General features: G+C 39.6%; 2 protein-coding genes across 25 annotated transcripts; one reads left to right on the top strand and one right to left on the bottom strand.

Annotated features, from left to right (window-relative positions):
• Positions 1–859: 859 nt before the first annotated feature.
• Positions 860–67981, bottom strand: CD36 (CD36 molecule (CD36 blood group)). Of its 24 annotated transcripts, XM_075081481.1 has the most exons (17): positions 43004–43186; positions 41841–41892; positions 31887–32045; positions 30938–31136; positions 24972–25208; positions 17918–18078; positions 15642–15786; positions 12030–12209; positions 11805–11896; positions 11316–11362; positions 8975–9044; positions 7117–7304; positions 6211–6329; positions 5310–5383; positions 4489–4543; positions 4127–4291; positions 860–3331 (listed from the first exon to the last, which is right to left on the bottom strand). In XM_075081481.1, exons 5-16 carry the CDS (start codon positions 25089–25091, stop codon positions 4127–4129), a joined length of 1416 nt encoding a protein of 471 aa, XP_074937582.1. In that variant the 5' UTR covers positions 25092–25208; positions 30938–31136; positions 31887–32045; positions 41841–41892; positions 43004–43186; the 3' UTR covers positions 860–3331. The 24 variants fall into 24 exon arrangements, with proteins under 24 accessions (XP_074937582.1, XP_074937587.1, XP_074937580.1 ...); XM_075081486.1 differs by lacking the exon at positions 31887–32045 and having other exon boundaries at positions 24972–25205; positions 43004–43194; XM_075081479.1 differs by lacking the exon at positions 31887–32045.
• A 27753-nt stretch (positions 67982–95734) lies between these two features.
• Positions 95735–120568, top strand: GNAT3 (G protein subunit alpha transducin 3). The gene is made up of 8 exons (XM_075093204.1): positions 95735–95852; positions 101889–101931; positions 106387–106528; positions 110230–110387; positions 114336–114464; positions 118550–118679; positions 118885–119038; positions 120378–120568. Exons 1-8 carry the CDS (start codon positions 95735–95737, stop codon positions 120566–120568), a joined length of 1065 nt encoding a protein of 354 aa, XP_074949305.1.
• Positions 120569–207133: the final 86565 nt, after the last annotated feature.

Genomic DNA, 207133 nt, shown 5'->3' with positions numbered 1-207133 from the left:
ACAGTTTGCATTTGGTGTGAGTCATTTACCTCTTTGGTTTAGGTTTTATATGACTACTGAAAAATAAAAAACTGTAAACGTGTTTTATTAATTAAATTTATTCTTTTTTTAATACTGTTGATGTGTACACCTATGAATAAAACAAGTCCTTGCCTAGTCTCACAGTTAAAAGAACAGAGAAAGCATCAATTTTCTTTCTTTTTCAGGGTGTAGTAACATGTTTACATTACCTTAATAGGCACTGGTAAGCGAGGTAGGAAGAACAGGTTTTATGAAACGCTTTGAAAACATAATTAGAGATCAAAAGCTGGCACACCTGCTCTGGGGTGTAAGTATGTGGGCTATGAGATGTTGGGTCAGAGCTGACTTTCACCAGTGATTTTCACCCATAAGGACCTCGGGTGGGTGGGGAACGTGAGGTGTGAATGTAGCCGGGCTCCCCTCCCACCCGACCTGCCGGGCCAGCAGAGCCAGTTGAGGATGCTGGATGTGCTGACACCATCCTGCCAGCACCTCCAGCTCAAGGGAGTTGAAAGCAGGTCTCTTTCTGAGCTTGTTTTCCTGGAATTGCTTTAGAATTGCTTCAGAATTGCTTCAGTTTAAACATGCTGGTACTCAGCTCTGCCCACAAAGTCTTCTCCTTTTTGTAACCCAGAGCATAAATGTTGTATGTCACTGGTATTTATAATATATCATGTGACAACAAGAAACCTGATATGCACTTCTAAGCAGCTGTGTTGAGCCAGAGTACAATGACATAACAAGGTTAGCTAAAAGTTCATGTATTCATCAATTTATAAAAATCAATCTGTAGGAAAGGAAAACACACCTAAAATGACAAGAAAAGAAACACAAGGAGTTCATTATCCTACACAGAAGATTTTATTTACAATTAGACATAAGGATCTCAGAAATAAGAGTTTCAGTTTTATTTTATTTGTATTGAGTTCATTAACATTTCTAATAAATGTTTATCCTGCACTGTTTGAACAAATGTAAATACTTAACATTAACCTTAACAACATGAATTAACAACAACTGTAACCAATGCTTTGGACAAAATACTAATTATAATTCAAGTGCAGTCTAGGTGCTGAACATAGTTTAAAAGTCCAAACCTGCATTGAGATCAATGACATTATATATATGAACAAATATATTTGTGTGCATGCAAAATTGGGCCCTGAGACATTTATAATCATGGCCTGACTTGCTGGATCGCTGCTGCTGCAGCACCACATAGCACTAAACAACACTAGTAGAGCAAACACTAACTTGCTGACAATGGACGTGAAGCCAAAATGAAACTGAAATGATAGTGTATCAAAAATGACAGGAGCATTGTTGTTATTCCTTTGGTGAAAAGATCTCACTTTTAGATTCTGGCATAAAAGACTAGTTTTATTATGAAAACTTGGTGTCAGATCTTGAACTGTACTGCAGAGCTGTACATGTTTCAGAGGATAAGGTGACTTGATGATTTTAGTGGTCCTCATACCATTTTGACCGGACCATAGGACTCTAGGGATGCCTTCAATTGTGTCAAACTGTCCCCAGACTAATATGAGAACAGAGCATCAAATGTGACACCAGCAATAATGCAGAGATGAGAGAAAGGTCTTATTTTTCATTGACCTGCATGCACAATGCTTTGGCTCTCTAAGTGAGAGAAGAGCTGCTCTTGAGTGCCATGCCTCTTTCACATGTCCTGCCCTGTTACTTTGCTCACGGCTGGAAAAAGAGATTGTAGCCATGTACCACATAGACTTTGCCTTAAAGAATAATCTCTTGGGATTTCTGTGATTCACCAGCTCTATTGTTAGCTACATAACTTTGTCCACAAGAAACATGGGATTAAAACAACCGTATTATGGAGCTTTCCTTTTATTTCCAAAGGGTGAAAACACCTTACTAAAGATACCTGTTGAAATATATATATAATAGCAAGACAAATATGTATATAATAGCAAGACAAATCTTTCTGGTTCAAAGTCCATTGTAGCACTATTTCCAAGCACCAGGGTACGAAAGGCTGGCCATTTTTGATCTTTCCTTTTCTTTGTAGCTCTTATTTAAGGGGACAAAAGTTCCAGGAAGAAGTCTTTGAAAATTCTGAACTTAGGCTCTTGTTCTGAATTCAGTGAGTGCAGGAGAGACCCCACGACACTCAACATCTGCCTCATTGGCTCTCATTTCTAAGATATGGCATTCAGATTAAATGAAAAAGTAAACCATTTATGAAGATGTCGCTGGTACCTGTCTACAGGCTGATGCACCTCATTAAACTAATGGTTGCACAGATTTCCTTGTGGAAGATGGTTTATCAGTAAAGAATTGGGTCTACCTGATTTCATTTATTTTCTTCTATAGCAAGGAAGTGGAACCCTCTGATGTTTGGCCATAATCACTATCTCAGTCTTTCCTGTGTCCGGAGTATTCTGGAATATTTTCTCTTGACCCTAAAGATGACGTATGAGATCATTCCCTAAGGGAGGCCTTGGGCAAAGTGGGGTTAGGGCAGAGCAGAGGCTAGTATTCAAGGAACAGCCAGAAAGAAACGAACACAGGAAGCAACAGTAAGAGTAATGGAGCAGGTTGGAAGTTAGGGAGTAGCTCAGTTGACTAAACAGCTGTGGAGCCAAACATTGATAAGCTCCAACAACAGTGACTGTAGTGTGTCTATGAACCACCTCCATATAAAATGTATAAACCACTTATTTTAGTAAGTCTTTTATTAACTTCATGTATTACAGTTAGTAACTTTACATAATAAACTTCACATTCAGTGCAATTCACATCCCTGAATAGAGGACAGAGAGCAGTTCTATTGCAGCAGCTTCCATTCCTTGAAGGAACAGAAAGAAACGTTGCGATGAAAGCATCTAGAGCACAGCATGAGCTCAAAGGTGTGTCATTCCCAGCCTGTACTCAGAGACAGAACATCAGCAAATGGCTTTCACTAGTCTTGCAAATCCCAGAAGAAAAAATGTAGCAAATTGCATAAATGGCAGAGGGTGGACTAAAATCCAACTGCATCTCAACTTCAGTCTGCTTGAGTGTCATTTAAAATTTGTAAAATGGTTCAAATAATCAAGTCATTTGAAAGCATAGTTTCCATGGTGGCATCTTTAGTGATGTCAGAAGTGTGGACCTTTGGAAACATCAGCTTGTTTGGGTTAGTGAGTTGGTCTTCTCAAAATAGAAAAGCATGTTGAATTCCATAGCATGTGGACTGACAGTGCCTTGAATCATACCTTTTGCTCTGAATTTTAACATGCTGCTTGGCTGAAATTTCAATTAAACATTGCTTACTTCTGAAGTCTTTTGTTACCTGTAGTGAAATAAAATCAGAATTCAGCATGTGATGATGTAAGTCTTCTTAAAAGTGTCCCTATGCTACAGTATACTTTCCACCATAACATTCATGTCTCTGCACTTCTTTTAAATCATATCATGACTTGAATAAATCATAATCATAACAATCATAATAAAATCCTAATAAATCCTGAATCATGTCATCAAATCAGTGTTTTTGTTTCCCTAGATATCAGTGCATTAATCCACCTTTTGGTTATTCTACCCATGATGGGAGTATATTTAGTCATAGTGGCCTAGGTAGATGTTTCAGATGTTTAGACTAAAGTGACAGTGATGCGCAACTGAGAGAAACAAGTGAGAAACCCTATCCAATACTCAATAAAACCTGCCATATACAGTAGGTTCTCTGAACCCCAGACAGGGGTATGTCCTTGAAGAGCACAGGAATCTGCAGCTGTGTGACCTCTGTCCCAGAGAAGTACTGGAGGGCACTTCTGAACAGTTTAGCATTCTTGGATAAAATGCCTATTTTCATAAACTCATGACAATCATGTTGTGTTTTGGATTAAAAAACCACTTGGCCTTCTGATATAGTTCCCAATAGCCCCTCCTGGGTATGCTGAGAGCATCCTGAAAGATTAAGGTTGGGAAGAGACTTTGCAAACATTAGCTACATTATCTGGATCATTTCGCAACTGCTGAATTTACTAGCACTTAAAAAATAAGAACAGCTACATAGGTAATGATTCTGAACTTCTTGAAAACCTGAGCAAAAGCTACTGCTGAGGACTTAACCATTAATACTTACTTATTTTAATTTCTTGGATCTGCATATGAAATAGGAACCCATGAATGCCAGGAACAGCACAGAACCTGTGATCATTAACACCATCTGCAGCACACTCAGCATCTGGACCCGACCGGTGACTTTATTTCTGAACATTTCTGCTTTTGCATCCCCAATAACAGCAGACTGAAACAGCGCAAGAAAAATGTCAGTGAAAGGTAAGTATGCAAGCCCTCACTTGCTGAATACATTCTTGGCATGTGCAAATCACAGCATGACATTAATTGCCCAATTTCTGGGCACCAAGAAATTCTGGGTAATCTTTTTTTCTTTTTTTTTCTTTTTTTTAACAGTGAGGGTTAATAGACAAAAAATATACTAACCTCATTTAGCCAAAGAAGAGGAAAAATATAAGGGTATTTAATTTTTGATAAAGCTCTGAAATGAGAAAATAAGTACAGCATGTTACCTTTAGTTTGGTGCATAAACCCAGTCTATACTTAAACATTTTTCTTCCCCTCTAACTACATTTCTAACTTCCAGATGTACCTTTTTAGTATACTTTTGGACTGAAATAAAAAAAACCAAACCGCACCCTACAATTAATAACTGGCAACTATCTCTTTCTGTCTAGTCTTCCATATATGGGTAGTCAGAGTAATCAGAAAGAAGAAAGGCTGGACACATCTAGGTGTTGGTGGGAGGGTCTGAAGATCTGTGTGGTGTTCACCTGCCAGATGTGCAGGATCCCAAAGTGCACATCTCTACATGTACATCATTCAGGCCAATGAAGAGAAAAGAAGCAGCTAGAGACCTATCAACCCTTGTGATGATACCCATCTAGTGACAGAGCATACACAAATTCTCTCTCTCATTGGATTTATTACAGAAAATACATTCATGGCCCCCATTTGGGTTCTGTAAGAATGTAATTCTTAAGAACATGTTGCCTTGTAAGCTTCTGTGGGGAAATCAAATGTGTGTTAAAATACTTGGGCAGTGCCTTGCTCAAGAAGCCTTGCTCCTTTGCTAAAATGTATGTTCTCTGAAAAGTAGTGACTGAAATTTTTGCAAGAAAGACAAAAAGGCCTTGGGAAAGCATTTTTATTCCTTCTTTTCCCAACCATTTCTACTGACACTCTTGTAGACCTACCAGCCCTTTTGAAAAAGCTCTTTACAAAAGAAACAATTAAGTTGTACTTACTCAATCTTTGCTGCAGGCTGCACAAGGAGGTTTACTTGCAGCCTTTTCGCAAATTGTAGTGTAAAACCAGTGATCTAAAACCAGAAAACAACCTTAACATTACTTTTAATTTTTTAATTGGATGCTTAAGCCTAGAATAGGGACTGTGTCAAAAAAAAACCACTTTGGCATCGTTTTATCTTTGTTTTGAAGGATTCCATTTTTATGAAACTTAATGTTTCTAAGGGTCTCTCATTTCTCATAGAAGTTCTGATTTTGTGGCTTTACCATAGTTACTTTTGTAATTTGCAATTAAAACTGAAGGGAGAAGAAAACAAGGTTAAAACTATTAAATCAGTCATGAAACGTTTCATATAAAAATATGTTTTAGGGTTTTGTTTTTGGGAGCTCCGTTGGACAATCCAAGACACAAAAACTATATTAGGTCTGCTCTAGACTAGTCTGTTCAGACTTCTAGAAATTTTATTGGAAATAAACTGATCTATATTTATTTAATTTCAGTTGAGATAGTAAATTACAAAAATTGCTAGTTATAGAAAATGAAAAAAAAAAAAGTATAGAGGCAACAGAAGAACTTTCATAGAAAAGAATTTCCTCGAAGTACTTGAAAGTCATAGAAAAGCTATAGCATAATTCAAAGTTTGCAGAATCTATTTAATCCCACATTCTCAATAAGCAGTATAAAACTTATTTTCCAAACTTTGAAGGTCAGAATGAGACAAAGTTCTGCTCTAAATCTCCCCTGCTAAAGCCATAACACTTTTGTGAGCAAACCTTGCAAAAGCAAGCATGAAAATTCTGCATCCTCTGCTCATCCCTCTGGTAAGCAGCCTACTCTACTACAATTAAATTTAAACATCGCAAGTTTACTGTGTTACAATTATTAAATATTTGGACTTACAGGCTCTACATCTAGAAACGTCCCATGGTCCTTCTCATTTGGGCTCAGGCCTTCAACATCATGCAATAGGGAATCACTTGCATGAAGAAAATGTGGAAGAGAGATAAATACCGGTTTTCCTGTTTGAAAAAACAAATTCACTTGAATCATTAAGCCTTGTTTCAGTACTCATCTTCTGAGGCCATTTTCCATGCAAACATAGTTTTTTATAGAGACACACAATCCCAACAAAAATGTTTATAGTCCCACCCACCTCCCCATTTTTAAATGAGCATTTCTGTGATTCTACTATCATGAGGAAAATTTGTGTGGTGAAATAAACTGTAGTTTTAACTCCTGCTTGTCCGTGTCCACACTGTGGAGCTGGCAGTGCTCCCAGTTTCATGCTGAGGTGAAGACCTGACTGTGTCTGTTTCCCCTGACCCTCATGATCTCGTTTTAGTAAAAAACAAGCCTGAAGGGAACCTGTGCTGTCCACTCTGCACCAAACACAGACGCTGTTTATTTTATTAAACCAATGCTAACCTTAGCCAGTAGTGTCTCTCAGTCTCTGCAGGTGTATATAGTTGTGTGTACACACACACAGAGCGTGTATGAATTATCACAAATACAAGGACTGTGCCTATAGAATCCTCTTGTTTCCCTTCTATACATGCATTCCTTCAGTTTCAGTATACAATCTGTAATATCACCATTTTGCATAGCACTATGCAAAATAGAGAAACACCGTAGTCCTGATTTTGGGAAATGAGGCTACAGAAAAGTGAAAGGTCTCACAGGCATTCTGTGGAAGAACTCACAGACAAACACGAACATCCTGGATCTTAGAGTAACACCTCAGCCACAGGACACGTGCTTTCTCCCCTGTTAAATGGATTGTTTGGCAGTAATGTGTCACTACTATACCTCCTTTGCAGGCACTAATGTCTAGGACTCCAGCTAATGTGCAGTTCTTTGATATGGCCTGATTTTTACAGAAGCAATAATTATCTCCGACTTCAGCAGGTGATGCAAATGCTTCACGAGGAACTGTGAAACGATAGAGTGAGATTCCCTTCACATCCTGCTTGCCCTGGAAAACTCCATAGATTGATCTGGATATAAAAGAGGAGAAACATGTTTTGGTCATATGGATTAAAAATCTGAATTCATGGCAATACTCCTTAAGGATTCCCCAACTGTCTGTGTCTTAAAAGAAATTAGTACTCCAGAGAGCCAATGTCCAGGCCTCCTTCAGTGTTCAGCAGTTTGCAGGGGCGCTCTTCTGTAATGGAGAATATTCCACACTTTCACAAAAGGATGTACAAGCTCAGAAGTGAGCATCAGAATACATAAGAAGACAGACAAAATACTAATGCTACTAACAAACAATACGGACAAATCTAACAAATTAATTAAGAGCTCTTTTCCCTACACACTTCTATAATTACTATTATTATGAAAATTTGGAAAGTTTTTGGGTGGCAGTGGAGATATTTGTCATATCCCTGCTCTGCTCTGCTCATTTAAGGTCTGCTATAGGCTTTTTCTGACCTGATGATACCAATCTAAGCTTTATGATGCAGGCAACCTTCTGCATGTAACCTTATTCCATTGCATATGAATCAGAATACCACTTAAGCTTTTTTTTGCTGATATGGAGATGTGGTTGCTACACAGTAATGTAACCAGGGCAGCAACACTTTGTGTTGCAGCCAAACAAAAGAAGGGTTCTGGGTTTTGCAACATAGACAGAACCATTTTCCATTACCCCATTTCAGCATGACCTTTGGGCGATTGTTACTGTCCTTCTTCATTGTTCATTAATTTTGAGAATTAAATGACCAGAGGGATCTCTCAAACTGTGTGCCATCGATCCAAAGAATTTTATCATTTCTCCTCTGCATAGAATTTTTTTTCATGACTTGTGAAATGCTTTCCAGTTTGGGGATACAATTACTTTACAAAAAAAAATAAGGACTTTAACTTCATGTAAAAACACTGCTCTTCAAAAACAAACAGTCTGCAAAGTAAATGACCACTTTAAACCTAGTTAAAAGGAAGCAGCTGTTTCCAGGCAGCAAAATAAATAAAGGGGTCAAACCTCCCAAAGTAAATACCATGTGGTGTACTTTAAATCTTTTAACATTGCTCCTGGTTATCCCACTGGAGAGCTCAAGGCACTGGATAGCCACAGCAGAAGCAGCAGGCTGAAAAGCCATCAGTATGGGATGTATTAAGCAGGTTTGTTTGTTTGTAAATACATAAAAAGATACACAAAAATAACCTGTGAGAAAACAGTTTTGAGTATCTAGTAGATCACAGTAAATCCTGTTCTGCATAGATGATGTTCTGCAGAAATGCCAAATATGGACTTAACTGGCCCCTGCTGTACCTATTGCCTTCTCAGACCAAATAAGACATGTTGTAGGCTGGGTCCTGATCTTAGAAGTTCAAGACTTTGAACCCTGTGGCCCTCAGTGCCTTTCACAGATCTGTAACAGCTCACAACTGTGTCAGATATTCCTGAATAATACATCTGTAACTGGCTGAAATAAAATACACAGTAAATAACTTGCTACTTGATGTAAAAAAAAACTAGTAGAATCAGGTTCTGAATCATAAGCACAGCTCATGGATTTACTTGTGTTTAGGTGAAACGTTTATGTTGAACGGCCTTGGTGACCTGAGTCCAAGCAGAAACACTGCAGCTGCCCTCTGAAACAAAACAGCATGTGGGTGGCACAGGCAGGTGTGTATGCACACCAGGAAGGGACCAGCCTACCTGCAAATATCAGAGGAGAAGAAGCGCAATATCTGATCCTTCTTAACAAATGGTGGGAATGATGCCCCATCTGTAAACAAAATAAAATAAGAACTTAAAAGCAATTACACTTAGAAGACATTATGTAATTTCTAGTTCAATACTCAGCTATTACTTTCCCATAAAGCTGTGAAAAAGGTAAACAACATGAGTCATCTTTGGAGAAAATATTGATGTAGGTTATTGCATAGTGACAGGCACTCCAAGGTAAGATTGCATTGTTTTTGGAAGTCAGCCAAATTATGGCAGACATTTTTTTTTTTCACAGATGCAAAGCTATATGATCAAGACCATTAAAAGCAGACTACAAAAAACAATTCTGCTTAATACAAATCCCAGTACCTGTGGCCACTGCTTCAAGGTTTATGCAGTCTAAAGACCTAAACCTCTCTAGAGATGCTTGGTTCACCTGCAGTTATGGCACTCAGCGCTTACAAGAAACACAGCTTTAGACTTCAAAACTCCCTATTTAATAATCAGCGCTAAACCTTTTTTCACCAAAGATTGCTTAAGGGGGCCTCTTCTTTGTAAGATGAGATCCCCTCTATTATTAATGGAGAGAAAGGAGCACTTCTAGGGCACAACCCATCTCACCCCATGGTAGACATGCAAAATAGGCCAGAGGAATAGCACTTCGGTGATGTCTTTTTCTCCGATTGTGATAAAAAAAAAAACAGAGACAGCCAGTTCAGACGCATATTTTGGCATTGCAAGCATCCAGAGTTAAGTAAGAGGACTCTGCCATTTTCCCAAACAAGGTGTTGTAACAAACCTGCAACCAGTACATTTGTTACTTCTTGCTACAATTTCTGTTTAGTTTCTTAGTCAGCAGCCATAACCAAGGGATTGAAAACATCTGTGATATCTTTGAATCTAGTTGGCAAGAGTGAAAGCTAAATTACATAGTGCCAGTTGCCCACTGCTGACAGAAGCACTTTTTCTTAAAGAAGATCCAAGATCATCCTAGACACACTATTTCTAAATCTTGGCTATCTTGGAGAGTTTGCAAACTTGGACTCATTTCAAACCCTATACAAGAATACTGCTTAATATTTTTATCTAGATATTTACTTATACTATACATGCTGTGCTTTGGTGTGAAAGCTTGCAAGATAAGAAGGAATTCTCAAACTTATGAGACTCTTTAAACTTGCTGCTCTCTAAACACATGGTCTCTCCCAAGCAGTCACACTGAACGCTCTCATACACTGCGATAAGCTTTGCTAACAAGGAAAACCTCCACATTTTCACTGTACTGGAACACTTAGTCTGGTTAGCTGAGTATGTTTATTCCATCAGCTGAGGAAGAAGAAAAAACAAAAAGCTGACCCTGGGAAAAGGGTTCAGGCTCCACAAGAAAGAAGGAAAGTCCCAGAACCTAAAAAAAAATATTGCCTCTTATAAAATTACTTACATAGTTTAAAAAGGAACTATTCCTTCCTGATTCACAGACTTTTGGAAAGTCAGATTTTTGTGATCTATTTGAAATACTTCAGAATAACTTGCCATGTGCTCTGCGTTACAAGGAAAATTATCTATGCTTGTTTTGGTGCTCGCTCACTGAAGACCTACTGTTCTCTGCAAAAGCCTCCACCATCACATCTGCCAGCCTCAGCTCAACAGATTCTGGTGTCCTCACAGTGATGCTTTCATTCGTCAAGAAGAAAACTATCATCTTGCACAAATGTCTTAAACAAAACAACTGTTTCCATACACATTCCAAAAGCAAATTGAAAAATATTTCTCTCTAGTTTATTCATCCCAAGCTAAACTACATCTCTTCTTCATCCCTTTTCACTTGCTACTGGCCTCCAAGCCACCTGTCTGACAGCCTTCTCCTTTGTCACCTCAATTTCTTTTCATATATCAGTAAAAACTTTTTCTGTCCATTCTGGTGCATTTAATTTTATTTTTCAACACTGTAAATGAATGTACATTATTAGAATGCAATGCTATAGCAAAGAAAAAGAACCTTAGTTATATTGTACCATAAAGATAATTAGTAGAAACAGAGAGCTGGATTCTTTTATTGTGTCTCTTCCCCACCTACTCTAGCTGAAGATGGTGTGTATATATGCATATAAAAAATAACATACAATAACATATAATAGATATATTTTAATACATACACATATGTGCATGCACAACAGTAGTAGTATGTATACATTAATACTTATATAGACATTTAATATACAGAATACAGAACTGTCAAAGCTCAGGGGAAGTAAGTTTTTTTTATCTCATTATTCCTTTGCGATATCTAGAAAGGTTTTGAAGTTTTAAAAACCTTTAATAGGCTCACCTGTGCCATTAACCAAATCACAGTGACCATCCCAGTATGAAAGATTCCTTTAAGATAAAAAAAAGAAAAGTCACGCTGCATGTAGTATATTACACCATGTAATCCGTGTATTGCTAACTATAACTGCTCCAGTATAAGTGCGATCCTTTAGCAAATTAAGAGGATAGAGAAGTTCATTCATCTATTCATTTATATCTATATTCATACTATATGATGCATTAGAATAGGATAAAAGGGATCTGGCTACTTAAGTAAGCAAAATGGAAGTAACTATTTGTATCAAAGAATCATTAATTGTCTTAAATGCCAGCTCGTAACAGAAACTTGAAGAGCTAAAAGAGAGAGGTGGTTTTCCTAAGCCCAGGGCTTGATCCAGCTTTCCTTGAATTGTTGAAGATTTTCCATTTATCTATAGCTCTTAGTGAATCAAGCCTTAAAAGCCATACCTTGAAAATACATATGGTTTTTAGTTGTACAATGCTATGATACCTTTTGTTTTTATAGCTTTCAATTATTGCTGTTTTTTTAATATCTTCTTTCCCAGTATAGACTTTGTAAAGTCCGTCGAATGTCCCATTGTACTGTAAAGGACACAAGAAGAAGGAATTGAATGACATTGTAGCATTGTCACATTCTTCTACCTCATAGCAGGCACCTTATTTTTTATTCACAGAACGGTAACTGAAGGCTTTGCCTCTCATTGACTTCACTTACCGGGTAGAAGACTCCCAGAACTGGGTCCAAGGGGAAGGGCACCTTGTTTAAGAAGGGATCTTTGTATCCCCACAGTAATTCTTTCACTGTTCTGTTCTGCAGCATGGATGACTTAGAAGCTTTAATCCAAGTATTTAACAGCAGCAGTATAAAATTGTTTGTATACAAAGCAGGTACAGCCTACAACAGCAATAAGATTAATGTTTAACATAAAATTCTGTATGTGCTTTGGATCAAAACTACAGAGACTAACTCCAAGAAATCTCTGGAAAAGCCAGTTTCTAGAGCTGCAGCTTACTGTAAGTTAAATTTCTACTTAAAACTGACACTCCTTAACAAAACAAATACTGGGCATAACTTACACAAAGGCAGGCAGGGGTTTTTTTACTGCTTACATGAGTTCACTAGATCATCACTAATCACAAAACAACTGAGATTGGAAGGGACCTCTGGAGGTTAACAGGTCCAACCCCGCTGCTCATGCTGGGCCACCAAGAGCCAGTTGCCCTGTTCCATGGCCAGACAGCTTTTGAATATCTCCAAGCAATAATCTTAAATCCCTAGCTATATCACATGGGCTGTATCACTTTCAGTTTTCTACCTCTTTTCTGTCATCTCCATATGTCACATACTTCAGACTCACTTGTACTATAAACATGTAAATAAAAATATACAAGCCTTGTTACTTGACTTATCTAAGGGGTTAGATATGCTGTTGCACAAGCAGCAATACAACTGTATCTGCATAAAACTGACCAAGTGCTGAATCTCCATTATTTCTTTACTTAGAATATATAGTTGCAACAAACAAGTCCTTTCTGAACAGCTTTAATTCTAAATAATGGATAACTTTTTCTAATTCAATGAAGAATAAGGTAGATTTACCAGCTGTAATTGTAATAAAAGTTCCCAGAGGCATAAACACAAAGTCAAGTCCCTAAAGATATTGAATAGCTTGTGGAAAGCAAACAGAAATTATCTGTGTTGCCCTGTCTGGTGCAGCAGGAAATTGTAGCAATTGAATCTGTGTAAAAAAAAGTAATTCTCTTAAAGCAAGTGCTCAGCCCTTTAGTAGACCATCTCTTTGTACTTATCGCTATAGGGGTAGCAACAGAAGAGTCTCTTTTTCTCTCATTTCCTGCCCTCCTCAACCCCATGAATCTTTCACTCTCATCTGAACTTGAACACAGAGTAAGCAGAAAGTATGGATATGACTAGATTATGAGACAGAGATGTGGGTTCAATCCCCTCAGGGTTATGAAAGCATTGAAAACATCTCTGTGAATTCCCTTGTGAGTATTTTGACAAGGATCTGAAATAAAAGGTGGGCTCTACTGGATTGAAGTCAGTGCAATCAACTGAGACAGGCAGGGCCTGTCTGGGAATTTGGACTTACACCAGTTTGTTTCTCAACAGCAAAATGGGGCTTAGATCCTCTGTTCCCACCTTCCCTGACATAGCGCTTCCAGGCATGAGCCTATGCTTAGGCCCATAAAGAGCTATGTGGTCCAAAGTGTGGGAGCTGGGCAGTGTTAGTTAATAACATGACATGAAGGACTCTGAGTACAGAAAAAAAAGAACAACTTTCCAAAAGAGAGATGCAAGCCTAAATTAGGACACAGGCAGAATATATCTCGACTGAATAAGGTCATTCACCTTTAATTATTAGGCCTTTTCTCCCTAGAGAAGATAGGCTCAGGCAAGCTTCGTCACAATATTCCAGTATTTAAATGGTGGCTAGAAAGAGGATGGAGGCTCTTTCTTCACAAGGAGTGACATGGAGAAGACAAGGGACAATGGGTACAAGTTGCACTAGGAGAGGTTTCATTTTGATAGAAGAAATAAATTTTGTACAGTAAGAACAGTCAGTCACTGGAATGTCATAGAGTCCCCAACACCGGAGGTTTTCAAGGCGCAAATGGACAGCATTCTAGAAAATCTCACCTAGGCTCCTGTCCTGGTTTTGGCTGGGTTAGAGTGAATTTTCTTCATGGAAGCTAGTACGGGGCTATATTTTGGATTTGTGCTAAACATAGTGTTGATAATGCAGAGATGTTCTAGTTGTTGCTATGTAGCGCTTACACTAGTCAAGGACTTTTGCCAGTCCCCATGCTCTGCCAGGTGCACAAGAAACTGGGAGGGAACACAGCCAGGACATCGACCCCAACTGACCCAACGGATACCCCACACCATATGGCCTCATGCTCAGCATGTGAAGGTGGGGGAAGAAGAAGGAATAGGGGGATGTTTGGAGCTATGGCATTTGTCTTCCTATGTAACCATTAAGCGTGATGGAGCCCTGCTTCCCTGGAGATGGCTGAGCACCTGCTTGCCCACGGGAAGGAGTGAATTAATTCCTTGTTTTGCCTTGTTTGCACATGCGGCTTTTCCTTTAATTATGAGATTAAATTAATCATTAAACTGTCTTTATCTCAACCCATGAATTTTCTCACTTTTATTCTTCTGATTCTCTCCCCCATCCCACAGTGGAGGAATGAATGAGCAGCTGTGTGGGACTGACTTGCTCACTGGGGCTAAAACACAACGGCTCCCTTTCTCAGAAAATATTGGATCAGATGATCTTTTGAGGTGCCTTCCAACATGGGCTCTTCTATGATTCTGTGATTGATTCTATGATTCTATATTGTGCCAACACTAAGCATCTCTTCACTCTGCCCCTAGCACCCACCCTCTCACAGTGACCCTGAACACTCACATGCAGACACCACAGAGTTAGTGCAAGACAATCAGGTAACACAACCAGGACTGAATATAGATATGAAAACTGTAAATGTCAATCAAAGGCAAACATTCTCAGCCTGTGACAACACAAAAACATCTGGACTGAAAAGGCTTTAGCACTACTCAAGGTGGGGACCCCTATGCTTCTCTTTGAAGGACTCAGGTCTCGGTACGACAGGACATCTCAGGGGATGCCATTGTGTGATGCTGAGGGGCACCACGGGAAGAAAGCAGCTGGGGCAGTGAGGCCATGGATATACCAAGCATGGGATTTAATATAGCTTCCCTGGCAAAGCAGGACTGAGGATATTATAGAAAGAATAAGACAAATCTTTCTTGTACTGTTCATAGAATCATAGAATGCCGTGAGTTGGAAGGGACCCACAAGGATCGTCAAGTCCTGCACAGGACAACCCCAAATTTACACCATGTCTTTGACGGTGTTGTCCCAGTGCTTCTTGAATCGCGTAGGCATGGTGCCTTGGTGCATGTTCATGCTATACCTCACAGAGAAAGGGAATCCATCCACAAACCCGTGATTCATTCCCACAGTAAAATTGACCAGTAGGCTGCTTTTTGATACATCCCATCCAAAGTGATGACTTTGCTTCCATTGACAAGAACAAGCAAATTTTCATTTACCATTAAGATTACCCTGGGAATATAAGGAAGCCTTAATACATTAAATATGTCCTCAGAATATATATTTTTAAAATAGTAATACAGTTATCCTCAGTGTAGCTGACACTCATGTCAGAGAAGAAACCTATCCTGTGGCAGTTTCAGTGTTACTAATGTTAACATCTCCCCTGTTTCCTCCAGTATCTCAACATTTGAATGTGAACATTTTGGTTTTGTTTCTTTACTTACAGCAACAGCAAGGTTGAGGCATGTGATGGTATCATTTTCTGTCCCAATAGACATATCAGGTTCAAAATGAGCAATATTAGGCAACATGTAGGATATTGTGCCATCAGAGTTTTCTGTGATATTTTCTTTGGGTAAATATCGCACCCTTGAAATACAAATAAAAACATAGAACATTTTTAACACTTGATTTTTGAGACAATGCATAACCATGCCTGACTGAAGTTTTTTGAAAAGTTGATGAGCATTTTTGTAGATGAGTATTGAGCATTTCATAACCACTGAAAGTTTTCTAAACTTTTTGGTGAAAATATGTAAAAAGTCCTTTTTCTATAAAGTATTTTTCTTTTGGAAATATTTCCTTAGTGCCTAGTGGATTTTTTTTTCCTTGATACTAAAAAGAAAACAAATACTTCTATTTTATCTTTATTTCAATAATGTACCTTGTATCTTCTATATTCTGTTTTAAATTAACTATGTTTTGTCACATTTTTGTCTAAGCTTTCTCATGGTTGCATGTAATTAGAAGGGCATGACTCATAATGGTTAATAAACACTCTTAAATTTTCATTTGATAAGCCTGTGTTGCAACAAAACAGATTACAGGTCAAATCCATAATGGAGTCACTTTTATAACATTTCATATGCATGTGGAAATTTATAAGCAGTCTTTCAGCACCACTGAGATTTCCATAAGCCTCTCAAGCATGCCCTGTCAGCAGATCACTAAGGTACAAATCTCTGAGCTGCTGCAGTTCTAGCTTTATCTCAACTCTTCAAGTCTCCATCCTCTTGCTGACCCCTTTGTGGGGGCAGCATCCAGCAGGCATCATATAACTTAGTCTACACTGTGGGTCCACAGGCTTGTCCCAGCTCCATCCCAGAAGGGATCTCCAGGGTACTCTATCAGATATTCCAGCCTGGGCCGAGGGTTCAGAGAACATTTCCCCATGGTACAGATGTAGCCTGTGCAGATGCACCTTACCCCAAAAACAGCTGGATCTTGGCTTCTCAAGATTGGTTTGTGAGCATGTAATTTTAATTAATAGTTTAATGTGTAGAGCACCTACCTGAAACTTGGGAGATTTTTTTTTTCTAATTAATGTTACTTCTAACTGGAAACAAAAGACCTAAAACGGGGTTTCCCAACAGAATCGCAGGCACAGTTACATTTTCAAGACCAGTTGTGCGATATTGTAATAAATAATTAAATATTTAAAGGGAGATTGAGAGGGAGAGACTTAGTGTCTCAGGTAGACCCAATATCCCAGGTGAGTATGTCTGCAGCAGTGAGAAGAGCTATAGCCATTACTTCTTACATAGTCTCATCTAGGTTTCTGGCAGAGATTTGTCCCTGAGAAAATCATCACCATCACCACCACCAGAGTAAAACCTTTCTGTTTAGTGGGAATTCACCTTCTGCAGTATTTTTTAACTGGTTAGTTTCCTGATTCCCATGTAACCATTTCCTATGTCTTCCCAGGTACTTTATGAACCAAGAGTTCTCTATTTCCAATGAGAAATAATGTTTTAGGCATCAAAGTACATCAGCTGTAGATACTGCAATGAAAAACCATCTTGTGAAAGATATCAAGAAAGGAATATCTTGTCATTTTAGGAAAGCAATTTCATAACAAGGGTGACAGTGATAGCTGGGTATTGGGCTTAATGACGCAAGAAGCATCAACTAGTCCTATGTCAACATCACATTTAAAACTAACCAAGTGATCAAAAGCTTCCCTGAACAGAGATGGACTGCTGCATCTAGGCCCTAGCTAGTACATCCAGAAAAAGGAATGCTTTTCAGAGGAAAAATTGAAAAAGGAAAAGCTATAGATTAAAAATAAGTCATAAAGCCGCAAAGAAACAAAACATATTAAAATAAATATGTGATACATGGATGATAAGAAAAGGTCTTAGTTTTAGGACACCTGGCATATTTTCTTCTATGGAAAAAGTTGGAAAAAACTGAACAGCAATAAATGCAACCATTCCTGTGTGTTGTTGTGGCAAACACCTTGCTAATGAGCAACAGTTTTTCACAAGAGCAAACAGCTTCACTCCCAACTATCTGTTTCTATATGTGTTTTCCCAATGGGAGACCCAATACAGAAAGTGTCTGAGATTGCTATGTGTAGCTGTGATTTAGGCATTTTTGTCAAGTCTGAGTAAAATATGACACTGGAATTTCAAAAACAAATTTTAACTCGGCAAAACTTTCTCTGACTGCAGCAAAACTTGTGATATGACATGTCACATATTCAGGGGGTTTTGCTTACCTGTATGTATAAGGTCCTCTTTGTTCAAGTTTTGGACGTGCTCCATGGTCTAACACCTCTGAAGGATTTTGCACATGGAAAATCCAAAATTGCCTGTAAACTGAACTTCCTGGCACAAGCCAATTTTCAAAAGCAATGGTACCATTTGCAATGACAGCTTCCTAAAAGGACAAAAACCAAGGCTAAAATTAACCACAAAAGATGAGTGACAAGCTGCAGATGATTGTCAAAGATTCCCAAACAAACAGAAAAAAAAAGCTATTTTATCATGAATATGAGGCACACAGCACACATTTTTGGCCAACATTTGAAGGCAGCCTGACATTCCTGCTCAGTGAGAGCAAAAGTGAGTCCCTCTCAAATAAGTAACCACAAAGCTGATATAATTGCTTCTGTAGCTGGTAGCAAAACTTTCCTACTGCTGCGGTCAGGCACTGCCTTAGTTCCCAAATACTTGCCAAATCCACTGATCATTTGTAAAAAAGAAAATCTTTAATAACTGAATGATACCCAGCAGTTTTTAGAATCCATAAACCACTTTTCATACATTTGTAAATAGCTCGGGGTTGGGGGTGGAGGGAAATGAGAGTTATCTTGGAGCACTACTCAGGCACTAAGTAATTTTGCACCCAAAGAAAGCAAATAATATTCTTGCAGGACTGTTAGGTTTTTGGTTTGGTTTTTGTTTTTTTAGAATACTATTCTTACCAATACTGAGACTTTCTACAAAATCTCTCCAGTTTTGATAACATTTTGTTAGGAAGGGTTTCTCAGGTAGACGGAAAGAGGGAAAAATATGGATATAAGGACAAGACAGGACACCAGGAGTCACTCTAGAGTAACCAACACCTTTATGCCTGTGGCACTCAGCTATAATATGGTAAATGCCTATTCAGACCTTGTGACTGTACAGTGAGAAGGAGAGTTTGAAGGTATACTTCCTGTATCGTCAGGGGAGTGCCTGCTCTGCCTGGTCTACATCAGGCCTCTTTCTAGATGATTTTCACAGAGTCCTAGGGTAGTGTTTTTCCTCTTGATGTTAAAAATTAAGAAAAATTATTTTCAATAAGAAGAAAAATCTAGGCTGCCTGGCTCCAACATATAAAATGCTTTTTTATTAGAGCTGTGCAATATAAATTAGTTAATTTGCACGGCTCAGAAAGCCCCAGGAAGCAAAAGGCTGGAATCCCTCCAGATAGCAAGAAAAGACATTTTAAATTAAAAGTTGCTAGACATTCTTTCTAATTTAATTTTCTGCCTCCAGAGTTTGCATAGCGAGCACCACCAAGTAAAAAGAAAAAAAAAAAAAGGATACTACCAATTAAGAGCCACTGCAGTTACAAATGAGTACCATGGGTTGGAGAACTCATAACACAGACAGGGCTTTGTCTGTGGAAAGCCTGTGTGGTGGAGTTACAAATGCCTTGCTGGTGGTGTAAAGCACTGAGCTTGCTGTCTGAATAGCTGCTCTAATTTATGTGCATTTGTGTGAGAGGGGAAGGAAACCTTATCACAGCAAATGTGTTATCATCTTGAGGTCTTGCACTCAAACCCAACAGCTAAAATTCTCTTCAGCCTTGTTTTGTAAACCTCAGGAGGCCAAAGACTCTATTAAAGTTGTGATCCAGTGTGGGACAGGCCATTTCCTTGGTGAAGAGAGAAATGCTTACCTGATCTGGAAATTTCTGCCTGCTGGACTGGAGGAAGATTATTTTTTTCTTTTTTTTTTCTGTGTTACCTTTCTACCAGTGAGCCACTTGGCTCAGTGGTGTGGGTAGGGGGAAGGATCAGATGAGAACCAGGGTTAAAACAAGGGAAGCAGAAGGACAAAAGAGGGAGGGGTAGGAAGGGAGCAAGATCATTATTTCTGGTGGCATTCAGCCATTATTGTTAATAATATTTCTTTCACAAAGGAGGTGTGTATGATTCTCTGTCACATACTTTGAGAGTCCAAAAGGTGGGTTAAAGTTGAACAAAATCTAGAGCTCTGTCTTTATTCATGTCTTTACTTAATAAAACTAATATCCTAACACCAGCAAGCCCTTGGGTTTTGGCTGTCTGTTCACTGGTGAGGCCAGCCCTAAACATACCACCCTCCATGGCTGGTCACTTGTATATTCCCATAGTAACACTGCCATACTTTGTCATATTATGAAAGGTAGGGTAATTTGGGAACCTGCTAATTTGCAGTTGATAATATGAAATACTTCTCAACTCCCTAGTCAACCTACATCAGCTCCAATATCTTATGCAATAGTTAACTATTGTTAGCAAAAGTAGCTATACAATATGTAATTGCTACACAGCCAAGATCATCTCCTGACCTAACTCCGCAAGACTGAGTGAAATCAATGGGAACTTTAACACTGTTTGTTTCTGACACAATTTTTCCCTCATTTGTGGTGGGTCAACTGCCAATACATAAATTCAAGAAATGCTGAGCAGCCAGTAATAGAAGCTTGCTGTACTTTGTTGCTTTATGCTAAATTCAGGCACCATGATTTCTGATTAAGAAATACAAAATGTAAGAAAAAGTTGCTGTCTTAACAAAGGATCTAGTCAGATGGACAAAAGTTGCCATTTTCTGGGAACTGAGAGATGCCATGAATACTTCAGGCTGTAACAGAATTGTTACTAGTTTATCTCTATGTGTTGGGCTGAGTATGTAAGCTGGAGGAAACAACTACAATTCTGTAAAACCGAATAAGTTAAGTTCCAGGAAAGCAAATAATCTTCTTCCATTTTGCAGCTGAAAGTACAAGTAGCCATTTATTACTTTTTAAGTGGTGATTATTAGCTTATTATTAGCCTTTCTATTTAGGCTTTGTTGGATCAAAACTTTTAGTCTTTTTTCAGTCCTTGATTGTAAAAAATTATGGAAGCCAATCAAGTTTATCATTGATAATGCCAGAATATGTGTGATTAGATCACTTATGTCTGCTGAGAGCCAGAAGTTGCTTTAGTTTCATTAGTTTAGATAAAGAAGTGGTATATCAATGTCAGAAACACAATTTTAAATTTGAAGTGTTTCCTATGCTTCCAGTAGCTGGGGAGATACAATCTGGCCAATCACAGATAACACATATGTAGAGAGACAGATGACAAAACATAATCATAGCTAAAATTGATACCTTTATTTCTAAAAATAGGAGAGACTAACCCTGAGGACTCTATAGAAAGAGTGCAGCACTGAGGTATTGTGACAAATCATACACCATTCTGAATTATCAATCCATCATGAACTAAATATATTAAATAACATTATGTATCTTCTGTTAACCTCCTGAGCTGATGTGCTCAGGTAGGAAGAAAAAGCTCTTAGAGAAGTGGTGATAAAGATTTTCTGGCAAATGAATCAGCTACCAATGGGTTTGAGTAGTTAGACCTAGCTGGAAAAAAAAAGCTGATCAGCTGGGGATAAAAAAAAAAAGTTTTATCATAACTGAAATGATGGGAGTTTGCCTAAATAAATAATATTGTTTTAACGAAGGGAAAAGCAGAAAGTAATAATTGAGCCATATCAAAATATCTCCTTTCAACAATATCAGATGCAAGCATTCTGATTTGTTGTTTTGAATTCACCTTTACTTTTGATTTTCTTTAATGTTAGTCATGATATTGTCTAATAATAATGAAAATATACATGATAATATGCAGCCAAAAGGTATGGAATCAGTTAAAATGGTACATTTTGATAGCCTCAGACAAAATATTTTTTGTAAAGAGCTCTGAGGCTTTCATGTTTCACTTCTAACTTACCAAGGGCAGTTTTCTAAGCCCCTAGGACCATCATGGAAAGGCATCCCTGACCTCTGGATAGATTCAGTGTTTCAGGAAACTAGGATTTTTGCCCTCTGGTACTGAAGTCAAAGGCACTTTTTAAGGGGGAAGTCTCCTTTCCCTGAATAGTATCAGAGCTGAAATAGCTTAGTACTAATCTTGTTCAGTGGATCCCTGTCAAGATGCTGGTGGTGGTGTCATTTTGCCTGTGCTCTTCAAGTGACAGTTACTTTAAAGAGCCTCTGAAAAGATACAGAACGTATATGCATTGTTGAAATTTTTTAAACCTCCTGGAGGCAGGAGTAGAAACAGCTTATCCCAAAAAGATCTGAGACACAGGTAATGCAGTCTGGGGTTAGAGAAGACAACAATGTGTTTTGTATTGAAGAACAGCTGTATGTTAATAAACTCGAACACATGAATCACAGAATAGAATCATAGAATCATTAATGTTGGAAAAGACCTCAAGAATCATCAAGTCCAACTGTCAATACAACACCACCATGTCTCCTAAACCATGCCGTAAGTTCCACGTCTACATGTTTTTTGAACACCTCCAGGGATGGTGACTCTACCACTTCCCTGGGCAGCCTGTTCCAGTGCCTGACCACTCTTTCAGTAAAGAAATTTTTCCTACTATCCAATCTAAATCTCCCTTGGCACAACTTGAGGTCATTTCCTCTTGTTCTAGCACTAATAACTTGCGAGAAGAGACCACCATCCACCTCACTACAACCTGCTTTCAGGTAGTTGTAGAGAGCAATAAGGTCTCCCCTCAGCCTCCTCTTCTCCAGCCTAAACAACCCCAGTTCCCTCAGTCACTCCTCATCAGACTTGCGCTCCACACCCTTCACCAGCTTCGTTGACCTTCTCTGGACCCACTTCAGCACCTCAATGTCCTTCTTGTAGTGAGGGGCCCAAAACTGAACACAGTATTCGAGGTGTGGCCTCACCAGTGCCCAGTACAAGGGCACTATCACCTCCCTGCTCCTGCTGGCCACACTATTGCTGATACAAGCCAGGATGCTGTTGGCCTTCTTGGCCACCTGGGCACACTGCTGGCTCATGATCAGCCAGCTGTCAGCCAGCCCCCTGTGTCCTTCTCCGCCAAGCAGCTTTCCAGCCACTCCTCCCCAAGCCTGTAGCATTTCACGGGGTTGTTGTGACCCAAGTGCAGGCCCCAGCACCCGGCACTTGGCAAGAGGTGAAATCCTGGTGTTAGATGTTACATGGACTTTGTTCGCGTTGTCTGCCCTTGGACTGTTGCTGGATGGAGAACAACACCTGCCTGTTATGAGATGACAGCCTATACACTGAAAGTCTCTGTCTTATCTCAAATGTCAACTGACATTGTTAATACAATTGCAGATAATTTCTCTTTGCTGCAACAACAGGAAAAGGGAATTTTAATATTTACATGCCGTATCTGAGAGAACGTCTCACTCATTAGGGGTTTTTTCCTGTCCTAAAGTCTCACTAAATAGTCAGCATGATAAATAGGAAAAAATCTCATATGATTTGTCCTCAGGAAAAAAGTATCCATTTACTTAAATAAATAAAGCCTTTACAAATTTGCTTTTATATTTTATATGAATACTGACAGACATTTTCCTTTTTATATGTATCAAAGAAGATGCCTTGAAATAGGTACAAGCATCTGAAACATGATAACAATGCAGAAAATTATAAAGAGGTTGAGGAAAAAAATTACTCTAATACTTTACCACTAAGAACTCATGCAGGTATAATTTCATATGTAGACATTTGCAAACCATGCTGTATAACTGGTTCATTATTATAGGTAAACAGATGAACACATAACATTGCTAATTTTTGCAGTTTGCTCTGAAAATACTTAATGGCATATGACAACACTCTGGATTAACTCAACATATATATTTAATATAAGGAGATAAACATTTCAAAAACTGTGAGCTTTCTAGAAAATCTGCCATTTCCTCAATATGTCAGTCAATTAAAATTATTTGCAAATATAGAGAGCATGACTTTTTTGTAAAATGTTGCAAGGTGGGTGAGGCATTATCTAGTGGGTATTACTTTTTTGTTCTCTATAAATTTGAAAATATAATTAAAAATACAATAAGAATTGGAAAATTCTGCTAGAGTTAGGTTTTTATTGAGTTTGCTGACAAAATTAATACATTATGTAGAAGCCTTTTTTTTCAATTTCTTAAAAAAGTGGTGTTAGAATCTAGGCAGGGCCTCAACAGACAATTTAACATTTCCTGTCTGTTCATATATCCACCTCCTCAACTGACTTCAGTAGCTGTTGAGTTAAGGGCAGTCTTCCAGAAGGGCCTTTGAATAAGTATCTCCAAGATCTCCACTCCAAGATCTCCACAGTCTTCAGTGCCGCAGCAGGTCATTAGGAAGTCTAACCATCACCCAAAGACCTTAAGGTTTCTAGATTTTTAACTGTAGGAGAGCCCACCTTGGCTGCAGTGACCCCAAGGAGACTCCATGTCTCCATGGTGGACAGCCCAGGACTTCCATGGTCTTTCATTCCAGACTACTCCATGATTTAGACCCTCAGTGATACACACTTTTCACCGAAGTTTTAACAAATCAACTTTCAATTTTTCTTTCATGAGAAAGTTAGATTTTAGAGAAGTAAAACAGTCTTTTTAAAAAAAAAGAAAAAATATTGTGTCTGCCAGGTCTACAACACTCAACTTCAATTACGCTTCACACTACTTGAATCAAGGAGATGTATATGATCAGATCCTCTAGCCTTGTGGAGCACATTGACTCCAATCATACTGTCACAGAATGTGAGCTGAATGCAAGTGCAAGTGAAAGATGACATTCTGCATCATAAATTTATTTAGTTTATTTGCAGTACATAAATATACGTGCATGGAGCGAGTACCAAAACAAAACAAAAAAAACCCAGAAAATTTTTTAAGTGGATCATCATGGGGAAAAAATAAAGAAACTAAAATAAATAATAGAAAAATTAAAAATGCTTACTTCTAAATTACATTACTGAAACCACATCTTGAAAACAATATTTTGGCTTCCCATGTGAAGCATGAAAGACAGCAAGCAAGTAAACATGACAATATAATTAATATATTTAAAAATTGCTGCAGCATCTATTCTCAGGGAAGATTGGCTGCATATATTACAAAAACTAGATTTAATAAAGAAAAAAAAAGGAAAAAAAAACAGAAAAAGAATACAAGATTTAGAAATAATGACTATTCAATAACCACAAACCATTTAGATTGAAATAAAGAGAAAAAATTCTTACCTTTTTTATTGCTTTGCCTATAAGGTTATCTCCAACAGGTATCAGAACTCCTCCAAAGATAGCCAGCACAGCACCGATGACAGCCCCAGTGAGGAGCCCACAGTTTCTGTTACAGCCCATTCCTCTCCTTTCTCAGGGTACAGACCGACAATGTAAAAATATCGTTGCTGTAAGGCTTGATGTTTTTTTCTCACTTCTTGGTCCCAATATACTCACTGATCTTCCTGAGAGAAGCTGCTAACATAAGGAGAGAGTGAACAAAAATCACATTCCAAAGCTCAAAGAACAAAGTGCATGACGTGAAGCAGGTAGGAAGATAACAAGTCAAAACCAGCCAGTGCCAAAAGAAAAAAAAGGTTGCATGTACTTGTGGTGAGCTAGCCACTTGTTAGACATCATTATCTTTTTTTATTCCAATTCTCTAAAAGACTGATAAGTTCTTTCATTAGGTTTTTTTTGGGGGTTGTTTGGGTTTTTTTTTTGGTGGGGAGGGCGTGCTCTGTTGCATTAGGGCAAACTGACATAATCAGTATTCCAATGACACTCTTCCCGAAGCACACATTCTCTAAAATTTCCCTGTGCCAGAGGAGGAGGCTATAGGTCTCTGCTTTTATCACAGCCTGCAATGCCCATGGCTCCCACTACAGGCAAAACTAGGAGCTTACGCTACTAGTGTGAGCTACCCAGGCTGTTTCTGTATTGTGCCAGTAAGGAAGTCATCAAGGTCCATCAGCACATTAGTGGGAATGGCAGCCTCTAACAGAGGGCACCTATGAGAAGCCTGTCTTTCCAGTTCTCTGTCAGTTCACAGTCTACTACTAAAGGGCTAAAACTTTGCTTCAGTAACTTCATGACAAAGGCACGACTCGATTTTCCTTTTAGAGCTGCATTCTTACTATCACCTAGTTTCATCAATCCCAATTGCCTTACAGAAAGGCAGACTTCTTAAAATGAGTCTAGATTTTGATATTTGAAAGATGTAACACCTTATATTTCAAGATCATTCAGTCTCAGGAAAAAAAATATGTGCAGTTACTCATTGGAAAAGAACATTGCAAAGAATATTGGAAAGATACGCGCTGACGTATCTTAAGATCTGGCTTCTATGAAAGGTATTTTAAAGAAAATCAGAATGATACCAGTGTTGAGAGATATGGTAAAACATAAGCTCCCAGTGATACCTTTTTCCTATTTCTTACTGTTTATGAATAACTGAGACAAAGAACTGCCTAATTTGCAATTTATTCTTGCTCAGGAATTAATCATGTCCACCGAATTTGCAAGTTTGTTATTTGCTTTAGAGCTCCAGCTAACAGAAATTGTGCTGTTTTCTACTTTAGATGTCACTGTCTTTATCCTTTTTATTCTTATGAATTTCAGTTTTTTAACTTGTGATCCTCCTTAAATAAATTTTAAAGCAGGTGTTAGTTGCAGAGTTAATTACACATTCAAGGCCAAACACAGAGAGCAAAGGAAAGCAGGGAGATGGAGTGGAAGAACAGCTCAACCTGAATTCCCAGTTTACTCATGAGGATTAAAGAGTTAAAAAATCTTCATGGATTTCTAAATAGTGAAGTAGGGGTTTTCATAAATGCAGTTATGAGGTCCTTTTATTAAAAAAAGGACACATACATCATGCACTGACATATAAGGTACCATGATCAGCAGGCTAATGATGTCTCCTCCCATGCCCTACCAAACTCACAAACCTATCATGTCTGCACCTGAGCCCAGACTTCTCCTTTTATCTGCATTGTAAACCCACATTTTGCCTGCTTTTGCACTAGTAGCAGTTTACGGGTCCCTTGACATTAACAATGACTATTTCTGTATATTTGAGCTCATTAATACACGATACAATGAGTATTTTAATAATTTCTCCTTGGAGACTTGCAAGTAAAATGACCAAAAGACTGCTTGCAATATCAGAAAAATACCCTTCCTATAAAAGTCAGCCAGCCAGACCATCCACCTGCCACCAGGTGATTCCTTGTGGTTGCCACATTGAAACTTCACCCTTTGATTGTTTTTCCTGCACACACCAGGGCCAAAGGAGAAACCAGGTTTGGCTAAAGTTTTTGACTTTGGCTCGGGACTGAGAAGAATCTCTCCCTTACAAGAAGATGTGGGGTTTTAAAAATCTGGCTGATGTTACCCATTGTAATATATCTAAGGAGAAGCAAAAATTCTCAAAGAAATCAAATTCTGAAAAGTACATATTTCAGGTCAAATTTTTCCCCCAGTGTTATCTATTCTTGCAGATTTTTTAAAAAAGTGTGGAAATACACATTTCAAAATTAAAAATGGAAATTGCCTCTTCCATAAATGTTTAAAGAGAGCTTTTGGACATTGTCAGACTTTTCTTCCTTGGCTTACATACTGAAGATTTTAAAATTCAACAGATATACACCTTCCACCAAAATATATTTCCATCTAAATTTCTACAAGCTGTTTCAACAGAATATCTTTGTGTCAGTCAGACTAGGTATCTCTCATGAGCACTAACAATAAGCAGCTACAAAGCAACTGGCTGCTAATAATTTGTTTCTATTCCAAGCTTTTGTAAATTGTAAAATATTCACCCTTCTCCTACCAAACACAATGCAATAGCAGTCTAGACATCTCATTTTGTGCAATTCAAATTATCCATTACACAGTTGCAATGAAGAGCACTCACAACATAACACTCAATTTCACGTAGAAGTCAACAAGCTATTCGCATCCATCACAACTGAATGCAAAATATGAAGATGAAAGTAGAAATTTCCAATAAGAATGCAGTTGTGTCTCAGAATTCATATTCAAGCAAAAATATTTTACCTTAAGCAGAATAGAATGTACCATAACAAAATTAGATATTGTCTATGAAACTATAGTATCAATTAAACATAGATTGGACTACAGGATTAATAAGAATAAACAACCCATTCTGGAGTTTTGGGTAAGAATTTTTCAATATTGTTTCAAATGTCCTCAATAGAATATTGGCAATGGAAACAGTTCATTCAAATCTCTGAAAAGACAATTTATAAGCAACTTAATAGGGGGAAAGATGAAAAATATTATTAAACTTTTTCTTCCCTACTTAAATTATATTTCCGTACATGTCAGTTTAAAGCAGATCCTTATAAAAATCAAAGATTATCTGTATTTTCTTAATGATTTCTCCAGCTCTAAAAGCAATTTTTAAACATTGCTTGACATGGCATTACTTTAATTCTGACAAAGAAGCAGATCTATTGCCTCAAATGAAACATGGGGAAGAAGCAGTGTGTATAGTGAAAATTAGAACAGGTTTTGAAAATTCCTATTAAGAGAGTTTCAACCCAAAACCATGGTGTTTCTTTAAATATAATTCCAGTTTCTGCTAGGTCAGATAGTGGAATTAAAAATGCTGAAGTTATGAAGAGATACATTTGTAGGGAAGAGGTTATTTCTGCTTTCTTTTTTTTCTTGATCTTTGACATACATACCTTGAAATTACAGTTTTGAGGTTTTTATCTGCAATAGTAAATGCTACAAATATCACTTTAAAAAGATGAATTTCTCATAAATTCACATTACTCCAGAACTGTAGTTTCAAGAATATGAGATATTAAAAGACAGAATGCAATTGGGAAAGCCAGCAATACTAAGCATAAAATACAATTGCTAACATAGTAGTGAAGCATTTCATTAATACATGTAAAATTTCACTGTTTCTTGCAAACGGCTTTGCAAAATCCTATAATTTTATTTTATATTATAAAGAAATATTTTCAAGAGTTTTCCACCAACTGATTTTAAAAGTATTTCTGAGGAAAACCCTCTGATTTTAAATGTTGTATCATATGACTCACCTTGAATAAGGGCAAGTGACTTTTCAGCTGAACGTAAAGTACTTAACACATGACTCGCATCAAGTTACGAGAGGACAAGCAGCTAAATCTCCCCACCAAGCACATAGCCTCTAAACTCGAAGGGAGTGTTTATATATTCCAAGAGACGTCAGTTCCCTCTTTATCTTTTTGCCAGAAGAAAAAGTTAAGTTGCATTGGTGCTGGGTGGGTGGGTGGGGGAGTGTTATTTTTACAGTCTGACTAAAAGCCACTACCTACATCTCGTGGTAATATACTTAGCAGCTGCAATCTTTGTCAAATTTTGATCCAAGTGAGTCAAAGATCAAGGAGACAAAAGGTTAACTTACTTATTTTGTTACTTTACTTATTTTGTTCTTGGTCACTTCTCTAATATCCATTTGCTTTAAAACTTCTTATATCAGGAAGTTACAACTAACCAGATCCTGACAGCTTCTTTAAGATACAGAATAATTTCAAATGCTCTTTGCTATATAGCATGCTCTGCTCTGTAAATAAAACCTTACTATTGCACTCATCCTCTGCCAAAGTACAGGCTAAACACCTTTTCAGCCTAATCATCATGATAGAATATTTTCAAGTAACAAAAAATAAAGAAATGTCAGAATATTTTTAAAAGGGATTTTGTTTTACAGGTTGGATTACAACATTTCCTCATGAAGTGCAAAGGCTCTTCCTCTTTTACTGCAACTTCAGTGAACTTCATCTCAGAAGCTTCTTTTTCTTAATGTATTTAAAATTCAGTTATTTTTACACTAATATCTGTGTAGACCAAAGTGTCACTCCAGCACAGTGTCTACTAATAACGAACAATCATCAGTTTGGCAAGCTTTTGCACAAATATTTTTTAAATAACTCTTCATCCCAGGTGAATCAAATGAATGGATTGTTTTAAAAGATTCTTCTGGCAGCAGCAAGAGGAAGTGATTTATATTTGGCTTATTTAATGATAAGAGAGAAAGTATTCCTAAGAATAGATTCTCAGGTCCAGACGTCAGCGCTGAACAGCTGTGATCTACATGTTCAGTATTTGCTATGTGTTTTGACTGATTGTTTACTGTTCTGTTTTGTATGTTTCCCTATTTGAAAGTTAAGCTTTTGTGGAAGAAGGTCCCTTCTTCTAATCTGCTTCTGCTAAGTAAATCTAAGGTGGATGAAGATTAATGAATTTGAAGTTTTGCCTCGTAGTAAAAGCAAGAGTGAAAGTGAGCCTGGGCCTTTGGAAGCAACCTGTAGGGCAATCTTTGCACGAGGCTCACTGCCAGGGAAAGTTGATGACCCTGACTAACCTCAGTTTCACAACCTTGAAAAGAGCAGTAAATTTGCTTTCCTCTCTTCTCTAATTAAAGAGTGGATTTTAACTGCTGAAAGAAGCAGTCCTTCACACTGTGGTTCCCATGCACTACTTCTATGATTATTATCGTTAATTATTTCTATTGGACATCTCTTTGTATGATGCTCTCCTGAAGACGCTCTTGTTCAGGATCCTCCAGCTTTCCTACCAGGCTGCACTGCCTTATTCACTGCTGATTTGCCTCTTCTAAGAGGAAATAATTCCAGTTACTCACACCTGCCCACGGAGATGTTCCCTACTGTGCTCATTTTATCTGTTTGCATTGTATGGGATTCAGTGTGCACCATTTGTATGGGAGGGAAATACATACTGCTGTGTTTTTGGTGGAATTCTCAAAGCACTAAAGCAGATGTAATGGAGCTCTGTTTTCAATGTATACATGTTGAGTTACATCAGCTAATTCTGTGAGGTATGATATAAGCAATCTCTTCTAGCAAGCAGTGCCTGGCAGTGATAAGAGGACTGCCAGCTTCAACTGCAGAAATAATTTGAAGCTAAGAGAAAAGTTGTGCACTTTTGGATATCATTTCTGTATCTTAAAAACAAAGTGGACCAAACCATAAGTTCTTAATGGTCCTTCTGTGTTCTCTGGCTTCATATCAGGGTTCAGAGGTTATAGGGGAGAAAATACAAAGTGATGATACAAAAAGCAAAAAATTATGCACTTTATTGGAGTCCCTAGTGGTGTGACAACAGACAAACTACTCTACAAGGAGGAACTGTTGAGAAAGAGAAATAGTGTAAATGACACTCACATGCTTGATGAAGACACAGAAAACCGCAGGAAGCAGAAAAAGACAAATGCAGTTGTTAACTCCAAATGAAGATTGCCCACATTTCCTGCAATAAACATACTATTGACAAGAAAATGCTGAAGAGATGAGTGTGATTCCTGGCTTTTCTAGACATCTCATAGATGGGGCCTTTTGGAAATCACTTTCTTTGGGGTGTTTTCTAAACAAAGAGGGAACAAAGGAGGAGAGTTATCATCTTCCTATATGCCCTGAAATTCCTAAACAACCAATACCCTACCCACCCACCCCCTTTTGTTTTTTCCCTTTAAGATCCCTTCCATCAGGGGATGACATACCCTTATGGTATATATAATTTGAATTTTGAGGATGCCCACATAAATGATCCCACATTCCTGTGGGAATTCTCTTATGTACAGTACAGCACACCATGGTTTTATATTCCTGTGTTTCCACAGTAATGTCACTCTCAGTGTTTTTCTTCACTTGCCTATTATGAAACTTGTAAAAACCAATCCTAACACTAATCCCTTGTGTCCTCGTTTCAGCTGGGCTACAGTTAATTTTCTTCATAGTAGCTAGTATGGGCCCGTGTTTTGGATTTGGGCTGAAAACAGTGTTGATAATGCGGAGGTGTTTTAGCTGTTGCCCTGTAGTGCTTACACTAGTCAAGGGCTTTTGCAGCTCCCTGTGCTCTGCCGGGTGTACAAGAAGCTGGGAGGGGACACAGCCAGGACAGATCAGTATATAAATCATCATGCTCAGTATATAAAGCTGGGGGAAGAAGAAGGAAAGGGGGGATGTTCAGAGCAATGGCGTTTGCCTTCCCAAGTAACTGTTACACGTGATGGAGCCCTGCTTTCCTGGAGATGGCTGAACACCCGCCTGCCCATGGGAAGGAGTGAGTAAATTCCTTGGTTTGCTTTGCTTGTGAGTGCGGCTTTTGCTTTACCTATTAAACAGTTTTTATCTCAATCCATGAGTTTTCTCACTTTTACTCTTCCAATTCTGTCCCCCATCCAGCGGTGGGGGGCGGTGAGTGAGCAGCTGTGTGCGGCTTAGCTGCCAGCTGGGCTTAAATGGCAACACCTTGTCAGATGTGGATATGTGGCTGAGGTTAGAAATAAGATTAGAAAACTCCAGGAAACCCCATTCTGGACTTTTGCACCCTCTGAATTTTTCAGAGGACACTAACCTTTAAAAAAAAGAAAACAAAACCGAACAAAAAAAAAAACCACAAACAAACAAAACAACAACAGCAACAAAAATCAAAAAATCCCCTTCTAGTTGTTAGGTAAAGCACCAAGCCTTGGGGCAGAAGAGAAGATTAATGTTCTCAGCATTCAAACCATGATTTTCTATAATTTTTTAGTACACTTCCTATCTTGAAATAAAGGTGTGAGGAATTATGTTTACCTCCTTTCTACGGTAAGTAAAAGCACAAAGTTATCGTTTATCTGGGTTATTCTATTAGCAAGATCTTATACACTCCCTACCCAAAATCCTGTTGCCACCACTCAGTGGTCCTCTCTGGCTTCTCCACAGTTATTAAGTCCCACACGAAGGGTTGTATCTTGCTCAGTAGTAAAAGATGTAGCATTCAGAAAACCCACAGAAAATAAGAACATGCAGCTCCTGTCCCCAAATAAGCTCCTTCTGATTCAACACACTCATGTTCACTCATGTGCATCTAGTTCTACTGAGGAGGAGAACAAGGATGATGAATCATCTGCAGTAGAAAATGTGCAATATGCTACCAGCTGGATGAGACTCCTGTTCCTCCGCATGTGTTGGAGATACTAGGAGGTGTTCCTTTATAGGGAGTGAAATTTTGTATTCCTGGAAGACAGTTTGATTTCCTATGGATATGAAAACCTTCTATGCATCACCTAATCATATAATATGTAAGAAGCAGGTCATGAATTATCCACCCAGACCAGCTTCAACAATTCACTTCTGTTGCATAAAAGCCAACACTGGAGTGAACATGCCTATCTTCAGGTACTGCCTATAAAGAACTTCAACACATAACAACCAAATTACAAAAATAATAATATAGAACTAATAATTTTTTCTAAATAGTATGTTCACTGTCTTTGTTTTGGGTAGTCTCGCTGTGACTGCTATTTTCTACCACTTAATTTTCCAAAAGCCACCGGAAAGAACAGAGTTATATGGCAGGAATAGTCACCTCACTTTAAAAGAAGAGAGTATCAAGATATTTCAGTTGTTTCAGTTTTGCTTTTAATATATTATCTCTAAGGACCTAAAAGAAAAGAAAGACATAGTTTCACAGCAATAATGATTTTCTTGTTTAAAGTTAACTACAAATATTGTTGCAAATAACTTTATCCAGGTAAAAAGTAGGCATCTGGCCTCAGGAAGATAGGCTGGTTTCTTCCCTCTCAGTGGAGAAGTATGAGCACTTCATGGACTCATCCCGTCTACCTGAAATGTTTATCTCAAGCAAGGTTGTATCATATCCTTTGGAAGTACTGATACCTATCCTTTAAATACAAAGGATCTAAATGATTCATTTAAGTTAGACATCTAACTTTTAGAAGGTAAACGTTAAATTAAAACGATTCCACTGAAACTGCCCAGAAAGGTCTTTCAGCTCCGCCCCTCATCTGTGTACCATACTGACAATACCAGGACAGCTACACAAGGCTCTGGTAAGCACAAACAGGTTGTTAAGCAAGAAGAAAATGCAATGAGAAAACTTCAAAATATTTACCACCTGACATTAACGGAAAGATTGGTCAAAGATTGCAGAGGTGGTGTAGCATTTTTTTGCCCACCTCACGTCACAGACTTTTACTGCAGAGGTATGGGCTTTCAAGACTTTCCAGCATATGCCCTGAGGAATACCCCAATAAAGCAGTCCTCTGCCCCCTGAAAAAAGATTCTCCCAAAGATGCATTAATACCTGATTTCCCCTCAAGAGCTTGGAATACTCATTCCAAACTGCTGCGTAGCTCCTTCATTGCCCACTAACGACTCCCAGCTGTAGTTTTCCCAGCTCTGTGAAGTGTTAGGACATAAGGTGCTGTCCCTTGTGATTCTCAATGTGTTCTGATGATACGGAAAACATCCTAAAATACCATTGGCTAAAGCCAACTTGGCAGCAGTACAGTGGAAACAGTGTGATATATTTGGCTCCTGCCAGTGACGAACTTGGCAGTGATGAACTGAGGAACGTGGGGGGAGGGGGACAAACTGGCCATGTTAATGCCATCACACACAATGAGGAATAAGGCGGGACAACCTGAGCAGTGATAAAGGTGCCATGGTGGCTTCATGCGATGGCAACCAGGAAACCAACCATCTCAAGGGCTTGCATGGCTATAGTGGGTCCTCGTACACCCCTCTGGGGAAACCTGTGTGGTCAAGCACCTTCTTGAAATGCTTGTACACCAATGCACGCAGTATGGGGAATAAAGAGGAGGAACTAGAGGTCTGTGTGCGGTCACAGGGCCATGATCTCATTGCAATCACAGAGTTATGGTGGGACAGCTCGTATGACTGGAATGTGGTCATGGATGGCTACAGGCTTGTCAGGAAAGACAGACCAGCAAGGCAACGTGGGAGAGTTGCTCTTTATATGAGGGAGCAACTGGAATGTATCGAGCTCTGCCTGGGGGTGGAAAGAGAACAAGCTGAGAGCTTGTGGGTAAAACTTAAGGGGCAGGCAAATATGGGTGACACTGTTGTGGGTGTTTGCTACAGGCCACCTAATCAGGAACAGGAAGTTGATGAAGCCTTCTACAGACAGCTGGAAGTAGCCTCACAATCACAGAATCTGGTCCTCATGGGGGAGTTTAACCACCCAGATATTTGCTGGAAAAGCAACACATTCCAGGACGTTGCTGCAGAGCATCAAGGATAAATTTTTGATGCAGATGGTGGAGGAGCCAATGAGGCAAAATATGCTGTTGACCTTATACTAATGAACAAGGACGGGCTGTTTAAGGACGTGAGAGCTGAGGGTAGCCTTGGCTGCAGTGACCATGAGATGGTGGAGTTCAGGATTCTGCATGGTAGAAACAGGATTACAACCCTGGACTTCAAGAGGGCCAACTCTGGCCTCTTCAAAGACCTGCTAGGAGGAATCCCATGGGCTCGAGCTCTGGAAGGCAGGGGGGTCCAAGAGAGCTGGACAGTATTCAAGGACCACTTCCTCCGAACTCAAGATCAGTGCATCCCCAGGAGGAAGAAATCAGGCAGAGGAGCCAGGAGACCTGCATGGATAAGCAAAGAGCTTCTAGAGAAATTCATATGGAAGCGGGAGGTTCGCAGTATGTGGGAAAAGGGAGTGGCCACTTGGGAGGAATATAGGAATGTTGTCAGGGTGGGCAGAGATGTGACAAGGAAGGCCGAGGCCCATGTGGAATTAAATCTGGCAAGGGATGTCAAAGATAACAAGAAGGGCTTCTTCAAATACATCAGCAGCAAAAGGAAGACTGGGGATACAGGGGGTCAACACTGAAAAAGGAAGGGGCTGTGGTGAATCAGGATGCAGAGAAGGCAGAGTTACTGAATGCCTTCTCTGCCTCGGTCTTCACTGCTAAGGTTGGCTCTAAGGCATCTCAGCCCCCAGAGAAGAGAGGAAAAATCTGCAGAAAGGAGGACTTCCCCTTGGGTGAGGAGCATTGCGTCAGAGATCACCTATGCAAAATGGATCCTGGCAAATTTGGGCCCCTATGGGATGCACTCGTGAGTGCTGAGGGAGTTGGCGGATGTTCTTGCTGAGCCACTCTCCATCATCTTTGAAAGGTCGTGGAGGACCTGAACTATAGGAGAACTATAGGGGAACTATAGGCCAGTCAGCCTCACCTCCATCCCCAGGAAGGAGATGGAGCAGTTCACCCTGGAGGTCATCTCCAGGCATGTAGAGGAAAAGAAGGTTATCAGAAACAGTCAACATGGATTCACCAAGGCAAGATCATGCTTGACCAACCTGATAGCCTTCTACGATGGCATGACTGGCTGGGTCGATGAAGGGAGAGCAGTGGATGTTGTTTATCTTGACTCCAGAAAGGCATTCGACACTGTCTCCCATAGCATCCTCACAGACAAGCTAAGGAAGTGTGGGTTGGATGAGCGGACAGTGAGGTGGATTGAGAACTGGCTCAACAACAGAACTCAGAGGGTCATGATCAATGGAGGAGAGTCTGGATAGAGGCCTGTCACCAGTGGTGTTGCCCAGGGGCCTGTGCTGGCTCCAGTCCTGTTTAACATATTCATCAATGACCTGGATGAAGGGACAGAGTGTAACCTCAGCAAGTTCGCTGATGATACTGAGCTGGGAGGAATGGCTGATACACCAGAAGGCTGTGCTGCCATCCAATGAGACCTGGACAGGCTGGAGAGCTGGGCTGAGGGGAACCTCATGAAATTCAACAAGAGCAAGTGCAAGGTCCTGCACCTGGTGGGGAACAACCCCATGCAGTGGTACACATTGGGGGCTGAACTACTGGAAAGCAGCTCTGCTGAGAAGGACCTGGTAGTGCTGGTGGGCAGCAAGGTGACCCTGAGCCAGCACTGTGCCCTTGTGGCCAAGAAGGCCAATGGTATCCTGGGGTGTATTAAAAGGAGTGTGGCCAGCAGGTCAAGGGAGGTTATCCTCCTCTCTACTATGCCATGGTAAGGCCATATTTGGAGCCCTGTGTCCAGTTTTGGGCCCCCCAGTATAAGAAGGATGTGGAACTCCTTGAGCAAGTCCAGCAGAGAGCTACCAAGATGATCAGGGGACTGGAGCATCTCTCTTATGAGGAAAGGCTGAGAGACCTGGATTTGTTCAGCCTGGAGAAGGGAAGACTGAGAGGGTATTTCATCAATACCTATAAATATCTAAAGGGTGGGTGTCAGGATGATGGGACTAGGCTGTTTTCAATAGTGTCCAATGACAGGCCAAGGGGCAATGGACTCAAGTTGGAACACAGGATGTTCCACCTCAATATGAAGAAAAACTTCTTTCCTGTGCGGGTGCCAGAACAGTGGAACAGGCTGCCCAGGGAGGTTGTGGAGTCTCCTTCCCTGGAGACATTAAAACCCACCTGGTTCCTGTGCCCCCTGCTCTGGGTGTGCCTGCTCAAGCAGGGGGGTTAGACGAGACGATCTCCAGAGGTCCCTTCCAACCCCTACCATCCTGTGATTCTGTGATTCTGTGAATACAGTGTAAGTAGACATACTGGCACTAAATGAGGCAGCTCACATGTTACTAACACTTGAATTATGTAATAATGAATATTAATAAAACCTAACTGCATGAGTATTTACCCAGCTTCTAAGGAAGTAATACAAAATCTACCAGAATCTAGTAGATCTAGAATGAATATAACTACTCTATGACCATTTGGGTCTTAGCTATTGTATTTTGTCACTTGCTTTGGAATCCAAGTACATCACTGATACACACCAGATGCTAAATTATAAGTTCCATGTCATTTGTCAATGGGGAGTACCCATGTAGCTCCAAATAATCACCTGCAAGATGGCTGAGCTCTCCAGAATCAAGGTCAGTCAACTCCTAGATGACTTAATGTGAGCATTTGTATGAAGCTGTTGAAAGACAGGAGCTGTTCACAGGTCATGTACAGTGGGACTTGATATTAAGTGTTTTCTCCATTACTGGACTTCATCTTTGGCAACAGCTTAGTCAAAATAGAGCAAAGAAAATACAGATTGCTCATTTGCAGGGCATGTGCCATAGAAAATAAATTTTCTGAGTTAAAACATGCAGTATAGGCCCTTCTTTCCACTGATCAAAAATAAATATATTTTCTACTGTCTTCAGCAAGGGCAAGTCTTGCGTGACCAACCTAGTGTCCTTCTATGATGAAGTGACTACAGCAGTGGACAAAGGAAGAGATACAGACGTCATCTACCTGGACTTCTGCAAGGCCTTTGACAAGGTCCTGCACAACATCTTTCTCTCTAAATTGGAGAGAGATGGATTTGATGAATGGACTGTTTGGTGGATAAAGAATTGGCTGGATGGTTGCATCCAGAATTGTGGTCAATGGCTCAATGTCAGGACAGAGATCAGTGATGAGTGTTATCCCTCAGGGGTCCATATTGGAACCAGTACTGTTTAATATCTTCATCAATTACAAAGACAGTGGGATTGAGTGCACCCTCAGCAAATTTACAGATGACACCAACCTGAGTGGTGCAGTTGGCACACCTGACAGACGGGATGCCGTTCAGAGAGACCTGGACAAGCTCAAGAAGTGGGCCCATGTGAACCTCATGAGGTTCTACATGGCTAAGTGCAAGGTCCTGTACCTAGGTCAGGGCAACCCCCAGTATCAATACAGGCTGGTGGATGAAGGGATTCAAAGCAGCAATGTAGAGAAGGACTTGGGGTATTAGTAGGTGAAAAACTGGACATGAGCTGACAATGTGTGCTCACAGACCAGAAGGCCAACCGAATCCTGGGCTGCATCAAAAGAAGTGTGGCCAGCAGGTCGAGGGAGGTGATTCTGCCCCTCTACTCTGCTCTGGTGAGACCCCACCTGCAGTGCTGTGTCCAGCTCTGGAGCCCTCAGCACAAGAAGGACATGGAAATGTTGGAGTGGTTCCAGAGGAGGGCCACAAAAATGATCAGAGGGCTGGAGCACCTCTCCACTATAAAGACAGGCTGAGAGAGTCGGAGTTATTCAGAAAGCAGAAGAGAAGCCTCCAGGGAGACCTTATTGCAGCCTTCCAATACTTAAAGGGGGCTTATAAGAAAGATAGGGACAGACTTTTTAACAGGATGTGTAGCAATAGGACAAGGGGTAATGGTTTCAAACTAAAACAGGGTAGATTCAGACTAGATATAAGAAAGAAATTTTTCATGGTGAGGGTCATGAAACACTGGAACAGGTTGCCCAGGGAGGTGGTACATGTCCCATCCCTGGAAACATTCAAGGTGAGGCTGGACAGGGCTCTGGGCAACATGATCTAGTTGAAGATGTCCTTGATCGTTGCTGAAGAGTTGGACTAGATGACCTCTAATGGTCCCTTCCAACCCAAACTATTCTACGATTCTATGATTCTATGAGTTTCTCTGTCATATTGTAACTAGGTTCTTTGAAGGAAAAATTGATGATGGAAAACCCAGCAGCTGCTTCTGTTCATTTTCTCCACAGAAATATTGATTCTGCGCTCTTCTTCACTGACTATGGCATGCATAAACTGCTGCCTTTCTCAGTCCTCAAAATCACTTCTAAAAATTATTTTCAAATTATTTTAGCAGGGGAATGAGGTGAAGAAAGCACAACAGAGGCAGGGGTAGAGCTGACTTTGATTCTTCCACTCCTGTGGGCTCATGTGAGAGTCACTCAGAACGTAGATAGGAAGGAACTTTGTAGAACTGAACCCAATACAGAAATGTAATATAATAACTTCAGCTTCTGGGTGAGTCTGAAGCAGCAAGGAGCCATAGAAATATGTTACATAAAGGGCTGGGTCAGTCTATTAATGCTAGAGACGTTTCTTACTGAAACCTAAGGAGGGCACAGAGAGGAGGCTCCAATGTTAGGGGAGACAAATTTTGAAAGCAGAAGTTTTCTGAAAGTCAAGAGAAATTTAATAAATCTTGTCCCTACTTGGATATATTCAGCTTCTTGCAAAACTCTTCTCCTTGGCTCAGAAGTCACAGAATAATGGAGTAATTCAAAACTTCCCTGGTGCAATACCAGGTTTAAAAATAGTCACCATAGTGAATCACCCCAAACAAGAAATGGCAGTGGCTTTGATGAATGACTACGTAGTCCTTACGTTAACATTTGCCTACCAGCTACACCATAATTTTGTCTGTGTAATAATTAAGAACAACATACGAACAGGGAATTTTTTCCAGTTAATGAAGAGGTAAGTTTAAGGTCAACGTTTTTGGTGACTTCTCAAGAGTTCGAGACCTGTCTAATGATTGACACCCTTTTCTTTCAGTTCACATGTTCCAGACCTGGAGACATGTCCTTGGCCTGAGCAACATGCAGAAGATCTTACCTGGGACTTCAGTTCAGCCTCCAACACAAGGTGTTAAAGCCAAACTATGAGCCTACTGCCAGAACAAAACCTGCTTTTTATCAGGTCAGCACAAGAAGAAAGCTTTACTTAACCAGCCCCATGTCCTGGGACAGTTCCCCAGCCCCACTTTGGGAATCAGAATCGGTGGTTGGAATAGTACCAGGAGATCCAGGCCTCTGCCAGTGAGACGCATATTTTCTACCAAAAGAAAGGGCAACATAGAAAATCATCTGGAGAATTAATACATGCCAAAGCCCTTCCCAATTAAGCTTTCTCCTTCAGGGGAAATCTCAAAGACTACAGCAGTGGTAGCACTGATGGATGGACCTGATGGAAACACTCTCAGAAAAACAGATTGTCCCCTCTAGCTGGCAGCGGAGGTACAGACCATGTGGCTCTTGCCTACTGGTCTGGGTGAAGAAGCAATGCTCAGATTTTCAAGAAAATATGTGCCGACCTACATGGAGTTTTTTACCTTTTACAGCCTTTCCCTATGGATGTGGTGAGCGAGGCTTTATTTAAACTACGTTATTATACAAAAACTTTATTATACAAATTTTCTTATAGCAGAAGATGCTTTTTCTCTTCATAATTCTAAGTGAGAATATGCTACTCTTGTATGCGTAAAAAAAAAGAATTTTTACTTTTTTCATATTTTCTTGACACGGTATTTAATTGCTATACTGAAAGTCTAAAACATAGGTAACACACACACAAAAAAAAACCCAACTGAAAAATAAAACCATGCTTGCCACAAGAAGTACCTTGGCAGCAGCTGGAGGTCTTGAGAGATAAGGAAAATTTTGTAGTATTATTGCATATTAAAAACATTAACAACTATGAAGAACAAAGCAATAGAAAAAGTACTAGTGGTGATTTCTGTGTACTAGCAGTTAATGAAGCAGGCAACTATTAGATACCCTGAACTTCTCAAGTTATGTCATTTTCTGATGCTAAGATATGGCATTATTCTTTCAAATGAAACCATGTTACAGAAAAATGCATATAACTGTCAGCTACACAGAAAAAGTAGTTCCAAAATATTATAATTTAACTGAAAGACCCCTACATTTCTGATCATTCTCCTGATTGTGCCAATTATATAAATGCTTCTGAAGTATCACTTGAGGACAGAAAAAAATCCCCAAAACTAGACAACTACAGACTACACGTTTTTTATGAACAGGACATTTTTTTCAAGTAAAAAAAATTAAATCACTGAGTTAATATCATAGTTATTGTATCGGTTGTTAAAGAGAATCAGATTATGAAAATAGCACAAGTTATTAGTATTTACATGACTATGCTATATTTATTGAGTTGATCTCAGGGCTTACATATCAAAATTAATTTAAGACATGTTACATCAATGTCTTTACTGAACATGAATTATAATTTTAAATCTACACAGAAATGCACATATATGCCTTTTCCTATAATTAATAATTACTACAGTATTTTCAGATGTTCATTTATAACAGAAGTATAAAACATATGCATTTATGATCAGCTGTACACTTGGTATTTCTCTTGATTAATTTTTATTTTTTATAATAAATGTATATAATCCTTTATATTACAGGCTTTTATATATAAGATAATGATCCACAGACAAATGATTATATACACTTGTTACAGTTTAAAATATGAATACATTAATCTTTAATTGCAATGTACAGTGAAATATTAGCAATATATTATCAAGCTACTAATATGCAAGTGAAATAATTTGATTATCTGTATATTTACTCTTCCTAAATTTTAGTGAATGGGCTTTTCGTAGAATTATAAGCAGTCAAGTGCAATAGTTTGCTCACAAGAAATGAATACAATGTCCAACTGTGTGCTGAGAAACTGCATTTAATCCAGGAGCAGGTTCACATACCTGTATGGAGGGAGAGCTGCTCTCACTATTCTTGCCACGAGGAACTGGAAAGCTGCAGAAGAGCCTGTTAAGTTAGCTCCTTATTCACAGAAAAATCAAGTTGCTGTAGCAATGCTGTAGCAACCCTGGCTGCCCAGTGCCCTACAAGTCTGTTAATCTTTCATCAGCCACAAAGAGAAACAGAAAGTTTCAGAGACCTTTTAAACTCCTTGGTAGCTAAGCTGTCCTAGTGATAAGGAATTATAGGACCTTTGAGCCAAAGGTACTACTCTTTCTCACATACGCTTTGCAAGAAAGACCAGCTCTAAGAAAGTCTTTCAATGCCAGCCTGTGCCTCTGATCTCTCTACCCTTTGCAATAGCCCAGCACTTGGAGGCAATGTATCAGGTCCCTGTTGCCTGTCCGGAATAAGCTTAATTGACTTTGCTCATTGCAATAACTCTTTGCAAACACAGTCTAATCCCAGTTAATCCTCCAAACACACTGGAAGCCAGGTAAGGAGTTTCATACTAGAGATGACTCTTCAGATTTGGGCTTATTATACTTGTTTACACAAAACACAGAGAAGGAGCAGAATGAGGGAACACAGCTGTGAATAGGGCTGTTCATATTCATGGGATTCTTTTGGTTCAGAACTTTGTTGTCTAAATGAACATCTGAGCCAAGTGACAGTGCTATTGCTTCCTCTGCCTATCCTTTTGGATCCTTGCTAGATCCTTTTATCATAGCAGTGATTATTTGTTTAAAATACTTTTAAAAAACTATTAAAGTATTAACATTTTAAGCACTGTATATTCTTTTTTTTTAATTTAAACAGCAGATTGAGACGCCTCCTTCCAGACAGTAACAACAAATAGCAACAGTGAGCAGCGTCTCTGCCAAGGCCTTTCATAATTAAGATAAAAGCTGTCCCGGAGGGTTAACAGGACCCCGAGGCAAACCAGTATGACAGGAGCTATAAAGCTATGCCCCAAATGTAGTAACTCAAGTGGCATCGCATGGCATAAACCTCTTAGCCTGACTTTCTATGAAGTTTCTCCTTCTCTGAAGTTAGTCAGAAAATGAAGTGACAAGGTAAAGGAAGGAAACAAAAACATTCCTGAAATTTCCATTAATCTGGATATTTTCTGACATATCCTCTTATGGAAATGCTGTTGTTCTACCTTTGGTCGTCTTGGAGTCCTGTGGATTTCTTCCTGTGTGTCTTTCGCAGCTGCAGTTTCCAGCTTGTTAGCAGACTTCCCTTCTGCCTTTCTTTCTCCATGTGCTTCCTTTTACTCCTGTTCCTTCCCCAAGAATCTCCTCCCTCCTCCAGCTCTTTGTATATCTCTCCCACCTTCCACCCTATCATCTCAGCAGTCACTCCTCCACCAAGCATCTCCTCTGGTTTGTCTCCTCCCCCATTGGATTATCCTGTAGGTTTTTTTCCCCAGAATTTACAGCTTTCCTTCAATTCTGTCCTTGTCCCTTAACATTAACGTTTATGTTTCCCCAGATCTCCCATGATATCTTTTTTCTTTCTTCGCCTACTCCCCTTCTCCTTCTGCCTGAAGTCCTGGTATATAACCTCACACTATCAGTTAATCAAAAAGATGGTTGTAACTGAAAGCCAGATTTATCAGTGCTTCTTGGTTATAGATAACAATTTAAGTTTGGTAACTTAATCCTGTAATGTGTTATTTTGTTCCTTCCTAAAGCCTCATAACAGTAAACCCCATGGTATTCCTGCCCATTATCTTTTCCCTGCCCAGCTGTCATTCAGCACTCTTTTTGAAGTCCTCCCACTCCTGAGAAAATTAATATTGAACAGCTTCACCCATACTCAAAGCAGCAGATGTGCCAGGAAAGGAAAAGTAAACCTTATCCTTGACTTACCTGCACCAGAACTGAGAGAGGATCTGAGATGGGACTGGAAACAACTCAGACTTCTCTGAATGCAGGATCAGACAGGTTCGGTGGCAGAGCAGGCGTATTGGACTACCAAAAACCAGTGCTGTGCCCTTCCTTCCACCCCACAACAGCTAGAAATGGGATGTATCCTTCACCTCTTTCTTATGTTTTGAGAAGCGAGGGCACTCATTAGTGCTTAGCGTTTAAAAGCAACCCTTGAAATTACATAGGATAAAGATTACAGAATTGTAAACATGCCATCACAACATGAAACACCCTAGGCATGTTTGTGGCAGTGTGCACACCCTCCGTCTAATTATACTCAGGCTTCTCTGTTTTAGGTAAAAAGTAACAATAGTCACTTATCAGATCCCCAAAATGGTGTTGGAGAGGATTCAGCAGGACACTCCCAAGACTTTCTGGGTAGTAACAGCCACAGGATTACAGACATACAAATGCTCAGTCACTCAGCTTCTGGCAACCATTTCTTCCATGCTGCGCTCTGCTCTGTTAGTGGTTTTCTAGTTAGTTTTTTGCCAGTCTTTCTTTCACAATTCCTTTTCTCAGCTGCCAGATTCTAACACAGACTTCTCCCCCTTCCTCTACTTCTTCCCCTTCCCCTAAGCCTTGCTATCAGGCTGTCTGCCTACCTCCTCTCAGAAAATAAAACTTGACTGTATCAGAACAGTACCCCTAAAGGTCTTAGATGTGCAGACTGACATGCTCATCTCAGCATTGCCCCTTCACGCAATGGGGAAGTGTTTTCCACTGAACTTATGCGTGTGAGCACTGTTTTAAAAACAGTTACACATTCTAGGTCTTACTGAACCCTGCTTTTTCCAAAGTCCATGCACCCAAGGGAGCATGCCAGTATCTTGACTGAACACCGTGGACATCTATCAGCTGCTGTCTGTTTACCTACCATGCATCTGTCTATAGTTTTAATGTGTCTGTGATTCTAATGTACACATGCCTAAATAGTGTCTGTATGCACATTTAAGTAGTGTGTATGAGTCTTCCTATAGCAGACAAAAATATCTACAGTGGAGATGATTTTTCAGGGCCTCCCAACAGCTTTCCTAACAGGCAGCTCTCATTCATTAGGCTTATAAAAAAACCTTGTAAAAGACAACTTTTTTGCCATTTGGAGACAGCAGATCCCAGTATTTTGATTCTTCATTTGCATGTAATAAGAATTTTCATCTTGGCATGACAGGCTTATGTCATGCCTCATGAATTGGTGAGGCTTGAGAGGGTCTTGTCTTTTCTTGTATAGTAAACTTAAGAACATATTTTCCTGGGGATCTTTTACTTTCCTATGCCAAAGTAAATGCAAAGGTCCTCTTCTTTAAGGACAATAATATTCCATTTTTGACCCAAGAAATATTTAAGCATTTATACATGCTTGCATGTATACATGAGCACACATGCAGGTGCCTTGTTTCAACTTCAATTTCAAAGAATGTCTTCTGAAACATAGTGTGTAGCTGAGCTCTTTTGCCTCTTGCAACCTTGCCTATTGCCATTTTCCATCAGGTAAACACCCTGAAAAATACCACCTTTTCCTTGGAAACTTCCATGTGTGTCTCACTGAAATTCATGTGGTTGGGAGGATTTGCGCCTACACAGACCTTGGAAATTGTGTTATAATTCCTTGCACAGCCTTAACCAAGCCATACTTTTCATACCATTCAGGTTCCTCACCTGAAGAATGGAGCAGCAATAGAGACCTATTTCTCTGGCATGTTGCCACTCTTAGTGTATTGCTTAAGCCTAGGTGCTCTCTGAGGTGCTACGGCCCTATTTAATGTGGCTGCTGTATTTCTATGTAGCCTTCCTTTTCTTATGAAGAAATTAATCCATGAACAGATTCCCACTTTTACAGCCTCATCTAAATACCATTTTGCTACTTCATGTTTGATTCACATCACGCATCGGGCATGTGCCCAGTGCACATTCTACAGATGTGGCAAGACCAACTTCCAAAGTAAAGACACAATGCAAATCAGTTGTCTCAACGCATCACCTGATTTCACTTCCAGATCTTTCTGGATCGCCTGATCCTTGTTTGGATCTTACAGCTCTAAGGATCAAAATCCAGCATAAACCTGTCTCCATATGTGATGTCTTCCACCTTACTGCAGGAAATCTTCATGCTGTTTTTGTTCCCTGTTGTGAAGATGATATGCAACCCTCAAGCCTCCCAGGAGGACTGAGCTACTGTACTGTTTCCTCTGTGTGTGAACTTCAGTAAATTTTTTCAGGACTAGAAGTTAATGAATCTAAATAAAAAAAAAAAAAAAACAAAACACAATACCAACAAAAGTCATACAGCAGACCATAGTGGTTTTTTTTTTTTTTTGAAAAATATTTAGTGCATTCTGAATCAATACGCACTTTTTTGGAGCAAAAGAAATGAACTACTGTTCTGGGTACAATTCATCTTTTCACATTTAGTTGTCCACATTGTAGACATCTGAACGTAGACATCCCTTCATTGTCTACAGAGAAAAATATGCCTTTCTAGGACTTGTGTCCTTTCATCCTTACTATATGATATGTAACTCTCCTGAGCTACCTGATACAACTGTCTATTGCTCTGCAAAAATTTAGCTCAGAAAATTTCCCACTGTGAGATTAAGTTTCTCCTTTTACCCTAAGCAAAAAAAAAATATTAGTACTATTCAATATAATACCCTCAGAAAGACATGCAAAGATGCATCCCAAAAATCTTGAAGGATTTTCAGGATTTCAGAATTAACTTGTTTTCAACTTTATGAGGCATTAGAAGGGAGCAGAAACAAATAAAATTATAATATAAGCTTTATATGACCTAGTCTCCATTTTGCAATCTGGACTTCTTTGATTCTGGGATTTACTTGCTATAGGGAGAGTTTTATCCTGAAAAAGTGACTGTAGTTAGTGAGACTTGATACAGTGGCATAACTTGAATTTAGCAGCCTGTAGGCATTGTTTCTGGGTTTTGCTCAGGGTGGATTTCATCACAGTTCAAAGGGCTTGTATGAGTCTCTACTAAATAATCACAACACAAAATTGTCTTATTCTGCCTGATTGGTTTTTATTTTAATTTATTTTTGTATTCTTATATATTTTTTATTCCACTATATTGTAATTAGTAAAAATTAATTTAATACACAATTAATGAACTATTAAAACTCTGTGCTTGCAATGCATGAAGCCTAAGCTTCATGAAATGCTGATGGAATCCTAATCAGTGGTTTTCTTCAAGCAGTTTTAGAAGCACATAAAGGAGCCACCATATGAATTAAATAATTGTGGCTCTTAATTAATTAGATATTAAGATACAAATTAGTTCATTATTAAGGTTTAGAAAGAGCACACTAATCTAGACACACCATGCAATGTTGAGTGATATTAATGAAAAAGTATTACACTAACTAATATTTGACACACATGTCTTCCTGTATAGCACCTCTAATAACAAGAAAAGATGGGAGATATTGCAGGATGTTGCATTTCTGTTCAGAAACTACAACAGCACTGAGTTTGCCTACACTGTACATTGCATGAGTAATTGACACCTCAAGTAAAACAGTAGGATAACAAGATTTTTTAAAAATGAAAAATCAAAACAGTTCCTGAAGAGTTCAGTGGCTCAGTCTCTGACATAAGAAATGGACTTTTATAGAGTTTATAAAGATTCAGAGCCCTTGAAAGTAGTATTCTAACTGCTTTTTGTTAATAAAGAGCCTAACAGTCTCTAAAGTAATGAACAAAAATGTAAAGAGAAACTTATACAATGTTAATAATTTCTATGCATGTTCAAGAGTTAAAAGTTAGTCTGAATTTAGAAACTATAAAGTGGCGTAGATCCTTGTTTAATGACAACCCATCCCTGCCAGATTTACTCAGGTAATTGAGTGTTCACAGTGAATCCCTGCAGACCCTGCAGGGAAGCTGGGAGAGCTGGCATCGTTGCTAAGTCTAGGTGGTGAGACTGGAAACTCCCATGTCTTAAAGCAAAATGTCAGAATAGGAATTTTTCTTAGGCCAGTTGCATAGGCCTGCTGCCTACATGCCCAGAATTGGTGCCAGCAACTGTCCTACGCTCCAGCTGAGTCTGGACGTATTCAGAAGCAGGAGCCAGACCAAATGACAGATCACAGTAATCGAAAAGAACTTACATCACCTAAGTAATGAAGTTATATAAGAGAGTGGAAAATCGGAAGTTCCGTGGTATTATTCAGTTTTTCAGAGATAAAGCTCATTTATTTCCATGTATTTTCTTAAAATCTTAGCATGGCTGAGAACAGCATCTCTGCTTTATTTCTGTAAACTAAACACTGCAGCATCCTAATGTACGTGAATCCTAAAAATGTTGTTCTTGGAAGTCACAAATTATATTGGATGCCTTCAAATTTACATAGATGGTTTATGAAGACTGCTATTTGTCCTTTGGAAAATCAGATCCATGTTCTCCAAAACAGAAAGATTAGTATTAGGAAAAAAAAAAAAAAAAAACAAAAACAAAAACCAAAAAAAACCCAAAATTGCTGGTTACTTAAAAAATGGAAGTGGCTAGTTTGTTTATAGTGTCTACGTTGTGAAAAATAAAGTTGTTGGTTTAGATTATTTTAATCTTGCCAAATAGCAATTGTTTTTAATCAACAAGATATATAAGTCTCAGATCTAGATTGTTCAGGTGGATAGTCACAGAATCATAGAATTGTTAAGGTTGGAAAAGACCCTTAAGATCATAGAGCCCAACCGCTAACCTATCACTGCCAAGCCCACCACTAAACCATATCCTCAAGCACCACATCTACCCTTCTTTTAAATACCTCCAGGGATGGAGACTCCACCACTTCCCTGGGCAGCCTGTTCCAGTGCCCTTTCGGTGAAGAAGATTTTCCTAATATCCAACCTAAACTTCCCCTTGGTGCAGGTTGAGGCCATTTGCTCTCATCCTATCACTTGTTAGTAGGGAGGAGAGACTGACCCCTGCCTCACTACAACCTCGTTTCAGGTAGTTGTAGAAAGCGATAAGGTCTCCCCTCAGCCTCCTCTTCTCCACACTAAACACCCCCAGCTCCCTCAGTCACTCCTCATAAGACTTGTTCTCCAGAGCCTTCACCAGCTTCGTTGCCCTTCTCTGGACACGCTCCAGCACCTCAACGTCCTTCTTGTAGCGAGGGGCCTAAAACTGAACACAGTACTCAAGGTGCGGCCTCACCAGTGCCGAGTACAGGAGGGTAGTTTTCTGCTATCTCTTAAAACAGAAGCAAAAAGACTTTCTGTCATTTTTTTAGCCACATAACCCAGAATTTTGCCCACCAGAGTCAGCCAGAGTGTTCCCAGGACACTCACAGTGCTTAGCTCCTCTTGTACTGGAAAGATCCCTAACATGTTTTTCATCTCAGCAGGCTTTAATTAGCTTTCATTTCTTTGGCATCTCGTTTCTATTTTCCAAGCACAAGAACCATATCTGTAAAACACCTTTTGATGAAAATGTAAGGTTGAGCATGCCTTACGTCTTTTGAAAAAGCATTGACTTCCAGTATATCCCGTGTGTGTTTTGCCACATCCTTTCTTGGAACATCTCTGCCTGGGAGTTCTTGATTTGCAAAATATATCTTCAAGGGCATAGGAAGGTGCAGCAAATAAAGCCATAGGCTTTACAAAGGACTGACAAACAGTTCCTTTCTACTTTATCATGCACAAATCATGTACACTGCTAGATGAAAGAAGGCCTGATATCAAAATTCAGGCAACAGGCTGCTGTCCCAAAGAACAGAAATGAACATTTTTTTTCCTGCCAAAAATGAGAAAGCAATGTCAAATGCAAGAAAACAAGATTTTTCATAGAGGTCTCATAGAATGGCTCACAGCCTTTGCATCTGAAGCTACACTTAGTAGAAGACATACTCCAAAAAAAATAAAGCCACTCAAAATACATTATTTTAAAAATCAGGCCACAGGTGTATCATCATATCATTATGAGAATACCATTAATACTAACACCTTAATATGTGAATTTACTCTTTACAACTTGTATCTTTTAAGCTTTTATATAGAAGCTATAAGCTTCACTGTTCTGGTTGTTGCATTTCTGAAATAAGAGCTCCTTTAACAAGCTAAACAAGTGCCTGAACTGTTCTTGCTCCTTTGAGGCAGTGTTCCCCTGTGAATCGACCAGCATTAAGAATTTGATTTATTTATATCTATAATAACTTTTCTGTTATTTCAAAGTTTGCAAGATTAAACATCTGAACGAACTTTTCCTTTACGGAATATGCAGACTTTCTAATTAATGAGAAGCCCAAATCCTCTGGTATTAATGAGAAGCCAAAATCCTCTGGTATTTGCACTGTTATCAGGGTCAGAATGCAGACTCCAGTGTGAAGAATGGAAATGTCCGTATCTTGTCCTCAAAGAGTATCTACCCTACTGCGCAGCTGTAATGGACAAAGAACCATGTTAAAATAGGAAGATACTGAACAAAATGTCACAAGAATGCTTCTTGCTCTTTGTGAGGACTTGGAACCACACATGCACTTTGGGTCTCTAATGGCTCTGGCAGAAACTGTGGGAAGAACAGCAGCTGATGTGGTGCCAGAAAGTAAGAAGTCAAGAGCAAGAAACATACTGTGATTGAGAAAGGTCTTGATGCTGCACAAGTCACACTTAAATTAAGTGCCAAGAATGACTATTCAGAGGCCAGTAGCCCAAAGATGCTTGGCTTCTCTTTATTTTTAATCATTTTTTTTCCAAGCATGTATAAACAATACCTAATTGTTGGAAAGCTGGGAGGCAATTTTCAACTCTAAAGAGTATGTAAAAGGGTAAAGGAAACTCTGATGTTAAAAAGGCAGAACCAGCCTTAAGTATTATCTGAACAGCCTCAAGGGACTTGACAGCAAATAGACTAACAATCCTCAAGCATGACTATGTTGTGGAAGGAAATTAGGAGAAAAGTAAAGATTCAAAAAATGTACTAAAAATAACAAAGAAAGTAAAAAACTAAGCAAGTGTGGTGGGTTGACCTTGGCTGACCGCCAGGTGCCCACCAAGCAGCTCTATCACTCCCCTTCCTCAACTGGACAGTGGAACAAAATACAACGAAAAGCTCACGGGTTGAGATAAAGACATAGAGATCACTTACCAATTATCATCATGGGCAAAACAGACTTATGTTAGGGAAAATAATTTAATTTATTGCCAATTAAACAGAGTAGGATAATGAGAAATAAGAACAAATTGAAAACCAACTTCCCCCCCACCGTCTTCTTCCTGTGCTCAACTTCACTCCCAACTCTTCTCTTCTATCTTTTCCCCCCAGGCATAGCCCAGGGAATGGGGGTTGTGGTCTGTTCATAGCACTTCATCTCTCTCACTCCTTCCTACTCACGCTCTTCCCCTGCTCTGTTGTGTGGTCCCTCCTATGGGATACAGTCCTTCATGAACTTCTCCAATGTAGGTCCTTCCCACAGGCTACAGTTCTTCACAAACTGCTCCAGCATGGGTCCCCAGCAGGGCTGCAGGTCCTGCCAGGAACCTGCTCCAGCACGGGCTTCCCATGGGGTCACAGACTCCTTTGGGCACATCCACCTGCTCCAGCGTGGGGTCCTCCATGGGCTGCAGGTGGTACCTGCTCCACCGTAACCTCTATGGGCTGTAGGGGCACAGCCTGCCTCACCACGGTCTTCACTGGGTGCTGCAGGGAAATCTCTGCTCTTGGACATGGAGCACCTCCTCCCCCTCCTTCTTCACAGTCCTTGGTGTTGGCAGATCTGTTCCTTTCACATATTCTCACTCCTGTCTCCAGATGCTGTTGCACAGCTTTTTTTTTACACTTTCTTAAACATGTTATCACAGAGGTACTACAGTCCATTTTGGAACCAGCTGCAACTGGCTCTGTCAGACATGGGGACACCTTCTAGCAGATTCTCACAGAAATCACCTCGCAGAGCCTTCCCTCTCCAGCTACAATAACCTTGCCATGTAAACCCAATAAAGGAAAAAAAAAAAAAAGAAAAATAAAAAAAAAGGCAAAAATATTATTGTGGGCATATGAAAGAGCAAACCAATAGAAATATTTTACGTAACTTTGACTTTTATGAAATCAGCATTACCCAATATTATTGTCATTATATTGTGGCTCTTACAATGTTTGGCACAGTTAAACTACTATTTATAGAGTCAAGTGTTAGTATCAGCTTTCATTCCTAAAAAACCATTTCTAGCTATTATAGCTAGAGAAAAAAAATAAATAATTCTGCAGTGAAACCAATCTCCTAGTTCTAGCAAGGTTAACTTATTATTTCTGGGTGGTGTGGTGGGGTTGTGTGTGCTGAAAATTTCCAGTGTTTGCAAGGTCTTATCAATGTTGTGGGAACTCTAGTAATACATTTTAAATATTGAAATATATTATTATTAAGTAATTCTTGAGACCAAATAATTTTAAATTAGTTTTCCTGTTTCTCATAACTCTAACAGGGTGGTAATAATTTGAGATCTATACACAGAAAGGCATCCAGTTTTTACAGTTTGTTTGTAAAGAAATGAAAAACAGATTACAAGAGTGGGTGCTGTATTAGAGGTTCTTAAATAAGGCATATAAGTTTACTTAAAATACATTATTACAGACTTCCATAAAGTGCCTGGAGAGGCAGATTGCTTCCTTTGGTTTCACTGAAGATCTGTTACATTTCAGTGGGGGGTTCTGTTTTTCAACTTTTGTATTTCTTTTTACTCAGAAGACTTTTGGACACCACTTCTGAATGCCCTTGAAAATGAACTCCTTTTCCTACGGACTTCTAATCACACAGCTGCAGGAAATTGTTATAATAAATGTTCTATAAACAGCCTTGTTTTGATGGATTAGCACTTCTGATTCTTCTAACCTTGCACTGTTTTTCTGGCAATAATCTAACAGAAAAAGTAAGAAAATGTTCTGGAGATTGCATCTATTTCAATAGCACCTAAGGAACCAGCTATTCTTTTAAAATGTTGTGAACAAAAGTGAATGAAATTGAATTAAAAAGCATTTCTTATGAGGAAAATGTTGTTGATGATTCCCCAGTGTCACAGAGTTTCTCTGCACAGAGAAGTACATGACAAAAAATGAGGAACATGGCCCTTAATCATGAAGCAGACAGGCCTGACCTTGTCTCAGTCATTAAGATGACAGCAAGTGTGAGAGAGGATTTCTCAATTGGTTTTTGTGCATTGCCTATTTCTAGCAGCTTGTCATCCATCTAGCAATTAGAAATTCTGTCACTTGCAATTGCTGCCTGAATCAGTAATTAGTTCGAACCATGTAGGTGATTCAGTATAGTTCTATTTAAAAAGAATAATTCAAGAGCAGCCAAAGGCTTGATGAAAAAAACAACCTATAAATGCAGTAGCTGAAATTGAACACCTTCAGTGTAGGCTGTGTTTGCATGTAGAAAAAGCTCTTCTAATAGCAATAAAACTTCCTTCAGTAAGTGTTTACTTACACTTTAATCAAGTGTATGTATAGATGTATTATTACAAGACAGTTCATACTGATTTTGATGATAATACAACTCTGCAGCCGTCTTGAAAAGATTAGTTTCATCCATGTGTGATAAATAGATATGTGCATGTTTTCATTGTAAATTCTGGTGTTTTGCTAAGGGACAAGGGAGTGAACAGAATTTTGAAATTATATTAATTTTGCCATGTCATGAGAGTTTCCAGGAGTATCTGTTTTCCATGACATGCCACTGGCATTGTTGCATTATTACTTTTTTCGAGCTCCTCTATTGTGTTGGTTTAGTTAAAAAAAGACTTATCGGAACTGCTGAACAGTATTAAATATGTTATTATACTCCAAGGTTTCCACATTGTGTAAACCATTTCTCCTCATATCTCAAGTCATGACTTCAACTAAATATAAATGTTGGGCTGAACTGACAGCTCTGACTGATGACTGCAAATCCTGCCCTTCCTTCCCTCCCACGTTAACACGCTTGTTTTAAATGATCATCTTCCTGACAGCTGTGATGGAGAAACCACTGAAGCAAGTGAGGCTCAGCAGATAGGAACAAAATCTGACTTAATAGATTCTTTCTTTCTCATAGTCAGCATGAAGAATGAATGCTAATAGGGTGCTCCAACACAGATTCAGTTTTGTTCATCTGCAGCTGGTGTCACCTCTGAATACATATAAGTTAAGGACATGGGAGGTGGAGGGTGAGAACTGGCATTTTGCTGTTCAACTTATGTTTGAAGAAAGCTGAAAGCTCAGTTATGTGACCTATGGTTGAAGAGTCTGTTCTGTATTCAGGTTTGATTGGAGGGAGAGGAGCTAGGCACTTTTTAAATTGAGCAACTGCTGTGGGCAATTGTTGAAAATAAAATTTTTATTTGGGGTGTCTAGCTTGTGATTTCTATGCTAAATTATATACACCAAAATCCTAGTAAGTACATAAGCTCTGTTTGTATAGACCAAAACTTGTGCACAAATGGAATCACTTTTTGAGAAGTATACCAGTATGTCCTTGTGTCCCTTGCATGTAGGAAAATACATTATTTTTGGCTGGGGCAGAAGCTTCAACGCACAATAGCAAGTCCAACACCTAGTGCGGTGAGTGACTGGGATTTCTCCAGTTCAGTGAGAATGTGAAATTTATATATTTAAACAAATCACAGAATCAGAATCACAGAATCACAGAATGGTAGGGGTTGGAAGGGACTTCTGGAGATCATCTCGTCCAACCCCCCTGCTTGAGCAAGGGGCACAGGAACCAGGTGAGGTTTAAATGTCTCTAGGGAAGAAGACTCCACAACCTCCCTGGGCAGTCTGTTCCTCTGCCCTGGCACCCTCACAGGAAAGAAGTTTTTCTTCATATTGAGGTGGAACATCCTGTGTTCCAACTTGTGCCCACTGCCCCTTGGCCTGTCATTGGGCACTAATGAAAACAGCCTAGTCCCATCATCCTGACACCCACCCTTTAGATATTTATAGGTATTGATGAAATCCCCCCTCAGTCTTCCCTTCTCCAGGCTGAACAAACCCAGGTCTCTCAGCCTTTCCTCATAAGGGAGATGCTCCAGTCCTCTGGTCATCTTGGCAGCTCTCCGCTGGACTTGCTCAAGGAGTTCCACATCCTTCTTATACTGGGGGGCCCAAAACTGGACACAGTACTTACTTAAAAGATTAGTTGTAAGGCAAAGCCTGAAATACTCTCTAGCAACAGGATTTTATCTGAGAAAGGATACAATAAAGAGTGCTCAAAGTCTTTCAGAGTCTGGGAAAAAACATGATCACAAATGATTAATAGAAAAATTCTCTATCTGAGCCAGGACAGTTGTGTTATCCTCCAATATTCCATGTCATTGTAAAGAGTTTTTAGCTTATTCTGCTTTACATGGAGTAGAAGGTGTTAAAAATACAATGCAGAAAAGCTCTGGAACATTTATCTTTTTATGGTTCTGGTCATAGAAATAAATCAAAACAGTAAAGGATTAATCCATTGTTTAGAATTCAGTCCAACTTCTATGGGTAGGGGGTTAAGCTAATATTGTTCTATTTTAAATCAGTGAGATACAATAATTATAGTAATTTTACCAACAATTGAAAGCATGCTGAAGAAACAAGTCATAACTTTACAGCTGCAATTGGAATAACTAAGCAGAGCTCTTCCGGTTGTTGGCGTCTGCCAGGTTCTCAGTTTCCCAGTGGAGATAAGTAATTTTCTAGGAAAGTACACCAGCACAACTGGCAATCCAGGGCACATTTCAACCCATAGTAAGTGCTTCTGGGCAGTAGTCCAGACAGGCAGGTAGAAGGGAGGGAGGGAGGAAGGAAAGAGGAAAATGTGCAGAGGAGAGGCCCAGCTACAATGCAAGATATAACAAATTCAACTGGAAATTACAGCACATTACCACTGAGTAACATAGACGTGCAAGCATGGACCTTAATAAAACTTTCATTAAAAAAATACAAGAATCCTCAACCTTAACACGCAAACACAGCCAAAGAAGACAGCTGCTATAAGCAGAGATCTGAAAGGGAAGGGCTGCACAAAAATCATAAAAGGGAAAGAAACCCACAGCAATGAGGAACTGGGGAAGGCTTGATAAGGTGGTAAAAATAGGCAGTCATCTCCTGTTAGTAACCATGTCTTCTGCCAAGGTGAACTACTTCACAGCTATTCTAAAATCTTGGATTCTTGTCTTCAGAATATTCTGACTTGGCTGTATGATGGTTAAGTCCCAGCTTCCCCTCTGCTGTTCTACAGCATGGTGTTTTGGACAGCAAAGGAGCGAAATGGGACAGGCTGAGAAAGAATCAGAACTTTGATCTCTGGTCTCTAACACTACATCCTTAACCACCAGAACCCTACACAAAAGGAAACTACTTTTGCCAAGAGCACAACAACCTGGCACCCAGGCTTAGCTTCATCCCATTCAATAAGTGTATATCCCAGTATAATGAATCCCACTCCTACAACTGGTTCTGGAATCTGAAAGGATGAAAATCTCATTTATAATCTGGTCCTATGTCAGAATATGAAGAACTGCTTCTGGGACTACTGATGTTTCTTCTTCTTAGCTTCTTACCTTATATTTAAGTAGCTGAGGTTGAGGGGAACTTTATTATAACTGTTAAATGGTTTATATTATTTTTAAAAGGCTGACCATTTTTTGAATATCCAGTCTTCCAGGTCCACATGCAAGTACCTAACCCAGTAGTCTGATACCAATCTTACTTAGTACTCAGAAAATGTCTTTGTTAATCTGAAGGTGGGAGATGATGTGAACTCTGTTCTAACATAACTTAAGGAAATTGGTAAATACCAGGGAAGAGTTAATAAAAGCCTCACCTTTGTCTAGGCAAGTCATGCCTCAGAGTTTTCTTTGAAGAAGTGAACAAAAGTGGACATGGGAAATCCTGTGTACTTAGTCACTTCAGTTTGAAAAAATTGTCAACAAAACCATCCATTAGATGTTCCTGAAGAAACCAAAGTGGCAAAGCAAGAGAAGGAAAATGCTTAAATGAAGAACTGCACAAAAGATAGGCAACAGACAGCAAGAGGAAGTAATCAGTTTTGTAATGATCTTGACAAAGTAGGAATTCCACCTGGATTTGTGCTTATGGAGGTCAGCAAATTTTTAAAGGTTAGGCAAAGATGGGGAATAATGAATTGAAAAATTTAGTGATAATAAAAACTTATTCAGGCAGGAAATATGAAAACTGTGTGTGAAAAGTCACAGAAAATTGTTATGACATTAAACGTGATGCAATAATTTTTTTTTTTAAATATAAGTGATGTACATAAAAGAGTCCTAAAAATGCTGGAATTGAGCTGTTATCAGTCAGGAAAATAAGTGATGAACAATTTTGGCCAGATTAGGCAGTTCCATGAGCATGTCCTCTGAATAACAGTCAGAATAGAAAACATAATGTTAGGAACTGTACTGAATTCTCTATCCTGCAAAAGAGACTGCTGAGGTAAGACATGAGAGTTCTGTAAGTAGCATGATAAAAGTGAAAATGTTCTTTCTTCCAATAAAGGAATGAAACTTATTACCCCTTAAAGTGGAATAAACAAACAACAACAAAACAAAACAAAAAGGTAAAAATAAAAGGAGGTGTGCCTTTATACAGTTAAGCTGTAGAATTACTTGCTGCTATTAATTTACTTGGGTTCAGAAAGTAACAGAAAAGGATTCTTGAAAAAAACAACAACCCACATTTAAAGCTATTTAGCACAAAAAGCTCATTTTCAGTAAGCTACAGCCTGGTATAGGCTGAAGGATTACTCAAGAGAAATCTCTTTTATACTATTCTGTAGGCTTTTCCTATTTGCCAGTGTTCAGGATAGTAGGCTAGATGGACTTCCAGTTTGATCTTGTTCTGTTCTTTTTACAACCTTATGAAAAATTGGATATTTCATATCATATTAGCGAGTCTGACTGTACATCTCATTGGTTCAATCCTGGCTACTCAAATTAAACTGAGTAAAATGAGCTTTCAGTTTCTCAGTTACAGTCCTCTCCCAGTTATGACAAGTAAAATGTCACAGTTCAGCAGAACAGAGAAGCAGTTCTAGGTGTAAACAGGAGAGAGCTAAAAGCAAGATGTTCTTTATGAATTTTTTGTTGTCTCTTTTGCTCGCTTGTTCCACTGCAGATAATTTTTTTCTTCTGCAGGCATCCTTCTGTTATTTCAACTCATTTCACTTCGGGGTAGTCTGAAGAGGAGTTTGACTAAAGAAAATTATGAGATACAAATATTTGGCAGGGTAGGTCTTGTATGAAGATGTTCTGACTGCTGCTAGATGTTTGGCACTCCAATGTTTATTTGTCGTGGAGGTGTGCCTCTCTTCATGTATATAGTGGATAAGGAATCTCTACCCCTAGAGACTATGACAAGTATATTCAAACTGAGTAGATTAATTAAAGGAGTCACAAAGAGTTTCTTCATGAGTACACATGAATGAAAGGTGAGTATGTTAGTTGTTTGAATATCTCATTTGATTCTGAATTACAAAACAGAGCCACATGTGATGCTTAACAGTAGAGTGAAGTTTTTCACTGTTACAGGGGATTCTTTCAGAGGGACTCACAAATACAATTGACAAATAAGTCGAGAGTCTCAAGGCTCTAAGAGTGTAGCTTTTGTGATTAATTTTATTTCGTATTTAGATTTTCTTAAAAAGAGAAGAGAAAAATCCTACAAAAGTGAGTGAAGTCTTCAGGAAATATTCTGGTAGCCTTCAAATGAGCCATTAATATTCACAAGTAATCCCCATCAACTTTTTTTCCAATTTGCTTTTTGCTTTTCTACTGTTGTTTAATCCTTTAAAAATCAAAAGAACTTTTATTTAAAATAGATCCTTCTTCTATATGACTAATAGTTTAATTTCTGTACCCTGCTACTAGTTTTCTCTAATGGTTTTCTAAATCGTTTATAGCAGGAGCAGGGAGGTGATCGTGCCCCTGTACTCAGCACTGGTGAGGCAGCACTTCGAATCCTGTGTTCAGTTTTGGGCCCCTCACTACAAGAAGGACATTGAGGGGCTGAAGTGGGTCCAGAGAAGGTCAACGAAGCTGGTGAAGGGTCTGGAGCACAAGTCTGATGAGGAGTGACTGAGGGAACTGGGGTTGTTTAGCCTGGAGAAGAGGAGGTTGAGGGGGAACCTTATTGCTCTCTAAAGGTACCTGAAAGGAGCTTGTAGTGAGGTGAGGGTCGGCCTCTTCTCCTAGGTCACTAGTCATAGAACGAGAGGAAACGGCTTCAAGCTGCATCAGGGGAGGTTTATGTTGGATATTAGGAAGAATTTCTTCACTGAAAGGGTTGTCAAACGCTGGAACAGGCTGCCCAGAGAGGTGGTGGGGTCACCATCCCTGGATGTATTTAAAAGACATTTGGATGTGCTTTTTAGGGACAAGGTTTAGTGTTGGACTTGGCAGTGCTAGGTTAATGGTTGGACTTGATAATCTTAAAGGTCTTTTCCAATGTAAGCTATTCTATTCTATTCTATTCTATTCTATTCTATTCTATTCTATTCTATTCTATTCTATTCTATTCTATTCTATTCTATTCTATTCTATTCTATTCTGTTCCATGATTCTCTCTTACTAATAGCCATTCATATTGTCTTTACCTATCACCTCCCAGTTTTTAGTTTTCCTTCTAAAAGAAATCTACAAAGAAATCTGGCTTTCTCTAAAGTAATTCTTACTTTTTTTTCTGCACAATAACATGTTTTCCTAGTATTTTCCTTATTCTCTTCTATATTGCAGTAGTAATCCCCTTGTCTTCGTCTTCATACTAGTATGATGTTTTGTTACTTTTTCTCACTCACTCAGTGAATCGCTCTGAGTTCACAAAGTCATGCTTCCCTTAGTTTTAATTCCTGCAAAGTACATCAGGATTTTTGACCAAGATAACTGACTGTTATATCAGTCCCTGACGGGAAAGATGCTATAAATGTAGCACAGACATTAATACGAAATGTCGTGACAGGATCACCAGAAGCTCGTTCAGACCCTGGCTACACAAAATATCCTCCAGACTTTTCCCACTAGAATACCTTTTCCCACTTGCCATCCTTTTGCCTTTGAGCACTCTGGTGCCCAATACTTTGGTTTTTCATCTGATCCCAGAAATATCAAACAAGCATCTGAAGTGTCAAAGACTGGGAAAAGCACTAAAGAAGGAAGAGACCCCCAGTGTGAGGCACATAAGAAGGTACAGTATTGGCTTAGTTTGAGAAGAGGGAACAGGGAATTAGGATTCCCTGTGCTCTGGGAGACCCAGTTAAGTTCCAGCTTTTCCACAGATCTCCTGACTGACATTCGCAAGTTGCTCAACTCCATACCTCCATAACACACTTAAGTGTTGCAATGCTCTAATTTTTAACATCTCATGTCATTCCTAGCATGAACTTTGTGTCCCTCATATAAAGCACAAACAAGGGAACAGCTGCATAACTTACCCAAGCAAGAAAGGCAGAAGAAAGGGAGTGTAGGTTAGATATATGCCTCATTCAACATAGGATGTTTAACCATGAACTCTCAGCTTTGGAGATGGACTCCTCCATGGGCAGTTGTTCCTTCTAAGTAGGACTGTAGTCAATATCACCCCCATTTCAAGATTTGAATCAATTCATACTTCCCTGCCTACCTCTGAGTAACAGATGGTCTTTTGTTATAGCGCTGCTCAGGGGATACTGAAAGGATCAGGTATTGACGGTTTTCACCTACCTGATTTACCAAGCTTAAGATTCCACCTTATATCTTGGCAGGTTTGAACATGTATACTCTGACAGAAGAAATTCAGGCACCAAGACCATAGACCAGCTACCAGGGTAGCCTCAAGAGTGAGTGTGAGCATTGCTTGTCTATATTTAACACTTGTCGGTGTAACCGTTCCTTGACTGTTTTGAACCAGTCCAACTAGCTCTAACCCTGTGGATATAGGACAATCAGTGCCACTTGGCCTCAGTGGCCCTCACTTGATTCTGATGCCTTTTTATTTGGCAGTATCAACAGACTTCTACAGGCCTTAAGTGAATGAAGTTTTTTAGGATGCTTGTGATGTCTAAATAGTTGCAAAAGGTACCCCAGACATCACTAGCTTAGCTACATTAATTTCTCTCTGCTCTTTGGAGAAAGTCAGGAAGCTGGAGAAGAAATTCCGATCCTTGGGCCTTTAGTCCTTTTCTGCTTTCTATAAACTGCAGGAGGGAGCTGAAGTGACTAACCTCCTAACCTCACTGAATCCACTAAATGTCTGGATTTGGCCTCCAAATCCTCTTACGGGTAATTTCCTTCCTCACGCTAGCACTGGGGATAAATGTATACATAGGTATAAGAAGCAGAGTGACTGGGACTAGAGCAGAGAATGAGTGCTGTGTATGTATTTAAAGATTAATATCGTAACATTTGGCAATGAGGCCAGGACTCTCACTCTGTACCTTCATTGAGGAGAAAAGCCACTGGGATCTTTTTGAGTATATGAAGGCCTCATCATATTATTTCTTTTTAGAGTTTTCGACTTCATTTACTCCAGTGCTGAAACCTGCTTCTTTTCCTTTGCAGAGCTGGAACGCAAGATCGATTCTTTTTTTTTTTTTAAAAGATGTATGAAATAAACTGTTCTTACAAAATATACTAATAATAGTAAAAAAAAATTAGAAAAAACAGTGTATTCCCAGTAACTAATTACTCTATTATAATTATTCATTAAGAAAAAGCCATAAATATTCCTAATAAGAACATTGCACAAAATATGGTTTAATTAACACAAAGCTCCCTAATCCAGAACTGCAGGGTACAGACCAAATATTCCCCACTACCCAGGATGCATGTTCTGGACCTTCACCATCTTCAGAGCATCATCTTGGCAAATGGTACAGAATCTGCAATCCTGATTCAGCTCTTTTTGAGGACAGTGGTGAAAATGCCCACTGTTTTATTGGGGAGTTTTTTGTATGTTTTTGTTTTAATTTGGGTGTTTTTTCTTTTGCATGTTTCATAAGCTGTACCAGTGCCTACAGCTAAAGGTAGAAATGGCAACTCACAACCTGGCACCTTCTAAGGCAGTGCTTAACATTGAAAGCTTTGGAAGAATGCAAAAATCACTTGTGTTATTTTTTCCAAGGAGGTGGCATCCCTAAATCCTCTTGTATGCAATGACTCTTTCATAAAGCTCCAGCTCTTTAAAATATGCAGATTCAAGAGAGACAAAGAAAATAATTAAGATCTTGCAGCAGTGCAGGTCAACTCCCCATGGGCTGGGACAGGGGCTGATGGCACTGGGCTGGGCTGGAATGGGGATCTGGGCCATAGACAGGGTGGGGGAGGCCCCAGGAGGGGTTGGACAAGGACAATAAGGCCTACTGGTGTCCTCAGGATCCTGACAAAAAACCACCTGCAGACCTCCACAGACCTCCTTCTGGTTTAGTTCCAGGATTTAAAGCAGTCCCCCATCCTTTGTGATGCGTCGACCTGCCCCTGTGAGAAGTGGCACTCCACCATTCCTCTCCCACCTCACACATGGAAGTATGTCCTTTGTGTTCAAATGGGCAGAGGAAGGGAAACAAGGCTGAAACATCTTCTGGAAGCGTCACAACCCCCAAAACAAGCATGAGGTGCAAAGAAAAAGGAACAGAGGTAAGTGCAAGGCTCTGAGTGATGAAGATGAAAGACCTTGCCCAGCCTGAAGAGCCTTTCTCCTCAAACCCAAGCCTCATTTGACCCCTCCTCCTCTCCCTCTGCTTCAGTCATCATTTATTTGACAGAACGATGCTGTAACATACATGGAGTTTTGCTGGCTTACTCCTGATATTCCCTACAATTAGGTTCACACTATGAGACTTTACAGGTAGCATGTCATTATTAATCACTTAAAAGTTTCCAGTTATCTCAAAACCTCACCTCAGAATTCATACTAGTAACCAAATAAACACCAACACTTTAGCAACCATGAATTAGGTTTGACAGCTTTGTTTTTATACACTGAACGGGATGTTTGTCATTCTGCTACAGAGTTTTAAAAAAAAAAGCTGCAGTAAATCAAGAATCACCATATGAACACGGAGGCTGAAAACCTTCTAACTCCAGCAACAATTGCACTGATTCTACTTTGACTTGACTTGGTCAGGCAAAAGTATTTTTGCATAAAATTGACTGGTATTCAAAAACAAAACAGCTGTATTTTGGGGAAGGTCAGAAAACTTGACTTGCTTGACATAGCCACTGTGTAAAACCTTTCTGTTTCATAATTAATTATCTTCTATTACCTATATACAAAAACTATATTTGTGTTCCCCTGAACTACTTCAAATCACAACCAATGTAAGCTATTTTTCTCCACTTGTTTTAAAATGTACTTTCAGTGGTTATGGAGCATCCCTTAGTTTCTGCTAGGTTAAATAGATAAAAGAAGTTAAATCCTGTGCACTGGTGACTTGACTGCTTCACATGTGCTGATAACAAACATGGGACTTAGCTGCCAAGGTTTAAAAATAAAAATAATTACAACATTTTAAAATGCAGCAAGCATGCAGCATGGCTTAAGCTGCATCCAAATCCTGTTTTCAGGAGTCCTAAGACGCTAGAAAAGATTGAATCTATCTGTGACTTTCTAAATTTGATTTACAGTATCACAAAGACTTGAGGCACAGGACAGAATCTGTATCAACTACATCATGGGAACCTGAGAATCCTCAGGAGCCAGATTTGAGGTTAAAGTTTATAAGCACATATAAGGAAATCTGCTCTAGCAAAATGATCTCTAGGGTAAATGAACAAAGAAGAAATTGTAAGAGGAAGTATCAGAAAAGGCACAAATACAGCTTGTGCATTATGAGTAAGACTCATGACAGGAAAACCACCAGTGAATGGTCACTTACATACGAAACTACTTACAGACACAGTCAAGGATATCTTTCACTCAAAGCTGATCATTTAGACATCCTAGCTTAACTGCAAAAAGTATATAAGCTTAAACTCAAGCAAAAATTGCTTTTAGGGATCAAGGTATGCCTAGTGTTGGCTTTCAACCAGATGGGCCATGGCAGAAAGTACATAATGGGGGCTAGTAGCTCATTTTAACCTTTACAGACCCAGAGAATAACAAACCCCCTCTGGCACTTGTGCACAACAGCTAATTAGCCACTGATGAACAAAGACAATAAAATGAATTACGCTGGTTTCAGACCAGTGTCATCTAGAGTGACTCTTTACGTGGTCTGAATTACTACACAGGGAGTAATAAATCTCCTTATACAATCATATAAAGGAGGATGTGTAGCAACCTACTGCCCTGCTACAATATGTTGGAATACCAGAAGCTAAATTCCTTTACTTGATTAGGAACACAGTTGCCTTGCCCAAGATGAATATGTGTCTGTCTGTTTCACACTGAGATCCTGAAAAGTCTTGGATTTGTGTGAATATCTACAGATCACGTAAAATTAATTCAATGCTATCCATCATAAGTACTTTTCCTCATAAATATGTGTGTAGGGGTGTCTCTATAAGCAATCTGAGTACTCACACAGGATGTGGCAATTGTAGACTTAATTATTCTGCAAGATAATCTAAATTCCCATCACCAACAAAGCCTTAACTATCAGTTTGAAACCAAATTCACAAGCGAGATCATGCTCATCTCGCTGTTCACTCCCACTCCATTATTTAAAAGTCCCAATTTATAGTGCTCTTTTACTGTGATTCTTAACTCTCTTTCCCTTTAAGTGTTTTGTTATTATTATGCCTTTAAGACTGCCATTTGGTAATTAGTAATTTTTCTATTACACTATACTGAAAGACTCGATCCCGCAGTTTCCTGAGTTGGTGGAAACCTGAGTAGTACAGTGTTCAATCTACACTCTGCTATTCCAGTTTCTTTCACAGATCAGGGACCTAAATTGTCCACCCTAAAAAATGACTGCTTTTGTTGCCCTTTACACAATCCTACAGCTTTGTGGATTGCACAATCCTACAGCTTTCTGTACTCAAGAGCAAGACTATATCCTGAAGAGAAAGACTTGAATGCATCTTTCCAAGCCTTTATCTAGGATTCTAGTTTTCTAAGAATTTATAGTCAAATTATGAAGTCAGCCCAACTAAAGTCTGGGCAAGCTTGTTTCTATTGATATGAACAGCAAATGGATAAACTCATTGTTTCCGATGGAACTCCAAATCTGTACTCAGTCAGAATTTGTTTCTGGACCTTCAACAAGGGATTTCTTTTACAAGTTTAATGTTCTTAATCAGAAAAAAGTAATAGATCTTCCCCAAATCACCTTGATGTTCTAAGGCCTAATTTCTTAAAAGCTTTTGTAACCTGTTAGAACTTCAGAAAGAACATGCTTAGTTAATTACTATTATCACCATATATTCACCTGAAGGCTCAGTGGAGAAATTATAAGTGCTTTTAAAAACAATCAGTTTCTCTGAAGGGAATAAATTAAGAATTCTGACTTCTAAGTACTAAGTCGAAGGGATGATAGACGTAAAGAGGTAACAACACAGAGGATCTGTCTAAGAAGGAAGAGGTTATACACATTGCAGCTGTGTGTTACAAGCGTTTAGATGGTGATGGCCACACTTTTGTTAATTAAACAGTGAGACAATTCATGTCAGATGGTCAGCTTGAACACCATTCCTGAGTGATGAGCATGTCCCTTCAGCCGATGTACAGCTCACTAACTGCTGCAATTCAGAACTGAAAAATGAGCTTCTCCTGGGCAGCAAAGGGTTTCTGCAGAGGGGACGACATCGAAGTGTCTTTTCTGTAACAAAATGTCTCCTAGAAAACTAGCTCAGCACATACATACAAAAAGAAGACCTGAGCACTCGTTTCTTCATTGGCTGTGTTATTTTAAGAATTTCGCATCTGTCACCCAGTAGTTGTTCTCAGCCCTTGATCTGTCCCTTCTGCTGGGTCATTAAAACAAAAATCCTTTTTTCCTGGGTTAGTTTCCAGCCGGATATGTTCCCTAAAACAGTGAACTTGAAGCAGTACAAACAAAGGGAACACATAGGACGGTAAGAGTGTAGGAGCTGCTTAATTAGTTTAAATGCATATCTAATATTTATGCCAAATATCTAAACATGGCCTCCAGCAGCTGAACAGTCAAGTTAACCCTATCCTGATATTTAGGTTTGCAACATAGTATAGATAATTATAGGGCTTCTTCAGAATCAAACAAAATCAATAAGGGCTTTCTAGACATCTCCTGGAAGGATACCCATGTTCTGACAATTCATTTTAAACATCAGTTCATCACTCGCTATTGATTAAACTGTAGTTCTATCACAGCTCATATTCTATTTCATTTTATCACAGCTCCCCTTTAGGGCAACATTTTGTTGCAGAGCTAAGGATCAGATCCAGAAAGAGATTTGGATCTAAAATATCACCACCTCTCTCCTGTCTCCACCCAGGGAATAAAAAAAGCCATACCTACATATGTTGTAGAAGACTGTCTGAAGGATCATTTTCATAAAGCCAAACTCCTGCTTATGCTGCTATGGTTAATCTACCAGCTCATATTGCCCAGCCTAGGTATGCTGGAATGCAGGATTGAACTGACTCAGCAACAATATCTGTCAAGAGAAATACAGCTGCATGAGCCAGTCAAAGTTTGATATAGTAAAGATAACAGCCCCTGAAACTGTTATCTGCACAGCAAGAGGATTTATAGTAAAAAATATTAACTAAAATTAAAATGAAATTAAAATAAAATAAAATAAAGTCTAAATCAAAGCAACTTCCAAGAGCACTCAAAAAACCAAAGACTGAAATAAAGGATAGGATTGAGTTGCTAATGGCATATATTGCAGTGTCACTACAGCTTAATTATTACTGGCAATATTCCCCACCTCCTTAACTACAATGGCATGACACCAGATGAGAAATATTTTCTTCTCATTCATAGCTCTGAAGGGACACACAGGATTATGTAGGCACAGAAGAGATCTGGGCAACTAGTACTGCGTAATCACACAACTGCATTGTCTGATCATGAAGGGTATGGCTCAATATTTGTTTGCTGGCAACAGGCAGAAGAATTCATAATCAGATTACACTGTATCTAGTGTCTAGTCTTCTTTTTTTTTCCCCACAAGCATTAGGCATGTGAAACTGTCATAGGTTTAAACAGAGAGAGGTTCCCACTTTGAATTTATAGTACCTTCTCACTACTCTTTGACTCTTGCCTTTGTATGTAATGTAATGTGTTCTCAGATCATGTTGCAAAATGCGTTAAGACAGTGGCAAGCTGCAGTCAGATATAAGTCAGAGGACAATCTCCTACTAACTGAAGTGAATTCCTACTCCTTTTCTTCAGTGTAATATCTTTAGATAGACCAAGTAAATATACATTCACCTGAACTTGAACAGAATATAGATCAACCACAGAAGCTAATCACAGAAATGTTAGGCGGGATGGGTATGTCCAGAGGTCTCAGGTCAACTTCCTGCTTAAACCAAGAGTTTCATCAATGCTATATTGCATCAGCTGCAGCTTTGATTCTGCCTTGAAAACCTCCAAGGGCAGATTCTCCATAGAGTCTTCCAGTGCTGCATTATACTACCGCCACTAAGTAAACAAGCTTTTCCTAATGTTCAAAAATTTTCAGCCTCTGCCTCTTTTCTCTTGTTATACATCTGCCACTATAGAGAAGGTTTTGGCTTTTACTTTACAATTCCCTCTGAAGTCGTTCTCAGCTATGGTTACATTGCCCCTTAGCCTCCGCTTTGTTAGATTAAATAAGCCCATCTACTTCAAATTCTCCTTATGAGTCATATGCCATAGGCCCCTAACCATCTTAGTGGTTGGATGGATTCTCTCCAGTTTCCAGACTGGGTGAGATGGCCCCAAACTGTACAGAATATTTCATATGCATCCACACAAGCACCATGCAGAGGGTAATAACGACTTCCTCAATTTTTTGGACATGTTTTCCTATTCAATAAGTGGTTTGTCTTACCTACAATGAGAGCACACTGTTGGCTTATATTCAACTTGGTGTCCACCATAGCCTTCTCAGCCAGTTTACAGCTCAGCGGGTCAGTTTGCAGCCTGGGTGTGTGTGGGGATGTTCTTGAGCTTTCAATAAGTTTTCTTTAAAAGTTAGCCAGACCTCTGGAGTGCATTTTCTCCTCATGGCACCCTCTGAGGGGATTCTGCTTGGAAGATCCCTAAACAAGCTTAAGTGATTTGTCCTGAGGTCCACAGTCCTGACTCTGTTGTTTCTCTTCCTCACCTTCCTCTGAATCTTGACCTCAGCTGTCTCATGATCACTACAGGGCAAACTGCCATCTACAACCACATTTACCATCAGTTTTTTGTGGGCAGAAAGTTAAATAGATGTCATGAAAATTTCACAACTAGCCCATGCTGACCAAGGGGAGAGGCTAGGATGCAAATTATAGAACTGCAAGAGTAAGTCTCTGTTCACATACGTGAGGTGTCACATTCGAATTGGGCACACCAAATGCAGTTTTACACATTTATACTAGAAAATTTCTTGGTTTGTTTGCACTATACTATCTTCGCCTCCCACCAAAAACCTTCCATGGGAACATGAGTTTGTGATCAGGACTTCTGCACTAGTTTTGATGCCATTTGCCCACTTTTCAATTCAGGCTTTGAAGCCTATGGGGCCTTCCAATTTAGGCACATCTAATTCTGTCAGGATTGTGTTAGTAAAGGCATAGATTATGCTGACAGACTAAAATCTTGCAACTTGGTGTTGCTCCAACAGAAGCTTTTGGTGGTAAGCACCTAGCATACCCAGTCTGTAAACTGTACTGCTGCCCATGCTATGACAATGCATGCAGGAAAGTCATGAAAACCAGTCAGAGCTTTGTGGAATCAGTTTTCCTGTTTCTAATGCTCTTCCTTTCTCTTAGAGATTCAAGAAGAGTGCCACTCTTTTACAATGTATTCTCTGCATTGTGGATAGTGAGTATGGCTACACGTTTATTTCAGTTCAACTGAGTGGCATAGAGTTGCTAGCTAAATTTGCCTCCACATGTTTTCGTAATTTCATTATCATTCACTCCTCTCTTTAATGTGCATGACTTAGATAAAGTATCATGACCTCAGTCTTTAGCTGTAAACAAGCGCTATCTTAAAGCCAATCCTCAGCCAAAAAGCTGATTACCGATCACTGGTGCATTTACAACACATGATTCAAAACTGGCTCGCAGCCAAAGACGTGTCTATTCCAGATGCCGCTGGACTTTCTCTTCTGCTCTAACCCAGAAATCCACTTTTGAAGATACATATATTTTCGTGAAAACCAAGTGTGTTCTCATGAAGCCCAAATCATTCTGCTATCTTCAAAAGTAACCACATTCAATTCTGTGGCTCCAATATGCCAGGGGTCAGTTGGTTGGTTAATCCCATCCTAGGCTCACCAGGGTGCCTCAGCTTCAACCAGGACCTGCTGGTCCAGAACACAAACAGCTGGTACCAGCAGTGACATCAAACCTCCAAACTCCCTCCCTTTTCTGTGAGACCAATGCTCCCCCACCTTTTTGTTTGTGATTACACTGAACATATTACTACATTAAGAAATAATAGGTAGCTTTAAATTTTACAGTGGCACAGAGAACATGCTAGTTGTCCCTGTGTTTTATATCAGGTCAGAAAAAAAAAACCTAGCAAGGAGAATTTCAGATAAAACTTTTTTAATATTTAACTAAGCTTATCAGGTAAAGGGAATCTGCCAAGCAATAAGGTGCACTTCGAATATTGCTTGCAGTTTCTACATGACCTTTACTACTTGGTCATATAAATGGCATTTCAGTCTTGATTAAGAAATGAGACCATTTTTGTGGAAAAAGGTATTTACATTCTGTTATTGAATATTTTGTGACAGACTTTTTTATATGTGTGCATATGCCATATAAGAGGGGTGTATTATGTTTTATGTTCATCAAGAGCAAAAAAAAAGATAATTCATATGGAGTTTTGACATTTGTTTGACAGGACACTGTAAAGTGTGTGCAATACACACATATATCTAGAAGTACAAATTTATAATACATTTGTCATTATTGAAGTGAATGATTAAAAATATATATACATAAAATTTAAATGTATATATAGACAACTTCTGAAAAATCTGCTACAGAAGAAATGGACGTGAACTGCTGCAAGAAAAAGCTGGGCTGAAGGCAGGGCAGCCAGCAAGCTGAGCAGCCTGAATGCACCCTGCCCAGCAAGCCCAGCCATTCGCCTACTTGCTAGCTAACTGGAGAGTATCTCATCGAATAGCATCAGCTTTTTCCCAGTGTTCTGTTACAACAGAAAATTACAGATGCTATGAACAATCTTTTAAATTATTAATCCAGTGCACTGCTTGCTTTGCAAAGTGACACTATAGATTAAAGTGCTCAAAGGTTTGTCTTTAGATACTTTGTTTGCGTAATGGAACGTCACCAGAACGAGCCTGTTGCTTTAAAAAAGACAGAGTTGATTATGTGCTGCTGCATGGACTGAAATACTCTACATCAAAGTTTCCTAGGTGAGTGATTTAGGACTAAATGTGTGAGGCTGAAGAATTCAGTTCTTCAGTCATCCAAGTATGATAAACTTCTTCTGTGACCTCCTGCGATTAGCAATGGCTGTTCACAAACCCTGAGATTGGTCAATGAATTTTCCACTGGCTGTAGTGGGTCATAGCCAGTAAGAACTGTTTGCATGAGGAACTATGAAGAACATAACATATACTTACTGCTGTGTCAGAGGTTTTGAAATGTGTAGTCCAGCAATTGCATGAGCAGCCTTATTCTAAAACAATAATTATTTTAAAGGAGCTCTGGACTAAAGTTCTTCTCACAAAATTGAACTGGTTTTATTACCTTTAAAGAAAATGTTATAGATGGCTGCTGTGGCCATGAAAGCAGCTTCCTTTCTCTGTAGTTCTTGGTAGAAACAGGTTTTCTTTACTAAGTCTCCAGCTGTGCCTCTGGGAGCAGTACAGAACTGCCAGCCGGCCAGCTGCATTTTATGTAGTGCTGCCAGGAACATCGTGCCAATATTTCTATAAACAGTTTGTCCCTGTTTTTTTACTGGGGAAAAAAGTTGTGCAGTTTCCAACTGTGTATAAATTTGAGCCTTCCTGCATCTTGAAGGATAATCACATGTGCAAGTTAAGCCGGACGTGGAACCTAATCAGTGAGCAACCAGGGGGAAGGACCTGTGCTCTAGTAACATCCCTGAGTTTTGCTGAACCATAGCTGTGGGAAATGCAGGGAAACCAGAATAACTGCTTCCCTGAAACACTATCTGTGGGACTATGTGATAGCAAGAATTTACTACAAAGAACAATCTGCTCACCTTGCCATAGTAAAGTAATTACTGTTAGATCTTACACCCTTTTATATCCACCTATAGTGTAACAAATTTCTCAAATTCACTCTTATAATTACAAAGCATGAGGGAGAAAACAGACACAACCAAGTACTCCATGACTGGGTTCATTACATTTACAAAAGCATGTTAAGGCTAATTAAATGCCTTCTGCTGTTCTTGCAGCTTTGGTATTGCGCATCCCCAGCAACACCATTGATGTTCTTTTGCCTTAACAGTTAAGTACACAGAAGGATATTCTACACTGATGCAGAGCAGATTTGGAATATATTCCCTATAGTCAGTAGAATAATACCACTATTACAGTAGTTCAAAAACCAGGACCAGGATTCCATTTTTCAACTTTAGCAAAGCACTGCTAAGTTTTCCTTCTCTATCTTTTCAGACTTTCCTGACTTGGATTTTTTGTTTGCATTACAGAGGTCACAGAAATACCTGTTTTCAAACAGAAGTTTCATGTTGATCACTGTTTTGTATATTTTAGATTGCAATTGCATTCAGAAAGTGTCAAAAAAAACCCTAACAATAACAATCCCCTTCCCCAATCTTTGTGTTATCTCAGAAAAGTTCCAGATTATCCTGAAATAAGTCCTCCTTTAAAGAAACAAATAAATCTTTCAAGGTCTGTTTGATCAATTTTTTTAGGGTCTTTAGGAGGAAGTGTGCAAATGCCAACAAAATCAGTGGGAACTTAAAAGCTGCTGGTTGTGCTGGACAGAGGGCCATTTCTCTGAACAGCAAAAGGCTAAGTGGCTGCAAGTCAGAGGGCTCCTAAGGAATGTAAGGAGGCATAATCACATGCAACTTGCCACATTTACAGAGAGAAGGAGCTCCAGTATGCAGTGTTCTGTAAACTGAAAGATCAGGGTCGCACACCGGTAGCAGCAAAATAAACCTGGAAAGTATAACTTGGGAGAATGCTCTTAACAACTGAAAATAAATTTTGGGGTTGAGTGTTTTGTGGTGGGTTTTGGTTGTGGGTTTTGTTTTCCCCCATCTTTCACCAAATCACAGCAGCTACAATGCTGGTATAATGCAACAGAAGAGAAATTCACAGACACAGAAATGAAAATTCACTCAATTCAACTTGGCAGTTTAATTGGTAAAAAAGCGTAACCTTACACACTCCAGTATCTGCTACTGGTGTAAGGGAGGTTTCAAAAGTCCAGTCCAGTAAGTATTAAAAGATTAAATTCAGGAATTGTTACCTGAAATATCAAAATAAAAATGTTCCTAAACAATTTTTTTGGAAGAAAACATTGTAACAGGCCTCATTTTGCCTGTCAATGATTACATTAACATCAAAGTTCCAAAATTATTTTGAAGACAAGTACAAATCTGCATTGCTTATTCAAGAGGACTCCTAAAAATAGAACGTTATGAAATAAAGATCTTATAATTTGTTCCACAAAGTGTCTAAATTCTCCAGAAATTTCAGATTACTTTACTGGCTTTTATGGTATGAACCTATTGAAATAAATCAGAGGTGGGTTGACACTATTACTCTGTACTGGTTTATATGCAGTTGCTATACAACTAGAACATTAAAGTTTACTAAAAACCATACATATACATCATTTCAGCATAGTTCATGAACATTTTTTGTCTTTTTTATGCTGTTTATAATAATGAAATAGAACACTTATTTACTCAAAGTAGAAGCACCAGCACAACTGTGTGTTTCTAAGTAAAAGTCATTTAGCCTCTTTCAAAAGAAGTTACAGATCTCACCATGAAATTACACTGCTAATAGAAGATGCAGCCACTGCTCAGGTGAAACAATTCAGTGAGGAACTCAGATAAGTAGCATTTGAAATTACGACTTTCACAAAGCAGCTCAGGAAATACCTAAAATTATTCACTATGTCAACCAGAAAAACCTAATGAGAAGGAAGCCAGAGGTTTTGTTCAGTCCATTAAAGGAAATTCCCCAGACATGATCCTTTGTAGAAAGTGTTCTCCAACTTTTGTGCATATCAAGCAAGAAAATTTTAGAAGTAGCATTCACTGATAGAATCACTAGCAAGGCAATAGAAAATAATCTATGAGAAGTGGAAGTCCTTGACCTTGTTTGCAGTCTCCAAGAATCAAGGCACAGTATGTGAAGTATATTCAATATGAGGAAATGTATTATTAAAAAAGACAGCTAAGCATTCCTGAAAAAATGGATGGACGCCAGCCATGGATGGATGCCTGCCATGGATGGATGCCTGTGGATGCCAGCCACATCCATGACAATAGCCATGACTACATTACACATTCTTATTAAATGCATTTCAGTAATAAAAGAGTGGGAGAAAAGTGCATTCTGGTTTTGAAAAATGTGTGGTGATATGTTATTTCTGTGACAGCAATAAGGCATCAACATAGGACACAGATGGCCAGTTGCCTACTCCTACTGGGAGACAGGACCACCTTTCAGAAGTACTTAGAGTCCCCAAATAACTCCGACAACCAAGTATAAAAGGAAGGGCCACTGTGCTGGAATGAAATAGGCATCTCTGGACCATTCCTGGGTACCAAGTACTCCAGTCAGAGGCATGTTCCTGTGCTGATGAGAAAACTCCAATAAACCTTATATTGTGAACCCTTACACCCTTTTCTTATAAAACACGCAAATTTGAAACTCAGAGCTTGAACCTGAAGGCCAGAAGAAAAAGAGCATTTGCACAGCCAGGGTAGTAGAAGAGGTCGCTTGGCATTTTGGGAGACAGTCACTGAAAAGAGGTGTAGCATGAACAGGTTCTAGACAGGGACTCCACAGTACTAAATGTTCCAAACGACGCAGCAGAATGGTTTGTGGTTTTTATAGAAACATCTGATGAGTTTCCCAAAAGAAAACACTCATCAGATTGGACTAATACCAATAAAGATGGTATTGACATAAAGAAAGGTAAATTAACTCATATTGAGCTTTGCCTTGCCAGAAATTGATCGTACTTGTGATAAACAAATGATAGCTTGAGTAGCTGCCCACAGTCATTTCTGTCAATGCTGTTCTGGGAAACTAGATTGCCTTGCCCTTCTCTCTAAAAGAAAGACTTAGCAATTGCAGTTAAGGTGCACAGTAATATTAACTCACTCCTACAGATTATTGTTTTAGTCACAGGCAATGTAAACAGTTGCTTAGGAAAGCAGGTAGAGAAAAAAAACCAGCTGTCCTTCTCCTCTACCCTTGTGTATGATCCTGGAGCCTTGCAAAATGGCTTGCCTTTCTGTGGTGAGTGGGCTGGTCCATAGTGCTGGGGAGAGGAGGAAGAGGAGATCCTCCTAGGCACCAGGCACCATCCTTTATTTCGCTGTCTTCTGGGAGGTAGCAGAAGCAGCAAGCCGAACTCAACACATTTTCCCACCAGCTTCCTCTTCCCTCCTTGTAGTGGTAGTTGCTCAGCCCCAGCCAACCTCCACCCACACCCCCAGGGATACTTCTTGGAGTGGTAAAATTCAGTGTTAACTCCAAGGTTTGACCTGTCTCTGTTGTATATATTCAACATGTGGAATTGCTGTGCCAGGTGAGCCTAGGGACTAGGAAGTCATTGTGAGACAACCCTAAGGAAAAATATTTCTGCCTCTAGAATAAACAAAGATGAATACTGCGATTCGAGGTTTAATCTCTGAGCTCTTCCTTTGAAATGCTTTATGTAACATGCAAAAAGGGAAATGCAGCACAGCATAAGCTAGGGGACAGTATACCCTGCTTTCCTCTGAAATCTTCCCTAGAGGATTAAATTACCCTGGCCTGTCCAAGGGTAGCTTCAGACTTTTCATTTAATTTCATGTTCCATTTGAGGCCATAGGTCTTCTCTTCCTTAGAATACTACTTCTAAAATTCACCCTAACAGAAAACTTTCTTTATAAATTTATTTAATATAGATATGGTTTTGTGTCTGACTCTGTTTCAGTACTTTTCCAAACAAGTGAAACAAGGCTTGGGGATTTCAAAATATCCTTCTCAGTCTGCACACAAAAATTGCTTCCCCATCTCTTTCTTTCATACTATGAAGTGCATGGTTTTAGTTTATCAGTATTTTTATTTTAGAGCAATGATGTATTTGGTTTTTCCTTTAAACTTTTACCTTCAGTCAGCTATGTTATAAAGTCCCGTAAAAAAAATCTAATTTCAGCTTCAAAAAAAAAATCCTTTTTTGTTTCTGTTTGTAATCTCACTTCTAAGCAAAAACCTCAGACGCCAAATGGGGAAAGAAAAAGACAGAGAGAGACAGAGAAAGAACTTTTATCAGTTTGGGTTTGGGGGGTATGGTGGTAGGTTGTGGCTTGAGGTATGGGCATACATATTCTTCATATTATTCAAACATAAACTCTGGAAGGTCTTAGGAGGACCTGCACAGTGTATCCTCCCATATTTAGTCATATATAACCTCTGCCCTCATCATTGTCCCTGACTGGGAGGGCCCCATCCTGCCTTAATCTGAACAAGCCACTGAGGAGGATGTGGAGAGCCCGTAACCAAGATGACAACAGCATCCCAGATTCTGCTGCTGCATTGGAGCTCTCTAGTGGAATACATGCTGCAGAGCAGCCTAGTCCTATTTTGACTGCCTAACAAAACCCCCAAAATATTGGTTTTGGTTGTTATTCTGAGTCCCTGTGAAGAAAAGTGATGTACAAAATAAGTTGGGATGTTCCACAGTAGTCTCTTTTTCAATACCTATTATGAGTTTAACCTGACCACCCTGAGGGCCTCAACAGCATAATCTGGCAAAGGAGCAAAGGGAAAAGATTTCTGCTGGGTCTGAAGGTAGGGCTTGTAGATGGTCAACACATCATGTAATTTGACTTGTATTTTTCAAATTTAGTCTAGCTGGACACAGATAAACATCAAACCCATGGGATCAGACTGAGCTTGAAGAAGAGTCAGAATTCCCTGTTTATCACATAGATTTTTTCGGGTTACTTTGATGTTATAATCATTTGAATGGGAAGAACTAACGGTCCAGACAGATGTGACTGTTGTGGTTTGGGTACTGAGATAGCAGGAGGTGGTTAGCACTCTCCCTCAGCTACAGAGGGCTACTGCAGGCTAAAACTCATTTATCTTTCCTGCTGCCCCTTCTTCATAATAAGACAATCCCAGTTAAGCAGGGCTGCTGCAGGAACCACAGGCCAGAGAGTGTGGACTGGCTTATTCTCCATCTTTTTCCTTTTTTCCACTGCTGTTTCACCACATCAGAGACTAAGACAGACCTACCTGCAAGATACCTGCAGCATTCAGTGTTAGCTGGATACTCATAAACACCAGGTCCCCCATTTCATATCCAGCATCAGTACAGAGCTCCAGGAAGCCCCTTTTCCAATCTTGGTTTAGCTTTGGTTTCCTCCACTTCCTGGGTGTAATACAATGAAATTAAGGAACAGAAACTGAAGAAAAGATATAGGAAAGGAAGCAATACACAAAATTTAGAAGAAACGGTTATATGCATTTCTACTGCATCTATACATTTGTGAAGAAACAAGACAGCAAAAGGTGCTGGTCCATGAGACCAGCATGTGAGGCTTGGTAGTAGAGATGTACAGCAATATGCTTCATAAGCACTGTCAATAGAATTTCTGAAAGCTTTTTTGGAAGCAAAACATGTATTTCTGCTTATAAATTTCTTACTAATCTGTTAGTTGTCATCAATGTGAGGAACCAGCTTCTACTTTCCATAAGCCTTTAGGGACCCTGACATACATCATTAATGATGCTTTTGTACCCGATGCTACCGTGGCACTTAAATGTACCAAGTATCAGGTCTTTGTCTGTTTAGAGCTGAGCAGAAATGCAATACAAACCAGTCCATAACTGATGAAGCTATTGTTACACTGTGGTTATCTTTTCTGACTCCCTGCATAACACAAGATGTAGGACTTCCCTAAAATCTTGTTTGAATAGCTCCATTCTTGCAAAATTGTCTCTCCAGGCTCTTAGAAATTGTCATCAATTAATGAAGCAAGTGGAGATGGGAGGGAAGAAAGATTAGGAACTATAAAATGAGTACATTGCCATAAACATGAGGAGATTTCAGCCCACCACTTGTGTTTCATATCACCACCTAAGCAATGTTCTAGTTTTTTATTAGACGCTCAACAAAAGAGGGAAACAGAAAGTAGCTAAACAATTTCCTTACCTTAATAGCTATTTTGAAGTCTTAGAGACATCCTTAAAAAACAAAATATCCTAGGAGTTTCTGAAATAAAGTTCCTTTCATAAGTAATAAGGTAACAAGGCTCACTCAAATTTATTTGCTCCTACTGTGAAAAACACACAGGATAAAATTCAGATCACCAAATTTAGTGCCAGTGATAAACCTGAAAAGCAATTAAGAAGCTTGAGATGAATAATAAAGTGAATCCTAATGCTCACTCACCAGCATGATATAACCCTGAACGTGGTCATGTTCAGATTGCATTTATATTTTATGCCATAAGGTCCTTCAAATTATGTTGATCAGAGCAGCCAGAGGTTCCCATCTAACTTTCATCCTAATTCAGACCTGGAAAGGTGAGCTTAACTTTCAAAAAAGAATGGAGAAAATCCTTCATTTGTTGGTTTTACCAGTTGGTTTTACCAGAAGGAAATATATGTTCTTGAATGACTATTCACTACTAAATACCCAACCACTAGGTTACAGAGCTATCTTACTTTATCATCTCCTTCTTACCATCTTCTGTTCTTAGTGGAGAAGTCTAAGCCAAACATCACACTCAGCACAACTTTGGGAGTTCAGCATCTCTCCTGGAGGTGACAGCCTCCTACCACGATGGTGACGGTGGTACCACGAACCTTGGTGCCCAACTTCAGCACTCTGACTTGCCTCACAGGTCCAGGCAGGCCCTCCTACACACTAGGGTGGCTAGTTCTGATGGTTAGAGTCTGCATTTTTAATTTGGATCAGATCAGCAACTGTATACTGAGGTAACTAGACAGTCCTCAGTTATTCTGGATTAATTTCATACACAGCTTTCTATTTCTTTGATACTGTTTTCTTCAGTTTGGACTCCCCTTTGAGCCCTGGAGTCCTGCTAAAAGCAACGGATGACCACATGATTGGAGGCTGTAGGAAAAATCCTCAGCCTAAAAAAAGTTTCTGAAATCCTTGTAATTTTCTTTAAAGTAAACAGCTATGTTTTAATCTGGCATACATCATTAAGGCATGTGGTACAATATTTCAGTATAACATTCCGGAAGGAGAGGAAAACTATTGTGAGGATATTTCAAGTAGACAAAAGGCCATTTAAGGAAGAAGAGGTCACTGAGCAAACTAAATATGTGTGAAGGCACAGTAGGATTCATGTGAATGAGGAGCAAAATCATGTTGTTGAAAAAATATCTTCAGATTTACCCTAATTCTTATAAAGACAACACAAGTAATAAAATGTAGGAGCACATGGGACACAAAAAGCAGTTCCATTCTGTCTCTCTGGGTTAAATATAGCTGGATTAGTGTGTCATAATAATCCCTGGCAGAAATGAATCCCACTCTTTTCTATAAAGCAAAGGGATTTCCGTAACCTTCATATATAGCTTGTCCCAGTGCTTAACTACCAGTATAGTTAGAAGGTTTTCATAAGATCTAATAGAAACCTTCTTTATTATAAATTATGACTATAGTGTTTTTTTCTGAACATCTGATCTCCATTATCTCAAAATGCAGGTTTGGTGTTTTGAAGCTATCACAACCACTTCCACTCTTCCTTTCCGTGTTAGTCTATTTTCCAAATTTAAAAAGAAATCTGATTTTATTTTTCACTATGATGATTATTTCCATAAGTTCATTTTTTCCTAATGCTTAATACAATTTGTCTTGGCTTTGTAACTTTAATAACATAACCCCCTTGTATATTCTTTTTTAATTAATAATGGAAAAATGCGTCTAAGCTGTCAAAACTATTACAAATAAAAGAATTTTCATCGTCATACTTTCAGATTGCGTGTATTACATTAGGCAAATACATCAAGATAATTTTGCTATATATTCCTTGTAAAAATTAGGGCAGAATGGAAGTCTGTTCTCCATTACATTCACCCGGTGTTTACTTACAAAGTGGTAAGACAAATGTATACAACATTTTTGTCTAGAATGCCCCTGACATTTTCAATCAGAAAATGTGTAACAAGGAGAAAGAAAGCTATTTCTAGACTTCTGAGTCCATTAGGAGCTTCTGCATTTGGCTCTAAGAGACTTCTCTAAGGAGACAATGGAATCAAGCACTGTCTCATGTCAATCTCCTCTTGTGTTTCAGCAATGTAATGTTAGCTCTGGGAAAAACTCTCCTTGACTATGTTGACTTGGGTATTATGAGCTACAGTTCCTTTCAGGTATGCCTGGTACAACAAATCTGCAACTCTAAGACAGGCGTCATATCCAGAAGATGTCTGTATATCCACTTTCTTCTTTCCCTTAGTATATATGGAGAACTGAGGCTTTCAACGTTTTCCTGCCCCTAGAGCTATGTCTCTCTTTTTTTTTTTCCCCCCATATAATTTCCATGTACATCCACACAGACTCAAAATAATTCAGAACTTGGCCTGTAGTAAAACAAGCATTTTTCTACAATGGACTATAAGTCTGTGTAGTCAGATACACAGTAGCCGATTTTCTTTGCCTATAAAGTTCATTTATATTTCTTTTTCTGCTAGAGAAAAAAGTTCTGTATTATTTATGTTGTTTTGTTTTGTTTTTTTTTTCCATTTTGAAAAGCATAAGTTCTGAACAAATGTTTTAATAATCAGACTACAGGCCAATGAAGCAGGTAGAAATTATTCCAGAGGTGGATTTCATTCTTAGTTGTTAATTAAATATAAACTCTGACATAAAAATGTCCTTTGAAAAGTGAGACCTACCAGATGTCTAGATTATACAATTAATCTAGCAAAGTGAAATTAAATGTGTTATCTTGCATGCAGAATAGGGAGAAAACCCCAACCACCTTGACACAAAAGAGCTCATGTCAACACAAAGATGCATGTGACTATCATCACAGGGTCACTCCCTGTCTCCCATCGCTCTTGGTCACGTTTCCTCATTTTTCCTCATTTTGTATTCATAGATCAACCACTGGACTATTTTAATGAAATACGTTTTTCTATCAAAACAATTATTTTGTTTTGTCACTCCTGTTCCAGTATGTTGGAATATATCACTAGCTTTGGCCATTTTCCAACTGTCAGTTTTCCAAACTTTTTTTGGCTACTCACGAGATTCATGTGGATCCTTTGCCCAGCAGGTCTCAGAGTTTATCAGGATGTCTCCAGAGTGACTGCCACTAACCGCTGCAAGCAACCTCTAGTAACGAGTCAAACATGTCCATGCACTGAAGTCTGGAAAGGCTCCGAACTTCAAGATCTTTACACAGTGTTTTCTTAAAATGCTAAATTGAACTTTGCCTCTTGGACCCTCTTTAGACATTGATGACGTTGTCATCTGTCCAATGACTTTGAGAAAAACAGCTCATCCTTAGCTTCTGTAGTAAAGAATTCTTTCACCGGATACTTGCATGGGAGAAGGACACTATTCAAATTCTCCCTGGAGAACTGCTGAATTTGGATGTGTGAAAAAAATCTCAAGGGTTCTGAATCAAAAACTATGCTTCTGATGAGAACCATGCTCAGAAGAACCTTTCTGAGAATAACAGTGAGACACTGCAGATGGAGATAAAGATTTTTGCATTCTTGCAGAAGACTTTTAGCAGCAAAATATGAGGCCTCTGTACTATATACTGCAAGTATGAGAGGAAATTGAGCTCTGGAAATGCCTTTTATTTTTCATTGCCTATAAGAAGGACAGAAGGTGACTAGTCCAGATGTAGACTTGTACACTGTAGGCTTCTGCAGACAGTTACAACTGATGTCAACATATACTTTTCAACATTGTAACAGCAGTGACAGAAGGTATTTTTATTAAGCATTCTTGATTTTAATGAATTATCAATAAAGATCACACAACATAGTGAAAAATAATCATTTGTACGTATTCATATTCATTTTTGTTGCTTCTACACAAATGTGCACTTTTAAAAGCATCTGATATGATCTGTTTTATTTTCATAGATACAAACATGCAAACAGGATGCTCAGAATGGCATCTTGGGCTACCAAATGGTGATAAAGTAAGAGGATCTTTCAGTTCTTTTCTGCATAGTGTCACATAATTAGAAATGCCCCTGGAGAATGTGATGAGCATTTCCCAAAGTATGCACATGTGAAAGAAATATCATCTTCTCTCTTTGGGTATGTCTCTTGGGAATGTTTTAAAAGTTCCTCCTACTCTTACAGTTCTCACACAATTCATGACATTTTTAGCTTTGGTCACTGTGACATCTCTGATGTACAAAAAAGAAGCGAGGAAAAGGGCAGTATTGTCCACACTGTAGGTCTCTATTCACAATGATTTATCACCTGTTTTCCTTTGTTATTTGGTGTTTTCCCCAAAATTCTCCTCCGTCTTGGATCTTGGAAGTGGCAAGACATTTTCACAATTTACCCTGACTATACAGGATCATATAGTCCAAGAGGATGATATGGGAGGATGCTGAGCAGGTGGCTGATGAGCACTTTCACCAAAAAATGCTAGTGTTGATACTGATGCAATCACAGACCAGAGGCAAATTAATAATTTCAGCAAACTAGCAGGGATCTCATCATTTCTTGTTGACTTCTGGAGGCAACACTTTTCCAGATCTTAACCTCAAGCATTCCCCACAAATCAGAGAAGGATATTATGAAATAAACTGGTGGGCACACTAGGAAAATAGGCTGCTCTTCTTCTCGCTTGATAGTGCTTAGGGTTGCAGCAGGAGTGGAAGGGAGCTGCAAGATTCCAGGACAGCACTGAAAGGACCACGATGCTAAATACTCTTTGTGTTTCTATGGGACACAAGTATCGGCTTCCTCATGCACACAGATCAGCATAGATTGCCCTGTAAAATGAGTAGGATCATGCAGCCTTGTGAAGAGAAGCGCATTCTTGGAAGTGTTTGCCATTTATTAACTAATTTGCTCCAACAGTTTAAGATTTAATGAAGCCACAAGTAAAATAATGCTTCTACTCACCTTTTGTTTTCTAAGTTTATTACTATGCTAAATTCAAGGAATTTCAGCAGATCCCCATCTGCTGAAATATGGGGAGAGAGAATCTGGGAAGAGAGAAGAGGTGGCTATAATAAAGGTTAAAATATCCAGGAAGCTAAAGCACCTTAGAAACCAGCATTCTGATATAAAGGAACTAAGTAATACAATATTAATTAGTACTGTAAAACATACTGGAAACATCCTCTAAAGTTTGGCTCACACCTGTGATCTAAGTGGTTCTTCTTGCTGTAAGCAAAACACCGATCTCCGGTGTTGCCGATTTGTACATATTGTGGGCATAGAAACCACCTCAGCCTGTTCTCACACTATAACGCTAACTTAGGAAGCACAGGAAGGTGTAATGCAGAATAGGATTTTGAGAGTCAAGATCCAGAAAGGCTGATCATGAGACAGCTTGCAAACACTTTGTCCTTTACATCATGTCAGCTTCAGAATGTATGGCTTACACTTACAGTATCTGAGAACAATTATCACAGTCCACCTCAAGTCTATTAATAACTGTCACAGGCTTCAGACCAAACAGGTTGTAAGTAATCTGCCTTGTGTCAATTTACTTTGGCAAGTCAAGTCTATGAATTGTCCAGGGAATGTCATAGACACACCAAATTCTTTACCGGGACTGTCCTAATAATTTACAAGCACAGACAATCAGGTTCCAGGATAATTGTCAGGCATTCTTGAATTTACTTGCATTTACTTGAATATAGCTGCTGCCTATAAATTCAACAGATAACTGAGGGTAAGGGGCAAATACTGAATGAGAAGACTTATTTCTTTCTGTCACATGCCGTAAGATAATCCAGGAGAGCTGGTCATCAGGAAAAGCAACCTGCATTGCTAAGCTATATATGTAGGGAATGGTTTAACTACTAAGTGGAAATCTGAACAGAATATGGGGTTGAATATATATGTGTGTATATATATATGTGTATATGAGGAGTTTGATCGCAGCTGTTGTAGTCTGGCCCTGCCGTGTATGCATTTCAGAGGGACTTAAAAACTGAGCAGGCACAAATGAAATCTAAGACCCAAGTAGAGCACCACACTGAAGCACGAGGCGTGACTGCTCAGCCAGCAGGACTGTGACAGGTATGTGACGCCCTCCCCATGGAGCTGGAATCACACAGGGCAATGCATGGCTTCCGGCCAACACTTCAACCCAGAGATGACTTTCCAACAGGGTGACTGGGGCAGCAGAGGACACACAGGTAAATAAAGAGCCTGTCAGAGTTGTGTGGAATATCAGTAACACAGCTTGCCAGCTGCACAACACTTTAAAATAAGGGATGGGCACTACAATGACTTCTGGAGGAAATCTCACCCTGCTTCCTATGAAAGTACTGCCACACCAAATTTAATAATAAATATGAAAGCACAAAATCAATTGCCAGAACAAACAAAACATTTGGGACATGGGACACTACAGCATGTGGTAACCCAAGTTATCCCACAATGTATCTTAAATAGCTGCAGCCCTACCTTGCAGAATCTCTAATGAGAAAAAGTCAAATGAGCAAATGGGAAAACACAGTCACTGTCCAAAGAACTGGCACATTCTGTTCTGCACTTCAGTGAGCAGCAGACTCAGATAAAGCCAACTTTGAGACATGATAAATTCTGGAAAGGGAAGAAATTAAGGAGAGAGACATTTGCACAAAGCATCTATAGGCGCCAAGAGAACAAGACCTCAGGAGACTAGAAAGTAATTCCACTTAAAGTTACAACTTTGAGAATAAAACTGGAAGGATAATATTTAATTCTGGAAATGATCATGTGGTTTTGAGGAACAAAAACATTACTCTATCACTCTTGGAGGCATAAACTAGTGTGCTGCCAGAAGGTACAGAGGTGTTCCCCATCTCAGCATGTTATCCTGTAATTACCAAATGAGGTTCATGCTTCTTTTTAGGCAGCTGACGTTGGAGACCATTGAAGATGGAGACCCACTTCCAGTTGTGATCTGTTATGGAACACTTAGACACTATTGGCATTCACATACATCTGGCTAGTCTTAATCACTCTTCCATTTCCTTTGCACCTAAGTCCTGACCACATTTCTTCTGAGAATTGAGGATTCAGAGGTTTACTTTTTTCCCCATTGACTTACTGTATGTGGGTGGAGTTCTTAACATATGTGCTTAGGATCTCCTTTCCCAAATACCTAGGGATTCTGATCTGTGCTCCTTCCATTTGGAACAGTAGTAAAAACATTTGGTTTTTTGTTTTTCCTTCCGTCTCTAAGAACAGAACGTTTTTGGGGTGGAGGCCGGCCTAGCTCAGGAAGAAATGCTCAGCTTTAAGTTCCTCTTTAAGGGAAGTAGGAGCTGAATAGAATGAGATAATTTCCATTTTCCCTTGAATTCTTCCCAGGGCAATACATATATACATATTTTTCTAGGGGAAGTGTCAGCTAGCATTGTATTAATTAATACACTGCTTTATAAGCAGAGTGGAAGAATACTAAAAATATAATGAATTCTTGCAATCCCCGAAGAGTGAAAACTTCCAACATTCCCTCCGCATGCTGCATGGGTCAAGATGAGGTGTGTCGTGCCACTACCTCATAGTATTTCAGAATACCATCAAGACAGAAAGTACTTTAGCTATCTTGGTTGAAGACATTTGAAGCATATCTGACCACAGAAGAAGACAATGTATAGGGTTCAGTCAGAGGCTAAAATGGTTACAAGCCACAAAGATAATGAGAGGCAACTTTGCTCCTCTGGAGAAATAACTCTTCTTCCAGAAGTTATACTGATCAGGAGACAGAGGTTTCCCAGAATAATTTCAAGTTTATAGATGGATTTCCCTAGGAAATCACTCTCTCTTTTGCCTTACCACATTTTGCTGCCATGCTCCATTCTTTGAATTAATCAAGTCAGGTATAACACAGAGTTACAGTGAAATATATCTTTTTAAAAAGTAACGCTACCATCCTCTCTGAGAACCTACCAAAATAAGGATGTTATTTAGTTGTTATTAATACAGCCTGGAGTGTGAATGAAAGAATATGTGGCAGATGTTAACCAGCTTCCATAAGCATGTAGTATAAGAATCCATACAGAATAAAACAGATCTCTTCAGATGCAGTGCATTACCTCAGCAGCAGAACAATCTCTTCTATACTCTTTTCTATAGGGATTATTACAATATAGCAGCAGCTTTTATGGAAAAGAAATTCTGTGGACATACTCCACTCAGTATAGTTCAATTCAGCTGACACCTGGAAATCACTCCAAGCACTGAAGCTACCTGCTTATGTCCTCTTCAGCGTTCAGAAATCAAGTTCTATCCAGCCACTACACAGCTGTATTACGGCACAGAGCTGCTTGTTTTCTGCTGACGGGACTGCAGTCACAGGCTGGCTTAGCTGGAACAAGTCTGCCACAGAAAAGGGAAGGAATTTTAGTCTGCTCAGAATAACGTCTTTTCATCTTTTCCATATTTTTCTCTGCATTTTAGTTTGACACCAAAAAGAAAGGTTAAAAAGGTTGTTATTCAAGGAGTTCTACAGATCAAATCAGAATTGTGTTTGCTTTTACTCTTTGTTCATTTCTGGCTGTGCAAAGCACTGTGGGTCTTGGCAGGTATTAATATATGGGTCTTCGGGGAATTAGAAATGTTCAGAGTGAGATGTTGACAAAATATTTACCCATTGTTTTAAGCTTTTTATTTTTTTAATGTACGATGTTGGCTTTTCACCTTGTACTAGAAATTAAATCCTTTTAGCAGAGATAGCAGGCATCACCCTTTTTCTCCCTAAGACTCCCTTTTCTCTTCCCCCACCCCCTACTCCCCCACCCCCCAAAGAAAAATAATGAGACAGACCTCTTGTGGGAGTCAGCAAGAGAGAGTGTACTCCAGTGGGAAATACATGTGAATCAGTTCAAAGATCTCAAATCATTTATTCATTATAATGCATTAAATTCTGACTTTTTCATTTTTGGGGTGAATCAGCAATAAGCCAAAAGAAAATTTAAACTCACCATAGCAGAGAGATAATTTGTTAATCTTTGTAGAAAGGTCAGACCCTGAGATATTTGCTGTCCTCATGTGAGAAATCAGGAGAAATCAGCAGTGCTCAGTGCAGTTCATAGCTCTCTCGAATATATCACAGACATCCTGTAAACATGGTCTGGAGTCAGAGTATTGGTTCAGGAGAGACCGAAAGGTTTGGGCTTCTTTTATAGCTTTACGCTGGATGTTGCTTTTTCACTGGTGAGCCAAATCTATACATCAAGTTTCAAACTTTTGGAATGACCAGTTCTTAATCTGAACATAGCAGCTCAGCCACACATCTACTGTCACAAAGTTGGCATAGGTTCACTGAGAACACAGCCTACGTTCAGCTGAAGAATTGGTAAACTTGCCAAAGTTATCTGAGCCTTATGTGGACAAATACTCAGCCAACAAGCCCCCACCCAGCATTCAATAATCTTTGCTCGCACAATGTCACATATTCCATTGCATCATCATGTGCTGCAAATAAAGAACCGAGGATAATGAGTGTACTGAAGCTAGTACAGTTCACATATCTCATAGTGGGTTTGAGATTTTCACGAAAGGGAAAAGAATTATTGCGTATGTCAATATTTTGGGAAAAAAAATCTGTTTCACAGAATTGAAAATGTTACAACTTCTATTATTTAAAAAATATTTCCTTTTGACATATGTAGTGTTGTTTTTTTCCTTCTTCTACTTCCTTTTCACCTCCGTAAAGAGTAAAAAATTAATGACTGCCCCATTCCTTTTCCCTTTCTTATAAACCCAGATGGCTTTGCAAATTTTACAATGACATTACTGTGATACTACTATAGAGCTAAGGCACAATATTTCCTTTTTTCTTCTGTTATTTGGTAATGTTTCCTAGATAGGGGATGACAAACTGGGGGCGGGGGGGGAGGGAACCTTAAAATCTTAGACTTCACTCATTTATGCCTAGTGCAGAAAAAGGAAATAGAAAGATTAAGAAGGCTCAGAGCAAATAAAAGTGAGACAATCCAAATTTAATATTTTTTAATATTTTGAGGGAAAAAATGCAAAATTTCCAACTTAAGTAAGCTGTCAATGTGTTCTTTGCTTTTGAATGCTTTTCATAGAAACAATATTTTCTTCCCCATGAAAAACATAAGAATGAGGGTTTTTTTTTTGTTTTGGGTAGAAAATTTCAGGAACCTGAAGTTTAAGAATAATCTTGCTTATAAAGGAAGCCACAGAGCTGAAGACCTCACAGTCACACCCTTTTACCACATGAATATTATGTGAATCCATGAATACATGGATATTAAATCTGCAAAGTCTTCTTTTGTCAAAATGTGGAGACAGTATGAAATAAAGAGCACAAAAAATGTGAAGTATTGATAAATAGACATATGTCTTAACTGATATTAACCACATTGAGGGTTTTTTCCTCACCAATTATCACTATATCAGTTATTCTTGCTTTAATAAGGGTTTTTTCCATAGCATGGAATATACAGATGATAGTTCACCACACAAACATCCAGGATGATATCTAGAACAAAGTTCAGTTATGTGACCCTTCTGAAACAGCTGTGTTATTGATTTCTGAAAAATCATGAGGAGAGCTATGTAGATCTGATTTTATTTTTTTTATCGAAGCAAGGGGATTCATCAATAAATGGAATGGGCAGTAAACGCAAATGATTACAGGCACCATGACTACAAGAAATGTATCTTTGATATAATACAATATTTAAATCACTGTGTAAGCACCACATGCTTCCACATATATAATGCACCACAGAGTACATAGTAGTAATTATACTAAGGAATTGCTAGATCATATAATTGAGTTACTCTGAGCTGAATTCTGATCTACTTTAATGAGAATATGCTTTCAATAGTGCTTGAAAAGACTCAAGTAACTTGTTAACTTTTTCCAGTAGCAAACAGTGTTATTGCCCAAACACTGAATTTTAAGTGTGCTTGCATACTGCTCTGGATTAACTTACTTAACATTAACTTTGGACAATGCTTATTAGTGGTTGGTATGCTATGGGGCAGGGCTGCCTTTCAGACAGACCTCAGTAAGCTAGAGAAATGGGCCGACATGAACCTCATGAAGCTCAAGAGCAAATGCACACTCCTGCATCTGGAACAGAATAGCTCCATGAAACATTACAGGCTGGGAGCTGACTAGGGGGAAAATGGCTTTGCATAAAAGGACCTAAATGGTGGACAGTAAGTTCAGTAGGAATAGCAACATGCCAGGCACATACTGGGCTGACTTAAGAATACGACCATCAAGTCAAGGGAGTCCCTCCACCAAGCTCTTTTGAGAAATTTCTCACCAGAGAAATGTTTCTAGGGTTTGGACCACTAATAAAAGGAAAAAGATATAGTCATGGGCCAATGAAGACAATTAGAATGCTGAAGTGCATGTGGAAGATGGTGCTGAGTTTGCTCAGTGTGGCTGAGGAGAGACCTGCAGTCTTCCACTAAAAGGGGAAACCAAACTCGCCTGAGAAAAGAGTCAACAGTCATGTGCTCAGGCAAAGGAAATTCCAGCCAAAGAAATGGGAAAAATTCTTCACAATGAGTTTTTAAGTGCTGGAGCAGGCTACCTGGAGACAATGTGAAATTTTTGTCTGCAGATGCTGCATAATTTAGGAAGAGCTAAGGGTTGGACTGGAGACTTCTGGAGGTCCCTTCCAACCTAAATTGTTTTATTATTTTATTAGATAAATGTGAACTAGTTTTACTTTAACTGTAATTTAGGAAGCTGATCTATGAGTTCCTAAGGCCTCAAGGAGTTTGACATGACACTCTGCAACGCCTTTTTCTTAAGGAACCTCCATATTTTAGTATAAAATCATTTCACTAAAAGTCCACTTACCTGTGTGTCTCGAGAAGGGGGGATTAGGAAAAGATGAGCCATCCTTGCTGGTGAATGATATATCTCAGGTATCATCTGACTTTCATGTCAATGTATTCTGTTTTGACTCATCCAGCATTGGAGTATATATGGACCTCTATCCCATAACATCTCAACCTTTTCTGTCAATAAACTCAGGGGATCCCACTTTATAATTGTGCACATTCACAAGCAGAACTACTGCTCATCCAGAATAGAACACAGAAGATCAACCTTAGAATTTGGTCTGCTACCATGAATTTGAATACTTTCCCTTGCTGAGGGGATAGAGAGTCCAGAGGGAGATTTCTGATTAAGTCACTTTATCTTATACATATAAGATAACTAAACAGATGGTAGTAGCATGGTAACATCTAAATGCTCATCTCTCCATGGATCCTGTGGCCAAATTCTTAAAGGTAATTTGCCTAAAGGAGTATGTCTGGATTCCCCAGTAGAAAACTGAGGAAGTCTGAGTCAAAAAGATTAAGCATGTCACATATGTTCAATGGCAGAATGGATGGCAGTAGTGCTACAGGGGAAATCAGAGAACCTGGAGAACCTACTGCCAGCAACACTGGAAGGTCTGTTTCCATCATGGAGACAGAATGATGAATAACAGAAGTAATTCAGTCTCCTATGGTCATTTCTATAAACATTTACAGTATTATGAAGCTGGCTGGTAACACCAGTTAAATGATTTTCACATTTAGTTCATCTATGTTAGATATCTCTGTGCCATAGTACAGTTGGTGTTGAGAGTGACATATTTTCCCTCTGGCTTGAGAGGTATGAATTTGGTTCTTAAGAAGAGCTTGACACTGATCTGGACAAATTTTTGTGGGCTTCACATCACACTCAAGCTTCAACAGTTTCAGTTTTGTGACTGAGTCACAATATCTTGGAAGAGGAGCAGAGTGGCAAAAGGCGATAGCTTGAGAGGTCCTCCATGGCCAATCTACTACCCAAAGATTGTCCAGCTGTTACACTTTACTGCTAGGCTAGATGGCCAGTTCTAAAGTCATCCTTAACAGCTTCTTCCAGGTCCCTCTTATGTTCTTGCAAGTCTGAGAGATGAAAAGCTCACAGAAAGATTAACATCCATCTGGTATATCCCTTACACCAATCAAGCAATATGCGTATACCTACACCATTCAAGGCAGATGACAAGCCAAACTGCAAACATCACACAGTGAAACACAGCCCTGTGTGGACATAGTACCTCAGATCCACAAACAGTTCAGCCCCATGACTGTGGCTGAGTGCCAGAGGTAATAAACCTTGACTCTTAACAGGTTTCAAAAGCTCGGACTTTGAGCAATGTTAATGCAGCTTGCCATGGATCCAAGCTAATACCAGTGCTGACTGGAAGCATATAAGGAGTCTCTGTACCTGCTTTGTTATGTCTCTTGAATATCTGTCTTTCAGCAGATATCTCTGCCCATCAGTAGTTAAAAAAGTGTAGATGGGCTTGTCAGTGTTCAGGGTGTAAGGGAAACTTCTTTTTCCAGTAATTCAGAGATGTTTTGTTTCTTCTGTGCATCAGAAGCAATTCAGTAGCCAACTGAAAGAGCTGAAAGGTTTCCTTTGATTTTAACATGCATTGTACTGAAGATTTGTCAGGCTTCCGCTATCTAGGAGCATACTGAAGGAAATGTATTGAAAGTTCCTAAATTTAGAGAATTCTATGTTTACTAAAACTTCCTCCTTTTTCATCACTGTCATTCTTCCAGATTTTATCAAGGAAAAGGGAAAACATTAGTTATAGTGAAATGTGAAATAGATGAACAGACTCCAGTCTGAAGAGTTTGTAAATGCAAAGACCTAGAAAGAAAATACTAGAGAAAAACTTAGAATGTGTGAATTTCCTAAGCTATTCCTCCTTCTTTGACTGAGAAGAGTAGTTTTAGAAGAAAAAGAAAGTAAAAACCCAAGTTAACTGAAAGACCCTATTAACTGAACAATCTATACTATCTGACAGACAAAAATCCCAAACCAGTGCACCTTTAATATAAGTTACAAAATAAAAATTTGGAATTGGAGTCCGGAATCGTAAACCATTACTTCTAAGCATATGGTTTGAAAGAGCCTTTCAGAAAGTCTCTTATAACTCTTACAAGCTACAGAATGCCTTTAGTGTACACCCTATAATATCAGCACCACCTAGAGCACATCACTAGAAACAACTCCAAAAAACATCAATTCAATACTATTTACAAAATGTGATTGTTTTTCATAGGAACATTTCCAAACTTACTGTCTTTCAAAAACTTCCATATAAAATATATGCAGCTGATAAAATCGAAGAGAAGCAGGAAGAGGCAGAATTTTATTATTGTACCTGGAGACATGGAGAAAAGATAGCACAAGACATTTTAGATTCAACTGAAACCTATAAGGCATGTATATTGCTTCTGGCTTGATCATCATCACCAAATTCCTCAATTAGAATACAGTTAGTGATAATGATAATGATGATGAAGATGATGAAGATGTCTGAAGCAGAATAGAATCCTGTATATTGTCCTAAATCTGCTTTGACTTTTCAGTAAACTGTTTAGTTAAGGTTTGAATACAGAAATAAGCAAATCAAATGTATGAGATGTTGTAGATATTATATGTTTATGAACTAACTGTTTGTATCTTTATTTCTTTATTCCTTTTACAGTCTGCTTGTATCTTATTTAAAGCTAATTCATATATGTAACCTGGTAACATCTCTCTTCACCCCTCCCACGTCGATGGACCACAAGATGGCAACCAGGGGGGTAAAGCCACTCACAGTGTAAGAGCAGATCAGGTTCGTGACCACCTAAGGAACCTGGACATACACAAGTCTATGGAACCCGATGAGATGCATCCCAGAGTCCTGAGGGAATTGGCTGATGTAGTTGCCAAGACACTCTCCAGGCTATTTGAAAAGTCCTGGCAGTCAGGTGAAGGCCCTGGGGACTGGAAGAAGGCAAACATTGTGCCCATCTTTAAAAAGGCTAGAAAGGAGGACCCGGGGAACTACCGACCCATCAGCCTCACCTCTGTGCCTGGGAAGATCATGGAACAGATCTTCCTAGAAGCTGTGCTAAGTCACATGGAGGGGAGGGAGGTGATCCGGGGCAGCCAGCACGGCTTCACCAAGGGCAAGTCCTGCCTGACCAACCTAGTGGCCTTCTATGATGGAGCGACTACATCAATGGACAAGGGAAGAGCTGTTGTCTGTCTGGACTTTTGAAAAGCCTTCAACACGGTCCCCCCACAGCACCCTTCTCTCTAAACTGGGGAGATATGGATCTGATGGGTGGACTGTTCAGCGGGTAAGCAATTGGTTGAATTATCGCATCCAGAGGGTAGTGGTCAATAGCTCGATGTCCAGATGGAGACCAGTGATGAGTGGTGTCCCTCAAGAGACACCTGTACTGGGACACCTGTACTGGGACCAGTGCTGTTTAATATTTTCATCAGTGACTTAGCCAGTGAGATCATGTGCACCCTCAGCAAATTTGAAGATGACACCAAGCTGAGTGGTGCAGTTGACACACCAGAAGGCAGGATGCCATCCAAAGAGACCTGGAATAGCTAGAGAGGTAAGCCTGTGAGAACTTCAGGAGGTTCAACACAGCCAAGTGCAAGGTCCTGTGCCTGGTTCAGGGCAAACCCCAGCATCAACACAGGCTGGTGGATGAAGGGAATGAGAGCAGCCCTGCAGAGAAGGACTTGGGGGTACTGGTGAACAAAAAGCTGGACATGAGCCAGCAATGTGTGCTTCCAGCCCAGAAAGCCAACCATACCCTGGGCTGCATCACAAGAAGCGGGGTCAGCAGGGCGAGGGTGGTGATTCTGCCCCTCTGCTCTGCTCTGGTGAGACCCCACCTTCAGTGCTGCGTCCAGCTCTGGGGTCCTCAGCACAAGAAGGACATGGACCTGTTGGAGCAGGTCCAGAGGAGGCCACAAAAATGATCTGAGGGCTGGAGCACCTCTCCTACGAGGACAGACTGAGAGAGTTGGGGTTGTCCAGCCTGGAGAAGAGAAGGCTGCGGGGAGACCTTATTGCGGCCTTTCAGTACTTAAAGGGGGAGTACAGGAAGGATGGGGACAATCTCTTTAGCAAGGCCTGCTATGACAGGACAAGGGGTGATGGTTTTAAACTAAAGGCGGGTAGATTCAGACTGGAGATAAAGAAAAAAGCTTCTACAATAAGGGTGGTGAAACACTGGGACAGGTTGCCCAGCAAGGTTGTGGAGGCCCCATCCCTGGAAACATTCAAGGTCAGGTTGGACGGGGCTCCGAGCAACCTGATCTAGTTGAAGATGTCCCTGCTCAGTGCAGGGGGGGTTGGACTAGATGGCCTCTAAAGGTGCCTTCCAACCCAAACCATTCTATGATTCTATGTAGTCATAACAGCAACAAAGGATGGTAGGAAACTTATGCTATGGGATGTACACCTGATTTTCCATTGTTTTCCATCCAGGAAAAATGATGTAAAGCTTTCTATCTTGATTTATTTACACTGATTTTCTTCCAGTATAGCTGAATAGGATGTAGTTTACTATTACTCTATTCCAGTTTGATACTGTAAGAATTAAATGCAAAATGAGTAGAGTTATATTAGTATATGCCTGGAACAACTCAGTAGTGAAATGGGCCTTTAATCTGCAGATTATGTTCTTCTCCATGATTTGTGACTGTATCAGTTAATTTGTAAATTCACTTAGTGTTCAGAAATCCTCAAACAGACTTACTTTTCAAACCCCCTGAAATCCATAGGAGCACTGTACTTGCCTACAGTTCTGATAAACAGACACTTGGCACTGATATCACACTTCTGAAGCTGCTTTTTCTCATTTTTTAAACAAACCAGTTGTTACTAGGGCTGCATAAAGATCTTATTACAGCCTATTTTAAAGAATAAACAAGGTAATACAGGCTTGACAAAACAAAGCATTTTCTTGCATTGTAAATGTGTATGCAAAAATTCAGCTGTTAACAAGTACTGATATTAATTTCTGGCAAAGCATTGCATGGAGCCTGAAAACAGGGCTTCCTGCTCCATTGACTGAGAAGCATATACTGAAAAAAGCACAACTGCAGATCTCTATTGCACTACGTGGTCTTAATTTTAAGACTGAGAAGACCCTCACATTGAATAGGGTGAGCACATCAAAGGACCTGTCTTTTCTCAGAAGACAGCTCTCTCCTGCTCTAATGACAAAGAACTTAGTAGTGCCAGTGATGATCTTTCTTCCTCTCACTCCCATCTTCCCCATCCAGTACCTCTACATTCCTCATACCTACATTCCTCTTACATCCAGGATCCACCTACTTCTGGTGTAGAAAGTTGCTTTTCTATAGGAAAGGATGAGTTAAATGCTTTGCCTCTGGTCCTCTTCCTGATTTATCTTCTGACCGAAAAATAGGTCTAACATCACTCTAACTGACCTGTATGCTTCTATTTCCCTTCAATATCATTTCCAGGCTAAATCTTATAAGCTTACATACTGTAAAGTCAGAGTGCTATTGGCTATTACTAGTCAATAATTTTAAAAATGTAATATCATTTTTTGTTTGTATGTTTTATATCATTTAAATACTTTGTAAAGTGAATAAGTACAATATTACAACTAATTATAGTATTGCACACTAAAGAGGTTTATTTTACTGAAATTCTTAAGAGAAGGGACCAAAAAGGAAATATTTTGGATCGTTTAGTCCTGCCAGTAATCCTACTGTTACCCACTACCACAATATCACAGTAGATTTTATTTTCTCAATATATTGCTGACACCACATGCCAAGTAATATTTCCACCGTATTGCATAAAATGCTTCTACATTACTACTGCACTATGAAGAAACTAAGATGAAATTATTACATCAGTGGGAGAATCTGACCTGTATCCTTTCTTACACAAAGAAGTTGTGGTGTTTTCAGCCAAAACTGATAACTGGTAATAATTTCTTAGAAAAATGGAAGAGACTATGATATTCATCAAGGAATGGCTGCACAAAAATATCCCAGAGATATTACAAATTGCAGGAAATTATCCATTACCATAACAAGAAAATAAATGCACTTGCCATAATATGAAAATGCAGTAAACATTCTGCATGTTAATTAATAATTCAAAACTAAATATATCTTAACTATATAAATCCACATTGTGCCATTTTTAAATAAAGAATACACATTTTTAGAGCTACAACCACTGAGGAAGATGAAAAATAAATTATGCAAATGCTTCGAAGACATACAAACTTGGTTTTGCTTCAGGGCACCAACACTGATTCACAAGCTGAAAAATTTTTCATTGAGTTAAGTTATTCCCAATTTTATTGTTTCAGGATATTCTGCACATTTCTTTGAAGCATGTGAAGCTGGAGCTTTTCTGAAGAAGGACAAGATCCATTCGGACCTTGGTTTTACTCTTGAATGGTTCATTTTAATTCTATGACATCATAACAGTACGTTTTTATGCCCCTACATAAATCCTTGACTGCAGCATCTCTAGATCATGTGATAGGTGAAAAGAAACCATTTGATCTGAAGGCTGAACACAGAGGTTGAATGGGATTTTTAAATTTTCTTGAGGCACAGACTGTTGTCCTTTTTCTGAATTAAAGCAGCTAGTCTGATAAGAAGCAAATCAGCTGGACAAACAACGGATTTTTAACACCTCAAGATGGGCAATGGAGCCAGTTCTGAGAGCAAGGAGTCATCCAGGAGATCCAAAGAACTGGAAAAGAAACTCCAAGCAGATGCTGAGAAGGAAGCCAGGACAGTCAAACTACTACTGTTGGGTAAATAGAATAAAAATTGTTCATAATGCTTTTCCATTGAGGGGTTATTTTGCTCTGGAATTACATTTCAGTACAACAAATTTCCCACCTCATTATTTATTTGAAGCAAACTATCCTGTAATATATGCACAAAAATGTTTTCTAGTTGTGAACACTCATGGAGCAACTAATTAAGTCACAGGGAACAGGTTGAAAATGGCCATGTCACTGCATATATTAAAACTTAAATTTTATAAATCCTTAACTTTGAAAAGATTTGAGAAATGAGTACCTACTGTTAGAATAAATGTTATGATGTTTACTTACACAGACATCTTTTTTTTCAAGAATCTATGTGCATTCATTTGCAGGGTTAAGTAATATAACTGGTTACACAGAAAACCCACAGGTGTCACAAGCTATCAATATTGTTTATTTTCCAACTGTTGCACTTCAGTTTTTACAGAAGCAGAAAGTGACTTAGAAGGATTTTTTGTGTATAAAAATATTATTGTGGAAATGGGAATGGAAGGTTGTGTAATGAGATGAATACAGATGAATATTCTCACGACTAGTACTTTTAGTCCACAGGATGATCAATTTATTAACAGACGGATGGTGTAACAGCAAAAGAAAAACTTTTTCCTTCATACAGATTTAATCTTCTTTTGTTCCATGGTGCTGCATAGCCTACAAGAAATATCAAAGAGCACAATAACACTGCCACCATTTTAATATTTTTCTTCTAAGAGTATGATGCCTGCTATGACAGTTTACATTGGTTTCACTAAACACATAGAAAAACAGCCTTTGATCATTGAAATGTTTACCTTTTTTCTCCACTGTAACCACAATGCTGACAAACGCTTTCAAACTGACATTCATTCAGACTTAGCTAGATCCCTTCAATAAAGTAAATCGGCTTAACTGCTATTTTCTATCTTTTGCAAAGGTCTGTTTATACCTGCTGAGAATTTAACTACTATTATTAATAAAGAAATAAGAGAAAAACACAACCATGCAGGTTCTCAATTAATAATAGGAAAGTAGCTGTTTGATACACTTTATGTACAATCAGTATCCAAATTGTGGTTTACAAAGTTTTACAGTCCAGGGGAGAATATGAAGATTTTATGTTCCATATTCATACAAAATATTGCCCCCACTAAGACAAGCTTGAATTGGTCAAAACCCAGAATATTTTCATTTAAACTTTCATAAAGTTTCAATACTTTCTATATACTCTTACAAAAAGGAATTTGCATATTGAGTGAGTGCCAGGGTCCAACTATTCCAGCATCCTGTCTCTGACCTTACCCAACACAGATACATGAGGAAGATGTAAGAAATCCTTTAAGAGGAATTTATAGGATAAAAAGGAATTTATAAGATAAAGAGGAATTTATAAAGTAGGCAGTTTCATTATATATTTTGATCTTCAAGCCTTCATGTCCTGGCAGTAGTACTGGAGGCTATCTTATACTAGGACACAAACTAAATTACCCCTCCCAGAACACATGTATGTATTTAGTATTAAGAACTTCAGTTTTTAATGTCTCCTAATGTTCAGATCTGGGCCTGTTATCTTTACATACCTCTGAGGTGATCTTGGAAATTATTCAAATTTTACACTTCATAAATCAAGGGCAGCTCCATTCAAACCAAACAGCCTAGTCCTACCCTAGTTCTAGGTTTCTGTTCATCCAGACCATATGTTGCCTCTATATTACAGACCAGATGTCACCATTGTTTCTTTTGCAGCAGGCAGACTGGTAGAAAATACTCTGGAAAAAAAGGATATGTATATCATAAGTTTATTAGTGTGATCATTATACTCTTAAAATGTAAAAAATAAAATGCATTCTGGCCATTTTTTGAGGGGATCATTTAAAATCTAATGTGATCTGTCTGTGTCCTCCAGTAGGTCCCTTTACAAAAATGAAATGATATCCAGAAAACAAAGACATTTGTTATGTTAAGTTCCATGATCTGGGCAAGCACATTATCTGAGTTGAGGTGAAAATTTGCAGTTTATATGACGTGCACATAAAAACTGCACATATAAACCAGGGGAGGTGGAAAATTATGCCACTTTCTGCCATTCTTCACAAGTTGTTCAGAAACCAGGAGGGTTAAGTCCCCTGTGCCAGGTGTTCCAACGTTGGGAAGGCCATCCTTCTGCCCTACCTTCTCAACAAACCTAGCCTCTATATGTTTATACTTCCAAAAAATCTGATTCTTTTATGAGTCTGGAACAAACTCCAAGGTGGAAGTTTTATTATTTCCTTTGTATCAGGGCCATAGCTTGCCTAAGACATCACATGTAGTTTATACACTTTGTAGGAGGTCAGCTTGGAAATTATTTGTGTGCAAAGTACAGCCCACATTTTAAACGTGGCCAAAACTGTTGATGCTTACAGTCATGTTTCACAGAAATAAGAACTTAGCTTCAGTTTAAATAATCACTAGACTTGGAACTTATTTCTCTTCAAAATATTATTCTATGGCCTCATTGTCTACAGTTTTCCATGGCAGGACAAAACTCACCCTCATTTGAGCTGGTCATCCTCAGCTCACTTTACTGAGAAATACTCACTTTTAGGGCACAACTCACCTAATTTAATTTAAACATCTGCTTCAGGGTGACAAAAATTGGAGCTGTTGGTTTATTTGTTTTAGTTCTAGTTTTACTAGCAAATATTTTCCTCCACTGGCTATAAAAGGTCTCTGATAAATAGTCTGAATGTAGAAGTTTATAGTATAGGCATTTAAAACCAGTTAATCAGCTACTGTCGTACTGAAGTCAGGTTTAAGTTCAGGTTATTAACACCTCCCCTGGAAGGAAAGGCCTTGAGCACACAGATGGCCCAGTAATCCTACTAACTGGAATACCCTGATTTTGGATTTTTGGGGATGGGGCAGCATTTAAGGACCTTAATTTGCCCATTTCCACCTCAGGATGGTTAGATATTTTCTCTATTTTATTTCTCCCATGAAGAATGTTCATTCAGTTTGGTAAAAGGATCAGGAAGATACAATTTCCACTCTAGTTCACAGTTTGCAGAGCTCCGAATGGCATAGACAAGGCTCAGGCAGAGCTGTAAAACCTTTTCTGATTTTAAGATTTTCTTTTCCTATTTTTTGCTGTTTCATGTCACTGTCAGTGACTTTTGTGACAGGTTTCAAACAAAATATTCACACAGTAGGTTTTTAAATGTCCTTACCTTGATTGTGAAAGCTTTCCTAAATCAAACCTTTGTTTCCACATAAATAATAACTGTAAAGAGACAATAGCTCTTGCTTTAAGGCACAAAAGAAGCCTTTTATATATTATATAAAAAGAGCCATCTTCAACAGCTCAGCAGATGCTAACCTTGAAATGGGCTTGTACTCTCCCCAGTTTCCACAACTATTCAAACAAATTCTTCTTAGAAAACCAGTAATGTCAAGTTACAGCTAAGGTCCTGGGTTCTGTTCTTCTTTGAATTTGAGAGATTCTCACTGGCTTTCAAGCTGCCTCTATTTTTTTCTTTGTTTCTGCTCTGTCACTGTGCCTTGGTGGCCTGCAGGGAAGTGGTCAGGCAGTCCCAGCGCAGCAGGGCAGCTCTTGTCAGGCTGCTGGGGAACGGCTCCTTTGCAGCTTGGAGCCTGCAGCCATGCTGCACGGCACATCTTGTGTCTGCTCTGCAGCCCCACCATGCCCAGAAACATAACGGGCCTGGGACACGGGGAACTGCAGTTCGAAATGTCCAAAACAAGAAGAGAGGCAGGTTACAGTAGCCAGACTGCTCTGTGTAGAGCACCATGCTGAAGGTGGATGCCATATGCCCAGGGCATAGCAAAAGTCATCTCTAGGAAGAAGATTGGGAGCAAACCTCCATCAACCTTACTGGCAGTGGGGACATCTTTCAGATCCCAAGAGCAGGGCTACAGTTTCAGACACTGACCAAGATTTCTGTGCCTTTATTTCCTGTGCATTTATCTGTCTCAAGGAAACTTGGCGTCCAAAAAGAAGCAAAGAAATCAGAGGTAAATTTGAAAAAGCGAAATCTTAAATATGTGCAAAGCAAAATACAGGCTATAGCATATTATCCCTGGTCTTTATCAGGCTGAGCTTCACAGTGACAGAGCTCTTTTCAAAAGGCAATTAAACTTTCCAAGCTTCAGGACAGGACTAAGTTTAGCCTAAGTTCTTGTCTTTTATTCGGAAAATCTGGGCTCAATTATAATTGACCTTGTCACTGCCTCCTAAAGGGAAGCTGCCTTCAGATCCCCATGCAGTCACGTAAGGGCTACCAGCTCTTGCTGCTGTTTGTGTGAGCAGAAGGCTACTGGGCAGGTGGAAGCGCAGCCCTGTCCCCACTTTCCCATCCCTGGGCCCTGGCCAGAGGAGCAGGCTGCACAGGAGCAGGGAGGAAGAAAGGAAGCAGGTGCAAAGTAAATTGTTTCTGACCCATTTCCTGGAGTGCAAATTCTGCTACGACTAACACAGTACTCTGGAGAGAAGCCAAAGTCTGAGAGTCTTCTGCTGTTTAGATAAAGGCATTACTGGATCATAAATTAAAGATGAGCAGGGGTAGAAAAATGCACCCAAAAGATATAAATTATGCCTCCCACTCTTTTTTAACGTTGCCTTTCAGATCTGCAAGAGAAATTCACTTACATATTACGCTTCCTGACATCTTTCCATGAGGTAAAAGTATGAATTCTCAGCACAGCCTGCTCTCTTCCCTACAAAAAGTGTAGCAAACGCCACCTTGCTGACAGGGCTTTACCGAATTCTTCAGATAGGCATTGAAGGAATAATAGATGAACGATGGCAAATTTGCATTTTTTCCAAACTGTGGCAGATGGCAGCATCAGCCCATTTTGCATAGGCTCATTTTTCTGTCACACTTTCTGCTGTTCACATCATGAGCTTTAGAAAATGCTTTGCGTATGGTTTGCTCTCTGTTGTGATTCATTTGAGTAAATTAATCCCTGTCATTTAAATGTTATTAGCTTTACAAAATCTGTTTGGAAAGTCTGTAATCAGTTTGTTCTGTTCACTGAGAAGCCCTCAATTAAAATAGCTATGACCCGGATTTCCTCTTTTGTGAAAAGTATTTGACACTGTCCAGTGAGGTAAATGATAATCTGCAAAAAGAAAAGCAGTGATGAATCCTGTCCCATGGATTCACAGTCAAAATTAAATCATCTCTTCAGGTGCTTTCATAATCTGTCTCTTGTTTGGCAGTTCTTGCCAGGCCTCACGACTGATGGTAGTCACTTGCACTGATTTCCAGTGGGGACAGTTTGTGTTGTGATTACTCACTTTGCATGAGATAAGAAGGGCAAAAAATCTCACACCAAACCTGTGCTCTAGCTCTGCAACTGGCTGTGCGAGCAAATGCCTGCACCTCCCAGCCAGCTGTGGGGAGTTGCTGCAGAATTGTGCCCAAGCTGGATCTGTTGCATAGCTCTTCCAGCCACACTACTTCATAGCAGACCATGGGGCAGAGGACCTGGCAAAACACAATGTCAAGGCATTTGCTCATGTGCTGCCAGCACATCATGAGCTAGACCACATGCAAGTCCCCACATTCTGTTTTTCCAGTTGCTCAAAGAGGCTGGTTGAAGAGCAAGGAACTGGGTGGTTTGGCTTACACAAGGTCATGATACATATTAAATTAGCAGCTACAAAACATGTAATGAAGGGTTGCTGTCAGAAGCTGTAGTTGGTTCATGTCTTTCTGCCCACCTGCTGTGGATGAAATCAAAATATGACCGTATTTTATTACCTTGATAATTAAAGAGTCTACATTTTTCTCTTAATTGACTGAATGAATGTTCTTTTCTTTTCAAATGTCCCTTTTCTTTTCAGGATTAGTGTTTTTACCAAGATTTCATTCTTTTTAAGTCTGAATGTACACTAGGGAGAGTTATAGTTAGTACAATGGGGAACTAAAACATCTGTATGTCTCTTCATAGATACAAAATTCTGTGTTGCAGAGAGTTATTTTTAATACTTGTTACTTATTCACATATCAACCAAATCTCAACATTCCCCTTCTGCAGGTGCTGGAGAGTCAGGAAAGAGCACTATTGTAAAGCAAATGAAGTAAGTATATGAATATTCATATCAGTTGTTGAATCTGGCATTTGTAGTATAAGCAATCTAGCTAATGTCTTATTACAATGTTTATGCTTATTTGAATAAAATGCAAAGAAAAGCCATTCAAATCAAGTTCTCATTCAACCACACAAAGAAAAATACAAAGTGACTAAGACAAACAGCTGGATCGGTAATCGGATTTGTCTGATCAAATCATGCACTGGCCCAACTCCTCAGTGAAGACCAGGGAAGCTTCTTCATTGGCTTTGCTAGGAGTGACAGTACCGTAGTGAGAACATGAATGCATAAGACCACCAGCCATGGCAGATCCACTTAGCCTAGTGTCCTGTCTGCTGCAGTAGCTAATGAAGGATGTTTCCAGAAGATCATCAAACCAGACAAGCAAACCCAGGAATACTCGTGCTGGATACCCTGAGAGTATCTGATGATCTGTGACTCAGGCACCATCCTGAACCAGAGACGGTATCACTGTATTTAATAGCCCTCTGTTAATTCATGCTTATGTTTCTCGTGAATCTTTTTTGAACCAATGTAAACTAATAACTTCCACAATATTCTATGGACCGAGTATTTGGTTAGGAAGATCTTGTGACTGCACCATAAATCTACTATAAGGATACTTGTATATGTTTGTTCAAAGTGCACATGGCACTACACAGATTGAAGTCAGTATTATTTCCCTTGGCTTCAGAGGAAGGTCAAATTTGTGTGTGTGTGTGTCCATTTATAATTTACTATCACAGTATTTTCACATATAATAAAACAGGCTAAAACTAATTTAATTCATGTTATTCATGTTATTCTTTTAAGGGTAGCCAAAATACTAATCGTGTATCTGGTTTAAGTAGATAATCCACCTGAGTTCAAGAGATGACAGGCAGCAAAAATCCTCCTTCACTGTCTAACCTGCTAAAATATTGCTATTGTATCAGCCTTATTTTCATAGACAGTGTCCAGGTCTGCTTCCTAGACCTGTCTAAATACAGAAAAAAATGACACAAGAATTGCAACTGTTTAGACATGACCCTATTTTGTAAGCACCGATCTATTCCTGGGTAAAAATCAAGCAGGCTATTTTATAAAATCAGTAATGCTATTCTAAATTTAAGTTTCCTAACTATTTCATATCATCACCAATGCATTTTAAAGAGTGAAGTAAATTATGTTATGTCATAAGAACAATTTTCTATTTAAGCAGCTCATTTTGTAATAAGACAGATTCTGAACCATCCATCAGATATTTTGCTAACTTCTTTGTTCCAGTTAAATGGTGGATAATTTATTTCTGTTTTGCGTTCCAATTAGGAGACCCTCCCTGTTCAGCAAACCATTGAAATGTATGGTGTTGAAAGCTTCCCCAAGTAGAAGCAGATTAAAGATGTTCCTCTGAATTGAGCACTTCAAGAAGGCTGATAACCCTTAACAGCATTGAGGAGGGGGCAAAATACGGCAAAGCTGAGAGTAGTCGTGCATTTATGAGCTGTCAACTTGATCACGAATATGAATTGTTTTACAAGAAAGCTGTTCATGAAAATTATCATTTTTCATATAAAATGTCATCTTTCTGTTACAACCAAGAACATTTTTTTTTAAAAAAGGGATCTTTTTAGTAAAAAAAATTCCAGTTACTAACTTTTTCAGTGAAGGAGAACATTTTCTAGAGAAGACTGATAGCTGCTTACAATAGAAATAACTTTCCTGAAATCACAACTTCCACCAAAATCAGGGTAATTTTATTTCTATTAATGTAATATTCTGATTCATAATTTCCAGACTGAATATTTCAAAGTTAAATCCTTCCACAAAGCTTTGCACAATATTTTCTGATGTTCAAAATCTAGATATGCAGCAAGGCCCTAAAAAGGTTAGGATGGTTATGAGGGATAACTAAAAAGGAAAAAAGAAAAAGCTTCTCTGGAGCTCTGTGCTTCTGACTAGATCATTTCCAATATATGATCTAAATTTTTTAAAAACTAAATTGTGTATTTCTGTACTATGTCCTAAGTTAGCAGTACAAACCTACTACAAATAATTCAGCAAATGAAAAGGAGGAAGCAAAATAATTGGTAACTCCTCATGCCTGTTGAGATTCAATCAACTCCACCTATCTGGTGAGAAGCCCTCCTTGCGTGAAAAAAACCCAGGAGTCTAATTTTTTCCTCCAATAGAAACATCATTTTGATATTATGACTGGTAGCCTAACACCTCATACTTTCAGCATCCTGCATTTATTTTTTAAATGTTGTTTGTATTTTCAAGGAGGATCACGGAACAAAATTTTACCATTTGCTAAAATGCTCCTTCTGGCCATACAAGATGTCAACCTGTTTTACAGTACTTCCTTAAGAATGATAGACCTTTAACACAAGTAGCAAAATTCACTACTGATTTAACTGGCTGGCTAACATACCTTCTGCCAGAGGACATAAATAGATTATTAAAAAAAACCCCAACAAACCAACAAAAGAACCCTCAGCAAAACCCATGAAAATCCTCAAGCAAAAACAAGTTTTCTTTCTATAATTACAGAATCTAGTTTTATTACAGAATCTTATATTTTCTTCCTCCCTTTGTTCTTCAGAGAGAAAGCATGAAAACAACATATAAAATAACCATTTGTGGACTGTGTTAGGGTCTTTCTTCTCTCCATCTTCTTTCTTTCCATCCATCTTCTCCAGAAATCCTGTTACATAAGACTGAGAAGAATATGCTTAACTACCAGTTCAAGGTTCAACTTTGATGGCAGCTGAAATTATTTCCTGTTAAAGGTGATCTGACCCATTAAAGGAGGTCACCTACACCAGTGGGGAGCTCTTGGCTCCAATGGCACTTCACACACAGGACATTGCTCAGGCCATCCCCAGGCAGCAATCCAGACTATCCAGTTGCACTATCATGGAGCTTTATTAGACTCCACCAAGTGAATAAGCCTCCCCTCTGAACACATCTTATTATTTCATTGAAATCATGGGGTTGACACAGGGATACATGGATATTTCAGAGGATGGCAAAAAAAGGTTCACTAGTACACCAGACTACTGCAAAACACAGCTCCCCTTTTTCTTTCTCCCAAGTTCAACAGGATTCCTTTGAATCTTGCAGATTCACTTGAATTCACACTGAAAAAAAGCATTCAAAAAACCCAGAGCTTCAAAACAGAGTTTATAGATTTACCTGGTCCAGAAGTGATTGGGGAAACATTTTGAGAACCATTTTTTCCTACAGATACTATTCCTACAGACACAAGAATGAAACTTTTGAATTTTCTGACGTCCGTAAGTCAGAGAGATGTTAAGACACATACAATTGTAATGTGGGTTTTGTGCGTGTGTGTGAATTATTTTCTGACAGGGCTGACTTACCTCCTTGAAGGGAAAGTCTCCCCAAGACACATGCCTACACTAATTCTGGGGTAACCTGTCAGATCCTTTCTCATCACCCTTTTCTACTTGTATAGCTCTGTACAGACTATCTCTGGCAAAAGACAGGGAAAGAAAAACAAACCACAACACCCAGAAATTATTTATTTAATAACCTGGCCTTCATCTCTGAACAACTGAGGTGAGGAAGAGTAGAGCCTTGGTTCCAACAGCAGCCAAAGCAGTTTGGTGTCTGTTCATTGTGAGAGTACACTACACCAAAACAGGTGAAGTTTTCATCCTTTTTCACAGCTCATGGAAAAAGATGTCTCTGAGTCATGAGATAATCTGCCACTGGTCTTGGAGAACTTTTACCACATGCCATTCTCCAGTCAAGAAGGATTATGAAATTATAATCCCTCTGTCAGATTAATTGAATTTGACTGATAAGGTTCTATGTTCACTGGAATACAGGCCAAATCCTCTGGAGTAATATGTATGTCCCCAAAGCCTGTAGATAATAACAGTGACATCTTTCAACAACTAGAAATTGTAACTGATGTACAAAGAAATATTAAAGACTTTTTTTTTCTTGAGGATGTACCTCACAGTGCAGAAATATTTTTTGCAAAAATTTTTCTACTTTAGGTAAGATTCTGGATAAAAATGAGAATGATTGAACAAGCAATGTGACAGCTCATAACTAACATTGATGATTCCAATAATAAAAGACTTGGGTTCTAAATACAGCTAGGCATCTTGCCCTTTATCCACCGGAATGGCTCTGGGTCTTTTACTGGATTCATACATTATCCTACACGGCAGAAAACCAAATCCTATTCACTCAGACTGGGAAGTAAAAACCTAGCCTCATAAATATATCTTCACATAGTTGCAGAAACTGGTGTTCACCTGTTCCAGCAGAATAAGCAGATCAGCCATTGATAAATGCTTTTCCAAGGGCCAGATGGATTAAGTTCTTTCTCACACTGACCACAAAACCATCTGATCCAACTTTAATTACCTTCTTTTTTTTTAATAATGCATCCCATAAACCTTTTGCTTTCTATTTTTGCACCAGGATCATCCATAAAGACGGTTTCACCTACCAGGAACGCATGGAGTACAGACCTGTCATTTACAGTAACGCGGTGCAGTCTATACTGTCTATTGTGAAAGCAATGACCAAGTTAGGAATCAGTTATGAAAACCCAGCTAGAGTTGTGAGTATGATGCCCTTTCTCTTGAAATTGACATTAGAATACATTTTTTGTAATATGATAGCAGAGACTAGTAGAACAAAGAGGCTTCAGTATTTGCTTTGTAACAGTGGAAACTAAGTACTACTTGAGTTATATGCAGGAAGATGTTCTTACGTCTTGCAAAGGTCTAGCCTTTGCATAAACTGCCATTTTGTTGGTTACAAAACAAATGTTCCACCATCAGAGACAAAATAAATTAAAAAAAGAACATTTTCTTAGCTGCTTAGTCACTTATTTATTGCTATTGGGAAATGTAATAAACATTTCCTTTTTATGAACAAACCTTGGGGCTCAGCCATGTAAGGAAGGGTCATCTAGACATGTTGGGAATATTTCAGTTTGGCATTGCTCCTGGAGCAGAGAATTGCCCATTGTACAGACACAGCACTGGTGCATTGGCACTGCAGAGAAGTGGAGTCTGACCTTCCTGGCATGGTTAGCAAAATCCTATGCAGGAGTGCATAGAGGAAAAGCCCCAGTAAGAAGACCTGCTATCTTCTGGCAATGACCCTGAATTTTCAGGGACAGAAGTAAAGCAAAACCACATACTTTTCTTCTCAGTGCAATGATTTAGTCTATTGCCTGTAATTGGGACCTTGTTGAGAATTTCTCAAAGGCCTGGCAGAATACCACCTGGTTCCAGTTTTGGCAAATTCTGCCTATTCCCTGGGGGTTTATCTTAGAGGGAATTATCTCTGCTTATCTGAAAGACCTTTTCTTGTTCCAGAGGTCTACATTTCATTACAACGACATGTGGCACTTTGACCTACAAAATGATAAACAAAAGCTTCAGAGGTTACTAAAGCTCATACAGTGATTTGACAAAATAGAAACTAAATATTTTCTTCCTATTTTCTTCCATGGCTGCAAGTAATTCAAACAAAGGTAACGGTGCCCAAGAGCAGCACATGGTAAATAGGCCCACGTGAATGTGCTGCAACTTGTTCTGTCTCCTCAGTTGTGATAGACACATGTACTGCATGAAGACCCATCTAGAAGTCTATGTGGCCTAAGAAAGCTGAGCCTTGCAGCACCTAGCCACAGGTCCTAGCTCAGCCTCTGAAATCCACTACATAATCCAGATTCTGTTTGCCACTGTAACTGAGATATGTTCTGCCTGAGCCCTGGTACTTCAGCCTCTTTTCTCAGCCCTGCCAAACTTTCTGAGAGGTTTATACATGGTCATTCATCATTTATCAGCTATGCCAGTTTCATAGACATTATTTCCAAGGGGTTTTACAGCCTGGGGAACTGAGAACTGTTAAATAGCCCAGTTCATTTCTTCACGTTATATATAACCAAATGCAGAAAATTCAGCATTTCTAAGTTTATCATTGATAGCACAGGAAGCCTATTCTTACTGTCATTGGCAGAATAGGTCTCTAGGAATACAGCTGAATACACCTGTATAAAACATTTGCGGTGCCTGCCTACTTTTCCCCCAGAACCATGTAAGAGCAAACTGGATATGACTTTTAAAGAAAGTTTGGTTACATTTATTTGAGTAATCAATAAACATTGCCCTTTTTTCCAAAAACAAACTTAGCTTACGTTTTCTGTAAAATCATAAGCCATTTATAGAATCACAGAATGAAAGAATGGTAGGGGTTGGAAGGGGCCTCTAGAGATCATCTTGTCCAACCCCCCTGCTTGAGCAGGCACACCCAGAGCAGGGGGCACAGGAACGTGCCCAGGTGGGATTTGAATGTCTCCAGGGAAGGGACCCCACAGCCTCCCTGGGCAGCCTGTGCCCCTGCTCTGGCACCCGCACAGGGAAGATTTTTCTTATACTGAGGTGGAACTTTCTGTGTTCCAACTTGTGCCCATTGCCCCTTGGCCTGTCATTGGGCACTAAATGGCTTGATTTGATATGATATAAGATATATAGGATTTTATTTCATCTGGACTTTGTTCTTGCTATGTTCTCATCCAGATTTAGCTGCTTAAAGTCATCTAGTCCACAGGCTGGGCTTATCTTGGGCCTGAAAGGAAGGAGTTTATCCATGTTCCAGCACTGCCTGCAAATGGGTCTTACTGGTCTTGAAAGTGTCTCAGCATGTACTTTGAACAATATCTGTCCTGGGGAGAGATGTATTTTTTTCTTCCTAAAGCGCCATTACAATCTATTTTTAATATGAAAATCAGCTAAAGTCTGTCTACATCCCAGAGAGAAACAAAATGTTATATAAATCAGGTTTCTGATAAAAAATCTGACACTATCTTCCTTTTTTTATGTAAGAATCAAAATCCACAGTTGCCACCTTTTGCATAATAATCGATGAACGTTTACGGTACTCCTGGAGGCTCTGAGCTCAAGGCTATTTAGCCAACATATCCAACGCTGAAGGAGGATAGCTATAATCATCAAATGATATGTGATATCTTGAAGGAGAAGACATACCAACTCTTATCTTGAAGCCGAACAAACGTGCGCCCTGGAGAGCAGCCCTGGAGACAAATGAGAGGTGCACAGGAGAAAGCATGACTCAGTTCTGCTGATTCCAGAACTAAGCGAGAGGATGGGGGTGTAAATGGAGCCGATGTTGTTTAATGTAGAAGGGCAATTGTACATCTGTTGTCCTTCCTCTTTCAAACGAAGGCAATTCTCTGGTGGTTATTTCGCCCTTTTTTTCATCTTTCTCCGTGCTAACTCAGTTTCTCCAATACTTCAGAAAACCTGTAGGGTTTTATTTTTGATCAGTCTCTGACTTTTGCAAAGTTTCCATACTGCAATTTCTATTGCAACATGAAGATATAGTACGTTCCTAAAATGAATTTGTTACAAGTTATTGTGAAGATGTTTTCTATTTTTGAATAAAACATATTCCCTGCCAAATTCTGTCAGAATCCATCTATACTTTTGCAACTATTGACTGCAGGTCACTTCAGTAGTCTACTTACATGGCTAGGAAGGAATTATATCCTGTAATTATCCACTGCTGTGACAGTGTATCAAATGACCCTCTTTTAATCATGCTCTCTATTTAGAGTACATTCCTAAGCTGTTAACAACAGAAAATAAATATTTTTAATGTAATACATTACTTGAAGTCTTTTTGGATTGACTGCAAAAGGAACAAATTATGAAATAATAGGTTTAAAATATTTGGGATTTTATTCAGTTACATGTTTCTTCTTCCCCAAATAAAACAACACGTGGGAAATGCATTCACTAACTATATTCACTTTGCCACATTTCTCACTATGGCCTAAAGCTAGAAATTTTTTCTTCCAAATACATTCAAAAATATATTTGGCCATATATTTCTGCTTTGATGTAGTTATACTATGTTGAAGCTTTAAATATACTTTTTAATTTAGTTTTTGATACCCAACTATTCTGTCTTACAATAAAAGCCTTCCTTCCAAGTTGGGTCTTTTGTGAACACCTTTCGTAAGATGAAACTGAGATCTTGTAGGAACAAAACAAAACAATAAAAGGAGGAAAACTGTGTATCACAATATAAGTCTAACCTTGGCACTAACTAAAGGGAAGTGAGCTTGTAGAAGGATGCTTGCATGCACAGGCGGGTTCAGCTACCTGGAAAAATCGGTGAAAATGAGATATTTTACCCTTACAGCTCATTGTAAACCAAGCACACCTTCAAGGCGGTGGAGGGGCATGGTGTGCTTGCACAATATTTACTGAAATTTCTCTTTAGGAAGATGAAAGGAAGCTGCATGCCATGGTAACTACTCTGGAGGATGGAGACATGCCTTCTGAATTGGTTGAACTCATCAAACAACTGTGGAGCGACAGCGGGACCCAGGCCTGCTTCACAAGGGCAGCGGAGTACCAGCTCAACGACTCGGCAGCCTAGTAGGTGACACCAGCTGCAGGTGCTGAACAGCTGGCTATTACCATAGCAGACCGTATAGGAAGGCTTGTGACAAGAACCCTTCCTCTAGCAGAATAGCCTACAAAAATTAAAGCTCATTAACCTGAAAAAGAATGAGGGTTTTTACTAATGTTTATAATAGATTAGAAGTGTTTAACCAAAGGAAACATGTAAAAACAAGGAGCCATTTGTTTCTGTGAGATTGTTTAAACTGTAAAAAAAACCAAACCAAAACCAAAACGAAAAACCCCACACAAACCAAAAAAAAACCCAGGCTATTCTGTCTCTAAGTAATTCTAAGATTGACAAAATAAGGGAAAAGGTGAAATGAAACAGATTAGGTTCTACCTAGAGTTGTACTTTGAATGTATAAATTTCAAGCTGCTAAACGTAACTCTGGAGAAAGCTATAAAAAGTTCCCTCTAAACTAATCTGGCTGCATGAACAGCTGTTCCCTGGGCCATTACTGTCTCAGCATCCAGCTGGTCTTGGCAGCCACTCCCCAACCCGACAGCCCCAGTTCCCTTTCTGCAGCCTGGGAGTTGGCAAGCACACAAGCAGGGGACTAGGGCTGCTCAGCTCCGACCGCACAAAGGGTCAGCATTCAGCTGGGGTGCACCTCCTATCTTAGATACAGTCAGTAAGCTTAGCTTTTCAGGAGTCCCTGGTTTGGTTGCTTCTACAGCTGTTCTTGCAGGCTAGAGTGGTCCTGCTCTGCTGTTTTCTCCCCAAGGTCATACAAGGCCCAGAAGGGAGGTGTCACCTGGGATGGAGTTTTCCTAGAGTGCATAAGCCTGACCCTCAATGTGGGGCAGAGGGTTGTTCCAGCTGAGGTCCACCTTCCAAGATCTGCAGCTGGAGGTTTCTCTTCTCCTGCAGCTGCTTCTACAGGCTGAGGGCACCTGCAGAGGGAAACCTGACAAGGCATGGGGTGTCCCTTCTACTCAGTGTGGGAAGGCATGCCAAGTCTGGGCCAGGAGCCAGGCACACTGAAGGCAGTAATAGCTCACTAACTGTAGATAGTAGAAGGGATATACATGAAAATATTAAAAATGCTTCATCTCTTTATATCTTCATAACAGGAATGAAGACCTTTCTGCAAGATAAGTAAACAAAGAAAATATTGCCTATGTAGGTTTGTGCCTGATTTGGCAGTATTTTATGGCAGCCTTGTATCTCTATAGGAACAGTACAGGGTAATATTTTGTTTTCTAACATATCCTTTCTGACTGGCCACACTGCAGTTCTCAGCACTAAAAGCTTGTAACAAGTCAGTCATCATACATAAAAGGAAAACCCTTAATGAAATGAAAAACAAATAAACAAACCCAAACAAAAAAACCATCACCACCACCACCACAAAACTAACGCAAAAAAAAAAAAAATTACCTGCTTACCAGCTAACATTCTGGTGTGTACACTGTGCCTGGCAGATTAGGTTTGTTGCCTAAAAAGAAGATAGGACAGTCTAAAGTAATTCCCTGTCAGTGTTATGGGCTGTGTCATGTTTTAACCTGCAACAGCTTTCAGTATCTAAGGGAGCTAGGATAGACTGTTAAGGAGGTAAAAATCATTATTTATTGTTAGAATTACATTAAAACCAACAGTGATATATTTTTCATCTTCTTGAACACTTCCAAATATCCTGCTAATCCTCTGCCTTCATCTTTCGGTACCTGATGGTTCTGGAAATCTAGCCTTTGGCTCTAAATGTTTAAAATCTACTTCATTTTTGCCCTTGCTTCTGGGTTTCTAATGATCAGTTCAAAACTAGCTAGAGACAATCAACCATCTAATACTACATTTCAATTTCTTTTAAAACTAAAATCCTGTTCCTCAGCTCCTGTGAATCAGCTCCTACACAGTATTGATTTATGCTGTGTAAACTCTGACTATCTGAGGTTATCTTCTCTGAGTCTTTTCATTATTAGTTCATGCTAATAAGTTTGATCACTGCCTTTCCTCTGTGTGTTTTAACTGAAAAAAGTGAGATTTTCCAAATTACAGAAAATCCCCTGTATGTCAAATTTGGCCGGAATTTCTTCCTTAGACTCACCTGGAATAAATCCTGTTTTAAGACGGAGTGATGGGTAAGGCAGGGACAAAATCAGGATTATAAATCATGACCTTAAATATCATTGCACAGCTACCAGTAGTACACGGTGCTCCTTGCTTGCTCAGTCATTTGCCTCTTGAGGTAGCATTTGTGTCACCTAATTCAAGCCAAGCAAAGATCAGGCATTTACAACAACCTACTAGTTTGCGTTCCTTCTTTTGCCAGTGGAGAGCTGGCCTGCAGAGTATCCCCTGGGAGCTGCCTACAGCCCTAAGAAGATTCTGAAGGTGCCTCTCTTGCTCCATTAACTAGATAATTAACTTGGTTTAATTTTTTATGCAATTAAAATTGGCTGTGTTGAATTGAATCTAGGTATTTGTGACTAAGAACTTTATAATGAATTTTATATACAAGTGTTTATTTTAGTGCTCATATGCTTTATAAATTAGAAAATACCTTTTGTTTCTGCCTTCCACAAAGGTGAGCTGAGATGAGTTTGCCTCAGGCCCTACTCAGAGAACCAGAGCTATATTGCTTTTTTTTTTAATAAAACAGATTGTTTCCTAGACTCAGATAATGGGCAAACATTGAATTACTCAGATTGACTTCAGCACACCTTGCTGAGTGGATTCAGTCTATTCAACTTAAAATAAGAAAATCCCGTTTTCAAGCATTACTTACAAATCTCCATATGGAAGATGCTAGCTTTTTAAAATTTTGTTTTGTTTTATTTTATTTTATTTTTTTACTTACAGGTGTATTAAATATTGCAGACAAGGATGATGAGCTATGAGATTTGCTTTGGTAGTCGTCTGGTTAAATCGAGAGGCAGAACTTCATGCTGAGCATTTTTGTTAGAGAAGAAAAATAAAAGGCATGAAGCCTAATAAACATTACAGAAACTGTGTTTTGTTTGTCAGAGACAAGAGGCTACAAATGGAAAGGTGTCAACTGGGACATTGAAAGCTTGAAAATGCTTCAACTATTTTATGGGTTGTCTTGTTTTTGGCTTTGTTCTTTATTTGAATATTAGCAGTTAAAGGGTAGGAAGCTACCAAGAAATGACCTCTTCTTTTCCTTTTGTTGATTCATAACCTCTTCACTCAGATTCCTAGATCAGCCAGTAGGATTCATAGGCTCTGTCCAGCCATTGAGAAAGCCGCACGACCCTGGAAAAGACAGGAGAAGGGTTGGTGGTAGGACAAGAACACGCTTCGAAGATCTGGTTTGGATTCTTACTTCATGCAGATTTTACCTCTGTATGCCAGACATAAAACCAGAGAATCCATAGAGAATCCATTCTTTTCTGGGGGACTGTGAGAATACTAACCTAGGGGGTCTCAGCATCATTGAAGCTTCTGGTTTTAATTACAAAATTTTTTTTTTAAATTATCATGTACCTTCAGCCCCTAAATGTGAATTCTTCCAAAATATTGCACCCTCCCTTTCACTTAGGAAGGAAGATACTGTTAGAACAGGTCTGATGATAGGCTGCAATAACTTCTACTCAATCTGCTTCTGAAAGATACTTGCGGTTCTTCCCCTGTGGTTGCAATTCCCACCTCCTGAAAGCAAATGGGAAAAACCCCTTTCCTGTCAAGGTAGCTTTTTAACATCCCTGAGGAAAATAAGGATTTTCCTGAACTGAAATTCTCAGCAATATGTTTATTATATACAAATAAGTTAAAGTTCTATATACAAGGAAAAAAAAAAGGCTCTGGACTGTGGATCTAGGTTTTATAAAAACCAATACTATTGTATTTAAATGTGTAATTTACATAAAATATTTAAAAGCGACTCAGTATGAAGTGATTATGCAATGTTCATGTCACCTTTTGAATTCACCAATCACCATTTCTTTCTGCTTTCCTAGTTACCTCAACGATTTGGATAGGTTAGCAATGCCGGACTATGTGCCTACTGAGCGAGATGTTTTGCACTCCAGAGTAAAAACAACTGGGATTATAGAGACTCAGTTTTCTTTCAAGGATTTGAACTTCAGGTACAAAAGCCATATTTAAGAGTCTTCTGTGGTTTTATCTTTCTTAAGAATTTTCTTTCAAAGGTATTGACCTCTTTAATATTGGTAATCCCATTGTGATATCCTTGAGTCCACCCTTATTTAGTAACTTTAATCAGCCAAAAAAGCAAGATATTTTAGTACCAGTACTCCAACTTTAATCATATAATGGACTGTTAAGATATCTCAGAATATCAGGTTCTAAAAGGACATTTTTACATATGTAAGTGTCTAAAAATCATTATTTGTATCCTGCCATTTGAATAACTGTGACATTTATGAAATTTGCCTACCTAAATGTCCTTAACAGCATGCAAAACATTTGATGACTACTAATTTGCATGCACTCTCAACCTTTCACTCTCTTTTCTTGAGAATGGAAATAACTGCTCTTAACACTGGAATACATTACAGTTGGAAAAAAAAATAACATTTCAGTCCCATGGGAAATTTCATTATTAGCATGCATGCCTTTACGCTCTATTAAGATGAAAAGCAAAATGTTCAGACAAAAATCCTGAAAATAATGTCCTGGCGAAATTTGACTGAAAATAATTGACACTTTCAGATACTCAAGATTTTGTTATGCTTAATGAACCAATTAAAAACATCTAATTCCACATGAAAATGTATTTGAATGAATTATGGTAGTTCCAGTGTTTTATAATGCTCTGCTCTATGGACTGAATTCCATCTAACTCTTAATTTAAAGGCTGGGGTGCATATTGAGGAATGTAATCTAGACAAGAAACTGCAGAGATAGAAGTATGGAACACCAGGATTATAACTTTAACATTTTTCAGTTGGCTTCTTTTTTTTTCTCATGTTGCAATTAAACAGCCTCCAAACCATCTATGCTATCACACAGATGCTTTGACATAACAGAGACTACATATACAAAATAAGATTCTGAAGTAGATGCCCTACAAATAAATTATTATCACCTATTAATACACCGATCACTCGGGAAAATTCAGCACTTACCCACAAATGCTACAGTGCAGTGTTGTAGACATAGTCATCTTTTTCTCTGATTAACATATTTCCATACAGCCTTGTATACTGTAAATCTGAGCACCTTCATTTGCAACCAGTTTATGTAAGAAATAAAAGCAAAATCAGGATGGATAAAGAAATCATCAGAATGCAAACCTTCTTTGACATGAATGCCCCCAGTCCTGATATTAGAATATCAGAATTGGTGTCTAGGTCCAACTGAAACGCAACACAACCAAGAATTAAGTTACCTGAGTGTCTGTAAACAAGAGGAAGGTTCCTAATGCCACCACAAACACACAAAAAAACCCCACTATGCTTAGCCTCTCTGGTATGCATCACAGTAGTGTTATGTGAGTAAATTAATTGGTGGCTTTAGGCACTTAAGTAATACGAGGTAAAAACACTACAAAATAGTTTGAGGGTTTTGAGCTGCTGTAGGGATGCACAACATCTATAAATCCATCTTAACCAGCCAGTTACTGGTACTTTGCATTGCCAGAGCAATGCAAAACAGCTGGGGGATCCTGACGACTCTGCGCTTGGTTTGATAAGTACCAAAGAGAGTAACACTTCCACATTCAGAGTGAGTTTTGGTTGATGTATTTAAATGAGGCTTGGGGTTACAAGCCATACATGGATAAAAAGAAAACATGACCAGATGCTTCATTCACTAAATACTTGTCCCTCTTCTGAATTGAATGAGGCAGAAAATATTTTCTGTCTGTGTGGTAAAAGTCTACATCCCAGTACTGCTCCAGGGAACTGAATTACAGTTGCACAGACAACATTTCTTATTATTTGCTATCTTCTTAGTGGTTAATTTGCTGGTTTAGTGTAATTTAGCTTTCTTGAGCTCTTCAATTTATTTCACTGATGTTGACTTTAATTTCCAAAGCTCAGAACATTCTTAAATATTTTTAAAAGAAGGTCTGATCTTTAGAGGTCCACTCCTGCTGTAATTTCCAGTCACGTGCTAGGAAGAGTTTGACTGAAATCAGGCAAGCTTTTAGGCTTCAGGTCTCACTATATGTACCGTTAGGACAAATGAACGTACAGCTAGTCCCGTATCTGTAGCTAAGTTTTCCAAAAGCAGTGCTGGGAAAATATAGAGCTTTCAAGACTAACTTTGACTGTCTTGGTAAAAGAATAAAATCACCTCAGAAATACATTTTCTACCACTCACAGAGGAACTTCAGTTTTACACGTGCATATATTAAGTTCTGGGCTGACATGAGAAGAGTTAAGCAAACTAAGGTTAGTACAACAAAGCTACCCCTAAGCATTGCCCCTGGCCTTGATCTTGTCCTATTTTAACTGACTTCTCATGAATATTCACTGGGTCATATGCTAAAAGCTTGCAGGAAGTGAATATAGATTCATATGATTATGTATGCTTGCAAAACTTAACTGCAGACTAAATTTTGGAGCTTTTTTTCCTCTCCCATAACCCTGATTTCAGAGTTACATACCAAAAATCAAGGAAGGTACATAATGCAGGTGACTTTTGGGCACTAATCACAGCAAAAAGTCAAGATGCTTTACTCACACTGACCTCACTCTTCAGTAGGCATACTGAATTCAATAAAGATACGCTTGGAAGAATGACATTACTGTTATCAAAACCTTGATCCACAAGAGCTTCCTGATTTCCTAATACTTCACATTTATAGACACCCAAGGATCAAAGAGATGAAATGTACTAGAAAAAAAAAATTTTCTCTAATTACTCCTCAGCTGTAGAAACAGTTCATCATGAGCATTGGGAGGGGTTTCATTTCTTCTAAGCAGGATGAGAAATGATAAATAACCTTTGTTTCCATCAGCTGCATTGCTGATGGTGAAGAAAAGAGGATCAATAGACTGGAAAAAATGGTGTTTCAATAACAAATTATTCTTGCTCTGTTTATTACTGATATTTTTTCATATAGAATCCCAATATATTTATTGCTATAAAAACTGAGTTGTGCTTAATTTTCCAATACCACAGCTGATACATCCAGAGAGTAAAATCTAATGCAGTTTCTTGAAGGAAGGAGTAATGCAGTAATGCTAGGTTTTACAGTTTTAAGTTCAACAACAGGCAGCACAGGGAAAAGTCATCATGGCCACAAGGAAACTGAAAAAGTAAGGGTAGGATAAATTTGGTTTTGTACATGTTTTTTTCTCCTTTCTAATACACTTGAAAAGTGTTCATTTCTGGCACCTTCTATGTCAGAAGAATAGATCAATTGTAGCTTTGATGACAGCTCCATCTCAGTTGGGCCCTTATGAGGGCCCTGACTAGGTCCCAGCCAGGTATGCCTAGCTGGCTTTGGATCCCTTATAAAGACTCCATAAAAAGTTCATATGTCTCTACCAAAGACAGTAATTTCTTGCAAAGACTGAAGGAAAATAGTGCAGAAGAGGACAGCCCTGAATTTTCCTCTCTACAAATGGAGGGATTCCAGCCACCCATGAATTGCTGCTTAAACAGCAACTAATGAGATCAACAGGGCAGAGACCCACTTGACAGAGACGCACGCTGCAGGTTATGCAGCTGATTGCACCAGGGAAATGAATAGATGATGAAATACAGATCACCACCAGGCAATTAAACATAACCAATGGGTCAACCCATGACCAGCTTCCAGTCACATGCCTTATTGATCAATGTGTCAGTTGACTACAATCAAAACCATGAAGTAACAAATTACCGTGGATTTGAGGGTCTTTTGTCAGTGTTTCACATATGAACTCTGTCCTGAATAAATGCTTGCCTGCAGGGCTTAGTGCTGCACTGAGCTCTTATGCAGAGCCCCACTTCCTCAACATGGAGTGTGACTTAGAAATACTTAATGTATTTCCTGTATGCAGGTATTTAAGCCTTTACATTTCATTTTATGCCAGTTACAAAGCTGAAAATAGTACATAGTACTCCTTGACCTGTTGGGATAGAAGCAGACCAATATTTGAGAAAGATGGATATTTGATAGTCATTCACCTCCAGTTGCACTCTGCACATTAACAGCATGACTACGTCCTTACTAGTTAGTGCTTTACATTGTATGTATGTCATTTTTTCTGCAAAGGATGTTTGATGTGGGTGGACAGCGATCAGAGAGAAAAAAGTGGATTCATTGCTTTGAGGGAGTTACTTGCATCATATTCTGTGCTGCGCTCAGTGCCTATGACATGGTTCTGGTGGAAGATAAAGAAGTGGTGAGTCAGAAGAGACAAACAACCCTTTTTGCTGCTAAGTTTTAATGTACTCTCTGATGGCATATCAGGACTGTTCCTGTTCCCTGATAACCATTTAAAGGCTATTATGCTGTATTGGTTCTTGCCAGCAAAAAACATTACAGTTAAAATGACGTATGGGGACAAGATTTGTCAGTCTCTCATATTTACCTTTTGCATCTCACAGAACAGAATGCATGAAAGCCTTCAGCTGTTCAACAGCATCTGCAACCACAAGTGCTTTGCAGCTACTTCCATTGTGCTGTTTCTAAACAAAAAAGACCTTTTTCAAGAGAAAATAACAAAAGTTCATCTGAATATCTGCTTTCCTGAGTATAATGGTAAGTTTAGTGTTTTCAGAAGAAAATACATTCAGATGATTAGTGTAGGCCATGCATTAAAGACTGAGACTTTGATTCAGGTCACCTATATATAACCATTTAAATACTAAGCACCTTATGCAAGCATCTAGCCTTTCTTTCAAAAGGATGGTATGGGACAGACATGACCAGAATCCAATTCATCTACTCATGATGCTTATCCTAGGGTGGGGTCATCGCTCTCTGGAGATGCTTATTTCTCTCTGTTGGCAGTAGAGGAAGCTGAGAGAACTAGAAGTTTCGGATGGCTGAAGTGTGATGAACCCACCCCATATTTTAGTACAAGTCTGTGGCTTATCACTCACACACACCATAACTGAATCCAAGTTTTTTTGTCCCTATTTGGAAAACCCATTCCATAAATGAAGTCTGCCTCTTTTTGTATGTCACAGTAGTGTCTACAGGAAATATAAAACAGCAGCTGTTCCCAGTTGATGGAAGAGAGTATATGAGGCTATGTCAGAAAGTGCCAGAGAAAAATCAAAATCTATCAGTATTTTAGTTTTAACCTAACGTATTTGGGATAGGGAGTGCCCAGAAAGAAGCATACTTAAAGCAATATTATTATTAGAAGATGGGTTCTGTGCACTTCCTGACAACTAGCTCTTTCACTCCCTTTCTCAGGACACATCAACACAGCAACCCAAAACTGCTCAGTGTTTCACTGGGATAATCAAATATTATGTGCTAGACTCAGTGGAGATATGCCACTTTACACTGCCTGAGGCTTCAGACAGGAAAAGAACCAGCAGGGCCTCTCAGCAGCAGCCTGCCTCCAGGAGCCTCATCCTGCTCCAGACCTACAGCGAGTCCACGGTACCAACGTTCAGACTTGCTGCCGTTCCAAAGTACTACCAAAAGGCAGAAAAGCTGCATGAAGAAATTATGACTAAATATATAAGCATCTGGATTTTTCCCTTTTTCCTTCTTCATTTCTTCATCTCTTCGTTTTTGTACTTCCCACCAATTTTGTCTTTTTACCTCTTTCCCTTTGAATTTATGCTCCTGCCTTTTTTCTTCTGTTTCATTTTCTGCTGTCACTCTAAGGCCCTTAACTGTTTCACACTGACTTACTCAGAAACATTCACATCAGAACTAAGGACTTCTAGTTAGGCATTGAAATCTAAATTTAGGTGGGCAATTTAGATACAAAATTTTCATACCTAATGCAAGAAGTTAATTCCCTTTAGAAAAAAAAGTAGAAAGAAAGAAGGAACGGAAAAAAGAATTCTTGTTAGCAGCTGTGAGGAAGTACCAGCTGAAATGTGTCTTCTCTTTCTTTTACTGCTCTCTCCGCTAGGATTAAATACATTTGAAGATGCTGGAAATTACATCAAGAAACAATTCCTAGACTTGAACATAAGAAAAGAAGATAAAGAGATATATTCTCACTTGACATGTGCCACGGACACCCAGAATGTCAAGTTTGTATTTGATGCAGTTACAGACATAATAATCAAAGAAAATCTGAAAGACTGTGGGCTTTTCTAGCCATTCATTCCCTTGCTCACAGTGTGATTTCAGCTCAGTCCACTTTCTTCTCTTTATCCTGTGTGCTGACTGAAACAAAAAAGTCTAGCGAAAAAACAATATCAATTAGGCTTTTGTTAGCTGTCAGTTGAAGCCTTGGGTATAGCCTGAGCAGTGTGTGTTACAAGATTGAGAAAAACGTTCCTGCTCCACAGAGATGCCAGCAGCTCATAAATCCTACTGGAATCAGGGAAATTCCTATTTTAATCAATATGTTTTAAAGGTAATGAGCACTTCTTAGGAACTGGGGACACCTCAGTATCCTGTTTGTTCTAGTGATGGGAGAAAAAATATAATACATAACAGATAACTGACTTGTATTTATATTTGAAGCCTTAAGAAAGCTATAGCATTAAACACTATCAATAGACAATTTCCATAATTTTTACCATACACTCACTGCGTTCTTGTTAGTCGAATTGTTGAAAACACTAGAATAGGCAACTTGGTCACCAAACAAGAGAGTCCTGCAAGCTTCACAGAGGTAAGGACATTGGTGTCCGCAGGTCTCCCAGCAGAAGTAGGAAGTGGAGAGCTAAAATAAATTTGCACTGTCTGGAGTTCTATCGCTGCCTGATCTGCAATGCTTTGCTTGTTTTGTTCCTTGTTTGTGTTGAAAAAAAATGCATTTCCAGTGGGAAGGTTTCTGCATATATTTCCAGCAATAAATCTAATTTAAAATTAATAATTTGAACTATGACGGCATCAACATTAATTTTTAGATCCCTCATGGCATAATAAAAGCCAAGATCTTTAAGAAAAAATTTCATAAGCAAACACCTCTCTCAAACATATACCTCAAGCAAATCCCTAAGAAGTCGGAGGGACCTTACACGGTAGCCTGAAAGTTAATACAGGCAGGACTATACAGATTGGGATTCCTACTCATTATTTCAGTTGTTAGGCTGGCCTAGGTTTGCCTGAGCTTCTGGCAACTGGTACAGGAGCGAGCTCTAGGCTTTGCGATCCTCCAGGGACGAGGGCTGCGGATGGTGTCACCGGGCTCCCCACGGGGCTGGAGGGCAGGACAGGGTGCGGGGCACTCGTGGAGCCCCGCCGGCTGCTCCGGCTCCCAGTAACACCAGCGCTCCGGGCGCCTGCACCAGCGCTGCACGCAGGTGTGCTGCAGGCGTCTGCTGGGGACAGGCTGACGGCAACGATCCCAAATAACCCTGACCCAGGAGGAGCGGGCGAGTGGGTGGCCCAGGGCCATGCTACAGGGGTGCCTGGCCTCCCCTAGGGCTGCCCGCAGGACCGTGCTCTCCCCAGGGCTGGCTAAACCTTTAAATTCATTAAATATCTCCAAATTTACCTTGCAGAGTCACTGAGGATCTAAATTCAGGCACCAGCCCGTGGCAGGCAGTGCCAGACCTGCCAGGTGCCTAGCGCTGCAGCCGGGCCCTGCCATAGCCCTGCAGGGACCCGAAGAGTGCCTGAGCTCCCAGGCAGGGCCAAGAAGTGAGCCGTGAGGAGGACTGCAGTGAACAGGCTGTACGTGGGGGGAGGAGGAAGAGGCAAGACCATGATACCCACCATGTGTTTTTCATACATGGTAGACTTTTTATACTCTTCTCTCCATGGACACACAGAAACATGATCTTCCTATTTATGTTGAAAACAGGTAAGTACTGACAAGGGAGAGAAATCTTTGAGACCAGATGTAAACATGAAACAGGACTTCCAGAGAAAGACAGCCAGAGGTTTCTGAAAATATTCCCAGGGATGTGACTGCACTTTCCATTGAAAAGGCACTAAATAGCAGAAAACAACTTTCCCAGTTCCTAACCCTAACTCCATTTTCTGCCTTAGCTAGAAATAAAGTTGACCCTATGAGAAAAGAACGATGAAGAAAAGGTGTCTTCAAGAGTTTGAAACCTATTTAGTACACTCAGGGACTCCAGAAAGAACCTGGGCTTATACGCCTTTCCAAAACCCTAGTTGTAACCCTGATCTTGGTCCTACCTCATTTCAAAATGTAAAGGTAGGCATGAGACAGGAGACAACAAGGGCTTAAGGAAAAATAGTTTTGAGGAAAATGGTGTGAGTCCTCTTCCCAGCTCCAGGAGTCCTCCAAGGTGCAGCAGGAACCTGGGCTACTCAGCCTGTACTTTCCCAAATTCTAGCCCTACTCTTAGCTCTAAATCTACCTCAGGCTAGGAATCATGTCCAGTCCTTGAGAACTGAATGACAGAAGGTAAAGTAGCACTTTAAACCAAGATGAGCCCTTTGCCTTTTTCACAGGGTTCTCAGTGGTGCTTTGAGAATTTAGGTTTCTTAAAACTGTGCTTGTACAAACCCTAATCTTATCATCAGCTGTCACTATAACATTCAGTCCAAGTACTGTACATTTCAGAGACGTAAAATTAATCACAAAATAGTCAAAAAACGACCCGATCTCTTGGGATCTCTCCTCCTTCTTAATTAAGAGTGCCCTGTGTAGTCCCATGCATTAGTAAATACAGTATTGCTGTTGCTGGTAACAAGCCACAGGCTTTGTGCTAATTTAACACAGGTCGGAGGGCTTGTCGGGTTTTGTCTGGACTAGTCTCAGCTAGCTTGGAGCAGCTTGTTTATCTGCTTCAGCAATTGTCTAATGAGCAGGTGGCTCTTACCTTTTTTGGTTTTGTTTTGCTTAACTTCGTATAATAGGTGCGAAGTCTGTTGTTAAAAGTTTTTATATAAATAGGAATAACAAGTAATTCAGCTGTGTAGAATGAACTATCTGTGACCCTAGACTAATGATGAAGCATAAAGAAGTAGTTATGGTGTGATAGGAGTGGCTGCAAAAGTTTGAGCAGAGGATAATACCAAAGGCCCCAGGGCTATCAGTAACTCACCAGTGAGGGCACTGCAAACCTAGGAGCTGGGTAAAACCAGTTATAGGCATAACAAAAAAGAAAAGTGACTTATGTGTATAAACCCTATCATAAATAGTAAAGTTAGGTGCCACATAAGAGTTGTGGACCAAGGAAGAGAAGTCAGGGATGTAGATCATGTTAACAAACACAAAAATGGGCCCTAGTGGCCCCTAGAGTGAGGAGGAAGCAGCCATCAACATCAACATCATGCTTCTCCTAGGAAAGAGGAAAAGAAATTCCTACCATGAACATCATACTCCTTCCAGCAAATATCTTAAGGGGACAACTTGCTGTCACACCTCTTCCCTCAGACAAAAATCATCAGCATTAGCAGCTAAAGGAGCAGTGGGGAGGTAAATGTAACACCAGAAAAAAAGCATTAGATGTTAGAAGGAAGTTTTTATTACAATTTTAAACTATAATATTGTTGATGAGATACATTTTTTAAATCTAGACTATTTAAACTGCATTTAAACTATCATTAACTGCCTTCTGTATTTTGGTTATACAGTCAAATATTTAAATTAGATTAACAATAATATTTTGGCTTCCCATATAAGATATGGTCCTTCCTTTGCCCATAACAAGATGCTTAAGCACAGCATATGTGGCATATACAAATACTCTGGGGTAGCAGTGGTATCAATCTGGTAATCTCACCCCTACCCTTGTAGTTTAGGTGATGTCCAGGAATGCATGCACTCCAATGGGATGACAAAAGATTTGCTGCGTTTGACATCAACACCTCTTTGTAACTCTTCTGAGCTTCTCATTTCAAGAACTACAGTTCTGATTCTGTATATTCCATTTCCTAAGTTTCTTCAGCTTTTACTGCGGATATGGGCTCTTGAAGACAGCAAAAGAGAAAAGAAAGGATTTGTTGTAAAGAACATTATTGCTTTTGCTTACTTTGCAAACTTCAACAGGCAGCATTAACCAACAGAAGGCAGCATTATCCAACAGAAGAAATGCTCAAAAGCTGCCAGCTTTCAGTTCACTGTCATTAAGTTGGTTTTAGTTTGTACCATCGTTACAATAATTTACAAGTGACTGTGATAGTCCATGAATGTTTGACTGACCAATCTTTACTTTAATTTGAAACCAGCATCCAAAACCTCACGGAATGGCTTTGCTTTCTATAGCACTGCAAATCCAGCTCAATTGGCTGTGTGAGATAATTTTGTTCATGCATTGAACTTCTATTGATGGCGTGTCCCTCTCTTACATAAAGGGCATGAAGCACTTCAACCTTAAACATCGCAAAGAAGGTTTCTATATAGGCAGGGACATTAGGGTTTTGGGGTTTATGTCTGATTGATTACTAATATTATTATCCCTGCAATTTCAAGAAATAGACTAGACCTTGACTACTTTCACTTTCCTGAAATTCAAAAATTACAAGTAAAATATCCATGAGGTCTTATCCAGGATGTGGACAACTTCAGCTATAAGATCTCTCTACATGCATTCCAGATTTCCCTTTCCTAGGTTTCTGCCAGTCATCTTCCTCTTTTCTCTTTGAACTAAATGTTTGCTTTTACTGCATCCAATCCCAGGAAGCATCCAGAGGGATTAAGGGTCATAGAATCATAGAATGGTTTGGGTTGGAAGGGACCTTTAAAGATCAGCTAGTTCCACCCCCCTGCCATGAGCAGGGACATCTTTCACTTGATCAGGTTGCTCAAAGCCCCATTCAACCTGGCGTTGAACGCTTCCAGGGATGGGGCATCCACAACTTTGCTGGGCAACCTGCTCCAATGTTTGAATTCTTTAATCACAAGAGAAGGGGGAAAAAAATCTTAACTCTTCCCTTGAGAACTGGCAATAAGCAAAGTCATAGAGGAGGAAACAAGTCATCCTATGAAGTACTTACTTTTGCACTGCTTTATCTTTGAAGATGAAACACTTCCTAAGACTCTGATTTAGCAAAATGTGCAAAGAACCATTTAAGCAAGTGGAACTGCTGAACTGCTGTGCTGTAGAGGTACTGTACAGGGGCTAAAATGGCCAGAAAGGCCATTCAGGAAACACCCAAAGAGTATTTTTCTCCCTGGGGATTACATTGGCTGTAGGAGCAAACAACCGATGTGGAAAGGTCATGCTCGTTCTCAACCCTGAGTCAGCCACTCATTCTAATAAATTGAATTAAAGACTAGGCAGTCTATTCTTTCGTCCACTGGGACATGTAAATCTTATTAGTGTCAATGAAGTTTGCAAGATACTCAGAAAAGACAATATATCCTCCTTATAATGTATCTATAAGATACATTATGTGTCCTAAAACCACTTTCTATAACATTGTAGAAAACCTGCCATAAATACATCCCTTTTCTATCACATTTTAAAAGCATAGGAATGGCATATAAATCACAGGACAGTGAGACTCTGATAACAAGCACAGTGAAAGCTTCTTATTCATGGTACAGTCCATTAAAAAACAAATCATAAATTCTGAAGAAGCACATAGGAGGATCATCTGAGACCTAAGATCCAAGAGCACTTACATGCTGAACACGCACTGATTAGAAGCGCTAACTTTGTTTACCCATGGGTGCAAATCCTGCCCACATAGGAACAAGAAGCTGTAAAATGAAATGATACAGCCAGGAGATGCATTCATGTGGGATCTTACTCAAAAGATACAAAACTACAATTCGCTACCCAGCAGCACTGTTCAGTGGCTGGTTTTGTGATAGCAGGATGTGTAGAGAAGAATGAGATGGACTGGTGCTCTATTCAGTTTGAGGGGAAAGAACATAGAGAGCTGAGGACATTTTTACAAGTATGTATGTTTATTGAAGTTGTGCTAAAGATCTGCAGCTTAAGGGGACACCATGTTCATTCCTGTTACGAATAGAGATTTGTAAAAAGGAAACCTTAATGTCTCTCTCAAGTGAATTTTTTCCCTGTAAAACAGGCAGTTAGTTGGTTTGTGAGCTACTCCTGCTGTAGTTATAGATGGATCACATCATGCCGCTAAGTTTTCATCAGAGCATACCCTGAATTAAAAGTTAGTGGGTTGTTCTGCTTAACGTCAATAACATGAGATACTATAGGGGATATATTTAACTTATGCTTAGTTGATCTGATAACTTTTTTCTTCTGTTTTGTGCTGTTTTTGGAAAGCCAACACAAACCTTGTTCAGGAGTTCTGCTTAAAGCTGATGTTCACCATATATTGTATTAGTAATTGAACAGCAATTAACAGTTAGTTCATATCTTAGCTCCTTTAGGATTTCCACTGAATTTTTATGTATATGTGTGTGTCAATGTCTAAGTTTACTTTCTTCTCTCTTTCCTTGTTTTTGTTTCACATGGTGTGCTGGTTTTGGCTGGGTTAGAGTTAATGTTCTCCATAGTAGCTAGTGTGGGGCCATGTTCTGGATTTGTGCTGGAAACACTGTAGATAATGCAGGGATGTTTTTGTTCCTGCTGAGCAGGGCTTACACACAGTCAAGGCCTTTTCTGCTCCTCACCCCGCCAGCGAGTGGGCTGGGGGTGCACAAGGATTTGGGAGGGGACCCAGCCGGGACAGCTGACCCCAACTGACCCAAGGGATACCCCACACCATATGGCCTCATGCTCAGCATATAAAGCTGGGGGAAGAAGAAGGAAGGAGGGGATGTTTGGAGCTATGGTGTTTGCCTTCCCAAGTAACCGTTATGTGTGATGGAGCCCTGCTCTTCTGGAGATGGCTGAGCACCTGCCTGCCCGTGGGAAGGAGTGAATGAATGCTTTGTTTTGCTTTGCTTGTATGAGCAGCTTTTGCTTTACCTATTAAACTGTTTTTATCTCAACCCACGAGTTTTCTCACTGTTACTCTTCTGATTCTCTCCCCCATCCCATATGGGTGTAGTGAGCGAGGGGCTGTGTGGGACTGAGTTGCTGGCTGGGGCTAAACCACGACACATGGGATTAGTAATGACCCTATTTAATAATGTGTCTTGTTGTTTAATCTAATGTACTTCAATTCAGTGCTTAGAACAGAGAGCAGTTAGAGAAAACATTGTTTCTTTCATTGAAAAAATGAAGCCATTACTTAAAGAGGGACTGTAGGTAAAACTTGCATGAAAGTAAAATGACAGCTAGATCTTAATAAAATACATTACACCTCTTCTTCAGAACAAACAAACTATCATTTACTTTAGAGCTCATTTACAGCCAGTGTTTTTCGTACTATAAGTAATCTGAAATTCTAAACAAATCTCCCTCTGAAAAGTTGCACAAGGCAGAGAAAATACTTGTATAACAGTTCTGGGGTTTCAGAGAACAGGATCTGGAGAAACAAGGTGAAAGTATCCAGGCTGAAATTAAAGGGAATTAGATGAAGGACAGGTATATATTCAGACTAAATGACACAGTTTTCTCCCTTTAAAAACCATTTTAATTTTTTTTAGTTTTCCGTATTATAACTGAAAAGTTTCAAAGCTCAGACAAAACAGTTTGTTGAAATAAAATATCTTGATAGATCCCAACTATTTCCCTTTTCATGTGCGACGAACTACCAGCCTCTGTTAAAAACAGAAACAGAGACAAATATTGAAAATCTCAGAATCTTCCCTGGTGGGGAATATCCTCCTCTGCATAGCTGTAGGCAGCAGCATTCATTTTCTCGGAGTCAGTTTGCATTCAGCAATGTTTTTCTAAGTCTGACTTTGCACCAGCAGAGAGCAGTAGTATCCCCATCATTAAGGGCTAGACCCTGCAAGATCTAAGTGGTTTGTGTTTGCTTTAGGTACACAGTGGTGCCTGCAAGCACTAACTTACAGGTGGTATCCAGAAAGATCTCTCAAAATCAGATCTGTTTGCTATGCCTTAGTGCTCCCAGCTCAGGGTCTGCACAGGTGACAGTGCTCAGTATTTTGCTGTTCGCATTTATATTTTTCTTTAGGTTGGCATTAACCGTGTGGAATTCTGCCCACAATATTTGCTTAAACTTATCATGCCTGAGCTCACAAGTATGAAGGAGCTGCTGCTTTCCCCTTTTGGTATTTAATACTGAGTTGCTTTTACTTCTGTTTATTGAATTCAGGTTTATTAAATTTTCTTCCATAAAAGAGTGTTTATATACATATACCTTGGTGTTTATATTATAACAAGATTTCTACCTTTTAAAAAGACTGTTCATGCAAACAGAAACCATCTGGTTCTATCAGGCCCCAGTAAATGGCTGTTTACATTATCTCTTTGATCTATAACAACCGAACACCCAACTGAGCCCCTGCAGATTTACAAGTGCAATGAATCCTTGAGGTTAAGATATCAAACATCCACTTGCTAATTGTGACTTTAATCTCACACTGTCTGCTGCTGAGATGTTAATGCTGTTCTAGTGCCACGTTGCCATTTAAAGTCATCTCATCCTGTAGTGCAAGTCATGTGGTTCTGACTACTGGTACAGATCCAACAGATGGATTGTGAAGGAGTAGGAGGCAGAAAGCAAAATGCAAACAGACTCACTGATTTTAAAGTACAGCATAATCAAAGATTGTCTTTGCTTTTAGATTTCTTGGTTCTTAAGTGCCCCAAATAAGGTGGTGGCTCTCATTGCAGCAGGTAGCTGAGACAGACATCCAGACCCGGGTGCTGGGAAATGCATCTGCCTTACAGTTTACACAGGGTAAAAGGATTTAGACACAGTCAAGCATCTCTTGAAGCAAAATTTACTCCCTTGAGTACAGTGGCGAAGTTTCCTGCAAAGTGAGAAGGAAGAGTTCAGCAAGTCAGAGGTAGCAAGAGCCAGTGTGCTGCAGAAGGAGCACAGTGCTGTCAGTAAGAAATCTGTGCAGAAGGTTTTGCTGCAGAGAGATTGACTTTTCTAAACATAAGTGGGAACCCAGACACCTCTCTGAAGGAGAATCTAATACCAAAAAAGACCTTACTACCAGGTCCCTTTGTGAAGGGACTTAAGCACTTAATAGAATTGGGCCCTAAAATGTTACTTGCTTTGGAAACGGGTTCTGCAGCAAGAACAGTGAATGGGATTTGTGAAAATAAGCAAAAGTGCCAGAAGTCAGAATGTGCCTCGGTGCTTCCACTTTCTTAATTATAATTGAATGCTAAAATCAAACGACATCCACCTAATGACAGGGAACAGCAACATATAATAGAATTTACTTACACAATATAAGTAAAAAAGCTAACACTGAGTAGTTATAAAGAGACTATTGAAAAAAGGTATTGCAGAGAACACATTCTGAGGCAACGGAACATGTAGTAGCTTTAAAGATTACTGCAAGAATATTTTCATAATAAAAAAAAAGGCTTACGTATGCTTTTTAGTGAAAGTTTGTATATCAAATTCTGACAGACATGAGGCCAAGAGAGAGAAGTCAGGAAACCTGCAGACCATTCTAGGCAAGCAGCTGCTTTCATCTGCAATTGACTGAGAACTGTCATGACTGAAAAAAATGTTATCCAAGAAAAAACTTGCACATCTTGTAAAAAGCTCAGCCTGTTCTCTCAGTCTTTCTCCCTCTCTCTGAATAGTTTATTAGGAAGTGGATCTTTCCTGCTCAAGTTGCAGCAGCCACAGGTCAGAATTTTTTAGCTTGTGGAGTAATGGATTCTTCTTGCTGCCTCGCTGTTTTGCTCCTATCTCCTCAAGGTTTCAGTGTTATTTAGTATTATACAATAGAATAATATTAATGTAATCAGTGCTGTGAAATGAGATTAATAATGACTGTTCAATCTGCCAGGCTGAAACAGAGGGTTCCTTATGAATAGGAGAGATTCTGTATCGCTAACATGTTTTCCTTTCCCAGGTTCATTAGCTTCGCTTTCTTCCTCTGATGAAAGTGATTTGCAGAGAAACGTTCTGTGCTTTGACAATTTTATTTGATAAGGGGAAAAGCATGCAATGTAACGAGGGTAGATTTTGCCTTCCCTTTCTTCCAGACAGCCTTCAGCAGGACTGCATCAAATCTCTGTTTCATGCTTCCAAAGCACTGTACAAACATTTGCCAGGTAACTCTTCGTGTTGTCGGAGGAGGTGTCCAGGTCAGCAACACCAGCTGACCACCTGCAATAAGAAGCTCCATCAGAGGGGAGATTCGGCTGGTATTTTCCCCCACACCTTGTGCCAAGCAGTCCAAAGGCTTTTGAACCTTCTGTTATGTTTTTTTTTTTTCTCTTTTGACACCTTCCAAATTTCCTAGGGGAAAGATGACCTCGATAAACTTTCTGAAGGTGACTGTATCATGGCACTGGTTATACAGAGAGTGTCTGGAAACTAGAGTTATAACTTTGACCTCTCAGGAGGCTAGCTGAATAGAAGTGAGGTGAAGTTTTTAGGCCAGCTCTGTCTGGAAAAGAAATGGCTAAAGCAAACTTGGCCTACAAGACGAAGCACTGTCACTGGACATAATTCAGAACAAAGCAGTGTGCCAAAATATGCATGTGTGCATACATGCAAGCATCTTTATATGAGAATATGAAAAGTTTATGGGTTGCTTTTGATATATCCCAATTCAGAAAGCCCTCCTGGGGGTAAAAAATCGCAACCCCTCCATCTGTATGCAATAGATATTTTCTCCCAACTATTCTGAACAGCAACATGCCATTTTCTGCAGCTACAAAAATTACAGCAGTTAGGAAGCTGCTAACCTAGCAGCATGAACAACATGAAGCTTTAAACTCATAATAATTTCAAGGCTTTTCTTAGCTGCAACTAGTGTTTCTTGTGCTTCTAGTAACCTGTAATAAAGAGTCAGACTTTATCCCCCGAAATTGTGGGGCAGCATTTAAAGAGACAAAGCCATCATTTGTTGAAGAACTTTCTATTTAAGGCTCTGCTCTTCAGCATTTGCGAAGAGCAACGCAGATTCATGTTTATCCTCCGGCTCCCTGAAGACTAGGATTTCGTATGAACTTGGGCTCTTATGAGAGATATCATTTATGAGTTTGTCAAGCTGCCATTATAAACACAGGCCTGCCTTTGTGTGCATCAGATCTATATGTAAAGGCTTTGGAGAATGTGGGGTTCTCCTTCACAGAGCAATACAGCCCTGGGTTTTGTGGGAGATGGGCCTGGGGAGGCGTGATCTGATGGCTGGGAGGGGATAGAAGAGGTAAGGGTCATCTTTATTCCTGGAAAACGATAGTCTTTTGAGACATCAAGATGACACAGCTCTCCCTCCTTTGACCCTTCCAGGACCTTCGAAGCTTCCCTGTCATTATATTGGCTGCCCACAGAAACATTCACCATGATACAGACTTAGTGGCTGAACAGACATAATCTGGTAAATTCAGCCTCCTTTTGGCTGCAGAGAAACAACACACGGCACAGGAGCATGGGGGAATTTTAAAGGTGGTGACTGAAGAAATAACTCCTTTCAAAAGAAAGGGCAAAAAGCTAGGAAAGGCATTTCTTCCTCCCCAGTTCTCCTGAGTGACCACAGATGCTGCAAGAGGCAGTGGAAGCATCACAATGCTGCAGGGCTGGTGTTTCTCACCATCTCTTGCAAACTCCATTAGAGAAGGGGTGCTGGGGCTGGGGCTGGGTGACGTAGCAGCCATCTGAGGAAACATCTGAGGATGGGTGCACTTGGGAGAATCTGGGTTGCAGAACAGTCCCTCAGCTGCTCTTTGCAGCTTGCCACAGGAGAAGGTTTCCTGCAGAATGGCTCCTCCAGCTCAGCCTCTTGTTGCTAATTTAAAATAACTGATTCAATTATGTTTATTCGGATCAGGGCTACATAAAACTACAGTAGTAGCCAAATGTCTTCACCAGGGCTGCCATCAGGTCTAGCACTGGGATAAGGTTAGCCGTGCTGGGAAATCATTAGAAAAATGTCCTTGATGTAGAGTCAACTGCTGATAAAAGAAGGGAGAGAGGCATCGCCTGCTCACTCTCCCTCTGTTTCAGTGAAGCACAGTAACTTTTACTGTTGCTACTTTAAAGACTAGGAGATTGTCTATATGTTCACTGAGCTGTCTTTCCTTTAGTGATTGCTTTTTAGCCTGCAATGCTGGACTCAGTGCCTCTCACTGATACAGGATTTTATTTTGGACTTCAGGAACTACATAAGAGTGATTTCTTGGGTAACCTCTGTTCAGCCAGTTGGTGTGACCCTTATCACAAGAGCACGGGCCAGTGTCTGTTCTCATGCTGCAATTCCCACCACTGTTGAATCCAATCTTTTAAATAAAACCAGAATTAACAATCCACAAGTGGTTTTATAGGAAGTCCAGCGTCCTTCATCTTCCCTGACAGTTGCTTCCAAAAATATTTGCTGTTATGTGTGTGAGTCCAGATGAACAAGAATTACAGTGCATCAATAGCACCAGGCTGTAGCTCTGTGGAGCTGAGAGGAAAGTATATTTACAGAGAAAGATTGCTATATCATTTGTCCAACGGCAAGATGAAGTGATTACATGCTTTCAGTAGAGCCTCAGGGATTTAGGATGCATGGAACAGGTTTTAAAAGTGGACACCAATCCTGCCTGCTAATGGAAGGATGGTGACCAACACATCCTCCTGAAAAATAGTTTCCCTGAATCTACTTAGAACTCCCTTATCATCCGCCTCCAATATGGGAAAGCAGTGAAAGTCCAGGTTCGTACTCACTCCAGCAAACCAGAAACCCCAGTACAAACCCCAGCAGTTCTGGAGGCACTGCATATAATATTAAGGGTATGGAAGCTGGCTCTAAACAATAAGACAGACAGGCCGAGCTGGAAGTGCTTTTGACTGATACCAGTAATCAGTGCTATTCCTGTCAGTGATTATACCCAGTGCTGCCATTACCAAAGGCAGCATCTATCAAAAATGTTTTTAAATTCCTGATTTAGACTATTGCAGCTGGAAACATTTTAACAACCAATGCATTTCCCTCTACAGATGAGCTGTGAGAATGGAAGTTGCATTTCAAAAGAATTTCAGGATTTCAGTGTTTGACCTGATTCTGATAGGAATCAGTGTTCCAGATCTTTCCTTGAAGATAAGTCTCAAAAGCACACAAATAAAAAAGCTGGTCATTCTTGATGTTTACTTTTGGCAAAATTGAAATACTTTCACACTGACTTTTTAAGATATGGTATTTAGGTAGTTAAAACAAACAAACAAAAAACCCTTAGAAACTAAACAGAAATCAAAATGTCGTGCTCTGAATCTGTCCAAATAAAATATCTAAACATTACTGGAATCTTTTTCCATTGGAGAAACTTTGGAGAGATCAATCTGATTTTACAATGTGTTTTACATCCAGCTGAAAGCACATTCAAATGCAAAATCAGTCCATCAAAATTGCTCTCAGCACTTCTACTTGGGATACAAAAGTTCATCTAATTGGCATCCACCAGGATACTTATTTCCTCATTCAAGATGAGAGACCAATTTACAAAGCAAAATTACATCCTCTGAGTAGAATAGGAACCCTGACATGAGACTCAGCTTTTCAATAAGTATTTTCAATGCAAATAAGGTTTCAAAGGACTGTTCTGAGAAGAAAAAAAAAAACACACACACACAGAGAAAGAAGTGAACAAGCTTCTTCCTGTCTCAGTCTTGACGTACACTGTATGACAGTTTGAATTACTAATATGAAGAACAAAGGTAAAATAAATGTTCATAAAATTATAAGGTCCTTTACACATTACCTCTCTGTCTTTCCCTCTGTTCAGTGAAAATGCAAACAGAGAGTTGTCAGTAGGTTCATTCATTTTGAAACGTGAATGGAAGTGAGAGGGTTCTACTCTGCTTCCTCGGTCAGCAGCGGAACGGGGGCTCACTGAATTGAAATTTTAATTAAAGCCCAGTTAAGACAACATAACTTACTGTGAGCATCTTTTTATGAGTTTTACATCACAAAAACCACAGCTAAAGCGCCTGTTACACAGAGACTTGTGATTACTTTGTGGCTTTTGGTAGGTCTGTCTTTCTACAGAGACTTGGTATGACAAAACCATCTAAAAGGCAGACCTAGTACTGCAAGCAGTAGCACTAAGTATCTCTAATTTTATGTGCTCTTTGCAGTATAGATAAAGTAGACAATGCTCTTCTGGGGGGAGTAACCCAGTTTGAGAGCACTTCTTGAGTTGCTCCATCGCACTTAACCTTGATGCTATACTTAAAGAACTATCCCTTATATAAATACCCTATTAAAACCACAGCCATCAGCTTGTTCTCTCTGTAACAGAGAGACCCAATGCAATGCATAAACAGAACAGAAAACAGACTGGAGAATGAGGTGTTGTATCTATGAAAAATCGCCATGCTCTCCTCAGCACACTGACATTTTTAGACGACTCCATGCTAGCTGAGACAAAGTCCACGTTTTGCTGATGGGAGGGGTGTGTGGAAAGAGGTAGTATTTCCTCTTGCTTGGAAGGCATTCAGATGCTATGCTGACAGGCATAATAGAAATGCCCACATAGATTAGAGCAGGAGAAAGAGAGAAAGACTGCAGAGCCAGAGCTCTGCAGATAATCATAACATAATAGGAATATTAGATCGCTGCAAATTTTTCTTTCTGTTACTGTCTGCTGGACTCTCTCTCAGGGAAGTTTTTAGGATGTGACCCTTTCCTCAATTTTAAGTATGTAAATTTATAATCGGTATCTCTGGGAAGGTGCGTTGGACAGGTAGCCACCCATCCTGCCTTGGGGATCTTGTTTGTATCACAGAAACTACACTGCCTGAGGGGAGTGTTCTGGGCATGGTCACAAATGTGCAGCTATAAAGCCTGGGCTGATTGCTGGTGTCATTTGACAGCCAGACTGTAGAAAGGAAAATGTGAAACCAACCTTGCATCAAAATATTTCAAGTTTATTCATGGGGGTTTTTTCATACAGTTTACCAGGGGATTTTGCTGTTGCAGTATTTTCCTTAAGTGGAGGATGTTGTGTGCACAGTCTGCTGCCTTTTCTCATCATGAGCGGCCCCCAGGTTGTGCTGGAGGCACAGACCGGATCCAAGGGACCTGCTCTCCAGCCGACTGCCCACGTTTGCTCCCGTCCTTTCCCCGTGCTCTTTGCAGCACTGCATGTGGGCTCCTCACGTCACAGGCATTAGTGAAGTGCTGCCATTCCCTGTACACTCCAGTGTAAATCCCAGATGATTACAGTGGATTTACACAGAATTTGCCTATAGCACGGTGCTCTCCTTAGCCTCTAGTACAAAAAGAGTGGTAAGGCAAATAGATTTCTGAAGAAAGTTCAAGCAGGTGATGAACTTTACATATTCAGGAACTTTCCCATTGATTTTCATGGGATGACCCACATGTACAAACATGGATGAATAGGCATTTGAAGGCATAATCTCTGATGTGTTTGTAACATAGTAGCGTAGAGGTTAAACTGCATAATGTTACATTTGCAAGATAGAAAGCAGCTGACATTACCATTTCAAATCAATAAAAACAGGGTATATAATAAAAATAACTGTGTAAAGTAAGAAAATATTTTATATTAAATTCTTTAGAATCCTTTCAAAAGATTTTTATAGAGTAAACATAAAAGTATATGACTTCCTAGCAAACGAATTCCTTCCAGGCTTCTGCAGATCTCAAGGTCTGACCTCTGTCTTTCCATTTCAGTTATCAGAATTTCAGTCATCTGAAGTCCCAAAGGCCTCTATGTTTTTGTAGGCATCAAGGACTTTCTGTAAATTATTTCCTGCTTTCCTCAAGAAATTTCGAAAGCTTTTTTTTTGTGAGTAAAGGAATTTTGTGTGTTTGTCTGCTTTGTTTAAATCTATTTGAAACTTGAGAAAATAATAATGGAAGCAGAAAAAGTGATCCAGCCTCACTTTAGCTCAGTGCACTTAAAAAGGTTAATCCTCTGTTGGATGATGATTGTTATCCTTAACACATAAAAGTGTAATAATTCTGTGTCAAGATTCTGGGAAAGTATTCTTTCCAAAATAACTTGTGTATAAAGAGTGGGATACTGGCTACTGAAGGAACATGATGAATAAGAGGAAGTACATCATAATAGAATTCTTCCACATTCATATTTTCCATGATCTCCAAACTGCACATGCAAATGGAAAAGTACAGGTTACAGACAGCAAAGTAAAAACTTCTGCTCTGCCTGTTTTATAAGGAAGGAAAAGCAATCAGTCTTCAGGACCACCTTCAAAACTTGCAAGGCATTAATTGAAAATAGAAGATGGAACATTCAAATGATGTAAAAGAAATAAAGACATACAAGGTGTTTCAGAGATCAAAAGTCACAGACATCTCTGTCATTGGGTGGGGACAGATGCAAGGGAGAAGTGGGTCATCTGTATTCTAGACTGTTGTAATAATCACCATTCCTCAGCGAGTAAAATTCCCCTTCAGCATGGCTAATTAGGTCACACTTGTCAGCAAATGAACTGCATTCACACAGCTTCCAGATCTCAAATCGGCTTTTGCTTGTTGTATGGACGGGGGGAGCACAGTCAACTGCAACTGCATATAAAAATATACCTTACAAGTAAAAATACTTATATGGTTTTGTGAAAAACTATATGCTTAAGTATGATTTTTAAAAATAGCCCAAAACAATCAAAGTCTGAGAGAGAATCCAATCTGTACGGTGACCTACTTCATTAGGGGAGCACTCCACCTCCAAGTATGAAAGATTTGAAGGAAGTGTGTTGTGAGCTACGTTAATCCTGCTGTTGTCCCCTGTAGCTCTTCAATCACAGTATTGGAGACAAGCTTCTAGTTTAGATAGAGGATGGTCTGACCCAGAATAGCCATGCTGCTTCCCAACGTGAAGCATGGTACAATCAATGGAACCAAAGTTGTCAAGTTCAGCCCTTCTCAGAGCAGATACCCCACAGGAATCAGTGGCTCTGCTGTCCTTCCCACAGGCCAAAAATCAATGAATGAGACTTTGGCTGTTAATTTCAGGTTCTAAAAAGTTCCATGCCGGAGGCTTCTCTGCTGTGCTGGTGAAACCTCTGCTGCTTGATGTTGATGATGTTCCATTGTGCCATTCCCCGCTCACCAATATGAGACACAATGTTTCTGCACAAGTTAATTGATCTAATGGTGAGAGAAAAAAACAGAGGAGCAAAGTCTAATGCAAAGTGATACCGGGCACTTTGGAAAAGTGATACTTTTCCAGTTGGATATGACCATAATGCTTTTCATTACATTTTGTATATATACACATTGAACTTTTCATATGTATAAATGTCTATACATGGGGTGGTTTAACCCCAGCCAGCAACTCAGTCCCACACAGCCCCTCGCTCACTACACCCATATGGGATGGGGGAGAGAATCAGAAGAGTAACAGTGAGAAAACTCGTGGGTTGAGATAAAAACAGTTTAATAGGTAAAGCAAAAGCTGCTCATACAAGCAAAGCAAAACAAAGCATTCATTCACTCCTTCCCACGGGCAGGCAGGTGCTCAGCCATCTCCAGAAGAGCAGGGCTCCATCACACATAACGGTTACTTGGGAAGGCAAACACCATAGCTCCAAACATCCCCTCCTTCCTTCTTCTTCCCCCAGCTTTATATGCTGAGCATGAGGCCATATGGTGTGGGGTATCCCTTGGGTCAGTTGGGGTCAGCTGTCCCGGCTGGGTCCCCTCCCAGATCCTTGTGCACCCCCAGCCCACTCGCTGGCGGGGTGAGGAGCAGAAAAGGCCTTGACTGTGTGTAAGCCCTGCTCAGCAGGAACAAAAACATCCCTGCATTATCTACAGTGTTTCCAGCACAAATCCAGAACATGGCCCCACACTAGCTACTATGGAGAACATTAACTCTAACCCAGCCAAAACCAGCACGTTACATTAAACACTAATTACTTAATCTGAGAAAGAAAATATATTTTCATATACAGGTATCTTCTTGATACGTAGTTTTGTAAGGTAAACAACAGCCTTAAGGAGTTTGTTTTCTGTTGTGGTGCATTTCCCAGAAGCCAGTGCTCTTTTTTGACTCAATTGTAGAGTACATCATAGTGGAATTTTTTCATATTCATCTTTTCCATGACCTCTAAACTACAAAAATAAAAATAGCAAAAATAAAAAACCTAAGAAAGGCTAAAGTGAATATTCAGCTAAGTTCCAAACTGGTTTCTGCTGACAAAAAAAGCAGAAAAACTTTCTCTCTTCTATGAGCAGTTTCATTTGGAAAGTCCTGTTATAACTCTTCACAGAATGATTAGTAGTCTCCAATTGAAAACAATACTACTACTGCATAGTAAAATGATAACACCTGACCTCAATTTAAATTTAAATTGGCTTTCCAAAGGTGAATTCATTTTGCAGTCTGATACATTTGGATCTCACAATACAAAGGTTTGCATTCTTTACTTCTCATTTGCAGAACTGAGTTTTTTAGCTAGTGGGTTTTTATTTTTTTTCCCTTTGGAGACAAAAAGAAAGGGAAAATGAAGCGAAGTACACGCTTCACTTGAACATCTACAATGACATGAATCATGCCACAGAAGACAGAGATGATAGTTCTAGTGACTTTTCACTTAGGCTCTACATCTATATTATATTCTTCTATTGAAAAAATACTTTTATGGGTGTGATTTACTGATGCCTTCCTACCAGATACCTTTTTACCCAATGTATTTAACATTTTCTCCTAATCATTGAAGAGCTACTGCCATTAAAAAGTTCCTGGCAGGTTATTTTGGCTCTTTGATATATCAATAGCAGGACCTGTGTGAGAATTCTTGTCAAAGGCTTGTTAATATGTAGTTTTCAGTCTCTTCCATAATTTCAAGCTGTGGTATATGCACTATTAGGAGCAAGGTATAACAAAACAGTATGTAAAAGGCCATTTGAAGAGCTGAATTCCTCTCTGAGGGCAGGAGTACTGCTGCTTTATCATCCTTTATCTGTTTCAGCTAGGGGATAAGATGACATATGATGGAGATTATTTCATTTTGCTCTAGTCCAGATGCAAAGTGGACCACTAGAGATAAGGAGAATAAGATTCTCACTCTTTTCTATTTCTATTGGCAAGAGCAGGATTTAAACTGTTTCTTACTTCCCATCTCCCTGCAAAGGTATGGGGACCTTTTATTCTTATCAAAAGACTAAAATCACAAAAACACCAACAAGTACTAGAGAGGGGAAACATCACAGTCTAAATGTTTTCATTGCCTAAGCAAAATCATCTGGAGCAAAGCAAGATGAAATCAGAAGATATCCTGTTACATTTTCTGGGTTTGAAAGATAACTCATTTCAGCACAATTCCTCATTGGAAAAGGCAAATCTTTTCAGACAAAATAGAGGTTTTCACTGTGGCAGGAGATATCAATGTAGCCAAAGTTGCAAGGCAGCCATCCTGAGGATCCCTAAGCAAAACAACTAAATGAAGATGGAAGGAAACAGTGTAATACACATCACAGAAGTTTCATTTTTTGTGCTAGTGGAAAGTATTGCTCAGTCCACAGGTGCCTCGACGTTCCACTGCATTTCTCAACAATATTTTGTGTTCCATGGAAAGAGATGCTAATTCCCAGTTCCCTCTGAGAGACCCCTTTCTCTGTTAAGATACAAAGATATATCCCAAATTTCTAAAAATTAAATAAATTATCTCTTTGGGTGAGTTACACTTTATGCCTTCTTAGGCCTAAGGAAAGAGAGAGATGTATATTAGATTTGAGACAAGCAAGCTAAACAGTTCTGTCTTTGTGTGCTCAGCTACCCCTTCTAACACAAGGAAAGAGTACAGATGACTTAGCTCTCATGTGACAACTTTCTAACAGTAACTCCTTAAATAGGTTCCTGCTTAATGCAACCCTAAGCGAGTAGTTTTTTGCACATTCATGCTCCAAGATTACAGTTCTGGGGAGAAAGGTACTTACTTCCTAATCTTGATCTCTAGCGTAGTCTAATTTTAGCAGGCAGCCATCCAGATTCTGCCTACACCTCTGTCAGCCAACCATCATGGAAATGCCTTGTCCTGGAGGAACCACTTGTTCACACCTTCAGACTCCAGTGAGGAGTAAATAAGAGATGTAGAATCTTTCAGCTCTCTGCATGTCTTGCTGAAGTTCCTGACCATCCATTCAATTACCAAATGCCTTCTATGGCTCTCTTTACTCCTGTTATCTTTTATCAAGTATCATTCAAGACAAAACCTGTTTCCTAATCATCTTAATAATAGAGGATGTCGCTTTGGTAGTGCTGTTAAGCCATAAAGCAATAGCTACTCACAACCAGCACCATGTCCATCTAGTCCATTAAATGCATTGATCCATCTAAAGACATTAAGGTTCTTAATCCTATTGGGATATGTGCATGTTCAGAGGCTTATCTCCAGACTTAGCATCTCCTAAGCACCTTTCACAGAATTATCTCCCAGTTATGTTTATTGGAAGGCAGCTCCAGTGCCAACATATTATTGAACTAGGTATGGCAATATCACAGAGGAGAACAGGATACAAAAGGCAGTATTATCATCCAGGATAAATAGAACAGGTAAATGGGATCAAAGGAGCAGAGTCTGTTTGGAGGCCTGTCACTAGTGGTGTTCCCCTAGACTAGTCCCACAGACTAGGGGTCTGTGCTGGGTCCAGTCCTGTTCAACATATTCATCAATGACCTGGATGAAGGGACATGTTGTAACCTCAGCAGGTTCGCTGATGATACCCAGCTGGGAGGAGTGGCTGATACACCAGAAGGCTGTGCTGCCATCCAGCAAGACCTGGACAGGCTGGAGAGCTGGGCTGAGGGGAACCTCATGAAATTCAGCAAAAGCAAGTGCAAGGTCCTGTGCCAGAGGAGGAACCTGCTGACCTGCTGGAAAGCAGCTCTGTTGAGAAGGACCTGGGAGGGCTGGTGGACAAGCTGACCATGAGTCAGCAATGTGCCCTTGTGGCCACAAAGGCCAACAATATCCTGGGATGCATTAAAAGGAGTGTGGCCAGCAGGTAGAGAGAGGTTATCATCCCCCTCTACTCTGCCCTAGTGAGAAAATATTTGGAGTCCTGTATCCAGTTTTAGGCCCACCAGTTTAAGGACAGGGAACTACTCAAGCAAGTCCAGTGGAAAGCTACGAAGATGATCAGGGGGCTGGAGCATCTCCCTTTTAAGGAAAGGCTGAGAGACTTCAGTTTGTTCAGCCTGGAGAATGGAAGACCAAGGGGGGATCTTGTCAATGCTTACAAATATCTGAAAAGTGGGTGTCAAGAGGACTCGTCAAGAGGCGAGACTCTTTTCGGTGGTGCCCAATGACAGGCCAAGGGGCAATGGGCACAAGTTGGAACACAGAAAGTTCCACCTCAATATGAGAAAAAACTCCTTCCCTGTACGGGTGCCAGAGCAGGGGCACAGGCTGCCCAGGGAGGCTGTGGAGTCCCTTCCCTGGAGACATTCAAACCCTGCCTGGACACGGTCCTGTGCCCCCGGCTCTGGGTGTGCCTGCTCAAGAAGGGGGGTTGGACGGGATGATCTCCAGAGGTCCCTTCCAACCCCTTCCATTCTGTGATTCTGTGATGTATTTCCCCCTAATTTTTGCAACATAGAAGTTAAGCACTTATAGAAACCAACAGTGATTTTAGCCACTTTTAATTTACTAACAAGAAGAAAGCACAGCAATGTCTGGGAATGAATGTGAGGAAATCAGTCATCTTCATGTGGCTTTTCCTGCTGGCATATGAGGAGGACAATAGCATAGGACTGCATTGAAGAGCTTAGGGATCAGGGCAGGTGGAGCTAGCGGACTCTGACAGAAATCTTCAAGTTCATCCAGGTTAGTTAGCAAACACTCTTAAAGCTGCGAAGGGATCTTGTACTAGCTACCCTGAAATTTTATTTTGAATTTAAAAGGATTGGGTCACAGCATATGGATTATTCATACACATTCTAGTTGTGCCTGGAAGGGAAGGAACAGCTTTCCTGAAGGGGGTTAGTGTTATTTGATGCAGGCAAGGAAACAGTTAAGAAGAGGTGACTGGGAAAACAAGGAGGCTCAGCCTGATGAGGAGGTGAATTACTGCATGCAGAGAAAGTGAATATATAGTGAGTAGCTCTTCCCTTGGAGCAGCTGATTAAAGTAAAGTTGTGTTCCTTTTATCTGTGTTAGCAAACCAATGTATCCTGAAAACTGTACAGAAATAGATGAAACACTGATTTTATAAATTTTAAAATCCCATTTGATTTTCACTCCATTCCTTTTATTCCTCTATGAGAGCTTAGCAGCAGCACAGACGAAAAATAGGCATTTAAAAGAACCTTTGTTTATGGGCTGCTACTCAGCACGACTCATCCACAAATCCAGCACTCCAGCTAATCTTGTTCCTTGATGATTAGCATGCTTACGTTTCAGACTAGGATCCTATTTTAATGGGGAAAGGTAGTGCTTCATTACCTTTTCTGACAACAGCAACAATAGGCATTTTTCCTCAGTCTCCTCTAGCATCACTCTTGATTGCTACTAGGGCTTTCACTTTGCGTTGGAGGAGAAATGTTCACACTTACAGGTTAATACAGACTTGCAGATTTTTTAATTCATCAGGGACAGGATGTTTCACTTCACAGCTTTCCTGTACTCACCTATCTTTCCTCTTTAGCCAATCAGCTATATGCAATTCTTTCTGTGCCATGCTGTGTGAAACTACCTATCTGCAAGCAGATCTACCACAGAACTTGATTTTTTTTTTTTTTTTTTTTTGTATATCAGAAATCTGCAGAGGACAAATCTATTTTCTATCAGTAGCTTAAATATATCTTAAATTCCTCTAGGCACACACAGAGTTTGAAAGGAATTTCAGATCCAGTCTTACTGAGTAGAAAGTATCTATTTAATTCAGATTTCTGTCAAGCAATATGCACGGTCCAAATAAAATTCTTTCTCCTTTCACCCCCTTTTATTCAATATAGCCAATATTGTTAAAGTTTTCAGAAAGGAACAAACATGGCATGAAAGCACTCCTTTACAAGACCCACTTCTAGTAATTATACTCTTGATAAAAACATAGATTTTAATATGACATTGAGTAGAGCACATGCTCACAGAAGACTCAGCCTTTCAAAGCTCAGAGCTGAAGGATTGACAGCAAGTATAGAAGCAGGCGACGATGTGAGCCTTCACTCAGGTACATTTCAGGCCTCTAAAATTAAGCAGATAGACCTGAATGCTCTAGTTCACTGATTGCTTTGCAGTACAGGGGAAGGCATATAAAGCTGTTACTCACAGAATCAGGCTCCTAATTATTTATATTACAAAATCATTAATGTATCTGAATCAATAAAATACACTATAAAAAAGACTAAGAGTCTCTTACCCTAAAGAGCTTACAAGTAAGCCAATAATACACAGTTTCACTTATGTGTGTCACAGGTTAAGCTAACTTTTACCCTTCCTTCCTATCTCCTCTAATGGCAGGGTCACTGTCAGGCATAAAAAGGGGCAGAGAGGAAATGTGGTTAGAAAACTGCATTTAGCTAACCCACAGCTCTAAATTTTCCACTGGGGACTCTGGCCAGCAGATGCACTTACAAGCAGAGTCTAGGGTGCCATAACCAGCTCACAAGCCAACACAGTTGGGCAAAGAACCAGGAAGCCAAACTTGCTGCTTACAGCTCTTGCTGATGAAATAGAAATTTGGCCTGTTATATTAAAAGATGAACTATGTATATTTTTGGTATCGTTACTGATTGAAAAAGTTACTGATGAAGCATGTTTAATTCAATTAAAGATGTTTTGAATAGCACCCTCCATCTCATACATCTGTGCTGTTTTCCTGTGGGGTGGGGTTTTTTTCTGTGAAATATTCTCTTAATTACTAGTAAGATTTTTTCTGAATTAATACCAGTAACATGCTTGTGTGCTTATCCAAGGTACATGACCTTTCCCATAATTTAGATAAATGAAAAATATGGTAAGGTTGATTATAGGCTTTAGAGTGCACCCTAATGTTTGCACACTCAAATTAGCTGCTATTTTGACCAATGGATTTCCACACTCTTCACATCTTCCCACATACATAGAGATGACGGCAAGTGGACGTTGAGTGAAATCTCCCTCCTTCATGTTTCCCTCCTAGGCTGAAGCTTTCAGCTGGGTTAAGATGGCATTTTGGGTTCCCTTTGCACTTTGGGCAAACAAAGCGTGCCATGACCTGGTCCTTAAATTAGAGGCAGCTGTTACACAGCTAGCAGCAATGATGTAGTCACCTTAGTTTCACAAAATGGTATTCTAAACATAGCTCTCAAGGCCTTGTACTGTGAGAATCATTCCATTAACATGTAGAATACATCATCATACTGTTTTGAAAGCTTTTTCATTGTGACAGTGGCATCTCTAGAGGCTATTTTTAGCTTGCTGGAGACGCTAATGGTAGCGTTTGTTTTAGATATCTGGCTTTCTTCCAATTAATTATGCCTCTTTATGATTCATTTTGTTTGGAAATCTTTGATAGAGATTATATGAATATGACAGAAGGTCTTCAGACGGAACATAGCAATTATAAATTGCCAAATGCTATTAGAATGAATCGCCAACATCCTTGCTACTAACATATATGGTCTTTTAAATTCATCTCAGTAAAGCAACAGTCTAGTAATTGTCTACCTGCTGTGATCTTAGCCTTAGTGAGAATTAGGATTTTAAATTAATGTAACAGAAAATGCCGTGACTCTTACTAGTACCTGGTTCAGGCATCACTGAATAGATTGTTTATGACAGATGATTTCCACATGTAAACAGTAGTTGCCATAGGAACTGCTCATTTGGATTTTGGTAATGTATTATAATTTGAAGCATTTTCAAATCTACAGGTAGTTTTGGGAATCAGTTCAAATCCCTTGAGCAGCATATTCCATATTATTTGAACAAGAAGAATGAAGGTTACTTGATCACAGCTTGAATGTTACTGCTAGGTAAAAACAGAGAGGAAATTAATAGGTCTTTCATATCAGATGTGTGGTATTTATGAACTGCAAAGAAATACAAACTGTGATAAATCTCAGCTGCAGGTTGTGTTGCAATCTTTTTTTATTTATCTTGTACATCACTTCATATAGGCCAACGATATCTATTTTCCTCTCCATTTTGAAATTCAGGGTCCAAAAATATCAGAATCTCAAAAAGAATTATCATTACCATCACTAAAATTGACTTATTTTGGTGAGAAAAGTTAGACAAAAAATATAATAAAGTTTATGAAAAAGCTTAAGGTGAGGCTTGTTGGTTATGTTACAAAGGGGATATTGGAAAGAAGACTGACAAAACAGCTAAGTCTGTAGGCAGCTAAGCTTATTAGATGCTCCCCTGCTTACCCCAAATTGCACTGGAATTGGTGGTTTTGAGAGGTATCTTCTATGTACACAAAAGCTGGTTACAAGATAGCTGCCTAACCTGCACCTACATTTCCCTTCAGCTGAGTAACTATTTTTTTGACCACTGTTAACTTCTGGTGGCAGATGATAGGGATGGATGTGAATAGTTGTTACACATCAACCTTCTCAGTAGGGAACTGCTCGAAAAGGGGGCAAGTGTGGGTCCAAGCCCCCTCAAATAACAGTGTCTCCTAGGCAGCTACAGAACGGACAGCAGGGTATAGGCACAATTTGTTAACGCCAACTCTCCCCATTATGCACCTGCTTTCAGAAGTATGCCAACTGGATATCGCATCTAACGTTTCACATTGATTCATTACACCCTCAGTGAACTGGGTGCATAATTTAGGTGAACCAGATCTCTTTCTGGACATCTACTGAGGAACAAACTTATTCCTGTGAGAGCATGTGGAAATTAAATGCTTATAACTGACTGAAGTCACTGCTGCTCACCCTCTGCTGTGGCCATGGCTGTGAGGAGGAAAATTTAAGACTTAATGCTTAAATTTGGTTCCTGTGTTAGGCTCACTGCATCCTTTCCCATCCTTCAACTTCTCTATTTTCCAGGCTGCCAAGTGGACACTGAGGAAAAGCTTGCATGCATTAAAGGGACACTGAAGAAAATAACCAGTGGACTCTCTTCTGGCAGTCGGCTCCAGGGGATTGCCCGGAGGAGGGAGAGGATGTCGATTTGCTTGGGATCCCTTATGATAAAGCTTTGAAGCTCTCTTCTCCTCCACAGGTTATGCTGAGACTTAAGGAAAATACATGTGGGGATTTACCTGAAATTACTACATCCTTTTTAAACTTATATGTACAACTATGAAAATAATCTCTACAGATCTTCTAATCCGATATTTTAAGTCCCTTATTAGTCACTTTAATTCCCTGAATAAAGCACTAGGATTAGCACTCCTATGTCCTAAGGCACAACACAGACAACAACTCACTTCCTCTAAAAGCCTAATCCAAATACTACAGGAGTTGATCAAAACATTAACATCACTTTTAGTGACTTTATTTTCAGCCACCAGTGCCCTGCCAAATCCCACGTCATCTTACTTTGCTCTTCTGGTTTGGGGAATCTCATCTTGCCAGTTCCTTGAGGATTGCACAAGAATTCAGCTGAAAGTGGTGAGGTTTTATTCCCACCTGGTGCACCAGAGAAGCTGAAGAACCACAGCCGAACAACTTCTCGAAGTGAGGGACTACCTCTGAGATTCAGAGATTCCAGCTGTTCTATCATGACTGTCTACCTATATCTGGTCTACACACAGAATTACTTGCAAATAACTATGTCACTTCAGTTCATGTTTTCCTGTAATCAGGTAGACACATTTCCGGTTAGATATCACTCTTAGTGGTTTGATTCATCTGATCTGAGAAACTTTTTGATTCAGCTAGCTCACTCTGCCTGTCTCCACCACTGAGCATGTCCTGGGTTTGAGTGTTTGAACTCCCCCATCACGCCTCTAGCAAGGCTCTTGCGTGTGCCCGTTAGCCACCCCAGCCTGGAATGAGAGGTGCCATTGGAGCAGAGCTCAGCATCTCTGAGAGGGAGTCAGGAATGACAAAATACAAGCGCTTCCTTTTTCAGGTGCTTCTCCATGAATATTCTTCCTTCAGTAGCAGGCCAAGAATTCCTACGTGTGAAAGAGAACAATAACCCTGCTGTCACTAATTTAGTCACAACTCATATTAAATTAAGCTCTGTGCTTCTAGTCTTGGCATATGGGTGTTCAATTCACAGAATGAGTTTTCCGTGCTACCTGCTCCATGTAAGCACTGTTATCTACATAAAAAAGATGTACCGCAGTGATGTTCAGATATCGCATCCAATTTACTGTCTGTAGGCAATTATAGCAAGTACAAGACAGAGGACAAATTTAAACTAGATCATTTTAATGTGACTAACATTTGAAGATTCATCCATCCAATTTACCTCCTGGGAACTTTCCCAGTGTTTAAGAATTCCCTGAAGAATCTGTCTGGGTGAATTAACTTGGGAAAAAGTTATCTTCAGGTTATCAATCAATCAGCCAGTCATGTATTTCTCCCCCAAGTTAGGTTTTAGCTGCAATTCTCAGGACACTAAAGAAAAAGGTCATTGCAAAATGTAATCTTTTTCAAGTTTCTCTTACACCTTCTTATTTTTGAAGGCCTCATTTGAAGCCCAGGAGGCATTCTCCGCTGAATGAAAAATACACATGAGCCAAAATGACCCATTAGTGGAACCAGAACGTGGGGCTGGTTGAAAAATTCTGGAAAAAGATTTCACTGAAAATTGGAATTTTATTCAAACATACTGATTTCAGCATGCTAAGAGCATTCCCTTTGCCTATGGCAACCTAGGGTCACAGCCTGCTGGGAATCAAGAGCACTAACAGAAGGGGCTTGTCCCTGCAAGGGAACCAGGGGAGTTATTCCTTCTTAATCTTTCATGAGAAATACTCTACTTAATATTAATTATTAATTAGGTAACTGAGCAGTACTCTGCACACTCTAGGACTTTTTACACTGGGCTAAACTTAACCTGGAAGTATTTTTTAGCAGGTCACCTAAACCCCAGGAAAATCCCTGCCTATAAGGAGGTGGCAGGCTGTCTCATACCTGGCTCTCAAAACAAATTACAAAGCCTCCCTCAAAAAGCCATGGATGGGTTGCGTCCAGCCTGGAGGTGATGATTCACATGCAGCTGGAACCCAGCTTGTGAATTGCATAAAAAAGCCTCAAGGAAACATTTTTTTTCCCTTTGTTTCTTACAGACAGAAGCTGGATTTTGTTGATGAGTAACTACCAAATATGGGAGAAAACCTAGTGAGAAATAGTATACTTTGGTACTTCAGAGAATAGCATCAGCTATAGATAAGGATAGGTAACATCAGGTATCTTAGCTCTGGAAACCATGCTTCTTACAAATTCTCATAACTGTTTATTTCATGCAGCATTTTAAATTTTCTATGCTTTTCTACTTCTCTGCATGTGTGGTTAACTGGTGAACATAGGAGAAAGTGAGAGATGTCAGACTGATGCTGACAGGGATACAAATCCTTTGTTTAACCGTAACTGGCTGACTCTCCCCTCTCCCTAACCATCCTTACTCAGATAAAAATCCCACTGCCGTTTCCTGAGTAAGGCATGCATTTTTGGGCCAGAAATATCATTGGGAGTGATCACTTCCTTCCACCGCCCCCTCATGATGCTTCACAGCAGTGTGGGTGACAAACAGGTACTGGTGTCTCCACTCCGCTTCATTACGTGTCAGAAAATGTCAGAAGCAGTGGAATTCATCTCATTAAATGCAGGCATCCCCACCTTATTGGCGGTTATTTAGGCTGTTTAGCTTATGGAGAGAAAGAGGCACTTTTGGAGCAGCCTAATAAAGACAAAATAGGCCAGGTGATTTGCTATAAAGGCGCTTATTTTACTCCTTTGGTTTTAATGAGATCTCCACGGGTGAGTAGCTCTGATAGAAGCCACCATGCTGAGGACAACTAGAGCAAGGGGAGACTAATCATGTTCCTCTTCATAATAATTTGAGATGAGATGACTTATTATTTTCTCCTTTCCCATCAAATACCTATGATTTACCTGATCTCAGTTTGAACAGCGGCTTAAGAAAGGATCAGCATTCAAGCGTAGGCCACCTTTGCTGTGGGAACACTTTGAGGAAAGGACATGGAAAAAAAATGTGGAAGCCCTCACCTCTGTTCATTCCTCTGTGCTGAATGCTTCATTCCTCAAATAGGGGAAGAAAAGCCACTGTGGGTAGCAGCTGAGGTAACAGCAGTTATCAACAGAGAACTGCACTAGTCCCAAGTCAGGCAGCTCCCTGGAAAAGACTTTGGGAATAAAGTAAGAAGCTGGCCAGACCACATATGGTTCTGCTATGTCTGACTGCTGGCACATGGCTGTTCGCAGACCTCTAACAATGGCTGAAGTAGGACAGCAGGAGGTCTGTCTGGACTTCTGTGATATCAGCAAGTGAGAACTCTTGGTCTGATGCTCTGAAGGTGGTGCTCCTGTTCTGTCACACAGTCATAGCACATCAGAGGTAAGATGAGATTTGAGATTTGGTTCTTAACCCATCATGGTGTATTAGAAATCAGCATCAGACCAAACAAAATGGGGAAGGAAGCATTATAAAACAGAGAGGATTGTGAAAGTGTTTGGTGGGTCTTCATATAGCTGGCACTCTGCAGGTTCTTTTAATGTTCACATTGTCTTTCAGGAGCAATAAGTTTCAAGACATAAATTTGGATTTGAAATCATAATCAAGAACATTATTAAAGCAGATTTTCTCCCTTCTGACAGTTAATCTTATTTATGTCAAAGGGCTTGGAATTTCTGTGAATCTGCTGCTAATCTGCTGCCAATCTGCTGCCATAGTTAGTCTAGATGTTTACATCAAACAAAGTATTCCAGCCCTTTCTCAAAGCATGCACATTAATTCCAGTTTTATGTTTAAAGATTATTTAATAATCAAAATAAGTCTATGTAGCACTGCCAATATCTCCAAGTCTGAAAGCAACATTTCCACAGCAAAGGTCACCAGTTGCCCCAGTAACAAAACCATGAGATGCAAACAGTAACAACTGAATTTTGGCTAACTTTCTCAGCCACTGTGCAATATGGCATAATTTGCAAATGAGACTGAAAAGGCGTGTGAAGAATCAGATATTTTGTGTGTACAACCATCCATATTTGTACAGGTACATTGCAAAAGGCTCAGCATCAGTCACAGGCATTAGTAAATGAAAGCCTGAACCCCAGGTAAGCTGTGGTAGTCTACTGTTGATATTGGAGACAAAGATTGTCACAGTAAATGCATAACTGGAGGCTTCAGCACAGACATGTGTACTACTTCTATTTTTATAAACACACCACAACTATATTGCAAGTGAGTTCATAAAGTGGTTTCTTCAGAAAGAGGCCGGGGGGGTGTGTGTGTGAAGTATGTGTTATCCATACTTTTTAACAAATCAGGATAAGATTTAATCTTTAAAATGTAGTCTGAAAAATACCTAGAATACTGTAATCTTTAAGAATCTGGATTCCATTGAATTTGAAAATGGCAATAGGTGCCTTTGAAATACTGAAGTGCTATAAGTCCTTATTAACCTGGTTCCTTTGATCATGTCTTGAGGTTCCTTTGCATCCAAAAAGACCAACCCAATACCCACAAGAGTCCTTGCCAAAAAAGGGAGTCTTGCCACTGACTTTGTCAGGGGCTTGAAGCATCCTAGTAATTTTAATGGATGCTATTACAGGTCTGGAATAAAATAATCCTCTCCTCTGGCTTTTTGTTCCCAGCACTACCCTTATGTCAACTGATGCAGGCCAAAGCAACCACAGTTAGGACAGTGCTGGGGACAAAGCTGATCCCTGTGTTGTGGCTGCCTTTATACAATGCTGTGAAAGAAACCATGGTTCCTTGAGTCATGATACATCAGTTTTCATCTCCATGTGCTATACAGAAGAGGTCAAAGTAATTGTAGCAACCTGCTCCACAGGTGAAGATCCTCTGCCATCATGAGTGCTGTTTCATCTTCTTCCCCAGAGTACCACTGCTGTATTGTCTCAGTACTGAATTGGTCACTAGCTGCCATTTACTTTAAAAACTAACAAAATCAAAGCTGAAAGATCTTGCTGAGATGTTTGCTTGTTTGGGAGGTGTCCTTCTGTAAAAGACAGGAGCCTACTCTCATGCTGACTCATGCCCACCTTCACATTTGTGTTTACCTTCTTGATGCAATCATCAGAAAACCTGCTGGAAAAAGGACACTGTGGAATAGGACAAAGACGTCTGTGCAAATTTATCTGGGTTAAAGTTATCAGCCTCAAAATTAATGTTTTATTTCTAACCACAGAGCCAGCTCACAGCTTGGAGACATAAATACTTTATACTTCTAATTGAATCACTTCCCGTGCACTGCATTGACATAATATTCCATCTCTTTGTAGGTTCAGTATTAGCAGCAGTAGCAGAATCATTAACTAATACTTTCAAATAAGATTTAATTAATATTTTTGTACCTTTTGAATAAATAAATAATAGCTTTTCATTAACATTATCTTGTTATCATCAATCTTGCCTCAATATAATTTACTACGTGATTAACAATGTCATATTTTCTTAAAGGCACTCATTTATTAAAATAATCATTTTTGATCAAAAATCTGAAAAAAAACCCCATGGAAAACAGCACAAGTAAAAATTATATAAGGGAAAAGAAGCTTTTCAGTTTCTGGAAACAGTTTAGAAATTCAATAAATTAAATTTATCACTAAAAAGTTTGCAATTGGTTATTCCTGAAAGTGGAGATTTTGGGAAGTATGAGACCCACAGAATGAAATGAACAGGAAACATTTTAGTTCCCTTTCTGGTTATTTTTTAATCTTAAAGCAATAATGACATCCACAGAAACATTTTCCTAAATGTTTTATACAGATGGTCTTACTTTCTTCTTTCCTTTAACAGAAGTAATGGATAGAAGAAATGCAAAAAACAATAAAGCTGAGCTTCACTAAAAGACCCAATGTTGTACTGAGCTTAATGTGGAAGAATCCTGAAGATGGATCATCAATGCAGTAATAAACATACATCCATTTCTTCATCATTCCATTGTGTAGAAGTGGATGATGGCTTGTGGAGAGCTTGTGTTTTAGCTTGTAAAACTGCCTTACATAATAGATGGGCATTAGGAGACCACAAATAAAGGGTCAGACAATGAAAACAGAAAACTCTGAGGTGGAAATGACTTCCATAAATGGCTGCAGAATGAGTTGCTGCAAATGAAAGCAGTGCATGGAAAGACTGAATTAGATTTGAGGGCATGCAGTTAAGTTTTGTCCCCAAATCTTTGAATTAGTCTGCACTAGATTAGGGCGGTCTGAGGGTTTGCCTGAGCCCAGTCAGGAAATCCTGGAGTGTATAGATGGCATTTTGTGCTAGAACACTTGTGAGATTTAAAGATACAGTACAGCTAGAAAAGGCCAAAGTTGACTAGTGAGATTTCTACAAAGCCTACCTTTTCACTTTGTCTGGACCCAGAAATTTCCAAGAGAAGGGTGCCCTGGCATAAGGAGACCCATGGAGTAAAGAAAGGTCACCATGGTGCAGAAGGACCTGCCAGGGACATGCTGGGAGGGATGTGGCCCTCCTGAGGAACCACAGCACGAATGACAAACATCTACCTCACCAGAGGGACTAAGGTTCAGTGACTTCTGCCTTCATCTTTCTCAAAAGAGTTTTTTGCTCACCAACAGCCATAAAAAGCAAGCCCTAGCATTAGTTCACAGCAGTTTGGATGGGTTTGGGGGCAGGAGAGTGAAACATACTACTGACTTAGCAGCTAGAGGCTGTAAGAGGCGGAGCGCAGGCTGTCTCTGTGGTTCTCTATGTAGGTGGCAGTAGCCAGCAAGGCAGGTGCTACTAGGACTTTGCGAAGCGTGCTTGTGTACGTGGCAACAGAAACACTGCCAAAGGGACAAATCATAGAACCACAGAATGGTTTGGGTTGGAATGGCACCTTTAGAGGCCATCTAGTCCAACCCCCCCTGCAGTGAGCAGGGACATCTTCAACTAGATCAGGTTACTCAGAGCCCCGTCCAACATCACCTTGAATGTCTCCAGGGATGGGGCATCTGCCACCTCTCTGGGAAACCTGTCCCAGTGCCTCACCACCTTCACTGAACCTTCACAGCCATCCTTCAATGATGGAGCCTGCTGTTTCCCACAATTTTCTGCTTAGTCATAGAAACTTTGCTTTCAGATTATTCGCATAGCTGTATGATGGGAATGGAGGTGCCCAGGGTGTATTTTACGGGAGTGTTCCATCAGCTCGTACTGTTAGATTAAACATCCTTAAACTAAAATCAAATTATGTGCAGAGTGAGTAGGAATACAAAAGCCTTGAGTCAGTGTTTCTCACAATTATTGTTACAGACAAGCAGTGAATACCTGTAAGATTTAAATCACAAAAGTGTCTCTAAGCTTTAGACACCAAGCACCAGAAATAGCAACAGAAATAACTGAAATCATTAATGTGGAGTAATAATTCAGATGTATTAGTACTTCAGACAAGTAAAAAAGGTAAGTAAAATAATAATTAACAGTAAGTGAATTTACATGTCTACCAGAAAAGAGTTGTTTTTCAATGTATGATTTTTAGAAGTAAAGTCTGGACTTTTCCTGTGCTCTCAGGGACCTTGTTGAAAACAGCACAAAATTTTATTTGTATTCTACAACAAATGGCAACCATGCTTATAAATTAGATTCACAGAAGAGAGTCACACTGATTTGTAGTTCTGGATTTGTCCCTCAAATCGGATAAACTGCTTCACTAGCTTTTTTAGCTCCAGTTGCTGTGACTCACGATGCAGGGCATATGACTCTATTTTTCCTTTTTTATAATGAAAATGGTTCTCATGAACATAGAGAAAGGACTAGAAACTGAGAAGACAAATCAAATGGGGGTGGGCGTGGGAAGAAAGGGACATAGAGGGAGAGAGGAAAAAAGAGAAAGAAAGGAGAGATGGAAAGAGAAGAAAGAGAAAAAAGAGGGAAAGAGAGAAAGAGAAAGAAGGAAAGAAAGAGAGAAGGAAAGAAAGAGAGAAGGAAAGAGAGAGAGAAAGAGAGAGAGAAAGAGAGAGAGAAAGAGAGAAAGAGAAAGAAGGAAAGAAAGAGAGAAGGAAAGAGAGAGAGAAAGAGAGAAAGAAAGAGAGAGAAAGAAGAGAGAAAGGAAGAAAGAAAGGAAGAAAGAAAGGAAGAAAGAAAGGAAGGAAGGAAGGAAGGAAGGAAGAAAGGAAGAAAGAAAGGAAGAAAGGAAGAAAGGAAGAAAGAAAGAAAGGAAGAAAGAAAGAAAGGAAGAAAGAAAGAAAGAAAGAAAGAAAGAAAGGAAGAAAGAAAGAAAGAAAGAAAGAAAGAAAGAAAGAAAGAAAGAAAGAAAGAAAGAAAGAAAGAAAGAAAGAAAGAAAGAAAGAAAGAAAGAAAGAAAGAAAGAAGGAAGAAAGAAAGGAAGGAAGAAAGAAAGGAAGAAAGAAAGGAAGGAAGAAAGAAAGGAAGGAAGAAAGAAAGGAAGGAAGAAAGAAAGAAGAAAGAAAGGAAGAAGAAAGGAAGAAAGAAAGGAAGAAAGAGAGGAAGAAAGAGAGGAAAGAAAGAAAGAAAGAAAGAAAGAAAGAAAGAAAGAAAGAAAGAAAGAAAGAAAGAAAGAAAGAAAGAAAGAAAGAAAGAAAGAAAGAAAGAAAGAAAGAAAGAAAGAAAGAAAGAAAGAAAGAAAGAAAGAAAGAAAGAAAGAAAGAAAGAAAGAAAGAAAGAAAGAAAGGAAGGAAGGAAGAAAGAAAGGAAGGAAGAAAGGAAGGAAGAAAGAAAGGAAGAAAGAAAGGAAGAAAGAAAGGAAGAAAGAAAGGAAGAAAGAAAGAAAGAAAGGAAGAAAGAAAGAAAGAAAGGAAGAAAGGAAGGAAGAAAGAAAGAAAGGAAGAAAGGAAGAAAGAAAGGAAGAAAGAAAGAAAGAAAGAAAGAAAGAAAGAAAGAAAGAAAGAAAGAAAGAAAGAAAGAAAGAAAGAAAGAAAGAAAGAAAGAAAGAAAGAAAGAAAGAAAGAAAGAAAGAAAGAAAGAAAGAAAGAAAGAAGAAAGAAAGGAAGAAAGAAAGAAAGAAAGGAAGAAAGAAAGAAAGAAAGAAAGAAAGAAAGAAAGAAAGAAAGAAAGAAAGAAAGAAAGAAAGAAAGAAAGAAAGAAAGAAAGAAAGAAAGAAAGAAAGAAAGAAAGAAAGAAAGAAAGAAAGAAAGAAAGAAAGAAAGAAAGATAAATATTTATAGGATTATGCAAGCATCTAATAAGCAGATCTGTCTCAGTCTCCCTTGAGCTGAGGAGTCGTATCGGTATCACATGGAGTCAGCAACATGTGTTTTCATATAAATAAGCTATATCTGTGGACACCACCTTTCCAGTACCTGTTTTTATACATATGCCCACCCCTCTGGACTGATGAAATCCTACTGGTGGAGCTAGAAACTTTTAGTCCTCCAGTTGCTGCAGATACCCAAGTTACTGTATGAAGTACACTCCTTCTTTTGCATTACAGCTGTATTTGAGTGCTCCCCACCTGCCTATCCATTTGTACAGGTCCCCTTTCTGCCAGCCACACTCTTAAGCACCTGTCCATGTAAGCAAACGTTCTCTGACCAAATATGTTCAATACATTTTTTCAAAGATTTGCAAGTCCCATAGCGGACCATCTGCACTTCATGGGGCACAGACCTCTGCCACAGCCCTTGGCTATATCTAGACTCATAGCCTTCAAGACACCATCATGTCTGTGCCATTCGTGCATATTTGCTGCTTTAAAAACTCTTTTTCTCTTTATGAGCAATGAAACCAAAGGTTAAGAGCATGAATGTTCATAGCTAACATATCCGTTTTCTTTTCATGCTTTTGTCAAAGGTTGCCTGCTTGCTGTTACAGTACAGTATAATGCTTTCTGGTACTATCTAGGTACCAAACAATACCTGCAGGGACACAAGCCCTTTTACAGAAGGACCTATTTATTCAATAGCTTTAAACATACAAAGCCAAAACAACTGTTTTAAAATTAAATCTCCTTTGCTTCAGGCACTGGCTTCTTAAGAGGTAAATGAGGTCAAGAAAATGATGTGGTGTGTGTGAATTTAAGAAGGCACAACCTGGCAGAATAACTCATAAGCCTGAATCACTGAGTGCTGCTATATCCTTGGCCTGGATGCAAACTTTATATGAAAAAAATTCAGGGGGTTTGTCTACTAAAAAAAAAAACACACAGCGTGTATTTAAAAATAGGCCAGCATGCCATGTGCAATTCATAATGCATATTACCCTAAGTATTCCTCAGGGCTTGTTCCTTAAATGTGAAAGGAAGAAAGGAAGAAAAAATTGTATCAGGAAATAGAAGAACCTGTACCTACTGCATTTTCCTAGAATAAAGGCCCTCAATTCATCTTTATCCCCATGTCACATTAGCACATAACACTAAAAACTACAGAGATAAATCGAAAGGCCAGAATTCCTGGAAAGAAAGCGGCTATCAAATCATTATTTAAAAGAAGTTGGAGTTTATTTGTATGGCAATGAACACAAAAAGATATCTGTTTGTCTTTATCAGTGTTGTGAAAACAGGGGAACTGTGCTGTCTCTGAGTTAGTAGGTATTTAGACAGGCCTGAGGTTCACAGATAAGATGTTGCAGATAGGATGAATGAGCTTATGAAATGTGAGATAAAGTATAATTTCTCCATTTCATATCATTGCAGTTCCCTTCCTGTGGGTACTCAGATGACTGTGATTTTAGTACATACTGATGTTTGAGAACGGGTTTTGCTCATACAACTGTGAATAATCATGTTTTAAAAATCTGTTCATTCAGAGAGGATATGCTGTCCAGATACTTTATGAATTACTCGTGAAGAGTACTAAGGACACAACTGAAGATACCAAGCTATATACAGAAAAGTTAGGAAGCGATAGAAATAAGGTAAAGACCCAAATAACCTTAATTCTACTTCTTTATGTATATGCAATATTAGATAATGATATAAACCAATGCTATTTTTTTTTCCACAGACATTCCAGATAACCATGTAACAATAGCTCAACACGCCCTTGTTTTGTTTCATCATAAATTAATTTCTGTTTAGAGACATTTTCTTCTTTTGCAGGTCAGATTCTCAGTATTTCTGAAATACGTTTACAGGAAGGAAGTTACAGCTCTTGCCATACGGAACAATCCAGAATAATCTGCTGAAGAATTTGTGTCTTTATTGTATAAGTGGGAATGCCCATTTGTCACAACAGTCCCCCAGCTAACCCTGCATCCTGTGTGTTTGCAGAGGAGGATCCGCAACATCTGCACAGCGTTCAAGAATGAAGGCACAAAAACTTCTCCCCGGCCGCAGTAGGACGGGGGCCAGGCCAGAGCTCAGCTCTTCGGGAGCCCTCAGGGGCCAGCTTGTGGGACCAGATCTCGCCTGCTTTATGTAAAGAGTGGCCAAGATTTTCCTTTTGAGCTTTGCTCACAGGAAGGAGTGTTTTAAACATTTATTCATGGTATGTAAACAGTGGACCAGAAGCAGTTCTTCACAGCAGAACATGTGATTTCAGTTCAGCATGAAACTAAATAATTGATTTCCAAAATAACACATCCACCAAGGCTTTTTGATACCAGCTAGGGTAATTTTTTACTTGCATGAGGTTAGGATATAAATCCCAGGCCATATAAATGTTTAGAAGTGCTGCCTGCCCAACAGAGGTCTAGAAGAAGTCTGCTTGGTGACAAGAGGTATACCTTAATATTCTCAATTTGCTTGATAGCTGCTGTTGAAATGTGTAAGACTTTGTTCAGACCCAATAAACGGAAAGCTACAATGCAGGTTCTGCCATAGTTTCTGAAGATTTGCAACAAGTTAATCTTTCGCCAAAGGTAATTCTTCTAGAAGAAACTCCAGCAGTTTAATGGAGAGGAAAAAAATGAGCAGAATGCTTATTTTTTATGTTCCAAGAGGTCAAATGCGTGCTGTCATTTCTGTGCATGGGTTGGGGGAGTGTAGGCTGTTCGTTTTCAGTATATCCTATTTTATTCAGATATGAGATACATAACAAAAAGAAGGAAATTTTAAGCACTGTGTATTTTATGACTAGTTCAGAAGGAACATATATTATAAATTATTTTCTTAAAAGAAATGAATTTATATTTCCATTCTCTGCAAATAAGGCCAAAACTTGTCCCTATCCCCTTCCTTTCAGGAAAGCATGATGTCAGTTCTACAGAGGAGAAAATGGAGAGAGTAAAGTTAAATGATTTGTCCAAGGTCACACAAAAATCTGGTAGTGGAATCAGAAATTGAACCTACATTATCTGATTCTCTGAGATCTTTAGGTACAAATGTGTTCACTTTTTCCCTATATTTTACCTTTTCTCCTCTTTCGTGTTTGACGTTTCAGGCAGCACATTTCTATGGCCTTTCATTGTTAATCCTCAGAAGATTCACAGAGTCACAGCAACAGGTGTCCTGGTCTAGCCGCAGCCATGACTGTGTGTAAGCCCTGCTCAGCAATAATGAAAACATCCCTGTATTATCAACACTGTTTCCAGAAAAAATCCAAAACATGGCCCCGTACTGGCTACTATGAAGAAAATTAACTCTACCCCAGCCAAAACCAGCACAGAGGGCACACACCATATCAAATATCTGCCATCTACAAAATAACAATAGTCATGCTCACACAAACCCCACAGTTAGGTGAGAGTAAAAAAACACCACGTCCAATAATTAGCTGTTTTCTGCTATTTGATGTAATGTATAGTTCAGCTATATGGCTAATGGCTAACCAGGCCTCAAAAGTTTAAATACAAACAAAGACAACACAATGCTGTTTTTTTCAAAAATATTTAGTATTTGTAGGGTGGGTTTTTTCCCCTATTGTGGCTTTTCAGCAGACTGTCAGCTAACTGTATTTGCTAGAAGCAGCCAGTCTCAGACAGCTCACACACCGCTAAATATAAAGGAACTGGAAAAACTCTTAGCTACATGAGACAAGAAAAAAGGTTTTCAAGAGGTTCAACAAGGCCAAGTGCAAGGTCCTGCACCTGGGTTTGGGCAACTGCTGATATCAATACAGACTGGGGGATGAAGGGATCGAGAGCAGCCCTGCAGAGAAGGACTTGGGGGTACTGGTGAACAAAAAGCTGGACATGAGCCAGCAACGTGTGCTTGCAGCCCAGAAAGCCAACCATATCCTGGGTGCATCACAAGCAGCATGGCCAGCAGGTCAAGGGAGGTGATTCTGCCCCTCTGCTCCGCTCTGGTGAGACCCCCCTGCAGTGCTGCATCCATCTCTGGGGTCCTCAGCACAAGAAGGACATGGACCTGTTGGAGCGGGTCCAGAGGAGGGCCACAAAAATGATCACAGGGATGGAGCACCTCTCCTACGAGGACAGGCTGAGAGAGTTGGGGTTGTCCAGCCTGGAGAAGAGAAGGCTGCAGGGAGACCTTATTGCAGCCTTCCAGTACGTAAAGGGGGAGTACAGGAAGGATGGGGACAATCGCTTTAGCAAGGCCTGTTGTGACAGGACAAGGATTAATGGTTTTAAACTAATGGTGGATAGATTTAGACTGGAGATAAGGAAGAAATATTTTACGATGAGGGTGGTGAAACACTGGCACAGGTTGCCCGGAGAGGTGGCAGATGCCCCATCCCTGGAGACATTCAAGGTGAGGCTGGACAGGGCTCTGAGTAACCTGATCTGGTTGAAGATGTCCCTGCTCGCTGCAGGGGGGTTGGACTAGATGGCCTCTAAAGGTGCCTTCCAACCCAAACCATTCTACGATTCTTTGATTTTTAAATCTTTTTCTTTCTAACCCCCCATGACAGCCAATGTGACAGTCTCATTGACCTAGTCTACAAATGATGCAACAACAGAACTTGCTTGTAATTCTGCACACTTGGCAGCTTTGCTGAATGGGGACTGTTTAGCTCAGGTATTTGAAGTCGTTTGCAGCAGGACTGCTCAGATTGCCCTTCCTGTTGTCAGTGAATACAATGAACTGGAAAGGAGGACATGCAGTGCATGCTCGGGCAGGCAAATGCCACATGTTGTCCAGTCCACCATGGGATGGTCTTCAGTATAAGGACCCATCTGAGGACTTACAGCACCCGACGGAGACCATTCGACCTTCCAAACTCAGTGACACATGTAGGGGTTGAGAGCCTAATAAGAAGTCCAGCCAAATCAGGACTCTTGCCTGTCTCATAGGATTCATAAACTCTGTAGCTTTCCTCAGCCAAAGAAGATCTGGGCACCATAAGTTTACTGGGTCTAGTCTAGAAATACAAAAAGAAATCATTGAAAAGTTGTGTGGTATAGGAACGATTCTGGAGTTATCTTCAATGATTTTGATTTGCTCCTTAAAATTAAAAATCCATAACACCCACTAAAAGAACCATTATTTTAGGCATTTGTAGGTGTACCATTTTCAACATTCTTAACAGAATAGAGCCCGTTGCACAGACAGAACATCTTTTATGGTTGTTTCAGCATATTATATTCCACCATGGCATAGCAGGTTTCCCTTAAAACAGAGATTGGTTTCAGTCCTTCATGTCCACAGGGCAGTGCTACTTTAACTTGTTATTTATGTATAATTGCAGTTTGCCTGAATTAGACTGTAATTACAGCCTAGAACCTAGAACTCTGTATCCATTTATATTTTCTGGGATTTTTTTAGTGTTAAGTTTTAGTTCCCGATTTTTCAGGTTCATCTGCTCTCAGTAGAAAACCAGATGAAGCTTTCTGAAGCTATGTGTGTGACGTAGGCTGTAATGCAAAAATGTGTCAGCTTTATTAGAAGTTTTTCTCAGATCTTACAACAAAACATGGCAAGCTGACTTCTTTGCTGAATTCTTTCCCTCTCTTTTTGAAACATAAATTGTCTTGGCTTATTTTAATAAAGGCAGACAAAGTCCTTGTACTTCCTTGCAATCTCAGAGCACTTTATAAATAGATAGGAGACATCAAAGAAGGAAAAGAGTGCTCAAGGGCATCACACCATGGCCCTTAGTAAGGTAATAAACCATCCTTTACTTAAAGGGACCATCCCTATATCTTTTATTTGTTAATAGGATTATTGCCTCCTCCAATTTACCTCATATGTAATGAGAGGAAGAGGAGGGTCGAATCAATCAGTAAATCCTTTGCACAGCAGAAGAAAAATATTTGCCTTGATTAATCTGCTTTTCACTGTAGAATTCCACCTTGAGAGTCTTTTAACAAAAAAAAATAGCCAGAAACTTCTCTTTCCTCATGAAAAAAAGCCCACCATCTCTCAGCCAATGTCTACTCTGAAATACACTTTCATGGCTGAGGCTTTGGAAGCCTGTAGGTCCAAACAGGATTTGGTACCTGATATTTTCTATGTTTAGCTACCAGGTTAAATTAAATTCATACGTCTACATTGATAACTTTATTCCAGTCCAAGAAAAATCTAATATTCCACAATAAAAAAGTGAAATCTGATTATTATGTAAGTGTTTTACATTCAAAGCATGCTTTACTGAATAACTTCACTGATTAAAAACAAACTCCTTTCACTAAGAGGCATGGTACTGTGCTGTTCACCAGCATATGCCCATAAAACAGCTGCAAAGAAATCCTCCAAGATAAGGTAGCAGAGGAGCGTTGAGGTGCACTTTGTGGAACAGGATATAAAGTACAGCATCAGCATCTTCACTCCTACGAAATTTCAATGGTTGTTTACTATCCACAGGTAACTAAGACTGTTGCTCATCAAAAATTTAACTATCAAAATCAACATAAAATCTGGTCTTTAAATAAACCTAGTTCTTTCTATTTTAAAAGTGACTGTTTTTCATAGAACTTAAAATCAAATAATAGGCCGTACTCTTAAAATTCAGAAATGCTTGTGTGGTGCTTTGTGGGGATGGGAGTTTGGACCTCTCGTGTTTGGTGCCAGCAGGGTCAGAGTCCTCCTTGTGCAGAAGAGCAGGATGCCAGGAGCTGGAAGCATGATGAGGAGGGTTTCATCCCTTACACAAAGCATGGTTATGGGCTGCCTTTAACTCTCAGTACCATGTGGCCTTTTCCAATAAAAATATTCCACTTTTTAATCAAAATGTGTTGTTATGGCTGCAAGGTCAGTATTCTGTGGAATTTTCTTTCCTTTCCAGTCACATTTTTTACAGTCAAAAGAAAAGGAAATGGTAGATAGAACTAACCCAAACGTGCTGCTGTTTATCTTCTGTGCTGAGTAATTTTATCGGGATCATCAAATTTCCATGAAACATGTGTTTATGCTTTGTGTGCTGATGTTAACAACAACACTGCCCACAAAATGGATGCGTGGGTAGAGAAAAGAGGTTTCTGACTTGTATGCAGAAATTGCTTAGCTCAGAGCAGTTACGTTCTTACCAAGAGCTGATCTCAACATTTGCCATGCATGAGGAGGCCATTCGTGGCTTCTTCTGGGGTGCTCTGGAGGGTGGATGCTCTGGCAGAAGAGAGATCTCCGCCTGCACTTCAGGGAGCTTTGCACTCAGCAGCTCCTTTCTGAGGCAGGAGTTGTGGAGTGGCTGCGTGTCTCAGGGGGGCCATCCGTACTCTGCCACGTTTATTGTGCTTGCTCGGCCGTGGGACATTTTGAGTCACTTTTTGGTTTTTAAATTTCCTTGAAAATCATCTAACTGCAGAAGTTAAGAAAAGAGGTTTTTAAGAAATCTTGAGTAAATTTATGCTCAAGCAACTGCCCTAGCAAGAAAATAAATATTTGCGGCCATGTCTGAAAAATACATGACAGTCCCATAATCTGGTTGCCAAGCCTGAATGGCAGCTTTTCTGTGCCTGGCCCCTTTGCTGCCTGTGCTAGCAGCTGAGGAGGGCTGTCTCAGAGCAAATATTTGAGGCTTGGCACAAATATGCTGCTCTCCCTGCGCTTTCTGGATGGCATGTTTGCTTTGAATGAGCTCTTGGAGCGGCAGGGTAGTATGCAAACATCTTGGGATAAGATCTCGTCCAGTATCTATGCAGGATCCAGAAACTACTTCCGTGGATGGTTAAGAAAGTGGGTGGGTTTTTTTCTGCTAAAGAAGTTTATCTAGCTGATGTGTCTGGTTACTAATTGTATTATGAAAATAAACAGAACTGTTCACACTGCAGGCTATTCTCTTAACTATTATAAGTGAGGAATTTAAATCTACAAGATAAGAGAACAAAGTGAAGGAAAGACAAGGTGATAAATTAGAGCAAGGACACAATACTGGGTTTTATTAACAACTACCTCAATTTAAAAAAAACACAAACAAACAAACCATGTGTGGTCCTGAACTCTAAACAGAGGTATTTATCAAAGGCTGCACAAGGAATCTCGAGTTTATGTCAGAGCACTTCAGTAACAGTCATCTGTGAAATCTAATCAATAACTGCCTTCTGAGTAATGCAGGTTAATGACCTGGTCCATCAACCGTGCAGGGTCTCACGTAGCACTATATGAGTTGGCAAGAGTTGTTGTGTTTGTTGCTATTTTTTAATAACTCCTATAACTTATATACTATGAATATAATTATCTAATCTACTGCATCAAAAGTTGTGCCATGATTCACACTGACAAATTAAATGTAATGAGATTTGCCATTGGAAATCCTGAACCATCTTTTTAGTAAGTAGAATATATAACTATATTTCAGTAATAACACTTATTATAGCCTGCTGCAGAATAGTTTATTCACACACACCTCAGCAATATTAGTGCTAAAAATCAATAAGCAGAATCAGAAAATTTGTAAAGAAAATTTGAAAGATAAGTAATTTCAAACCTGGGTGGAGGCACTGTCTTGCAAGCGTTACATCTTCTTATAGGCCTATTTACAGACCTTACCCATGGGTGGCATGGGGCAGCTTAGACCCACTAACAGAAACATAGCTGCACAAATGGATTTAGAGGAGAAAGGAGACATATTGTTCTTTTACTAATAAGGAAAAATCCTGAATAAAACTGGCAATTGAATACCACTGCATTTTTAAATAAGGCCATATTTGCCTGCTTGTGGAGCCTGGGACAGGGATTTCCGAAGGAGGTCTCAGCAGGCTGGGGGTCTGTGCAGTACAGTGCTGCAGAGCCCACAAAAGCAGTTCAGTTACATGACTGAAGGGCTGTACTGGAGCAATTGCACCAGAGTCCAGTCTTGCAGCAGGACTAAGAGGACCAACATCTAGCTCCAGGGCAAGCTGGGGCACAGGAAACTTGGGGATGTTTTCAGAAATCACTGTATGATACAGACAGACCCCAACTACTAAAACTGCTGCTCTTTTCAGTTGTCTTGGCTAATCTGTCCTTACAAGACTGTTACACGTGTTAATAACTTTACCAAATATTACCCAAACCAGCAAAAGTATCATGGGGGTCTTATTGCGATGGTGGTCTGTTTTCTCATTTCAGAATGTAATTAAATTTAACATGTGGGACTTAATTGCCACAATTCAGCAACTTAAAAAAAAAACCAAACCACCAATGAAGCTATCAGGATGGTTAAGACGAGGCGGAAAGCATTAGTCTTCAGCTCCATCCTGCTCACCTAATCCAAGCAATGATCCCTCTCAAATCTGTAGTTCAGTTTAAGAGGAGAAAAAAAGGAGCTGTGTGTCAAACCCTGCAGGAATGGAGGAGCGTGGAGTTGCAAGCATTGGAGCTTTGCTTCTAGGGTCTCACTGGAGCAATTGGTTTTTAATGCTATATTTCATCACCAACCTCACTTGGGATTTGAGGTCTGACCAATACCAAACCTTTCTATTTTACTCAGCAGAGTCAAACCTAACAGGGGGAATTCTAACAGGTCCATTAAAAATGGAAAAAAAAAAAAAAAAGCTGAACTTGAAGTCTCATGACCTTAAACCAAATAATCTTGTGACACTCAATGTGTGTAGAAAGAATAGTTTGCAGAAACATGTGATTAGGGATAGAACAAAACAAGGAAGAGTGGAAAGGAAGAAAGAGGACAGATGAGCAGAGAGGCAGAAATATATTCAGGCACAGTGGATAACCCAGCCGTCAGGACACCTGGGCTGGGGTGTAGAGTCTGTGTCCTGTCTGCCTCATTCAGAAGAAAAACAAAACAAATCAAAACAAACAAAAAAGCCTTTCCCACCAAGCACTAATTAGAAGACATCCTCAGATTTCATTTAAGTTTGGTATTTTCTACAAAGTGAACTCAGTATCAGTAATCTTCGAACGGGGGAAAAAAACCTGAGGTTTTTTGTATGTAAATGTCTCATGATTTTAATCCAGCCAATTTTATCTTTTTGGTATTTGTGTTAACTCTCCTAAGAGTTAACTATACTAAGAGATGTGAGGGCAACACTCATGTTGACCCATCACATGTACCACTGTATACAAACCAGCAGATTTTGCATTATTTCAGTGAAATTAGCTATGTTAATTGCAAGGATTCACCTTCCTCAGACAAATTTATCTCGGAAGACTGCCCAACTTTCAAGCTGTAATTAAGAGCAGGAGCAGAAGGTCTGTGATTTCTAGTTTCATTATAAACAATTTCAGTAATTCCATTTAGAAACAGAAGACAGGCTACAAAATGTTCTTAATGTGCCATTGCTGGTTTTACTGCTCAAATTTCAATTGCTGTAATTCACTGCGGTCTGTTCAGAAAATAACCAAATTTATAATTCTTGGTATCCATGAAAATTGTATGTATTTCTTTATAAACACAAACATTTTTTAACATCCAGTGTCTAATTTTATATTTACTCTCCTGTGATTACTGTAATATGTGAAGACCCCCTTCTTTCATAAATGAAATCATGTTTTTGCACATAAATGACTAAGTTTGATGCTGATATTGGTTCCTACCCAGCTAACACCTTCCAAATTTTATAACCCTCCTTTATTTTGCTGCAAGGTTTTCCATTTGTGATTTCAGCAAGGCAAAAGACCTTTCATGTAGGGAATTCATGCCTGCTGAGGTAGGTTCTTCGAGGGACCAGTTTAGAGAAACAAATTTCGCAGGCTCAGTGCTGACTTTTGGGCTAACAGATGTGGATCCTTGAGTTTATATACCAAGAGATTAGGAAAGCAAAGAGTTTGAAAGGAAAGCTTTTATTTTTGTGATGGGCATTCTCACAAACGTTGAAGCGCTGAGGCTGTTCCTTCTAAACTGCTAGACCCTTACCTGGAACAAGCACAATTTGAACTCAAGGATGGTTTTAATACTCCACTAACCCACCAATGGCCAAAGAGGATAAACCTTATCATACTGATCTAGCAACTTAGTAAAATAATCTAAAGTAGATGCTGAAGGCAGATAAAGAAAATACAGCATTTTTTCCTGCAGTGTGAATGAGAGCAGGCGGGAGCTTTGCCACCTGCCAACTGGGCACTGAGGACAGCTGAAGAGCAGCGAGTGCTGAAAGCTCCAGGACCATGACCTCAATGGCCTAAAGAGTACGCTGGCCAAAAAGTCCCCGGCATTTACTGCAGAAAGTGTCTGTATGTAACTGCTTAATGAATACGTATTGTAAATTCACTTTCTAAGCACAGAGTATGTGAAGCTTTCCTTGAAGCACTTATTATTGCTCATAATTCCCACACAAACCAAGTGAAACATGGAGCCTCTGTTTCCAGTAATACCCATTTAATCATGCCTAACTTTTCCATTTGCCCCATTACACAGCTTTTATTCTTTAGCTGCATAAACTGTGGTAGAAATTTGTTTTCTGAAAGACCTTTTTTCCTCAAAACAGAGTTTGAAGCTTTTCGCTGTTTGTCAGTCCATGATTTTGCTTGTGTTTAAAATCTGACAAGTAGCTTTCCTTGCTGCATTATTATTTATCTTTGCTTTTGAGCAGACTGACAAGTATATACCGATGGCAGAGCTAGTTTTAAAAAGCTAAATGCTTCCTTTCTTTCCTGTTTAATCTTTTGAAATTTCTGGAAATCATCTGTCATTCAAAGTTGTTAGAAATTAAACATATTTTATCTGAAATAATTTTAACTTGCTGGTTTGAGAAGAAAATAAAGAAATTAACTGCATGTAATGAATAAAGGATATGACCAAAGTCTATTAGGACAAAGTGAGTTTAGTCCAAGTCACTGTCAAAGTGACTTGTAGGTAAGGCTTGGGATTTAAGTAAGTCCTGAGTTTTGGAGACTGTCCATTCAGTTTAATCAATGAAAATTCAGTGAAATATATTGGAGAGGTGGCAATGGAAAGACTGGGCCATGACTTCTGCATACATAATTAAAATTAAGAACTAGCAGTAGAGAGTAAGGGTTCTGTTGATATACCTACACTGCCTCATTTTATGACTGTCAATGCTGAAAAACCTTGATTGAAGGAAAACAGGTAACAAGGTTGAAGAAATATTACAGTGACCAGGAAAGAAGAAGTTGGTGGGAGGAGGAAGGCAGAGGTAGAAAGCAGGATAAGCAAATGTTGCAGAACATTGTTCAGTCATGAGCTCATAGCAATAACCTTTTTCCTGACAGAGAGGAGTAAAGGTTAAGCACCAACCATGCCTCAGCTAGCATGGGCTTTTCAGTGTGATGCAGTTGCTAAGCTCTCCACAATAGGCATCCAAACATACTCATTTAGAAAGCAACATGAATCATCCTGGAGTAATGATAACTGAAGAGACATAAGGAAAAAAAACCAAACAGTCAAAACTCAGTGAGGCACTCTTAAACTTCATTCAAGAAAGAAAAAAAAGTCCACCCTCAGGTCTTTAAAAATAGTCACAGAAAAGTACTGCTTCAGATACAGAGAAACATTTTGCTTCCTCAGGTCTGCGCAAGAGGATGCCTGCTGACAAAAACCACTCAGGTTGTGAGAGGACAAATACATTTGACTTTGTACATGAAGAATTTCATGGTTTCATTTGTAAAGCTCATAGCTACTACAAGCACTGAAGCCATGCTTTCATCCAGTGGAGCTGGACGGCATCATTTACAGTGCAGGTGAAAAGAGACACAGAAAACATCCTTCTTTTCATAATGCTTTTTATGTTTAAGCTAGTATGTGGCTTGAGCTAAATCTGCAATGAATATTTTTGCAGATTTTTTTCTGGTAAGACAAGCTGGTCTGTATGAGACCTTCCTGATCAAGCAAACAAAACATGGTTATCTCCCAGCAAGAGTTCAATCAGCTTGGAAATTCACAGCTGGCTTAAAAGGAGGGACATACCAACAGGAGGTAAAGTTCAGTGCAGTAAAGCCTATTAAGAGGTGAACAGGACGGGATCAAACATAAGAGATGAATGAATGACACAGGGAGTTGGAATGGGTTCTGCTAATCACAGCCAAGGCAAGACACCCTGCAAGAGCCAGGGAAGCCAGCTCAGTGCTGCTATTGGGTTGTACATTCGTTGTGTGGTATAGAATTCACTCCATGGAAACACTGGAATTCAGGACATTCTTCAGTCAAGGGGCCATGGGATTAATGGATTTGGCCAGGTTTCTCCAGAGTAACTGATATATAAAAAGATGATGCCAACGGCAAGCATCAAAAGTGATGTTTACCATTCCCACTCCCTCCCTCCCCCAGCCTGGGTTTTCATGCTGCACAGGGGCTGTTAGAAGCTGTGTAAGTCCTATAGGGAAGCTGAGAAAAAACAATATCCTATAGCATAAAGGAAGACTCATTCATAAGTTTTACTACCTTCCCCTCCAGAGAAGCTGGGTGGAACCACAGCCTTCTAAGGTCTAACAAAGGAGAGGTACGGAGGAAAGATCTTTGAGAAGTAATTTCAAGTAATATCATTAAAAATACATCTGTTGAAACTAGTGTGCAACAGCTGTGGTGAATTTATTTTGTTGAATTTGCCCAAAGGATAATCCTAGTCAAGACAAAACTTCTGAGACAAGCATGTTTTTGGTATATGCGAATATTTTTTTTCCCCCATGTTAAAAAAAAATAATGGAGCCCTGTAAAACTGTGACAAATTTGCTTTATCAGCAGCTCATCAGGAAAGGAGTAGAGCAGAAGATGTCAGGCTTATAGCCTGGATGAGCAACTACTCCTCTTAAGTAGTTTCAGTACTGCACTCAAGGAGTGCCATCTGTGGAAGAGGAATTATTACTTTCTTGGCTAAATATGACAGTATAATGAGCATTTAACAGATTAAAGAGGAAGGATCAGAATAAAACAGAGTTCAGATGTTAGACATGCATTTTTAGGGCTGTGCAGCAGGACGGTGACATCCAGCAGTATTCTCTGAGAACATAGACCTCAGAGAAAACAAGTAAGTGCATTGAAATTAGTTTGAAGGATACTAACAGCAGAGCTATTTGTTTGTTTGTGTACCAAAGTCCAAGGATTTAATCTAATAGTTCCTGCAGGTGGTGTGTAGATCCTGAGAAGGCATGAGAAAAGACATAAGAGCTGTGGCTCTAAATATAAACAACACATGCAGATTCAACCTTCCTGCTCTCTAGAAAAATTATGGAAAAGTTCCCAAATCTTGAAACCGATTATAGCGTTTGGGACCATTCTGTCAAACATGGTGCTGGTTTTATGATTTTATTAGGGTGGAAATACTAACAGAATCACTCATGATGCCTATGTTTGTGCTACACTTCATTTCAGGTCCCTTAATCCTGAGCCTGCACACTGATGCTTTAAACCTAGAAAGGGAATTGGATATTAATCCACTACAGCTAAGGAAGCTGGGAATGGTGGCACCTGTATATCCTCAGTAAAAAGTGGGCACCTACTCACTTTTGAAAATGTTTGAATTCCGGTGTTTCTTGTACCCAACTAAATATTTTCATGAAACTTGCGGGAACACCTGAGACACCCAAGTTCCTGCTGAATTTTTTTAAGACCAGCAGGTCAAAAAACATTTGTGAGAAAGGAAAGGGGGAAAGGCAGATCTTACAAACAAACTGAGTCATCACAAAACATCTACAACTTAGAAAAGAGGTCAAAAAATGTAAATCTGGAGTCTTAGTCCTCACCACAAAGCCATTCACCGTTGTCTGCCCTGTTTTCCAATGCTCATTAATATTAAGAACAGGATTTACAGTCCTAAGGGGGATTCTTAACATTTCCTGAACTTTGCTACATCTGTCTGCCCCTCCTATAGAAGTTTAATACTGTTTTTCTGAGCTTTCTAACACTTTGAAATGCTTCCTAATTCCACAGAGCCACTACTGAGTAACCCCTCCGCTGCCACACATGGTCTGCTGAGCATCAAGTGAGAAAAACAGAATGAAACAAGCAAAGGCAGAAAGGTGGGAAAAGAAAGGAAAAGGAGAATGGAAAAAAGACTGATAAAGAATGGGTGAAATAGTGGACAGGAAAACTGTAGTATTTGGACTGTGTCAGAACAGTCTTAGGCTGTCAGAAAAAAAAAGTGATAATGTTTTCAAGTAATTTCTAAGTATATGCCCCTCTGAAAGCTGGGAATCAGTGTGAAAATTCTCAGTGCTTTGTGGCTTAGGTCTTGAGTACTTTTTCCTCCTCCAGAGCAACTTCTAGTAGACCACGAATAAGTTATATACTTCTGTTAAAACAAATATATATTGTATACCTCATATTTCTTTGAGAAGCAATAGCAGAAGGTTAGGAGATCAAATGGCTGGGATGTAGGTGTAGCAGCTTGGGTCCTACAGGCAGAGCAAAGACTGAGTGTCCGGAAATCTCTTTTGGATTGTTTGTTTGCTTACTTTATTATGTTCTGTGGACCCTTAGCAATTCTTTAAAGATGCTGGTTTTAACTGGAATGTTTATAGAATTAAAGAAAACTATATTTTCTACGTGTAAAATCTAATTCTATTATAAAATGAGTGGAGGAACATGGTCCCATCCCTGTTAAACTGAACTGGAGTGCTCTATGTGCAAATCCTCCAGGTCTTCAGAACATGAGTTGTAATTCAAAGCATAGTCATACGTTGGTCAAGAACCTTACTCTATTTAGAGTTATCCAACTACACCCCAACTGTACACCATTAACCCTATCATTCTCTTTTTTTTTTTTTTTTTTTTTTTTTAATAAACTCTGGGGAGAAAGTAGACAAGCAATTAACAGAGGACTGTCTATTTGTCTGTATGATGAGAACTGATCTGGCTAAAAATTAACCTCATCAAAAATCAACTGCAATTTACTGATTGCAAGAACCTTAGTACTGTGAGGATGGATTGGGTAAGGAGAGCGCATGGAAGCTGTGGACAAGCTCTAAATGAAACTGAAATGAACTTCATATGGATTAACTGGCAGTGCAGCTAAACCTTCAGGTTATCTATTTCTATCTCCAAACATGCAGCCTGACAGAAGTAGCTTGTGCTTTCTCTTTCATAAGCTCCAGGTCTTAGCCTCAACGGCCACAACTAACAGGGAGGACTAGGAGGAATTTATTATATTCATACATATGGTCTGAGAGATCCTATCAGCAAAGAGAGGGATGGATCTATGCCCACTTTAAAGCCTGATCTCACCCTGTGACTGACATAATTATCCTCTAAACCAAGGTCAGCTTAACCCCCTTTGCGCATAAGCCTTCAAATGCCATGGACCCGGAACAGCCAAAAAAGGGTTGAAGTCAGTTCAGCTTTTAACATATTTCAGACTATAGAAATATATACATATTTCAATAAGGAATATTTTGTCTAACAAAAATGAAAACTTAAGATTTAAAGGCGGGTCCAAATAAATAAAAATAGCACAGAGAAAATCATCTTTGTCTAGCCCCACCTTTCAAGTTTCTACATTTTACCATCCCCAGCAATGAAATGTCCACTCAGTTGTTGCAACGAGTACAGAGTGATCTACCCAGAGACACTGGCATTTTAGAAATATTAAGGTAACCTATCAACAAAGCAGAATTTGATGGGAAATATATGTTTCACAGATACCAACAACAGTATCTTTGTCCTCTTCTGCAAAAAATACCTTGGTTGAAAGAATATGGTTGCAGATTTGCATTAGTATAATCCTAGTGACTGTGGAAACACACAAGCAGCCATTTGGTACCATGCAGAATGTTTGCTCAGGATAGACACTGGAGCACCGCTATCTGGGGCCAGGAGGGGTGGGGAGATGAAGGAGGTTTTAGGCTTCCACAAAAAACCACCTGTAGGTTTTCCCTTGCTGTAGGAAGCAGGAAAAGAACAAGGTGTGCCAATATAGAATCTAAATATGAGCTTGAGTATAATTTTCACTGAAAACAGTATCAGATTCCAGCAGCTATGTATCTTTAAATAACAATAATAGTGTACTCCAGGCAACTCATGGGTCTATAACGGTTTATGTTTGCTAAAGCATTGGCCTTTGAGACTCAGACCTCATTCTGGTAGATATCTACACGTCACTCTAACACCCCATTCCCAAACATTACTTATTCTGGTTCTGTCATTTTTATACCATGTGCACCAATTATTTATACATTTTACACCTTGCTTCCAGTGGATTTTGTAGGGGACAATAGAGAGACATTTTTTGGAAATTTTTTTCTGTATTTAAATAGTGAAATAGGCAAATGCAAAAAGAATTGAAAGTCCTACTCCAGCTTCCAGCTGCAGACATTCAACTCATTGCATTGTTTCTCTTGACTCAGAACTTGGTTTATATGCACTGGTTTATTTTTCCAGGCCTATTTAAAAAGTAAAAAAAAATAGATAAACCATGATGAATACTGGGAAATTTGTTGGCATTGAGAACTTCTGTTTACCAAGAAGAACAACTATGGGCCTCATGGGACTTCAAAACCAGTCAGCTACATCACAGAAAAGAAGGTCCCATGGAAATATTTCCCATATAGGAATCACTACACAGAAGCACAGTAGAATCAATCCAAAGCTTTGAGATTTCATCCTTTTCCAACTGTGTGACCAGAGGTTGACATGAAGTGTTAACACTAAGCAGGGGATAACTAAGCAGCCGGGTTCCTGCATGGTCAGCGAATGTTTACACTAGCCAGTAGTTTCGGCTCGTGTCACTCCCCACCCTGGAGGAAGAGACGGAGCCTCTCATGCAAATGGGCACTGCAAAACAAAAACTGAAAGTGCACTAAATCTAGAAGTTGATTTCTGCTACGTATACCAAGCACCTCACCATATGTAGGATGAGCAGTGTGATGATCTACTTACTGCATCATTCATTCCTTTTAACATGCTTGTATTTTTTAGCAGCATGGGAGGAAGAAAAGAGGGCAGGAAAGGGCAAGAATCTGCAAATGGCGCCCTTGGTTTTATTTGCCAGCATCGTCCCGATTCAGCTTGTTGGCTTTGGCTCTGTTCCACATGTTGGCCAACTGTCAGGGCTTCGGACATGCGTTAAAACAGAAAGTTAGATGGCAGTTGTGATTAATATGAAAATGTATCTTGCTAACATAATGATACAAGGCCATACCCTGCAGCCATGACTGTTCTGTGTAAAAATTGCTAGTAACACTGACAGAAATCCTAAAAAAAGACCCAGGTTTTACTATCCTGAAATCAATGGGATAGAAGTGATGCACTGTGAACAATAAAATATAAAAAGTTGCGGGGAAGGGGAAGCACAATGACAAATAATTCCCTAATATTTTTGCAGCCATTAATGAATGATTGATATCAGATATGCTGATACTCACATGATTAAATAGATTCTGGAAGTGAGAACATTGATTACTTCAGTCAGTAAATAATTGCTGATCTCAGTGTACCATGGTTCCTCCATTTAGCTTCTACTCATTTCAAGAGCCTGTTTTAAAATCAATATACAGCAATCTGTTTTATGTTTCACCATGCTTGTGATACTCATTTGCTGCTAGTGAGTTACTTAGTGCTCCTGATTCTGTCCTTGATGCCATCACGTAAATGATACCTGCCTAGCAACACTAAAAATGTGATGAAAACCAATAACATTTATGAAACCTGGGTGAATTAAATTTATTATTAGAGGATGGTTGGTTTTTGGGAGGGGTTACCTTCCTCAGGCAAGAAACACAAATGCAGCAGAGTGTAAAGGCAGCAGATCTTGCAGCACACTGCTCTGAAATGCAGTAGGTGAGCTCCATCTTAGCATCATGTTAGCACTGCTGTGAACTTCACACATAAATGTCCCATACTGCCTCCAGCTTAGATACCCTTCTGTTCAACCAGAAACTTTTAGATCCTCATACAAAGACCATGCGAGTCAAGCTACAAGACCTCGGTGTGCTCAGTGTCCGATGGCACTAACAGCATTTCAAGAGAAACGAAACCAGAATTACCATTCCTGTTTGCTGCAGTGATGTCAATAGCTAGCTCAAGGGCAGTGCTGCTTGTTGATTGTAAACATTGGAAGTTGAAGGTTTCTTCTGGAGGCAAACATATTTTAAGGGCATTTAGACCTACGTTCATTTCCAAATTCAGGATAAAATAAGCAGGACTGCTGTAAGTTGATTATACATAGAATTTCTCATCAGGTTATTTTTGAACATAAATGTAACAGCTTTTAAAACTCTGATTTTGGAAAAAAAGGTTCAATAATATCTAGTCCAGAAAGCTTATTTTACATTTACAGGGAAAGCAAAATTCAGATATTGAACATAGTAATGTCCTTTCTATTCCACTTATTCACAAACACTTCTAAATTACCATGAAAAATAAATTTTCCGTTTCCATTTTGCTTCCCAACAACCACCTGAAGACGACAGATAAGGTGAAAGGAACTTCTCAATAATTACCAAATAATTTATGACCAAATAAATTTGTAGACAGCACCAATTTAATAACCAACCAAGAGGTGACAGTATAAAAAGATTTGTGGAGGTAACCTCATACCTGAGAGTGGTCAATGACATATTAAAGATGTCTCTCTTGTGGAAGCCAACCAAAAGCCTAAGGAAAGGATTTATTAACTCATTTGTCATTAAACCCAGCATTTTCTCAATACACTAGAACTACTGGAAAGTTCATTTAACCAAACCCAAAATGGGTCAAAGTATTCCAGCCTTGCAAGCGAGGTTACCACTGTCGTCCTCTTTTTGCAGAAGGTGCCCTAAGAATTAGGTTTTCTATGATCCCTTCTGCTGCCTCAGCCTTACAAACACTTATAAATTACAGCTAAAATACAATTGAAATGACTGCAGAATTTATCACCAGCACACGAGCAGTATTTGTCATTACAAGAAGACAGACATACACATTCCCAAATTGTGAGTAACTTGGGAATACGAGCAGTCTGACACAGCTTCCATTACAGTCACTGGCAACAGCTTAATAACTAACTACACGGGGGAAAAGAAATAAGCTGTCTGATGAGCTGATATAATATTTGACAATATTTCCATTTTTAGTTTGTGACAAAGCATGAAAATGCCAGTAAAGTTCAAGGACAAAGTGATCTTGCTATAGAAGACCATAACTCTTCTTGGTAGGCATTGTGTCAACCTATACTAAACCTCAGACTGGTGCAAACTGTGCATTTCCATATTTCTCCTTCATAAAATTATTGCGTACTTCATTATCTCAGCATGTTCATTATTGCTATATTTTTTATTGAAACCTATTATGCCACAGTAAACCCTTATTTGTGAAAATGGACAATTGATTTGAGCAAGCATGTTCGTACATGTGACGGTTTTTAGGTCTGCCCCATGGAACAAATAGAGGCACCTTCTGGAAATGTCTTTGACAGATGCCTGGCATTTCCAGAAAGTGTCTTTAAGTAGGATGATCACCTTGTGCACATCCCTATTTGAAATTTTCTTTCTCTCAGGTACTTTAGGAAAGTTGGATAGCCACAGGGTCACAGAGGTGGGAATTTGAAGTGCTGAATGTAGCTGGAGGTCCTGAAGAAAGCAGAGGGCATGGTTTGAGCAGAGGAATTGCTGCTGCTCTGCCTGGATGGTGCAGTTTGATTCTGACACCTTGGTGGGTGAGCTCCTGTGAAGTTACGAACAGTTCCTTGTTAGTCCAAAACTCACAGATTGTAACATTAACTAAAGCCAACTGAAAATAGAGACTTCAAAGTGGGTCCTTTTTTGAAATGTAAGTGCATATCATACAATTTTAACCAAATTTCCTTTGTTTCATAAACAACAGCTGCTAAACAAACAGAGCCTTCTAAGAACTATTTGTTTCCAAGTCGCTCAGTTTAGAATTAATCTTTCTGTGAAATAGTTATAATGTCACAGCCAATACATTTTTGCCTCATGATACTTATTTTGCAAAATGAAAACCAACAACTATAGCTTTAAGAGGCAACGAGCACAACAACTACTTAACAATTTGTTCTTGGCAGGATCTGACCATGTCCCAATACCCTACAGATTAATGTTTTTATAAAGGAAAAATGCACTATTCAGCAGGGAAAGAGATTATTGCTGGCTGGAGTGCAAAACAGAACATTGCTTCCTCTGTTCACTTCTAGCACAGTATCTCTCCTCAAAGCTTGGCTATTGCACCTCTTCAAGAAACCCGCTTTGCAGGCACCCCTTCAAACAGCAGATATCCCAATTGCTATCTCAGAAAACACTTTGTGGGAAGGCTTTTGCACAGTTTTACTTGCAAACTATATTACAGGCTCCCAGGGCAGGACAGAAGAGGATGCATATCTTTGCTTTCTATCAGCTCAGCTCACTCAACCGTTGCTTCAGGACTTTGACCCTTTCCACGTGCCAGATGTCAGAGCCAAAGCAAGCATGTATGACTAAGGTTTTCACACTCTGCCAAGTTTGACGATGTGTCTTTTCTCCATGGGAAGAATGATAGCAATTCACAGAAGAGACTATTTAACGGACTTAAGGCAACCCCTGGACCTGGTCCCACATGTTCGGGCTGCCGGACAGACCGTGTCAGTGGCTTTTCAACATCCCTCCTTCCCAGCTGGGTCACCACTCCAGTAGCAAGGCCCAATGCAAAATCCATTACATGTCAGGAAGATGTATTGTCGTGCCATTCGTCGAAACGGAGGGAAGACGCAGTCGCTCAATATGAGTGATCAGCAAGCTTCGTTTATTGTCCTCTGGTTACACAATTTATACCATTCTTAATCAGCTCATACATATTGCAAAAGCTAAGCTCCTCATTGGTTAACAGCCTAAAGGTCATGTTCCGTTTTCTTACTTTTCTTCAGTGACTCCCCTACATATTTTCTTATCGCAAGTCCCTGGTTTCGTATCCTTTCTCATAAACAAGGGTAATTTGTCCTTGTCTCTGATTGGCTCCTACACTAGCTGTTTTCGATACTTCTTGAGATCCTGATGAGTAATCATTTCTATGTTGGTATGCCCCTGTTCAGCTAGCCATTCTCCCACAATGTATAAAGGTGAGAGACTTTGTCTCTGCACTGAAGCATAAGGTACCAGACAGAAATTCATTAGGTCTACTCTGCCACAGTGCAGTGCAGGCTGTGGACCACAAACAGTCCTTTTATAACTTTACAGATTACCTTGATCCAGGATCATAATATAAGAACCAAAGGTTAAGAATTTGTTAAAAATTTTTCATCAGTTTACATTTATGCAGAGAGAAAGATGAAAAGATCATTTTCCAGCTGTACTTCACCTATGTAGTAAAGAAAGAAAAGACATTCTAGTATGTTTCTGATTTTGTTTCATTTCTGGATTTATTTTCATTTTAAACTTCACCCAGAGTGATGTTTCCAGGACATTGATATTTCAGTCCTCCCAAGGCTGGTGCACCACTGACCGCTAACCCCTGCAATGGAAACACTAGTTTTGTGGAGATGAACCAAACAGCGTTCACCCTTTGCTGCTCAGATAAACAAAGAGAAGTATTCTGAGGCAGAGTTATATACATGGATAAAGTGTCAAGTAGTGAATGCACAGAAAAATCTGGAAGTATTTAGATTAGGACACACTGACTTTATCTACAGGATGCCAGGATCTGCAGGATGTACAGGCAAACTAGTATCAACAGACTAGGAGAAGACTGAGGTACTCAACAACATTTTTGCCTCAGTCTTCACTGGTAACTTCTCTCCTCACCCCTCCCAAGTCGATGCATCACAAGATGGCAACCAGGGGGGTAAAGCCCCTCCCACTGTAAGAGAAGATCAGGTTCGTGACCATCTGCAGAACCAGAACATGCACAAGTCTATGGGATCTGATGAGATGCATCACAGAGTCCTGAGGGAATTGGCTGATGTAGTTGCCAAGACACTCTCCAGGCTATTTGAAAAGTCCTGGCAGTCAGGTGAAGGCCCTGGGGACTGGAAGAAGGCAAACATTGTGCCCATCTTTAAAAAGGCTAGAAAGGAGGACCCGGGGAACTACCGACCCATCAGCCTCACCTCTGTGCCTGGGAAGATCATGGAACAGATCTTCCTAGAAGCTGTGCTAAGTCACATGGAGGGGAGGGAGGTGATCCGGGGCAGCCAGCACGGCTTCACCAAGGGCAAGTCCTGCCTGACCAACCTAGTGGCCTTCTATGATGGAGCGACTACATCAATGGACAAGCGAAAAGCAATGGATATAATATATCTGGACTTTTGCAAAGCCTTCAACATGGTCCCCCACAGCACCCTTCTCTCTAAACTGGGGAGATATGGATCTGATGGGTGGACTGTTCAGCGGGTAAGCAATTGGTTTGATAGTCACATCAAGAGGATAGTGGTCAATAGCTCGATGTCCAGATGGAGACCCATGATGAGTGGTGTCCCTCAGGGGTCCGTATTGGGACCAGTGCTGTTTAATATTTTCATCAGTGACTTAGCCAGTGAGATCGAGTATACCCTCAGCAAGTTTGAAGCTGAGTGGTGCAGTTGACACACCAGAAGGACGGGATGTTATCCACGGAGACCAGGACAAGCTGGAGAGGTGAGCTTGTGAGAACCTATTGAGGTTCAACAAGGCCAAGTGCAAGGTCCTGCACCTGGGTTTGGGCAACCGCTGATATCAATACAGGCTGGGGGATGAAGGGATCGAGAGCAGCCCTGCAGAGAAGGACTTGGGGGTACTGGTGAACAAAAAGCTGGACATGAGCCAGCGATGTGTGCTTGCAGCCCAGAAAGCCAACCATACCCTGGGCTGCATCACAAGCAGCATGGCCAGCAGGTCGAGGGAGGTGATTCTGCCCCTCTGCTCCGCTCTGGTGAGACCCCACTGCAGTGCTGCGTCCATCTCTGGGGTCCTCAGCACAAGAAGGACATGGACCTGTTGGAGCGGGTCCAGAGGAGGGTCACAAAAATGATCTGAGGGCTGGAGCACCTCTCCTACGAGGACAGGCTGAGAGAGTTGGAGTTGTTCAGCCTGGAGAAGAGAAGGCTGCGGGGAGACCTTATTGCAGCCTTCCAGTACGTAAAGGGGGAGTACAGGAAGGATGGGGACAATCGCTTTAGCAAGGCCTGTTGTGACAGGACAAGGATTAATGGTTTTAAACTAATGGTGGATAGATTTAGACTGGAGATAAGGAAGAAATATTTTACGATGAGGGTGGTGAAACACTGGCACAGGTTGCCCGGAGAGGTGGCAGATGCCCCATCCCTGGAGACATTCAAGGTGAGGCTGGACAGGGCTCTGAGTAACCTGATCTGGTTGAAGATGTCCCTGCTCGCTGCAGGGGGTTGGACTAGATGGCCTCTAAAGGTGCCTTCCAACCCAAACCATTCTATGATTCTGTGATGATGTAAAGTAAATACAGCCAAGGTTTTAAATCTGTTCTCAGCAAGGAGGGCATTTACTACTGATTACAGGGAAATTAAATTGGACCTTGGACACACTGATGGTGAGAGTGACAAGGGACAGGTATTTCTGTGAGCTGTCCTTTTAACATACAGAGACTTCCCACATCAGTATCAACACTGATTCGTTTTTCAGTCTATGAGGTTGTCTTTGCTTAATATGCTTGATATTGCTAAAATGGGTACTTTTCATACCCACTTACAGTACTTACAGGAATGGTATCAGGAATAAAACCCACCAAGAGTACAGCTAAGATTAGGTAACCTTGAATGTTATTGCCCTCTCAGAGTGAGAAATATCAGAGAGGATCTTAAAAAGAATATTCGTTAAAATATTAAACATGAACACAGCAGTCCTGAGACTACGTTGAATGAATATAAGCCATACTTTAAAAGCAGCAGCACTGTCATGTTTTTAAACAGGGATTTATGCGACCTTTGTCTATGCTGTGCAAAAAAGGGCTGTTAGGATGGCAAGGATGAATTTTCAACAGCCTTCAGACTGCTGTCCATGCTGTAGTTTGTGTGCATCATTCAGCAGTAAGAAATATTGAGAGGAATTAATAATGAAGTAGAGGGCTGTGGTTGCCCTGAAGCCTTCCAGGAAATGTGCTCGGAGGCAGCATTTGCATTGAAGCTCTCTCTATATTTTGGATGTACTTCATGAAAGCTCTGCTGGTCCATGTCAAAGTGACAGCAATGCCTCTGGAGCAGTCAGTCCCTATGAAGGATGTCAGCAGGGCGTAGTTCTGCATAGCAGATTGGTGTTTCTCCCAGGGACACCTAGGTCTTCTCTGATTTCTGATGTTTTCCACTTCTAATAATGCCAGAAATTCCCTGAAAGACTTAGTTAAAGGGGTTTTAAATTTTCTGGTTATTAAAATCCCCATGGCTCTTGCAAAGAATAAAGGAAGGTCTGTGCATATCTGTGGTAATGCCACTGAAATCAGTGAAGCTCACCTGTGTTTGTAGACCATGTGTTCCTTTTGTTTTATAGTATCGCCAGTTAAAAATCCTTGGCTAAACTTAATGAATCTCTTTCTTAATTTTAGAAATATAAGACTTAATTGACCCAGGAAAAATATAATGGAGAATCCTATTTTACAAGAGAATCTTTAATGCTTCTTAAATAAGCAAATTTATTGCAGCTCATGGTTTTTATTTCCTCACAAGGTCCCCAGCAGAACAGATCTTCTCAATCAAATACATTATTGGCCCTGCTCCACCTTCCCATTAACTGTAAATCATAAGCTAGCACTGAAAAAATAAATCTGGTTTACTCTAAGTAGAAAGAGAACAGAAAATAAAAGCAGCTGAAATCTTCCAGTGCTGAAAAAGAAGGTTGCAAGGTTGAATTTTAATCCCAAGTAAGTGATCTGGATCACATCTAGTGCACGTTCCTAAATATTACTGTGCTTGCTGTGCAAAGGCTTTCTGCCCCTGGTTTAATGCATGTGACAGCTTCGCTGATGGGCCCTGCTAGGTGTCTACTGCTGAGCTTTGGATTTAGTGCTCCAAACAGTTTGAAGAAAAATGCCATCCCCCTAAGATTGTTAATTATAAGGCTCTCAGATGTTAATTGATTACAACCTCCCGTTCTTCATTATCTAAGGCATTACACCTGTAGCTCTAACTGAAGTATTATGACTCTCTCCAACAGATAGCTGCCCGTACCAAATGGCAGGCAAGCTCTGCCTGTACCAAAAAGTATGAATGTAACGCAATATAAAACTACCATAAGCAGACAGCTGCTAACTGCTCAATGAGCTGAGGACAAACAGCCTAAAGGACACCAATGTCCAGCTTGTGGACATGAAGGAGGAGGCAAGTTCAAGAGTGCAGATTTTGAAAGGTGGCAGCCAACCAGGCACAATCACTTCCCTATCAGCAGGGTTAAAGCTGTGAGGAAAGCAACCAGGGCATACGGAAAATATGAAAACAATTTTATGCAGCATATTTTAGGTGGACACATCATGCTACATGTTGAAAATAGCATTTCATTTATGAATATTGAAGAGACATCTAACAAAGCTCTTTCAGATGCTGGGTGTTATCAGCTTGGCTATGGCACAGGCGTGAAATATGGCCAAGGGACTTTTTCCAGGAAGGATTGTAGAAAACAGACTGCCCCTATATAAAGTGTAAATGTATTTTAAAAGATGGCCTCTGTGCCTTTGCTCTATTGACACTGCTACAGCCACTGGAGGTGCCAGAGTAGTAACCATATGGAAACGGGAGATAAATTAATCTGCCTGAACCACTTAACAAACATATAGTTGGGCAGATAGGCTTTGTTTAGGGCTTTGAAGTCCTAAAATGAACATTTAAATCAAAGACAGCTAGTACAGGCAGAGGAGCAGAAGATTATTGACTCAGACAAGCACGGCTTGACAAGCAGGGAGCTGAATGCTGCAGCAGCTGCAGTCACAAAATGGGTTTTATCAAAACGTTACAAGATCAAATTCTCCTACACACAGGCAGCACAGGTGTACACAAGAGAGATGCATGCTTTTGGGATTAGCTATTTGAATTAACACAGTGTTTTCCACTTTTGATGAGACCCAATATATTCAGGAAACAGAAACGATAACACCCATTGCATCCTTATGAGTTTTAGTAAAGGTCACTGAAGTCAACTGAATCAAAAAGGGGAGCAAGGTACCTCCATGGCCTTTCCTAGCCCAAAAATTTCAACCTTCCTCAGCTCCAGCAGAGCTAGCAAAACACAGGCAATAACAGCACAGTCTGAACCACTGGGAATTTCTGTGGTTTTCTGGTTCTTATTATTTTTGTTATCCTGTGGCTGTTGATATCTGTCCTTAAAAATAACATGGAGGTTTGCCTCATTACCAGTAGCCAAACTTTCACTGATTCAGGAAAGGGCGAGTTCCAACCTGAGACAGAAAAATGACCAAAATAAGAGGGGAAAAGACATAAAAGTAGCAGATAAAAAGAAGAATAAATGTGTCCTAATTTTAAGTGGCAGCTTTTACTATATCCACTACTCCTCCTTGCTCCCAGGGTTTGTTGAGCAATGCAACTAAATCATGTATTTAAGTTTATAGAAGTCTCTTCCTATGGCAAATAGAGTGGCAACTTTTCTATGCAAATTAAGAGTGAACAATTAAAAAGACACTTTAGCTGATATTTGCAATAGAAACGTTCATAGGGAAAAATTAACTCAATTTTAAAGGAAAAAATGAGAAACTTGTGGTAGCCTGAGGGCAGGAGGAACTGACACGATGTTATTGCACGCTTTATGCCCATGCAATATTAATGCAATCGCCATGACAACTGTGACATCCTCTGAAATTATACACCTTTACAATTACAGAACATCTTCTGAAGGAAAAACACATCTGCAGCTCACAGGAAGGCTCCAGTAATCTAAAATCTATCTCCTCTTTTTTATAAGCATGTAAACATTTCTTCAACAACACTTTCTTCTAAAGGCTATTATGATAAATTAGTTTCTAATTTGTGCCTGACTGAAGCTTAGTCATGGCTGCTTTTTTTTCCATAGTGAAAAACAAATGTATGCTTTATATTTACACAATTGTTGTTTAAAGGCAACAAGTCATAAAAGAAAAAACCAAAATGTCTGCACAAAGCAGCTGACCAGAGTCTTATAAAAATTGAAAGGTTCAACATGTCAAAACCAATCATGGCTACATCCCCCAGCCACTTTGCTTAATCAGGAGCTAAGGCAGGATGCACTGTGTACATTTCTATAGTGTTAGTAAAGTGTTTTCAGTGAACAAATAATCTGAATCACACTGAGAATAATATGGGAAAATATATAATCCGGGGGCCTGAACAGCAGCCATAAAGCAATTGCTCAGTGAAGTAATATAAAGGCTGCCAGACACCGTGTCATGACAATGTTATCCTTTACACGATGTATTCAGAAAAATCAAAATTACATAAGCAGGCTTTAGTAACGATGTCTCACTTCTAGCAAAATGCCTCCTGGATTACAAACACTACAGTCCTCTTCTTTTTATAGTCTCATTACAATTCCTTTCAAATTGAAACCAGGCTGTGATTCGAATGCCCATGCCCCCACTCATTTCAATATGAAGTGAAACAGGTTTTATTAGAAAGAAAATGAAGACATATGAAACAAGAAATAGTGAAAGAAAGCGCTAAGTGTCCTTATCCCAGCAGAAACTGGGGTGGAGGTTCAAGGTAGCAGCTACTTACTTTTATTGCCCTGTTACTGAGGGAGGATGCACTGGATGGTGTGGAAGCGATATCAGACGCATTTCGTGCACTGGCTGAAAGTTCTCATCCAATAAAAACACATTAAAAGCATTTAAGAGCTTTTGTGTCCCTGTTTATCTTCATAAAAAGCTGCAGATACAGAAAAAAATAAGAAAATGAGAGGACTCCTTGATCTCTTAAAATCAAGTTCAAAAGTCCAAATCCTATCACTGCGTGAAAGACAGGTTTTAGACTTTTCTCTAGTATCTATCTTCACCGTGTCCTGGCTGGACACACTCATGGATCTTCAACTTTCTTCCTACCTGTTTAGCCTTATAAATTGCTCCAGCATAAACATGGCATATTCAGAACTTACATTGAAATGTGCTGAATCAGTCATAAGATAGCCACTTTAATAAGACATTGGCAGAAAAATCCTGCACTGGTTTATCTTCCTTTCAGTCCCAGTGGATGGTAGGATCATGATTCTGGTGGTCAGGGGATTCTCTGCTTCCAGAGCCATTTCCAGGCAGAGGAGGAGAAGAGTGCTCTGGTGCCAGCAAGAAGAAGGGTGGCTGGTCCTGACCAAAGCATTCAGCAATTAGCTAGGACACTGATCTCAGTCATGGACACAGCTACTAACAAATCTCTCCAGCATCCTCGCTGTTTTACCCAACTGAAATATGGGCTCCATCGTGTGCCTCTCCTGTGAATGAAGTTAAAACCATATGAGAGAGGCTCTGTGCAACTATGTGACACCAGTTAGGGGAATATAGAAAACCCTGCCTTTCAATTAATTCTGACTGTCATTAGCTTACAGCAGGTGTGAAATTGGCCCCGTGACACAAATTCTTGAACATAACTTAGGTCTTTTCCTGACAGTGGCTAACTATGCAATATGGAGTAAGAGATGCTAAGGAGAGAGGGGGAGCCTTGGAGAGAGACAGATGCTATATTGCTCAAAGCTCTGTATGCTTTGCCACAGTAAGAACAGCACCATGGCATAGGTGATCAAATATGGTCTAAGTATAAAGATAGACAACAGCCTTACACTTTCTGATTAAAATTTATAAAACCAGCATAACTGATCAAGAAGTGTAGAACAGACCAAATGCTTCTCGCTACAACCCTCCCCACCAAAGATCATTAAAAAGTAAAAGTAAACTAAATCTGAAAATCCTTAGGACACATTTTACCATATATTTGGTTAAAATATTATATATGTGTATATGTTAAAAGATCCTGGAGAGGTTCCATAACCTCTTTCTTTGGAAAACAGTACACTCAGTCAAACATCAGACTTATGCAAAGCTCAGTTCCAGTGACATCATGATTTTATTTATGACACTAACTTCTGTAATTATGCTGGCTGGAATCATTGAGCCACCCACTGTAATAAATATTAGACCATTTTGTTTCATAGCTGTTTCTTGGATATACATTTATCTACCTTCACTAAAATGAAACCACTTCTGAAGCGGAGAAGAACAAGCAGAAGGTACTTCTAGGGCAAATTTCAGCCAAACCTGATCAGACTGGTAGGACCATCCAGGGCAAACACTGCTAAATCTTTACCTCTGTATGGAGCAAATCAGGCTACAGCCCCGTCTGAAGGACTGAGAGATCACCCCGTAACTCACAGCTCCCTGGCAGAGCTCAAACCCTGCTCCTGGAAGCCTGACAAACACCAGGCTTCAGTCACTACATCATGCCTTTCCAACTTACAATTTACCCCAGAACTTTATTATTATTATTTGGATTACCATAATACCAAGAAACACCGTGAAACACTATTTTGAAAACACACAACAAGATCCACCATAACCCTGAATAAGTTCTGGGGCCTCAGCACAAGGCAAGAATCGAGAGATTACACACACACTGGTGTAAAAGAGCGGTGAAACAATACTGGTCAGTACACCTAGCAGGGATCCCAGCACACCAGTGGGCTAACTGGTATAAATTAAGCTGATGGAACTGCGCTGATTTACTGAGAAAATTTCCTGTCGAGTTTGTATTATACTTAACTGCTGCTTCATATTCAATTATAAAAATCTTAAAGCAACACAAAAGCCCAGAGCAACAAAGTCGGTGCCTGCTGTGCACCAGCTGTCTGCAGTGACAGAGCATGACGGATAGCCCTGGCCTTTGGGGGGTCTAGGGACTAAAGCAGTCCCTCAGCAACCAAAAATACTGCCTTCTTCACGCATTACAACCTTTGTTGCAGGAGTAGTTTCCCACTGTGCCCATTTCCATCACTGGGAAATAATTATTGTCATTGGGACTGATCCTGTTTTAATTTACTTCAGTGGGAGGAAAAACACCATGAGAAAGAAATTACAGGGCTGGAATTTTAGTCCTAATGCATCTTTTGGGAAGACTGAAGCACAAACTCCCCTGACCTTTCCATCATTGCCCTCTGGATGGGCAGAGCCTGGTACCCCAGTGCAGGGGGTTTCTGCAGGACTGTCACAGATCAAACTGCAGCACGTACAAGCACCAGGGCCACGCACGGCCCTGCTCCCCGGAGCCCAGGCTGCGCTGCGACGTGCACAGCATGTCCTCACGACGCAGATGTTGAAGAAGCAAATACATCCAGCAGGCAAAAATCCTTCCTTGCAGGGGAAAAAACAGCATGACAACAACCTGGTGTACAATCAGGAGCTCAGAGCTGGCTGGGGACAGAGGTTGGACAGTTTCTTCGAGGACTCAGATTCAGCCCTGGATTTGTGTTTTGGGGACACAGAAAAAATTCCAGAACGCTATTTTTGTCTCCTGGACAGACTCAGTGAGTCTATTTCAGCATATTACTATCATTAAGTGCATCTGAAAGCAGCTGTAAGTAGGGGAAAAAACAAAGATAGTCATACACAGAATCACCCTGCCAGGACTATGGAAAAAGTAATTAATATTTTAGAGGAGGTTGGAAGAAACATATAATAATACCTAATTATGAAATAACCAAGTCAGAAGAGATTTTCCTTTCTGCCTTCCACTGCTGAAGATGAATTCTTGAAACGTAAGTGCCGAAGGATGTTCCCTCCCTCTTCAGACCTCCCTCCCCCCCAAAAAAAACCCAAAAACCAACAACAAAAAGGCTTCAGGCTTCAAGTTTTCTGTGCAGAAAAAGTCTGAGATCAAAGGGGGTGAAGTTAATAGAAAGGGTTCCAACGCAGAATACAATTCATAACTTGTCCATTTTATTTCTAGCCTCCCCTTCAGCTGTTTATCATTTTTTCCATCTGTTTCAAGAGAGGCTTTCTATGATTTTGGAAAATCAGACGTGCTAAAATCACGCTAAAAATATTTCAATTGCAAAATATGATGCTTCATAAAATACCAAAAGGCCAGAAATAATTCACAGGGAAGCTTTCAACATGCTGCAAGAACACTTTTGTATAAAATTGCATGCTGAATCATAAAAACCCTAGGAGAGAGAGGACTCCCCAAAGACATTTAAGGGTAACTGAAACTTTCTGTACGTTAATATTCAGAAATTGGAGAAAAAGGAGGAAGAACATTTAAGATATTTTAAAATATGCTTTTCTAATACACAGAGATTCCTGAGCGGACGTTCACATACCCAGTTCATATCTTTTAGTTACAAATTTTCAGATAGAAGCGAGAAACTTCAGGTAGGTTTTTAAGGAATTTACAAAACGTGCTACCAGACCAAACACTAAAAAACCGGGACGTTAGTGTGTCACCACTCATCTGTAGAGTCAGGTAAGATGACTCTGTGCTACTCCGATGCCGTTGTGAAGTAAAGCACATTAACTGAAAACACCTTGAAAGTTGACTTTGCATTTACCTTTGACTGGGAGCATGCGCATGGTTAATCCCTTAGCCCAGCTGACAGTGGTAACTTAACGTTAGCTAAGCTGCTCCACTGGCTACATGTGGATGGGTGAAAGGCCAATTTCTATTCTTTCTCAGCCAACTTCTTGACTCATTGTTATTTTGCAAAAATACCCGGTGCTTCAGTTTCTGACTAATTCACTAAATCATAATCTCTCTTATATTCTTTAACACGTTAATTCCTCCATGCCATTGGAGCAAGCTGCATTTTTCACCTGTAATGAAGATTGAAATCCAGAAGTAGATTTTAGCTGTCAACAGTCATGCATATTTTGAAGCATCACTTCACAAAGCCAGGAAAAGGTCTAGTGCTCCTTCTGCTGAAGCAGGGCAATAAGGCAATATGACAAATGATCTTGCAAGACACACTTCAGTGTGCTATGTTTAAACTGCTCCTGAGCCAGCTCTGATAGATACTGCAAAACCAAGAAAACCACATGCCAAGAAAGATCTCTGGCAGGCAGGAAACCAAGAATCATTAAGCCCACTACAGAGTGTATTATTTTCAACCATTTATTGATGACTCAGTGACAATACCCTCTCCACTGCTTTTCTTTCACTGCATGTTATTTTAAATGACAACACATAGACAATGTTGCACTGCAACACTCAATGTGATAATAGATTTTCAGCCAAACTCTTGGCTTCCAGGGCCCAATAAATATGCAATTATTTAATGTAACCAGACCAAATTACCTGGCTGAGCAACTTGGCTCTCCATGTATTTAAAAGACCCACAATGATGAGCACGAAGTTTAAATTTTTAATTTTCATCCCTTGCTACAACACACACCAGTAATTCTGCACAGTTGTATGTACCTCCCCAGGAAGCAAGCTGTCAGCATCATGACATGTTTCTGAGATCAAATTGGTTTAAACCAAAGAAAAATATAACAACTCACTAGCCTTCACTACCTGCCACTTGTGCATTAGCATCACAGAATGACTTCTTCCTTTCAGCCTTCCTAGGTGGGAAACTCCAAACATCCCACTCCAAACTTTCTACACACAGCGTGTATCCGAGAATGCAATGCCAAGCAAATGTGTGGTGCCAAGAGACTTCTCAGCGTTTGTTTTTGGTAACTCTACTGCTGCCCATGCTGTTATTCAGCTTTTGTAATTCATAATAAATCATGACAATATCAGGATTGTCTGTGGATAATCATTGGTGAGAACTGCTGACAGAGTGGCAGGAGAAAAGACTCCCCATTATGTTAAATCAAGCTTGGAGAAGCCCAAAAGGAGGGGGAAGACCCATGGCCCTGGGGTGCTTTCAAAGCAACCTACCATGCTCCAAGTAACATCTTCCCTCAGCTTTCCAAAACTCTGACATGCCCAGGTAGGGCTACCCAGGAGGGCAAATGGCAACCTGTTCTTCTTTTACAGCATCTCCATTTGCTGGAGATTGTCTACATAATAAAAAGCCCAGAAAAGCAGAGAGAGTTGGATTCCACCCCCTAGTCCACCAGACTCTCCCTTCCACGAAACAGAGGACAAGGGCAGAAAATATTTCCTCTATGACATCAATCACATTATGGAGATGGCTTGGCTTATTGCGAGTGCCTGTGTTGTCAGAGGAGCGTCGAGAGGAACAGTATGGTTAGATCTACAGGACAACCTTTGTTGCTTGTAACTCTCCCACTCATCTTCAATGCCATTTCTCTAACCTCCAGCAAAGTGAGCAGCTCCATATTCTGCACTGTTGCTTTAAAGAATTTTTAGAATAGATCTTGTTCTACAACTGTATGGAGTACTCAGTGCAGAAAGGAAGGCTGTTGTGAAGAATTACAGCAGATTAAAAAAAAAAAAAGAGCTCAAATTCCTTTGTAACATTCATTGGTGCAGTTGTGCCATTTTGCTTCTGCTATGTTTGTTGTTGCTGTGATTGGAGAAAGTAGAAAGCAAGCATTCACAAAAGCCTGAAATGTCAAAATTAGTAATTATGCCAATTTTAGGGAACGTCTGATTTAGAATACTCCAAAGAGCATTTGATCTTTGCTTTTTCCCCTCTCACCCATAGACATAAACAGCTGCAAATCTAGGTTTGAAAAAACAAGTGATCAGTTGCACAAAGGAAAAGATGTTAACTTCAGAAGTTATTTTACGTCTCTTATTGCTGATTGCCAGGCAGGGTAAGTATTTGCCTAGAGTATTTACTTTTATTTTGTTAAAGTAGAGGTCCAGATTCATTAACATACCCTACCTGCTTTATAGTACACCCCAAAGATGAAAAGCAGCCATAAACTCTGCTGAAAAAAAATTATTACACTTGCTTTGTATGGACAGAATGAAATAAAACAGCAAGAATATACCAGTCAGTGTAGACATAAAAATCTGTCTCCACTGGTAATAGACAATTTGCCTTCCTAAAATGTTAAGCTTTAAATGGAAGATGTGTCTCTTGGCTACTGACATAATCTCCATCCTTCCTGTAACACTGAGATATCTCTTAAAAATTGCGTATTCTGATAGTAGTTCATGTTTTTCAAAGGTCACTTATATTTCCAAATCTGTTCATGGTTGAGCTTAAACACCAGGGAAATGACTCTTGTAACAGGCTTGTATCTTCGGTGTTTATTTCTCTCTACTTCCTGAAGGAAATAAAATCTTGAGGAATATTTAAGTCCCTGGTCACATATATGAATGTTTCATAAGTGACTTCTGTATTTATTTTCCTAAAAGAAAAGGGAGTCGTCACCTCTGAATTACTCTGTTTATAAAGTGTTACATCCGAAGCATACAAAAGTCAATTCAAGCATTCTGAATAACATTAGTAGGCTTAACATCAGGCCTTAAAGTTGTTTATTGGAGAACAAAGGTATCCCTGTATGCCTGGGTTTTTAGATTGAAAGCCATTGAACTAGTTCATTATGAATAATGTAATCATTTGAACATTATTTGTTGTACTTTCAACTTCAGATACATGCCAAAGAGGTCTTGGAAGGCCATTTCCTCATTTTTTCCTCACCTCCCTTACTGTTACACACGGCAGCCCAAAGACACTGTTAAGCACATATACAGCAAACCTAGGTCATACACACAAAATCTGTATGTTATTCAGCTGTTTCCTTTATAGCTTGTAGCCCTTTGCCTGAGCTGTTAATGGCACTGTCTATGTACTAGCTCAGCCAGATCAAAAAGCATCAGTAGGTACAAGAGCTGTCTACTGGTTGTCTTTCCCTCTCTGCTAGATCATCTCTATTTTCACAGGAAAAAGAAGATGAAAAGTTCTCAAGACTCTGTCTGTGATTTGATACACTAATCTTTAAAAAAATATAACACCTTATAGATCTCAGTCATAATTAGTGATGCAATTTTGAGGTTGTGTAGCTAGAATTCTCCTTTACTGAAAGTCTTGCAACATTTTAAAAGGTTTTGCATTTTTTATTACTCTCGAGATGCAAAAAAATAATTTTATTCCTCTCCCAACAGCTAAGTGTTTTCATATTGTTTTCAAGACAGTGTTATCTTTAGGACAGAAAGAAGACCACCAGTTTGCATTGTTCAAGCAACAGAAATATGTTGTTGGGAACCCTTCTTGCTAGACTTTGGCTGTGATGCCTATTTCATTATGTGATTTAGTCATGCAGTGTCCGCCCTCGGACTCATCTGAAAACACCAGTATAATATTTTGAGGACAGAATTAAAAGCAAACCTAACTGAAAGTAGTAAGGATGCCTGGCAATGAAGAGCACATATATTTACATCACCTTTGAATGTAGCTGAAAGTATTAGGCTGCAAAGAGTGTAGAAAGTTTCCAACACACCTGGAATATTCCACTGTTTAAGACTTGAACACTGAAACCCTGAGAAATTCTTCATCTGTTTCAGTCTTGCAGTTTCTAAAAGAGTAAATGTTCACTTGCTTTTGACACTCAGAGCCAAAGTAGTTCATTAAACAAGATGAATAGAGCTGGTGTCAGACATGCAGAAACTCTTAGAGTCCTAGTGTTAGGCAGAACAAAGTCAGAGCTTCACTGTCCACTTTTCAAGCCTGAGAGGAAAAAATATTACATATAATGACACCTGACCGTATTCAACATGACAGGACACAGATAACTTAATGAACTGCACAAGTATCCAAAATATGAACTATAAAATAAGCCCACCTAAAGAGAGAGTCACACACATACGGAAACTTCAGCTTTTGGCTTTTTGCTCTGCAAACTTGCCCTAATCTACAGGATTTTTGTCTTTTGAGTAGGACAGTGACAGCCCTTAATATTTGAACATATTATTTTTGCCTATGAATGCTGGATGCGCCCTATGTGGTAGGTACATATACTACCTATGTGGATGGTATGGGATGCATTGAAACAGAATTCTGAAAACAGGAGAATCTTTCTGATTTTAACAGTAGGCTGACGCGTTGCCCCAGCAACTCTTTTCGCTCTCTTTCAGTTTCCCACTCATAGGAAGGGAATAACTGTATTGAATTCTTTTAATAAAGCACTTTGAATGAATAATAATATATTCATATGAATAAATTCTGTAACACTGCACTATGAATAATTTCTGTAACATAAGAATTGCAACATATATTTATTTATAAAGAATTCAAGCATGCCATTCATATGAATCTTGATGAAATGTTTCCACCAAGGCAAAACACTTCACAAAAGTGTTAAAAGGCACAACGCAAAAGGTGGCTGAAAATTATTAATGCAATGAGAAGAATCTCTCCTCCTAGTGCCAAAGCACACATGAATATCAAACTCTTCAAACACAAAAATTTCTATCACTTAAATAAAGGAAGGAAGAAAAAACATGGGATTCTCCATGAATCTGAAATTTAATCACTTCAATTATTAGATTTCTGTTAGGAGGCTAGCGTGCAGCCATTAATACATTTAAACACACCTAAGCACTCCCCTCGCAAAAAAACAAACAAAAAAACCCACAAACAACAACCAAAAAAAACCACAAAAAAACAACCAACCAAAAAAACCCAACCAAAAAAACCCCAGCAAAAGTAAAAAAACTCATTGAAAACTGGAATATAGGTTATAATTGCAAATCTCTCCTAACATAAAAATCCATTGGCTTTTAAAGTAACCACTTTAAATAGGCTCATGGGTTACAAGTTTCATTTGAAACCAATACCTTTAGCTTGAGTCAAGGGACTTCAAAAGAAAGCTTTCATCTGCTAAAACCATTATCTTTGTTTTCTAGAAAATAGGAGAGAATTTAATTGAACAGATTCCGCATTTCCTTTCTTGGGACAATAGAATAATTATTCTTCTTCTTTTTCGTGTTTCTTTTTGCCATTTTTAAGTAACAAACAAGAATTCCAACAGCCCAACTTAAGTGCTAACCTATGTCACTCATATTTTCAGGTGATTTCATTAACTGAAGAAATGAAGGGAAAAAGGACCTGCAAAAACACAACTTTATTAACTGTACTGGCATAAGGAACACAACATTAAATACATAAGTTTTATCACTGGCTTTATCACCTAAGTAAAAAGTGTATATGACTATATATACTTCTTTCCAAGAGGACAGTAGATGCCCCAGAAGAAAGCTCGAATGACCCTGCCTTCCTGTTCTTAACTGCATACTGGCTCAGCCGGGAAGCTAACCAGAGATCATTATAATCAAGCATAGGACTGTGGAAAATTACTGCTGTTCTCAGGACCTAACCCTTGTTTTAGAAAGGTGACATCATTACCAAGCACTAGTAAACTGAAATAAGACTGAGCTGATTTCCTGTTACTTTGCGTACCTCCCTTAAAGATGCATTTTACAGTCCACGTTCACAGCCTTTCAGGAAGAGGATGTTTATTTTTAGCAACATCCTTGAATGTTTCTACCAGTGAACAGATCTACAACAAATAGTAAAATTGCTAAATCTCATTGATCCAACTGATTTTTTGTTACTGAAGAACAAAGTTAAATAGACTACAGTGGTGGATTTGCATAGTTCAATCAAGCACCAAAGACTGGAAAGAAAAATATAATCATCTTACGTTCTTTTTTTTATTAACATTTTAATTTAAAAAACAAAAAAGAAGTAAGAAAACAAATTGCGGTCACAGCTTATTTTTCCAAACAGAATGATTCACATCTACAGTTATGAAAACATCATAAAATTCAGACCTTGCAATCGAGTCCTGTGGTAGAGATACACACCAGCTTCAGAAGATTTGATTTCAGAAACCTCCAGCAGCAAACCTGCTCTTTTCCTTTTCTCCTCGTGCCAGCAGCATCTGTTCTGCCATATTACTTGCCAGAAAATTCCTGACAGGAATTCTGTGCTATTTGACTGGATTTTTCTTCACCCCAGTCAGTTCTAAGACAATATTCCTTGAATTGAGACAAGAGCAGAAGTTGCAGATCCTCAGGTTTGCTGTTTTGGCATCCCAGAGTACCAGAATCCACAGCTCCATGGTAGCTTTCCTTGGATTTAGGAAATCCTAAGTATTCCATATTCTATAATTTCGTGGACTCACAACCCCTGAGGGCGCTATGGCCATAGAAGGCCTTAATTACAACATCATCACCCATCCTTCTGCCTCAGACATAAACAGTTCACCCCCAGATCCATTATGGTAAGGTAAAATGCAGAAACAGCCCTGCTACGTTGCTTTGCTTTGATTATGCTTTCTTGGGGCAGGAGGAAGTGCCAACGCAGGCTGCACACTGGGGGACATACGGTATGGTTTGAAAGCAAGTAGCTGTTGGCACCTAGAAGATGGAAGTCATAAAACACATATCATCTAGTACGGAAGAAGCCCCGATTACTATCCCACTCCCATCTTCCCCGCCCTCCACACCCCACCTTCTTCCACAAGACCACTCAAAGCTCCTAAGACTGCTTGTCCTCTATCAGGACAGCCTGTCTGTGATACAGATCACAAAGGTTGACCTCCTCAGAAGAAGGAATGTCAGCAGATTTTCCTGCAGTGCCCACTCCAGGTATTTTGCTACCAGGAAAAGCGGCAGATCACACAGTGTCAGTCCCAGACCTGGCTGAGAAGCAGCAAGACTAAGAGCAACACCCAGCAGAATAGGATGTCTCCCCAGAGGATGATGTGGCTATCATGATTAATGATGGAGCAAATCCTTACAACAGTGCAAAGAAATCAATCCAAACCCTCGAGAGCAGGCAACAAGGGAAAACCAAGGATGGACCATTAGCATCAAGCCCTTCCCACAGCAGACCCAGACCAACACTCTCATCTTAACAGCTGTTTCCCACAGTTACAGGAAAGCTCATTCCAGGTTCTCATCCCTAGGTTACTACCAAAACAGAGAGATTGTCCAGACTGAACACAGGGCACTGCCATCCACTCCCTCTCCATGCTGAAGGATTTTCAGCAGTGGTTAGTGAGTCATCTCAGTAAAGGCCCTTCTCCAAGAAGTCTTTTTCTGGTATGTTCATCAAACTGAAGATTCTTACTAAAAACTCTGTTTCTAAGGACCCAGAAAGCTAAGTACAGATATGGACAACAGTGTATGTCGTCGGACTAAGACAGTTCCTCATCACAAAAACATCTGAGAATTTAGCCTCACCTGTTCCCAGGCTGGCACACATGTTTCAAAGTGGGTGATCCAGCAGCAGGTTCATTGTCAAAATGTTGCAGACAAGAGAAGGAACAACACAGAAGTAGATTGTCTCATGGACTGCATTCGAAGGAAGGTCATGGATACCAAGAAAAGAGCAGTTCCTTGATCATGGTTTCTAATCTGAGCCTCCAACCCCAGAAGACCCCATGGCAAGGCACTTCTCTGGCCCCAGAGGAACAGCAGGTATCCAGGAAGCAACTGCCCTGGCAGAGGCCAAATAGGCTGCCACCAAGGCAGTTGGCAATCTCTTCCCAGTCTCCTCCCCACACACAGGCTGGCTGGATATTTACCAAAATCGTAAAACTAAATTTTTAAGAATTGTTTGCATCAATGTTTTGTTGGGAGCCTTCTCTGCTCCTACACCTCTCCCAAACAGCAAACTTTTTGCCAAGAAGGCAGCCCACATAGAAAGGTTGAGACAGAAATCCAGACTGCTAGACAGGAGAGATATTATGGAGGAACACTTTATCTCCACAGATAAAAGGCTGGCAGCAGTAAGGAGGAATGTCCAGAAGCCAGTACTGGTTAACCTCAGGTATGCAACCTTTATGGACCAAAATACACTGGAAGCAAAATATGGCATCACAAGCTTAGGCCACCAGCAGATGGTCATCTTTGAATTTATTCTTCACCGACCAGTGCAAGTGACGGATTTCCAAGATCCACAGGGCAATGGCAAGGCTCTCTTCCAGAGGAATGAATTCCCGGAAGACTGTATGCCCCTTCAGCAGAAATAAGAGCACTGGGCATGGTCATTGTAGACAGTTTGCTGCCTGCTTCTATGCCAGTGGTAGACAGCAGCTGAGCATCTGTGCATAGGCTCTTACACAGGATGAATAGCATAAGGTGTGTCTACATTAGATTTAGTTTTGATCAGGAATGTACTTGCAAAGGAAACCTCCTAGTCAGCCTCACTAGTTCCCACTGTGGACAAGTCCTGCAACATCTGAAACAGGAGTGCACCTACCATGTTCCAGCTGCTAAGGGGCACTTAGTCCGAAAGAGTGAATTACAGCTGTCTTAGAGTAAAATCCCCTGAAATGCACAGAGCTTGGGCACTGCAGCCTCAGCAACAGGCACTCTATTTCAGCCAATCTGCTTCTCTTGGTCTGCACTGCTTGCTAACAGGTACAGCCAAGGTGAGTGTCAGACAAGTGATCCACAAGCACGGGGAACACTGGAGAGACATTCCAGAAGAAGCAACAGTTTGTGCTGCAGTTGAACCATGGCACAACCACTGTAGAGCACAGGAAGACAGAACAGTACGGTCAGAAGCAAGTCTGAAAGACCCGGGAGAAGGACTTTGATGCATGCACTCCATAATGCCTATTAAAGTTAGTATAGACACAACCTTCCTCAGCTTCTTTCTATACTCAAGGTGTGTTTGCAGTGTTCTGTTCTTCTCTAATGGATATAAAAAGCACATCATGCTTGAACAGGTCTGGCACTTCCAGTTTCAGCTACAAACTGGTTTTAGTATCAGTTTTTATGAATCCTTGAAAAGAGGTTCAGTTTTACTTTAACAGGATTGCTGACAGATCATATTGTAAATATGGTTAGTACCTAACATTCGCTATCTTACAACTGGATTTGAGAAGCACACAAAACGTGAAGAGAAGGTATGGAATGTATTTCCGAGAAGATAATCCCACTCTGAATTCAGCTATTTTTTATAGCAGAGAAAACATGATAAAATAGACTAATCTAAGGTAAGGTTCAGGCAAACATGCTTTCTAAAAGGACATAAATGTACATTTTCCAGGAAAAAAGGTGATATACCTAATTTCTAAAGTAGTGTTTTACCCTGTCTCTTTGGAAGGTTTAGAGTACTTTTCTAACCTACGCCTTTAAAGAAAGGCTCAGTAAATTTCCAGGCCATAAGGATAACTAAGTACTAAATAAATTGTCTGTATTCCATCACCGCAGCCCAGAGAAACAGATCTCAGAAATGCCTGAGGGATAGTAGTGCAGTTTTGGAGACATCCTAAAGAGTAAGGCTGAATACGATTATTTCTTATTCACTTGTTCTGCCGCAGACTTCACGGGCAACTTAGAGCAAGACATTTACTACAATGAATCAGGTATGCCAGGAAATGGTCTTTGAGAGGTTCTGCTGAAGTCAGTTTTGGCCTTTGTGTTCAGTAATAGAGTAATACCCCATGTCATTTCCATTAGTGGAAAAGAACTTCCAGTTTGTTCTTAAAGAAAATATCTTAAACACAAAACAGCACATTACAATGTGCAAAGGGTCTGTTTCACAGGTACAAGAACCATCCTCACCTGTGCTGTACATGGCATTGTTTATATACTCACACATAATAAATACAAAGCAACTGAATTCAGAATAAAAGTAGCATTTTAAAGTACATAGTATAATTGGGTCCATTAAAACATAGTATTAATACAGGAAGTCTTGTTGCTAGTTATTATACAACAATTATTGTTTATAACAGCATTCGGATCTAATTGCATTAGCCTGAACAGAGACCATCTTAAATGGCTGTTGGACACCAAATGTCTTGCGGCTACGAAACCATTATGCGTCAGGCAACGTCCATTTAAAGTACAGCCATGTTAGAAGGCGATTGTTCACCTGACTTACTAGCCTACACGGGGCTTTGTGGTCACCACAGGTAAGTCAGCATGATGTTAGCCGGCCATCCTCTAACCTTAGCGGAAGCAGAATTCAGTTGTGTGGGGTGGACAATGGTGAACACAAAACTCCTGCCTGTGTTGGCAGCAAAGCAATGAGCAGCGCTGTCAGGTACGTTTTACTGCTGTATTCTAGTACCTGTAACTTTTGCTAGTGTCTTGAGAGAAATTCCCTACCTCCAATGTTGTTTACGGGGGAATGAAGTGTGATAAGTGTTCTGATGCTTGTGGTTTTTTTTTTAAAAGAGGATCCATATCCCTCTCAAAACTAGGCTAATCTCTCACCCTTATTTACTGCAGTAAAATCCTATCTGGTAGACTGGTAAATCATGTCACCTGCACATGCTGGAGACTCATTTGGCTGCGATTCACTTTGTGGAATGACTTATGTGTCCCGCCTAACTGTGGGGAATTGAATCTTACCCATGTCTTATTTCCACTAAATACTATTTCAGATAGTTCACCTCAAACAATCATCTACAGAATCAAAGCCAAAAGGATTTTGCATCCTTGGTTACTGCAGGTAATTTGTCTAGGAAATGAGGCAGCTTCCAATTCAGGATGAGTTCATTCACTTGAAATGGGAAAGACTTAGAAAGTCTGGGTTTGGCAGTCCTCTAAATCCTCTTGTACCATCACCGCTTCATCCCTAACTCAGCATGGCTTCATACATAGCACTCCACTGCCTTGGATCAGACTGACCAGCTGGGACTACCACCATTAAACCAGCAGCCGGTCAGTTCTCTTTTTCTGTCAGCAGGGTAACAGTGACGGAGAACTGCACTTTCAGAAGTACTAACACCAATAAAGCCACCCATGATACAACTGAGAGTTGTGCACAAAGCACTTACAACACAGCAGGTGCTCAGAAACACGTGCCAAAACCTCCTTTGATCATACATACGGCATGGAGTTCAGGAGTGGCATGGAAGTCACCCAGAGGCTGCATGTATGTCCGTATGATCGTCATATGGAGATTGTTACAGAAGAGATCTACCCATAAGGATTATATATTGCTTTAGAAGGGCTTATTCTTTATCTTTCCATGTTGTGCAGATCTGACAGTCTCTTTCCATCTGCTTCCTCTCCAGAACATTAAAAATAGCACTCACAACAGCAACATTGAAGTCTTATTTTTCAGCTATAACAAATCCCACAGCCACTGGCATCCCCAGCTGCTTCCTCCTCCCCAAGATCCACTCACTGCCTTTCCTGTTACCTCCTCCTGCTAATAAAAATCCCCCTAAATCAATGCATTACTTTGCAAGTGCATTTATTGCAGCCATAGATAAATAACTAGAGGGGAAAAAAACCCTGTCAGTAAGTAGAAAGGTACACTGGCTCACAGCTTAATTAAACTACTCAGCTTTCACTGAAGTCTGTTTCATGAGCTAATGGCCCAAGCTAGGCTACGGAGAGATTTCAGGCAGCCTATACTAAAAAGTAATTTGAAAAAAACACTCCAAGCTTCAAGTGGAGTTCCAAAACAGAAAAAGAAAACATGCATAACATTTCTAAACTGTGAAGGAAGCATTTAATCTTTGTGGTCCACAGTAATCATTGTATCACCAAGGCCATAAGTATCTGTGTTTTTTCTTCTCAATATCTTTAGCACAGGAGGAGTGCTACAGAACACAGAAAAGAGAGCAACAACAAAGAAGAGTAAGAGAAAAACCACAGATGGAAAAATCCCCATGAAATATTTAAACCCATAATAGGGCAATGAGAATAGAGCTGTAGAAGGATGGCTATTTGAGGCATTTTCCATATACTGCATATGATTGTGGCTCTGGAAGAGAAGCAGAGTTATGATGGAACACTTTGCAACACAGTATGTTTTTTTCAAAGGATTACAAACTACCAAGGCCACAAAACTAATGACCTGCCTCTCGAGCTGAAGAGCCTCCAATGAGCATCAGCCAGCTGAGATCTAAAGCAAAGATCCATTAAGCAAAACTATTCAAATACCCCACAGAAGGATTGAGTTTGGTCATTTGGCTTTCACTCCTCCATTACCTACAGCCTTTGGCATTAGAAACAAATTCATCTTTGCAACTCAGAACACATTTTGATTATGCTGTTTCATTATTATTGTGCTCCACAGCACGCCCTCCATGTTGTTTGACAGCAATAAAAAAATAAATCAGATTTTAAAGATTAATAGGTACAGGAAAGTAAACGATGGTAGCTTCTTACCATACTTCTCATGTCATGTGTCTTTCAACGGTTTCAGCGCAGAGGCAGAATGCAGCACCAATGGGCACCTACTTAGAACACAAGTGAAGAGCTGTGCTGATACAATGGCTAACAAAGTACCTTATTTTGGTATAATGAAAAGTTATAAACATCAATTTGCTGTGCTTAAAGCACAGAAGCCTGTATAGGCAGGTTGACTCCACTATTTTGCCTTCCAGAATACAGCTCATCAGAAAGATCTGCCTTAAAAGTCCAGCTAAAACCTCCTCGGCCACTGGCCACCTAAGAACGTAGGAGTAAAGAGATTTAAAGCAAAAAAGAAAACTGACTTCCTAGGAATCTCTTTCTGAATGCAGTAGTCAAGGACTAATGGCTCTAGAGCAGGATTCTGGTTGGCAATGAGGCAAAGAAATGCTTTGGCAGTAGCCCTTAGTCAAAATCAAATCAGGCAAGGGACAAATACCTTGCAAGGAAGCTGCATGCCCTCATTCAGAAATGTAAAGTGTTCTGCTATCCAGTTAAACTCCTGCAGTGCTGTTTCTCAAGGGCATAGAGTGCGCCCTCAGTAAGTTTGCAGATGACACCACGTCAGGCGGGAATGTTGATCTGCTCGCAGGTAGGAAGGCTCTGCAGAGGGATCTGGACAAGCTGGATTGATGGTCTGAGGCGTGCTGGGTCCTGCACCTGGGTCACAACAACCCCAGGCAACACTACAGGCTTGGGGAAGAGTGGCTGGAGAGCTGCCTGGTGGAGAAGGACCTGGGGGTGTTGGCTGACAGCCACCTGATCATGAGCCAGCAGTGTGCCCAGGTGGCCAAGGCAGCCAACAGCATCCTGGCTTGTATCAGCAATAGTGTGGCCAGCAGGAGCAGGGAGGTGATGGTGCCCCTGTACTTGGCACTGGTGAGGCCACACCTCGAGTACTGTGTTCAGTTTTGTGCCCCTCACTACAAGAAGGACATTGAGGTGCTGGAGCGTGTCCAGAGAAGGGCAACGAAGCTGGTGAAGGGTCTGGGGCACAAGTCCTATGAGGAGCAGCTGAGGGAACTGGGGTTGTTTAGTGTGGAGGAGGCTGAGGGGAGACCTTATCGCTCTCTACAGCTACCTGAAAGGAGGTTGTAGCGAGGTGGATGGTGGTCTCTTCTCTCAAGTAACAAGTGATAGGATGAGAGGAAATGGCCTCAAGTTGTGCCAAGGGAGGTTTAGATTGGATAGTAGGAAAGATTTCTTCACTGAAAGGGTTGACAAGCGCTGGAACAGGCTGCCCAGGGAAGTGGTGGAGTCACCATCGCTGGAGGTGTTCAAAAAACATGTAGATGTTGTGCTTAGGGACACTGTTTAGTGGTGGACGTGGCAGTGCTAAGTTAATAGTTGGACTCAAGGATCTTGAAGGTCTTTTCCAACCTAAATGATTCTATTCGATTCATTGATGGCTTTTCCTCAATATGCTACCTGAATTCTCCCAGAGTGAACACTGTATTCTCATTTTTGTCCTTTAGAATAATTAATGGGTAACTTCCAGTCTGACCAGAAACAGCATGGAGGCAGAAAGGGGTTTTGGTATTTCAGCCAATGATAATGTATTTTTCTGTCTTTCAATCTGCATTTTTTTAAAATAAAGTGTATCATAAATTGTTTAGTAATCTACAAACCTCTCAAGTAATATTTAAGCTTTGGGAATGGAAAAATTTGAAGCTTGTTGAGATGATTCAAACTGGTATTTTTTGGTAAAACACTCATTTCATATTCTTTCCCCATCCATTCTACCAAAAGGAAATTTTTTTTAAAAATAGCTTTCCACTTTTAAACCCTTTTCACTTATAAATAGCTTTGCAATTCAAGATACACAAGAAGAAAAGGAAGCTGATGCAGGGAAGAATTAAAAGAATGAAGGACTAAAAAAACATGGGTTGTATAGAAGGTCTCATCAGGCTGAATCCATCCAGCTCAACAAAGAAAGAGCCGAAGGATGACTAGATCCATCTTAAAGTGAGCTCTGCAAGTTTTTTGTTCGCTGGTAATTAAAAAAATGATTAATTTCAAATTGAATTAGACATTGTAAACTATTATAAATAAGATATTATCTGGAAAAAAGGTCTAAACGGATGATTTTGTTACCATTCAAAGGTGAAGATGAGGGACTTAGCTGTAGTCTCATGCAACAATACAGCTGGCTAGGGTACTCCTTCAGGGTACAGGCAAATAAGTCCAGCTATCTGCTTTGGTTCAGAGCAAAGCTCTGAGTAAAGGCTTAACTCTGACATCTTCTATTGAACTTATTTTACCTCGTACAAGATACAGACATTTGTTGCAAAAGAATGACTGGTTAGGATTGGTAACTGATACATACAGACTCTAGTCCTTGCAGAAATGAGAAGTCATTATATGTAAAGCAAAATCAATTTAACCAGACAAGGTAAAAATAACCATTTCAGAGCATTTACAGGCCCATTGGTCAGGGCACTTTTCTCACATTTGAGCAGGCCAAATGTGTTTCAAACATCCGACTGAGTTTGAACCTTAGCATCCCAGTTGACAGCTGAATAGCCTTGCAACCGGATTACAGAAAATACTAAAGGTGCCATCATCCCCACAGTTCTGTATATAGCATGACAATAAGAAGTGCTATCTCCAAAAACCTGGCACAGACGTACTTCATAAATGAGTTTCTGAAATGCTGACATAATGTGATCGTATGTGCAAGTGTTATTGGAAGAAGGCAGGCCTTGGTTACCTAATCTGTGTAATTTTAATTTTGCAAATTATTTCCATAGTGATCATGTCTTCCCAACTTCTTAGATGCACAAGTTTGTGTTTTAAATAAGCTGAACTACATTGTGTTTGTCAAAGGCTAACATACTCATTACCACACGCCAGCTGATAGGCAATCACTTGACAAACCGTTTTAACTCGAGATGCTGAAGATTAAAGTGAGGCAAATTATCCCATTTCTAACAGAACTGCTTATTTCTTTCTGAAGTCCTATTGAAAGTGATGAAAGAGCTAACTCCTTTTAAAGCTTTCACTGAAAGTCAGTTTATGTAAACAACCCTTCTATAGCAGTCATTGCAGTTTGGCCTCAAAGGACCTCAGCACTTGTGTTCTGGTAGTTTAGGGCCCTGTATCATCGATACTACTTTAATATTTCTTCCCTCTTTGCAAAGGATGTCAACAGTCAATGTAATGGATTAAAATATTAGCACTACCAGGAAGCACTATCAGTTCTTTGCTGCAATTCCACAGGCGATACAAATGCTTCATTCTGCCTCTCTTACAGCCTATGGAAGCACTGTATTTCAGCACTGGTCTCAGGAAGGCTCACACAGAGCAATTTGAGTGTTCCATTAATCTTCCTTTCACAGATTTACTAGAGGGAAAAAATGAAGTTAAATGAAATAGCTTGTCCCTATCTCTGCACTTTAATATCTGAAACACTATCGAATTCATTTAACAGCCTCAGGATTTATCTTTTAGATTATCTTTGAGAATCTACAACACTAAAAATTCTGCTTTTGAAGAAAAAACTCATTCAAGACTAACAAACTACCACTCTGCAGCTATATTAGCATTTTATTCTTTCTGGCACGGCTTTTAACTACAGGAAGATAGATCATCAAGGGCTGAGAATTGGGATAGGACAAGGTGTTTCAAGATTAAGCTTACAATATACCAACAACGTTCTCTCAGCAGCACCCAAATAGGTGATCTCTTCTTGTAAAATTGTATTAAACCCTGAGAGTGTTCTAATACAAACTTAACAGACATCAGAAGAGCAGCCACCTCCCTCCCCCTCCATCTCTACTCCCTCCTCTGGGGAGTGTTCCCCCTCTCCTCTGCAGGAGAATCAGGGTACCTCCAGCCTATTGGATTTTGCCGAGCAGCTCACAACCCTTTTCCTCAGTATTTTTAAGATCAGGCTACCTGGGCCTTGAACACGCAAACAACTAACAGCCCCACATGGGAAAGGGGTAAGTAGCTGAGCAACTGCACATACCTCACCGTATCTCCTCACAATTAGAGCTCCAGACAAAAACACACAAGAACAAAACAAAAACCAACTTTAAGCCACACTGCTCTCCCAAAGTTGCTTTCTTCAAACGCTGGACACAGCTGTGAAGTTCAACACGGAGTATTTTCTTTAAAGCTTTCCCAGAGTATCAGTCTCATATGCCTGACTGACTACAAACATCTTGGAAGCGTTCTTTTTGTCTCAGTAGATGATATAGTTTATGACTTTCCTCTACCCCTTAAATAGAGTCAGAAGGCCAAAGACTGAGAATTTTTAAAGAATTAAGTTGCAAATAGAAAAACAAGGCAAACTAACGACATTTAAGCCAAACCAACATAACTTGGCTATGAAAGATTCTGGCAGTATCTGTAAGCAACATCTACAGAATTTGATCAAATGTACTCAGATCTCCCTGTGCAGTATCTAACAAATTAGACTTTTTTCCCCAGTAACATTTCTAGGAATATGAAGGATCAAACCCATATTTTTGTTAAAGATTAAAAATAGTAGATAGATCATCATTAGAAACTGGATGTGATGAACTATCCTTGCTGACTTACAGGTATCTCAAGACATAATACACAGGCCAAAATCACATCTTGAACACATTTTCGAATGTTTGCTACCATAAAGTCACAATATAATTTGGATATGCTTTTTCTGGTTGTTGTTGTTGTTCAGTTTTATATTCTAAATTATCCAGTTGATAACTTCTGATTTTTAATTATTCTAATAAATCCACCAGTAATTTTTATTAAAGATAGGTAAGTTTTGGCAATTTACACCAACTGAAAGTTACTGTTATTCTCATTAGAAAATTATCTTTAATAACAAAGGTCTCGAAAATTAGACAAAGCGTTTTAAGTTTGTGATTTATGGAATCAAAACAGGAATAGCTGCATCTGTTTTAATCTACCAAAAAAATCCTGCCATACAGGACAAGTATTAGCCTTTTTCAATCAAAACTGTAACATCCTCAGGATGCCTATAGTTTCATAAAATGTTTAGAATAGACTTCATGGGGTTTTCTATCACACTCTAAGAGAATCTCCACACTGGAACAGATGAAGAGTGAGAATCTGCGACTATACCTCAGCATATTTTTTTCAGAGTAAGACATTATGGTCCCTGAGGTAAACAGTTACACCTTTGGGATTATGTGCAAAACTGATGAATTACTCATTTGGTGTAGTTTAGCTGACTGCTGCTTCATTTTGACAAATGGCCAAACCCTTCTGGAAGTATCTTGGCAGCTATTTGAAATGTGCCTCCCACTCAGCCGTTCGTACTGTGGAGTCTCAAAGCACGCTCTGATTTTGTAGAAACGAGGACTCTTATTTGTAAGAACTATTTGAGATGTGCTCTGTGTCGTACTGGAAGGACTTCTGATCGGACTGTGTATCACTCTGGAACTAAAAGCTCCACAACTGAAAAGCTTCACCTGCTCAAGCTCCTGGGTTCCTAAGCTTTTCTTCATGCTTTTCAACATAAACATGTGCAGTTTTAAGTACACTTATTTATTCTCCAATCAGTGTATTTTTACATTACTGCAATAATAACAATCATACACTACATACAGACACCTGTATGTTCTTTATCTGCAAAAGAAATTAAAGATCAGCATAATCCATAAGACTCAAGGTACCCATACCTTAGATATCTACACAACAAAACCTGTGAGTGGGAAAGCACAGTGACAACCCCTCCTCCCAAACTTCTCTATTAGTGGAAGGACAGAAGAGGAGGGAGAATAAGGAAGTTAACAGGAAACACCTACTTCTGCAAACCTGCAGTGACTTCTGCTGACAATGTGTTTGGTCTTAAACATCTTTTGTTCCATTGCAACTAAAAACTGAGTCACATTTCAGACAGCACATTCTGACCAGTACATCCTTGCATACATACGTCTTTCTGCTGTAACAGCCTCTCTGGAATTCCTTTCGAAATTGCAGCACAGCACTACAGAAATATGGTCCTACTCTAGAACTATGTTTCTACACTGTAGGCTCAACTCTTTCTCTTCCTAAAATCCAGAAGGGAGTACAACAAAAATAGTACAGCATTACACTATCCTATATGAATCTCAACCCATTGACTGCACTGTAAAAAATAATCTCAATTATGCCTTAGAACAAGGAATTTATTACTAAAATAAAACTACTCAATAACCCTGATCTCTGCTGTGTCAGGTAACAGTCATAAAGCCTTCCCACTAGCACAAAAAAGAAACCACATACAGAGCAAACCAGCCAGAAACTCCTTATCCGAAATCATGACCAACTTTGAAAAACACTGCTCCTAGATATGCTATGGATAAAAAACCTTGATAAATGCATTTTAACTCAGCCATTTTTAAATAGAGCGTATCTTTATGGCTTGGAAACGAAACTGCTTGAAATTCTGCTCCTAGCTTCCTCTATGTAAAGGCAGCTTCTTTGCAAGAACTCGAGACAGAGCTGGAAATTGTTTTCTTGCACCTATGCAACTGAAATTTTAGCATTCCTGTTCCTCAGAGTCCAGAAAAATCTAAATTTTTGCAGACACACCAGGTTCTGATATAGCTAATCACTGGGAATTAAGTTACTCTCTTACCAGTCTCACCTTCCTCATTCAGAGCCTGTGAGCACACACTCTCACAGGCTATGAATTATTTGAGGATGAGCTGCATTCAGCCTCTTGTTGCACCTTCCGCACTTTTTTTCAAAATGAAGTAGTGAAGGATTTGAAGTTTTCAACCCAGCATTACTCTTTGACCGACAGGCTCTTAGTTATTA

The sequence above is a fragment of the Phalacrocorax aristotelis genome, chromosome 1 (assembly GCF_949628215.1).
Source record: "Phalacrocorax aristotelis chromosome 1, bGulAri2.1, whole genome shotgun sequence".
Taxonomy (NCBI): Eukaryota; Metazoa; Chordata; class Aves; order Suliformes; family Phalacrocoracidae; genus Phalacrocorax; species Phalacrocorax aristotelis.
The sequence above is the reverse complement of the archived record's forward strand: the minus strand, read 5'-3'. Positions and strand labels throughout refer to the sequence as shown.

What these genes read in the sequence shown, in the direction of transcription:
- CD36 (XM_075081499.1), bottom strand. Translation starts at nt 25,091, where the DNA reads ATGGGCTGTAACAGAAACTGTGGGCTCCTCACTGGGGCTGTCATCGGT. An exon ending in TAGGCAAAGCAATAAAAAAG is followed by an intron (nt 18,079 to 24,971) that starts GTAAGAATTTTT and finishes TTGTCCTTTTAG; the next exon opens with GAAGCTGTCATTGCAAATGG. An exon ending in CGTTTCTAGATGTAGAGCCT is followed by an intron (nt 5,384 to 6,210) that starts GTAAGTCCAAAT and finishes TTCTGGTTTTAG; the next exon opens with ATCACTGGTTTTACACTACA.
- GNAT3 (XM_075093204.1), top strand. Translation starts at nt 95,735, where the DNA reads ATGGGCAATGGAGCCAGTTCTGAGAGCAAGGAGTCATCCAGGAGATCC. An exon ending in ATGAAAACCCAGCTAGAGTT is followed by an intron (nt 106,529 to 110,229) that starts GTGAGTATGATG and finishes ATTTCTCTTTAG; the next exon opens with GAAGATGAAAGGAAGCTGCA. An exon ending in CTCAACGACTCGGCAGCCTA is followed by an intron (nt 110,388 to 114,335) that starts GTAGGTGACACC and finishes CTGCTTTCCTAG; the next exon opens with TTACCTCAACGATTTGGATA.